Source organism: Carcharodon carcharias, chromosome 25 (genome assembly GCF_017639515.1).
Source record: "Carcharodon carcharias isolate sCarCar2 chromosome 25, sCarCar2.pri, whole genome shotgun sequence".
Lineage (NCBI taxonomy): Eukaryota > Metazoa > Chordata > Chondrichthyes > Lamniformes > Lamnidae > Carcharodon > Carcharodon carcharias.
In genome coordinates this window covers 36,266,989-36,555,346 of record NC_054491.1, presented here as the reverse complement: position 1 = coordinate 36,555,346, position 288,358 = coordinate 36,266,989, and the positions used below count along the sequence as shown (strand labels likewise).

The 288,358-nt window shown below is 44.3% G+C and overlaps 1 protein-coding gene across 4 annotated transcripts; it reads left to right on the top strand.

Moving 5' to 3' along the window:
* Positions 1-49,400: 49,400 nt before the first annotated feature.
* On the top strand, positions 49,401-237,820 carry cdon (cell adhesion associated, oncogene regulated). Of its 4 annotated transcripts, XM_041174246.1 has the most exons (21): positions 49,401-49,493; positions 75,013-75,168; positions 167,332-167,469; positions 168,934-169,209; positions 175,447-175,593; positions 180,863-181,006; positions 183,286-183,573; positions 186,421-186,690; positions 188,892-189,245; positions 197,552-197,859; positions 199,876-200,050; positions 203,062-203,196; positions 207,746-207,952; positions 208,662-208,843; positions 214,969-215,074; positions 218,108-218,230; positions 222,103-222,336; positions 224,582-224,868; positions 227,977-228,056; positions 230,558-230,817; positions 233,754-237,820. In XM_041174246.1, the coding sequence occupies exons 3-21, from the start codon at positions 167,394-167,396 to the stop codon at positions 233,921-233,923; spliced, it is 3,822 nt and encodes a 1,273-aa protein (XP_041030180.1). In that variant the 5' UTR covers positions 49,401-49,493; positions 75,013-75,168; positions 167,332-167,393; the 3' UTR covers positions 233,924-237,820. The 4 variants fall into 4 exon arrangements, with proteins under 4 accessions (XP_041030180.1, XP_041030178.1, XP_041030177.1 ...); XM_041174244.1 differs by lacking the exons at positions 49,401-49,493; positions 75,013-75,168 and adding an exon at positions 132,612-132,881 and having other exon boundaries at positions 230,561-230,817; XM_041174243.1 differs by lacking the exons at positions 49,401-49,493; positions 75,013-75,168 and adding an exon at positions 132,612-132,881.
* Positions 237,821-288,358: the final 50,538 nt, after the last annotated feature.

Here is a 288,358-nt window from a genome sequence, read left to right as displayed (position 1 = left end):
ATTCTAAAATTTACAACCCTTTGAGCGAAGTAATTTCTCCTCACCTCAGTCCTAAATAACTGGCTCCTTATCCTGAGACAGTGCCCCCGTGTTTTAGACTCCCCGAACAGCAGGAACAATCTCTCAGCATCCACCCTATCAAGCTCCTCTCATTCTTCTAGACTCCAGAGAATAGCGGCCAAATTTACTCAGCCTCTCAGCACTGGACAACCCCCTCACCTCAGAGACCAATCTAGTGAACCTACTCTATACCGCCTCCAGTACAAGTGTATCCTTCCTTAAACATGAGGACCAAAACTGCACACATTATTCCAGATGTGGTCTCATCAAAACCCTGTATAATTGTAGTAAGACTCCTTTATTCATGTACTCCAGTCCCCATGCAATAAAGGGTAACATGCAATCTGCCTTCCTAACTGCTTGCTGCACCTGCATGTTAACTTTCTGCCTTCCTGTTCGAGCACACCCAAGGGGAGGATTTTCCCCTCGAGAGGCGAGCATGGTTGTGGGCCCAGAAACAGCCATGCAACCGACCACTGCCCACGATCGGGCTCCCACCATGACTTTGCACTGGCCGGCCAATTAACAACCAGCCAGTGTGAAAAACGCACTAAGAGCCCCAGCGCTGCCGGGCTGGGGGCGGGAGAAGCACGAGCGCTGGAGTGTGCGCGTGCGAGGGGGGAAGCGGGCACTGACAACTCCCTGAAGGCACACAGCTGCCTCAGGTAGTTAAAGGATTTCAAAATGACAAATAAACTTTTTACATGTGATATAAACATGAGCCACATGTGACTCAGTCACATGAAGAGGCACATGTAAGAAAGGATGTTAAAAATTTGTTTTTTTTAGTGACCGTTGAAAACCTCATCCTGCCCATGGATGAGGTTTCATTAAAAATGCCAAGGCCTATTCGCCCACCTGCCAACCAAACAGTTGAGCGGGCAGTGAAAAATGCAACTTAATTAATTGGTAAAGGGTCTTAATATCCTCTTAATTGTCAGCAGGCGCACTGCCACCTCTCGCACGCACCCACCAGCCAAAAAATCGCGAGTGCACGATGGCGCCGGGACAATCACCCGACATCATTGTACACTATTTCACTCCCGTTTGGGTCAGACCCGCGCCCACCCATGAGATGAATAATTCTGCCCCAAGTCTTTTTGAACATCAACACTTACAAATTTCGCACTGCTTAAAAAGTGTCTGCTTTTTACTCTTACAACAAAGTGAATAACTTCACACTTCCCAACTCCATCTGCCATCTTGTTGCCCACTCACTTAACAAGTCTACATCCCTTTGGAACCTTTGTGTCCTCCCCACAGCTTACCTTCCCACCTAGCTCGATACCGTTAACAAACCTAGATATATTATTCTCTGCCTTTTCATCTAAGTCACTAATATAGGCTGTAAATAGCTGAGGCCCCAGCCCTGACCCTTGTGTTACTCCATTATTCACTACCAGCCAACTTGAAAAAACCTCATTTATGCCCACTCTCTGCTTTCTGTTAATTAATCGTCTATCCATGCTAATATATTACCCCAACTCTATGAGACCTCTTTTTGCGATTAACCTTTTGTGTGGCACCTTATCGAATGCCTTTTGGAAATCCAGGTATACTACATCTACAGGTCCCCCTTTATCTACCCCACTAGTTACATCCTTATTAAACCCTAATCAATTTGTCCAACAAGATTTCCCTTGTATAAAACCATTTGACTTGGTCTAATTACACTGTGCTTTTCTAAGGGTGTAAGACACGATTCCCTCTGTGCTAGAATGTCAGCCTTGATTTTTGTGCTCAGATCCTGGAGTGGGATTTGAACGCATTACCCACTGAGTCATAGGTAGGTCATTTCCAGTATTGGCTGTAGAATTTCTACAGGGTTTCCGGATTGCTCGGCAGACGTTTGGTGGCAAACGGGGAGAATGACTAGAGAAGTGGCGTAACTGGTCACCTGCATCATGTCTCCAGGACTTTTGCCAATTTTGTACCAAGACACCAGCAGGTTGGAAAGAATCTGCTCGATTGAGTTCGTAGGTGAAGATGAGACAATCACTTCAAGTTTACAAGTGTTCAATCTATGCTGGATCACTGGGTAAGGGACCTGCTCTGGATATAATAACAAGACAATCAAACTGGGGTCCACAGCTAAAAGAAAGAAAAGGTGGACAGAGATTTCATTTATATAGAGCCTTTCATGACCGCAGTTCTTTAATGAAGTGCTTTTTGAGTGCACTCGCTCTTGTAATGTAGGAAGCGTGGCAGCGACTTTGTGCATAGCAAGATTCCAAGCAACAATGAGATAATTGGCCAGATAATCTGTTTTACTGAGGGATAACAATAAACCAGAACACCAAGGAGAACTCTCCCGCTCAAAACTATATCGAGCGAGTTTTTGAGTCAGTGCTAGGTTTTCCTCAATGAAAGAGGGTAAGTTGGATTCTGGGGAGCAGTTGGGGTGGGGTGAATATAACCTGGATTCACAACTTGAGTGTAATATGTTTATAGAATCTGATGCTGTTCCAGGTAGTTACATTCCTCAGTCCATAGGATCAGGCACAAAGGGTTTTCATTGTATTTTGCTGTAATTAAGATTTTGCCTTGGTTTCTAGAACTACATTAATCACCGAAAGGAAATGATGAGGGGCTGGCAATATGTGAAACAATAGCCAATACAAAACCTCAGACACATTCCTCACGAAGCATCATCATTATCTAATTCTTGAATTACAGCGGGCACAGGGAGAGAGGATGTGGATATGAAATATAATCTGGACATTCAGCCAGATAACCAGAGAAATCATTAGCAATCTTAAGTTGTGATGTGTGTGGTTCCTGGGAGATGATAAAACCTCTGGGATAAGACCTCATGCTTATTTTACCAAAGGTATTTACAGGAGCTTGTGAACATCAGCAGGCTATTTGGCCTCCAGGGAGTTGCAGGTAATACTTTAGTGCTGTACTGAGGAAGTGCCGCACTGTCCGAGGTGCATCTTCAAGTTGAGATGTTAAACCAAGTCCCATCTTCCTTCTCAAACCTAATATATATACCCAACATATAACAACACATGCCTCTCCAATAATACAGGTCTTACTGTGCATTCAAAGAGTTAAAGGGGTTAGAAATTCCTGCATAATAACCTTACAAAATCTTCAGAAATGTAATAAATGTGATACAAGTCCTATGAAGAAAGTTTCCATAGTAGCTAGCTGGCTGAAAAACACATCAGGCCTGCTTTCTCTGCCAAGGGCATTTCTCTAGCACAGGAGTCCTTGTAAAGGTGGGAACTCATGACCCATATGTAAAAGGCTCTCAAGAGGGAAGAGAAATCATTTTGGGCAGGAAAGAGTTTTCCGAAGTGATCCATGCTGGCTTCAGCCCTCTACGGATGCCGGAAGGTGAAGGAAGAGCTTCCTAACATTAGGGAGCAGAAAGGTTGCCACTAGTAGCCACAGAGCCACAAACCATCTGCTTGTCTCTTAGGAAGAGTGAACCATCCTCACCTGTCACAGGTGGATGCTTTCCTTTCTACGTTAAAGTCACTTATCAGTTCGACCCCACCATTCCCCCACCCGCAACCCCAGCCCCACTTTTGGGTAATTTGTGACTCCCAGGCCAGAATCCTGCGAAGGTTAGTCTCTGCAGTTAAATATTTAGCTTAGTGAGGCAATTTTTTTGCTTTTTGGTAGATTCAAGACCAACCTAAGGACCTTGGATTATAAACCAATGCTGACACACCTGTGTAATGCTGAAGTAGCGCCGCAATGTCAGAGTTGCTATCTTTCAGATGCCATTTTAAAGCAAGGCCCCACTTGTCTGTATAGGACAACGTTAAAACAAAAGAAACTAGGGGGACTAAAGGGTTTGTCCAGTGTCCAAAATTCATCCCTCAATCCCAACAGATCATTGACACAGTCTCAGAATAAGGGACAGGCCATTTAGGTCTGAGATGAGGAGGAATTTCTTCACTCAGAGGGTGGCGAATCTTTGGAATTCTCTACCACATAGGACTGTGGAGGCTCAGTCATTGATTATGTTCAAAGCAGACATCGATAGATTTCTAGATACCAAGGAATGTGGGGATAGTGCAGGAAGATGATGGCATTGAGGTAGAAGATCTGCCATGATCTAATTAAATGGTGAAGGAGCCTGAGGGGCAGAATGGCCTACTCCTGCTCCTATGTTCCTATCTTATTTCTGTTAGTGGGAGCTTCCTCTGTGTAAATTGGCTGCCAAGCTTCCTATATTATAAACAGTGACTCCACTTCATTGGCTGTGAAACACTCTGTGGCATTCTAAGAATGTGAAAAGGGCGATATCAAACTAAGTTGTTTCTGAAAATGATAGGATGAGGTGTCAGACTCTTGATGCTGAGCGCTCTTTTCCTTTGTTCCCATGGATGATTTTTTTCATTTCCTATCTTATCAGCTTAACATCTGCTGTAACATTGATGTGAAATCCAAGGTCAGGTTGGCAGTGAACGCGGTGGAATTTGCACTTTCAGAACGGGAATGAGGAACTTGGAAACCAAGGCTGGCTTTGAGATTGGTTTTCATTGTAAAACATTAGCCATGTAGGACAAGGAAGATCTCAGCTTCAGTGTCCAGTCTGTGGCCAATTAATGGGTCCCAGTTGGGCTGGTGGTGGAGGATTACAATAACACCAAGGTACCTGAAGTAACTAGGAAGGAAACTAGCTAGAATTTCACTCCCACCACCGTACACTCAGTGTGAGTCTTGGTGTGAGGACAGGAATGGTATTGGCTGGGTGTACACTTCCCTCTAATGCAGTTGAATTAACTCAGAATTGTTACAGTACAGAAGGAGGCCATTTGGCCCATCATATTTGTGCCAGCACTCCATAGGAGTAATTTATCTAGTGCACTCCCACACTGACACTTTCTATCTGGCTGTCAAGGGTCACTTGATGAGCTACTGGAATGGTGGCAGCGACCATATCAGCAGCAAGGATTCAATCACTCACTCTAGGCTATTTCTCACTCTCACTCCTTCATTCCATCTTGAGTTTCTGAATCTTTCTCTCTTTGTCACTCTTTCACTCTCTCTCTGTCTTTCTCACCTCACTTGCTCGATATCACCCCCTCAGTGTCTTTGTTATTTCCTTTCTCTCATTCCTTCTTTGTGTTTTTTTCTCTCTCTGATGAGAGGGAAGGAAAGAAGATTAGGAAAAAAGACTATTTGAAAATGGTTTTGGCTGTGTTTACTTCAATATTTTCACTCAGTGAAGGGATCACAATCTGAGAAAACTGCAAAATCCTTTGAACATTAGGATGTAGCATTTAACTGACACTAGTCATGCGGACTCGAAATGTTAACTGTATTCCTCCCCGCAGATGCTGTCAGACCTGCTGAGTTTTTCCATGTATTTTTGTTTCTGAGTTGGAGTAGATAATACAATCTTGTTTTACTTTTAAAAGTAGTTTAAAAATGTATTTCATTTGATGCTGAGACCAGAGCCAATGTTAATGGGGAGGGTTTTGTCCCTGGTCATTAACAGGCCTCACTGAGGGAGGGTTGGGATCCAGTCACACACAGGCCTCACTGAGGGAGAGTTTTAGTTCTGGTCACCAGTAGGCCTCAGGCAGGGTTTGGGGCCTTGTCACTGCCAATCACAGGTCCCTACTACTCATGAGCTCAGCAAACAGCAGACCCTTTCTATCCAATTTTGTTTTTCACTGAAAATATTATCCAGCACACACCAGGGTCTGAAGTGACTGGGCACAGCTGTGCTGCCCTCACACAGAATACTGTAATAGAAACTATAATATAGGGGGCATTAAACAGAGGGCCAGGCTTGATTGAAGATTCTGTTGAAGAAATTCAAATCTTTATCAGCTTCAAAATCAGGAGTACTGTGACCGTCTTAAGCCTAGTTAATAATGTCTGTGATTACTTGCGCCGAGCATTCATCAGAACAAAGTGTGAGATTCTGGCTCAGGTCTATCAGGCTTCCTGAGACAGGGTGCAGGGCCTCCATCTGTTGCAGGCCTCCATTCCTTTATACAGGCAGTTTGGTCTGTAAGTGGTTAGGAGAACTCTATTAAAGTGAGATCACAGTCTGCAGAGAGAATTAGCATGCTGAGTGCTGTGACAACCTCTCTACATTCCAGTCTCCAGGGGCAGGGTTTGGCAGAGGAAGTCCCAGCACCAAACATACTTGGCAGCCGGTTACAGTCAGTGATGGAAACTTAACAGTAATTGGTTTAATGAGGACCATCTGAGCATTCCTACACCTCAGCCCTCTCTCTCCCATTTATTTGTATCTTTGACTTTTTTCTCCCTGTGTCTCCATGATCCAGAATGGGTTCTATGAATGGGAGTACATTTTCACTACCAGATGAGTAGGAGTGAGAGCCATATTAGATTGTTAGAAGTGTATTGTTTTCATCCCCACATGGCTCCAGAGGTCTGCCCATGGTGGAGACTGGGTGAGTGGCTATGGAGGTGGTGTTGAGGGACGAGGTGCCATGAGGGTGGGGAGGGGGCATGAATTAGCATTGAGTTGGCATGGAGCCTATGAAGGGCCGTGTGGGGGGGAGTGAGAGGGGTGAGATTAGAGGACCTAACAGCTTGTAAAGCAACTGGGTCCCAGAGAACTGAGATAGGCCTTCTAACCAGCCAGCCTTGGCTCTGCTTCCAGGGACAGCAGGCCCAACAGCTTCCCACACCTGTGCCCCCAGTGTGAAAATAAAATCATACATTTCAGATACTTTTTACCAAGACAGATCCGGTGAGTTGGGGAATTTCCCAACTTGAGCTACCCACCTCAATAGCCAAAATCAGCCTTCTATCTCCCTCTTCCTCTCTTTGTCTCTTCTCTCACACTTCCTCTCTCTTTTCTACTTTCAATGCATGCCCCGATCTTTTAGTTTTCTGTTTCCTTTTCAATCTGTCCCTGTCTCCCACAGAAACCTGCTCTCTGTCTCTCTCTCTCTGCCTCTCTCTCTCTCTCTCTCACACACTCAATCTGTGTCTCTATCACTGCTTCTTGAACAATTTATTTCTCTCTCTTTCTTTCTCATCCTCTATCTCTCACACTGTCTCTTTTTGGCATTGTCAGCCTTTCCTATCTGTCTTTTTTTTTCTCTTGTCTGTCAATCTGTCCCCTTCTCTCCTAGCATTCTACTCTCTCTTCCCTTTTACTCTGATGCTATTTTTTCATTGTTTCTATTCCTCTCTCCATTTCTCTGTACCGCTCTCGCCCTCTCTCTCTCTCTCTCCCTGTCTCCCTCTCTCCCCCTCTGTCCCTCTCCTTCCCTCCCTCTTTTTCTCTCTCTCTCTCTCCCCCTTCCCCTCTCTCTCCCTCCTACCATCTCTCTCTCTTTCCCCGTCTCTCTCCTTCCCCCTCCCTCTCTCTCTCCATCCCTCTCTCTCCATCCGTCTCTCTCCCTCCCTCCTCTCCCTTCCACTCTCCCTCTCTCCCTTCCCCTCTCCCTCTCCCTCCCCCTCTCTCCCCCTCCCTCTCTGTCCCCCCCTCTCTCCCTCCCTCTCTCTCTCTCCTTCCCCCTCTCCCTCCTCCCTCTCTCCCTAGCTCTCTCTCCCCCCTCTCTCACTCCCCCTCTCTCTCTCCCCCCTTTTCTCCCTCCCTCCCCCTCTCCCTACCTCCCTCACTCTCTCTCTCCCCCTCACACTCTCTCCCTCTGTCGCTATCCCTCCCTTCCTCCCTCTCCTTCTCTCTCTCCCTCCCCCTCTCTCTCCCTCCCCCTCCCTTCCTGCCCTCCCTCTCCCCTCTCTCCCTCTCTCCCACCCTCTCTCCACCTCCCTCTCTCTCCTTCTCTTTCTTCCCCTCCCTCGCCCTCTCCCTCCCTCACACTCTCTCTCTCTCCCATGCTCTCTCTCTCCTGCTCCCCCTCTCTCTCTCCCTCGCTCTCTCTCTCCCACTCCCCCTCTCTCTCTCCCTCCCTCTCTCTCTCTCGCTCTCTCCCTCCATCTCTCTCCCCTCTCTCTCTCACACTCTCCCTCTCTATCTCTCCCCCTATCTCTCTCTCTCGTTCCCTCACCCTTTCCCTCTCTCTCTCTATCCCTTCTTTCCTCCGCCTCCCTCTCTCCCTCTCCCTCTTCTTCTCTCTCCCTCCTTCTCTCTCCCACCCTGTATCTCTCCCCCTCCCCCTCCCTCCATCTCACTCTCCCCCTCCCTCCGTCTCCCTCCCTATTACACTCTCCCTCCTTCCCTCTCTCTTTCCCACCCTCTCACTCTCTCCCTCCATCTCTGCATCTCTCTCTCTCCTTCTGTGTCTCTCATCCCTGTCTCTCCCTCCCCTCTCTCTGCCTCCCCCTCTCTCTCTCTCCCTCTCCATCTCTCTCCCTCCCCCTTTCTCTCCCTCCCCTCTCCCTCCCATCTCTCTCCCTCCCCCTCTCTCTCTCCCTCTCCATCTCTCTCTCCCTCTCCATCTCTCTCCCTCCCCCTTTCTCTCCCTCCCCTCTCCCTCCCCTCTCCCTCCCCCTCTCTCTCTCCCCCCTCTCTCTCTCTCCCCCCTCCCTCCCCTCTCTCTCTCCCTCTCCATCTCTCTCCCTCCCCCTCTCTCTCTCCTTCTCCCTCTCTCTCTCCCTCCCCCTCTCTCTTCCTTCCCCTCTCTCTCCCTCTCTCTCTCCCCCTCTCTCTCTCCCTCTCCATCTCTCTCTCCCTCCCCTCTCTCCCTCCCCATCTCTCTCTCCTTCAATCTTTCTCCCTCTCTCTCCCTATCCACCCCTCTCTCTCTCTCCCTCTCTTCCTTTCTCTCCCTCTCTCCCTCCCTCCCTCTGTCCCTCCATCCTTCCTCTTACTCACACACATTCCTCACACTTACTTTCTCGACACATTCCCTCTCTCGTTCTCTCATGCCTGGTCTCTGTCTCATGCTTTCTCCCTTTCTCCCATTCTTCTCTCCCACTCTCTCTCTTTCTCTCATGGTCCCTCTGTCCCACTCACTCTCTCTCACCCTCTCTTCTCTTCCTTTCCCTCACAATCTTTCACTCTGCCTCACTCTCACTCACTTTCTCCCTCTATCTCTCTCTTACTTTCCCACCCTCTCTCACACACTCTAGCCTCAATAATCCACAGGTAGCAGTAACAGTGGTTGCTGATATTATTGTGCCCATTGCTGAGCCAGCACTGCTCCTGAGTTCATGGGTCATGTGGAAAACTGGTACGACGATGCCGCCTGCCTCACAAGAGTAGAAATGCCCAAAGAGGGGCAAGTTCAACTCCTAAACCTGACCCTCTCTCTCCAACCCCTATCCAAAAATAGTGAAATTTTTAATCTTTCCCTCTTTGAGACTCTAGACCCAGGCACCGGGGGGACCAGACCAACCTTGGCAAGGCCAGTACCAAGAGTTCCCATCTATGGCCAAAGCCACCAATGTCCCTGGGCCCAAAACCCTCACACGCCCTGCTTCCCCTCACCCCTCAACCCTTGCCACTCACCACACCACTCACCCCTGAACCTTCATACCCCCACCCTTCACCCAATCCCCCAATGCTCCTAACCCAATTCTCAAATCCCAACCATTCCCTTCACCCTAATCCCCTGCCCCACCCATCATCTCCACTCCTCGTCTCTCGATCTTACTTTTTTCTCTTTGCCTGTCTCTCTATCTCTCTTTCTCTGTCTCTCTCAGCTGACTTTCGCTGCTTTATTCTGGGTCTCTTTCTATTAATATACCTGACTCTCTCCTCTGGACATTTTTTCTATCTCTCTCCTGCACACCTTTCTCCTTTCCTCTGCCCCTCTTTCTCTCTCCCTCCCACTGTTTTGATTTCTCTCTCTACCTCTGTCTCTCTCTGTCTCCTCTCCTCTGTTTTTATCTCTCTCTACCTCCATCTCAACCTATTTGTCTTTCAGTCTGTTTCTCTCTCGATCTCTCTCTCTGTCTCCCTCTCTCTGTTTTTATCTCTTTCTACCTCTGTCTCTCTATCTATCTGATCGTGTGTGTGTGTGTGTGTGTGTGTCTCTCTCTCTCTAACTCTTTCTCCATAACCCCCACCCACCCACCCAGCCACCCTCTGTTTTTGGTACAGCTTGGTTTTTGTAAGAGATTCTGCTTCATGTTTCTGAGGAACTGAACACAGAACGAAAACAAAAGCTGCAGGAGATGTATGATTGGAGGTAATTAGTGTCTGTGCCACAGAGCCTGTCTTCAACATACTGCAGTGTTTACACAGTCAAACCTTGCCAGTGCTTTGATGTTGAGTGAGTTCCGTGCCCAATGAGCTGGTACGGTAATTGGCTTGTTTTGGTTTGACAAATACCAAATGCTCCCAGATCATAACACGACACTCACACAACACCCAGCATCGTTCCAGCGATTATCCCGGGGCTGTGTGGCGGCTACCTTGGGGAGTTTAGAAGGGTGAAGGGAGGTTTGCTGAGAAAGAGAAACAGAAGACACTTCTCTTGTGAGTTGATGTCAGTGCATTTTAAAGGCAGGTTATCCAAGAGAGGGGGTTTTGATAAACCGTGGGCCTTCATCTCATCTCCATTTTCATCTTCAAGATTCCTCGCTCGAGTGGCTATCCTTCATGAGCGGCCCTCGGCTGTTAGTGTCAGCAAATGATCCTGACCGCAACCAAACACTCCACATTTCTGCTGACCACCACACTTTCCAATGGGCCAGGAGCTGGACCCCTGCCTCAGTTTGTTTCCCCTTCCTTGGTATATGCTGTTGGTCAGTTGGTAAGTCTCTTACTTCTTCATTCAACTTCAGGAACTTGAGCACAAGAGCAAGGCAGGCATTCCAGTGGAGTACTGAGGGAGTCCTGTACTGTTAGAGGTGCTGCCTTTCCAATGAGATGTTAAACTGAGGCCCTGCTTGTCCTCTCAGCTGGTGTAAAAGATCCATGACACTATTTCGAAGAAGATCAGGTAAGTTCTTCCTGATGTCTTCGCCAATATTTATCCCTCAACCAAAATAGCTAAATGTTTTGTTTCTCACATTACAACATCCTGAGGATTAAAGGCACTGTATAAATGCAATCTGCCTTTCGTTCTGAGGCTAGTTGTGCTGTTCCTGGTGGACAGCTGGCTGAGATCAACACAGGCTGGGTATCAAATCTGGAACCTGGGAGCTAAAGCCCATGAGATATGGCATCAGTGCCAGTGTGAGATGGTAACAGTGCCAGTGTGGATGAATATAGTGCCAGTTGGACATGGTGTCAGTGCCAGTGTGAGATGGTGACAGTGCCAACATGGATGGTTATAGTGCCAGTGGGAGATGTTGTCAATGCCAGTGGGAAATGGTATCAGTGCCATTGTGGATGGATATAGTGCCAGTGGGACATGGTGTCAGTGCCACTGGAGATGGCATCAGTGCCAGTGTGAGATGGTAACAGTGCCACTGTGGATGGATATAGTGTCAGTGGGACGTGGTGTCAGTGCCAGTGTGAGATGGTAACAGTGCCAGTGTGGATGGATATAGTGCCAGTGGGACATGGTTTTAGTGCCAGTGGGAAATGGTATCCGTGCCAGTGTGAGATGGTGACAGTGCCAGCGTGGATGGTTATAGTACCAGTGGGAGATGTGTCAATGCCAGTGGGAGATGGTATCAGTGTCAGTGTGAGATGGTAACAGTGCCAGTGTGGATGGTTATAGTGCCAGTGGGACATGGTGTCAGTGCCAGTGGGAGATGGTAACAGTGCCAGTGTGGATGGATATAGTGCCAGTGGGACATGGTGTCAGTGCCAGTGGGAGATGGTATCAGTGCCAGTATGAGATGGTGACATTACCAGTGTGGATGGTTATTGTGCCAGTGGGAGATGGTGTCAGTGCCAGTGGGAGATGGTGTCAGTGCCAGTGGGAGATGTTAGTGCCTTGGGATGTATTGACCTCCACATCAGGATTCAGGTAAATGGCTCTTCCAAAGATTCTTAGAACCAGCATTTTAAGCCACAGAACACAGCAGCAAGAGTAATGTGACTGAATCCTTTATAAAAAAAACCTTCTCAAACAGGAAGGAAATTGTAGGGATTTGATCTTTAATTCCTGTTTCCCTGATGTACGGCTGGTCCTCGGAGCTGCTAACTTCCTGGTGATTAGTTTTAGTGAACAGAAAACTGGAAACATGGTGTTGGGTGAGTCGCCTGCTGGAGCCTGTGATCCACAATAAACTTATCACTATATGACATGGTAAGTATAGCAGAAATCTAACCCTAGTGTTGTGGATTGTTAGCACTGAATCAGAAACACAATAAATCAAAATAAAATGCTGCAGCTGCTGGAAATCTGCCAACAAATCAAATGCTGGAAACACACAGCAGGTCAGGCAGTGTCTGTGGAGAGAGGAAGATAGGGTTAATATTTCAGAGCTCTGAAGAAGGGTCATACGGACTCGAAACATTAACTCTGTTTCTCTCTCCATAGATGCTGTCAGACCTGTTGAGTTTTTCCAGCATTTTCTGCTTTTCTCCCAAGTCATCAGAAGCTATTTATGTGGACAATGGAAAACAGATTGACTGAAATGAGGTTTTGAGAAGGAATGCTTATTAAGGCACTTTTAGAGAGCAGACAGAGAGAGACAGAGAGTGGGGGGGGCGCGGAGGATCAGATCCAGAGCAGCAAAGGAAGGGCCCTCCATGAGATCAAGCAGTAGGCAGAGAATTGGGCTAGTCTTTACGGACCAGTTTGAAGAACACAATCAGATTTTTGCTATAGGAATTCAACTACATCTCAACTGGAGTGAAACCAGAAACCTGCTGCTGCCAGCAGTGAGCCACTATGAGCCCGTTGTCAAAAACTTCCAACTCCATTTCTTCAGTGAAGCAAAAGGAAATCACAGGCCTTCAATGTTTCAAGACCACGTCTCGAGAGAATCAAGAATGACAGTGAAATTTTGGACTCTGAAGACCTAAGTACATGCTGTCTCATCACTTTTTCTTTTGTGTTTGCGTGTGAGTGTGTGCTGTTGTGAATACATTTGGGTGTTGAGTAATAATAAACACTTATCTTCCTTTTTTAAAACTTGCAAGAGAAATTGTCTTTCCTCTGCTCTTGAGAATTACAGCGTTAAATTGGTTAAAATACTCTTTCTCTTTGAGATGCAGCTGTGTCCGGTCAGTCATGAGGCAGAAAAAAGGGGGGAACATTCTACTATCTCTCCCTGGTCCATAATAGTGTGTAGGTGTGTGTCTCTGTGTTTTTGCGTGTGTACCTGTCTGTGTGTGTGTGTGCATGTGTGTGTGTGTGTGCGCATGCGTGTGCGCATGTGTGTGCATGCAAGTGTACGTGTCGATGCGTGTGTGTGTGTGAGTATGTGTGTGTGTGTGTGTGTGTGTGAGAGAGAGAGTGTATGTTTGTGTATGACAGAGTTTGTGCATGTGTGTTTGTGTGTAAGAGAGGGTGAGTGTTTGTGTGTGTGTGAGAGAGAGGGTGTGTGCTTGTGTGCGTAACAGAAAGGGTGTGTGTTTGCATGTATAAGTGTGTGTGTAAGAGAGAGGGTGTGTGTTTGTGTGTGTGTGAGAGAGTGTGAATGTGTGTATGTGTGTGGGTGGGTGGGTGTATGGGTGGGTGGGTGTGCATGTGGGCTGAGTGTGCGTGAGAGAGTGTGTGTGTAGTCGAGTGTGAGAATGTGTGTATGAGAGTCTGTGAGTGTGTGTGAGAGAGAGTATGTGAGAGTGTTTGTGTGTGACAGAGAGTGTTTGTGAGAGTGAGTGTGTGTGTGCGTGTGCACGCTCGCGTATGTGTTAGTGTGCGCGTGTGTATGTAGGTTTGTGGTGTGTATGTGGGTGGGTGGGTTTGGGTGTGTGTGTGGATGTGGGTGGGTGGGGGTGTGTGTGTGTGTGTGTATGTATGTAGGGGTATGTGTATGCAAGGGGTGGGTGTGCGTATATGTGAGTGGGTGTGTGGGTGTGCACACGGGTGTTTGAGTGTTGAGTGTATGTTTGTGTGTGTGTGAGTTTATCAATGTAATTGTCAGTAAGGACAAGATTATTGTGATGCCCCTGTGGTTGACTATGATTTGAATGAGGTATGAGGGGATCGGTGAGCACAATATGATAGGGCATGTGCTAAACACCCTGTTAAGAGTTAACAAGCACTAACCTGACAGACAGATCCAATTGCAATGTGAAGCACAGACCCTCAGACAAGCCGTCTGGCAAGTGTGAGCTAAGGGGCCGGCTCTCCCCAGCGTGAGCTAACCCTTGTTTTGTCAGCATGTCTCGCTGAGCTGATCCTGTCTCTGAGCCGAGTGCCGCCTGTCACAGGCTGTCGGCAGTCTCTCCCGGGAGGAGACAACACAGATAAAACAGAAAGCATCTCCAGTAGTCCCCACAGCCAACTTGGGAAATCAGGCTCCAGGTATTCCCTCAGCACACAATGTCTAAAACAGCAGGAAGTGATGGCACATGGCAGCATTCATGCCAGTATGCACCGACTGGACTTTACACCCAATGCCAGTGATCTGAGCATGAAGAGCAACAGAGAAACCTGTCTCAGTGAGACAATCCACCAAACAGCCACTTTCTACAGGCTGTCACTACACTAACAGAGACAACATCCTGCAGTTAGATAATGTAGGAAAAGGCCCCAAGCTCTTTCACCAAAGTTCTGGGGAACAGTATAAATGCTGAGTCAAAGGAGGAGAGTTCTGGAGGGTGGTGAAGAACTTTGTCAAAGAACTTGGTTTTAATAAGTATTAAAGGAGGCGAGAGAGGTGGGGGGGTTTAGGCAGAGAGTCCAGGCAGGGAGACCTATGCAGTTGAAGGCACGGCCACCAATGGAAGGACAAACGGAGGGGGAGATGCTGGACATAGAGGAATGAAGAGGTTGCAGTGTTAAATAAGATTACAGAGGGACGAGGCTGTAATGGAACTTAGATTCGTGGATCAGGAGATTATATTTGAGCCGGAGGTATACTGGCAGCGAGAATGGGGATGATGAATGAACAGGACGCGGTGTGAGTTCAAAGTTTGAATGAGCTGAGGTTTGTGGAGGGTGCCAGATAGAAGAACAGGCCAGGGATCTCCAGTGGAGTCTGGAGGTGACAAAGACATGAATGAGGACTTTTGCAGCAGATGTGCTGAGACAGGGTGGAAACAGGGGCAATATTACAGAGGTGGCACTAGGCAAGTGTTTGTGATGTAGCACAATGTATAAATTCAGCCAATTGGAAACGTGCCAGAGATAACTGGGTTCATGTATCCATGGGACTAGGTGGCAGGTACACTGCTGAGGCTGTCATGGTGAAATGGTCCTGTGGCAGCTTGATGCCCATCAATATGGCCCTGACAATTAGGAGGGTCCATGTGACCTGTCGTAACCCAGTCAGGGGATGGAAGGGTTGTAGGGAATGTTTAGGCCCTGTTTACACCCGCAGGGATAGGGGGAATCAACGGAGACAGTCTCCCCGTCTCCCCATGCAGTTTGCTTACAGCCTCTTACTGATATCACATCGGAGACCAGGTATTCCTGTGCGGACGATCCCAGGTATGAAACCCTGTGCCCAGCCAATGGCTGCCAACACCAAAGGACATGCCCTATGCTCTTCCAGGGCTATCTTGCACAGGCTGTTGGGCACACACAGAAAGGAAGGGAAACATATGAGTAACATTGGAGGTTGCAGATCAACCCTCAGCATTCCAATGCCTCCCAGTGAGCAGCTAAGGAATGGTATGGACAGTGGATTTTGACTGCAATGAATGAGCCCCTTAGTGCAAGAGGATAAAAAGGGGAGTAAAGGAATAAAATGAGGTCATTCATAAATATCCCATCCCAAACAACGGCAATAACAGGAAGGTGGTCCTTTAAAACCCACACAGTGCTCAGCAAATCTATCCTCTTTGAATCTTCATGTTATAACATCCATGTTCATTACACAACACTGGAATTTAGAATTTATAGTGTAAGTGCATCTGGAAGTAATGATGGTCCTGACAACATTGGGAGAAAAGGAAACCATGTTAACGTGGTGCAGAAATAGAAACTGGAGAAAATGGAAGGAACATTGCAGCGGGCGTAACAGGAAGAGAGCGAGAAAGAGACATAAAGACCTTGCATCTCTTCAATTTCACCCTTGACTCTATCCAATTGTGGGTGAGGGACCTTCCTCAGTGTAAAGATGCAAATCAGTTTCACATCAGCTCGTAGGGTGATGTGGTTCTTGGCCTTTAACTTCCCTCACTCTGTAAACTATTTTGAAAATTCATTTTGAAATGTACTACTGTAGTCCTCATCAGTAACTTCATCCACTTTACAGATTAATTTCATTTTAGGCATGCCTTTCTGCTTAGTAGAGAGTAATCTTGATTTTGAATGACAGAGAGAGGATTTCTCAATCTTTATACTTCAGCATTGCCATGAGTTGGCCTTGACAGACAAGGGTTGCAATGTAACCTGTTTGAGCCATTTGATTTCATCTGATAAAACAGAAACCCCTGTTCCTGTGTCTAATTTTTAAACTCTGTGGGATGTCCACCCATTTGAGGTTTAATATTCCAATACCTATTTCAGTATCATTTACCTCCCCAGCAAGGTTATTTCCTGTGCTTGTGGTTCTTCCACATCTTGTATGTGGCTTTGTTTTATAATGTTCCCCCTCTTTTTTACAGGTTGTCAGTATTTTCAAGTGACAAGCACTTCTGAAATGGCTTATTTTTTCCACAGTGGCACTCTGCTGGACAATCATCTCACTTGTGTAGCTTATTCGCGCCACAGTGAAGACATTTCAAAATGGCAGTTGGCTTGCTTTTCCCTGTTTTGGTGGGCTTAGGCTTTGGCACCCTTTCTCTCTCATGGCCTACAGACTGAACGGTCTCACTCGATCATCTCCCTGGGAGGTCTCCTTCCCTGCCTGATTCTGTTTCCTAAGTTCCATTTGCCTCACAATCTGCACTGTTTTTATTAGTGTTAAATCATCTCTTTCTGTAGGAGATCTGATCATGCTTCATCTAGGACTCTGACAACCATTCTGTTGCAATTACCTCATCTTTTAATATTCCATAATTGTAGTTCCCTGTCAGCCTGTAGCGATCATAGAAAATAGGAGCAGGAGTAGGTCATTCAGTCCTTTGTTGAACAAATCCATGCTTTCACCTGGTCTTTGCTTCTTTTTATTAAATTTATCCTTCTCTAAAATTAAATTCTGACAGATGCTGAAATAAGAGTCAAAAGCTTGCAGGACTTCATCGTAAGACATTGAAGTTTTATTAACCCTCTGCTTTGCTATCATGTTGTCAGTGATAGATCCCACTGCATAAATTAGTGTACTAACCTTTGTTTTAATCTTTTTTGTGTAATCATGGGGCAGTTCTGTACTTTGTGAACATTTTTTTTTCTCCAGTTGTCCTAGCTCTGGGCCTAGACTTCTGCACTCTGAAATGGTTCTGGAAGTTGGTAGTCTGGTTTCCATGCTCTTGCTGAGCCCTGAAGTTGTTCCTCCTTCACTGCTGCTGCTTTCAGCTTTGGTCCTGTGCTCACTGCTGACCAATCTCTAGGTTTATGTCTCAACTTGGATCTGCTGCTCAGTGAAGTTCCGATGTCTTGCTGAGTCTTATTTTTTTTTCTTTTGTCCTTCCTTGAGGATCTCTTTTCTTGCCAGCCCTGTATCTTCTTTTTAAGGCTTGTTGTGTCTTTTTCTCGCTGCCACCATGTTTCATTGTGTGGTTGAGGTGTAGACGGGGGATTTTGGGGATTGTCTATTCCGCCAAAGTATGCTGCTCGAATCTGTAGTTTCTTAAAATTCTTTACTTACAGCGAGTATTCCCTGTGTGAGGTTGGAGCTTCTCCTCCTTCTAGATCTCTCTTACTCCTCAGTCATGTGATCTGAAATTATTACTTCAGCATCGTGCATTCTTCTGATGTTAACCCTTTACTCTACACTGCTCAGCAGTAGGATTGCAATCTCTGGCTGGGTTTATTAAAGGAGGTTTCATCACTTGATCTCCTACCCCCACACTCTCACCATTAATCGTCCAGTACACACACATCTCATGCCCTGCCCTCCCACAACCTAATGGAAGGTGAACAAACTCTTCATTATCAATTGGATGATTCTTGACCGTCAGTTCCCCGGTTCAATACTTTTAAAACTCATGAATAAAATAATGAAAAGAAAACACACCATTTTAATGCCTCAATGATTCTTTACCTGAGCTCCTCCAGTAATCAGCTGCGACTCAGTTGGTAGCATGCTCACCTCTGAGTCACAATTCTCCAGGTTCAAGTCCCACTCCAGGGCTTAAACACAAGATCAAAGCCGAGGGAGTGCTGAGGTGCCCAAAAGTGAGGCCTAGTAGCCTTCTTGGTGGATGTAACAGATGCCCTGGCAGTATTGTGAAGAAGAGCTGGGGGGTTATCCATGGTGACCTGGCCAATATTTATTCCTCAATCAACATCACAAAAATAGATTATCTGGTCATTATCACATTTCTGTTTGTGGGAGTTTGCTGTGTATTTATCAGTTGCTACATTTCCTATGTTAGAACAGACACTACACTCAAAAATGACTGTATTGACTGTAAAGTATTTTGAAATGCCCGATGCTCATGAAAAGCATTATATAAACACAAGTCTTTCTTTTTTCTTTTAGCAGTGTCCTGCGAGAGGCTTCAGGACAATCCTACCCTGTAGTAAGCGAGTGAAAACTCAAAGGATTGGCCTCAAATCCTTTGTAGCACCCACCTCTGCAGCCATGCTGTAAGTGACCTCTAGGAGTTTTCAAGCCTCCCTCTTGCCTGTGGAAGTTGCAGGGAGACTTAGAAGGTAAGAGTGGAATAAAAGTTTTTTTTTTAAAGTTGACCATTTTCTTGACCATGCGAAGATGGTTGTGGTTGTTGGAGGTCAATCATCTCAGTTCCTGGACATCACTGCAGGAGTTCCTCACAGCAGATTCCTAGACCCAACTATTTCAGCTGTTTCATTAATGACCTTCCCCCTCCAACATAACGTCAGAAGTAGGGATGTTTACTGATGATTGCACAATGTTCAGCACCATTCTCGACTCCTCAGAAGCAGTCCATGTCCAAATGCAGCAAGACCTGGAAAAGATTCAGATTGGGCTGATAAGTGGCAAGTAACATTCACAACAATGACCATCTCCAACAAAAGGGAATCTAACTATCTCCCCTTGACATTCACTGGCATTACCATTGCAGAATACCCTGCTATCAACACCCTGGGATTTACCATTGACCAAAAACAGAGCTGGACCAGCCATATAAATATTGTGGCTGCAAGAGCAGGTCAGAGGCTGGGAATTCTCCTCACTCCCCAAATCCTGTCCACTAGTTTAGACTTTACTCATATTCTGGCTTGATGAAGTTTCTCTTACTCTGAGTGACTTGGAGAGAGTCAGTATTTAGTTTTTGTTAAAAACTGTTTATTTACACTATTTACATCCAAGGCCTCATGGTAAGTATATTATTCTCTGGTCACAGATTGTTCTGCGTCTTGCTCCCATAAATCGTCTTGGTCATCAGACCCTGATGTCATTCTTACATCATCATTGACATCATTGTTTAATTAGCAAAACCATTAATCCTTTACATGCACCATCCACCAGGTCAGAGGCTGGGAATTCTGCAGCGAGTAACTCACCTCCTGACTGTCCATCATCTACAAGGCACAAGTTCAAGAGTGTGGTGGAATATTCTCCACTTGCCTGGATGAATGAAGCTCCAACACTCAAGAAACTCAACACTATTCTGGACAAAGCAGCCCGCTTGATTGACAACTTATCCACCACAATAAACATTCACTTCTTCCACCATCGACGCACAGTGCCAGCAGTGTGTACCATTTTCAAGATACACTGCAGCAACTCACCAAGGCTCCTTCTACAGCACTTTCCAAACCCATGAGCTCTCCCACCTAGAAGGACAAAGGCAGCATATGCATCGGAACACTACCACCTGCAAGATCCCCTCCAAGCCACACATCATCCTGACTTGGAAATATATTGTCATTCCTTCACTGTCGCTGAGTCAAAATCCTGGAACTCCCTTCCTAACAGCACTGTGGGTGTACCTACACAACATGGACTGCAGCAATTCAAGAAGGCAGCTCACCACCACCTTCTCAAGGGCAATTACAGATGGGCAGTAAATGCTGGCCCAGCCAGCAAAGCCCACATCCCATGAACACAAAAAACATAAAGCCAACATTTTCTGCTGATTCGCCTGTTGACCTGGAGTTCAAAGGATGTTTATCATTCAGGTAGACTGGTTGACATGCCACAGGCTGTGTCTCGGTACAAGGGCCTTCTGTCTGTCTAACTTCGATCCTTTTGTAATCAGCTTCTTAGCGTATAGCGAAGACAGATGCGTTTGAAAGTTGACTCTTCTTCCCATTCTAAACACACTTGATAATCTCTTTTAATGTGGCTTGTCCTGTCTCAATGACCATCAGACAGAGGTTATCAGAGCTTGTGTGAGGAAGCTATTCCCTGTCTGCTGACAGGGTTATCAGTCCCAATAACCCTCTATCAGTTTATAAATGAACGCTCTCAAGAACAAAGCCATCTGTTCCTTATAATTGCACTTGTTTAAATGGATCTTTAAACACCCCTCAGCTAACACATCAAACTAATGAGAGATTGAAGTATGATTAGCATTCTAACTGAACCAAGGCAACAATTGAAAGTCTGCACTGAAAGAAATGTCTAAATGATTAGAATGCATTACTAATAAAAGAAAGAAGGGAACTGCATTTCTGTAGAACCATTCACTACCTCAAGATGTCACAAAGTGTTTTACAGCCAATGAAGGGCCTGTGAAGTTTTTGAAATACAAGCCAGTTTGAACACAGCAAGCTCCCACCTAAACATCCTGTTTTAACTCATCCTTGAAATGACTGCAATAGGAATTTAATACCTTTATCCAGCAGTGGGAGTATAGCATAAAGAGTTAACATTAGAAGTATACATGATGCTATAGTAATAATGATGTCAGATCACCTGACTGGGAAGTAAGCGAGATCTGGAAGGAGATGCTCCAACCTCGTTTAGAGGCCCAAATGTGTAAATACTTGTAAATAAAGAGTAATGGTTTTGAGAAACTACAGACTCGAGCAGCATAATTTAGTCACTGTTTTATGTAGGAAACAACTGTTATAATTGTCAACTCCAAGCCTTAGATACTGGCAAATGGAAAACTCTATGGGCACGCCTTCTCTCCACAAAGATAGACTGACCAGCACAATTTCTGTAACACTTCATCCACATGCACTCTCCTCTCTGTACTTTTCCTGCAGCTGTTAATTGTTTAAAATGTCCAATTGGACAGAGACAGCAGTGGTTGGTGAACCTTGTTGCAATATGATATTCATGTACCTTTAAGGACATGTGACTTAAACTGCTGGCAATCACTACCATGAAGACAGGGTGTGATGTGGTAGGCCCATTGCTTGAACTCAGCAGCAACTTGTAGAAGCTGGGAAGGTGATGGTGTAATGGTATTATCACTGGAATACTAATCCTGAGACCCAGGGTAATGCTCTAGGGATGTGAATCCCACTATAACCAATATGAAATTTGAATTAAATTAAAATCTGGAATTAAAATGATAAAACCATTGCATGATTGTCTTAAAAACCCGTCAGGTTAATTAATGCCCTTTAGGGAAGGAAATATGCTATCCTTACATGTGACATCAGACTCACAGTAATATGGTTCACTCTTATTTGTAACAAAATGCTAAAAATAGTCAATAAGGAATGAAACTGCTCAGACCACCTGGCATCAACCTAGACACTGGAAATGACAATGGCAAACTCAGCCCTCTTGACCCTGCAAAGTCCTCCTTCTGAACATCTAGGGGTGTGTGCAAAAGCTGTCTCACAAACTAGTCAAGCAACAACCTAACATAGTCACACTCACTGAATCATGCCTTACAGATCATGTCCCAGACATCACCATCACCATCCCTGGGTATGTCCTGTCCCACCGGCAAGACAGACCCAGCAGAGGTATACAGTCAGGAGCGAGTTGCCCTGGGAGTCCTCAACATCGACTCCGGACCCCATGAAGTCTCATGGCATCAGGTCAAAGGAAACCTCCTGTTGATTACCCACATACTGCCCCACCCTCCCTCAGCTAAAGAATCAGTGCTCCTCCATGTTGAACACCATTTGGCAGAAGCAATAAGGGTGGAAAGGGCAGAAGGTACTCTGGGTGGGGAACTTCAATGTCTATCACTAAGAGTGGCTCGATAGCACCACCACTGACCGAGTCCTAAAGCACATAGCTGCTAAACTGGGTGTGAGGCAGGTGGTGAGGGAACCAACAAGAGGGAAAAACATACTTAACTTCATCCCCACCAACCTGCTTGCTGCAGGTGCATCTGTCCATTACAGTATCGGTAAGAATGATCACCTTATAGAGATTAAGTCCATTCTTCACATTGGGGATATCCTCCATCGTGTTGTGTGGCACTACCACCATGCTAAATGGGATAGATTTCGAACAGATCTGACAACTCAAGACTGGGAAACCATGAGGTGCTGTGGGGCAGCAGCAGAATTGTACGTGAACACAATCTGTAACCTCATGGCCTGGCATATCCCCAACTCTACCATTACCATCAAGCCAGGGGATCAACTCTGGTTCAATGAAGAGTGCAGGTGGGCATGACAGGAGCAGCACCAGGCATACCTAAAAATGAGGTGTCAACCTGGTGAAGCTACAACACTGGACGATTGCTGCCAAACAACATAAGCAGCAAGTGATCTAAAAGTGACAAATCTAAATGATCCCACAACCAACAGATCCCATCTAATCTCTCACCAAATACCATGAACCAAGAATACGTGGTCATTCCCACATGAATGTTTCCAACATTACAGCTGTGGCTACATGTAAAACAATACTTCTATGGCTATAAGACGCTTTGGGACATCCTGAGATTGTGAAAGGTGCTATGTAAATGCAAGGCCTGAATTTTGCGATCATCGGACGGGTGGGATCTGCAGGCCCGGGAGTGGTCTGGAAACGGGACCCCTGACCACGATTTCACACTGATTGGCCAATTAACGTCCAGCGATTTCACACTGATTGGCCAATTAATGTCCAGTGATTTCACACTGATTGGCCAATTAACGTCCAGTGATTTCACACTGATTGGCCAATTAATGTCCAGTGATTTCACACTGATTGGCCAATTAACATCCAGTGATTTCACACTGATTGGCCAATTAATATCCAGTGATTTCACACTGATTGGCCAATTAACGTCCTGCCAGCGTGAAACACGTGCTGAAAAGCTCAGCGCTGCCGGGGTGGGAGCGGGAAGAGGGTGGGCAATGACATCACCGCAGGCGCAGGTAAGCACTTCCACTGAGATCCCTGAAAGCAGGCAGCTGCCTCAGGGAGCTGCAGACCTCCAAATAATAAAAGAAAGCAGAAAAATGTTTCGAAAAATGTCCAGACAGCTCAATCAAGCACCTGAAAGCACACCTCATAAAAATGCAGTCTCCAGGTATTTGTTTTTATTTTATATCCTGACAGAGATTTCCTCCCACCCTTGGATGATGTTTCACCAAAAATGTAAAGGCCAATTGGCCCGTTTGCCAACCATACAGCTGGACGGGCCACGGAAAATCGATTATAATTGCATCGTTAGTGGGTTTAATTGCCGGCTTAATTGTTGGCGGGCACGCACAACAGTCAGAAGAGTGCCTGCCGACAAGTAAGCGGGCAATTAAGCCCATTAATGGCGCAATTGTAAGCGCAATATCGCGCGAGTGTGAGATGATGTCGGGACGCTTGGCCGATGTCATCTCGCGCGATTTTAAGCCCATTTGTGTCGGCTGCGCACCCGCCCGCCCATGGGATGTAAAATTACTGCCCCAAGTCTTTTATTTATGCTCCCGGCTCGGGTGTGGGTTGCAGGGTAAAATGGAAAGGCAGTGGGAGCCTGTTAGTTGGTTCTTCTCACAGGTCACACCAGGAAACGAGCCTTCCTCTTGGCAGATGGAGGCTCTGAGAGGGAACCCTGTGTTGTTTCCAGAACATTTGCATAAATTCCAAACTTTCATGTCTCAGTCACAAAGTTGAAACTCCCTGCCCTGTATAATACCAGTGACAAAGTGTGTTAATATGATTGTGCGCCATCATGTCTGGGTCTATTATAAACTTATTGATAGAGTTTAATCACAATGATTACACAACACATATAGCACTTTTAAAGCAGTAAAATGAGCCTGGGCTCTTCATGGGAGTGTTAGGAAACAAAATTTGACTCCAAGCCATATAAAGAGACTTTAGGATCAGTTAAGTAAAAGCTTGGTCAAAGGAGTAGGCTTTAAGAAACCTAAGTCTTTTATTTATGCTCCCGGCTCGGGTGTGGGTTGCAGGGTAAAATGGAAAGGCAGTGGGAGCCTGTTAGTTGGTTCTTCTCACAGGTCACACCAGGAAACGAGCCTTCCTCTTGGCAGATGGAGGCTCTGAGAGGGAACCCTGTGTTGTTTCCAGAACATTTGCATAAATTCCAAACTTTCATGTCTCAGTCACAAAGTTGAAACTCCCTGCCCTGTATAATACCAGTGACAAAGTGTGTTAATATGATTGTGCGCCATCATGTCTGGGTCTATTATAAACTTATTGATAGAGTTTAATCACAATGATTACACAACACATATAGCACTTTTAAAGCAGTAAAATGAGCCTGGGCTCTTCATGGGAGTGTTAGGAAACAAAATTTGACTCCAAGCCATATAAAGAGACTTTAGGATCAGTTAAGTAAAAGCTTGGTCAAAGGAGTAGGCTTTAAGAAACCTAAAGAAACTTAAAGAGAGAGGTTTACAGAGAGAATTGCAAAGCTTAAGGTCTAGGCGGCTGAAGGCACATCCTCCAATGGTAGAGCAGTTAAATTCAGGGTTCTCACTTGACTTCCCCATTATCATTATTACTAAGCTCCAGTATCATGGAATCATGTGACAACCAGCATGGTAGAAGATGGACTACATGGATGTAGATCTTCTATTGTCTAACAATTTCTGGTATTCGTCTACCCACTATTTGAACACACTCATTAACCTTTGAGATAATACCTCTATTAAACCATGGGAAAGATCCATTAACTCCTTTCTTACTGATGTCTGTCTGTGCTTTCAGCCCTGGTTTGGCGCACCCCTCAATCTCAGAAATTCCCATCAACTGCATCACCCAGGCCTCCTTCTATTTCCCATCCTGCCTGGCCTTGTGGTATCCCTGAGTGATGAGGGCCATTAATGGCAATTCTGCTGAGACTAGGCTGAGTCTCATCAATCATATTTCATTTAGGATTCTGCATCTTTGACTGGGTTGGTGATCAAGGTGCCCAAAATCATTGCCAGCACCCGGATTAAGCACCTTCAGGTCAGGTACAGGATTGGGCTAGAAGCTGATTAAAGACTCATGCACAGTGCCTATTACCTAACAAGTCAAGCATTGCATGTACTAGATGCAGAGTAAATCTCCTTCGACTCTGTCTTAACCATTATGTGAGCAAAGCACTGAGTTCCTTTTGCCAATCAGATACTCCCTGTTCTTAACTTGGACCCACTGTAATCCATCTCTCCTCTCCCCACTCTGGTATAAAGTTACTGCTAGCATGCTTCCATAATAAAATATGTGCCCGAAGCGTGTACTTTTAAAATTTCCAGGGGAGGGGAAGCAAATGGCTCTTAAAGGGGCAGGGATACAGATACAAGATGAAACATAATAGAGTTAGGAGAGAGAGCTGGAGATGCAATTTTACACTGAGGGCTGTGAGGCAGAGGAATGCACTCCCAGAGAAAGTGATTGAAGCAAAACTCATGCTAATATTACAAAATAGAGTAAATAGGTGGTTGAAGGAAAGTGGATAAAGGGTTACAGGATCAGGATGGGAACATGGTATCAGCGCCACTGCTTCTGTGAAGGAGAAACACGAGTATGAACTGGAGGGGCCGAATGGCCTCTTTCCGTGTTGTAATTTTGATGAAATTTTATGACATTGAGAAATTGACAAACCATTTCTCATTGGTTTACCAACAAATTAAACCATTAGGCAAACCATTGTGAAACACATCACCATGTCACTCACAACAAACCAATCAAATCAAATAAATTACTAGCAAACGTTTTTTTTTCCAGGTTTTAAGCTGTGAAATCTCACTCTTCATAAATTTCTTTTATTTATTCATGGGATGTGGGTGTCACTGGCTGGGCCAGCATTTATTGCCCATCCCTAGCTGCCCTGGAGAAGGTGGTGGTGAGCTGCCTTCTTGAACCGCTGCAGTCCATATGGTGTAGGTACACCTACAGTGCTGTTAGGGAGGGAGTTCCAGGATTTTTATCCAAAGACAGTAAATAAACGGCGATATATTTCCAAGTCAGGATGGTGTGTGGCTTGGAGGGGAGCTCGCAGATAGTAACGTTCTTGTGTATCTGTTACCCTTGTCCTTCTAGGTGGCAAACGTCATGGTTTTGGAAGGTGCTATCGAAGGACCCTTGGTGAAGATGAACCCAAAAGAAAAAACAGTAAAAACTGGGAAATAAGAGTACTGGTCTGAACTGTTTTTTTCCTTCTGGGAAGATGAATTCCTGCAGTGCATCTTGTAACTGGCACACACTGCTGCCACTCAGCGTCGACAGTGGAGGGAGCGAATGTTTGTGGATGGGGTGCCAAGCAGGCTGCCTTTGTCCTGGGCGGTGTCAAGCTTCTTGAGTGTTGTGGGAGCTGTACTCATCCAGACAAGTAAGGAATATTCCATCACACTCCTGACTTGTGCCTTGTAGATGGTGGTCAGGTTTGGGGAGTCAGGAGGTGAGTTACTCGCTGCAGGATTCCTGGTGTCTGACCTCTTTCAATATTCAATGTGGGAGAGGTGTTCTTGGACCTTGCTGCTGGCTCAAAGCACCACTCAGTGAGTCACTAAACTACATGCAGCCAGGAGTCATGACTGGCCTGTGCTGATCTCATTCATTTCAATAGGGCACCAACTGGGTCACGACAGTTGGCCTGAGCGTCCCTTACTTAGGCAGGGAGAAACAAGCAAGCAACTGTCCTGCTCCTTCAGTGAAAAAAATGAATGTGATGCCCCAACAGTCAAATAGCCTGCCATCTTTCATTGCCAAAGTCTGATGTGTGAAAAGATTAGAGGTCACCATGTAAGTCAACACTGTAGTGTTAGTATGGAGTAGCACAGAGAATCTCCTAGAGATGAATCTGGACATTGAGCAGTGAGAAGAGTTGGCCAAATGCCCAAGTCAGGGGTACATCTTAAGGAGGCACGGACTGAGGCGGCTCAAGAAGGCAGCTCACCACACCTTCTCAAGGGCAACTAGGGATGGGCAATAAATGCTGGCCCAGCCAGCGAAGCTCACATCCCATGAATGGATTTTAAAAATAGCTTTCAAAAGTGGATAGAGGTAGCAGGAAAAGGGATTAGGGAGAGATAATCCCCAATTTTAACTCTTCCCCTCTGACAGAAACTAGGCTAGAATACAGTTACAATCAGGACAACAATTGGCATCGTGTGATCACACTGTATTTCTGTGGAGTAGAATTCTAAACTGGAGTTTTCAGCAGTTCCACACGACACCCTGCAGAGAGGCAACAGGATCCTGATTTCAATCTGTAGCTAGGGTTCTGATGATGTTATTAAGGTCCAACGGCCATTTTGACCTATGGCCTGGAAAGTAATCCTGCCTCTCGTACCAGGCCAACCTGGGATCAAAAAGGTGCGGGACCAGAGGAAAGGTTTTATTAGGTTTATTGGGAAGAGGACAGGTAGGGCTGGAGGAGGTGTGGGAGCCAGTCACACCTCAATTTGTACGTTCTTAACATGACAACTTCCCAATGCTGCTCATTGCCCAGTTTCACCTCAGCAATGACGAAGGTATTTTGTTGACACCATGATTACAGACTCCAGAAGTAAAGCCAGGTACGCAGTGGAGGGCTTTTTGGATAATAGGGTTCTCCAAAAGACCCCAACCCCCAAACATGGCTGCCCCCTTTTTCCTAGTCCCTTTCACAACCTTAGGATGTCCCAAAAAATGTTTTACAGCGAACAAAATATTTTTGAAGCGCAGTCGCCGTTGTAATGCTGGAAACACAGCAGGCGATTTGTGCACAGCAAGCTCCCATAAGCAGCATTGTGATAATGACCAGATTAGCTGCTTTATTGAGGTTGGTTGAGGGATAAACATTAACCAAGACAATGAGGATAGCTGCCCTGCTCGTCTTCAAAATAGTGCTGTAGGATCTTTTACATTCACCTGAGAGGGCACTTGGGATCATGATTAAATTTTTCCATCTGAAAGGCAGCAGCACAGATGTGGCACTCCCTCAGCAGTGAAATGAGAATTTTGCAGTTTCTGTGAGCAGACTTGAACTCACAACCGCCTGGCTTAGGGGATGAGAGTGCTGCCAACAAAGCCATGCCTGACCTGGTACCAGCGTCCCCTTCTTCCCTTGCTGGGGAGCCAATGGTAGAGCTCCAGCCAGCTGTGTTTTCTGTGTGCCCGGTCTGCTTTCCCTTGACTGATGCCAATGGCAAGGGTGGCATCAATGATATGTCAGCTTTAACCTCTCATTAGCGGATATCAATATACCCTCACCATCCCCCACCCATCACTGTTGGGACCCCTGAAGGTTTCAGTGTTTTTAAAGGTGTCAACCCTTTGAGAAGTTAGTCCCCTCTCATCAGCCCGGCCTGGTAAACCATACACTCTCCAACCCATGCCCCCCCACCGGCCCCGACCCTCTCCCCTCACAGCAGCTGGGCTGAATGTGAGTTTGAGCTAAGAAAGTATTAGTTCGCAGAGAGTGAAAACTTGCCCTCAGGCATCACTGTGAGGAGCCCAGGTGGTGTCTCCTTCAAACAGAAAGAAGAGCTCAGGTGAAAGGTCGAGCTTGTGTGATGGAACACTGAGCAGGTTAATGGAGACTCAGGTAATCAAGGAGAATTTGAAACTGCCCTATTGTCAGGCCCCAGCAGGCTCCCACTCTCCCAGTTAAAACAACAAATAAACCCATTCTTCAGAGGAGAAAGCTGCGAGTGCGGGAGATCTTTGTCAAAACCCTCCCCGCAGGGTAACTATGAGAAAGATGAGAGGCCGGCAGGAACTACAGGGCAAGTTTCCCTGAGACATGCTGCTCTCGACAGTGGTTCCCATGCTGTAACTTACAGAGATTCTGCTGTCCCACTTCAAGGAGAGACCCTGCCTGTGGGAGAAAGTGATAGGGTCCGCCTGATATTTCCTTTCCTTGAACATTAACCCTTTCACCAGCCAGGTCTGAGGGAGTGCTGCACTATCCAAAGAGTTGTCCTTTGGGTGAGTTGTTAAACTGACACTCCTATTTGGCCTCTTGGGTGGAGGTAGAAGATTCCACAGCACTATTTTGAAGAGAATCAGGGGAGTTATGTTCGGTGTCCTGCCCAATATTTATTCCTCAACCAGTATCACTGAAACAGATTATCTGATCGTTATCTCATTGCCGCTTGTGGGATCTTGCTGTGCACAATTTGGCTGTTGCGTTCCCTGCATTACAACAGTGACCCACAATTGAAAAGCATTTCATTGGCTATAATGTGCTCTGGAACATTAAAAGCACTATATAAATGTAAGGTTGTATTTCTTACCAATGCCTGCCTATGCCTGTCTCTGAATGGTTTAGCTATCAGTTAATTAATCTATCCATTTTACTCAGAGTCATTCCAAGGTCTTTCTTAGGAGCAGCTAAGTGACGCCTCAGGTCCAGATCTGCTTCAGATTCCTGCTCCCATTTAAATGGGCTGGTCGAAGCCAGGAAACAGTTGTGGCTGATATTGTCCTCCAGAAAGACAAAGGAACTACCAACTGAGGCTCTTGTTCCTGATCACTGACCCTTGAGCCCCCGCCAGTAAGCACCTTCTAGTGAGGACAGCATTGGTGGACATAAATCAAAATCCAATTTTAATGGTGCCTTGAGCTAGATTACTTCAGGTGAAAGTCACTCAGTGTTGTAAAACCTTTGCATCATTCCGAATCTGTAGGAGAAATGCTCTCTGACAACAACAAGAAGCTCAAAAATATTTTAAAGGTATAAGTTTCTTTAACATTCACCTTATCTAGGACAGTGTTGGAGAGCCAGAGGACATGGCCTGAGTTTATTGGTTAGGGTATAAATATTGGTCAGAACAGCAAGGATAACTCCCCAGCTTTCCTTTAAATAATGCCATGGGATCTCTTACACCCACTTGAAAAGTCTTCAGTTTTAACATCTTATCCAAAAGACAGCATCTCCAACAGTGCAGCACTCCCTCAGTAGCAGCACTGTAAAGTGTCAACTTAAATTTTGTGGTTAGGTCTTTGGGGCTTGAATCTCTAGCATTTAAACCCAGAAGAAAAACAGAAACAGAAATACCTGGAAAAACTCAGCAGGTCTGGCAGCATCGGTGGAGAAGAGCATAGTTGACGTTTCGAGTCCTCATGACCCTTCAGCAGAAGAACTAGTTCTGTTGAAGGGTCATGAGGACTCGAAACGTCAACTGTTCTCTTCTCCACCGATGCTGCCAGACCTGCTGAGTTTTTCCAGGTACTTCTGTTTCTGTTTTTGTTTTGGATTTCCAGCATCCACAGTTTTTTGTTTTTTAAACCCAGAAGAGATGAGAGTGCTACCCACCGAGCCTCAGATGACACTAATAGTTATTTCTTACAATCTATATTTGACTTACAATACAGATGGAACTATATGATTCTGGAAGACTACAATAGAGTTTCTGAATCCAGTTTATTTTTGTGTATGACAACGAATGCCCCAAGCAAAGCTAGTCCTAATCTGTAGCCTGTTGACCAAGGCAGCTAACTTGATTCTTATTTGAAGAGACAGGTCTGTTTGGTTGACAGAATGGAGCATAACAAGATGAATGAAAGAGCACATTGTTAGCAGAGGCTCATGCCTTGCAAAGCCAGAATTCACACTTATAAACATGACTGCCTGTTTCCACTGGAGAATACGAATTGACGCTTAACTCAAGGCGTCAGAAAAAGTGGAAAATTGAAAAAACATTTTCATTCAGTTATATTCTTGGGTGAACTATGCCCTCAATTAAAGGAGCACTGCCTTCATGGAAATGTTAATTGTCCAATCATTAAACATGTGACAAGTGTCAAGATTAAGCTCTTCTACCTTCATAAATCGGAGCTTACCAAAAGGATTGTCCTGAAGACATAGCCCCTTTCATGAAGATGTTAGTGATCATGGGCTGGATTTTTCCTACAAGGGCGGAAACGAGTATTGGAACTGGTTCTGGGCCCTCAATGCCTTTTCCATCCCATCCCTAACCATGGGATGGGGGAGACGAAACAAGCACTCTGAGATTTTCAAGGACCCACAACACCAACCCACACTCCCCTCACCATACACCCCCACCCCTCCTAAATTTGCATAGAGGCAGGTTCCTTTTCTTGTCATTTCTGGGATGCAAGAATTGCTGGCAAAAGCTGCATTTGTTGCCCAACACTAATTGCCTCTGAGAAGGAAAACTCCAGTCAGGATTAACTGTGGCCAACAAGACTTTCAATGTGACAAATTGACTACCCACCTTGTGGGACAAGCAGCCCTGCCAAACTCAATTCGGCAAAAAAAACGTTGGCACCAGGAACGGGGTCTGGAAACCAGCGCACCAACCCTTGCTGGTATTTTTTGGCCCTGGTCTCCTCCATTCTTGCCCTCGAGGGTGGAAAATTCAACCCCACATGCCAAAACTCTGGCGGATCCTTTAGCCTAAATCACAAAGTGCTAATTATCATATTTGCATTCATGATTTCACTAGAAAGAGTGATCAAAGGGATTTCTCCACTGTCGAGTAAATTCAGCTCTCCCAGTTATATTAGAAAGAGAAAACATCTAGATGTCCCAAAGCCTTTCTCACCCAATGAATTATTTTGAAGTGTAGTCACTGTTGTCATCTCGGTAAAGGCAGCAGCCAGTTTTCTCATTCCAAGTTCACATAAGCAGCAATGAGGTAAATGGTCAAGTAACCAGACTGAGTCATGTTGGTTGATGTCAGCCATGATGCTGGGAGAGCTCTTCTTCAAAAAGTACTTCAGGGCCTTTTACAATCATCTGCATGACACTTCATGTTAATATCTCATCTGCAAGGCAGCATTGTTGACAGTCCAGCACTCCCTCAGCACTGCATTCCTAGATTATGTTCAATTCTTGAATAGGATTTTAGCTGACAACCTAAGCTGTAGGTGAACGCAATACTACTGAACCAAGCCACAGAGTTGTAGCTATAGTTCCAACATGGGTGTTGTGGGGATGGTGGTGCAGTGGTAATGTCACTGGACTAGCAATCTAGAGCACTAGGATAATGCTCTCAGGGCATAAGTTCCAATCCCACCGCAGCAGCTGGAATTTAATCAATTAATAAATCTCATCTCAGTAATGAAACTATCCTTATTTGTCATAAAAACCCATCTGGCTCACTAATGTACTTTACCTTGTCTGGCCTACATGTTGACTCCAGGCCCACAGCAATGTGGTTGACTCTGAAATGGCCTAGTAATGGCCTCGCAAGCCAATCAGTTCAAGGGCAATTAGGGATGGGCAACAGATGCTGGCCTTGCCAGTGATGGCACATCTCATGAAAGAATAAAAAAAAAACCTGCATTCCCATTGGAATCACTAAATAAACCTCAGGCTAGCACCTCCTACTGCACCGGTGCAGAATGTTCACATCTCACACCTACCATTATTATTGTCAATGTAGCGACAAACAAACATACAAATTAGGAGCAGGAGTAAGCCTCTCGACCCCTCAAGCCTGCTCCGCCATTCAATAAGATCCTGGCTGATCGGATTGTAACCTTACTCCCACTTTCCTGCCTACCCCAACAACCTTTCACCCCCTTGTTAATCAAGAATCTATCTAGCTCTGCCTTAAAAATGTTAAAAGACTCTGCTTCCACTGCCTTTTGAGGAAGAGAGTTCCAAAGACTCTCAACCCTCAGAGAAAAAATTTCTCCTCATCTCTGTGTTAAATGAGCGACTGCTTATTTTTAAACAGTGACCCCTAGTTCTAGATTCTCCTGCAAGAGGAAACATCCTCTCCACATCCACATCCTCAGAATCTTAAAGGTTTCAATTAAGTCACCTCTTACCCTTCTAAATTTCAGTGGATACAAGCCTAGCCTGTTGAGCCTTTCCTCAGAAGACAACCCACCCATTTCTGGTATTAGTCTAGTAAACCTTCTCTGAACTGCTTCTAACGCATTTACATCTTTCTTTAAATAAGGTGACCAGTACTGTACACAGTACTCCGGACATGGTCTCACCAGTACAATTAAAGCATAACCTCCCTACTTTTGTAATCAATTCCCCTCACAATAAATGATAACATTCTATTAGCTTTCCTAATTACTTGCTGTACCTGCATACTAGCCTTTTATGATTCATGTACTAGGACACCAAGATCCCTCTGAATCTCGAGCTCTGCAATCCCTCACCATTTAGATAATAAGTTTCTTGTTTATTCTTCCTGCCAAAATGAACAATTTCACATATGCTCACATTATATTCCATTTGCCAAATCTTTGCTCACTCACTTAACCTCACTTTGTAGCCTCCTTACATCCTCTTCACAATCTACTTTCTTACCTATCTTTGTGTCAAATTTGTCAACCATTCCTTTGGTCCCTTCATCCAAGCCATTTATATAAATTGTAAAAAGTTGAGACCCCAGCACTGATCCATGTGGCACACCACTCATCACATCCTGCCAACCAGAAAAAGACACATTGATGCCAACTCTCTGCTTCCTGTTAGCTAGCCAATCTTCTATCCATGCCAATATATTACCCCTACACCATGAGCTTGTATTTTCTGCAACAATAACCATTGATGTGGCACTAAATCTAAATTCAGTACATCCACTGGTTCCCCTTTATCCACAGCACATGTGACTCCTTCAAATAACTCTAAAAAATTAGTTAAAAATGATTTTTCCCTTTTACAAATGTTAGGCTAACTGACCTGTGCTTTCTGTCTCCCTCCCATTTTGAATAAAGGAGTTACATTTGTTATTTTCCAATCTAATGGAACCTTTCCCAAATCTAGAGAATTTGGGAAATTAAAACCAGTGCATCAACTATCTCACTAGCCACTCCATCCAGACCTGGGGATTTGTCAGCCCGCAGTCCCAACAATTTGTTTAATACCACTTCCCTGGTGATTGTAATTTTCCCGAGTTCCTCCCTCCCTTTCATTTCCTGAGTTACAGCTATTTCTGAGATGTTACTTGCGTCCTCTGTAGTGAAGACCAAAGCAAAATACCTGTTTAATTCATCCGTCATCTCCCTCCTTTCCATTACCAGTTCCCCAGATGCACTCTCTATGGGACCAATGCTCACTGTGTTAACTCTTTTTTAATTTACATATCTATAGAAACTCTTACTATCCATCTTTATATTAATTGCTAGCTTTCCCTTGTACTCTAATTTTCCCTTCTTATTAATCTTTTTATCATCCTTTACTGTTCTTCATATTCTTTCCAATCTTATGACCTGCCACCTGTCTTTGCATAATTATTTGCTTTTTCTTTAAGTTTGACAGTGTCTTTAATTTTTTTAGTTAATCATGGATGGTGGGTCCTCCCCTTGGAATTTTTCTTCTCATTGGAATGTATCTGTTCTGTGAATTCAGAAATATCCCTTTAAATGTCTCGCACTGAACCTCTATTGACCTATCCCTTAACCTCATTTGCCAGTTCACCTTAGCTAGCTCCACTTTCATGCCCTCATAATTGCCCTCATTTAAGTTTAAAGTACTAGTTTTGGACGTATTTATTTCACCCTCAAAATGAATGCAAAACTCAATCATATTATGATGGCTGCTACCTAGGGGTGCCTTCACAATGAGGTTATCAATTAACCCTATCTTGTTGCTCAATACCAGGTCTAGTATATACTGCACCCTGGTTGGCTCCAGAACATGCTGTTCTATGAAACTATCCTGAAAACATTCTATGAATTCCTCATCTACACTACCTTTGCCCATCTGATTTTTCCAGTCTATGTGTAAATTTAAATCCTCCATGATTGTTGCAGTACCTTTCTGGCAAGGTCCCATTACCTCTTCTTTTATATTCTTTCCTACTGTGTAGTTACAATTAGGGGGCCTGTACCATCACACGTACAAATGATTTCTTGTCTTTAACATTCACCATCTCAACCCAAACCGCTTCTACATCCTGGTTTCCTGAACTTAGATCATCCCTCGCTAATGTGCTAAAACCATCATTAATTAACAGAGCCACCCCTCCAACTTTTCCTAACTTCCAGTCCTTCCTAAATGTCACATACCTTTTTATATTCAGGTCCCAATCTATGACATCCTTGTGCCATGTCTGTGTAATGGCTATCATTTTGTACTTATTTATTTCTATTTGCGCTATCAGTTCATTTGTTTTGTTTCCAATGCTACATGGTTTAGATACAGAGCCTTTAGTTTTGTCCTTCTCTTATTTTTGTAGAGTCTAGTCTTATCTGCTGATTTATTCTTAGAATTTTACTCTCTTTCCCCTCCTGTCACAGTCTGTTTATCATTTCCCATATTAATATCTGTCTCTCTTGCCTTGTCTCCACTTTTTGGTTTAACACATCTTCCCAAATTTGATCCCTTGCTGCCACTATTCAGTTTAAAACCCTCCCTACTTCCCTAGTTATGCAACTTGCGAAGGCACCAGCCCCAGCATGGTTCAGGTGTAGACCGTCCCAATGGTACATATCCCACTTTCCCCAATACTGGTGCCAGTGCCCCATGAACTAGAACCCACTTCTCCCACACCAGTCTTTGAGTCACACATTCATTTCTCTAACCTTATTTGTCCTATGCTAATTTGCACATGGCTCAGGTAATAATCCAAAAATTATTACCTTTGAAGTTCTGCTTCTTAATTTGGTGCCTAGTTCGTCATACTGACTATGCAGAGCCTCCTTCCTCATCCTGCCTATGTCGTTTGTACCTACATGGACCACGACCACCGGATACTCTATACCGCCCACTGAAAGTTCCTCTTCAGCCCTGAGCAGATGTCCCAAACCCTGGCACTGGGCAGGCAACAAAGCCGTCTGGACTCTCACTCTTTGCTACAGAGAACAGTGTCAATCCCTCTCACTATACTGTCCCCTACTAGCACTACATTCCTTTTTGGTCCCCCCACTTGGATGGCATGCGGTACCAAGGTTCCATGGCCCATTTGCTCATCCACCCTGCAGCCCCCATTCTCATCCAAACAAGCTGAGAGAACCTCAAACTTGTTGGACAGTTGCAGAGGCTCACACTCCTGCGCTCCTGCCCTCTGGGTCCCCTTACCTGCCTCACTCGTAGTCACACCCTCCTATCCCTGGCCACTGACCAAATCAGAAGACCCTATCCTAAGTGGTGTGACTGCCTCCTGGTATAAAGCATCCAGGTAACTTTCCCCGTCCCTGATGTGTCGCAGAGTCTGCAGCTCAGCCTCCAGCACAATGACTCTGAGCCGAAGTTTCTGGAGCAACAGACTCTTACTACAGACGTGTATAAACCTGGATCACAATGTTATCCAGGAGCTCCCACATGCTGCAGCCTTCACACATCACATGTTCTGCCATCCTTAATGTGTTTTAAATAATTACTTAATCGTATTAATCACTTATTTATTTTGCTTTCTTATATATTTTATTAACTTTACCACCAATATGTGTATTATTACAAACTTTAGGGATAGAGTAGAACTTAACCACTTACCAGATACTCACCAAACAGCTAGCTCCTTTCTCTGTAGTAGAGCAAGGACCAATTTCTATGGGGTGAGAAAAATGGAAAAAGGAAACGAATAATTCCTTCCTCCCACCTTCACCGAACTCCCCTCTCGTCAAACTATAAGTCTTCACTCAATTAGTCGCTGCATTCCATTTGCCAAGGCTGCACTAATAAACTCTGAACTTATAGTAAACTGAGCTGGGGCTACAGTAACTAGATTCAACCAGTTAGCTAATTAACTAGGCAGCTCCTACAGCTGAGAGTGAGTTTACCCTGTCTAAACTGCAAGATAGAACTTACCTTGCTTACACGGTCCTTTCCAGTTACTGCTAATTACAGACTAGATTAGGTTGTAAGAGCAAAATTTAAGAACAAAATTAACACTTAAAACTCCCCTGTCACCAAACTTCAGGTCTTCACTCAGTTAGTTCAGCTGCACTCAGTCATAAACTGTGCTACATTCTGGGTGGTTTCTTTTGTTGTGCAGTGGGATCAGATTTCCCTAAAAATGTTACAAATGAACCCCTCATTGTCAGCTGTGGCCCATCGATAGAACAGTTGCCTCTAGAGTCAGGAAGATGAGGTATATAATCTATACTGACACTTCTTGCTAGTGCTGAGGGAATGCTGCACTGTAGGACATGCCACCTTGAGATGTTAAACTCTCAACTGAATGGAAACTATCCTGTGGCATGACTCAAAGAAGAGCAAAGGAGTTTTTTTTGGTGTTCTGCCCAATTTTTAATCACAAAAACAGGTTAACTGGTTGTTTAAGTTGTAGCTCTGTATGGGAGCTTGCTGTGCACAACTGGATTGCCATATTTACACTGCAATAATGACTACATTTCAAAAATACTTAATTGACTGTAAAGCACTTTGGAATGTTCTGAGGTTCATGAAAGGTGCTATATAAATGCAAGTTCTTTCCTTCTTTGCCTTGGTAACACAATACAAGAAAAGCTTCAATCATCTTGAATTCTCTTTCATCATTTTCCAGACAGTTAGATTTTCCACAATCACTGATACAGATGGGATTGAACTGGCTCCCAAACATACGGAATGAAGCCAGGGTATGAGAGTCATCCGTCCCTCATTTACTTAAATTACTCTTCACATTTTTGTTTTTGCAAAGCTGCCAATGGAAAGAACAAGACGATTTGATCATTCGTTGATCTGAATGCAAAACAAATCAGAGCAGTCCATACTGTTAGTGAGTTTAGATATCTGAGGGTGTGTTACAGACTGTAATCTAACTGAGGGGTTTATGTGGCTTGTATGCAGAGCATGGATGCCTCAGAAGTGAGTTACAGGCTGCAAGCTAATTGAGAGGGTAGAGTGGTGTATGTATAGAATAATAGATATCTGGAAGTGAGTTACGGGCTGGAAAAAAATCGAGGGGTTCGTTTGGTTTATGTATAACGGAAACCCAGGAATGAGTTACAGACTGTTGCTTGGTAGAACTTGAATCTTGCTGAAATGAGAAACATGTTGCTGAAACTTTTCATCCTGTACCAATCAGGACAAATACAAGAGTGCCAAATTTCAAACATTCACAACGATTTATACTACAGGAGAAAATAGTTCTCATTGGTTGGCAAGTTGACTCTGATTGGCTGAGGTATTGCCAAGAAGGTTGATTATGGAGTTACAGCTTGATTACAGATTGGCCTGATTAAGGTGCCTAAACGATGTTGCTAATGACAGGTGCAAGTATGGACTGCTTTATGTACATCACAATGGTTGGCTGAATAACCTTTCCAAGTGCAGGTTGACAGCAGAGGTCTACCCATGATTGGCTGATGTACACCCACTTCAGGTGAGCCTCCCAATCAGCATCAACTCAGGAAGTTACCCTTACATCTTTTTTTAGATGTTCTCACCTTATCCTCAGATTCCTACTTGGATTGGGTACCTCAACACAAGACTGTTTTAATGGTGGACGAGTGTCAGCATTTAATTGAACATTGGAGTCATGACTGTATCCAAGCCAATGCATCATTTAAATTGCATTGTATGAATCATGTTTAATCATGTAACCATGCTTTTATTTCCTTTATATTAAAGAATGTAAGCTGGTTGTGTTGCACACCTTTGGGCAGAGTTTGTCTCATGACGTGAAGAAGATGGAGCTACGGAGAAGGATTTTGACCAAAGACATTGCTGAGGCTCATACTGAACTTTGTAAAGAATAAAGACAGTGTCAACTAAACACAAACACACATGCACATATGCATGCACGCGCGCATGCGCACACACACACACACACACAGACATGTTAGGACATGTCCCTGAGGAGATGGTTTGTCACAGACACATCATCCACCGAACTGAACTAGACAATGGTCACTTAGGAATGTGTGAATGGCCAGCTCCCTGCCCCAAGATACAGTAATCACACCCATTGTTGGCATGCACCTGCAGACCCCCTCCCTCCCCTGCTGAGGGCAGGATATGACCACATTGAGGGGTCCTGGATGACCAGGGTGGGATTAATAAACTAACTGGGTGATCCATTTCAAAGTATTGCCTTGTATGCCAAAAGCCAGGTTCAGGAGGTGTATAAAGATGCAGCCCTCAAGGACATTGTTACTGCAGTCGGTAGAATGGCCTGGTAAGCTATTCTGTCGCCTGACTGACCACCTGAAATGAACACTAGCTCACGATTTCCTAAGCAACCAATGTCATTGTGAGTATGTACTATTGATAAGAGATTTAGTAAAGGTATTTCACATTTATCCCAAGTTGTTGTGTGCTATTGATATCAAGAGTAGAGACAAGAACTCTTAGGCCAGAGGTGGGGTTGGTGGGGGGGAGGGGCATGGTCTTACACACCCACACTTACACACACTTCCCCCAGAGGTCAGTGGATCATGACAGAAGCAGAAACCACAGCCAAAATCCCAGCAGCATGCCCATATCCACTTGCTAAAATCAGTTACCACAGCAGAAATGGGGAATCAAACATTAACATAGAGCTTTACAGACCAGGAGGCCATTTAGCCCATTGTGTCTGTCCGATTGCCAATTCAAATTTAATCCCACTCTCTCACTTTAACACTGTATCTTTCCCTGCTTCAATACATATCACATTTTCCTTTTAAAAGATTTAACATTCTCTTCTATGGTAAAGGGTTCAACCCAGCCCTCAAGTGGAGCCTTCTGCTAAGTATGACTCTATCACTGACTGTCTCAAAGGCTGACCCTCCTGGGAGTTGCTGTGCCCTGGATTCAGTGGTTGTGATCCTCACAAAGTGTCGATATCACACAGTCCACAGTCACGTCACGGATTTACAGTGAGATATACCGAAATATAGAAAACTGCAGAAGCAGACTAAAGCACCCAGAAGACAAACACCAGGAATTTCCTTCGGGATTTTCCCAATCAGCCTGTCGTAACTTTGGCAGAAGGTTCAGTGGAAAGCCTTGAGCTGCAGGTAAACCAGGGTCTTAGCTGATGTTCCACCAATGTTACAGATTCAGGAAGTTTCTGTAGTGCAAAGGGTTAATCTAAATAGAAAGTCTACTTCATCAGTGATGTAAGATCACATGAAAACAGACTATGTGAGAGATAGTTCTATGTGAAGCCCCGTGCTAAGCCTTATACTGTACATAGTTAGGAGAATGGTTAATAAAAGTTAAAGTATATTAACAGCCTTGCCTTCAGCAGTCTCTGTCAATCTTAACCAAGGACAACTGAAGCTAAGACCCACAACAATGATAACAGATAGTGACAACTGTAAAGATAGCAGAAAAAGCAGAGTACATGGCCTTGCAACTGAAAAAGCATCAAACAAGTAACTGTCAGGAAAGGACAGTGCAGGAACAAATGCCAAAAGAACTCAAAGAAAGGTTAGATTAAAGAAAAGCCATGGGGAAAATCTTACCTTTACCAGGGTGCTTTGAACATGTGGAAGGCCCAGATCAAGGCAAGAAGTGGCAGAACTAGTGTTGTAGGTTTCAGGTCCAGAACCGCTTCAGAACTAGCAGAGAAGCCTAGCAAGCAACAGGTCAGTACCCTTCTCTACACCATAGGTAGTAGTGCAGCTGACATAATGGTCAGACAGGGCATAAATGAAGAAACGGCGACATACGAAGATATTATAAAAGCTTTCTATACATATTTCAGCCTTAGAAGGAACACAATCATAGAAAGGGCAGAGTTCAATGGATGTACCCAAAGACCAGGAGAGCACATAGATTCTTTCATTGACGACATATATCAACTAACTGAGAATTGTGAATATGGAGCCCTGAAAGGTGAATTAATTCAGGATCCCATTGTTGTAGAAGCTTTAGAGGAGACTTTATCAGATTTTCTACAGTCGACGGAAGATTTATCGCTATCAAAAACTGTGCATTTAACAAGGCAGGCAGAAGTGGGAATGCAAAATCATGTATTTATTCAAGGCGACTGGTAGATTTCATGCAGAAGAATGACTGACAGTACAGTTTGTAGGACACAAGTAGCAGCGCAACTTCTCAAAAACAGGGCAAGAGCGAAGCTGGCGCAGTAGCTGCCTTTGCTCAGCGTTCTCTCTGAGTAGGAAAAGGCTGCATTGCCGCAAGGGAGGTCATACACTACCAAGTTTGAGAGAGAACATGGAGAACTTGAATTCTATACATCCTTCGAGAGATCTGAGAACAATGTCAGAGAGATTGGTGAAATTCCACAATGCTTACCTCTGTGAACCAGGAATGAAGGCAGAGAGTTTGGGGGAAGATGCAGAATAAGGTAAGTAATGTATTTACTAGATTCAGAGACTGGGAGGAGATGTAGTGTAAAAGGGTTAATGTAAATAAATAGTCTACATTATCAGTGATGTAAGATCACATGACTGCAGAGCATGTTCATGCTAAGCCTTATCCTGTACATAGTTAGAAAAATTGTATAATAAGGTTTAAGGTTTACAACAGCCAGTAGTCTCTATCAATCCTAACAAGAACAACCTCAGCTAAGACCCACAATGATGATATGATGATAACAGAGCAAGAGAGAGGTTTTGATTGGGAAACTTTGGCATGACCACCGATCATAGCCCCAAATTACTTATGGACATATTGAACTTATAAGTAAGACATGTTTCTTTTATGAAGGGCAGACAAGCAAAAGTTGGCTGAGCCTGTAAAGTAGCCACTTTCTGGAAAATTCCTATGTAGGTAACACTTGACCTACTAGTCCAGGGAATGGAATGTCACAGCTAAAAAGGTGTCAAGGCCTACTTCAGACAGAGACACTTCAAAGGAAAAGATGCAATGCAAAAGCTGAACTGTGATCTCCTGTGGTTGCAGAGATGATGAAGGCTAATTACTATCTCAGCAGAAACCATCTCCTGTGAGTTATATCCCAGACTGTGGACATGATGTGAGTTGGAAAGAAAGATATGTTTGTTTTTTTATCCCTTCCAGGAATACACAAAAAAAGGATTAAAAGCCAGCTGCAAACCTGGTCTCTGTGCGCTAGTGTTGGTGTTCCAGGCCTGTTGTGCCAGTGTGTGCTATGAACATTACAGCTAAAGAACATCAACTAAGCATCCCTGTGTTTGCAGGTAAATAAAACTCTTTCTCTCTGATTGCTGGAAGCAATTCACAAGCCAGCAAGTCCACAGTTGAAAAGGAAACAGGACAATTCATTTCAGGTAACCTGCAGAACCAAGAATCTCCAAACTAGCTGCTCAACTGCCAAAGTCAGCGCTACAGGAATCACCCCAACTTAATGGCCGCAACATTTCGTCATCTACTCTCACGGACCAACCAAAGACTGATTCATATATCTTTTCAACTTTTATTTGTGGACTCATTTCTCATTCCTAATCTGTGTGAACGTGTGTTGCATTTTTATTATATTTTTCTCGCGTTTTAGTAACTAACAAACTCACTCTTTCTTTAACTCAAGAAAGCCTGGTTAAATAGGCTCCTTTTACAACATAAATACATTTGGACTGGGGAAAGGTATCTATGAAGGAAGGCATCCTTTTTAAATTAACTTTGTTGTGACCAACAGAGGGGGTTTAATAAAGTAGGGGAGCCAGCTCATCCCTCCTCACCAGGGAGCATAATAATTTGGGGAAACCTTGCCTGGGGACCGGTTGTAACAAATTGGGGGCTTGTCCAGGATCTGAACAAAATGGGGGAACCTTGCCCAGCATCTGGTCATAACAACTTCCATCAGAACTCAGACACCAGCCAAGACCATTAAACTCCCTGGTTGTGAAGCAGGATTTCATTCACTGCTGCTGGTCACTGCACATTTACATATATCCATTTCCATTCAACCTCTCAAGACTGCTCCATTACTCAATTAGATCATGGCTGACCCCAAGCTAACTTCATTTTCCTGCCATATCCCTTGATACTCTCACCCAACAAAATTTTATCAATCTCAGTCTTGAAAGCTTCAATTGTCCCCCATCATCCACAGTCTTTTGAGGCAGTTAAGTTCCATATTTCCACAGCCCTTTGTCTGAAAAAGTGTTTTGTGATTTCCCTCCTGAATGGCTTAGCTCTAATATTAATTTCATGTCTCCTCATTATTGATTCCTCATGAGAGGAAATAATTTCTCATATCTACCCGATCAAATCCTTCCAAAAGTTGAAACATCTTGATCAGATCACCCCTCAATGGGATACAAGCCAGGTTTACGTAAACTCTCCTTATAATTTAACCCTCTGAACTCTGTGTTGAGATGCTTGCACCCTTTCCTGGCTGAGATGCTGCTCTTGCATTTACTCCTAGTGTAGTTACATGTGTCTTTCCTTGGGATTGGCCAATCTCTCATGGTCTGAGCTCATGCGGATGAGCCCCCAAGACCATGTAGAGCTTATGATGGTGATGGACTCCTCCATTCACAGTCCAAGAGCTCACAGTGCCTCAGGAAACTCCATCAGATGTCCACACATCTGCTGCTGATTATCTAAATACTGTGCTCCAGAAGGTGAGTCCCAAGACTCCATGTTATGCCCATTGGAGCATCACCATGACTTTCCTTTCTCCTCTGAGGGGGACTGTCCACAGGTGTCTCTGACTCGGACACCTCCTGCTGTACTCAGGTGCAGTGACTTTCACCCTGTGCCACCAACTCTACATCCATGCCACTTCCCTCCGTTATGTTGGTATCTGAGTTGGAGGAGTATGGGCATCCTCAGACATCTCTTGCTGATGCCAGAGGGATGTAGTGGCCCAAGAGAGCAGAGCAGAGACTTGTGTGAGAAACAGAAGGAGTTATTTAGGTATAGCTCTTCACATAGTGAAAGCAGGCTGTGATGCACACCATTGCGTTCACCCATGCTTGCATTGCCTGTATGATGCAACCCCATCCTTGCACTCCCTCTCATGCTAACATTCCATTGTGCTCAGTGAAGTCACAGCATAACATCCACCATTACCATCACACGCCAAGGGGGTTTTAACACGACCTTTATCACCTGCTAACAGTGATTCACCATTACCAACAGACAGCTGTTGAAGCACCCTGGCAATCCCTATGGCCATCTGTTCCAGCCAGACTGACCCACTCCTGACTCCAGGACATCTTCGTGGCGTTCTTCACCATTTTGGTCTACAATGACAACATGAATAATGTTAACCTGATATAAAGTGCATGGAGGGATAATGCTCTTCACTGTGTCTGTGCATCACAGAGCTCATTGACATGGGTTCTGTGCACATGTTCATGAGCTGCGTACACATGCAAGCCTCAATGTTGAAGCAGAGCTATGTGCCATGTCTTGTACCTTAGCCTCAGCTAAGATATGACCCTTCCCTTGGAGGTCTCTGTGGATGAGCCAAGCTACTCACTTTGCCGGAATGCAGCAGGTCATTGAACCTTTTGCGGCATTGAATCCATTAACACTGACAGTCTCCTGCTGCACCCACCGCAGCCGTTGTTTGAACCCAGGCCTTGGTGGTTGCTGCAGGGGCATTACGGCGGCCAGCAGGGTAGTGGCCGGGTCTCCTCTTCTGAACCCCTTCCACCAAAATGTCAAGGTCCTGGTCAGGAAAGTGTGGGGCAGCTGGACCCATCCCTTCCTTTGCATCTCCTCTGTGTGATACTCTATCAAAAGAAATGTAAGGCGATAAGGCTTGTGAGCTGTTTCGATTACAATCTCATTCACTTTTACGTGTTTGCATGCACTAACCATTTTGACCACATCATTAATGATTACTGGTAAAGTGTGGTGGGGAAAATGGCTCTGCACAATTGTTTGGTGCCATGCAGTGACTCCAAAGTAGCATGCTGTGCTCTCCGACAGCCCTATTGGTTTATTCCCGTCACACTGTTATGCTGCGACAGTGTCCAGCTGTGAGGGACCTGGTCAAGGGTCAACATTGTGGACACATTCTGATAGATGGGTGGCAAGAGGGCGATTGGATGGTATAATGAGCATAGCACTGCTCATCATTCATCCACCCACTGGATCTTGGCAGCTAACTACATGACTGCAGAATATCTGTACCAGGTAGTGATGGCAAGATGATGACCTCCCCACGGCTGTGTCTTGAGAATCTACTCCACGCTCTCAGTGGTTCCGTAGGGTACACTTTGATCAGGCAGCAGCAAGGACAATTCTCCCCTAGGGGTAGCCTATGATGGGCCATCAGTTCCAGGGTCAGGAGCTGCTGGACATTTACAGCTTTGACACTCACCTGGCAAGACAATGACGTCTCCTCTGCAGCTCAGGGACTTCACCATTGACAACCAGCCTCTCAAATGGGCCTTTCTGAAGGCCCACTTCTTAACTGCGCCCGAGTTGCCCAAGCCCCCGCTAGGCCCACCTTCAGCCCCTTACTACTGCCCACCTAGACTCCAAATCTAGTCCACCCCCAGGCTGAAAATCAGAAATTTGGGAAGCCATTTTTAAAGGTTGGGTTTGCGGAGCCGGGAATTCTCCCAACTCTGCGCAGCCGACTCGCAAATATAAAACTAGGTAACAGTGTGCCCAGGTGGCAACATACCAGGTTGGCATATAAAAAAGAAAAGCTTTCATTAATATAGTTCTTTTCATAATTATCAGATGTCGCAAAGCACTTTATAGCCAATGGAGTACATTTTTGATTTTCAGTCACTGCTATAATGTAGAAAACGCTGCAGCCAATTGTGCACAGCAAGCTCCCACAAACAATCTGATAATGACCAGATAATCTGCTTTGTGATATTAAGAAATAAATATTTGTCAGGACACTGGAGATAACTCCGCTGCTCTTCCTCAAAATAGCGTTATTTGTTCTTTTACATCTCCCAAAGCAGGCAGGTGGGGCCTTGGTTTAATATTTCATGCCAAAGACGGCACCTCTGACAGTGTGGCACTCCCTCAGTGCCATACTGCAGTGTCAGTGATAGTTTTTGTGCTTAAAGTCCTTGAGTAGGATTTAAACTCAGAACCTTGTGACTCAGAGGCAAGAGTGTGACCGACCAAGCCACAGCTGGCAAATATATGTCAGGAGCTGGACTGAGACCAGCTGCCCTGGCACAGGGAGATCAAACCTGTGGCCTCCTGTGTACATCAATGCCATCGCCCACAACTTGTTTACCATCTAGGATATTGAGAAACTTTCCAGATGTAGTCAGTAACGTAGGATGCTGTGGGAAGGAGTTACGAGTGACGTTGTGAGGGAGCTGGATTAACATCAGCAGAGACACAGTCAGTAACACAGTAACCCCTCCCGGCCAGCATCATGTGTTACCAACTGTATCTCTACTGATGTTCCTTCAGTTTGCTTGGCCCTTGACCTCTGCTGGAAAGTGTTTTGCGTTGATTGAGGGGGCACGCACCTGACCTGAAATCGTGTGAAATCGCAAGAGGTTAGCGTCTTCCCACTTGCGTGCAACATTACGGTCAGAGGGTGCGCAGGAGTCAGAAGTGCGCCTGCCAACAATTAAATGGGAAATTAAGCCTTAACAACCCAATTGATCCATATTTTACATTACCTGCGCGATTTAGCGCTTACCACACGGGCAACACGAGCAGGCAGCCAATCCGTTTTTTCTCATTTCTCATCCAAAGGCAGGATAAAAGGGGACCAGGGCTTTGGCTGCGTGAGTTGTTAGGAGTTCAGGTGAGAGTTTGCTGCTGATTTCCTGTGGTTTCTGCTGAAGTATTTGCTTTGTTTTGAGGGCTTTTTTGTTTTGTCAACTCTCTTGAAGGATTTCTGCTCCTCAGTGCACGGGGTAAGGGCCATCTGCACTTCAGCAGATGGGGATTGTGTTCTTCACTGGTGGGACCTCCTCTGAAGAGGAAGAGAGGGGCAGGAGGGAGAGGAGGAGGCCAAGTGTCCGGAGGCAGTGTCCCAGGGAATGACCTGTGGAAAGAGAGACGCAGGCACAGGGGGTGCAGGGTCAGCAGGGAGACCAAGGCAGAAGCCACCACCATCTACTGCCAGAGTGTAAAGGCAGCGATCCAGCTACCTCAATATGTCTGAGGTCCAGTGCCGCAGGAGGCTCCACCTCTCTAGGGACACTGTCACATCCATATCCCAGATGGTTGGTCCGGGGATTGCCTCCAACTGTGTGGGTGGGCACCCAACGCCAGTAGCTCTAAAGATCACAGTAGCCCTGGGGTCAGTGGGGGATCTGCGTGGAATGTCCCAGTCAGCTGTCCACAGTTGCATCAAGCTGGTCACTGATGATCTTCACAGACGGGTCATGCCATTCATTCGTTATCAGACGGACGAAGCCAGCCAGGCTGAGTGAGCCAGAGGCTTCGCAGCTATTGTTGGGTTTACCCACATCCAGGATGACGTAGACTGCACCCATGTGGCCATTAAAGTACCAGCTGGTCACCTGGGTGCCTTTGTGAACAGAAAGGGCTTCCACTCCATGAACACGCAGATAGTGTGTGACCACAAGACACAGATTCTGCAAGCCTGTGCGAGGTACTCTGGCAGCTCCCATGATGCATACATCCTGCGACATTCCCAGGTGCCAAGGCTGCTCGTGGCTCCGGCTAGGCTGGATGGTTGGCTGCTGGATGACAAAGGATATCCCTTGAAATGGTGGCTCATGATGCCACTCCAACACCAAAGGACAGGGGCGGATGAGAGGTACAAAAGGAGTCATGCCTCCTCAAGAGAGGTGGTTGAGAGGACCATTAGTCTGCTGAAGATGAGGTTTCACTGTCTGGATCAATCGGAGGTGCCCTGCAATATCCTCCAGAGCATGTGTCGCTTATAATCAGTTTACCATGCCAACTCGGCACTCACAAGTGCAAAAGACCATTAAACAGTTTGTGGCACTGGATCCAGTGCATCATGCCTGCTGACCTGGGCTGCCACCTCTGACCAGGCCTTTCTTGTCTGGTGTGGTGGTCTCCTTTTGCCATCCCGTGACACCAACATGTCCTGCCTGGCACTCACTGCTTCTACTAGAGTGCACAGGCAGTGGTCTAAGAAACAGGGTGGGGGGGCACAGTGTCCCCTGGCATCGCCCCCCCCCTTCCTTGCGTGCCCAGCGGGTACTGAGGCTATACCTCCTGCAAATTTCAGAAGTCTCTTCAAGACAGCTCCCTGAGGCTCCTCTAAACCTCCAGGCAGCTTTCAGGGAGCTGCCTCTACTGTTTTTAGATGCCCCGCCTGGTCCCCATTGGACCCGGTGCCCGCCATGTTCCCGCCCCTGCCACCAGTGCATCGTCAATGCCCAGGTGCGTTTCACACTGGCCGACCCTTAATTGGCCAGCCAGCGTAAAGTTGTTTGGGGTTCAATCACGGGTGGAAGCAGAAAGCACAAAATTCAGGCCTATATGCGCAGCTGTGTGTGTTAACTGAGGACAGAATCAGACTGGGCAGTAAGTTCCCCATAGTCAAATAGCTTGGCAACACCCAATGTTTGTGTTCACACCTGAAGGATGGATATTTAATGTAGGTGACAGAGAGCCAGCAGCACCCATGGGACTGAAGCCCAATCTGAATCAGCCTCTCCAGAAAAGCAATAATAAAACCTTAGAAAGAAACATGGGCAGATTAACAAAGGGGATTGTTGCTGGGGACTGGAGAGAGTTGGGTTGGAGTAAAATACAATGATTTCTCTTTAAATGCGCTGGGGTCCCACTGATTTCACTGGTAAAGAACTAATCTCCTTCTTTTAGAGTTTTTGAAGGATTATTTACTGTCCGGAATTATCAGAAGTTTGAATGCAGAGAGAAGCTTAAATCCTCGTGAAGGTGAACTTCATCCACTGGCATCTGGCCAGTGTCCCAGGTTAACTTTTAATTAAATCTCCACTCACTCAGTCTTTCAGGAGAAAGGACATTCATCTGTCCAGGCCTAGAGTCAGGCTCAGCAACCCCTGACCTCTGCTATGATGTAAAGAAGGTGCCTATCTGAAAATTGAACTTCTAAGAAAGGAAAGATAAACGATCCACTGCCAAATTTTATCCAAAACATATGTTTTTCCCACTATTCTAGTTATCTGGGATATTTCCTGCATGTTTGTTGCCATGGCAACTGGCCCAGCATGAAAGAACTATTTACTAGTGCAGAGAAGATCAGGCATGTGTTGTCAATTTTGAAGCCTGGTAAATAGATTTTCTTTCTGTCTGCAATAGGGCTGGCGAAAAGACAAGCTGATGCTAGCAAAGGCTGACAGAGAAATGGCCAATCTCCTTAAATATTCCCACAGTTCCCGCACCATTCTCTTATTTACTTGACTGAGAAAGGTTTTCTCTCTCTCTCTCTCTCTTGGCTGTGATAGTGAGGAGTCTGGGCAGTGAGCCCATTGTAGAGGAGCTTATAACTTTAAAGGAAATCTTCAAAACTGTCCAGCTTTTGGGAAAGGCTGTCAGACCGAGAGATCACAGGGAGACGGCCGGGCCTGAGGTAAGTGGCACAGGAAAGCTTGAGCACTGTGAATGCTAACCAAAACCGCCTTTTAAAGCACTGCATGAGCAGATGCTGTTCCTGCACTGGTTTTGTAGGGGCTTGTAACAGACACCTGGGTTTCAACAAGCAAAGGTCGCTATTCTCTTCACCTCCCTGTATAGGCTGGTGCGGAGAACAGAGCTGGCTGCAAGTTTTCATAATGGTATCACACATCCAGAGTTGTGTCAGAGCCACAAATGTGATTCAGCCTGAAACCCGTTGAGGCGACTGTTACACAGTCATAAATCTCAAATTGTTCTTATGATTAACAAAGGTTTTTTTTATATTACTGTTTATTCAAGTTGCTGCTTATTCAAGGGTACGGAGATGTGGGAGAGAGCTGAGGTTTTTAACTGTATGTGAGAAATAGGAAAATTGTCGATCCTTGGAGCCGAGACTAATTTGATCTGTTCTGTCACTGGCACAGCATACCATACCCTGGGGTGCTTTGGGTTCCCAGTACACTGATGCCCATCCCGGGGGACAATTGTGTCAACTGCACACCCCACGCGTTCCAATTCGTAGAAGTTTGGTGTCGGTTCGTTCGCTAGTTAGCGTTAAGCCAAGATGTGTCGTGGTGCGTTAACTGCAATGGTCAGCAAATGCGGAGTGAGTGATCGAATGAGTCGGAACAGTTTGCTGTCAGGATTAAGGGGGTGAGCTACCTGACCAGCATCAGAATGACTGGGTTTCCAAGTCGCAGCAGGACTGTTGACTGTGAGAAATTGATTGAATCACTGATTAATTGAAAAACAAATGATCATGTGTGTTTGGAGGGCAGTGAATGCCAGTCATTAACTGAAACAGGGCAATGTTAGATCCAAACATATATAAAAACAAAAAAACTGCGGATGCTGGAAATCCAAAACAAAAACAAAAACAGAATTACCTGGAAAAACTCAGCAGGTCTGGCAGCATCGGCGGAGAAGAAAAGAGTTGACGTTTCGAGTCAGCAAGTTCTGTCGAAGGGTCCTGAGGACTCGAAACGTCAACTCTTTTCTTCTCCGCCGATGCTGCCAGACCTGCTGAGTTTTTCCAAGAAATTCTGTTTTTATTTTTGTTTTCAATGTTAGATCCCTTGGCTTATGCAAAAACCAGGGATTCCAACATTTCAGAAGAAAGGATAGCTAAACAATTGTCGACGCAAAATCCAATCAACAAATTATCGGCTACGCATAGGAGGTAAAGCACCTCCCTGTTTATGATCTGATAATCTGTTTATCCCTTGGGAGGTTAATCAAGCTCTTCCTAATATAAACCTTGTATAGTGTCCAGGTGGAAATGATCAAAATAGCCCCGGACTGTAGACTGGTGTTCTAAGCCAAATCAGCGAGTGAAGGGACTTTCCAATGTGGTACAGAGTCACACAGACCAGGAAGACCCCAGGCTCCCGCCTTTGTCTGTACTGAGTTTGTTCTACAAGGGAATGGTGGGCAGAGGGTGGCAGGCGCGTGTTGGTTAGATTAGCTGGCTCGGGTGCGGTGCAGAATAATGCCAACAGCAAGGGCCAATCACCAAACTGGCTGTGGTAATCCTTGGAGCCTGCCTCCTCACTTTGCCCCATAGTGATATCATGCCCTGAGCCATGAATAGCAATCCTGGGACAATGAGGACACTACTGAAGAGAAATAGAGCCCTGCAAGGGTTGCTGGAGTTCACCTCAGTACAGTGGCTCTCGCAAGGAGAAAAGTCCATCCAGGTTGTTTCCTGATGTTGCCCATCACCTCCTGTAGGATACTGCCTGTGCGGGGAGGACAATATCAAATGCACCTGGCTCCCAGAGTCAATTGGCTGTTAGCAAATGGTGCCCATGGAATAGTGCCCCATCATGTATCAGGGTGTGAGATACACAGCAAATGGGGAGAAGGGAAACAATAATAAGGCTTGAACGAGCTGAGCAGTTCCTATACACATTCGTGGGCAGTCTGAAATACAGTGCCACCCTCCCTGCTATGAAGTCATTTGCAGTGTCAGACCATCCCATTCACCCATCACCCCTGTGCTTGCTGCCCTACACTGATTCCCAGTCTAGCAGCACTTTGATTTCAGGATTTTAATCCTTGTTTTCAAATCCCTGGCTTCACCTCTCTTGATCTCTGTCTCCTCCAGCCTCACACTCTCCGAGATATCTAATTCTGGCCTCTTGCACATCCCTAATTTCATGACTCCACATTGGTGCCTAAGCCCCTCCACCTCTCTTTCCTCCTTTAAGACACTCTTTGACCAAATATCTCTTTATGTGGCCCTGGACTATTTCAACAGTCTCCTCAACCAACTCTCAAAAAAATCGACCAATCCAAGCACTCTGCAAATTGCTGCTCATTGTTTCACAAAGGAAAAAGTGAATGGAGCCCTTGGTCTGTACCAATGCCAGCCTGTGGCTACAGCTCAGTTCAGTTGCACAATTGGCATCAGTGTCCCTGAGCCTGAAGGTGGGGGTGCGGGCCGGGGGGGGGGGGGGGGGGGGGGGGGTGGTTGCTGGAGGGAGATCAGCCAGACGTGACCTGATCAGTGTGAATGAAGCTATGTCTATATCGGTGCTGTTTTAATCCAGATTCCAGGAGAGGGGTAGCATGTAAGAAAGGGCACTATTACATTAATAAAATTCAATTTGGAGGCAGGTATCACAGGCAAAGCCAGCATGTACTGCCCCTCCCTGAGAGGGTGGGCTTACTTCATGGCTAATTTGATAGAGCTGACTGAAATCAGAGGGCAGTTAAGAGACAGCCTCATTGGTGTGGTGCTGGAGTCATGTATATCGAAACAGAGTGTGCAAGGACAGTTGGCTTCTTTCCCTGAAGGACATTAGTGAGCCAGTTGGACTTTATACAACAATCTGACAACAACACAGTCATTTTTACTTTTACCAGCTTTTTTATTTTCAGATTGTTTTTGAATTCAAATTGTCAAACCCCTGTAGGAGGATAATGAACTGTCGTTTTCCAAATTATTAGTCCAGGAACAGAACCACTATTCCCATTCCTTCATGTCATCAGCAGAGTTGCTGTGTTTTGTCACTACATGTGTTACAGCTTAACCAACTCACAGATGCCACTTGCCCAACAACCTGAAAAATAAAATGATTTAAAAAGCACCCTTCCCAACTAAATCCATTTCCTACAGTCACTATCTTCCCTCCCTCCCTCCATGGTCATGGAAGCCACATGAGAACTGTCGGTACAGAAACAAAATGCAGATTTGTTCAAAGAGCAGCTTTTTGGGCAATGTTGAAACTCATGTTTATGTCAAGCCTTTAACATATGGGACCTCTGAACATAGCAACAGGCCATTGGAAACAAACCCAGAAACAGAAACAGAGATTAAGGGGTGTAAGCAAAAGCGTAGCTGGGAGATAGGTTTAGGGGAGAGACAAACGGTTTTGAGTTGGGAATTCCAGACATTAGGAAGCAGGAGCCAGGTCTCTGGTGGGGGAGAGGGAGAAAGGGAAGGTTGGAGGCTCCAGGGTTTGACAAGAAGTGGGAGAGACGAGGCCACAGAAGGATTTTAAAACCAAGGTATAACCTTGGAAATTTGAGGGGTTCAAATTCCTGCAGAGGTTCCCCAACTCCCACCATAACTGTAGCAGAAGATTGGCAGAGGTCCCAGAGAATCGGAGGAAAGAGCTGGTTAACCAATTTCTCTGTGGATTCTTACCAAAGTTACATCAAGAAATGGGGAGAGGGAATGCCTGCTGAAAGGAGCTGCTGGGGGAACAGGAGAGCTCTACAAGAGGTATGCAGGACTTAGCACAGGACAGGATGCAAGCAACAGAATCTTGGATAGGTTGGAGTTAATGGAGCTCAGAGGATTGGTAGTTAGCCAGTTTCTCCGGTTTTTAACCTTGAATCGAAGGAGAAGATAAAGGGATCAGTATTGAAATTTGTATTGAAGCAACGTAGAATTGCTCGCGGCAAATCCCATAACACATCACCCCTGTGCGCACTGACCTATATTGGCTCTGAGCCAAGCAACGTTTTGATTTTAAAATTCTCACCCCTCTTTTCAAACCCTTCCATGATCTCATCCCTCCCTATCTCAGTAATCTCCTCCAGTGCCACAACCCTCCAAGATATCTGGACTCCTCCAATCCTGGCTTCTTGAGCATCCTCCAATTTTAATTGCTCCGACATTGGTGGCCGTGCCTTCAGTTGCCTAAGCTCCAAGCTCTGGAATTCCCTCCCTACACCACTCTGCCTCTCTACCTCACTTTCTTTAAGACGCCTCTTAAAACATTCCTCTTTGACCAGGCATTTGGTCATCTGAAATAATACAGTAAAATCCCAGCATTCACAGGGGCTATGTCACCGTGAAACCTCACAAACGGCAAAATCACAACCAGCGAACATACTTTACAACAGGAATCAATTAGATAGGTTCCAGCTATTCTAAAATTTGACATGTATTAGGATCAAAGGTGATAAAAACAACATTTTTCCTACATTTAAAGAGAAATTTACTGGAGAAATTGTTTAATAAAACAATAAAACAAGAACAATTTAAAATGTCTCACACAGTACTTACAGGAGGTAGACATGATCAGGAATTAAATCATGGCACCAAAGAACCCACATACAAACAACGGCAGGTGAGGCATGCGCACTCTCTGCTGCAGGGAATACATCATGGGCATCTTCTGTTTTTTCTAACCTCATTTGGGTGTTTACGGCATTTTCTAAACTTGGCTTTTTTTATGTTTAAAACCATGGATAAGAGAACATTTGAGCCCACAATGGGCAAGCTGGCGCAGAAGCCTTTTGCACAGACAAACAAATTTGCAAAAGCGGGAATCACAAATTGTGGGGCTTTACTGTATTTCTTCAAGTGGCTCATGTCATACTTTGTTTATATTGCTCCTGTGAAGGGCCTTGGCACCTTTCATCACCTTAAAGGTGCTTTTTAATTATTGTTGTCGTTTTAGCTGTGGTTGAGTGTGTATTGTTCTTGCCTCTGAGTCAGAAAGTTGGGAATTTGAGTCCTGGTCCTGAGACTTGCACACAAAATCCAGGCCAGCCTGCCAATGCAGTACTAAGGGAGTGCGACACTGACAGAAGTGCTGTCTTTTGAATGAGACATTGAACCAAGACCCTATCTGTAGGTTGGAAATATCTGCAAACACCCTGAAGGAGTTAAAAATCTCCCAGAGCTGCAGAGTGTGCAGTAAAAGTATAAATGAGATTTATGAGCTGCAGTTTTTCCAAAGCATTTTTGGCTTGAGGTCGTGCCAGCATTGCCAGGCTCACCTTGACAAGCAAGTTGTTTGTGTTTTACAGTGTGAGTGTGAGGCTCCATATTAGGCAGGGAGGGCTGCAAGTTCTGGGAGCGGGGTCAAAATCATCCATTGCTTGCTCACTTCTCTACGTGCTGGAATGTTGCCTCATTTCTAACTCCCTGGGGTAATGAATTCATCTGTCTACAGGTGTGCCTGCTTCAGTGTGAAGTAACCAAAGGTCGAAGTGCCCACATCAGACCTTAGGACCTCGGGGCTCCTCAATGTGATTGGCACCTGAGCTAACCGACCCATGACCTGAGGTGAAAGGGGAGCAGAAGACCCTTGAACTGTTCAGCTCCACCAGCCTGATCGGTTTGATTTCACAATAACAGGGCAAAACATGTGGGCCATGAACATAGCTTTAATAGCCACATGTCCAGCTGTCTGATCAAACGGGGGAAACAATTCATCCCTCCTCACACCAAATGATAAACTTGCCCCTTATAACAGGCATGAGACTATTCCACACTGAGTATAGAAGACATCATGCTGTCCTTTCACAACTGGGATCTGGGTTTTGAATCCAGCCCAAAGGTAATGAGATGGGGTGGTTGTAGATGACTGTGGGGTGGTCACAATCCAGATTCCAGCAGCCTTGTGCCCACAGCACAGAGCCGGTGCTGTTTAGTATTTAAAAACCACAGATGCTGTAAGCTCACCAACTCAGCAGCATTTAAAAGCTGCAATAAATGAGGTTAGGATTACAGAAGTGTAGCTTCTTCTCTTCTGCTGTAGGGACGCTAACTGGATCATTGACTTATCGTTTCTCATAGATGTTGACAGACATGCTGTGGAATTCCAACACCCTCTGCTTTTATTTCGGAGGCCACCACTTTCACATTTCACTATCGATCCCTTTTAATTGGCAGTAAACTGGCACTCGCACTGAGAGAGGCAGTAAACTGGCACTCGCACTGAGAGAGGCAGTAAACTGGCACTCGCACTGAGAGAGGCAGTAAACTGGCACTCGCACTGAGAGAGGCAGTAAACTGGCACTCGCACTGAGAGAGGCAGTAAACTGGCACTCGCACTGAGAGAGGCAGTAAACTGGCACTCGCACTGAGAGAGGCAGTAAACTGGCACTCGCACTGAGAGAGGCAGTAAACTGGCACTCGCACTGAGAGAGGCAGTAAACTGGCACTCGCACTGAGAGAGGCAGTAAACTGGCACTCGCACTGAGAGAGGCAGTAAACTGGCACTCGCACTGAGAGAGGCAGTAAACTGGCACTCGCACTGAGAGAGGCAGTAAACTGGCACTCGCACTGAGAGAGGCAGTAAACTGGCACTCGCACTGAGAGAGGCAGTAAACTGGCACTCGCACTGAGAGAGGCAGTAAACTGGCACTCGCACTGAGAGAGGCAGTAAACTGGCACTCGCACTGAGAGAGGCAGTAAACTGGCACTCGCACTGAGAGAGGCAGTAAACTGGCACTCGCACTGAGAGAGGCAGTAAACTGGCACTCGCACTGAGAGAGGCAGTAAACTGGCACTCGCACTGAGAGAGGCAGTAAACTGGCACTCGCACTGAGAGAGGCAGTAAACTGGCACTCGCACTGAGAGAGGCAGTAAACTGGCACTCGCACTGAGAGAGGCAGTAAACTGGCACTCGCACTGAGAGAGGCAGTAAACTGGCACTCGCACTGAGAGAGGCAGTAAACTGGCACTCGCACTGAGAGAGGCAGTAAACTGGCACTCGCACTGAGAGAGGCAGTAAACTGGCACTCGCACTGAGAGAGGCAGTAAACTGGCACTCGCACTGAGAGAGGCAGTAAACTGGCACTCGCACTGAGAGAGGCAGTAAACTGGCACTCGCACTGAGAGAGGCAGTAAACTGGCACTCGCACTGAGAGAGGCAGTAAACTGGCACTCGCACTGAGAGAGGCAGTAAACTGGCACTCGCACTGAGAGAGGCAGTAAACTGGCACTCGCACTGAGAGAGGCAGTAAACTGGCACTCGCACTGAGAGAGGCTGTAAACTGGCACTCGCACTGAGAGAGGCTGTAAACTGGCACTCGCACTGAGAGAGGCTGTAAACTGGCACTCGCACTGAGAGAGGCTGTAAACTGGCACTCGCACTGAGAGAGGCTGTAAACTGGCACTCGCACTGAGAGAGGCTGTAAACTGGCACTCGCACTGAGAGAGGCTGTAAACTGGCACTCGCACTGAGAGAGGCTGTAAACTGGCACTCGCACTGAGAGAGGCTGTAAACTGGCACTCGCACTGAGAGAGGCTGTAAACTGGCACTCGCACTGAGAGAGGCTGTAAACTGGCACTCGCACTGAGAGAGGCTGTAAACTGGCACTCGCACTGAGAGAGGCTGTAAACTGGCACTCGCACTGAGAGAGGCTGTAAACTGGCACTCGCACTGAGAGAGGCTGTAAACTGGCACTCGCACTGAGAGAGGCTGTAAACTGGCACTCGCACTGAGAGAGGCTGTAAACTGGCACTCGCACTGAGAGAGGCTGTAAACTGGCACTCGCACTGAGAGAGGCTGTAAACTGGCACTCGCACTGAGAGAGGCTGTAAACTGGCACTCGCACTGAGAGAGGCTGTAAACTGGCACTCGCACTGAGAGAGGCTGTAAACTGGCACTCGCACTGAGAGAGGCTGTAAACTGGCACTCGCACTGAGAGAGGCTGTAAACTGGCACTCGCACTGAGAGAGGCTGTAAACTGGCACTCGCACTGAGAGAGGCTGTAAACTGGCACTCGCACTGAGAGAGGCTGTAAACTGGCACTCGCACTGAGAGAGGCTGTAAACTGGCACTCGCACTGAGAGAGGCTGTAAACTGGCACTCGCACTGAGAGAGGCTGTAAACTGGCACTCGCACTGAGAGAGGCTGTAAACTGGCACTCGCACTGAGAGAGGCTGTAAACTGGCACTCGCACTGAGAGAGGCTGTAAACTGGCACTCGCACTGAGAGAGGCTGTAAACTGGCACTCGCACTGAGAGAGGCTGTAAACTGGCACTCGCACTGAGAGAGGCTGTAAACTGGCACTCGCACTGAGAGAGGCTGTAAACTGGCACTCGCACTGAGAGAGGCTGTAAACTGGCACTCGCACTGAGAGAGGCTGTAAACTGGCACTCGCACTGAGAGAGGCTGTAAACTGGCACTCGCACTGAGAGAGGCTGTAAAGGTCCCTGAGGTTATAGCAATCTGCACAACATTGTTGCGATAATGTAGAGGGAACTTTACTCTGTATCTAACCCTGTGGCTGTACCTGCCCTGGGAATATTTGATGGGGACAGTGTAGAGGGAGCTTTACTCTGTATCTAACCTCATGTTGTACCTGCCCTGGGAATATTTGATGGGGACAGTGTAGAGGGAGCTTTACTCTGTATTTAACCCCATGTTGTACCTGCCCTGGGAATATTTGATGGGAACACTATAATGTCAATCAGCCAATTATATCAGGGATCGAACCTGAGATTTTGATGGCCCACAATCAGTGCTAGACTGGGGAGTTCATCTCCAAAATGAGCCTTCAGGAAAACTTTCATCTTTTTAACTCAATGAAAATATTTTCAGACCAAAAGTAATCGATCATGCAGTGACATCACAAGACAAGTCAATTCCCTCTCTCTCTGACTGGCTGTTGTGATCCACCATGAACAGGACTGGTGGGAGGGAAGAACAAAACACAGAAAATAATATTTTCATGAATGGATTGACCTACTGTGACTAAATATGGAAAACATTTTCACAGTTATGACAGCCCAAATGTGTGATAACAGTTTATATTTCACTAAAATAACTTATGACTCATAGTGTAAGCACTTAGACTGAGAGCGAGCTACAGTGGGCACTAAATACAGGCCCCACAAAAGGGCTGGAAGCAGTTTAATTGGGCCAAGTTCTGTCAACTAAGCAGATGGTCTTCATTCTTCATATATGTAGTTAGCTCATGGGATTGACATTGACCTGTGAAAATTAACATAGGTAACAATTCAGATTTTTAAATTGCAGGGCTACTTTATCTAAGGATGGGAATCTCCACATCCACCTTCCCAATTCTGTTAAATTCTACTTCCTTCCTAGTGCCTGCATCCTCACCATCTTATCCCTGAGTTCAAATGACTCCATGGCCTCACCCTGTCCCTATCGCTGCAAACTCCTCTAGCCCTACAACATCCTCTAGCCCTAACATGATCTAGCCCTACAACTCTCTGAGAAGCTCTGAGTTCCTCCAATTCTGGCCTCTTGTTCATCCTCCAATCTTCGCTCCACCATTATCAGAGATGTTTTCAGCTCTCTAAGACCTAAGCTCTGGGATTTCTTCCCAATAGCTCTCCACTCCTCCTCCTTTAAGTCCCTCCTTAAAACCTACATCTTTGACCAAGTTTTTGACCAACCTGTCCTAATGACATCTTCTCTGACTCGGTATCAGTGTTTGTTTGATTACGCTCATGTGAAAAGCTTTGGGACAATTTACAAAGTTAAAGGTGCTATTTAAATGCAAGTTGTTGTTGCTGATATCTCCTGCTGTAACTCATTCTTCCCCAGGGCCTATTAGTATTCCTCACCTCCCTCAATTTTCCTCTTCTGCTACAATCTACAGTTGTTTTTAAACCCAAGCCTGGTGCTATCTGCTCTATGAACCTTCTCTTCCCCTTTGCCCTCCTCAGCTTTGTGATGAGCTTTGGCCTTTCACCTGATCCTCTCCAAAGTTATGTTAAAAAAATCTAGATATCTCTTCAAGAGGGACTTCTCCATTCCTCAATTCTTATAACAACTTCTACCATTGATGCTCAGAATGCTATTACATCATCCTGTCATTACCAGATATAGCCTGTCCTCCTGAGATCTAGTCTATCAGCTCCCGAGAACACCAATCTTTAGCCATTAGGGAAGATTAGAGAAGGTGAAGGATTCAAACATCAGAAGAGACAGTTAAAAGAGGCAATTAATGATAGAAAAAGTCAGGAGATAGGGTAATGGAGTTGTGGAATGGGTTACCAGGGAAGGATATTGAAGTGAACACCATCAATGGGTTCAAGAGAAAACAAGATGTCTGTCTTAAGGTAGAAGAGATATAGAAGAGAGCTCTAGGTAGATTGGCTGGTACGGTAATCCAGATGTGTGGATTAAGAATCCAGAGAGTGTGTGTTCAAATCCCACCATTACACTTCCAGAATTCAACCTCCATTCAAAAAAGCTAAAAATAAAATAATGGTATTAATGAAGCTAATCTTGAATTGTCAAGTTGTTGTAAAAGCTCAACTGGTTCAGTAATGTCCTTTAGGGAAGCGAACCTGCCATCTATGCCTAGTCTAGCCTATGTGTGAGTCCTGTCCTGCACTGACATGGTTGACTCTCAACTGTCCTGTGAAGTGGCCTGATAGTGAGACACTCTTACTTGCTTCAAACTGTTGCACTCCAGTGATTCAAGAACAAGATCCACCACCCCCTTCTCAAGGCGGCTAAATGTCAGTATTACCTGCATAAAGAGACAGACTTTCATGACCTAGTAATTCCCATATTCGAACATGTTTTTTAAAGTCTGGAGGCCATGTTTCCCTCTTTTGTTGAAAACTGGGTCAAATGGACATTTTTTTCACAGTAATTTATGAGCTGGTAACAAAATCGTAGGAACACAGATCTGCAACCTCTCCTCAGAATGTGAGTTTGTTAGCAGTAATGAGAAACTGGCAGCCAATCGACCTACATATATAATGACACCTAACACCTTTCGAGCAGCTAATGAGGCTCTTAATGGGTATAAATGTTGAAGGGCCAGTTAACCCAGCTGGAGTGTGTACAATGGAATCGGTGAATGCAGCGAGAGACTGCTTTAAATGAAGAGGCCCTGCACGTGCTGATCAACTGTTTACTAGAGAAACAGAACTGGTGGAGGTGGGGGTGGGGGACTGAGGGAAACTGGTGGAGGTGGGGGTGGGGGACTGAGGGAAACTGGTGGAGGTGGGGGTGGGGGACTGAGGGAAACTGGTGGAGGTGGGGGTGGGGGACTGAGGGAAACTGGTGGAGGTGGGGGTGGGGGACTGAGGGAAACTGGTGGAGGTGGGGGTGGGGGACTGAGGGAAACTGGTGGAGGTGGGGGTGGGGGACTGAGGGAAACTGGTGGAGGTGGGGGTGGGGGACTGAGGGAAACTGGTGGAGGTGGGGGTATGAGGAAGACTGGCAGAGGTGGCGGTGGGGGTTAGGGGAGACTGGTGGAGGTGGGAGTGTGGAACTGAGGGAGACTGGTGGGAGTGGGAGTGGAGGATTGAGGGAGACTGGTGGGGGTGGGAGTGGAGGACTGAGGGAGACTGGTGGGGGTGGGGGGACTGGTGGAGGTGGAGGTGGAGGTGTGAAACTGAGGGAGACTGGCAGGAGTGTGGGTGGGGGTAGGGGAGACTGGTGGAAGTGGGGCTGGGGTGTTGGGGGAGACTGGTGGAGGTGGGGGTGGGGAATTGGGGATGTCCAGTGGAGGTGGGGGGGTCGAGGTTTTGGGGAGTACAGCCTGGAAATGGCTACAGAGATGACAAGCACAGGTATCAGGGCAGATGTTGTCCCTATTGTGGCTGAAAAATTGGGACAATAAGGACTGACATTGGTCACGTTCAATTTGCACTTGTAGAGACATTTACAGCACAGAAGAAGTCCATTTGGCTGTTTTAGCCACTATCATATTGATAAAGGCAGCTTAGCAAGCCTACTTGTTTTCACTTGAAAATTGTCCCCTTCTTTAAATTCACTATTACCAAATTATAATCTGGAGTAAAAATACTTTTCAATAATCCTTCGCTGCCACTCTAGCAAGTTGCTTTAATGAGATAAAAGCAAAATACTGCAGATGCTGGAAATCTAGAACAAAAACAAAAATACTTGGAAAAACTCAGCAGGTCTGACAGCATCTGCGGAGAAAAATACAGTTAATGTTTCGAGTCCAAATTACTCTTCATCAGAACTAAGGAAAAACAGAAAAGAGGTGAAATATAAGCTGGTTTAATGGGAGGTGGGACAAGTAGAGCTGGATAGAGGGCCAGTGATAGGTGGAGATTGCCAAAAGATGTCATAGACGAAAGGACAAAGAGGTGTTGACAGTGGTGATATTAGGTAAGAAATGTGCTAATGGTGACATTAAGTGTAGAAAGCAGGATGAGCAAGGGACAGATAGCCCTAGTGGGGGTGGGGTGGGGGGGAAATCGAAATAGGCTAAAAGGTAGAGATAAAACAATGGATGGAAATACATTTAAAAATAATGGAATAGGTGGGAAAAGAAAAATATATTTAAATTATTGGAAAAAGGGGGATCGGAAGGGGGTGGGGATGGAGGAGAGAGTTCATGATCTAAAGTTGTTGAACTCAATATTAAGTCCAGAAGGCTGTAAAGTGCCTAGTCGGAAGTTGAAGTGCTGTTCCTCCAGTTTGCGTTGAGATTCGCTGGAACATTGCAGCAGGCCAAGGACGGACATGTGCGCATGAGAGCAGGGTGGAGTGTTGAAATGACAAGCGACAGGGAGGTCTGGATCATGCTTGCGGACAGACCGAAGGTGTTCTGCAAAGCGGTCACCCAGTCTGCGTTTGGTCTCTCCAATGTAGAGGAAACTGCATTGGGAGCAATGAATGCAGTCGACTAAATTGAGGGAAGTGCAAGTGAAATGCTGCTTCACTTGAAAGGAGTGTTTGGGCCCTTGGACGGTGAGGAGAGGGGAAGTAAAGGGGCAGGTGTTGCACCTTCTGTGGTTGCAGGGGAAGGTGCCGTGGGAGGGGGTTGAGGTGTAGGAGGTGATGGAGGAGTGGACCAGGGTGTCCCGGAGGGAACGATCCCTGCGAAATACTGCCAGGGGTGGTGAAGGAAAGATGTGTTTGTTGGTGGCATCATGCTGGAATTGGCAGAAATAGTAGAGGATGATCCTTCGAATGCGGAGGCTGGTGGGGTGATAAGTGAGGACAAGGGGGACCCTATCATGTTTCTAGGAAGGAGGAGAAGGCGTGAGGGTGGATGCGTGGGAGATGGGCCGGACACGGTTGAGGGCCCTGTCAACCATTGTAAGTGGAGAACCTCGATTAAGGAAGAAGGAGGACACGTCAGAGGAATTGTTTTTGAAAGTGGCATCATCAGAACAGATGCGACAGAGGCGAAGGAACTGGGAGAATGGGATGGAGTCCTTACAGGAAGCTGGGTGTGAGGAGCTGTCGTCGAGGTAGCTGTGGGAGTCAGTAGGCTTATAATGAATATTGGTGGACAGTCTATCACCAGAAATTGAGACAGAGAGGTCAAGGAAGGGAAGTGTCAGAGATGGACCACGTGAAAATGATGGAGGGGTGGAGATTGGAAGCAAAATTAATAAATTTTTCCAGGTCCAGACGAGAGCATGAAGCAGCACCGAAGTAATCATCGATGTACCGGAGAAAGTGTTGTGGGAGGGGGCCGGAGAAGGACTGGAACAAGAATGATCCGCATACCCCATAAAGAGACAGGCACAACTGGGCCCATACAGGTACCCATAGCCACACCTTTTATTGGAGGAAGTGAGAGGAGTTAAAGGAGAAATTGTTCAGTGAGAGAACAAGTTCAGCCAGATGGAGGAGAGTAGTGGATGGGGATTTTTCGGGCCTCTGCTTGAGGAAGAAGCGGAGAGGCTTCAGACCATCCCAGTGGGGGATGGAGGTGTAAAGGGATTGGACGTCCATGGTGAAGAGGAGGCGGTTGGGGCCAGGGAGCTGGAAATTGTTGATAAGATGTAGGGTGTGAGAGGAATCGCGGATGGAGGTGGGAAGAGACTGGACAAGGGGAGAGAGAATGGAGTCAAGATAGCAAGAAATGAGTTCTGTGGGACAGGAACAGGCTGACACGATCAGTCTGCCGGGACAGTCCTGTTTGTGGATTTTGGGTAGGAGGTAGAAGCGGGCCATCCGAGGTTGGGAGACTATCAGGTTGGAAGCTGTGGAGGGAAGATCTCCAGAGGAGTTGAGGTCAGTGACAGTCCTGGAAACAATGGCTTGATGTTCAGTGGTGGGGTCATGGTGAGGCCCTTTTAATGAGGCCTTGATAAGTAAAACTCAGCTTCTCTCACTGACCAGCCGTGCTTGTGAAGCTGTGCTAGAGTGAAAGGGATCCTGAGACTGGAGCCAATCACAGGTTAACGGCATATCCCCACTCAAATTGACATTACACAGATCTCAGTTATTGTCTTGGTATTAATGACGGGAGGGAAATCTAAAGGCTGAAGGATGGTGTCTGGTTCCCGTGGGCTGTTGAGTGATTGATGAGCCGGACAAAATGAGAAAGATAGAAACCTTTCTCCCATGCATTTCCCTCTGCTGGGTTCCAATCCCATTTCTGTTGATGGGATACTTGCCCCCCGCCCCAATCTAGAAGCAGTTTAGGGTGTGTCAAAAGAATTATTCCCAAGTTGCACGGGGAATGGTTCCCAGTTCAGCCAGAGAACAAACTTGGGTTCTGTTCTGGGTCAGAGGAGCTGCACTGTATGACAGTAACCCACCTGGAGAAACTGCATTCAGTTCTGCACACCATACCACAGGGAGGATATGTTGGCCTCAGAGTGAGGACACTGCAGATTCATCACCGTGAATCAGGGCTAAAACATTCAGTGGACAGGTAGACAGCTTGTATTCCCTTGAGTTTTGAAGATTAAAGGATGATCTAATTGAGGTGTTTAAGATGATTAAAGGATATGATAGGGTAGGTGGATAGAAACCATTTCTTCTGGTAGGGGAATCCAAGGGGACATAATCTTAAAATTAGAACGAGGCCATTTAGGAATGTCAGGAAGCATTGCGTCACACAAAGGAGAGTGGAAATCTGGAAATCTCTCCCCAAAAAGCTGTAGAGGCTGGAAATAATTCTGGGGTGATGGTGACGTAGTGGTAATATCACTAGACTAATAATTTAAAGACCTGGATTAATGCTTGCAGGTTCAAATGCCACCATGCAACTCGTGGAGTTTGAATTCAATTAATAAAAATCTGGAATGTAAAGCTAGTCTCAGTAATAGTGACTGGGAAGCTTATCCTTGATTGTGGTATGACTCCAACCAGTGGAGAGGGATTGCCATTGACTCCAGTTTTGCTAGGGCTCCTTGATGCCACACTTGGTCAAATGCAGCCTTGATGTCAACGGCAGTCACTCTCACCTCACCTCAGGAGTTCAGCTCTTTTGTCCACGTTTGAACCAAGGCTGTAATGAGGTCAGGAGCTGTGGAGTCCTAGCAGAATCAAAACTGTGCATCAGTGAGCAGGATATTGCTAAGTAAGTGCCGCTTGATAGCACTGTTGTTGACTCCTTCCATTACTTTACTGATGATGGAGATTAGACTGATGAGGTTGTAATTGGCCGGGTTGGATTTGTCCTACTTTTTGTGTACAGGACAAACCTGGGCAATTTTCCACATAGCGAGATAGATACCAGTGTTGTAGCTGTACTTGAACAGCTTGGCTAGGGGTGCGGCAAGTTCTGGAACACAAGTCTTCAGTGCTATTGCCAGAATATTGTCAGGGCCCATAGCCTTTACAGTATCCAGTGCCTTCAGCCATTTCCTGCTATCACATGGAGTGAATCGAATGGGCTGAAGACTGACATCTGTGATCACAGAATCACAGATCACAGAATCAAAGAATCACACAGTGCAGAAGAGGCCCTTCGGCCCATCGAGTCTGCAACAACACGTGAGAAACACCTGACCTACCTACCTACCTAATCCCATTTACCAGCACTTGGCCCATAGCCTTGAATGTTATGACATGCCAAGTGCTCATCCAGGTACTTTCTAAAGGATGTGAGGCAACCCGCCTCCAACACCCTCCCAGGCAGTGCATTCCAGACCGTCACCACCCTCTGGGTAAAAAGTTTTTCCTCACATTTCCCCTAAACCTCCTGCCCCTCACCTTGAACTTATGTCCCCTCGTGACTGACCCTTCGACTAAAGGGCAATTGAAGACAGAAAATAAATGCTGGCCCAGCCAGCAAAACCCACATCCCACAGATGAATAAAAATAACCCATCTGGTTCACTAATGCCCTATAGGGAAGGAGATCTGCCATCCTTACCTGTTTTGGCCTACATGTGACTCCAGACCCATAGCAATGAGGTTGACTGTTAACTGCCCTCTGAAATGGTCTTGGCAAACCACTCAGTTCAAGGGCAATTGTGGATGGGCAACAAATGCTGGCCTTGCTAGTGATGCCCCCAAATCATGAAAGAACTTTCAAAAATCAAATTAAAATTTTGAAATTTTTGTTAAATTTTGTTAAGCAAGGGTTTTAAGGTTTATGGAACCAACGTGGGTAAATTGAGTTAAGGCATAGATCAGCCTTGATCTAATTGAATCGTGGAGCAGCTCGAGGGGCTGAATGGCCTCTTCCTGTTCCTATGATGTTAAAGGAAGGAAGGTAGCCAATCCCAGAGGGACCATAGAGGGACAGAAAGAATAGTTCCTCTTGTGGGCAAGAGCATAATTAGAGGCCATTAATTATAAGATAGTCACCAAGAAATCCAACAGGGAATTCAGAAGGAACATTTTCACCCAAAGAGTGATAAGAATTGGAACTCGCTACCACAGGGAGTGGTTCAACCAAATAGTATATGTTGTATATTTTATATCTCCGAGCTATGCAAAGATGACACAGTTTCTATGTGCGTAACAGGAATTTATTCAAAGTGCTTTAAAATGTCTGTTCCATGCTTATTGGTCTGCCTCCAGAAACTTCTAGATTGTTTACTTTTCTCTGATTCCACACCCAGGCTTAAACAATTGAGCACAGTGAGCATCAATTGTAAACAGACTCTCATAATCAAACACTTAACAAATGAACAATGTATGTACGCATTTAAGGGGAAGCTAGACAAGCATCGAGGGAGAAGGAAATAGAGTGTTACAATGATAGGTTTAGATGAGGAAAGAAGGGCGTAGGCTCAAGTGGAGCATTAACACCAGCATGGGCTGGTTGGACCAAATGACCTGTTCTTGCGATGTATATCCTATGTAGTCTGTAATCAAATACCCGCTTACAACTGGTGCCTTACAGGAAAATTATTATTTTAAATCTCTTATAAAGTCCTTAGAATCAGACGCACTCGGAGTTGCTCAAAGATTCAAGAACTGAGACCAACATCTTGGCTGCACTTAAACAGGTGCAGGAAGTCAATCACCCCAACGAAGCCACCCCTGAGATTTGGGCAGGGGACACGACGTTTGTGACCCTTCCCATCCTCACCGCACCCCAGGGTTGATGGAATTTTTAGCTACCAGACAGTAACCAGCACCAATGGAATTTTAGCCCAATAAAATTCATAGGGGGAGACGTTGGTGAGGTGGAGGGAGGTTTAAAATCGAAGTCAGTGAGCTCATGCCAAGCGTTTCTGAGATTCTGTCTGTCAAACATTTCGTGGGCCATTGCCGGGGCTGGATCTGGTCTTGTGGACGTGGATCTCTAGCTGATTGAGGCACTTCAAAAGTGGCCTGAAAAAATGCACAAACTGCATGCAACAGGAATGTGGCCTAGAGCACGTTGACAGCACAAAATCCACCTGTCTTCCAGATATTTTCTGCTTTGATGAAGGCAAAGTTTAGTGTACTGTACCGAGTTAGGGATTTGGCAGCTCCCAAGACCTAATTCTGAGCATGCTAATTGCTACATGACGACATACGATGATTGTTTAATGACGATAATGAGGTTCGATTTACACTGATTTCATATGTTGTGGCTTGTTAGGGCTGGTCACAAAATCAGGAAAGTGAGTAAGGTGGCTTGCTGACTTGCATTTATACAGCACCTTGCATAACCTCCGGACATCCCAAAGTGCTTTACAGTCATTGAAATGTATTTGAAGTGTAGTTAATGTTGAGATGCAGAAAATGCATCAGCCAATTTATGCACAGCAAGAACCCACAAACAGCAATGAGATATATAACCAGGTCATCTGTTTTAGTGATGTTTGTTCAGGATGAAATATTGCTCAGTGAGAAGTCCCATTCTCCTCTTCAAACAACATGAAAACTCTTAAATCCACCTGACAGGAAAGACAGAGCCTCCCTTTAATGCCTTACCCAACAGTGCAGAACAATTTCAATGCAGCACTGGAGTGTCAACCTAAATTTTGAGCTCAGTGGCTGGATTGCAACTTGAACGCATAAACTTTTGATTCAGAATTGGGAGTGCTTCCACTGTGCCATTGCTAACCTGGTTGCACAATATTCTTGCTAACTGCAACGTACAGATTATTCTTTCTCGTACAATGAACTCCCGGTCATCCAACTCAGGCCAGGCAGAGAAACGCTGTTGGTATTTTTGTTCTGTTCCTCTCCTTTCCCAGAGGTCTGGACTTTTGCTAGGGTCCAGGTCCATGGTCAGCGGTAGCTGTCTGTTATCCCACTGACCATCTACGAGCCTAGGCCTTGCTGGTCTCAGTGAGTCAGGGAGGGGTTTGAAGTTTACTGTTCAAGAATTAGGCAAGATAATTACAGCTGAAGACACCAATTAGGCAATTCTGGACTCATCCACCCAGCATGGCTTCCCTTACTGTAATATCCAAGTGGTTCTTAAATCATTCCAGTGATCTTGTTTTCATTATTCCATCCAGGATTGAATTCCATGTCTTGATCACTCTCTTTGCGAAGATGATATTCCAATATTCTAAATGATCAGGTCTCACCATGGTAGTTAATAAAATATCTTGAATATAAAGATAGTCTTAATAATTGGGACCATGTAATTATCGTCAATTGTCATAAAAACCCATCTGACTCACAAATGTCCTTTAGGGAAGGAAGTCTGCCATCCTTACCTGGTCTGGCCTACATGTGACTTCAGACCCACTGCAATGTGTTTGACTCTTAACTGTCCGCTGAAATGGCCTAGCAAGTCATTCAGCTCAGGGGTAATTAGGGATGGGCAACAAATGCTGGCCTTGCCAGCAATGCCCACACCCCATGAAAAGAATAAAAAACATGAGATAATCTGTTTTAACGATGTTGGTTGAGGGATAAATATTGGCCAGGAAGAACCGGCCTGCGCTTCTCCCATACATCACCAAGAAATCTTTAACATCCACCTGAGAGATAGACAGGGCCTTGGTTTAACATCTCAACCAAAAGCCAGCACCTACAACAGCACAGCATTCACTCAGTATTGTACTGGAGTGTCAGCCTAGATTTTATGATCAAGGCTTACGTGGAACTTGAATCTTCAGCTTTCTCACTCAGAGGCAGGAAAGCTAAACTGAGCCAAAGCATGGGTGGGGGGAGGTGTGGGTCAGTGCCTAGACTGGTTTTTATTTCCTTCATAGAGGAGTGAGGAGCGAGGCTAATTAAAGCACCTCTGCCCAAACTGAAAGGAGCTAACTACAGGTGTAGGATTGAAGCTGGCACTTTTCCTGGCTCTGTGGGTAGCCAGCCAGTGACTCCAGTGAATCAGAAGGGCCTTTTCTAGAAGTAAACATCTGAGGGAAGTCAAGACTATGTATAAATGACCATTAAATACATTTGACCAGATGAACATTCTGTTCAATGGATCACAGCCCGATAGAATGGATGGTTGCTGTTTTCAGAGTCTCACATCTTTTAATCCAATATATTCTCACTGTTTCCCCCTCTGTGCATGGTAATCCTCCCAAATCCTCTGGCTATGCTTAAAAATACGCTCGAAGGACTTCCATTTGAGCTCCATGTTTGTTTTTGTCTTCAGTTCCTTAGGTTTTGCTTTACCATGCAAAGTCCCAGGCCCAAATTATGCTGCTGTTGTTTAAACTCCTATTATCAGAGATTACCTGTCTGTGTCCTTGTACTAAACATCCTCTGACTACTGTGCATTCATCCAGCTCTCACGCTGAGCTGATTGATTTGTTAGTGCAAGTGTCATCATTGGGATTTCAGAAAAGTCAGAAGGCAAGAGAATGAAATTTACCCCATTGTGTCCACTTGAACTGTGCAAAGCACCCAACAGTACTCAGATTTCCTCTTCCCAAAATTACCTGGGACATTTTGAGTTGTATAACACTGGCATACTCGTGGACACAGTTCTGTCACAGAGTCTGGGCTATATATCTTTTACTGCAAAACACTGAGGTGGGTACAGGCATATTAATACATAATACTAGGCATAACATTGGTGTGAATAAGACCGACAACATATAACACTGGAGTACAGTACAGTATAACACTGGGATACAATACTGGTAGGTACAGCTCAATTACTGTATAACATTGGAATACAGTACTGGTGGTTACATGTCCTCAGCTATGGGTCAACAGCATCAACACAAAACCAGATTTTCTGAGAAGGCCAATTCCTTCTGGAATTTGATTGGTCCCGCAGCTAAACATGTGGTGGATAGCAGCACATAGCCAGCATGGATCAACCACAAACGAACTAAGAAATCTACAATCACTCACCAGTAGTTCACTCCAGTGTTGCACAATGACAAACCTGTAACCATCAGTACTGTACCCCAGTCTTACACAATTGCCAGAGGCAATTTCTTTTTAAAACCTAATCTGTCTTTTCCAGAAGTCGATGATATTTTGCACTTGAGGTTCCTTTTGACAAAAATTCACTATCTCTGTGTCGGCTTTTTAAACTGTAACAATTATAAGTTATTAACTCGGAAGAAAATGGAAGGAGAGTATTACTGCCCCTTTGGCAGGTTCTTCCCAGACTACTGTTTACATGCTGTATTAAAAGAGATTTCAAAAATGGTTATTCTAGTCACATAACCTCTCTCTCCATAATGATTTCAGAAGGTTTTGCTTAGCTGATGCCTGAACCAACTATATCTAATGTCTAATGACCTGTAACGTCCCAGCCATTAGCTTTAGAATAATTTATTATCCAACTTGCCAAGCTAAGATAGAAAAAATACCTTTCCATATTGCTATTGTCCTGGCAGACTTTCTATCTTTGCTTGAGATGTAGCCTTATAGAAATGCAAATGTGAGGTCCAGTACAGTTTCAGTAAATCTTTTGAAGTAGTTCTTGACAGCAGTATGTGTGAAATTCCATGATGGTGTCTGAGCATTAATTAATTAAAGTCCATATTGGAATCTTGCAGAAAACTGGTCAACTGGCAATACCAGACATCAAGTGACTTGTGGCAGCCATCTTAAGTCAGTGCCTTTGGTTGCTTTTTAGAAGTCCTTTTTAATCACATCAATATATGTTTGATCAGCTGATGAAATTAAAGATTAATATCACTCATGCATAAGTCACATCATCGTGACACCCACCACTTGTGATATCAGGGTGTCAGTGTGTGAATTAGGCTGTGGGAAATTTGTGGTACATCCATGAGCAGCACAGTTCTACAAAACCCTCTCATCCCCCAGAAAACAGGAGGATTAAATTAATGAGACAACTGCCCCTGTTCCATTTCATTCCAGTTATGTGCCAAAATTCTCCTGCATAGTGGATCTATAATATATAACAAATCTTACACAGCACACACCCTGTCTACATTTCCTTTATAAATTTCTGCATTCACATTCACAGTGAGAGTTGGTGATGCAAATGGTACTTTGTAGTAATTGTGACATTGTGGTATTGTCACTGGACTGATAATCCAGAGACACAGGGTAATTCTCTGGGGACCAGGATTCAAATCCCACCATATTGAATTTGAATTCAATATAAATATCTGGAATTAAGAGTCTAATGATGGCCATGAAACCATTTTTTTTGGTCATAAAAAACCCATCTGGTTCACTGATGTCCTTTAGGGAAGGAAATCTGCTAACCTTACCTGGTCTGGCCTACATGTGACTCCAGATCCACAGCAACGTGGTTGACTCTTAGATGCCCTCTGAACAAGGGCAATTAGGGATGGGTAATAAATGTTGGCCTAGCCAGCAACACCTACATCCCATGAGCAAATATTTAAAAAAATCAGTGGAGGTGTTGTAGGAATCTGCAATGGGAGTATAAAATGAAGGAATGGATGCACGTTATGGTTCTTGCCTTTTGTGCGAGTGTGCAGAATGGGAGATAGTGAATTGGCACTGACCCGTCTCTCCAATTTTATTTTGAGCAACTATAATAGTGATGTAAACAGGCTGCCTATTCACTAACATCTATTTTACTCTATTGCACACAGTCAAAATCTACCCCAATGCCTTTAAGTTGTGGGCTGAAGTCCTCATTAAATTAAACTCTATCCCACCCTCTCCAGCCCTGCTCTGTACAGCACACATTGAGACCAATCTTCCAAGCTTACAATCCTGCCAGGAGCCTTTCCCGCAGGGAGCAGGCAGCAGAAATTCAGGTATGTAACATGGGTTTCTCGCAAGTTAAATCACACAGAGCACACACACTTGCATTATACCAATAGCGTGAAATCGATACATTCTGACTATATTTTATGTAAGTTTTATATATAATAAACAAATTGTGTAGAAATGTCATCTGTATCGTATATTATGGATGGAACTAATGAGGAGCTCTAATGTTTCCCATTACCCACTCCTAGCAAGCCAGTACACTTATGTAAAATTGGGCCTATTGTATATATTGCATCCATATTGAGTACATTATAGTGTGCATGTATCATATACAGAATATAATGTATAGTTTATGTATATGTTTCTACTGCTCCTCTAGTTATATAATGGGTGTAGAAGTGGATTTATATAACTGTGGGGTTTGAGTGACACGTTTATTTATCTATGTAACTACAACACCATTATAAGGGTAGATTTGCTTATGCTGGTGTTACCTCCCCCCGCCCCTCACCACACCCCCCACCCCCCCTTCAATTATAATGGACCCCCACCACCTGGTTTCAGTCGGTCGGGATGGAAGGGGGGAGGCAAAATTCCCCCTAGAGCTCTCCCAGGTGATTTGAGGAACTTCATTGAAGAAGTTGAGTGGTTTGCTGCATATGGGGAGAGTCTTGTGGAATGTGCTCAGGTACTCAGTCTCTGAAGAAACTCTGATAATCCACCTTTAAATCTCCTCAGGGGACAGATTAACCTGACTGAAAAAAATACAACTAAGATTTACTTTGACAGCAAAGTAGTGATGTTGAGGCTGAAAGACACCTGGCTGTGTCCTGAAGCCAGAGGCCTGTCATTTACTATCTGCAGCCGATGGCTTAATGATCAAGGTGGACACCTCAGGGCAGACCCCTGGCACAGGCAGTACCACATAATCGGGGTGCAGGATGGCTAGGACATGTAAAAGGGGTTTTAAGTAACACAGAGCACTAACTAATGTCTCCTGCTCTCTTTCTCTCTTTTCACCTTCCCTTCCTCTTTTTTTCTTTCCCTTTCTTTCGCTGTCTGCTTTGCACTCAATCTGCCTCTTTTCTCCCATATATCATTTTGTTCTAGCTGCTATCCTGCTGTTACTCTCAATCTCTTTCTTTCTACTCGGGTTCTATTTTTCTCTCCCCCCACTTCTCCATTTTGCCTTTTTCTCTCCTCCTTATCCCTTTCTGTTTTTCTTCTCTCTGTTTCCCCCTCTCTTTCTACTTCTGCTTTCTCTAACTTGCCTCACTTTGTCTTTCTCTTTTTCTGTCTTGTTTTGTTTCACTCCATTTTTCTCCGTGTATGTCTCCCCTTAATTGTTGCTCTCTATCACCCTCCTGTTTCTATCATTCTTTCCCCCTCTCCCTTTTCTCCTTTTCTGTTTCCCTCTCTCTTTCTCTCTGTCACAAGCACATTCCCACTTTCTTTCTCTCTGTCTACGTTTCCCATTTCTCTGTTTTTCCCTCCCTTCTCTCTCATACATACACACACAACACACACACACATTCCTTTTCTCATCTCCACATGTCTCTTCCTCACTCTACCACTCCTTCCAGCACACCACACACACACACACACACACTCACTCACAGACACACGCCTGGTGCATCATCAATGCAGAGTAATCACAGACAAGTCGCAACAGAACAGTTTGATAACCGAGAGCTTGTGGGCTGGACTGAAGCTTCAGCCCGTTCCCTGATACAAATGAAGTTTAGGTACACCACCATCTGCTCACTGCGATATGTAGTTAAAAGCATCTCCTAAATTTTAAACCTCCTCAGCATGATGTGGCAAGCAGACTGGCCCCCTACAGGTTACTAAATTATAACTCCAATTTCTTTAACCTGCTGCCTTTTGCCAGGGACATGTTTCTCTTCATTTATTTCTCGTTGATAGATTGGTCTAATCATTTGTGGGCCGCACCATCAAAGAAAAATGTGGGACAGAAATGTGAGCTACCCAGGCAGCAGTGGACTGGTTATGTATAATCGGGTAGGGTATCATCCTGAGTGAGGGGCATTGGAAGGGGGACCTGCAGGATGGAGGGTAATAATCTGCGCAGGAGGAAAGAGGAAGCCAGGAAAGAAAGGATGGAAAGAGGGCGATCATGATATGAGAAAGGAGAAAGTCTAACATGGCGCAAATGAGAGAACGAATGGAAATAGCAAGGAGGGAAAACGAGAAGATAGAAAAATGGATGAAAGGAAGAAGAATGGGGAGAGAAAGGAGAGATGTATGAGTGAGGAAAGGAGGAATAAGAGGGAGAAACAGAATGAGAAGGAGAGAAGGAATGAGAGGGGGAGATAATGAGAGGGAGTCAGGATTTGTGATGTTAGAAAAAGAAATTAGGAGAAAGAGAAGGAAAGAAAAGACTAAATCAGTGAGTGAATGAAAAATAGTTTGACCAGAGAGACAGATGGAGAGAAAGAAGAATGAAGGGAGAAGAGAGAGGAAATAGCGAAAGTGAGTGAGAGAGAGGGATAGAGAGAGCGAGAGAGAGGGGGATAGAGTGACAGAGAGGAATAGAGTGAGAAAGAGGGGGGATAGAGTGAGAGAGAGAGAGAGAGAGAGGGATAGAGAGCGAGAGAGAGAGAGAGGGATAGAGTGAGAGTGAGAGCTGTGGAATGTGTTTGCACTAGCTGGGCCGCATGTCCATATGATATCAGACTCGACCTTGCTTGTCAGCTTTGAATAATGTTGCTGGTTCCTCAGGTAGATTTTCAGATACTGAAACCGTAGATTCTGACCACGGATGAACTTTAGCCGGGTTCAGCGGCATTTAAAGTGGCTAATGATGAATTTAGTGCAAGACTGTAGCCTTTGTTCAGTTTCCACATCTGTTTTCTCTTAAAGCAGCGTAGACTGAAATAATGTTTTTCACCCCTTAGTCTGTGATGGCTATAAATTATTGCGGAGCCACCGTTTGCAAACAGGCAAGTGAAAAGTCAGTTAACTTCCTCACTGTGATGTTCTTCATTAAAGCGGTAAATGCTGTATTTAACAGTGTCCCTCCTGACGGCAGCTGCATTGGGGGAAAGGCTTGCGAATCGTGGGCTATCTGAGTGTCACGTCAAACTCATAAAGAGGCGGGATCTACAACTTCAAGTTTTGGACAAGTGGCATTTGAAGACATTTGGAGGCTGCTTCCCTGACCACCTTGGTAAGTCCACCCCATTTATTTCACGTTCTATTACCGGATTAACTCAGTGCTTTCCTTCAAGGCTCTAAACATTCGCGTTTTGAATATGCAGATATGTTTTTAAGCCTCAGGTTAATACCAGTGCAGCCCTGTTAATAAGTATTTGTTTGAAAAGTATTGTTCAGGAGGCTGTTAAGCCCCTTTGCGTTTGTCAGTACTGAAGGGCAATGAATGGATAAAGGGGACGGTCGGTTAAAGGGGGACAGTTGGCCGTGTCCGAGGAGGAGGGACCGCCGTTTGTGATCAGCCGCTCCTCACTGTTGCTAAGTGAGGGTTTTAGTCGGGTGACATTGTCAGCTATTATATGGGATCCAAAAACAACACAGGTTGCTTCAGTTACAGAAAAAGTCATTTAGCAGCAATTTCCTCTGAAGAACAATTTGCCCTTAATGGACCAATTTCTGGACTATGCAGCAGTGGAAAAGGACAAATCCTCACAGCAGCGGGAGGGGTTCAGAGAGGATTTGATGGGGAGTCACAGCTGACAAGCAGCACGGTTAAACTGGTGAAGGAGACGTCAGGGTATGCATAGTCTGTGCTCCCCAAGTCCCTTCACTTCATCCCCTATCATCAGGAAGTTGTAATTTGTGCTTTCTTCTGCTGGAACTAAATTGTTAACGATAGAAACGATTCTGCAGAATTACACAATGCTGCTCAGCCTTGTACTCAGTCCGGTGGAGCAGTGAGGTAGCTAAATGGGATTGAGTCAAATTAGAAGGACTATGATTCTGGTTAGAGAGAAGTTAGAGTGAGGAGTGTGAGGGGGATGTGAGGGAAATGAGAACGAATGTGAGGGAGGTGAGCAGGAACGTGAAGGAAGTGAGGGAGGTGAGGGGGAGGTGAGGAGGTGTGAGGGAGGTGAGGGAGCTACATGGGATTGAGTCAAGTTAGAAGGACTGTGGTTCCGGATAGAGGGAATGTGAGGAGTTTGAGTGGGAATGTGAAGGAGGCGAGGGATGTGTGAGGGAAGTGAGGGGGAATATGAGGGAGGTGAGGGGGAATGTGAGGGAGATGAGGGGGTGTGTGAGGGGTTGTGTGAGGGAGATGAGGGGGTGTGTGAGGGGTTGTGTGAGGGAGATGAGGGGGTGTGTGAGGGGTTGTGTGAGGGAGGTGAGGGGGAGTGTGAGGGAGGTGAGGGGGAGTGTGAGGGGGAGTGTGAGGGAGGTGAGGGGGAGTGTGAGGGAGGTGAGGGGGAGTGTGAGGGAGGTGAGGGGGAGTGTGAGGGAGGTGAGGGGGAGCGTGAGGGAGGTGAGGGGGAGCGTGAGGGAGGTGAGGGGGAGCGTGAGGGAGGTGAGGCGGAGCGTGAGGGAGGTGAGGGGGAGCGTGAGGGAGGTGAGGGGGAGCGTGAGGGAGGTGAGGGGGAGCGTGAGGGAGGTGAGGGGGAGCGTGAGGGAGGTGAGGGGAGCGTGAGGGAGGTGAGGGGGAGCGTGAGGGAGGTGAGGGGGAGCGTGAGGGAGGTGAGGGGGAGCGTGAGGGAGGTGAGGGGGAGCGTGAGGGAGGTGAGGGGGCAGCGTGAGGGAGGTGAGGGGCAGCGTGAGGGAGGTGAGGGGCAGCGTGAGGGAGGTGAGGGGCAGCGTGAGGGAGGTGAGGGGCAGCGTGAGGGAGGTGAGGGGCAGCGTGAGGGAGGTGAGGGGCAGCGTGAGGGAGGTGAGGGGCAGCGTGAGGGAGGTGAGGGGCAGCGTGAGGGAGGTGAGGGGCAGCGTGAGGGAGGTGAGGGGCAGCGTGAGGGAGGTGAGGGGCAGCGTGAGGGAGGTGAGGGGCAGCGTGAGGGAGGTGAGGGGCAGCGTGAGGGAGGTGAGGGGCAGCGTGAGGGAGGTGAGGGGGAGCGTGAGGGAGGTGAGGGGGAGCGTGAGGGAGGTGAGGGGGAGCGTGAGGGAGGTGAGGGGGAGCGTGAGGGAGGTGAGGGGGAGTGTGAGGGAGGTGAGGGGGAGTGTGAGGGAGGTGAGGGGGAGTGTGAGGGGCAGTGTGAGGGAGGTGAGAGGCAGTGTGAGGGAGGTGAGGGGCAGTGTGAGGGAGGTGAGGGGCAGTGTGAGGGAGGTGAGGGGGAGTGTGAGGGAGGTGAGGGGGAGTGTAAGGGAGGTGAGGGGGAGTGTGAGGGAGGTGAGGGGGAGTGTGAGGGGGAGTGGAGTGTGAGGGGGAGTGTGAGGGAGGTGAGGGGGAGTGTGAGGGAGGTGAGGGAGGTGAGGGGGAGTGTGAGGGAGGTGAGGGGGAGTGTGAGGGAGGTGAGGGGAGTGTGAGGGAGGTGAGGGGAGTGTGAGGGAGGTGAGGGGAGTGTGAGGGGCAGTGTGAGGGAGGTGAGGGGCAGTGTGAGGGAGGGGAGGGGCAGTGTGAGGGAGGGGAGGGGCAGTGTGAGGGAGGGGAGGGGCAGTGTGAGGGAGGGGAGGGGCAGTGTGAGGGAGGGGAGGGGGAGTGTGAGGGAGGGGAGGGGGAGTGTGAGGGAGGTGAGGGGAGTGTGAAGGAGGCGAGGGGAGTGTGAGGGATGTGACAGAGGTGAGGGGGAGTGTGACAGAGGTGAGGGGGAGTGTGACAGAGGTGAGGGGGAGTGTGACAGAGGTGAGGGGGAGTGTGAGGGAGGTGAGGGGGAGTGTGAGGGAGGTGAGGGGGAGTGTGAGGGAGGTGAGGGGGAGTGTGAGGGAGGTGAGGGGGAGTGTGAGGGAGGTGAGGGGGAGTGTGAGGGAGTGTGTGAGGGGTGTGACGCAGGTGAGGGGGTGTGAGAGAGGTGAGGGGGCGTGTGAGGAAGGTGAGGTGGAGTGTGAGAGAGGTTAGAAGGTGTGTGGGAGGAAAGAGAGGTGTAAGGGAGGTTAGACAGAGTGTGAAGGGGAATGGGGTGGGATTGCAATTTATAGACTGGAGAAGTTTGTAAAAATGCCTGTTTACTCTGTTATGTGACAGCCTATTTGAAGTGAACAAAATGGAAATGTTAACGAGAATATTAATAGAATTTCATTGTTACATTTCATACATCGCAGTAACCAGCTGGAACAAATCTGTGGGCTGTAAGAGAATGAGTTAGCACAGGGCACTAATTGGAACATATCCAAAATCGCTACACTGACGGTCAACAGCTAACCTCCAGACTAGGCGGAATAGCATGGTCTAACCCACAGAAAGTGGGTAGGGTTCAACTGGATTCTGGACAGAAGTTTGTGGTTGTGTGGATGATGAGTGTTCTCACTAAAAATTCCATCTCCCTCCCCAGCTCTCAGGCTGAGCTGGACAGTTCTCAGTCTCAGCATCCAATCTGACCCTGCACTGAATTTCTGCTACCTTCACCTCTCCATTGCAATGGCCACATTTTTAATCACCTCCTTAACATCATCTGTCACTGCACATGGCTTGACCCATTCATTTGCAGAAACCCTCATCCATGTCCGTGTCACCTCCAGACTTGACTATTCCAATGTTCTCGTACCCAACCTCACATCTTCTCCCAGAGCATCGTTAACCTTTGGAACTCTCACCCACAGAGAACAGCAGAAGCTGGATCATTGAATATATTCAAGGCTGAGTCACAGATTTTTGATCAACAAGGGAGTTAAGGGTTATGGAGGACAGGCAGGAAAGTGGAGTTAAACCCACAATCAGATCAGCCATAATCTTATTGAATGGCAGAGCAGATGCGATGAGCTAAATAGCTACTCCTCCTTTTCTTATGATCCTCAGCCCTCCATAAACTTCACCTCCATTACCTGTATCCTATCCCACACCAGGTCCCGCTCATTCTGTGCTGGTTGTCCGAGGATACTCCAAAATCTCATGCTCATGCTTAAGTCTCTTCATGGCATCCCCCATCCCAACCTCTGGAATTTCCTCCAGCCCTACAGCCACCTCCCCACCAGCCCCCAACCCCCTCAAAAACTCTCCATTCCCCCAACTCTGAACCCTCAAGCAGCTAACTGCCCCCCCCAACCCCACCATCCCTGTGCTCATTGGTGGCTATGCCTGGGCACCATGTTCTAGAACTCCCTCCCTAAATCCCTCTGCCTCTCATCCTTCTCAATTGAAACCCACTTCTTTGACCCCTTCTAATCTGTGAAGTGCCTTTTTTTCTACATTGAGGTTGCTAAAGAAATACCTGTTGTTATATTTGTTTATAATTGTGGCAGTGAATATGGTGGTGATTATTGTAATCGGGGGGAGTGAGGCTGCACCCATCCACAGGGTAAATTGAAGATTTGGGTACACTCTGCCCAGAGTATTGGGGCAGACAGATCTGAATGCCCCCATCTCTGTCGCTGATGGCCAAAGCTCCAAGGAACACCCGTGCGACATACCTGAGGCTGTCGGGTATTTGTGGAACTGTATCCCAGTGAAGGAGGCGGGGTGTGGGGGGCGGGAGGGGGGGACAAAATGGCAAGAAAAGGAAAAAATATTGTCTGCGCTGTTGTTCAGACAGATGTTGCTGGGTCTGTGTGTAAAGTGTTCGCCTGGAGCTCACGGATGATCTTCACTCATTTCACCACTTAATAATCTCTGTTTGCCTTAACGGATTTTTGGAAGGACATTTTCCCTCTCCTGTCTTCCACTCCTCCCCACCCACACCTTCTCCCCCAGCCCCCTCCCCTTCCCCTCCACTCCCCTTTCCCTCTCCCCTCACCCACAACCCCACTCCCCCTTCCCCCCCACCCTGCCATTCCCTCTCCTCTACTTTGTCACTTTCCTTTCCCATGGTACCTCTTCTCTCCGTGTCTCTCTCTTGCCCAGTGTCTCTCCTCTCCCTCATTTCTTTCCTCCCTCCCCTTCACCTCTTCTCTCACCCATTCCCCCTCCTGTACCTCCTCTCCCTGGTCTGCCCCCCTGGATTGCAGTTGAATTTTCCCCCCACCCTACGCACACACTTGTAGAGAGTGGAAAGCTGGCCAAACCTCGAATTATCCAACAGCTCATAGCCCACTTGCCCACCTGAGATACCAAAAGTGCCTTTTGTCATGCCTGCATTGCCCCCTGCCTGAAAGCAGTTTAATGTTAGATTTCTTTCCTCTCAGCTTAACCTTCCAGAAAGTGTTAACTCATGCTAGGGGAAGCCTCCAGAGAACCGGCTGGCGTTCAGCCTAAACCGTGGTTTTTGCCATGTTGATGGACTTTAGGGAGTATCACACTCCACCTGACATCCGGGAGAGGTCTCTGTTTGGTAATCCAGGGTAGGATCTTCACTTTTCTCTCACCTTCTGTCCTGGCAATGTTATTTATTGCTGAATCTGCTGATGAAGGTAATAGTGCTACAATGGTCCTCATTGGGCCTCAACTGAGAATGGAAAAAAATAAATCAGGATTCCCAGTCTCAATCAACATCCAGTGGTCACTAATGGAAAGTATGAAAGTTTGAGTGTCTCCTGAAGACAGATCAGGTTCAGATGTGATGCCCCATCCAGTCAAATTGCCTACAGACATTCACTGTCTAGTTCTGCACTCACACTTGAACTCTCAGGTGAGGTAATGAGGGATTTGGGGCCAATAGAATTGTTGACAGGAGAGGAAGGGAGAAAATTGTCAACTTAAGAAAAAGTTAAAACAAAGGAAACTCTAAAGCAAAAGCTCAGGAATCAAATTGGGAATGTCTTACAACAGATTCATGAAAAATGTTTCAATTTTCGCTAAAGCAGAGTTTCACCGGGGTTTAAGAAAGACTGCAAACGACTTTGAAATTAAGCTGAATAATGATTGTTTCAGTATGTGACTTTTTATTTATTCTTTCATGGGATGTGAGTGTAACATTTTGCCTCTCCCTAATTGCCCTTGAACTAAGTGGCTTGCTAGGCCCTTTCAGAGGCAGTTAAGAGTCAACCACATTGCTGTGGATCTGAAATCACTTGTAGGCCAGACTGGGTAAGGAGGGCAGATTTTCTTCCCTCAAGGACACTAGTGAACCAGATGGGTTTTTGCAACAATTGACAATGGTTTCATGGTCATCATTACTGAGACTGGCTTTTTTTTTTAATTCCAGATTTATTTATTGAATTTAAATTCCATCAGCTGCCGTGGTGGGATTTGAACCCATGTCCCCAGAGCATTAGCCTGGGTTCCTGGATTACTAGTCCGGTGACATTAGGACTACACCCCCATCTCCCCCTGTGTTAGTCCAGTATCTGATTCTGAAATCACAGATAGGCCACTTATCTGATAAAGAGTCAGTCTTGACTCAGTGGATAGTGCTCTTGTCTTCTGGGATTGAAAGTTGTGGATTCAAGTCCAATTTCAGAAACTTAAGCATAAACTCTAGGTTGACTCTCTAGTGGAGCACTGCGGGAGTGCTGCGTTGCCGGAGGTAATGGATTTCAAATGTGATGTTAAATGCTCTCAGGTCATTGTAAGAGATCCCATAGAACAGTTTGAAGAGAATTACCTCCCAATATCGTGATCAATGTTTATCACTCAGTCAACATCACTAAAACGGATGATATGGTCATATATTCATTGCTGTTTGTCAGAGCTTGCTGTACACAAACTGGCTGCTCTGTTTCCAACATCGCAACAGTTCAAAAAGTACTTAATTGGCTGTAAAGCATTTTTAAACATCCCAAGGTTGTAGAAATGGAACCCAAACAATGTGGCACCAAAACAGCAATGCTTCCTTTCTCATTGGAGCTCACTGAGCTCATGGTTCACTTTCTCATTCTCATTAAACAACTCAATGGGGAAGGGAGCAACAGCCAAAAACAGGTCACTTTAAATTAACATTTCCGTTAACAGGTTTGTCTGCCTTGCATCCAGGAGGTAATTTATTGAACAGTAAACGTGGGTCTGCGCTGGTAAACTGCATTCCACCTGAAAAGGTGGATTAGAGACAAAGGGCAGCATGAAAGTAAGGGAGCGAGTGTGGAGTTACTGTGTTTGATTACTGACTGGGAGATTTGAAACAATGGGAAAACACAAAGAAAATGAGAGGAAGAGAGAAAGGAAAGAACATAGAGAGAAATGGAGGGAAAGAGAAAGGAACAGACAGCGGAACAGGGAGAGGGAGAGAGGGAAAAATAAAGTGACGGGGTAAACAAGGGAAGGAAGTTTACAAGAATGGGAGAAAGAAAGACTCAAAGGAAGGTCAGTGGTGAAAGAATAGCTGGAGCAAAAGGAGGGCACTGGAAAAGTAGATAAACCAATCGAGAAAAGTAAAGGGTTAATTGATCCAGCACTTTCAGAGGAGAGCATGGGCTGGAAAACGAGCACTACACATTGCAGTCTGGTCTCAGAACTGTGTCCCCCTCAAGTGCAGCTCACTCTAGGATCCGGAATCAGGGAATTTAACCTCAAGAGAAAGAACTGATAGCAAAGGAACAAGTGAGAAAAGCCAGAGCCAGAGACAGACAGAAACGAGAAGCAATATATCTGTAGAAAAGCAGAGAATCAAACAGAGGCAGAGAACAAGATATATGGTGTAGACAAGTGATGGGGGGGTGGGGGGGTTGAGGTGGGGGAGGGGGCGCAAAATGTAAGGTGAGAGAGAATCAGACACAGAGAAAAAGGCTAAGAAACTCGCACTGCAAAACCGAGAGTGAGCAGCGGGGAAAGTAGGGGCTGGGGGAAGGGGTAACAGTTCCCACAGCTAAACAGAGTGAGGGAGACAGAGAGAGACCGACTGTGGTGAAAGTGAGACATACATTCCAGTACCCAGCAGGAGGTAGTGTCTCTGCAAGTACTGCACGGATTGTTCAGACCAGCCTGCATTAAAGCAACTGTGACCAGGCAGTAGAGATTGACTTGACAAAGCGTATAAGGCGGGCTGGGCTGGTGGAGGTGGTAGGGGTTTTGTGGGGGGGTGGGGGGGAGAGGCGGGGGGTGGGGGGGGTGGATGGGGTGGCCATGGCGGGGAAGTTTTAGGGCTGTCACCTCAGTGAAGACCCCGAGTGCAGCACAGACACCTAGGCTGGAAAGAGTTAGAGTGAAGTGAAGGCATTGTCAGGAACAATCAAGCTTGGGTTTTAGAAGTTTAGGAATAATTAAATTTTAATGATCCACGGGAACAAACTTTTCCCTGCAAATTAAAATGTTTTGATGCTTAAATCCCAAACAGTGTACCAGCCAATACGAGGACCATGGAAAGTTGGCACTGCCAGTCTTCCACTAGGGCTCATTTGGATCATGCATTTATTTACATTGGAAGGAATATAGGAACAGCTGTAGACCATTCAGCCCCTCAAACTTGATCTATCATTTAGTTAGATGATGGCTAATCTGTATCTCAGCTCCAGCTCCTTCCCTTAGTTCCATATCCCTCAATATCCTCACATAACAAAAATCTATCAGTCTCATTTTTTAAAATTTTCATTTCACCCAGCTTTTTGGGTGGAAGAGTATTCTTGAAGCAATTTTATCACCTGCAGCTCCACACTGGGAAAGTAATGATGTAAAATTTGCCAACTGTCTAAACTATACAGGAAACAGTGCATTGTCCTCAAGGCAAAATTTACACTAAAGTTACTCAGCTCATGGAAATGAGTGCAAGTTGGAAGGGTCATGCATTTCTTTGGAAATGCAGCACAGCGCACCATGTAGTGATGAGGAAATAATTGCATCTGTATAATGCCTCAGGACATCCCAAAGCGCTTTACAGCCAAAGAATTGTTTTTTTAGTGGCTGTTATAATATAGGAAACACAGCAGCCAATTTGCGCACTGCAAGATTCCACAGACAGCAATGAGATCATGGGTGGAATTTTACGGCCCTGTTGTGGTGGGGGTAGGGGCTGGTGAGACGTTCAAAAGTCTACTAACTTCGGCAGGACCGTAAAATCCTGCCAGTATAAAATTCTGCCCCGTCCATTTTAGGGTTGACTGAGGAATAGATATTGGCCAGGACTCTGGGGAGAAGGTCCCTGCTCTTCTTTGGAATAGTGTCATGGGATCTTTTACATCCCCTTGAGAGGGCAGACCAAGCCTCGGTTTAACATCTCATCCGAAAGATGGCATTTCTGCCAGTGTAGCACTCCCTGAGCCAATATGGACTCTGGTGTGGAATTAGAACCCACAACTTGCTGACTCAGAAGCGGATGTTATCACTGATCCATAGCTAGAGGAGTATAAGGTTGGTCCACAAGCACCAGACATCTTGACGAGTGGTTCTCCACTGGTTGGAGGCACAGGTGTCCTCTCCAGGATGTTTCTGGACAGCCCCTCAGAACAGGAATGAGTGGGAAATTGGTATACAATAATCCCAGCCTGTCTGCTTGATCCAGCTGTGGGAAGCTATTGAGAGAGAGAGAGGGATAAGGAGAAAGGGATTAACTCAGTGGCTGGAGACAGAAATCAACGTTTGAGATTTCAGCTTCTTTTATTGCTCAACAGAAATATTGGCTTATAAAGTAATTACCGGGATGGACTTAACTGTACCAAGTTAGGAGATTTAGTGAAAGGCTGATTGTCTGTCTCTCAAAGGGCTGTGAGAAGCAAGGTATAATGCAGAGAATCTCTGTAGGGTGCAGAGGATGAGGTGCAGCTGACCTCTCTGCGCTTGGCTAATCAGCTTTTCGCTAACGGGATTTGAGGATTGTGGCAACTGACTTAGCCGCGAGTTTCATTCTTCAGTAATTGGTCGGTCTGTCCCATGACAGAAACTGACAAGGTGGCGTTCATTTGTCTCATTCACGGACAGTTTCAGGTCAGACAGCTAGAGCCTGCAATCAGGAGATTGGCAGTGGATCTGACAGGGGCCGGTAATAAATGAGACGGTTACTGTACCAGAACATAATTGGGACTCTCTGCTGTTTGATCCTCGGTTAAAAGATTCACAAAGAAAACATACATGCCTTTTTGACCGAGTTAATAATCCCTGCCCCAGCAGGGAAAGTTTCACACTGTTAGCATTCCCCGACTTACTCAACAGAAAGTATTAAACACCCAGAATTTATTCCACCAGAGACCAACTTTGCAAGGAAAACAAGTTCAGAGATGCAGTCAGTTCCATGCTCACATTGAAAGAAAGACTTGCATTTCTCTAGTGCCTTTCACAATCTCAGAACATTCCAAAGTGCTTTCTCGTCAACGACATAATTCTGCAGTCTATTCACTGTTGCAATGTAGGGAACATGCAGGCTTATTTTGTAGAGCCAGTTCCCACAAACAGCAGAATGATAATGAGGAGAAGGTCTGTTTTAGTTCCATGAACACTGGCTCCTGTTGCGGTACAGTCCAGGATTGCTGATTCCTCTTGGGTTACACTTCCATTAGCAGTATCCGGCAGATATCACAGGACAGTGATTGGGAACATGGAACCCCTTCTGCTTCCCCACTCTCTAACTCAAGGCCAATAAGATCAATTGTAGCCTCCCACCCAACTGAAATCAGCTAACCCAGCAGAGACTGGTGTCTGAAGTAAGCTAGTGGCAATCCGTCCAGCCAAAGCTGTTGCACCTTCTGTGTTCTATAACCTTTACTGGGCTGGGCTAACAAGTTGGTTACTAGGATACGTGCTACGACTATGACTAGATTGAAATGCAATCGAGCTTGACCCTATGACTTCTCTCAGTGTTTACTCTGTACTTCATTGGTGTTTCATGTGAGGTAAGTCTTGGATTGGCTAAGGAATTCTCCAGGTTCTTTTGACTGCCCATGCTTGGTTGGACTTGGATTTCCTGGGACTTAGAAAATAGCACAGGCCTCAGCTCTAGCATACTTTCTGCCTAGTTCCAGGAGTTAATCAATCCCTGGGATGCAGATCAAGTGATGGACAGCAACTTCAAGATGACAAGAAACATCAACACCTTGGGATCACTCCTTGATGTTCCTCAAGGAAATATTAATGGTAGCTCAGGCCATCAGCTCTATCTGAGACTCTGACTGCAGCATTCAGACTATCTGATGTCACCGCAACACTGCCCCTTCGTTTACCATGTCTGTGTGGATGTATGTGGGAATTTGTGAACTCTCTTCAGATATTTGATGAGTGTGGAGTATATCAGAATGTTTCAGTGAGGAGTGTGGGATATATCAGAATGTTTCAGTGAGGAGTGTGGGGTATATCAGAGAGTTTCAGTGAGGGGTGTGGGGTATATCAGAGAGTTTCAGTGAGGGACGTGGGATATATCAGAGTGTTACAGTGAGGGGTGTGGAATGTTACAATGAGGGGTGTGGGATATATCAGAGAATGTCACAATGAGGGGTGTGGGGTATGTCAGAGTGTTACAGTTGGGGGTCAGGGGAAAATTAGAGAGTGTTACAGTGTGGAGTGTGGAATATATCAGAGAATGTTACATTAAGATGTGTGGGATATATCAGAGTGTTACATTGAGGGGTGTGGGATGCAACAGAGTGTTATACACGTGTGTGACATATATCAGAGTGTTATAGTGATGGGTGTGGGGTGTATCAGAGTATTATACACATGTGTGTGACATATATCAGAGTGTTATAGCAATGGGTGCAGAATATAATAGAGTGTTATAGCAATGGGTGTGGAATATATCAGTGTTACATCAATGAGTGTGGGGTATATCAGAGAGTGTTACAGTGAGAGGTGAGAGCATACCAAAGAGTGTTATAGCAATGGGTGTGGGGTATATCACAGCGTTAAAGCGATGGGTGTGGGGTATATCAGAGTGCTATAGCAATGGGTATGGGGTATATCAGAGAGTGTTATAGTAATGGGTGTGGTGTATATCAGAGTGTTATAACAATGGGTGTGGGATATAGCAGAGTGTTATCGCAATGGACGTGGCGTATATCAGAGTGTTAGAGCAATAGGTGTGAGGTATATCAGTGTTATAGCAGTGTGTATGGGGTATATAAGAGTTTTATAGCAATGGGCATGGGGTATATCAGAGTGTTATAGTAATGGGTGTGGGGTATATCAGAGTGTTATAGTAATGGGTGTGGGGTATATCAGAGTGTTATAGCAGTGGGTGTGGGGTATATCAGAGTGTTATAGCAATGGGTGTGGGGTATATCAGAATGTTATAGCAATGGGTGTGGGGTATATCAGAGTGTTATAGCAATGAGTGTGGGGTATATCAGAGTGTTATAGCAATGGGTGTGGGGTATATCGGAGACTTATAGCAATGGGTATGGGGTATATCAGGGACTGTTATAGTAATGGGTGTAGAGTATATTGGAGATGGCTATAACAACGTACAAGGACCATACCACAGAATTCTAAGGGTAAATTTGACAAATGTCACTGCACATCAGGAAGTCACAATGTGCCCTCAACAATTTTGATGAAAGTTACCAGTTCGGGACAGCCTGCAAATTTTTCAAGCAGCAATGGACCTTGATTTTTTTTCCCTTGTTACCAAGTGCAATTGTTTTTTGTTAAATGGAAAGTTTATTACAAACCAATCGTATTCAGAATCAGGGGCCTGAGATATTTTATAACAAACATCCAGAACTCAGTGAATCTCAGTCACCTTTATCAGTGCCAGCACCGGCAGGAATCCTGGCAGATCACCCATGTGCACCAGGGTATTTATTTAGTGCCCATTAGCTCACATTAGGAATGGCAAAATGCAACTTGTTTCTTTATCCTGCCTCTGACAGGTGATTGGAACAACAATCATGAAAAAATACATAGTTCCTTTTATCATCTCTGAATGATTTCTTTTGTGAAGTATTTTTGGACTACTGCCTATTGTAGAGCCAAGAGCTCAGATGGTGCAGGTACCAGCAGGATTGAGAGGAACTGTGGGCATCCAGCCACACCACTGCACCAGGGGCAGAGGTGGGAGCTGCTGATAGTGCAGTTTGGGAATGCTCTTAGTTAGAGAAAGGTGGAGAAGTTACTGAGGGAAAGGGTGGAACTCAATCATCACATTAACCCTATCCTGTAACTCTTTTTGAATGAGGCTCTCGGTGGAGAATCCCAGAAACAGAGACTACATAGCCCATAGCCCCTCGTGCTGACTCTCTGAAAGAACTGCCACATAATCCCATTGTCTTCTCTTTACACACATCCTTCTCAATTTTTTCTTTAATAAATATTTCTCCTTTGAAGGCTATTATGGATTCTGCTTGTTTCTGGTGTAACATACCAGATAGGATTTTTTTCAGGTAATGTATCCCAGTTAGAAAGACTGAGGTAGGATTTCCCACCCAAGATATCCTGGGCAGTGTTTTCCAGGTAGGATATCCCAGGTAAGATTTTCCAGGTAAGATTTTTGGTATAGGATATCCTGGGGAGGATTTTTTAAATAGGAATTTCCAGGAAGGATATCCTGGGTAGGATTGTCCTGTTCTTGTATCTACAAGTAATGGGGTGATTTAGGGTGGGCTCCCCTGTGTCCAGGTGATCCAATACACCCAAGGGCAGGAGCAGGAAAACCTGTCTCTCTGAACTCAAACAATCCCACGTAAAATTGACTCTCCACTTACCTTGTGATTTGGAGCTGACCTTAACTTTATGCTCTTCATTTGGCCTAGGGTTGCCAACCCTCCAGGGTTGGCCTGGAGCCCCCGGGCATTGAAGATCAATCTCCAGGACACTGCTGTGTGCAACCCTGGAGAAAAATCATCAGGACATTAAAAAGATTGGGGTTTTTTTGTAAATTTCTCTCTACCAGATATAAAAATGTTGAAAATGGGGTAAAAAAAAAAAGGTTGGCTGACAGTCAAGCATCATCAATTGGCTACTGAGTCTTTTTATTTTCCAATTGGTGTAGGAAGGCAGTACATCACAAGGATAGATGTGTTGGCTATCGAATGGCTGGAACATGGGGGCAAGTCATATGATTGAAACCTCCAGGAACACATTTAATCATAATTGGCAACCCTAATTGGGTATCTTGATTGGGCCTTTGCAAGATGGATCTTGCAGGCCTGTCCCATGGACTCTGTGTGAATAATTGGCAAAGACTTCAATTGAATATTTCCTTCTTTAGTGATTTTTGGAAGTACATCTTTGAAAGTAAAGCAATTGTCCCATGCAACTTCCTTTTCTTTCCCCCACTCTCTACCATCACCTTCTCTCCCAATCTTTCTAAAACCACCAAGTCTTGTGCCAGGAACCTGAAAAATCCTTCTCACAAGTGTCTGTCTGCCATTGCTAGATTGTAAATACTGACTGGCTATTCAGCTGTGGAGAGAATCTCAGCTGAGCCCAGTCCTGCCTTAAACATCCACGTACTTGCATGTGAGACAGCTCATTGAATGATAATTTGAGAGAACAAGCTTCAATTATATAACTCATGACCTGAGGCCATCTAAAAGCACTTTATAGACAGTGATGTTATTTTTATTTATTCTTTCAGGAGATGTGGGTTTGGGAGGTTCTTTTGATGAAGCCTTGGTGAATTGCTGTAGTATATATTGTAGATAGTACACACTGCTGCCGCTGTGTGTCAGTGATGGAGGGAAAGAATGTTGAAGGTGGTGGATGGGGTGCCAATCAAGCGGGCTGCTTTGTCCTGGATGATGTTGAGTTTTTGAGTGTTGTGGGAGCTGCACTCATCCAGGCAAGTGCAGAATATTCCATCACACTCCTGAATTGTGCTTTGTAGATGGTGGACAGGCTTTGGGGAGTCAGGAGGTGGGTCACTCGACACAGAAGTGTGGAAGTGTAGGACCAGCAGAAAGCAGGTCCAGAGTGTGTTAATAGTTGGAGTGGATATCTTCCACATACTAGACTGTAACTCTCTCCAAATCCAATCTAAGAAAGCTGATATAGATCACTTGGTTGCCTTTGAAGCCTCTCAATTTTACCAAACTATTCTGGGGGGAGGACGGTGGGGGCGGGGGGTTGTTACAGGAGCGCAGGACTCGGTGAAAGGGAGGAGATTAGACCTCAGTATGTTTTTAAGAGTTTTTAATTACTGACACGGCAGAAAGCCAAGCTGTGCTGGCCTGTGATTACTGCACCTCCTCCCAGAGAGGTATTAATCACAGAATAGCTTTCACAGGGCCTGCACGACAGCATGCTGGCAAACACTGCTTTATGCTTCAGGGCTGAGATCATCAAACTTTAACCCTGTAATGGCCGCTTCGAATTCTGCACTGTTCCATTCCATTCCAGGAATCTTCTTGTCAAATTTCTCAAAACTTCCTTCTTTTGTTCCTCAAAGGCACAGCTACCTGATCCTGTAGAACCCTCCTCTACCCCTTCTCATCCCCTTGTTGAGTTTAAGAAACATCTCGGTATCTTCTTACCTTCCCCAGAAGCTGAAAGTTATTGGAACTTTGTGTGAAAAGGAAGATTTGTATTTATCAAGTTGAGGGATACTGCGAACCAGAACATTCAGGAAGCTATGAGCTATCACTGCTAGTACAGACCCCTCAAACTCTGTCCTAAAACATGCCTCGGCCTCTAAAGTTCAGAGGAAGCATCCCCTACTCCACCAGCGCAACCTGTTTTTCCCGTTGCTCAACCATCCTAGGGCCTCTCCACGTGGGATTGCCAATCAGGCAATTGCCCTAAATTTTGAGGAGGTTTGTGGCACAGGCCCTGTCCATGTAGACCTGCTTTGCGACTGTCCAAATTCTTCGGACCATTAAAGCCAATAGTTATGGGAGATTGACATACCATCATTGATTCCAGGTCACAAAAAGCGCCAAAATGCTTCCTCGATCTTCCTTCTTTCCTACAGATCCAAGCTTGGCATCACGTAACCAGCCTTGCTGCTTTCTAGCACAATTCATGTGCACTCCATGCTGTCATGGACTCTACCCGCCTCCTCTCACAGCCCATGTACACTCTTCTCCTTCTTCTTCTTCTTCTCCTCCAGGTAGCATCTTTGTTTATTGGAGAGCCGTGATTTTACTATGGGGCAGGGCAAAGAGGCAGGGCCCAAGGCTACCTCAGCTGGAAGGGAGATCAATCCCTCCAATGCATTTGGTGTCATTCTGAACCACATTCTAACTGGCACCCTGCTACATACACTCTACCCATCCATTAAATCTCCTCTCACTGTCTATGTATGCTCTACCCTGCCACTGAATCTAATATTCTGGGAGAACAGGGAGTGTTAAAATCTTAACACTAGCTACCACTCAGATCCCTTGCCTAGATGTTTTACTGTTAGGAAGAACTTGGTGCCTTTAGTGTTACAGTTTTTTGCTTCTCGTACCAGAGAATTAAGCTCCTCTCAATATCTCCTTTATAAAAAAAATGAGATTGGCACAGACTGGAGAATTTTGATCATCCCCAGCTGGCGTATACACCAGCCTCTCAGTGCTGAGTCCCACACATCAGGAAGGCCGTGGTTTCATTTTCAAGTATGTGCTGAACTCAGTCGGGTTGGCATTCAAACTGTTGCATTCGGCCTCAGTACCGTGTGCTGTGCAGGAGGAAACAAAATGCTAGCTGGGCATAGCTGATTGTGGCTCACAGGCCCCTTACCTCCTTTTGGAAAGTGCCCCTGCATGTTCACATTTGGTGCAAGCAGAACTGAGCTGTGGGGCCCTGTGTGGTCAATTTATTACTGATGTTCACGCACTGAACTCACATGAGGAATGACCACTAAAGAAAATGAAAGGAGGGACTTGGATTTATCTAGCACTTTTCACAACACCAGGACATCCCAAAGCACTTCATGGCCAATGAAATACATTTGAAGTATAGTCACTGTTACAACATAGGGAATTTACTCACAAATTCCCACAAACAGCCATGTGATAATGAGCAGACAATCTGTTTTAGTGATGTTGGTTGAGAGATAAACGCAGGTCGGACACAAGGGAAATCTCCTCCGCCCTTCTTTGAAATAGTGCCATGAGATCTTTTATATCCACCTGAGATGGCAGATGGAGCCTTAGTTTAATACCTTATTCAAAAGACTGTAGCACTCTGATGCCAGTCTCTGGAGTGAGACTTGAACCCACAACTTTCAGTGACAAGGGTGCAGCAGCTGAGCCACAGTTGAGAAGGTGGGGCAGAGTGGCAGGGTGACAGAAACTGGTGGAACCATGTGCCAACATGAGGTTAGCACAATCGAGCGCGGGGCAGAGACAATGAGAAGTAGGTGCAACACAATGAGCCCCCGGTCCCCCCCATACCCCACCACCCATCCGTTCTGGATGGTCAACTGGTGCAGAGTCTAAATCAGCATTCCTCTGAGATCAGTTCAGTCACATTCTGCAGCTTTTAACGTGAGGAACATGCCTGAGCCCTGTAAGTACTTTATTTGTAAGGAGAGATGAGCTGAATGTTGTTGATGATTGATGGTATCAGCTGCCACTCCTAGGTTGCACTCCCCGGCCCCTTACTACAATGATGGCACAGAACAGACAGGGTGATGTTCATGTAGCTCCTCGAATGGCTCATCATCCACGTATTGAGTTGCATTCTTGCAGTTGTGGAGGTGGCTGATGAGAAACAGATTCGTGTTTTATGAAGCGCAATGGAATCTCATATCTCTCTGGGTTGAAATCAAGGTCAGAAACTGTAATTCAAACTGCTGGTAATGTACCGACAAATCCTGTCATTTTTCTCAAGTTCGGGGAACTTGGTTCAAAATGGGCTCTTCAACTTCACCTGTCTCCCATTGCTGGGGACGAGCTGCCTTACAGTTCCTTGAGTAAATGCTTGGCCTGGTGTGTCACACAGACCGGAGGCTCTCAGTTTCAGTCACAGCTTGGTGCTTGGTTTGTGTCAGTGTTGAGGTTTACAGCCTTGACACATCCAGACTGGTTGGAGAATTATTCGTATTCCCTGTTCTCGATCACTGTGAGGTGACCACTTGTGGATTTTGGGTGGTAATAGAGTCAGGTGGGATTGTGATGTTTCCCGCAGTTGACTGACCTGCTGATAATTAATGCCCAAACTCAATTGAGGAATGGCCTATGTCGAACCACGGGCTGAATTGGTCATGCAAGTGGCCCTGTTCACTGGCCGGAGAGTTGGTGGTATCACTGCTGTGGCCCTTTCCAAGAGCCCTGGTGGGATTTAATCCCAATCAGGCACTTAGCTGCCTACTATCGGCAACACAAGGATCCCTCCTCCCAAAGCTGCCGGTCAATCAGAGAGCTTGTCATACTCAGCAGCACCACCAGAAGCGATGGTCATTGCTAGGATTGCAGCAGTCCCTGATAGAAGGAACAACCATGGGGACCCTGGAACCCAGGATGGCCTAGTTGAGGCCAGTCAAGCAGGCCCTGCTGAGGGGGCGGAGAGGATTTGATGGGGAGGGCAGGGGGGTGCTGGTAGCCTCACCATATGGCAAAGGCCCCTCTGCCGCTGGTAGAATACTAGTGGCAGCAGGATGAGGCCCTTATTGGACACATAAGGGCTCAATTGGCCTAGGGACAAGAAGCCCGACTTCAACCTTCCTCACCCCTGAATTAATTAGGGGAGGGAGTCAGGAACGTGATGGGCTTCTCACCCTGTGCCATCCCATCCCTGGAAGCATATCCCAGGCCAGGATATAAATTCCTTTGGCCCATAAATGGAAAGGAAGCCAGAGAAAATGGAAACCTATGAATGATTTGGATGGTGGGAGTGGATATTATTGCACCGAGCTGTGTTGTATCAGCAACAACTCCTATCATCTCCCTGTCTCTCTGAGATACTCCTCAAAGCTCTGTCTGTGTCTGTGGAAACACTTAGCAGCATGTCACTTAAACCTTTGCTGGCTCCATTTTCAACTTTGGGCCTTTTGTCTTTGTCATTGGTTTAACTGGAATGCTAACCAATCTGCCCATTGTACAGAGAACTGATTCCAATCCACATCTCTGATGCCTCAGCTCAGGTGCTAATGCACCATGACAACCCCTTTAGAACCCTTGGCAGCAGTTTGAATGGTGTTTAAAAAGAAACATCCTACAAATAGTAATGTGCCCCAGCACCCCCACACCACCTGTCCTACCATTGAACAGTGAGAGAGGGAGACAGTAAGAGAGGGAATATGTGAGTGAGTGGGCAAGTACACTTGGCTGTGTGTGTATACAGTGTGTGTCAGTATGTGTATGGTTGTGTATGGTGTATGTAAATATGTGTTGAGTGTGTCTACGGTGTGTGTAAGTGTGTGCTAGTGTGTGTATGTCCTTTAGGGAAAGAAATCTTCCACCCTTACCTGGTCTGGCCTACATTTGACACCAGACCCACAGCAGTGTGGTTGACTCTTAACTGCCCTCCAAAATTGCCTAGCAAGCCAATGAGTTCAAGGGCAATTAGGGATGGGCAACAAGTGCTGGCCTTGTCAGTGGTGCCTACTTCCCATAAAAGAATACATTTTTAAAAAGTGTGTGGAGTGTGTGTAAGTATGTGTCAAGCGTGTCTACAATGTGTAAGTGTATATATGGTCTATGTAAGTGTGTGTGTGTGAAGTATGTGTATGCTTAGTGTGAGTTATATTCTACTGGTGAGAATATTGATGTTATTGGCACCTGGAAAAGGTAGGTGGGAGCTGGACCTCATTGGCTATGGAAAGAACATGGAAAACAACGAGCAGTGATGGGCTAGCAAATTATTCATTAGTGACTGTGGCAGGCCAGCAACACATTGAGAGACAAGGAGCATAAGGCAGAATATTGTAATGTGCTAGTCATGGAGGTTTCCATTGCTCAGAAATTGAGTGGACACATCAGAGACAAAGTAAAAGGAAGAAGATGGAAACAAATAATGAAGATGGTCAAGGATATTTTCATTGGCAACTTTTACCAGAGCAGTAACTGTGCTGGTTTTATGTTCAGGAATCTGTTATGGACCAAACCTCTGCTCAATCATTATACTACAACGCCTCAAACAACCAACCTCTTCCCCTTCACCATCATTATATAGCAGCTCCATGGACCAAACCACATTTCAGTCACTCCCATTGTCTGGAGTCCTAATGAACCAAACTCCTTCTCTTTCCCTCCCGGTACACGATTCCCTTTGATCCCATTTTCTCGGCAGATATAAAACGTGCCAAACGTTCAGCCTTTGCATTGAGTATATACAATTACCCGAGCTAAGGGTTTTGTAGAGGTTGCAGCACAATATGGAAACTGGATCATGTTCATCCCTGGATGTTGTTCAATATTTCCCCACACTCTTGAGTTGAGTTGTTGAGTGACAGTCCAGCTGAGCTGTGACAGGATGATAGCATTTCCAAGCAGTTTTACAGGCTGAGTGTGCTCGTTTCCTCTTCCCCATTAGCACAGAAAGAGGCCATTTGGTCCATCTTGCACGTGTTAACTTTTTAGAAGAGTTTTCCAATTAATCACACTCTGTTGCTCTTTCCTCAGAGTCCTGTAAATTTTCCCCCAAGTATTTATACAATTCCCATTTGAAAATTGCTATTGTATCTACTGCCATCATCCTTTCAGGCTGTATGTTTCAGATCAGAATAACTCGCTGCTCAAAAAAAGGAATCCTCATGACACCTCTGTTTCTTTTGTCAATCATCTACGGTGTTGCTGTACGAGCTCTGCATATGATCATTCCAAGTTTTCTTCCCTGGACCCCTTACCTTTCCGAGGTGCTGCTGGCCCTCGAATAGCTCACCTTATGGCTATTCGTCAGTTGGCTGTTCAGCCTCATTTAGACCCCCCTGATGTTTCGGTTGATAAATGCATCGGATTAAGTTACTGAAACCTAGAGGGACATGGCTTCAATTTTCAGTTGGTATGATCTCAGCGTGGCTAATAATGGGCCACTAGAATTGACCTCAGCACTATCTGGGCTGGAAGGAAGAGAAACCAAGCAGATTCCCTCTTCTTGGCTCCAGGAGACATTGGGCTTGTTACCTTACTCTATTTTCAACAAATTTCATTCATGGCTCAATTGTAACGTTCTTATCTCTGAGCATAAAATCTAGGCTGACACTCCAGTGTAGCACTGGAGTACTGTGGAGATGGTGGTATAGTGGAAACGTCACTGGACCAGAAACCCAAGTTCATGCTCTGGGGATCCTCCATGGCAGTTGCTGGAATTTAAATTCAATTAATAACTTGGAATGTAAAGCCTCAGTAATGGTGACCATCGATTGTTGTAAAAGCCTATCTGCTTCACTAATGCCCTTGGAAATTTTCCATCCTTACCTGGTCTGGCCTATATGTGAATCCAGACCTCACGGCATGTAGTTGACTCTAAACTGCCAACTGAAATGGCCTTACTCAGTTCAAGGGCAGTTAAGCGATTGGTAAGAAATGCATGACCAGATTGCTATTTATTTTGTCAGGTCATGAAAGGTGCTGTATGAATGCAAGACCTTATGTTCAAAGAAAGCAGATTAACTGATTGTGCATCTCATTGGTGTTTGTGGGGAATGCTGACACAGGACAATAATGAGCACACTTCAAAAGTACGTCATTAAAAACATGGCATAAACACTATATCGGGCCAGTCGCTTTATCAGGCTGTTACTACTCACTGTGTAGGATTTCAGTTAAAGGCTAGTTGCTGGGTCAAGTATAGGAATGCAGTCTGCGAATGTCGAATCGTAACTCTAACGTGAATCGCTGCCTTTGGGCAAGCCAGGGAGAAACGAATAAAATAATCTGCCAGCCGCTCAGTTAGCCTGCTGCTGGAATCACTTCCACAGGGCAGGTTGCTGCACTTGTCCCGAGGGTTGCCAACCCTCCAGCTCTGCCCTGGAGTTTCCAGCAATTAAAGATTCATCTCCAGGACAATGCTGTGAGCAAACCCAGGAGAAAAATCTCAGGGAGATGAAAGCATTGTGTGGTTTTTTTTCATTTTCATTTATTAGTTACAAAAATATCGGTGATGGAGTTAACAAATGGGTCATTTGACTGGGTGGGGTAGTTGAAGGTGGGAGGTCATAAGATGAAACCTCCAGGAATACATCTGATCATAGTTGGCAACCCAACTTGTCCCTAATGTCTGTCATCAGGAATTTCCAGCTTCCAAGCTGCAAGTTCCTGGCAGCTGTGCCGGTGTGTTACTTTAGAGTGTAATTAACTTTCTGCACTATGATAAGCCTGAGATTTCTTTTGGCGAGCAGCTGGAGCAGAGCCTCAGAGAAAAGGGCCAAGTAAAATTCCATTAACTTGAGGAATTCCAATTGGATGCATGAAGCAAACTGGACTGTAGTGTACACTTCTCAATCTCTGAATCAGGTGTATTGTGTGGGGAAGGGGGGGGCTGATTATTAGTTCTAAATAGAGTCTTGTGCTGATTTGTGCCCTGAATATACAGCAAATAGTGTTAGACATCTCAAAGGCAGAAAATAAGCACAAATTGCTCCACCCCAAGCCCCCAGCTCCTTGGAAAAAATATAGTTTGGACAGCTTTCAAAACTGGCCAATGCCTCTCTATTACTGAGGTCCTCCATCAGATAATGACTGAGAATGAGTTCTATAACTTAATGTAAGATGCAGCCAACAGTGTGGCTGTTTTATGAGTTAGATAAGCAACACCAAACTGTGTTTATTGGTTGCAACAATGTCCCTTTTTAACCACTGGATTCAGATTATTGCCTCTGGGTCTTTAACTGCCTGTCACCTGTCAACACAGCCTCTTTTTTATTCATTCATGGGATGTGGACGTCACTAGCTAGGCTAACACTTATTGCCCAACCCTAATAGCCCTTGAGAAGGTAGTGGTAAGCTGCCTTTCTGAACCACTGCAGTCCATATGGTGTAGACACACCCACAGTGCTGTTAGGGTGGGAGTTCCAGGAGTTTGACCCAGCAACACTGAAGGAACAGCAATATATTTCCAAGTCACAAAGGTGTGTGGCTTGGAGGGGAACTTGCAGCAGGTAATGTTGCTATGTGTCTGCTGCCCTTCTAGGTGGTAGAGGTCGCAGGTTTGGAAGGTACTGTCGAAGGGGCCTTGGTGAGTTCCTGCAGTGCATCTTGTAGATGGTACACTACTGCTGCTACTGTGCGTTGGTGGTGGAGGGATTGGATGTTGAAGGTGGTGGATGGGGTGCCAATCAAGTGGGCTGCTTTATCCTGGGTGGTGTCGAGCTTCTTCAGGCCTGGCATCTTTCTCCCTCCAGAGTCACCCTGGACTTGCTTCTCTTCCAAATGTATCCTTGTCTCCCTGAATATCTCTAAAAGCATGCCTGGAACTTTTGCCTGGATTGTACCAAATCTACCCATGTCAGAAAATGGCACATACAGGCTGAAAATCTGAAATAATAATGAAAATATATCGGAAATCCACAGCCATCCTGTCGGAATCTAAAAGAGAAATGAATGCTGGAGATTTGGACTGTAGACCTATGTCAGAATTTTATACGGTGGCTGTACTATTCTTACTATTCACTGGCAAAATCAACAAAGTGCCTTTCATGACTTCAGGATGTTCCAGAGCACTTATAGCCAATGAAGTGCTATAGAAGTGTAGTCACGACTGTAATTTGCCAATATGTGCAGAGCAAGCTTCCACAAACAGCTATGTGATAATAAACAAATAATCTGTTTTAGTGATGTTCATGAGAGCTAAATATTGACCAGGACACGGGAGAAGACATTAACAAATGGATGTGTAAATGGCAAATGAGTTTCAATATAGTGCAAGGTGATGCATTTTTGGAGGAAGCATAAGGAAGTTACCTACTTCTTGCAAAATAACAGTTTAAATTGTGATAGAGGAGCAAAGGGATCGAGGGATACAGATTATAAATTCAAAATACTGGTAACACAGGTAAACAGAGCCATAAGAAGGTAAGCAAAGTTCTGGCCTTCATGTTAATCTTGTATAAGATCTTGTTTAAACCAGACTAGGGCACTGGGAACAGTTCTGGTCTCCATATTACAAAAAGGACATAAACGCTCTGGAGAAGGCGCAAAAAAGATTTATGATGCCAAAACAGAGATTGTAACTATCAGGAAAGACTGAACAGGCTGGGGCTCTTGTCTCAAGGAAAGGGAAGACACAGGGGTGACCTGATAGAGGTCTTTAAAATTATGAAGGTGTTTGATAGGGTAGATATAGAGATGTGGGAGGTAAACTAGGATCCATAAATATAATGTAGCTAGATCTTATATCCAAGAGAAACTACAAAATATTGAAAATGCAGAACGGTCCCACCACATGGAATGGTTGAGATGAACAGCATATGTGCATTTAAGGGGAAGCTAGGTAAGTAACTGAGGGAGGGAGGATATGCTGATGGGGTGAGATCAAGATGGAGGAGGCTTGTGTGGAGCCTAAATTCTGGCACAGACCTGGTGGGTGGAATGGTCTGTTGCTGAACTGTAAATACTATGTAACTCTTGTGCACTTTATTCAATAGTGCCATGGGATCTTTCATGCCCACTTGAGAGCAAACTGGGTCTCGGTTTAACGTCTCATCTGAGAAATAGCACCTCTGGCAATGTAGCGTTCCCTCAGCACTGCATTGGAAAGTCAGCCTAGATTATTTGGTTTAGCCTTTGTATTGAAGTTTGAACTCACAACCTTCTGAATGAGAAGATAAAGTTCTGAGTCATAGTGGATACACAAAAGTTCTTGAATAACAGGAGTAAGGCTTACAAAGAGACATACAAAAAGTGGGCACAATAAGAGGTGGAGTGTTGAAGATGGTTTAATCTAAGAGAAGTTAACTATACAGAAATGCTTTGGGTTCATTACATCATGTGTGCCATGTTAGCATGGAGACTGAAAAATATTCTCCTTCCATCCAGCAATCTTAGAGGGACTCACTGTCAGTGACAACCTGAATTTTATGCCAATTTAATGTTAGCATGGCTCAGTTGGCAAATGGCCTCTAAAGCAGAAGGTCTTCAAGCGTCCAGGTGAATGTGCAAGGGAGGGGTCTGTGGAGTCAATGACTCCCTCCTGGGGAGCAAACTGAGGGTTGGTGTGGTAGGAGGGATTGGTGAATATGAGAAGGGGCAGAGTGAGCTGGAAGGGTGATAGTGCATTGGTAGCAGTAGAAGGGACAGCGAGGGTGATTGGTGGGGATTTGATGGCAGACTCGGACCCTGGGGTGGGAAGGAAGAGGTAGGGGAGGTCAATGTAGATAGGGGTGGGATTCTCAGGAAGGTAAGGCACATGCATATTCACCTGGACCTTTGAGGCAGAAGATCATGTCTTCAAGCCCCACTTCAGGACACAAACACATAGGCTGGAATTTTCCATCCCTGTTAGCGCCGGGTGTTATGGCAGGCGAGGGGGGACAATATGGCGAGAAGGCCAAAAATCAGTTTTGCGCCGGCGTGAAAGCACAGCGGGACCATCCGATGGAGTCTGCCATGACAGAACGTCAATCCCACTGGAGGCCGAATTGCTTCCCACTAATAGGATGTAAAGTAAGGCCTGACCACATGCAGATTTACCATTACACCAGCAGGAACATACGCTGGCCCAGAACACGCCTGGACGAGTGTGGCGTGCAGAAATTGGGACTTACCGTTAGGGCCTTGCTCAGATCACGGACATCCGTAGAGCAGAAGATGCTGGAGCCCTACAGCTACCGGACCCTGGAAGGACATGTGCATCGCGTGCTGGGTGGACATGGCTCCGCCGCAAAGCAGCTCTCGGAAGGTGGTAGGTCTCCACTGATGTCTCCGGTCTGCTTCGGAACATCGTGGTCTGAGCCATGGTCTGCTATGGGTGATCAGCGATGTGCAGGGAGTAGAAGATCCAGCTGTGAGTGGGAAAGGAAGGTGTACCGGGTGGGGGAGGGGAGGGGGTGGTGGTGGTGAGGTTGGGAGGGAGGGGACAAAGATGTCGAGATGGGTGAGGTTGGGAGACGGTGGGAACGACGGTGTTGAGGGGGTGAGGTTGAGGGGGGAAACTAAGGCGTCAGAGAGGGTGAGATTGGGAGGTGGGAGGAAGGAGTACGGAGAGAGAGAACAGTGTAATGGGGGAGAATACAGCAAATGGGGAGGTAGGTGTAAGGGGGAAGAAAGTGTAAGGGGTGGGAGTTCGGAGTGGGGAAGGAGTCGGGGGGGGAAAGGAGTTCAGAGAGCGGAAGAAGTTCAGAGGTGGGAGTAAGTCTGGAGGAGGGAGTAAGGTGGGGGGTGCAGGGATGTCCAGATGAACATGCAAGGGAGGAGTCTTGAAGTCAATGACTGCCTCGGGGAGCAAACTGAGGGTTGGTGTAGTAGGAGGGAATGGTGAGTATGAGAGGGGCAGAGGGAGCTGGAAGGGTGGGAGGGCGAGGGTGCGTCCGTAGCAGTAGAAGGGATGGTGAGGATGATTGGTGGGGACTCGGAGGCAGACACGGACCCTGGAAGTGGGAAGGAGGAAGTCAATGTGGACAGGGGTGGGATTCTCAGGATGGTAAGGAACATGCATATTCACCTAGACATCTGGAAACACAAGGGTTTGGGTTAGTAGGTTATAGTGGGGGGAGCTGATCAAAAACTTGACTACGACCCTCGTTGTCAAATTCAAAAGTGAGGGAACTTCATGTTGGACGGGCACAGGTGCTGCATGGGAGTGAAATCAGTGGGTGGGTGGGGTTGTCTCTTCCCCAGCAGTCCTCCGAGTGCCTGGGAGCTCGGCTGAACCTGCCTCCTCCCGTTCCTACCGTGTCCGTGAGGTGACCACCAGATTGTGAACCTGAGTCTACTCTAGATCTAGGTCCCACCAAGGTATATGTCTCTGCACTGGTGGAGGGTGTGGGTAAGCGCTGTAACAGGTCTTCCAGGCTGCTTAGTAACAGCTCTTCAATGGGGGAGGTGTCCTTTTGGCTGGAGGTGAGGCTGTGGATGAAGCTGAGGGACTGGCTGGCTGAGGGCGTCGGCATAGCAGAGCTCCCTGTGAACCAAAGTAGAGATAATTAATTAGTGAATAGCAGCAGAGTCAAAAGCAGGAGAGAGAGCACTCACAGTTGCGTTGAAGGATGGTTCAGGATCTTCACTGGGTGTTCGCCGCCAACCTTGCCGTCGCCACAGGCAGGGTCCACCCCCTCACCGGTCAGTGCGGTGGCACACTCCTCAAAGTGAGTGAGGGGCCTAATGTGGGCCACTCCACCCCCTCCTGGTCTGGGATCTCTCCCTGCTGTTGTGAGCCAGCTTCTCCTGCATGAAAATAGATGGAGAGAGTGAGAGCAGGAGGCATGGCACTGCGTGGAATGTTTGTGTGGTGAGCGGAGCCATGGATAGGATGAGGACATGAGCTCCAGAGGATATGAGGCTGATGGGGATGTGAGGGTGTGTGTGTGAGTTAGTGGTGTTGTCCCTTGAGATGTGAGATCCCTGTGGATGTGTGATGGGTTTGTGAGTGTGAGAGTTGAGAGTGATGAGGTGGCTGACTTACCCAGGCAGAACGGTTGAGAGCATTCACCCTCTTCCCGCACCAGATGGCCGACCTCCTCTGTGGTCTGGTGGCGTTGACCGCTGCTGCCACTGACTCCCAGACTGGAGTGGTGACTCCGGTGGGCCCCCCAAGGCCACAGCGGGGGCAGTGGACATCACGGCGGCCTTCCACTGTGTCCAGCAGGTAACTCAGAGAGGTGTCACTAAATTTGGGGGCTGCCATCTTCTTTACCTTCAGGGCCATCTGTCGCCTGGAGCAGTCCTGGTCTGTAGACAAGCATTCTGGTGTGCTTTTAATATTGAATATGGTGCCCAGAGTGAGGAGGTGCTGATGTCACAGTGGGAAGGGCAAATCTGAGGCCACTCATCAGCAATCAGGAGTGTTTCCTGTGAATGTGTTATTAATGAGGCAGGATGCGCTGGGAATGGCACAACACAGCACAAAAACCCGCCATTACAGCCCGCAGTTAAAACAACTTTGCAAATCTGGGATGATTGTGCCCATAATCTAGGCTGGCATTTCTGTGCACATTTGGAGGAGTATGCTAATGTGAAATCGTGTGGGCCTGCTCCAGGGAAAGATTTGAAAAAGAGCAGAGAATTTCCAGGCATCCTGGCTGACATCCTTCCCTCAGCCAAAAACAGATATAGTGATCACTCCTGACTGTGTGCAAAATGTCTTCTGCATTTCACTATACAACAGTCCCTACATAATGTACTTACACAGGATTCACAGTCCATTCGGCCCAACCATTCCCTGCAGTGTCCATACTTCACAAGAACATCCTCCGACTCTGACTATCCCCTCCTATCCTGCCTCCCTGCCCTTCTACTCCATTTTCCCTCATGAACATGGTGTGTGAGGCACTTTGTTCTGAGAGATGATTTTTAAATGTTAGTTCTTTCTTGCTTCCCACAACCTCTGCCGCACCCCCTCAATCAGAGCTGCCTTGCTGATGGGTCTCCTCTGGGACTCAGGATTGGGATGCCTGTAAAAGACAACAGTTTAAGGATCAGATGTGAAAATACTGCTCCTGCCAAAAATACTTTTCCCCTTCTCAAATACCCAGGGTGTTTAATTTGTTTAAGTTTGACACAGCCATAATAATTCCAAATTACCTCAGGACCCCATTTAACTCTGCCAAGTCACTGAACCATTTATCATACAAATGGCATGACTCCCACTTCATGCCTTCCAGGGGTGTCGTGCTCGTGGGTGGTCAGTACCTGCGGGCTCCTAAGCGAGATGGCAAATTTGGCACATCATAAATCTTTGTCAGCCAGTGGGGATATCAGGACTCCTCAGGTGTTGGGGTCAGGTGTGGGTGAGCATTCCTGGTTGGTCTCAAGTCACAGATCAAAAGGCGGGGGGGGGGGGGGGGGGGGGGTGGGTGGTGATACTGTGCAAGTGGTTGATAATCTTGGCCATAGCTGTCAGTCACAATTAAAGACAGTTAGGAGCTGAGTGGCAGTGCTCAGAGATGGAAGCGTTTGATGCCGTTCTTGATTCTGTGCACTAAAACCTGTGTTCCGAAAGGGACATTCTCTCTACATGTCACAATCATTGAAAAGAAGAAAAACCTTGCATTTATATAGCACCTGTACATTTGTACAGAACTAATTTGCACTCAGCTAGTTCCCACAACAGCAACAACATAAATGAGTTAATTGGTGTTTGAAAGTGTTGATTTAGAATAGATATTAACCAGCAAAACATCCCTGGTCTCCTTCAAATACGATTTTAAACTATTTTTTAAATGCATCTGAATACGAAGACAGGGCTTTCATTTGACAACTTATCTAGGAGACAGCACCTCTGACAGTACAGCTCTCCCTCAGTGCTGCCCTGAGATGTCAGCTTGGATTATGTGCTCAGCTCCCCGGAGGATTCAGGGATGAGTGCTACCACTGAGTCAGGGTGGCTACTTTAAACCACTTTAACGTTCTAAACTAGCAACATCAACAAACAAGAGCTGTTCTTCCACCATCAGCTGCATTCAAAAGTGGAAAAGCACTAGCTGAACCTCCTCTAGTGCTAGTGCACACCCCATGGATCTCAGGATCCAGCAATAGGATTGCCAGTTCTGCTTCTAGCTGGTACCAGGTGATGACATAAACAGGAGAGAGTTGGCATTGGGACCCCATCATATTCTCAAAATCAGCACAGCAACATAAAATTCTTCCGCAGTGTAGTCGGAGCAGAGCCATTCCCAGCTGGACTCCCATTTAAGCAATGATAAAGAAAGACTTGCATTTATTTGGCATCTTTCACCACCTTGGGACCAAAGCTGTTTACAAGCAATGAAGTACATTCGAAGTGTGTTCACTGTTGTACTATAGGAAACGTGGCAGCCAATTTTCAGACAGAAAACTCCCTCAATCAGCAACATAATAATGACTAGATCACCCATTTTACTGGGGTTGATTGAGGGAGAGATATTGTACTGGACACTAGGGAGAACTCCTCCCTTCTTCTAAATAGTGCCATTGGAATCTTCTACATCCACTTGAGGGAGAAGACAAGGCCTTGGTTTAGCATTTCTTCGGGAAGGCATCACCACCTCAAGACTGTTAGTGTAGATTTGGTGCTCAAGTTTCTGGATCGGGACTTGTGCTCAGAAGCCTCTAAATTTTAATACAAGACGTACTATCCACTGAGCAACAGCTGACACTAGACATGCTGTTACAGTCAGGGGAGAAGTGGTGGAATGGCTCTCCTCTCTTTCCACCCGTCCTTTCACCGCAACAGGGTTTAAAAAAAATACACTTGCCAATTCAATGAGTGTTTAACTCTAAGTGCTTTGACTGTAAAATTCGCACACAGACAGGTTTTGTTATAATACTTTGAAAAGGAGAAAAGTATTTACTTCACTTCACACCCAATCTAAATAAAGATAATAAAAATGTTCTGACTCTCACACACATTCAAGTGTTCACATATGCACACACAAGTAAGTTACAAGATGGGAGGAGGTTAAATAGTTTAAAATTCAAAACAAATCAATAGATTTGGTAGATTGAATGGTTTCAGGTTGAGCTTGATGGTCTTCCCAAATTCTGCGACCGATCTGCATGATTTAAACATGTTTTTAGATGATTTCTGTTTGATCGTCTGGAGTCAGCAATTGCTGGGTTGGTTTTTGGAAACTGCCTGGGGCGTATAGCCGGCCAAGCAACGGGCAGGAATCAAGCAGGATGGATGGAGAGAAAGAGAATGCCCACTCAGGGTGGTTCTTCTGCATCTCTTCTACTTCTGTTCTGACTGGCCTGGAGTAAAGCAGTTTCTTAAAATATTAAAAGGGTTAGTGGGCTCTTCACATGATCCCCACTCACCAACTGACCAGTTACCGAAACATGGTCATAGCAAGCTGATTCCAGGTCCATGGATTCGACATGCTTAGATTATGGCTGGGCAAGTTCCCTTCTTTGCCAGGGTCCATTGTCCAGGGTGATTTTGTCTGATGGCTTGGTCCACACCCAGTAAAATACAGAGATTAAAAACAAAAAAACTGCGGATGCTGGAAATAGGTTGCCTGGGTGAACGGGTCAGGAGATGGTTCATTCACACTTCTCTAAGGTGATTGTCTCTGATGGACTATCTCTAGACAGGCTGACTCCATTTCAATCGCTTTAGAATTTGTAGGATACAGTTATTCAAATTTTCAGCCATCTTAGAAGCTGCTGTTTAAGTCTTTTTTTTAAAAGTTGCTGTTCAGTCTTTTAAAACTCAAGCAGTGATTTCAGCCTAATAAATAAATAGTCATTTTTGATATAAAGCATGGCCTTATAACAATGCACACATGTGTATATGTTGTTTGCTGAGTTTTTTATATTCCACATGCAAATTCACTTCACACACAGAACTGTTACATCAACAACTTCGACATATGCAGAGGGCATTGCAGTTATTAAGCAGAAACTGAGCTATGAAACTTCAAATGTCATTTATTCCCCTCCTCCTAATTCCTCTTTATCCCAATGACAGTAACTCCATGCTAGGGAACCTTTCCATGGGCACAGTGCTCTGCCTGGCCTCAACACAGCCAGGCCTGGGGTGGAAAGGGAGGAAAAGATCAAGGACAACCTGCCCCTGATATTATCCAGTGAAAAATTCTGCATCTGTGGATATTTCACAGAAAAATGGCTGGTCTTATGTGTCAATCATGGTAAGTTGGTAGGACTCTGGCCTCTGCATCAGAAGGTTGTGGGTTCAAGTCCCACTCTGGGACTTCAGAACAAAAATTGAGGCTGACATTCCAGTGCAGTACTGAGGGACTGCTGCACTGGCAAAGGCGATGTTAATCCAAGGTACCATTTGTCTTCTCAGGTGAACGTGAAAGGTCCCATGGCACCATGTTGAAGAAGAGCCAGAGAATTCTCCCGTGTCCTGCTCAATATTTATCCTTCAATCAGCATCGCTAAAGCACATTACCTAATCAGTATCACATTGCTGTTTGTGGGAGCTTGCCATGTGCATATTGGCTGCTGCATTTCCTTTATTACAACAGTGATGGCACTTAAAAAGTATTTCTCTGGCTGTAAAGCGCTTTGAGATATCCTGTTGTCCTGAAAGGTGCTAGATAAATGAAGTATTTTTTTTTGACTGATGTCCTCTGTAGTGAAATAACTCACCCCTGCTCACTCTTTAAACTCACAATGGTAAGGTACCAAAGGGGCTGCTGACACCTCTATCACAGGAGAGACAATACTTTCAGAAGGGATGACTCAACAACAACTTGCCTTTATATGGCACCTTTAAAAATGTTCTAAGGTGCTTCACAAGAAGGCAATTGGACAAAATGTGACACAAAGCTGCATGAGCTATTAGGACAGGTAGCCAAGAGCTTGGTCAAAGAAGTAGGTTCATAAAGGGGGAGAGAGAGGTAAAGATGTTTGGCAGGGAATTCTGTAGCTTAGGGCTTAGGCAGCTGGTGCCACCAATGGTGGGGGTGGGGAGGTCAGGTGGGGGGGGCTGCAGGGGCTGAGAATCAGGGATGCACAAGAAGCCAGAATTGGAGGTGCACTAACTTTCCCTCCGACCCCTGAAGGAGTCACAGAATAATGCAGTGTGAAGTCTCAGACACTGCCTGCTTGCTCAATGTAAAATGTTAATTAGTTACGCTTCCAAAGTCTCCAATTTCACACCAGCTCTTAAATTTCCCCCCCAAAAAATGTGAAACCTTCAAAAACAGGCTGTGCTTCCACCGTAGCAGCACAATGTGATCCAGTCTGAGCCAGCAGGAGTGGAGTTCTGAGAGATGGGAATGATCGTCAGCAGCTGAGGCCAGACTGAGTTTAATCTCCTCCAGCTGTTGGCATTTTTAATGCACCCCTCTACCTTGAGATATCACAGGTGTCCGTGACAGAGTCAAACCAGATTTTACCATTCTGGAACATTCCATCTGCTAGGATGCTGGTCCTTAAAGTGATTTAAATTTCTTCCAAGCCTCTCCTATGCTAAAAGTGCTGACTGCAGCCATTGTGGGGCCTGCCATTGCCTTGTCAAAGAGAGAGGGCAGTTCCCTAGAGGGCTAGCAGCCTCACTGCGCACAAAAGTGGCCAAATGGGCAGATGTAAGGTAAAGTGCACAACCCGGTGCAACACAGCTTCTGAGCTTTTTCACCTTCTAAAAACAAACTTTCACGTCTTCTTGCATTGGACCCAGCAGCCTTACACTAACATGCAGCAGGGTGTTCAGGCTTGCCGATTTCCAAATAGAAAATTGCATTCTCATCGGCCCATGAACAAATTCCACAATGAGCTTAATAGGTTGTTAATTGGAAGTCAGCAGGTTCCCGACCCCCCCCCCCCCCCAGCCCCCCACCAACCATCACCACCCTGCCCTCACTTTGAAAATCGTGGCGCATCCAAAGGTGTCAAAATCCAGTGCCCCCCGGGAATGCAATTTTTAAGTCACACCCGCACCCATTCCTCCTGTTGAAAATCCAGCCCAAACCTTCTGTGTCACAGGCACAAGTGTTACCAGTGAGCCATAGCTAACACTTAAAAGTCAATGTTAATTTTCGGGTTGGAAGGACAATATCCACCCCGAAAAGCGGAGTCCATTTAAATCACTAAAAATTGCAGTTCCGACTCACCCAGTCATTCTCAGTCTCACAACTCACTGAACAGATGTTCATTTGATAACAACTACAGGCTTCTGTCACTGTCAAAGCACTGAGTTGGCAACGCACCTTGAGCCCTGGGTGCCAACTGGGAGGGTCACCTGGGCTGGGTAACGTCAGTACACATGGAGTTTAGCATCAGTAAAATTTCCAGGATCTGGCATCTGCTTGGTAAGCAGAACAGCAAAGGGCACTGATAGGCAAAGAACGCAGGGAAGCCGGTCTTCAAAGCAATTTTAGCTGAGGGCTGAGCAGACGGTCTGGAAACTGTGGAGCTTTGAAACATTAAATTTAATTCTTTATCTCATCCACAGGATGGAGGTGATAAATCTCCATTTCCACCGTAATATTTGAAGATTTCACACACACGCACACATACACAGATACAAACTCGTGCACACACAGGCAGACACAGATATGCACAGAAAATTGCAGATGCACCACATATACATCTGACTCACAGATACATTAATACAGAGGTACACATGCAGGCACATACACAGACACACATAACATGCAGGCTAGCACACAGATACACACACTTGCAGACACACACATAGACACTGACACAAAAGCACACACAAACTCATAAACACACATACATACATACACACAGATACACACACTTGCAGATGCCATACACACAGACACTGACACACTAGCGCGTGTGCACGCACACACACACACAGAATCATACCAAATAGAGACCTACAATGATTTCTTTAGTGGGAGACAACAATATTTTCTTTCCAGGCTTTGGGGTCGGTACTAGGGTATGGGGTATGAGTGGAGATGGGCCGTTAATGGTCTCCACACTCTATCCCACAGCCTGTGCCAGCTGGATTGAATTATCTAGAGAGAGAACAAAGCTCCACGTATATCGTAACATTTCTTCAGATGATATTGCCAGGCAATCAGCAGGAATCCAGGCATGCTGCAGTGATGTCATTGGCTCCCTGTTGGGTGGACCCTGATTACCAGCAGCTCACGGCCGTCTGGCCTGATTTACAGTGAGAGCGAACCCTTCAGAGAGCTGGTAACGCACGACAGCTTGAATTTATCAGTTGAAAGTGTAGTGGGGACAGGAGGAAACCAGCCTGCACCAACATCTGGGATTTCCATCGTAAAAACTCAGAGCATTTTGGAAAATGAATACCTTGTTGGAGGTGTTTAGTTCTAAACACTCAGTGCCCAGGGAACTGAGCTGTCCTGGGATCAGTGTCAGGTGTCTGATTGGAAAGCAGGCTGCCACATTAAATTTAAAAAGTAAACTCTGAGAAGCCTCAAAGGGCCAGTGTCACACTGACAATCAGATACCGTACAGGAGTGCCTGACTCCAACACTCTCTCACATACTGTATCTTCTTATCTTAAGCAGCTTATGGCTCCCTCACCAGCAGAGAACTCATATAAAACATGCATTTGTAACCCACCACTCACTGACACAACACACATGGCTCCCTTCCAAGTAGCCAACCCTGTATAAAACACCGTCTCTATCACACTTTAACACATTCCTGGCCAGCTGTCATTCTCAAGGTGATACATAAGACTACAATAGATAATGGGAAAGGGTCTGGTTTACACACAGTGTAAAGAGGTAACACTATATTTCAGGCAAACAATAAGGTTCATGCATGTCACTGTCACAATCTGTTACACTGTTGAAAGGTATCTCTATTGGTTAAGCAGTTCATCGTGCTCTTAATTGTCTAGTGGTCATGAAGGAATGGCAGAGCAGGAATCGCTGTTCTCACCCAGTCTGAGCGAGAGATGCAAAAAGCCAAGTAGCATTCCCCTGCAAGGAAGGGAAGGAAACGTAATGTGGGGAACTCAGGCTAAGCAGCAACTAACACCTCCTCTATGTTAGCTATCACTCACTGGTAGCGCTCTTGGTTCCGCCTCAGAAGGTTGTAGGTGTTGTAACATGCCTTTAAGGGATTGCAGCATGACATCAATAGAAACAGCACAGCACAGACAGCTCTGCTGATAATGTCTTCAAGTTTTCTGTCCATATATATTTGTTCTCATGTACCCAATCTTAATAAATGAATCCATAACATGTTTACCCAATGCCTTAAGAGTAATTGGTGCCTTTTTATCCTTATAAAAACATGATAGTACGTTCAAGTCCCACTCAAGGGACTTGAGCACAAAATCCAGGCTGACACTCCAATGCTAGTACTGAGAGAGTAAAGGTGCAGCAAGTCTTTCAGATGAGACATTAAACCAAGACCCTGTCTGCCTTCTCATGTGGACAATAAATAATCTAATGGTGCGATTCAATAGCAGAGAATGAGGTTTCTCCTGGTGCTCAGGCCAATATATATACCCTTCAATTTAAACAATTTATCTAGTAAGTTATATAATTTCTGTTTGTGGGATCTTGCTGTGCTCAAATTTGCTGTTGTGTTCATACATAACTTTCTTGACTGTAAAGATCTTTGGTATGCCATGTAAGGAGCTATTGAAATACAGCTTCTATTTTTGCTTTTGCTTGTAGCCAGGCAAAAGGGCCTAGGATTTAGAGAAATCCTCCCTTCCACTTTCAGGACAACAACACCATAGAATCATAGAATGGTTACAGCATAGAAGGAGACCATATGGCTCATTATGGGGGAAGATGGTGGTGCAGTAGCAATGTCACTGGACTCTAGAGGCCCAGTTTAATGATTTGGGGATATGGGTTCAAATCCCACCATGGCAGCTAATGGAATTCAAATTCAATTAACAAAACCTGGAATATAACATTCGTCTCAGTAGTGGTGGCCGTGAAAACTATCATGAATTGTTGAAAAATACTCATCTGGTTCACTAATGTCTTTAAGGGAAGGAACTCTACCATCTTACCTGGTCTGGCCTACTTCAGACCCACAGCAATGTGGTTGACTGTTATCTTCCCTCTGAAATAGCCTAGCAAGCCACTCAGCTCAACGGTAAATAGGGAAGGGCAACAAATGCTGGCCTTGCCAGTGACACCCACATCCCACGAAAGAATAAAGAAAAAAATGGCCGCATTGGCGCCTGCAAGAGTAAATCAGCTAGGTCCACTCAATAAACTTGAGCACAAAATCGAGGTTAACACCAAGGGAACTGAAGAACAAAGCGTTCCTAATGTAGAAATATAATTCCCTATAGCCTTTTAAAAGTAAAACAAGACCCAAATGTGTTGTACAACACCTGATGCATCACAATCATTTCAATTCCACTTACCAATTTACAATACATTAAAATAAATGACTATAGAAGCTCAGATCCTATCAGGCATTTCCACCGCAGTTACACAAATCTTCATGCCTCTCCAATAGCACTCTCTCAATCAAAGCCCATTCAGGGTCCTCATTGGCCCTTCGAGTGCTGTGTATCAGCCAGTTGATACCGTTGTCCATCATCTCCCATCCATTAAAACAAAGATCAGGAAATAGGGAACAGCACACTCCTGGTATTCCTGCATCAATCCCAGCTCCAGAGAGTAAATTATCAAAGGAGTGAAAACCTTCCAGGTTTACAATAGGTGGAGCCTACACTGCTTAGTGACTGCCCAGAGGGCAAGGAGCATCAAAGGCAAGTGTGCACCCACGGTTTACAGCTCCCACACTGATTTTGTAGATGGTGAGCTTAAAGTGGAAAATACAGGAAATATGCAGCAGGCCAGTCAAGACGGATTAAAGTGTCGGGTACTGCCTGTTCGTCGGAATGGGGGAGTTATTAAATTTCCTTTGAGAAATTGTGGGGTTGATTTCACATTTTGTATTCACACTAACTTTTCTAGTGGAAGGTTAACGACAGTCCCTAGTTAAAGGGACCAGAAGAATTCATTGATGCATCTGCATGCATGGATCTGAGTAGGAATGACAGCCTCTGATTACAAGGTGAGGAAAGGAAGGATCTACTCCGAGCGTTCAACAGACTATGTGTTTGGAGAATGAAGGAGAGAGATGGAAGATGATAAGAGAATGGAATGCATGCAGGGTCTCCTGGGAGCTCACATCCCCAGAGCTTGGCTGTGTAGCAGTGTGGCACTTTTATCAGAAAGAGACAGGTGGTCAGCAAACCCACAGGACGGAGAGAAATAAAGGAACCCCCAGCAAGAATTTCACCCCTGGGAATCAGTTATTCCATATTTAACCATCTTTATTTGTTCACACTCGCAGCTATTCCATAGTGGACATTTCAGTTCGGTTCCAGCCTTCCATTCATTGTGTCCTCTCTATTTCCTGGGCTGGTTTGACAGGCAGTCACCATTTGTGGCCGTGCATTCAGTTGCCTAGGCTCCCAAGGGCCGGAATACATCTACACGTCTCTACATCTCTCTAACTTGCTTTCCTCCTTTAAAACATTCCTTAATATCTACATAGTCATCTGACCTAATGTCTGTTTGAGGCTCAGCGTCATATTTTGTTTTATAATACTCCTGTGCAATGTCTTGGGATGTTTTTTACATTATAGATTCTATATAAATCTTAGTTGTTGTTGTTGAACCTAACCAAGGGATTTGGATGATTCACAAATAGAATAGTGGATACTTGAAAATCATTTACATTCTGGGATCTAGTCAATGAATAGAATGGTTTAATCGTAGAATAACAGAGACCCAAGAGTGTTTAAACAAGCTTGTGTCCAATTGAAGCCTTTGAATGTTTACATATAGAACAGTAGCTACGTGGATTTAAGGTGTATTGCAAATAAAAATTGGACAATCGATCAGAATAACATATGCTCCATTTTTGAAATGTTCCCTTGCCTTCTGTCTATTTACAAAGAGGGTTGAAGACAGACAGCAGGGAACCCCCATTGGCCGAGGGTAGTGGACAACTGTGGGCAAATGAGGAAGTCAGAAAATGACTCCATTTGTTGTATACCACTCTCCATTGTAATAACATCTGTGAAGATGTTGAAGTAGAATGCACAATTCTTTTTTTTTACAAATGCTGATTTCTATAACTGCTGAAAAGGAGAAATATTTAAGGGGATGGGGAGCAAGCAAAAGAGAGCAGGAGTAGACTATGTGGAAAAATCACCAGTCAGATTAGACAGAACGGCCTCAGTTGTAACGCTCTGAGTCTCCAGTAGACCTCAATGAGAAGGTAAATAGTTGACTGACACTGAAGACCTACTGCTGCAGCATGCTATCTTTGTTTGTTTTAATGTAGAAATGCCCCAGGCATTGATGCCCACTGAGACGATACCACCATGAGTGGAGTGTAAACCAAAGGTTAAAATAAGCTTGTTCCCACAACAAAAACCCAGACATCAGCAGCTTTACTCAGACAGCACCTTTAACATAGAAAGTAATTTGTTGTGCGTTACACCAAAATATATGTAAATGAAATAAAGAAATGGACACCGAGCAATGGGTAAGAGAGTGTGGAGGGGAGATCTGAAGACTGGTCAAAGAGGTGGGCTTGGAGAACGTTTTGAAAGGTGAAGAGTGAAGTGGGAATGGGGTAGCCTTTAAGAGAGAAAGTTCTGGATGGTAGAGATGAGAAACTCTAAGCTCTCTTAGAGGGTGATAACAAAAGCTAAGAATCAAAGGGTGTATGGGGGGATGGAAGTGTGAAAGAGGTTTCAGAGGGTAAGGCTATGGAGAGACTTGAAGACAAGGGTTTGTAATTGAATGCAGCGGAAGACAAAGAGGCAATGTCAATCAGCGAGGACAAGAATGATGGTCCAGTGGGATACAAGCAGCAGAATTTTCAGCAAGTTGAGATTTATTCAGTTGAATAATGGAGACCAGCCAGGAGAAGGTGGGAGAAATTGAGTCAGAGATGGCAAACATCATTCATTCAGGAAGCAGCAATTCCAAGCTCCCACTCTAGGCACTGCACCTGTCCCTGGTGATACAATACCAATCACTTGTCATTTTTGAGGTGCTGTCCAGATGCCAGATCCTCATCTCACTGCCTAAACCTTCAGACCTTATAATTTTAATTGAAATATATACCGCACAGTCAGACTATTTTGTCCTACAGCTGTCCCACATTTCAAAGAAACCTACAGTGTCAAACAGGAACTTGTAATGTTCCTTAGCTTCCAACTCACAGAGTCCTCATGGTTTTACATTGCAGGGTGTGAGGGTTGAGATGATCAATTTGCAAATCTTTTGGAGGCAGGTTGTTCTATAACTAGCCCCTGGCATGTACTTGTAAATAGGTTAAGGCCACCAGCATGGTAGAAAACTGGGATCCTGGCTCTGGATTGGCATAGCTAAGCAGAAGGGATAGCCTGGGAATATGCCCATGAGCCTCCTCCCCACATGAATCAGTGTAGCAATGTTGTTGCACAACAATGGGATGGTGCAGAACCTCCTTCATCCAAACTGACCAGTCAATATTTCCTCATTGGGCAGTATGGGGATCCTTCAATAACACTGAAAGGCTTGGTGGCCAGTCATAATGAACCTGCTAATTAATCAGTGGCTATGATTTATTGACTCCTGAATGCCCACAGTAAGTAATAATTTAATTAAATTTTATTTCAATTGGGTTGGCTTGCACACATGTCTATGGCTGTTAATCCTGGAGGGTTTTTTCTCTGCCACTGGTTGTGTTCCTCAGGGCTATTAAAGGATTGCTTGATTGTCAAGCCCTGTATTGACTTCTCAGAGTGGACAAGGTAGGGCTGATCACATGGTTACTAGAACGCCAGGAAGCATCCACTTCCTAACAAATCCAATCAGCAGATGGGCATTTGATACAAATTTTTCTTTTCCCATCTTCCCCTCCTTATGTTGCTGAATTTACCTGGTGCCTCTCCGTAAGCCCCTTAATTCCATGTGCAAGTGGTTTGATTCATGAAAATAGACAGTGAGTGTTTATAGGCTGGTCAATACTGGGGGAAGGCAGAGTAGAAATCATAACTGAGTCAGTTCCCATATTCGGCAGAGCCCATTCTCACCTAATTGCTTCCTCGCCAGCTTTCCCTATATATGTACTTGGAGTTATTGTGCTGTCATAGCCATTGCCATTTTTGTGATTTTTTTTATGAGCCTTCTCTCCTAGTTTTTGAAAATATTTACCGTCAAATGTTGAGCCTTTAAAACAAAATGCAGGGGTCGGGGATTCGGGGTTAGGGCAGGGGATTGAGGTGAAAATTGCAATTGCTTTTCCCAATCATGAGCAAATTTTCAATCTTTATCAGAAATTGACAAACATCTCACACCCGTTGTGTTGAGAAGTTTCTGATCTCTTTCCAGATGTGAACAGAGGGGGATCAAAAACTGAGACTCAGACATAGCGGATCAGTCATATTGAAACAAAGCTGCAAGTTTGTCAGGCACAGCAAAGGTAGTTAGACATGGAGCCAAATCATCTGTCTCCAGATCGTCGGAGACCAGGCGTATGACCAAAGACCCTGTGAAAGTCCTGGCACAAGGAACCACGTGGGATTTACCTAAGAGGTTTCAACTTCCAAGGGGCAATTCCCCTGCTCCCCAGGACCCTCCGCAAATGTCTCCAATTCTAGGTTACAGTTAGAGATTTGGGACAGTTCCAGTTTAATTACATGAAGAGTTACCCAGGAAACATTAGTCAAATTAAAACCCAGTCTAACATCTGGGTAAGTGCACAACTGGCCCCCCAATCAACCCTAGAGCCTCTGACTACACCACTGACCACCCAGCTACCTCCCAATCTATCCATACCCACCTAACCCCTGTCCACTTAGCCACCTCACCCATTTACCACCTCTCTCCCTACCTACCAACCACCTCACCTGCCTCACCCACTTACCTCCTACCCACTTACTCACCTCACCTACTTACCCATCTCACCCTACCACTTAACCCAGTTACCCACTTGCCCATTCACTTATCCATTCAATAACATTCAAACTGGACATTTAAACCTACCATACAACAACTGGTACCATAAAAAGGAGGCAAGTCCTGTCTTCCCCCAACTCTATTCCGCTCCCGCGGAGTTCTCCTGAACACTGCGCTTACGCATTTCTGTGAAATCCGGGCTCAGAAGATCGCGGGAGAAATGCGCAGCGCAGTGTCCAGTCGGGGGGATTTTCGTGCGTAACGGCGATCATTGCCGCTGCTTGGAAGATCCAGCCCATTATTTCACTTAAATCAAACAAGATGACCCATTGCAGTGGGAAGCATGGGGGTTCATTTATTTTGTTTCATTACTTAAAGCCAAGTTGTGTTGAATTTAATCATTGGTGCTCTGTATATTCACATTATGGGACATAAAACAATTAACAGTTTGTGTCCTGCCTTTCCTCATCTAGTGTTTCCTCAGCCCACTTTTGGAGATTCTGGAGGATACATTGATAGACACAGACATCCAGTTCAGACCAAAGGACGATGCTCTTGTGACACTCTGGGCTGCACTATCACATAGTTAGGCATTGGGCAGTGTAGGCACGTTCCTCACACTAAAACACTCAGGTCACTTACATGGATGAATAGCACCAATCTACCGGGGGTTTATCCAAGGCAATTTCCTGAACTTATAACTACCATGGAATTATATAAATCTGTTTTACTGAAGGAAGCCATTCAGCCTCTAATGTCACTTTGTTATAGCAACGCAAAGCTAATCCCACTGCGCTGCTCTTCCCCACAGCACTGCACCTTTCTCTCGCCTTCCTCTAAAAGATGTGAAGCTCTCTAGATCAGCTACTCATAACCCTATCTATTATCGCCCCTCTGCAGCCAGAAGTCAAACAGTAGCGTTTGGCAAAGACCATAGCAAACTCAGCACAGACCAGAAATTGAATTTACAAACTATGTGATTTATATAATTCAGTCCATTAGGGGGAGCCCACTACAACGCTTAAGTGTAATATCAAAAACCCCACTGAACTTAGGAGTCCAAAAACAAGGGGCCAATCACCTCAAGATTAGAGCCAAGCTGTTCAGGGATGAAGACAGAAAGCTATTGTTCATACAAAGGATAGAGGAAATCTGGAAATCTCTCCCCTAAAAAAAAGTTGTTGAGTCTGGGACGCAATTGAAAATGTTAAAACTGAGATTGATAGATTTTTGTTAGCCGTGGGTAATAAGACTATGAAACTCAAGCTGATAGATGAGTTAAGTTCCAGATCAGCCATGATCTAATTGAATGTTGATACAGGCTTGAGCAGCTGAATAGTCCACTCCCTATGTGAACAATAGCGGGCTACGGAATAAGGTTAATGACCCAGTTGCTAGCTTTTTGCATTGTAAGATTTGTGGCTGTGAATTGTCACAGCTCTGGCCACTGTGTCCTGGACTCAATGTCTATCCTGCACTCCCTGTATCCAGCCTGAATTCACTTTGTTTCTCCTGATACTCCCGGTGGGGGGTGGAATAAGTTGGAGCGTGTGTGGTGGGTGTCACTTTCTTGCAATCTCTAGAGTCTTTCAACATCCCAGATCTATCGAAACCCAAGTCCCTGAGCTGCTCTAAATGTGCATTTTTTTCAGATGAAACTAATAGTCAAGTATTAAGAATCTGGTTTTGAGTTCAGTGAAGAAACTGAGGTAATAATCCTTCACTCTGGGCTGGCCTCAGCTTGTCTCAGTTTGATGGAACTCTGGGCCCCAGGACTCCAGGCTTCAATCCCCTGAAGCAAATGCAGAAACTGTCAGTCTGTAAGAATGCTTCTGTGTCTTCAAAGAGAAGGCTTGGCTTCACACTGCTGGCTCTTAACTGCTTCTCAGAGAACAGTGTTCAGACAGGAGAAAACCCATTTAAGTTAAAGCAGGTCATTTGAAGATTGACAGAGTGAACATCAACCTCCACAGGTGGCTCAAACCCATCAGGTATGAGCTCATAACGTGTCTAAATAATGCTGGCTGCTATCCAGAGGCTAACAGCATCATCTCAGAGCATAACACTGCCACCCTGCAAGTTAATAGTGGCACCAAGAGGCTAAAAGATGCCAATCCAGAGGAAAACAATGCCACCCAGCAGGTTAGCAGTGACAACCCAGACACTAGCAAAGAAAAACCATTAAAACTTTGGGAAATGACTGGTACTGGTCCGAACTGGTCTTGTGTAGCTTAAAATGGAACTGCAGTTTGGACTAGTACCAATTTTTCCTTCTGAGGGAGCTCTACCCATTCAAAGATCAGGATCCAGTGCAATCAAGACAGGCTATTGCTGCAATTAAACCTTTGAAATAGATCATTCTTAATCAGGTATATTAACTCTGCCCCTTCACTCTTGATAACATGACCCAGTGTGTGCAATACATAACACAGTGTATATACATATTACCCCTTTAATCCTGATAACACTGTATGTCTGTACAGAATAACAAGTATCACTCCATCAGCTGCCGCTGATTAGTGAGGCGTGCTTCAGTGATGATTCTGGTTTATTCCACTTTGTTCTTATAAAATACATTAATGCAAAATCCTTTTTCAAAAAACAAGCTGTTTCCCTAATCATTCACAGAGTAAACACCCCCTTGTCCGGACAGCGATGCATAAAGCCCTTTCTATGACAACAGAGTGCCATGTTGTGCAGATTCTTGGCACTTCCTGTTACCATGGAAACAGTTTTTAAGCTGTTTACTTTCTGTGAAGGGGGAGGGGGGGTGCATTTAGGTACAAGACCGTCTGAGATCTTAGAAGTTGCTGCTCAGTTTAAGCAGAGCTCGGAAATATGATACAAATCTCTTGCACAAACGCGCCTGTCATTGTTCTCTTGTGCGCTTGTTCCACGATAGCTCTGTGGCCATTTTATCTCGTGTCATCTCTAATACAGTGTCAGTCAGCCCCCTCTATTGTCAGGAGGGCAATGCCCGCAGACACGTCTAGTGCTGCAGCAGTCAATATTCTGATGTTCATTATGCAGTGAATGCAGTGTGTGTCCAATTGGCATGGTGACCTATGGGAGATATGTCGCCCAGGAGTGTGTGAACAGGGAGCTAGCTCTCTCCGCACTACTGAACACTGGGAACAGCCTGGGTCCAGGAATTCATTCCTCTGAAGCTAAATTATTTACCAAGGTCGCCAGTGCCTGATAAAGAACCCCCTTGTTTGTCTTGTTCTCTTTCAGCCAGGTATCAGAGCCAGTTTGAAAGTGGAAAGTAACCCTTAGTTTTATAGCTAGGCCTCAGTCAGGCCTTGTTTGCTTAAATTCAGTCTGAAGACATTGCTGGAGTGCTCCCTATTTATTATTCGCAAGGGTTTCACCAACACACTGAATATTCAGAGGTACTGCAAGAGGTTTGTTAAAGAGCTGGGGAAATTCTACATTACATGGCCAGGATTGGGTCTGGTTTCATGAGAGGTGACATAATGTGTTCGGGTGTTAACACCCGAAGGCTGGGCTGCTGTAACGAACATGATTCCTGCCCCTAGTGCCAATATGGAGGGAGGTCATAGAGTAAAGGTTGGAGGGTGGCCACCAAGTTTTGCCTCTGGCCCAGATTGGTTTGGTTTCAACATGGCTGCTCTGTCATTTCCATAACCAAAAAGCGAATGGCAAAGGTTCTGCCTGCTTGCGATTAAAGAAAGAACAACTTGCATTTATATAGCACCTTTCATGACTACTGCACATCTCAAAGCACTTTACAGCCAATGAAGTACTTTTGAAGTGTAGCCACTGTTATAATGTACGTTGAACCACTTCGCCTCCTGTTTCATGCCAGCACGGAACAGTTTTTCCTATACCCACCACTATCCATTTTTAGATTGGGCATATGGTGCAACTTTGAAATGGTCAGACCATACCATTGAAGAGAGAGGCTAACATTTCTTGGGCGCCTCCTGTGGCTGAATGATGGGCCGAATTCACCAGCACGCTGCCCTCAGGATTATGGACACTCATTGGACACATTCCAGGAGGTTTCAATCCAGGATTTCCCCCTACAACCCCGCCCCAGCCTTACATTCCCACCATTGGTCAGCTGACATGTCTACCCTTGTGACACGCCATCTTCCCAGATCAGTTGGAAAGGGGAATGGACTCTATCCAATCTGAGGTTTCTGACTGTCAGTCAGCTACGATTTTTCCCATTTTCAATATTCAATTAATAAACAAATGTGTACAAAGAAAGTGAAAAAGTCTTTTTTTTTAAATGCCCCAATTACTTTTCTCCAGGGTTGCTGGAAGCAGGATTTAGGAGCTTTATCTGTAATTCCTGGAAGACTCCAGGACAATCTAGAGGGTTGACAACCCTACCTGCAGCACCGATGGGACCTTGTACACAGAAAGCACCTCATCAGAAAATTTCAACCGTACAGGACCAACAGTTTCCACCCACTTTCTCTAACAGGCCTGTGGCACAGGCACTCAGGAATTTCATCCTGTGTCTCTAAGTGCCAACTTGCGATGGTGCCTTGGACATTTGCTAAGGGAGGGTTGTGCCTGGCTAACTTGGTTGAATTTTTGGGGAGGTAACAAGGAGGGTCAATGAGGGTTATGTGGTTGATGCAGTCTAGGTGGACTTTAGCATGGCTTTTCACAAGGCCCCACATGGTAAGCTGGTCTGAAAATTTAAAGTTCATTGGATCCAAGGGAAGGTAGCACTTTGGGTCCAAAATTGGTTCAGTGACAAGGAAGTAACAAGCAACATTCAAGTCACACGATTGCCAGGCCACCACCATCTCCAACAAGAGAGAATCCAACCAACTCCCCTTGACATTCAATGGCATTACCATTGCTGAGACCCCCACCATCAACATCCTCGAGGTAACCATTGACCATAAACTGAACTGGACTAGACATATAAATACTGTGCCTACAAGAGCAAGTCAAAGGCTGCGAATCCTGTGATAAGTAACTCGCCTCCTGATTCCCCAAAGCCTGTCCACCATCTACAGGGCACAAGTCAGGAGTGTGATGGAATATTCTCCAGTTGGCTGGATGAGTGCAGCTCCAACAACGCTCAAGAAGCTTGACACCATCCAGGACAAAGCAGCCCGCTTGATTGGCACCCCTTCCATCACTTTCAATATTCACTCCCTCCACCACCAATGTAAAGTGGCAGCAGTGCGTAGCATCTAAAAGATGCACTGCAACAACTCACCAAGGCTCCTGTGACAGTACCTTCCAAACTCACCACCTCTAGCACCAAGAAGGACAAGGGTAGCAGATGCATGGGAACACCATCAGCTGCAGGTTCCCCTCCAAGCCACTCACCATCCTGACTTGGAAATATATCGCCGTTCATTCATTGTCGCTCAGTCAAAATCCTGAAACTCCCTTCCTAACAGCACAATGGGTGTACCTACACCACATGGACTGCAGCGGTTCAAGAAGGTACCTCTCCACCACCTTCTCAAGGGGAATTAGGGAAGGGCAATAAATGCTGGCCTGCCCAGCGATACCCACATCCCATGAAAGAAATTTTTTAAAAAAGCAAAACATCAACGGGTGTTTTTATGACTGGAAGGCTGTTTCCAGCTGGTTTCCACATGGCTCAGTATTAGGTCCCTTGCATTTTGTGCTCTTTATCAATGATTTCAATTTAAATCATTGATTTAATTAAGACTAATTAATTAATGATTAAGATATGAAAAATGACCATGTATTGAATAATGATGAAGAAAGCTATAGACAGCAGGGAGATATCAATGGGCTCCTGTCAATGCTGTATTGTAGGAAAACAGCAATATGATAATGTTCAGATAACCTGTTTTTGTAAATTGGCCAGGAGCCAGGGAGAACTCTCCAGTTATTCCTCGAAATAGTGCCATGGAATCTTTTATGTTCACCTGGGAAGATAGATAGCGCTTCAGTTTAACGTCTTACATACCTCCGGCATTGCAGTATTCCATAAGTACTGCACTAAAGTTTTTGCCTAGGTTTAATGCTCAAGTGTCTGCATTAAGACTTGACACAGCCTGACTGTGAGGTGAGACTACTATCCACTGAGCCACACCTGAAACCACAGCTGCCATGTTGCAATTCCTTTCTGATCATAAAATGTTTTATTTGCTGCAATTCAAATCTTTCACAGTTATTCCCCTTCTCTCTCCTATCTCACTACCTCTCGCCATTCAAACCATCAGTCACGTCATTCTTACTTCAAGGCTTGATGTCTCCAACACCTTCCTCACCATCAACATAAATTCATCCAAAAGTCCCATTGCACACATCCTGTCCTTCACTGAGTCTCCCTTGTCCATAATACCAACCCACTTCCACGTCTCCCCAACACACAGAACTCAACATCCTCGCCCAGGTTTACAATCCCCCAGTGGCCTGGTGCTGGCAACCATCAGTCCTACACCCCAGTCCCTGCAATCCTGTGTCTCAGACCCTCTGTACAGCCCCCTCCCCCAGTAGGGCAGAATGCAACCATCTCTGCTCTACTTTCTGGGGCTCAAATCACGTCACCCTAGTACTTGACTCTCCATTGTTAAGAGACTCCTAAATAGCCTACTTCTCTGACTGTACAGCCCTCCCATCTCTTTCATCACTGCTAGTTGTCTTCTCACTCCTCTACGAGTTGCTCTGGTACGTTGTTGTTGTTGCCTGATGATGCCATCTTTGCCCTTGGATGCCAGCAATTCTGCTAAGCGTTAGCTGTACCACCATGAAGAACATTGCAGATGAGCCCAATTCTCTCCTCACTAGACATCACTAATCCTTCACAGCTCAGCAAGGTCTGTATACTGTGACCAGGAGTGGAAGTCCTGGCTGACCTGCCCTCCTTCTGAACCCAGGGCAGCGAAGGCAGTCACCTCACTGCCAACTGCTATCCAGAGAAACCAGCTAACTCAGCAGGGAGCACCAATCAATCTTGGTCTATTTGGCTCAGCCATGGGTACAAATCCCATTTCAAAGGCATGAGGGCATATCCAGAGTGATACTCTAGTGCAGTACTGAGGGAGTGCTGCATTATCAGAGGTGCCACCTTTCAAATAAGGGATTAAGCCCTGGCCTTGTATGCCTTCTCAGATGGATGAGAAGACCCCACGACACTATTCAAAGCAGAGCAGGGGAAGTTCTACCAGTTTCTTGACCAAGGTATATCATTAAACCACTGTCATTAAAAATCAGGCAGTCAGGGCAGGAACATGGAATATGGTAAGGCTAACAGTCCCAGACATACAGCCAGACCTTGTAGAGTTTTTCGAGGAGGTTACCAAGAAAGTAGATGAAGGAAAGGCTGTGGATGTTGTCTACATGGACTTTAGTAAGGCCTTTGACAAGGTCACACATGGGAGGTTAGTTCAGAAGGTTCAGACACTTGGTATCCATGGAGAGGTTGTAAACTGGATTCGAAATTGGCTGTGTGGGAGAAGACATAGAGTGTAGTGGATGATTGTTTCTCAGACTGGAGGTCAGTGACTAGTGGTGTGCCTCAGGGATCGGTGCTGGCACCATTGTTGTTTGTTGTCTATATCAGTGATTTGGATGATAATGTGGTGAATTGGATCAGCAAGTTTGCTGATGACACTAAGATTGGAGGCATTGAGGACAGCGAGGAAGGCTTTCAAAGCTTGCAGAGAGATCTGGACCAACTGAAAAAATGGGCCAGAAAATGGCAGATGGAATTTAATGCGGAAAAGTGCGAGGTGTTATATTTTGGAAGGTCAAACCAAGGTAGGACATACACAGTAAATGGTAGGGCACTGAGGAGTGCGGAGGAGCAAAGGGATCTGGGAGTTCGGATACATAGTTCCCTGAAAGTGGCGTCACAGGTAGACAAGGTTGTAAAAAAAGCTTTTGGCATACTGGCCTTCATAAATCAAAGTATTGAGTAGAGGAGTTGGGATGTTATGGTGAGGTTGTATAAGATATTGGTGAGGCCAACTTTGGAGTATTGTGTGCAGTTCTGGTCGCCTAACTACAGGAAGGATATCAGTAAGATTGAGAGATTGCAGAGAAGATTTACTAGGATGTTGCCGGGTCTTAAGCAGTTGAGTTACAGGGAAAGATTAAACAGGTTAGGACTTTATTCTTTGGAGCGTAGAAGAATGAGGGGAGATATGATAGAAGTTTACAAAATTATGAGGGGTATAGACTGAGTAAATGCGAGTAGGCTCTTTCCACTTAGATTAGGAGAAATAAACATGAGAGGACATGGATTTAGGGTGAAAGGGGAAAGGTTTAGGGGGAACATTGGGGGGAACTTCGTCACTCAGAGAGTGGTGAGAGTGTGGAACGAGCTACCATCTGACATGGTAAATGCTGGCTCACTCCTAAATTTTAAGAATAAATTGGATAGATACATGGATGGGAGAGATCTGGAGGGTTATGGACTAGGTGCAGGTCAATGGGACCAGCAGAAAAATATTTCGGCACAGACTAGAAGGGCCGAATGGCCTGTTTGCTGTGCTGTAGTGTTCTATGGTTCTATGGTTCAGTGTGGGAGCACTAAGATCACTTACATCTCCTCAGTGTACTATAAGCCTATTTTAAAAAGCCAATTACAGAACAGAGAGTGGAAATACACTGATAAAATATCCAGTATCTTACGCAGCATTATTTGAGAATAAAAAATAATTTAAAAGGCAAAATACTGTAGATGTCGAAAATCCAAAATATAAACTGAAAATGCTGGAAATAGTTGGCAGGTTAGGCAGTATCTGTGGAGAGAGCAACAGAGTTAGAGTTTCAAAATTGTTTCTCAGAACTGGAAAAAGTTAAGAGATGTAACAGCTTTTAAGAAAGTAAGGAGACTGGGAAAGAGGGAAGAGGAGGAGAGAACAGAAGGGAAGGTCTGTGCTATGGTGGAAGGCCAAAGTGATTAAATAGTAAAAAGGTGATGATGCAAGGCAAAAGGAAATGGTAATGGGACAGATAAAGAAACAAGCTGAGTCTAGAGGAAGTGGAAATGGCAACAGCAGAAGCATTACCAACAGCTGCTGTCTGAAAAAGTGGGGGTGGTCGTTGTGACCAGCAACTGTTGAACACGATGTTGAGTCTGGAAGATGAGCTGTTGTTCCTCAAACTTACATTGGCTGTCGTTGGAACAGTGCAGAAGGTAGAGGATAGAGCAATCATACAAAAGCAAAAAGGTGCTGAATATCTAAAATAAGAAAAGAAAATGCTGGAAATACTCAGCAAGTGAGGCAGAATCTGTGGAGAGAAACTGGTGGGATTGATGGAAGAGTGAACCATGATCCAGGAATCAATGGCAATTCATTGATGCTGCAGCTGTTGCCACTCACTGGCTGTTTCTACTCACTGCCTTATATCCACTCTCTGTCACTCAATACCCTTTGTCCACTTCCTCTCTGTCACTCACTGCCTTGTCCCCACTCCCTGTCTGTCACTCACTGCCCTGTGTCCACTCTTTGTCACTCACTGCCCGTGTCTACTCCCTCTCCATCACTCACTGCCCGTGTCCACTCCCTCTCTGTCACTCACTGCCCGTGTCCACTCCCTCTCTGTCACTCACTGCCCAGTGTCCTCTCCGTCACTCATTGCCCAGTGTCCACTCCCTCTCTGTCACTCACTGCCTAGTGTCCACTTACTGCCTTACCACTTTGCACCAATTACCCAACCATCCTCCCACTTCAGCATTGTCCACTCATTGTCCTGCACCTCTTTCCTCCCCAGCCACCATTCAGTGTTTTGCTTGTGGAACACCGTGGGGTAAATCTTGACTTTGTGCAATTGTGTAAAACGGGCATTATTAATTTGCTAAAATAAAAGCAAAAAACTGCGGATGCTGGAAATCCAAAACAAAAACAAAAATACCTGGAAAAACTCACAGGTCTGACAGCAACTGCAGAGAGGAACACAGTTAACGTTTCAATTTGCAGCCCTGTTGATAGCTCTCCCAGCTGGTTTTACTAAATAATAATGTTGAATGATAATATACGGGCTGCCGATTCGCTTTACACTGTGTATATTTTCAGGCAATTCTTGAATAAACAAAACAGGAGAAAGCAAAGAGACAGACATGGGTCATCTGCTTATAAAGTGCATTCAGCAAACTTTCCATTTCCCTAACATTATCCTCTGAAACCTAACCAATGAGTGAAGGAGGTGAGTTAGGTGTGTGTCAATAAGGCCTGTGCAAAATACACATTTGAAAATAGAACAATTATTTTCCTGCAGCTCCATATAGTGGAATTAAACAGGTTGTACAAGCAAATCCGAACAAACTTTTACAACAACATCCTTTGTTGGTTTGATAAAACATTTTTTCAATAAATTAAAGTTTTAAGAATGCAGGAAAGCCTTGCCTGAAGCCATGTCAGTTTTGGATTAAATGTTTTTTTTGCTTAGTTTGATGAAAATGGAAGGTGGTTTCATTGGGTGTGAGACTGTTTTAATTGGCTGTCTGCTGAGCTTTTAGTTAAGCCCATTCAGACAGCAAAAGCTTAAAGGAAAAGCATCCCCAGGAATGTGCAGCGGTCGCTTTAAGACCCAGTAATCATTGGTCATTGGTTTAGCAGCAGGGCCTGTAGGTAGTCATTACTGAGGCCTAGTATCTAATCCAAAAGCATAGTAAATGGCATTGTGGAGTGTTTCCAAGGCCCCAGCTGGGTCTTTAGTTGGCTCTGTCAGCAGGATTGCCCTCCCTCTTCGGCAGACAGAAAGCACCATGCTGGGTACTACAGTCCCTGCTCACTAGGGAGAGGAACAGAATCCTCCCCCAGGCTCCGTGACTCTTCACTCCTCCTCCTAGTCTGACTGCTTCAAGGAGAAATGCAATCAGTTTGGTGAAGGGGAGGGGGGGGACAGTGGTGGGCACTTGGAAGAGAATTCTGCAGTCTAAGGAAATGAGCTAACAGATTTTAATCACTTGCAATGTGTGAAACATTTTTGGATATTGCATGCGGTTTATAGAGACGGATCACAGAAATAAAGAGCCACAAAAGTTTCAGGAAAAACATGGAGATTAAAAGCAAGTCAGTTGGGATGAGTGGAGCTGGATTTTAATTAAATATTTTCAGGTTGTTTTTCTTCTTATTCCTCCAAATCTTGGCACTAGCTGGATATTCTGAGCACGAGAGGAAGATTGATTACAAACCTACGGATATATGGACAGCTCTGTTTTCTCTCAGATAGTGAGACTCAGGGAGACAGGTTACATTCTTTCACCAAAGATGGTGGCAAAACTCTCAGACAGTAAGATTCAGCAGTTGTCTCTAAAGGATTGGGTGCTCTTTCCAACAGTTAACGGTGTATGTCATCTTTTGTTCTTTATCCTAAGATTAGATATTTGTTGTCAGAAGATTACAGGCACTGGAGATGGTGGGTAAACTCCTGCAGGAGTTTGTAACTGTAGACCAAAACCTTCAGTATAGGCTGTAACATATGTCAAATCATAGAACGGTTCCAGCACAGGAAGAGGCCATTTGACCTGCTGTGTCCATGCTAGCTTTCTGCAAGAGCAGTACACCTAGTCGCACTGCCCACCCTCCTATATAACCTGTAACCCTCCAGTGTCGGCTCTAAGTGACACAAGTCTTATGGCAAGGCAGCCACTATGAGGGAATAAAAATGATAGAATTCACCAGCCATACCTGCCTCCCTCAGTTAACCCAGTTTAGCATTTCTCTCATTCAGACTGCAGGACAGCGACTTCCGTGTAGGTTTTTACTTGTGTGGGGCAGCAACTCTACATGGGGATGATGGTGTAGATTTCAACACGAGGAGTTGGGGCACTGACACTGCTGCCTCAATCCACACTATAGAAATGTGTAAGGACATCACTAGCTGAAGCCTGCAAGCAAGCCTTATGTCTGCATCTCTTCCTCAGAGTCAACAGCAGAGTCAGCAGCAGTCAGAACTAGCTTTTCACTTTCTCCCTTTTTTTTGCTGAGTTTCCAGGGGTGGGGGGTGAATGATCGAGTGCAGACCTCAGGCTTTGATCCCAGTAAGACAGAGCCTGACTAATTCTTTTCAATGTAAATCAGGCAAGTCACCTTTAGCTGGAAAGCTAACAGCCCAAATTAAACTGGCACATACATCAGATGTCCAACTTCAGTTTAGCAAATTTCAGCCTGTAGATCACTTCATTACTTTACAAATGGGGCAGTTTCCTTATTGTATTGTGTCTCTTTGGATTGCTGTCCAGAAAACATATGTTGGGCTTTTGTGGTTTGTCCCTCTCCCCTCCCCCACTCCAATTAACAGTGACTGACCATAGGCAGGTTGACCAATGGACCATTTAGTATCTTGTTGTCCCAGAGCGAAAATGGTTCAAAATGATATTTCATTGTGCAAAAACAGCTTCCTTCAATTCTCTTACAACAATTTGCATTTACATAACACCTTTGATCTTAGTAAAATGTCCCCATATGCTTCACAGAGGTATTGCCAAATAAACATTGACACTGAGCCAAATCAGGAGGTATTAAGGTGGATGAGAGGTAGTTTTTAAGGAGCCTCTTAAAGGAGGAGGGTGAGAGATAGAGTAGTGGAGAGTTTAAGAAGGGAATTCCATAGCTTAGCCCCCAGGCAGCTGAAGATGCAGCCACCAGTGGCAGAGTGGTTACAATCAAAGACTTGTGGGAGGCCAGTATTGGAGGAGCACAGATATGCCGGGTGATGACGGGCTGGAGGAGGTTAGAGATAGGGAGGGGTGAGGTCATGGACCCCTCACCATTTTGGCAGTTCCAGCAATTTAAAGATTAATGAGTACTGCTGGTCATGCCATAACACCACAGATGATGATATTACCTCTGTGAAACATTCTGTCTGTTGATTGGAGGGGTGGAGTTGTTATGAGTTAAAATGGTTCACAATGCCTTCAGAACTAGCTCACAATCCACACTTAGGCACGATTTGGGTTTAATACTGGAGTCTAAATTGAATTACTTCATTTGTGGTATAAACAAATACAGGATGAGGAGCTTATGGATGCATATATATATATTCCTCCTTCAGGTACCATGCCCTAAGAGGACATTGGTGACCATGGACTTCCATTAGATTGGTCCATGATTATGCTTGGCAAAGTACTGCAGTGGTTTGCCATTACCTTCAGCTGTACGGTTGACCAGGAAACCCTCCTGCTCTTACCATCTGCCATCAGGCATATTGGAAGGATTTACAGGCTGATAATCAACCTGTTTGGCCATGTTATGAACACACCTTCCGTGGCAATAATGTCCTGAACTGGGACTTGAATCCAGAGCTTCTGCCCAGATGTAGGGACACTATACTGTCTATACATCTACACATAAATTTATATATAAATACACTACTCACAATAAGTCAGTTTCTTGTCTGTTTGGTCTTGTGTCCATGTATAATGCTGAGGTTGAGTTATCCACTCATCAACAAACTATTCATATAGCACCTTTCATGCAGAAAAATGTCCCAAGGCACTTCCCAAAATCAGATAAAAATCAACACAGAGCAAAAGAACGTGATATGAGCAGTAACTTGGAGCTTGGTCCCTTCAATCAGATTTCCACCCCGACCCGGCATTGAAAGTGCTCTTAATGAAACCACAAATGACATCCTGTGTGACTGTGAAAAAAGTAAACTATCCCTCCTTGTCCTTACTGACCTGTCTGCAGCTTTTGTCACAGTTGACCATGCATTCCCCTTCAATGCCCCTCCACTGTTGTCCCCATGGGTGGGACTGCTCTCACGTCGTTCCATTCTTATCAATCTGATCGTAGCCAGAGAATCACTTGCAATAGCTTCCCTTTCTGCTTCCACACTGCTACAGCTGGTGTCCCCCAGGGGTCACTACATGCCGTCCCTTGGCGACATCATTCGAAGGCACGGCGTTAGTTTTCACATGTATACTGACAACAACCAGCTGTATCTTACCACCACCCCTCTCGACTTCTCCACTGTTGCTAAATTATCAGGCTGTTCATCTGACATCCAGCACTGGATGAGCAGAAATCTCCCGCAACTAAATATTGGGAAGATTGAAGCCATTGTTTTCAGTCCCCACTCCAAACTCTGTTGCTTGGCTACTGACTCCATCCCTCTCCCTGGCAACAGTCTGAGATTAAGCCAGTCTGTTCACAACCTTGGTGTCACATTTGACCCTTGAGATTGGCTTCTGAGCTCATATTCATATTATCACTAAGACTGTTCCCATATCCACCTTAGTAGCATTGCTGAACTTTTAAAAAATCCTTTTGTGGGATGTGGGCGTCGCTGGCTAGGCCAGCATTCATTGCCCATCACTAATTGCCCTTGTTCAGGGAGTAATTAAGAGTAAACCACATTGCTGTGGATCTAGAGTCACATGTAGGCCAGACCAGTTAAGGATTGCAGATTTCCTTCGCGGAAGGACATAAGTAAACCAGATGGGTTTTTCACCCTATCCCAGCTCACCGGCTGCTGAAAAGTTTTTGACTATGTCCCACATGGGAGACTGATAACGAAGTTAAGAGCCCATGGAATCCAAGGCAACTTGGCAAATTGGATCTAGAATTAGCTGAGTGGCAGTAAGCAGAGGGTGATGGTCGAGGGGTGTTTTTGTGACCGGATGCCTGTGTCCAGTGGGGTTCCACAGGAATCAGTGTTGGGCCCCTTGCTATTTGTATATATAAACGATTTAGAGTTGAATGTAGGAGGGTTGATCAGTAAGTTCGTGGATGACACGAAAGTTGGAGGGGTGTTAAATAGTGAGGAGGATAGCCTTAGATTACAGGAGGATATAGACGGGCTGATCAGATGGGCTGATTAGTGGCAAATGGAATTTAATCCAGATAAGTGTGAAGTGATGCACTTCGGTAGGACAGACAAGGCACGGGAATACATGATGAATGGTAGGACCCTGGGGAGGTACCCAGGATCAGAGAGACCTTGGTGTGCAAGTCCACCGTTCCCTTAAGGTAGCGGGACAGGTAGATAAGGTGGTTAAGAAGGCATATGGGATACTTGCCTTTATTAGCCAAGGCATAGAATATAAAAGCAGGGAGGTTATGTTGGAACTGTATAAAACGCTGGTTAGGCCACAGCTAGAGTATGGCATGCAGTTCTGGAATCTGCATCATAGGAAGGATGTGATTGCACTAGACAGAGTGCAGAGGAGATTCACTAGGATGTTGCCTGGGCTGGAGAGTTTTAGATATGAGGAGAGATTGGATAGACTGCAGTTATTTTCCCTGGAGCAGAGGAGATTGAGGGGGGAACATGATTGAGGTGTATAAAATTATGAGGGGCATAGATAGGGTAGACAGGAAGGAACTTTTCCCCTTCATGGAGGGATCAATAATCAGGGCGCATAGGTTTAAGGTAAGGAGCAGGAGGTTTAGAGGGGATGTGAGGAAGAATTTTTTTACCCAGAGGGTGGTGGGAATCTGGAACTCACTGCCTGAAAGGGTGGTAGAGGCAGAAACCCTCATAACATTTAAGAAGTATTTGGATGTGCACTTGCGATGCCACGGCATACAAGGCTATGGGCCTCGTGCTGGAAAATGGTATTAGAATAGTTAGGCACTTGTTTGACCAGCGCAGACTCGATGGGCCGAAGGGCCTTTTTTTGTACTGTAGACCTCTATGACCCTATAACTCTATGACGATGACTCTATGAAACCCTCATCTTTGCCTTAGTTACCTGTAGACTTGCCTATTCCAATGCAGTCCTGGCCATTCACACTCATCCTAACCTCCGTAAACTTGAGGTCACAAAATCTCTGCGATCTTAACTCATAGCAAATGCTGTTCCCCTATCACTGGTGTTCTGGCTCCCAGTCAAGCAACATCTTGATTTAAAATCCTCATTCTTGTTTCCAAATCCCTCCACGGCCTCACCTCCAGCCCTACAACTTTCTAAGGCATTTGCACTCCTCTAATTCTGGTCTATGAACATCCTCAATCTTAATTGCTCCACTATAGGTGCCTTTCGTTGCCTAGGACCCAAGCTCTGGAATACCCTCCTTGCTCCTCTCTACATCTCTACCTCACTTTGGGCAGGCAGTCAAACCTGGGCCCTTTTGTTCAGTCGGTCAGTTCTGGGCACCATGGTCAGTCTCAGGCCACTCAGTCAGTCAGTCCTGGACACCTTGGTCAATCGGTCAGTCTCGGGCCCCTTTAGACAGTCAGTCAGTCCCAGGTCCCTCGGTCAGCCAGCCAGTCCCAGGTCCTTTGCCAATCCTGTTAGGGCCATTGGGTCAGCCTCAGGGTCAGGGCCTGGGGGATGGGAGGGCGGGTAAGGAATAGTGGGTGGGGCCAAGGACTGTGCGCGGTGCCGGAGCGGTGGGCCGGCCAGGACGAGATGGACGGGTCAGGGTTATGGGCGATGCCAAGGGGTGGGGGCCGGCCAGGAGTCGGTGGGCGGCACCTATGGTCGCAGTGGCCGGAGTTGGGCGAGGACAGCGGGGTTGTGGGCGGACGTTTGGTTTAACTGGGCGGTGGGCGGAGTCAGGCTAGAAGGGTTGGTCTCGCCGGGCGGGGCCAGTCCCGCGGTGGGCGGTGTGCGCAACCAGAGGCGCTTGGACTGGGAGCGCGAGTGGTTTCTGCCGGCGCAGCAGCAGCAGCAGCCGCCGCCGCCGCTCAGTCAGTGAGTGAGTGAGTGAGAGAGAGTCAGCTCGATGGGAGCGGCCCCGGCTACATGCCGCTCTCCTTGTTAAAGAGCTGAGAGAGAAGAGAGGGCTGATCGGTGCCGCCGAGCCACTCTGGTGATTTCCATGGAGCGGGCGGCCCGCAGTCGGTGTCTCCGGGATGTGGAGTTCGGCGGCGGACGGCGTGGGCAGCGGCTGTGGTGAGAGGTAAAGGGGGACGGCTCGGGCGGCGAGGGGTGGGCGCGGGGAAGGCGGCCTCCTCCTCCTCCTCCTCCTCCTCCTCCTCTCTCCCGATCCTCGCCTGGCTTCACATCCAGCTCCTAGGCCACAACTCTGGGAGGAGCTCAACCCTCAATCGAGACCTATATGTTCCCCCAGCTCCCCTGTCCGGGAGATTTGTGGTGGACGCTCTCCTCCCTCCCTTGGGGGTCTCTGCTCCTGATTGCACGGAGTCCGGGGCTTTTCCTTTGAGGAGCTCGGGAGGCTCAGCCTGACTAACAACAAAGCCAGCTCCCAACTCCAGAGGGAGAGGAGAAGAGGACTGGCAAGAGTACAAAACTGCAGAGCTCAAACCACAGAGAGGGCTGCCTGACTCAGACTGGAGCGTTTTACAGAGAGTGAGAGAGAGAAAGGGATAGAGGTGGAGGAGAGGGAGGCAGAGTAAGAAAGGAGCAGAAGCGGAGAAAACCCGGGGGAGACAAAGGGATTGAGAAATAGGGACAGGAGAGAGAGAAAGAGAGATGGGAGAAAGAGGAGGAGAGAATTGGGCTAGTGGGGGGGGGGGGGGGGGGGCATGAGAGACAAAAGTGGGGGGGGAGACAGACAACCCAGGCAGAGGGGGGAGACAGACATGGAAGCAGGCAAATGGGATGTTGGGGGAAGGAAGGAGGGAGGAAAGAGTCGCAGGAGGGGTAGAAATATGGAATGCAAAGTCGGGGGGGTGGGTGGTGGCATAGAACAAGGCAGAGATGGAGATCGAGACCAACTGGCAGGCAGGGAAAATGGGTACTGAGACTGGCAGAGAAAGAAAAAACAGAATGACAGACGTGGTTGTGTGTGGGGTGGGTGGGTGGGGGGGGGGGGCGGGGAGGCGGTGGGGGGTGGTTGCTGTGGTGGTAGTGGCAGTGTGAGAATGTAAAAAGAGATAGACAAAGGCAGAGAACCGAGAGATCGATTAGGAGACCCGGTCAGGATGTAAGGGTACTGTTGACAGAAATTAGCTGCATGGCATGCCAAGCCTTGTCGGCAGCCTGTGAGAGCAGGAGGCGCAACCCAAACTCTGAGCATTTGTGGGATGGTTAGAAGGAGCCATCATGGGATTGGGTTACAGTCTGATAAAAGCACTCCATCTTCAGCCTCTCTATTAAAAAGCTTTCAGGAATAGTGTTCCTGTTGCTGCAGCCTGAACTGACCAGAAGCTGTGGGTGACTTTCCTTTTGCTCTGTTTGTATTGAGGGAGGACTAAACAATTGTTTTTCTTTACAAGTCTAGTGTTCTTGCAGCACCTCTTTACTGGAGCAGAGAGAATGTTAGGATTATTTTTGGAAAGCGGTTTAGTCGGTGTTTTCATTAATCCTGGGAAATGTTTTTCTGTATGCAGGATTCCAGTGTTTAATGCAGGGACTTATGTGGAAGGTCTGTTTAATTGAATGCCACACTATAATCAAACCAATCCGGTGCACTGGACACCCTGAGATGAACTACAGGGTGGTTATATTTGCAAATGGTCTTGAAGCATCTACAATTATTCCATTTTAAAATGTCACTAAAACATGAGCATCCACTCTCGCCAGTCTGTTACCTGTGACCCTAAGTCCTGTCAACCAACCCCTAAAATACATGTAACTTAATTTTACTTACATTTATATTTGTCATTTTCTGGTTTATTGTGGACCTAGAGGTTTGGAAAGAGCTTACCTTTGACACTTGGCACATTTGGTGGATATATCCTGATTTCCAACCATGAGGATCTGTATCAGCAAATTAAGAGAAAGGTGGATTTATGCACCTATGTAGTTTACAAGGACGCAAGCTTGAATAACTCTGCTGTAAAGTTTGTTTTTAATCTGCTAGCTAATGTTGATTATATTTCTGGCATGCTATGTTGTACAGGACTTATTAGGGTTTACAGCTTAAGCTGATCCGCTGCAATATTATTGGCTCCACGGTCTTTTAAATTTGGGTTGTGTGGTGGAGTCAGTGGATCCCCTGCACCGAATGTTTTTATACTTGTGTTTACAGAGAAGTCTTGAATGTGCTGCAGCTCTGCAGTAACTTTTGATTTCACCTTAATATAATAATCACTCAGATTTTCTGCATAAAATCACAACTGCTTTACTCAGACAGGAAAGGTTATCCAAGAAGAGACTGTTATTTATCTAAAATCTGCAGATGCAAGTTTTCTCATTTTTGAAACTGATTGTTTTCTTTGGAGGAATATAAGCGCCCTCTTTTTTGTGCATTTGTATTTATTTGAACCCCAGTATTTAGGATAGAGTACATCTCCTCCTACAAAATGCCCCACCCAGGTAATGCCACACACAGCAGCTTGCCTGCAGCCCCTAAGGTGGATATATGAGCATTTTGCACAGATCTTGACCGTGATGCTTAAACTTGGTTTCAAGTGAATTTCTTCCCCTGAGCAAAACGGCTCCTGGTATTTTTGGGTCAGATGTGGGACTCTGCAACAATTACTCTAAAATTGATCATTTTGACAGATTATAGTTTGGAAGAATTGTTTCATTTTTTGTATTTCCCCAAATACCTGTGTTTTTTTTTGTTAAAATTGTTGCTATTCTGGCTTTGAAACATTGGTGGAAGAAACCAGATGACTTTGTTATTTCTGTTTAAGATGGCAATTTTTTCTCTTAAAGTCTTATCAAAATCTTCCCAGATTGATTCTTTGAGACTCTGGCAGATAACAGTCCCTCCCAGGATTAATACTGCGCAGTGTTCCTTTGCCTCCTTTCAAGGGCACACGATTTTTTGTCTTTTCCTATCTGTACATGAGATGTTGAATAACAAAATGGGAATTTGGGAAGTTCACAGAGCCTCATGGTGAATTGAAGGCTGTTTCTTAGGAGCAGTTTTTGGCAAGTTCAATTTCTGGACTGGTTATACTGGCAGATCAGATGGTCAAATATTTGTTATTGTTTTAAGTATTTATTAAAACAACAGTAGTGTTGTCACTTGAATTTGAGCAAAGTGCAACAATCCGTTATCTGATGTGTTCATACATGATTCTGAAATCCAGTATCCCCAATGGAAAATCATATTACAGAACTGCAGAATCACCCCTGGTGTACCAACAGAAACTGTGGAAGAAACACTCACTTGTGCACTTACAACTTTTGTCCTCCCAAATGTAGGCTGTGACTGGAAGGAGCATTTTGAACTGTATGACACCAGGTTGAAGTACTAGTTGGAGCAATTTAAGATCACAGAACATTAAAATGTAATAGATTTAGATATGTTATTTCCTGTTAAGTGCATTGGTGCCAGTGTATTAGCTATGCAAAGGAGGCAAAATCAGTTAAATGGGTGGCTTGTCTCATTAACTTGCTGAGAAAATAATACTGCGAGGAGATGGGATTTGCCCTTTAGAGGAACTGCTCTGCTTAAGAGTGCCATGTGATTCTCCAGTCGTTAGGCCCTACTCAGTTACAATATCTATACTGTTTGGTCTTTATTACAAGGGGATTGCAGTACAAGAATATAGAAGTCTTGCTAAAGTTGTACAAGGTTTTCGTGAGACCACATCTGGAGTACTGTGTGCAATTTTGGACTCCACATTTAAGAAAGGATGTACTTGCATTGGAGGCGGTACAGTGAAGGCTCATTAGATTGGTCCCTGGGATGAGGGGGTTGTCCTGTGATGAGACTGAGTAAATTGGGCCTATATCTGGAATTTAGAAGAATGAGAGGTGATCTCATTGAAACATTCAAGATTTTGAAGGGGCTTGATAGGTTAAACGGTGAGAGTTCGTTTTCACTGATCGGGGAGTCTAAAACACGGGGCACAGCCTCAGGATAAGGGGCCATTATTTAGGACTAAGAAATTACTTCACTCTAAGGGTTGTGAATCTTTGGAATTCTCTCCCCTGGAGGGTTGTGGATGCTCCATCGTTAAATACATTTAAGGCTGCGATAGATTTTTGGTGTCTCGGAATCAAAGGATATGAGAAGTGGTAGGAAAGTGGCGTTGAACCCCAGATCAGCCATGATCGTATTGAATGGTGCAACAGGCCCGATTAACCATATGGACTACTCCTCCTATTTCTTGTGTTCTTTTATCCCAGATGAATACATAGGTAACACAGATAGGGTTTGATGTACTTCTTGAGCCTAACGGGACAAAATATGTTCTTTTGGGTGCTGCAGGACCTGTGGATGTATGAGGCCTTTGGTTACCTATAGCAGGGCCATCCCACAGCCTCTACTCTGGTGTGCCAATCTATTCAAGTTAGTTTCTCACGTATGATGTGATAATTAGGGTAATGTGTTTAGACCAATGGTGGGTAACCTGCAGCCCATCAGGGTTCTGGGTGCAGCCTGTGAGACCTTTTGCTGACCCTTGCCTGTGCGGAGGCCTGCCAGATTCTGCTGGTTTCTGCCCACATTGATTTTTTTCCTACCGGTATTACTAAAGTGATACGCACGTGAAATGAGGTGCTTGTTGATTGCACATAACATTGACTGTGAGAGCCGTGCACTCCCTCTGTGTCCAATCAAAACACTGTTACAGTTCATTCGGCATGTCCCGCAAATTCTTATTCATGGGGTCATGGTCGGTGCACATGCCCGACTTCAATCTTGCGGCCCACTGAGATAAAGGAGGGCCATTCGAGGCCCACTCACTAGTCTAGGTTGCCCATCACTGGTTTAGACAGAAGAGGGCAGATATTCACAGCTACTCCCGAAGCTAGTATAGCTCTGAGACAGCACAACTAGCTAGTGAAGGAAAGTTGCGAAAAGGCAGTGTTTACTAGAATTTTTGAAACAAATGCATTTAAAACTTAATGGTTGGGAAATGAATCAATTTTATCAAAAGTATACACTTTTTGTTTTGAGCATTGCTGCACATCCTCAGCTGCCTCCCACCGGCCAGGCTAGCTGTCTATAATCTGTGCCTATTCACACATTAGTGGATGTGCATTACGTCAAACTGCTACATCTCAACAGCTTTGAGATCCTGTTGATCAGCATTCGATGAAAATTGCATTGGCAAGGGAATCTCAAGTCATTTGAACTAAGAGGAGATTGGAAGCAAAAGGAAGATGGAGAAATATTAAATAAAAACAAAAGATGGAAATACTCAGGTCAGGCAGCATCTTTGGAGAAAAAGTGAGTTAACATTTCAGGCTGTTCTCCTTGGAGAAGAGAGGTAGGGAGAAACTGGGAGAAAAGAGGTGGGGAGAAACTGTTGCCATTGGTTTCAGGTAACCTGAAATGTTAACTCTGTTTTTCTCCACAGATGCTGTCTGAACTGAGTATTTCCGGCATTTTTTGTTTATATTTCTGATTTCTAGCATTTGCAGTATTTTGCTTTTGTATTGGAAGAGATGAGGTTGGGAGGTTGGTTGGTGGCTAACAGTAGCTGGGACAGGAAATGTTCCTCAATGGGGCTAAATTCCGCAGCTCCTGATGTGTCTTTTGCACAAACCAGCAAAATGAAAGTAAGGTTTCTGGGTTTACTATGACTGGTGGAAGGGAAAACCCTGTTTTGTACTAGATTTTTGGAGTCTAGTAGTGTGGTGATTATGTTACCGGACAAGTAATCAGAGAATGAGAGTTCAAATTCCATGGTAGCTTGAGAATTTGAATTTAGCTTAAAAGAGCATCTGGAAATAAGAATCTGTGATCAGTAAAAGTGGCCACAAAGTTGGGTTGTCATTAAAAGTGCAACTGGTTCACTAATATTTCACAGGGGGAAAAAAAAGTCAGGCCTTTATATACGATTCCAGTCCCTTTTCTGGTTGGTTCTCAACAGCCTTCCAAATTGACCTTGCGAACTAAATATTCAGTTGTATTAAACTTTTACTGAACAATCACCACTGATGAATGCTAACGGTCTGCCTTACCAGCGATACCCTCATCCTGAAAATTAATAAAATTTTTCTGGTAGCTGGCCTTGGAGAATCCAGCTTTAAACTTGCCATTGGTTATATGAGAACATTGTGAGCTGATAACACTCATGTAGCACTTAGCTCATTGTAAAAACAGTTAGGGTTTTGAAGTTTTAAAATTACACATTTTTCTGGAAGGTAGATTTGATTTTAGGTCTGAACTCCTGTGCAAGTTTAAGGAGTCACGTGGAACATTCTGGAATTCGCAGCTTTCTCAGAGGAAGTCAAAAATTATAATCCTTATGTAACTTTTCCTTTCATGAAGGAATTAGTTGAAGGTAATTTTTTAAGCCCCACAAATAATTAAAATGGAGAAAATTGTTTTATTGAGGATACCTCTCAGTCACCGTGCAGTGGAAACTTAATAACAGGAGCACCATGGTGGGAGCAACTTTTTAAAAATTTCTTTTTAATTATCAATTTGGTGAGTCTGTTTTTGGCTACACCAGTTCATAGAATCACAGATGGTTACAATGCAGAGGGATGCCATTCAGCCCTTTTGCTCTGTAAGGGCATCCACCTAGTCCTACTCTGTCTTTTCACTATATGCCTGTAATTTTTTTCTCTTCAAATAATTAGCCAATTCTCTTGAAAACCTCAATTGAATCTGCCTCCACCACATTCTCAGATAGCACATTCCAGATCCTAACCACTCTGCATAAAAACAAGTTTTTACTCATGTCATCATTGCTTCTTTTGCCAATCACCTTAAGTCTGTGCCGCCTTGTTCTCAATCCTTCCACCAATGGCAACAGTTTCTCCCTACCTATTATCCCTGTGCAGGCCCCTCATGATTTTGAACACTTCTACCAATTCTCCTCTCAACATTCTCTTCTCCAAGGAGAACAGCCCCAGTTTCTCCAATTTATCCATGTAATGAAGTTCTTCATCCCTAGAACCATTCTTGTGAATCCTTTCTGCACCCTCTCTAATGTCTCTGCATCCTTCCTAAAGTGTGGGTGCCCAGACCTGGATGCAATACTTCAGCTGAAGCCAAACCAGCATTTTATTGAGGTTCTTCATAACTTCCTTGCATTTGTACTCTATGCCCCTCCCATATACTTTATTTACAGCTTTCTCAACCTGCCGTCACCTTAAATAATTTGTATACATGTACCACAAGATCGCTGAGCTCTTGCATCTCCTTTAGAATTGTATTCTTCATTTTATATTGTGTCTCCTTGTTCTTTCTACCAAATGTATCACTTCACACTTCTCTATGTTAAATTTCATCTGCCACTTAAGAGATAATAGTGCAGGAAAATGATAAACTTGCCTTCTTGGGCGCCAATATCGCTATCAAGTATTCCCAGGCCAGAGCAAAACTTTTTTCACTCCCTGCAAACTCTAGGCTCAGGCACCCTTTACTGCATCAGTGTAACAATGCTATATAGCAATTCTTGTGTCCTAACTATTGTCATATTAGAGAAATTCAAACTAGGTGTACAGACTGGCCTAAATCACTTCATGTAGGACTCTTGCAGCTAACACAGATTAGCCTTTCACGCATCAGTCTGAGTCTGATTCATATCCATCTTTCTACTGAAAGTCTTTCATGCTAACCCACTGTTGCACCTAGTTTCCAGCCCAATTTAGGGGAATCCTTTATTTATAACATATTTTATTTTAACATGGAGGCTGAAAATTCTCCTCTTGAGGGCTGCTGGCACAGGAGATGCCAGACTTTCAACATTTCCTAGGTCACCTATGTCTATAGTTTAAACCTCACTGTCCACAGCAAACTTATCATTCAGGAAGTTCAGTTTTCATCTCTTTCACCACACTCTTCCCCCTGTAAGTAGTTCAATTGGAGCTGCATGATTAAAGTGGAGATCTACCCATGTCTGATTCCTCCAATGGTTGGTTCTGATTTTGACCAATGTGCCAGATGATGCTTCCAATACCTTTTGCTTACAAGGGGTCGTTAGGAGTCCTGAGTGAAGGTTAGCTGCTACTTGGATATGAAATTATGTCTGGCATGGGAGGGGCAGAATGAAGCATAACTAGAATATCTGCCATATCAAGGTTCTCTACTGATTGTGCACAAGAAGCTTGGCACATTTTTCACAGGTTGAGACACTCTAACCTCTATACCTCCTTCCTGAAGCCTGCTAATGCTCTCTGCAAATAATCTCTGGAACACTGTCACATAGTATTATTTTGTTAAAAATCTTGTAACTGAGATTATTTCTGCTGTTTGTTTGCACTAAGGGTAGTGTAATGAAACCTTTAATCTCAAACGTAGGAATACAGAATGCATGTAAAACAATCAATGATGTTGTCCCACAATCATACAGAAATATGCTGCAGATCCATTTGTAGTTAGGGGAGCAGCTGTTTTGAGTAGAAGACAAATAAATCACAATGAGTAGATCCGTCAGGCAGCCGTCAACAGTTGCTGTGGTGTGGGGATTGCCTACTGTTCCTAGGGCTCCCTATTATGGTGATCCATCCCATCTGCTTCAGGGACTGTATGCCTTCAATTTCACTGGGATTTGTGAATTCTGCTAAGCCCAGTTTTCTATTGGGTTTACCAGGCTCCTCCAGTTGGAACATTAAAGTGTTGGGTATGTTAACAAGGAATGCATAAAAGTCTGGGAAGAAGGAGCATACAGGATATCACAGGTGAATTGACAACTGTGACCCAACAATAGAGAGAAAAGAGTGAAACACGCACAGTCTGTAATCAACAAGCTTTGCACTTATGTTCTGGAAAAAATGGAGTAGATCTTGTTTCTCTGCATATTGAATTACAGGATTGCAGTAAATGCGTGCAGATCTGATGTAAAAGCCTGTTTGATTTTTCTTCATCCATTTCAGTTAATAGGTGGAGAATTGGAGGGGTTCCATTGCCTAGTTGATTGAGACTACCCAAAGTAATTTTGTATTGGCCAAACAACAGGCAGAAGAGATCTTCATTTCTATTATACTGAGTTGGATTTGAACCTGGGGCAAAATTCTAATTCAGTGGAACAATTCACTGCTCCAATATCTGTATTTGATACTGGCCAATCCTAACACAGCACTGTTTAATAAGTCGGGAATGTAAGGTGTTACTGTTTGGAATAGGTGACTATGTATAACTGGGAGACTTGTTTGATTAAGTTCATTTGTCGCAGTGGGGTTGGTTGTTTACAGTTTGATTTGCTTCACTTCCTAATTGGAGTACAGTAGCAATTGTCAGAGCATCATCTTTCTCAAGGCCTGTGTCTACCTCAGTCATGTTCAGAAAGTCCAGAACAATCACTTCTCCCGTGATCAGAGGTGGACAAAATGATTTAACAAGGTGCTGGTTGTGACAGCCACCATTTGCATTGGGAGCTTGGTTTGTTTAACAGAATGACTGGATAGAGAGGCGTTCCCTCACTTTAGGGTCTTCCTGTTAGTAGACTGTTGCGCTAAACTAGAACAAAATTGGCACTGGCTGGTTAAGTTCAGTCATGCGAGTCCATAGAAAACAAGCACCTCAGGTTTGACGCTAATTGGTACTAATTTGATTGCCTTTCACAGAATCCTGTGGAACAACAGTAGGCAATGGAAACATAACTTGCCTTATGGGATACCCTTCATTAGATATGGTAGTGTTGTTATGTACCCATGTAATGAGTTCATGTATCTAATTCGATGGCTTCTCTGTGGCAAAGGTTTCCAACCCTCTAAGTAGAAGCCTCTAAGATTGCCTTGGCATTTCCAGGAACTAGAAATAAATCTCCTGGACACTGCTCTTGGAACCCCTTGAGATAACTCCTAGAAGCATTAAAAAGTTGAGATTTTTTTTTTCACATTTTTTAAAAATATTTTTTGGTTTATTAGTTATAAAGGTATTAAAGATGTGGGAGGAAAAAGGCTGTTTGGGTGATGTGGGAAGTCATGTGATGAAACCTAGGAATATGTCCAACCAGATTTACCAACTCTATAGTAATTCATATGCTAGGTGCTGCTATTACAGGCTAGGACAAGCTAAGTAAGTAACAATGAAACCAGTGGCTATGAAATCAATGCAAAGAGTGCGTGTCCTCCATCTTTATGGTTGGTATACATTGTTAGTATGCATTTCCTGTGCTGGTAGTGTACCACTTGCTGTGATAGGGGTAGCAGTGTCAAGAGGCTAGTGATTTTGAGAGATCACGGATGTCCTGTTGGGTGCTTTCACAGTCCAAGTGAACATAATTGATGTAATTTTTTGAGCTGGGACTGCAAGTGGGAAACCTAAGCCACTGGTCATGCTCATTGCAGGTACATTAAACATGATTCTCTGATATGAGCCTACCAGGTAAGGTTCAGCACAGGGAGCTTGGACTGGGAAAATCCACCAGAATATAAAAAATTCACGTGCCAAGTGGCAAATTCTGTGAACAGTTTACAGCTAACAAACACAGGTTGTAGAGCAATCCATGATGATTTTGGGTGAAGGGAGATTTAGAAATCCAAAAAGAAAGGTCAGAGCATTGGAGCAGTATAGCAATGTGGTTAAAGAAAAGTAGGAAGGGATAGAGAATTTAAAGGCATTGCAGGGAATAAAAATAAAATAAATGAAACTCAAAGTTCTTCATCTGAATGCACAAAGCATCTGCAATAAGATAGCTCAACTAGTGGCACAAATAGAGGTACCTGTAAATGATTTAACTGTAATCGCCATTACAGAGGCGTGTTACACGGTGATCGAGATTGGGAAGTAAATTTTCCAGGGTACACAATATTTCAGAAAGACAGATAAAATGGCAAAGGAGGAGTGGTGATTAGTGAGAAAGGAGCTAGCCTCAAAAGGCCATGAAGTAGAATCAACATGGGTAGAAATTAGAAATAGCAAGAGTCAGAAAACACTGGTGGGAGTAATTTATAGACCCCCTAACAGTAGTTATACTGTTAGACAAAGCATTAAACAAGAAATCATTGGAACTTGTAACAAAGGCAGTCTAATTATTGTGGGGGGTATTAATCTGCATATAGCCTGGGGCAATCATAATTGGCAAGAGTGGTCTAGAAGATGAGTTTGTGGAATGTTTTTGTGAGTTTCTTGGAGCAATACATTATGGAACCAACTAGGGATGAAGCTATCTTTGTTCTAGCATTGCAAAATGAAGCCGGGTTAATTAATAACGTTGTAGTAAAAATACAGGGATATAGTGATCAAAATACTATTGAAATCCATGTTAAATTTGAAATGGAATTCTCCAATCACATACAAGAATCTTAAACTTAAACATAGCCAATTACATAAGTATGGCTAAAGTAAATTGGGTGAACAGAATAAAAGATATGGCTGTAACTGAACAGTGGGAAACATTTAAAGAAACAATTCAAAATGTTTCAACAAAAATACATTCCATTGAAAAACAAAAACTCAGCAAGAAAGACCTATCCATGGTTCACTCAGGAATTTAGGAATAGTAATAGATAAAAGAAGAGGCTTACAATGTTGCAAAAGCAGTAACGACTCTGAAGATTGACAGTGTTTTAGAAACCAGCAAAGGCCAACCAAAAAGTTGATCAGGGAAAAAAATAGAATGAGAGTAAACTAACCAGTAATATAAAAGCAGATGGTAAGAGCTTTTATAAGTATACAAAAAAGAAGAGAATAGCTAAAGTAAACGTTGGCCTGTTAGAGTCAGAAACAGGAGAAATTTTTGTGGGAAATAAGGAAATTGCAGAGGCTTTGAACAAATATTTTGCCTGTCTTCACAGTAGAAGTCACAGGTTTCATTCCAGAAATAGACAGCAACCTAGGGGCTGAAAAGAGTGAGGAAATTGGAGAAATTAATATCAATAGAAAAAAAATATTGGAGAAACTTAAGGGACTAAAATGCGACAAATCCCTGAGGCCTACACCCTAGGGTTCTAAAGGAGATAACTGCAGAGATAGTGAATGCGCTGGCTGTGATTTTCCAGAACTCCTTGTATTCAGGAATGAAAGTTAGCAAACGTTACTCTGCTTTGCAGGAAAGGAGGGAGAGAGAAAACTGGAAACACAGGCCAATTAGCCCAACATCAGTTGTCGGTCAAGTGCTGGCATCTATTATTAAGGTTAACAATGCACTTAGAAAAGCATAGAGTGATTAGAACAAGTCAACATGGTTTTACTAAAGGGAAATCCTGTTCAACAAAATTGAAGGTTTTTGAGGATGTAACTAATAAGGTAGGTAAAGGGGAGCCAGTAGATGTAATATACCTGGATTTCCAAAAGTCATTTGATAAGCTGCCACACAAAAGGTTAATGGGCAAGACAATGGTGCATGGAGTTGGGGGTAATATATTAGCAAGGATTGGTTACCAGATAGGAAACAGAGAGTTGGCATAAATGGGATGTTTTCAAGTTGGCAGGTAGTGAATAGGGGATTATCACAATGGTCAGTGCTGGGGCCTCAGCTGTTTACAACCCATATTAATGACTTAGATGAAGAGCCGAGAGTCCTATGTCAAAAATTGGGGAAAATCCAAAATCTGGCATGGTCTCAAGGGTGCCGGATTTTGGACAAGGGACTTGTAATATGAACAGGATTTAACTTGGACTTGGATAACAACAAAATGACAGGAAACAGGATGGGAAAGAAGCAGATGATAGGAGGCATGCTTATACCCTCAGAGAGGTAGTGGTTAAAGCAGCTAGTCACTTAACCAAAGGCTGTGGGTAGACAGTTGAGCTGGGGAGGTGAGAAACTGTTTATTTTGAATTGGAAAGGGTAATGGCAGGAAGTGCTGCTTTGTCAGTTGGCTGTGTGGGAACCTTAATCTCTTTGAGTAGTTTTACTGGTTTGAATCTGGATTCCATGACCTATGTTCTGTGTGTACCCCTTGAACCTCCATATCAATGACTCAGCAATACAGAAGGATCGCTCAGCTGCTTGTAATCCCTATCCCTGAAGATGTACTTCTGACACACTAGTGCATCACAGATTTGTTGGGGAGGATGAATATAGTGCATTTGTGCAGCATCTCATCACTTCCTTAAAACAAGTCAAAGTTTTTCACAATGAATTACTCTTTGAACTGCAGTGATTGTTATGAAGCCATTCTGTATGCGCATTCTCGTTTTAATTTCAGCAACCCCTCCTTGGCTCTGCTTCCTGGTTTCCTCTTTCATCCAGCCTGCTCCCCTTCCATATGGTTGCACCAACTTTGTACAGACAGAAAATTGTTGGAGGCAGTACAAAAGAGGAGAGAAAGATGAGGGTGGGGAGGAAATACATGAATTAGCATGGTAATGAAAGTAGAGGAAAGGAGGCAGAGATACTTGGTGAAAGACAGAATTATAAGAGACCGAGGAAGATATGAATGAGGACAAGGGAATTGTGGGAAGAGAAAGTTGCATGGAAATGAGAAACAAGTGGACAAGCAGAAATCGAAAGTGAAATGTGAGGAAAAAGAAAAATAAAACCAAAGCAAAGGAAGATAATGTAAAATGGGAATTGGAGAAGAGAAGAGTCATGTTTTATAAGATCATAAGAATAAAATCGTAAGAAATAGGAGCAGGAGTAGGCCATTTGCCCCCTCGAGCTTGCTCCTTTACTCAGTATGATCATGGCTGATCTGATTGTGGTCTTAACTCCACTTTGCTGCTGGCCACCCATAATCCTTGACTCCCTTGTAGGTCAATAATCTGTCTAACTTGGCCTTCAATATATTCAATGACCCAGCTTCCACTGCTGTCCTGAGGAAGAGAATTCCAAATACTGACAACCCTCTAAGAGAAGAAATCCTTTCTCATCTTAGTCTTAAATGGGAGACCCCTTATTTTTAAACCGTGCCCCCTGTTCTAGATTCCCCTGCCAGGGGAAACATCCTCTTAGCATCTGCCCTATCAAACCCCTTCAGAATCTCATTATGTTTCAATAAGATCACCTCTCATTCTTCTAAACTCCAATGAGTACAGGCCCAACCCGCTGAACCTTTCTTCATAAGACAATCCTTTTATCCCAGGAAGCAGTCTAGTGAACCTTCTCTGAACTGTTTCCAATGTAGGTGAGGAGACCAAAACTGTATGCAGTACTCCAGGTATAGACTCACCAGTGCCCTGTACAGTTATAGCAGAGCTTCCCTACTTTTACATTCCATTCCCCTTGCAATAAAGACCAACATTCCACTTGTCTTCCTAATCACTTGCTGTGCCTGCATGCTAACTTTTTCTGATTTATGTACAAGGACACCCAGATCCCTCTACTGCAGAATTCTGCAATCTCCCTATTTAAATAATATTCTGCTTTGCTAACCTCCCACCAAAATGGACAACCTCACGTTTTGGCCATAATACTTAATTTGCCAAATTTTCACACAATCACTTTTGCAGACTTACCACTTTGGATTTTGGTGCAGCCTAACCTCAAGAGCTTGAGAATCAATTAGTTTTATTCAAATACGTTGTCCAGAATGATGGATTTGAGTAAAGCTATCCAGCTGAGTCATATGTTTGGCCAGGTCTGCAGTGGCCCTACCACCATGTTACTGTGGCTTCATCTGTACTGAACCAAAGGAGCTGCCTGGACTTCAAATAGCTGGTGTAGGGAACCTTCTGGCAAAACCCAAATTTAGCTACTTGCAGAACCTTCTGTTCTTAAGACCTAAGTGTGGCACCCTCTTTGGAGCCTGTTCTTTAGGGAGGAGGATTTCTTAGTTGTTTTTCCTACAGTAAGGGTTCTCTTGTCCCTTGAGAGCAGGAGGGTTTCATAGACTAATTTCCTAATTAGACGGTGAGGGAGTCTCTTGGAGACCAGATCGAAGAATGGCATATGTTGTGTTTGTATTGACCCCAGTAATTTCTGGACTTGGTTATTTCTCTGTACATTACATTTAAAGCTTAATTGTTTTGAAGTGTGGAGCAAAGGAGAGTATATTAAGCAGCTTAACCTGTGAAGTTTGCTGAATAATACAGGAACTTCAGTTGGTTAAGGTTTTCCTGAAGAAGGGGCCTCTTTTGGTTCAACATAAGCTGTTCTTCTTGTCAAGACAGTAATTCTGGAGCTAGGCCAAGTTGCATGAAGGAGTTGGCTTTCCCTCCGTTTCTACGGTTCCAGATTATTTGGCTAGTATCTTGGGGCTTGGTGTCAGTGAATTTCTGAGTTGTTTTCCAAACAGGGAAGTCTGAACCGAAGAAAATGAGAAAACTTCATGACCGTTTGATGGTATTTAATTTTGTAAGTGTTCGGTTTCTAATTTATCCCTCTTCCAAACAATGAAGGCTAACGATTTAAACTTGTTGAATGAAAAGCAATGTAAATTTTGTCAGAATCATTGTCTTATGACCATTAATTCCAGTAGCAGTGCAGTGGAGTCATGCCATATTGGTTTCTTGCACATGGGCCTGATGGCCATTTCTCAACCTTGATTTATGAAGTTCATACCTCCAGTGCTGTTGGAGCACATTGGAATGTTATCAGACTTCTGAGAACAAAAATTAGTGTGTGAATCTTATACGTCGGGTCCACTGTCACAAACCTCTGCGCAGCTGGTGACAGACCACTGTTAGCCTGGGAACAGTCCACATGCTTTCCCTAAAGTATTGTGCTGAACAAGGAGAAGAAAATGGATTTTAATCGATTTTTTAAACAGAGGCAAAACAAAGAAAGCAGTAATTTACCCTGAGGGCTCCTTGACATATTGTAATCTACATCTTGAGCTGGTCAGTGATAATTGCCATGAATGAGAGGATCTCGCAGCAGTGAGTTTGGACTGGGGATTGTAGCTTCCACTTTCAGGAAATGGGACTTCATGCAACATTACATAAGTTATACGCAGACTGGAAACTGAAGTGGGATCAGCAGAAACTAAAAACAGCTGATCCCAATTGGGCCAGCCTGTCGAGATCTCATGTCGATATCCTTTCACTTTGTCCCCATGATGTGGCTTTCCTCTGCTTTTGTAGTTACGACATTAATATTCAGACTCTTTGAATTGCGAGGATTGTTTATGTTTTACTTATTCACTGATAACTGAGAGGGGGCAAGCTCACTTTGTCTCCTCATCGCTGTTGAGGACATGCAGTTGATTTTCCCAGGTGTCTAAGTAACTGGCTATTTAGAGTTGTGTTGCATGAACGTGGTTCATAAGAATAACATTATCAATCCTGCACTCCCAGAATGCAATTTAGCCAGGAGGGAACACAGGGCAGAGTTAAAGCTACAAAGCTGTAGTGTAAAATTGCCAATGCAATCTCTCAAACTAAGGTTCAGAGCAAAGGATCAATCACTGAGTAAATTCCATCTAGTTAACTAAAATGTTGGCATGTAGAACCCAGTCACCCCTTTGGTACCTTACCCAAGTAACTATTCTTCATGTGTGTCCTGGACAGCAAATGCCAACAAGTGTTTTTGACCAAAACAAAAACAAAAAAACTGCGGATGCTAGAAATCAAAACAAAAACAGAATTACCTGGAAAAACTCAGCAGGTCTGGCAGCATCGGCGGAGAAGAAGAGTTGAAGGGTCATGAGGACTCGAAACGTCAACTCTTTTCTTCTCCGCCGATGCTGCCAGACCTGCTGAGTTTTTTCAGGTAATTCTGTTAGTGTTTTTGACCATACTGGACATAAAGAGCCATGTCTAATTCTGTAAATAAGTGCACATTTATCCAACAGAGATGGAGGCTAAAGGCATAGGTTAGGGCAGTCCAACCTACATGTGCCGTCCCTGAGCTGAGGCAGGTTACTTCTATTTGAATTCCTCGAGGTAACTTTCTAGTTTTGTTCATCATACACCAGGACTGCATATTGGAATATTGCATATGGAGAATAATGTGCCCATTTCACAGCCCACCCAATTTTCCATTTGTAATGGATAGGAAGTCAAGTGCATAACTAGTAAGTTATCTGCTCTTTATCTTCAAGTATGTAGTGTTAGCATGGATTCCTCTATGCTAGATTTGCAAAGGAAAAAAATACTGTTCTACAGTTTTTATTTGTTGGTTTGTCCTATTTGAATGCTGTGGGCTGGAGGTTTGGAAAGGGTTGTTGCCTCATTATGGATAAATCTAAAATTAGAACCCTAATTAGAACCATGATCGTAAGCAATTTAAGATGTATGCAAATTAGTGGGAATATGGATTTAAAATATTTGGTCCCATTGCTCCTTGCTTTGCACATATGCAGCCATCAAAGGCTAATGCTACAACATCCCCTGGGCTGAGTGATTTATTCTGAATCCTTCCTGGTCTAGGCTTTCTTTTTAAAGCTGTTACTCAACACAGAATTAACTGCTTTTGCTGTAATCCTATTCCACAGCCCCAGCACTCGATGAAAATGTTATATTTACTAATCTACAGCCTTGTTTGCGGCTCATTAACTTTATACATATGATAACTGGCTACTCCAGGATAAATAATTCCCATCCGTGTTATTCTTCAAGCCTGAACCATGTCTCTATTAACCTCCTGTACCAGAGCGATATAATGGAGAACCTTGAGTATGGTATACATGAACACAAGAAAACTTGGAGCAACATAAGACCATTCAGCCCATCAGCTAATCATCTTCCACACTCCGTGTATGACTACCTCAGTCTTGGGCCCTCGTCTTCAGCCACAATCACTATATCCTCATCCTAACTACCATATGGATCTATTAACTTAAGAATTTTCAACATATTTTAGCTAGTGTTCATAATTAACAAGTGAAATCATCTTTCATCAAGTTAGAGTTAATGTATTTAGATATGTCAGATTCCAATTCATGTCCACAGCCTGCAGAAATTTCTCTTTCTCATTTTTGTTGCAGCAGCAACATTCGGGAAGTATAAGGATAGAGGCCTATTGCCATGGTCTACAGGGATAAGCCCTGAAATTGCCTGCTAGGAGGGACAGGAAATCCACATGTAGCCCACAAATGAAAATTTTCTCATCACAGCTAGTCACCCATTGCTGACCAGAAAGGTTCAAGTCCCCTGTTCCTGACCCCTGACTGTGACTAGATGGCCAGAGAAACTTAAGAATACTACAGATTTACTGTAGGGCCGCCAACCTTTCAGACTTGTCCCAGAGTCTCCAGGATTAAAAATTGAATGAAAGAATCTGTTTCAAGCAACTCATGAGAAATTTCACAGGAGTGTGAAAAGAACTTTTTCTCATATTGCTCACACATTTTAATTTCCAGTATATTTATAACTGAGAAATAAGAAAATGACTGAAGAACAGTGACAAATCATCCAGTTGGGTGATGGGTCTCTTTGCATTCAAATTGGCGTGGAAAGGTAATGTGCCCCAAGGTTGGCTTTGTCCAGTAACCAATGGTAGGAGTGTTGAGGCAAAGTAGTTGAAGATAGATCAGATGGTAAAGCACCCTGGGATACTTCCAATCAGAGTTGACAGTCCTAGTTTACACAACATGCATAAAAATGCACTGTCTTGCTTTCCACTGGCCATCTCTCATGTTTCTTATTGCCACTGGTCCTGCTATGTGCCATTATCTATTAGGAACTACACTCAAATTCTCACATCTCTTTCCTCTGGACATCAGTGAGTGAAGACTTTCATACCCCATATCTGGACTGTTTTTGAACCTCGATCCTAGAGGTGAAAGGGCAGTGTCAAACCAACTGTTTCCAGCCCTATTAAATATTCTTGGTTACAATTAAGTTTTTTTTTTAACTTTGACTCAAGCCTGGCCTCAGTTAATCCTTACTGACATTGATCGTATTAAAGAAGGCAGCTGGGTAGGGAATGCCAGTGTGTGTTAGGCTGCTGGAGCCAGGCAGTCTGTTTGAAATGGGGAGGAAATGAAAAAAAAGGGAAAAGAGAGAGAGGGACTCATTTGAGTCTCCTGACATTCCATCAGTCAGACCATGTGGAACCAAGATTATTAAACTCACTGAGAGGAAATAATGGGGGGAAAGAGCCACATGAAAAGCCTCTCCGAGGGGGACAGAAACTGTCAGAGTCAGACTGAGCTCCAAGTGGGCTTCTGAGAGCAAAGCGTGCCACACGCAGCATCTTGCTATAAGTGCAGTTAAACAGCAAATGGGCATCATATTTTTTTTAAATTCTCGAGTGTGTGGGTTCCTTTTTTATATAATTGATGTGAATAATTTAAGTGTAAATCTGTCTGAATAGGGTCAAATGGGATTATTTTACGCAAACTTCACACTTGGCTGTCCTGGTTCTTGTAATTTGTTTTGTTAACTTCGAGGGAAAAGTTCTTAAATGAGGCTAACACCAGCTTTTTAAAAAAAAACAGTGGCCTGAGGGAAAGGGAAATTGATCTAGTGTGTTTGCCTCTTCAAATATTTTGGCATCCAAGGCTCTTAGAAATCATAAACATGCATTTTGTTTGTATGGATTTTATTTTTAAAGTATGTTTCTTCTGATCCTGTGGTTCGCAATGCAAAGGCAGCAGGATTTATTGGGTATGCAGAAATGAATGCAGTATTAAATTTGGCAAGCATTCCTTCTCCATCACTGGTGCTGTAAAAGTCTAATAATACTGCTATTTAATACAACTACAATGTAATATGGCACCCTACTTTTTCCCTTCTCCCTACTAGTGTTAGTACAAGGGTCATCACTGTACCTCATACTCTAATTCGTGCCCTCCAAGGACCTGAAATGTGTGGAGCTTCTTGCCTCTCTCAATCTTCCTTTCCTCCCAGATTCTTCAGACCTGTAAAAATAAAGCTAAAGATCGCCTATTGCTACCTTGCCTCCACCCTGACCACTTGATTCAACGCTAGTGGTACCCTGCAGGTTGAGACTTGGTGTCATTGAATGATTTGCAGCATGGAAGTAGGCCATTCAACCCATTGTATTTATTCCAGCTGAAAAAAGTGTATCCAGACTAATCCCACTCCCAGCTCTTGATCTGTAGCCCTGTAGGGTACAGCACCTCAAGAGCATAACCAAGTGATTATTTTTTAAATACAGTGAGGATTTCTGCCTCTACCATCTTTTCAGGCAGTGAGTTCCAGATTCCCACCACCCTCTGGCTGAAATAAAACCTCTCAACTCTCCTCTAATCCTTGCACCTATTACTTTAAGTATATGCCCACTGGTTATTGATCTCTCTGCAAACTGAAATAAGCCCTTCCGATCTTCATTATTTAGGCCAGCCTCTCATAATTTTACACACCTTAATTAAATCTCCCCTCAGCATCCTCTGTTCCAAGAAAAGCAACCCCAGCCTGTCCAATTTTCCCTCATTGCTAAAATTTTCCATTCCTGGCAACATCGTTGTAAATCTCTTCGCTACCCTCCAGTGCAATGAAATCCTTTCTGTAACGTGGTAACCAGAACTGTACACAGTACTATAACTGTGGCCTAATAGTGTATTATTCAGTCCAGCATAAATTCCTACTTTTATACTCTAGGTCTAGACTAATAAAGGAAAGTGTCCTGCATGTCGTCTTGGCCACCTTATCTACCTGCCCTGCTACCTCAGGGATTTGTACCTCTACTCTCCTCAGAAACCTACCATTTATTGTATATTCCCCTGCTAGTCCTTCCCAAATGCATTAATTACCTCACTTCTCTGGATTAAATTCCATTGCCACTCTTCTGCTCACCTGACCAACCCATTGATGCCATCTCGCAGTCTATAGCCTTCTCCCTCACTATCAACCACAGGGCCAATTTTCATATCATCTGCAAACTTCTTAATCATGCCCCTTACATTTAAGTTTAAATACCACGAACAGCAAGGGACCCAGCACTGAGCCCTGTGGAACCCCACTGGAAACAGCCCTTCAATCATCAAAACACCCATTGAGCTGATTTTGGATCCAACTTGCCACTTTCCCTCTGATCCCATTAGTTTTAAATTTTTAGACAGGTTTGTCCTGCTGGACCTTGTCAGAAGCTTCACTAAAATCCATGTACATTACATCAAACAGGGTACCCTCATTGATCTTCCTCCTTACTTAAAAAAAATTCATTCAAATTGGGCAAAACCTTCTCTTAACAAACCCGTGCTGACTATCCTTAATTAACCTGTGCATTTCTAAGTGACCATCTTTGCTATCGCTCAGAATTATTTCCATTAATTTACCTATCACTGACTGGGCTGTAATTACTCAGTCTATCGCTTCCTCCTTTTTTAAACAATCATTTTAGCAGCCCTCCAGCACCACGCCTGTAGCCAAAGAGCATTAGAAAATGATGGTCAGAGCTGCTGCTATTTCTTCCTTTTTGAGTTGTAAAGTTTCTAATGGAAATGTCCTTGTAGCTCTGTTAATTTCATTCTCCTTTTTAATATACTGTGATTTCCACATCGAATAAAGCTATGGCTGCCACAAAATGGGACAGCCTGCCCATGCTTCAGTTATGCTGCACATAGTGCATATCAATACATTGTTTACTGTGACCTGACATCCCTGGGTGAATGTGTACTTGCTGAGGCCAGATGTCTTGCTGAATGTTTAAGTGCATTTGGGGCCGAATAAACACAGCTACTGCAGAACGGATCCTGTTGGGATTTCTATGCAGTGGAGTGGCAGGGAATTATAAATTGGAATTTTACACCCGTTTATATTGTGGAGTTTTTTTCCAGTGGATGTTATTCCACACTGCTATTGGTTTCCCTATGTTTCAGAATTTACCTGATTTGCCCTGCAGGACAGATTTTCAGATCAGGAGCCAATACCAACTTGTGTCTCAGTATCTGTGGTTAGATTTCAGCAGTGAACATTTCCAATGGGCTGGGGATGTGGGGTGAAAGTTAAACAGGCTTCATATATGAAAATCATATTGTTATTCTGTCTGTTCAGCCTGAAAACTCAGTTCAACAGCATGCTGGAATAAGTAATCCCCGTCAATATCCCTTTGTCCTTTTGTCTATGACATCTTTGGCAATCTCTTCTTTGTCTCCACCTATCACTGGCCCTCTATCCAGCTCTACCTGTCTCACCCCCCTCAACCAGCTTATATTTCACCTCATTTCTATTTTTCCTTAGTTCTGATGAAGAGTTATACGGCTTCGAAACGTTAACTGTGTTCCTCTCCGCAGATGCTGACAGACCTGCTGAGTTTTTCCAGCAATTTTTGTCTTTGTTTCAGATTTCCAGCATCCGCAGTATTTTGCTTTTATGCTAGAATAAGTAACTGCCTCATGGCAGGTAGTGTTTGCATTGGGGAAGGTGATGGTTTTTGCCTTGTGTTTGTAGGAAGATATCACTAGAAGTTTTATATTAAAGGGGCTAGAAGAGCAGGTATCAAGCAGAGGGAGACGAGAAAAATGGAGAAGGTTTGAGGATGAGCTAAAGGCCAGGATTAAAAGTTTTAAGGTTTTTAAAAGCAGCCATTGAGCTTACTGAACATTGAATTCCAGTATGCAAGAACATGGTGATGGGAAAAAGTTGCTACTGATAGTGGAGGAAAAGCAGTAGAGTTTAGAATTGTGTCAGGCATGGCACATGCACCTGGGGACATAAGGCAGTAGGACATCAAATGTATGGTGGGTGATACCATGAAGAGATTTGAAATTTAGTATAAGAACTTTGAAGTTAAATCCTTGAATGTGGTGGAGCATCTTGATAAAACTGGTGTTATACTTGGACTAACCTGCTCCGCAAGAGCAGTTTCATGCTTGCATTTTAGCTGATGGATGAAATAGAATTCCCTGAATGTGTAGTTATATCTATTATTGCAGACTAACTGCCTCTGTTTTTAGTAACAATTTCTGATATTAGAAATAAGATCTTTTCTATTTGAAATTTGAATTATAAAGTCTTGAGTTGTGTGCTATTGATGCTGGATTATAGAATGCTTCTTTTACTGTTAAGCTCAGCAATATAGCACAGTCAGCTTGATTTTATTTGGTAGCACTGTTGCCTGAAGGTTGTGGATTCAATCCCTCTGCAAGAAATGTGCATATAATTTAAGCCATCATACCAGTGCTGTGCTGAATGCATGATAGGTTAATAGAGATGTAATTTTTCAGAAGAGACGATAAGTCCTATTTCCCCGTTCTGGTGGATGCTGATGATCCCGTGACACTACTCGAAGAAGAGCTGTCACCCTTCCAGTGTACTGACAACATTTCTTCCTCACCCAGTATCATAAAAACTAAATGAACTAATTACTCATCTTTTTGTTAGTGGGATTTAACTATACTAGCCTATATAACTAACTGCTCATCCTTGTAGGTAATTCCTTGTTTATCAAACACTTTGAGAAATGTGACAGATCCCTCACTATAGTATTAAAGCATACTTTTCTCCAACTTTGGTAGGCCTGATCTATAAAGATTAAAATATATATTACAATATCTTAAATGCTTTACCCCTGCTATAACATCTATTAACTTACAACTCCGTTGTGATGTTTAATTGTAATGCTCTGAAACATTACTGACACTCCAGTATATCCTGAATAGTGATATAAATATTGTTACCAGAGGTGAAGTTTAATGCCAGTGGGCTGAGAGACTCAGTCCAACTATGCAGGTGTTTCTTCACCAAATTGACCATACCTTGCCCATAACCTGGTCGAAATAGATAACTGTGAATTTCTGTTGTCTCATATTGGGGAATCTGCCACAATATATAAACGGAACAGGTTCATGAGCATTGGGAAACTTGGGCTATAGTCCAAAACAATTGAAGATGAGCATTTAAGCATATTGTTCATGTAATTCTTCTGTTAGAAATACCCTGTTTTTAATAGGGGTGTTAGCAAAAAAATGGAAGAGAAATCACTTTCAGGGATGTTTGATCTTACAAGGACTATTTTTTTTCTCTTCTCTCTCTCTTCCCCTCCCCCTGCTACCTCCCCCTCCCCGCTACCCCCACCGCCCAGATTGCTGTGACATTGCTTACGAGCAAGTCGTCGGCTTCGTGCCCAAGTAATGTTATCAAATCACTATTTCTCTGGGTTGGGAGAGACTTTGGGATCTGGGTGCACTGGAAAGAGAATCTCTAGTCTGGCAATACAAGGACAGGACCTTTGATTTAGTGATACTTTGAGAGGACCCTGGTGTTTAATTGTGATGGAAGAGAGTCCCAGAGTCTAGTGACTAAGCAAAGTGATCTCAAAAGTAGATCACATCCTTGAATCTGTTGTCACTGGCAGAGAAATCCTGGGATCTTGGAGCATTGGGGAGGTGGAAATCAGGGTCTGAGCAACAGGAGTGGTCCGAGGATTAGGGAGATGTGGAAGGATAGGGGGATTGGGTCTAAAGGGCCTAGGAGTGAGTTAGGGATTTGTGAGCACCGAAGGGGCCTCCAATCTGACACTGAAGTAGTAGATGAGATCTAGGGAGGGCGACTGGAAGCAATGAAGGTTGCTGGGACACGATAGCCTCCCCATTGACTCTCCACATTTCACATCACTCCTTGCTCCGCAGCTCCTTCCAGTCATTATCAAGGTTTCCCTGCCTTTGTGTTCTGGACTTGAAGCACCGTCAGTAAATTTGCTGACATACAGCCCTGAAGCACACATGTCCATGAACACATTTCCTTATAAAATGCACAAAATTTCACCATTTAATAATTAAGATTCATCTTCAGCCCTGTTTTAAATCTTTTGTTTTATGTGAATTGAAATTGGCTTCAACCTTTCCTCTGAAAAAAAAGTCCATTCTTGAGCTAAAATTTATTTTGCTTTCTGTCAACAAAGAAGCAACTGATGTTCACCACAATTGTTGTCTAAAGATTAAAATAAATTGAGTGTTTGCTAATATATTTATTGTGATTAAACAAAATAAAAAATAATTCATTCCAGTTTGTTTAAAAGTCATTTTCAAAAGGTACGGTATCATTGATTGGAAGATGTAAATACTCAGCGGGGCGGGAGGAGGTCAGTCAGATATTAGAAGTATTAGATTGGTGGAAACCTTGAAATAAAATATTTGGGGAAATCAGTGAAAGAGCCAACAGACAATTTAATGAGTAAATTTAATTAGATAATTGTGAAATTTAATTTTATTTGTATTTTATGCATTAAAAGTTTAAGTTACTGAGCGTGGAAATTGTAGACTTTCTCCACTACCCACCAACCCCCCCATCCCAAAAAAAGTATTTGAATGATTTGATTCACATTTTTCACTGGTAAGTTCTCCTTGCTGGTCTTTCAGGATTGGTTATTTTCACAAGCCCTTAACAGCGCTCATTGGCAGCTTTCTAGCCACTTGCTTCATTTTGATTTATACATTCTTTACCTTCTTCATTTGTCGTTTGCTATGTTTTTTGACTCAATCTGCAAAATGTGACAGTTACGATTTGACAGCGAAGAAGTGAGGCTAATAAAATCAAGACAACAGAAAGTAAGATGAATGAAGTGCATGCTATAAATAAAACTTAATATAGGGGTGTGTCTGTCTGTTAGTAGTGGAAATGCCAGAAAAATGCAGCCAGTCTCCACTTTTCATGTCTTAGCCAGGAATGCTAGTGCTGGTTTTTAGATTTGAAGTCATGAATAACATCCTCAGAGACTGTGACCGTGGTATATGGTACATGGTACATCCTTGTAATTCATTGGCTGGGAAAGCACTTTGGGATGTCCTGAGGTCGTGAAAGGCATTTTGGAAAAAAACAAGTTCTTAGTTCTTAATTGACCTCTTCACAGCCTGTCATAAGGTTGGCAGTACCATCCTCCTCCATTGCCTCTTCTCTGTTGTCTAGTTCTGTGGGACTGCCCTCATGTGATTCCACTCCAACCTGTTCAAATGCAGCAGTACATCTCCAGCAATGGTTTCTCTTCTCCAAGCTGTGTGGCCATCTTTCCAGTCCTTCAAGAATCAAGACCCCTTCCTTGTCCTCATCTGCATGTTACCCCTGAAACAATCCACAGACACATCAGCGATGATATGTATGTAAGTTTTATCTCTTCACCACTTTTCTGCTTAGACTGTCTGTCTGATGTCAGGTCTTGGATGAGTCAACATTCCCTGCATCAAAAAGGCTGAAGTTTTTATTTTCAGGTCTACTATAAACTGACTCCATGTCCCCCTCTGCTATTTTGATCAAGTCAGATGGTGTTAAGCCATGATTTAGCCTCAATTCCCGTATGATAATCAAGACCAAGACTGCAACACCCCCTACCTTCATCCATCACTGAAACACTTATCCACACTTTTTTTCACCTCTAGGCTTAATTCCTCCAATGTTGTCTTTGCTAACCTCATATTCATAAACTGCAACCTGTCAAAAACAAAGTCACCTAATCGCCTATCACCTTATCTGCACTGACCAGTACTGGCTTCTTGCCCATCCAATGCCAGCTGTCTGTACTCCGATGTGTGGCCAAATGTGAAGTGGTACTTTCTGGTAATTGCAAATGCTGCCTCCTGTACCCTGATGGGTGAGGAGGAAGGCAACCTTCTATTTACTACCCACCAAAATAGAGCATTAAAGCAGCAATACAGTTTTAAAAGGGAGCTTTCAGTCTGGCTGCTTTCCTGGACCATGCTGCTCTCAAAATGCCATTGCAGAAGTGCCATATTGATTGCCATGACAACTCTGAACTATAGCAAGCATTGTGTGCACTGATTCGTGAACTTTCATACAGATTCAATTTTTTTGAAAAAACACCAAATTACAATGTATGATTGGTAACTCCTCTTCATGGATTACGGTATTAAGCACTCTATTCTTTATGACTCTTTATTATTTTGGAAGGTATTTTACTGTAGCAGTTTCAGGGTATGCAATGTTGGAAAGAGGTTTGCTTGGGAGAGAGGGGGAGGGGGATCCAAAACAACAAAAAAATGAGTGCACTTTTCTGAACTTGAGTTAATTATCTTGACTGATGGCTTGGCTTGTAAATACGCTGCCAACTTTGGAACTGAGGCGTGCAAGCTAGTTAAGTTAGCTTATCTCTGTTGGGGGCGCAGTTGCAGAGCTGCAGATCCTCTCTGTCCTTGTCTGGGAAGGAGAAAAAGTCAATCACGGTTTCTAATCCTGAATTCAAATGAAAGTTACGCTTCTAGGAACTTTTAAAGCTGGATAGGGCTTGGATGTGATGCCCCCATTGTCAAATAGCACACCACCCCTAAAACAATAATCAGTATTTCGCCAAGGGCTGTCTTGACTGAGGACCTGGAGGGTCACTGATGATTGTGGAACAATTGCCCATGACTTTAGAAAAGGTGAGCAGAAAACGGAGTTGGGGGCAGGGAATGCATTTTAAAAAGCATTTGAGCCCATTGCTATGGCTTTGTAAGATCTCTGCTAATTTAAAAATTACTGAAGTGTTAAGATTCAGAGAGTGGAACGCACTGTTCGATGGGATCTTTTAGTTATTGTGCTTTAGAGCAAGGTGCCACGCTTATTTACTGCTTGGAGCCGAGGCTCATCCTTGAATCTAATTAGGAACACATTGAGTGTCATTGTAACTGGCAGCCACTCAATATTGCCTTATCTGTGACTAACCTCTGACCCAGGCAGTGACCTATCCCAGGTTACCCGGAGGTCGAGGGGCTTCCATTGTGCAGACAGAAGTGGATCATGTGGAGTTGATTATTTTCTGTTTTCTCTGTCTTTGCTACAATTTATCCAAGTCACTTCTATTTTCTTCCCACTTAGCTGGCTGGCATGAAAGGAAATGTCTTTGTTGGCATTTGGACGATAAGCATGCTTGATTGGTTCCACTGCAGCTTTTGGGAGGGAGGCGGGGGGGTTGTTGGGGGTGGGGGGTGTGGTGGGGTGGGGAGAAGGAGGGGGGGGGGTGGGGAAAGTTTGTGAAATGCAAGAAGCCTGTGGACAGGGAGCATCATGCTCTAGAAGGACGCAGCTGCTCTCCTCATTGTCCCAGACCCCAGGAATAAGCAAAGTGGAGAGAGAGAGAAATCTCTACAGCTTGGAGCAATGCCATTGATCAAAGGCTTGCAGACAGCCGAAGACACACGGAAAGAAGGGAGTAATAATTCCAGTTTTTCTCTCTCCCTGTGGCTTCGAAAACTCGGTGGCAAAAAAGCGTGTGACTGACTAAAGGAGGCAAAATCCTTGTTTGAGACCAGTGAGAGGCATGAGCCAGCAGCTGCTTGATGGCTTAACAGTAACAACTTGCCACCCTCTAGCTAAGAGGAAAAAAACACAGACAGGACTAGAAGCTGCAATTTAAAATTAGAGTTATTGTACCATGGTACTTCTTTTTGAATGTCAATTACCTAAATGGCCAGAAAGAGATTGCGGTGAAAACTCTAGTGCCGGAAGCTCCTGCAGCTGTTTGCAGTGTGTCAATGCCACTGAAAATTTCTCCCCCATGTTTAAAGTATTTTGAGGGGTTTTTTCTGCCCCTGTATCCTCAGTGTCATCTGTTACTGGGGCATGATTCAGGTGCATGTTAAAAAGATCCCATAGTGCTGTACAAAAATGAGCTGGGAGTTCTGGTATTCAACATACTTCCCTCAAGTAGAAAAAGAAAACACAGGTTATAACTGGCCATTCATCTCATTGCAGTTTGTGGCACCTTGCTGTTTGAAAAATGGCTGCCACTTATCCACATAACGGTCACTGCACAAAGTAATTCATTGTATGTCAAGTGCTGGAGATGTTTCTGGGCATTGTAATAAGGTAACATATAAATAATTCTTTCTTCACATGAATTTTGAAGTAGCAGATGATACAGAGCGTATGTTTCAATAATGTGCGCGCGGGTGCAGACAATGAGCAGCAAAGTAACTGACTAGCATTTTGTTTTCTTCCCCTGGACTATTGTTTAGAATTTTAGTGTCTGCTTTGTAATTGCCTTTCTTCCTACTCAATGAGTAAAAGCTGTTAAACTGCCTTAAGTATGCATTACAGGTACCATCAACTAGACCAGGCTAAAAAGTAACAATCGACTCTCCTGCTGTAAAACATGCTTAGAGGAGAATAAATATTAAGTGGGGTATATGTATAACTGGTGCTGCGATGTTTCCTTGCTAAGTTGTGCCTTTTTGGTATTAGTGATCCTTTGATACCTTTTTCATTAATAATCTTTGAAGGCTGGTCATTGTCAGAAATCAGTTCTGAACCCACGCAAATATTATGTCTGACACTCAACAGTTACTTCACATTAAAACATTCCTCACTTTTGATGCTGCAAAATATTTTGAAATCAGTTTTAATGAAAATTCAAGTTGCAATATAATAAACTAACTTAAAGCTGCACTTGCCTCAAGTGACCAGTGTGTGGCACCTACAGACAGGATAGAATTGAAAATTGATTTCAGATAGTTCAACTCTTGCCAATGTCTGGACATTTTTTCTGATGTCTGCTTCAATTTACCATGCTGTTTCAACATTAGATCTATGGCACAATTTAACAACACAGCGTCTGCATTTGTGATTTTTATTTTTAAAAAGGCCAAAAACAGTGTGTTGAAGTTCTTGCTGTGTTTTATGAAGCATTGCTTGGGTTCCGTGATCAGGCAGTAGCCTCCCTTGTTCTGAACATATACACTGAGACATGTGGATAGGTGCACGTGCTTATATGTGTCTGTTTATAAATCTTTCCACAAGTCCCAGTTTACCTGAGCAACCACACATGTCCTGCCACTTATACTATGGATCACCATTTGGCCCCTTCTCTTCATTCCACTCAACATTGGCGAGTAACATTTGGAGTCATTATCCCTATGCTTTCTGAAACACTTTGCATCAATAATTTTACCTCTTGACCTCTCATCCCTTCCTCCAACGCCATCCTAAAACCCATTCTCTTTTAACCAACTGTATAGTTTCCCCTTTACTATCCCCCATTTCCTATGCTGTATCCTCTCTCCCTTGTAAAGGCTGTGTACCTGAGGACTGCTTTATAAATGCAAGTTGCCATTGTTGCTGATTGCATAATTATTTTCTTTATTGTTATGTTTACAATCAAATCATTAACCAATAAATTTACCAATTTACAATATTTACCAATACTCTGGTATATTTCTGACTGTTCTGAGAAAACTGGACTCTTTTAAAGTGACTGTCAGCTGCTGTATGCCAATGACACCAGATTAGCAGATCCCCCTAGGGCACAAATGCCTTCCAACTGGATAGTCAACCTGACAGCCGTAAGCCAATTAATTTTTCTGCAGTGAAATTCAGTAAAACTGAGCTGGAATGGAGCAGATGAAAAGATGCCCACAGTGGATCCAAGAACAAAAATGTTGGGTAGGTTTAAATGTGTATTATGAGAGGTTTGGTGAGTCCTTGGGTGCGGCTTCTTGTATCTCGTCAGTCAAGGATCCAGGTAAAACAGTAGCACAAGCCAGCCTCCTGAATTTATAGCCGGAACACTTTGTATAGTACAGGTTTTGATCATGGAGTATAAGGATGCCTTTCACACACTGCTCCTACCTGTTGTGGTTAGCAGAAATTCTGTCTTTTCTGACAAAAGTTTAAGCACAATTGTTCTTTTTTCAAGTGTGTAATTTTATTTTATAGTTGAGTTGTACAAGAGCAAAGAGCATGATGGAATGAAGAATGACAAAGTAAATGCAGGTTATATGGTGCTTGTAGATCTAATGTAGATGCACCTTTACAATCAGACATTGAGGTAGGATTACTAGATGATTGGGCCAAGGTCACTCCTTGTCAGGGGCATTAAACACAGAGTTGTATATTACTGGGCTGTGGGCCCATTTATTATCTGCAGGAAGTCAGTTGCCTGTTGTTTTCCCCCAGTACTGTTTCTTTACATCTATTAGTACTCTTAGTTGAAATTCCCAAGATGTCTGCCCTTTTTGCAGTTGTCCCTGACTGCACTCATAACACTTGCACACACAATGTTCTGCATTTATGCTGATGAATGCATTAGCACAGCCCAGCTAACAGAATGGCAGTCAAGCCTTCCCCACCCCCATACTGAAACGGTAGCTGGGTTAGGTTTGGCTTTGAGGCAGCTGCTCACTTTGTAACCTAGTGGAACTGCACGCTGCCTTGGGCAAGCAGTGCTTTTGTGTTAACGGGCTGAAATGTTTGCTTTTCTTTCAATGTGGGTTCACGCTGCCGATGGATGGCTCTTCCTTTTGCATAGGCCTGAGTGCTTAAGCAAACGCAGCACTTTACTCACAGCAGGGTCTTCCTGATGGGTGGAGGGGGAGGTGAACAAAATCATTCCTTGTGCTGAGAAGCTGATGGGGAAGGGACAGCATTAGCTCAGGATCTGAGTCATTGACAGCCTGGATGAGGGGGCAGAGGTTGTGGAGAAAAGCAAAAAATATTCCAAGTCAAGCAATCAATCTTGGGAGGAAATTAAATATTGCATAATCTAGGCAATTTTTAAAAAAATAAACTTTTTTTCCTCATTTTGATTTGTATTTAACTCCTGTGTATGCTATTTTGTATAATCCGTTAAAAGTTACCTTTTTTGCCATAGTCTGATCACTGAATAATTTACTACCTAAATAGAGAATTGGTAATGCAGCTACCATTAATTGCACCACTGCTTTTTAAAAAAATGTGTTAGCTAAAGCGCTAGAAGGTTAGCGTGATTTGGTGCAAACTCTATCATTGCCCATGCCACCGTATGTTTTGCAAATATTGCTGTTATCTTACCAAGCAACTTATTTTTGCAGATCTGTTGCAGAGTTTTCATCAGGAGTGTTTCAGGGATATTGATAAATTTATTGGGATGTGACTGCATCCATCAAATGCTTCCAGTGCATTTCAGTCATGCAATGCATCAAAAGACAATTGTAATGTCAAGGATTTCTCTTTTTGTTACAGACTTCTTTTAAGTGTATGAATTTCAAGAACTCTCATGTATATTTTATTGAACTCTATGCATTTCGATTGACAGTTATTGCAGGAAGGTAACAATACATTGAGATTGAGCCCGGTAGCTGGGCTATTCTCAACAGCATTAGTTCACAAGTCTTCAGATTGGAAAACTTACTTTAACAAGGCGACCACGTAAAGTTGCTATCTCCCTATCTCCTTTCTGGTGGCATCACAACCATTCACACTGCGTCAGCTAAAGCTGTTGAATGGATTGTTAATTGCAACATCGAACTCTCATTGTTTCCTTAGCCATAAGAATTTTTAAAAGTGAATGGCTTTGTGCATTTATGTTAATGGGAATGATGAGTTTTTTTAAAAATTCTTCCAGTTTTCCCCTCAACCTTGTTCCCAGTTCAAGTATTAGTTCAGTGTATTAATGCTACCTTCCTGCAACAACTGTGGTATCCACTTATTTCAGTGGTACCACTTCTAGTTCCTCCGCCAAACTGCCATTGTTGATGTGTAACCATTTACAGTGCCCTACAAGAGTATCATATCACACATGTATATTCAGCTGCAGTAACTGGGCAGTGATCAAGAGCAGGAACCCAGGTTCATTTTCTTCTATTTGCCCAGAGCACTGGCCTTCCTAATGATGTCATGAGTGGGCAGTAGCTAATTGGCACAGCACCAAGGCTCTCGGGATCTTCTCAACTCCGCAAGCTTAGCCGCAGAGTGCAAGTTTTGAATCATTTTGTTTATTTTTTTTTCTGATATAACTGAAGCCCAGCATCCAAGAGGACCATATCAATTGAGGGTTCCGCTAATTGGGGCCCTGAATGTGAGATCAGTTTCTTTTAAATATAGCCTGTAAAGTGACCAAAACTCAAAGTCGTAGCCTTGTGACTCCTTGTGGAGTCAGTAAGTACTATTTAAAGAAATGGGACAGGGAGTGGATTTCAAAGGTGGAGTAGCAGAGTTTTCTTCATAGTTAAATATTTAGTGATGGGCCTTGTTATATTTCTGCCATTTCCCTCTGCCATCATTCCACTGCCTTCATACAAGGAAAAATTGCTTATGATTCTAACTCAATTGCATTGTTGCAGTTCACTCATCACTGGAATCATAATCAGTTGGAAATGTCATTGTAAAATATCTCCCAATACCATTGCATAGTTTCTGTTTTTGTCAATACCTGCACAGTGGCTCTTCCCTGTATTATAAAGGTGTTCGACATAGCAAGGGTTAATGTGGGACTGGAGAACAGTACTGCCTGCCCACAGTGTGATGTAAAAGGTCATGTGACAAGGGACCTGGGGCAACCTTAAGAGTACGCGGAGACCTGTAAAGTAGTAAGCATGGAGTTAGCTCATAGTCTGGGCTATACTTTGTATATATGTATATAGTTATGTGTTATCAATAAACACTGCTGTTCACCCTTACAAGCCTCTGAACCTCTTTGTGAGACCGACTGAACAAACCCTTACAACATTCCCATCACTCAAAAGAAAAATTGAAACACAATCTCTACATGTTTAGTTATTTGGTACCCCTTTCCTCTAGGTGATGATAAATGTAAGGATTTGGTAATTCTTTTGAGGTTTGGAAGGTTCTCCAGTACTGGAGAAATTCTTGTCTGTGTCCACAGGGAATATTCTATTCAGACGTGATGTGCCCTCAGGTGGTGATGATGGAATAATAATGGTTAATTCCTGAGGAAGTTGACAGGTACTACCTGATATTGAGCACTTGGCTTCAATCTTTCATCTCGAGCCGTTGCAACCTGAAACCTAAATTAATTGAACTAGGTTCCAGAGTTATCTTTCTGGGGCTGTTTTCCTTTCTGCATTAATGTTATTTGCCATGTTTCACAAATAAAACAACCCTAAAACTGATCAATTTGTGTTTTTTGAGAGGTCAGAGCAGAAGGGAACGCAGGCTGCAGAGTCTAGACCAGATTGAATAAAAAACTGTCTACATCTCCCCCTCCCCACTGACCACTCACGCAGCTCATGGCAGTTGGTGATGATTCTATCATTTTTTTAAATAAAAGGGCATGAATGTAACTAATGAGCTGAGTGATTAGAATTGCCTTTGCACAGTGAACTCTTTGGGTACAGCTTTTAAGTTGCTATTTATGTCAGTTTTGGTGCCTGAGATCTCAGCTATTTAATGGCAACATGCATTTCTCAGATGCAGTGTTCTCTTTTTTTTTAGATGTTTTTAATTTAAAATATTGCCAATGATGAAAATGGCTACCACAGGCATGTTAACACCTGTCAGAGTTGGGCTGCGTTGTTTCACATTCGAGTGGATGCTTCTGTTTCTTTTACTCAATCTCTGCTGCTGTTTGTATATTGTTCCTATGTTATTCTTTAGGGGTCCCCAGTAATCCAGAATTGACTGACAAAGGAAGAAAGATAGATTCAATATGGTTACAGGCACCACCGTATTAAACGGTTCAACCTCCATCTAATAACTTCAGCCTTGTACGTTTGCTCATTCATCCGGCTTCCTGTTGCTCAGCTGAAATGTTGATGTTTAGTGACATGTTTTTAAATGCTGAAGTTGATATAGGATTGTATGAACGCTGTATTTTTCCTGTTTCTTGGGTCTCCCTTATTTCTGCAGTATTAAGCTAAAGATGTTCAGTTCAATTTTTCTTCAGTGGTGCTCAGGACACTTGTTCCTCCAGGATATCAAAACCAGACAAGACCTGTTCTGTTTTCCAGTGGTTTCATGGTTTATGGTACAGCAGTATGAACCCTAGCAGGAGTTAGCTCCTCTAGGGAAGGAGAGGGACAATAGTAAATTTGTCACATTTCTGTTGTTACATACTGGCTTTTGATGTGTGCTGTAGTATTTTGACATGTAATTGAAGCATCAGAAATGGGTTGTGCCTGTAGTGGGCATTATCTGGATCTAACTGCCTCCAATAAGTGGACTTCCTTTATGCAATGAGCATTTCTATTTCTCTTGCAGATTGTGCAGGCCACCCTGTCTTGCTGCAGAACCCTTCAGCCTTGCTTCTCTGTCACAGTGCAATGGATCCAGAGACAGGGTTAATACAATCGGTGTTGTATGTGTGGCTGACAGTTCTTTTCTCCTGTACCAGGGCAGGTAAGCCATGCTACCCAATGTGTGATTTGCTTACTTTAAAGATTTTTTGACGTGTCAAGCAAATTGCCAACCACATTCCCACAGGGTAAAAGCAAAATACTGCGGATGCTGGAAATCTGAAACAAAAACAGAAAATGCTGGAAAAACTCAGCAGGTCTAGCAGCATCTGTGGAGAGAGAGAAACAAAGTTAGCATTTTGAAATGCTAACTAATTCTGTTTCTCTCTCTCCACAGATGCTGCTAGACCTGCTGAGTTTTTTCAGTACTTTGTTTTACATTCCCACAGGGCACTGCTCCACAAATGGCAGAAAAAAGAAAATACCTGAGAGGGAAAACAGGCCAATAAAGTTCACCCTTCTCATATTCACTTCTCTCATTATAACATCCAAGTGTAATTTAAGCATTCCAATATTGTGGCTCTGCTTCCCCATCCAGCAATGTATTCCTGGTTAAGAAAATTATTAACCACCAGCTAATTTTAAGTTTATCAAGCTTGGCATTTAAGGGCTTACAGTTTGCAGTATTAACATTAAAATGTTTAATGGGTTTATCTGACATTTTTATTTAAATGGACATTAACCTTTTTGTTTTAAAAATTAGTGCAACATTTGTATATGAATACATTGAACATTCATCATTCATGTACTAAAAGAAAAGTTATTTCTAGCATATTATGCCTGAATTATGGTAAAATCGTAAACACTTCAACTGAGTTCCCTGATGCTTCACCTTGTGCGTCCAACCATGTAGCCCCTGAACTGTTGACAATCGCACCCAGGCAAACAGTTCTTTTTGCACTTGTATTTTTTATTGACACAAAATGCTGGAATTACAGGTCAATCAATATTTAAAAAGGAAAGAGAGGCTATGGCGCTTTGCATATCTTTTTGCCGTGAGTTCTGATGAACAGTTACATACCCATAATATTACTTGTATTTTTCTTTACAATTACTGACTGACTTGTGTATTTCTTGCATTTTTAATTTCTAGGAGATGCAGTTTTTTCTTTTTTTATGTCCCTTATTCACTGCTTCATCCTGTTTTAAGTTTTGTATGTCTGGAGTTTGGAAAGGGCTGTTGGTAGACAAAGCCTAACTCAGAATCCCAAGATCTCCCCGATATATATCAAATAATTTGAACAGGAAATTAACTTTTATATGTGACCTCCTATCAATATGGCTCACAAAGACATTTAGCTTCTATTATCATGCAGACCAGGAAGGCCCCAGGGTTAGTCCCATGTCTGTATTAGCAGATCTTCGTCCTAACTGGAATGGGCAGTAGAATTGGCATCCATGCCCCTGGTCTAGAGGGATGTTAATCGTGTTATATTTATTGTGGATTCTAGTCCCTGTCTTGTGCAAATGATGATGAATCCCATTAAAAAGGGCCCACTGTTTCAGCAGGGTGATCATTTCAGAAGATAGAACAGTTTCTAACCGCTCTCTCATTCTTCCTACACAGACCTGGCCCCTCAATTTTCTGCAGAACCCCGCTCCATGATACAGAAACTAGGGGGGCGAGTTCAGCTTCGCTGTGCTGTAGAACCTGCTTGGGCACGGATTACATGGCACTTCAATGGACAGAAATTAACAGACAGTGGGCAGAATGGAATAGAGATCCGGTCTGGGTCATTGACTATCTCAAATCTACAGACATCCCATGTTGGGAGGTACCTATGTGTGGCAAGCAGTTCTGTCGGTGCAATAGTGAGCAGACCTTCTTCCATTACCGTTGCAAGTGAGTATCATTTGGGAAATGGGAGGCACTTCGCTGCAGCTTGTTTCACAGTGATATGCACTATAGTTTATGGGGAACCTTGGATCTGTTGATACTCTGTGAAAACTTGACCTTTAACTAGTTCAGTGTCCCAACATTCAGTACACAGGTAGTAATAGAGCAGTCATTCAAGCCCACCCTTCTCTGCATACCAAGCTTCTTGTCTTGGTTGGACTGTTCAGTGCGAACACACTCTCAGTACTTTATTGTGGCTGGGGAATGACAGAGATATAGGAGCAAAGTGTCGTTTTTTTTTGAAGCTGGAGAAGGCAGCATTTTTATGGATTGCTCTATTGCAAAGAAATTATGTCCCATTTTCTGAAGCTTTCCTTATAAAAGTAGTAGATGTGGAAGTTACATATATACGAACAAGGAGCAGGAGTAGGCCATTCAACCCTTCAAGCCTGCTCCATCATTCGACAAGATCATGGCTGATCTGATAGTAACCTCAAATCTGCATTTTGCCTACCCCGATAACCTTTCACCCCCTTGCTTACCAAGAATCTATCTAGCCCTGCCTTAAAAATATTTAAAGACTCTGCTTCTACTGCCTTTTTAGGAAGAGAGTTCCAAAGACTCGAGACCCTCTGAGAGAGAAAATTTCGCCTCATCTCTGTTTTAAATGGGCGACCCCTTATTTTTAAACAATGGCCCTGAGTTCTGGATTCTCTCACAAGAGAAAACATCCTCTCCACATCCACCCTGTCAAGACCCCTCAGGATCTTATATGTTTCAATCAAGTCTCCTCTTACTCTTCTAAACTCCAGCGGGCACAAGCCTAGCCTGTCCAACCTTTCCTCATAAGAAAACCCGCCCGTTCCAGGTATTAGTTTGGTAAACCTTCTCTGAACTGCTTCCAACGCATTTACATCCTTCCTCAAATAAGGAATACAGTACACAGTACTTTGGATGTGGTCTCACCAGTGCTCTGTTGGTCTTGTGACCTCTGGGCAAGCAAGGAGAAATTAGTCAGTCCTTGGCTAGAGAGTGGGTTTGTGGAAGCCTGATAAGGACATCTCTCCCTGTTTGTGATAGCTTCTTGTGTTGGAGTAGATTGCTGATGCACGCTTTCCAGGCTCATTAATGATGGATTACATAGGATATACAGCAGAGAAACAGCCTTAACCATTCCATACCAGTGTTTTTGTTCCACTCAAGCTTTCTCCCATTTTTTTCTTATCTAAATCTATCATTGTAGCCCTCTATTTCCTTCTCCCTCAGATGCCTATCTAGCTTCCCCTTAGATGCATCTAGACTATTTATTTCAACCACTCCCTGTGGTAGTGAGTTCCACATTCTCACCAGACTTTGGGTGAAGAAATTCCTTCTGAATTTCCTATTGGATTTCTTGGTGACTATCATATATTGATAGTTTCTTGTTTTGCTTAACTCCACAAGAGGAAGCATTCTCTCAGTATCCACTCTATCAAAATCTTGCATAATTTAAAGACCTCTATTAGTTGCCCTCAACCTTCATTCAGGGGTGAAGAGATCTAGCCTGTATCTCCTTTTCCTGATATGTATGGCATCATCCTTGTAAGTCTTCTCTGTACCCTCTCCAGTGCCTCTACCTCCTTTTTATAATATGGTGACCAGAACTGCAAGCAGCACTCTTAAGTGTGGTTAAACCAAGGTTCTATATAGGTTTAGCATAATTTTTCCTACTTTTCAATTTTATCCCTCTTGAAATAAAGCCTAATGCTTGGTATGTGTGTTTTTTTTGTGTGGCCTTGCAAGCCTGTGGCGTGACTTTTAGTGATTGGTGTATTTGCACTCTGAGATTCCTTTCTATATCTAACCCACCTAGACTTGCACCTTCCAGGTAATAAGTGACCCCCCTATTCTTCGTACCAAAATGTATTACCTTACATATATTTTCCATTAACTATTAAGCTTGTGTTGTTTGCACAACCACAACTAAAGACCCTGTTGCTCCACTTACGCCTCTCAATAACCAAAAATCTTTTTTTTTCTTTTTGGTTTTTTTTTTTGCCTATCCCTATGCAGCAACATATCTTTTCACGTTAGATTCTTTCCACGTCCTTGCTAATGTTTATCCATGACCACTCAGTTTAGGTGTTTGAGAGCAAGCCTGGAGTTGACTTGCTTTTTTTAAATCCCCTCCCCTTCTCTGTGGCCTTTTCACACCTCCTTCCCCATAGAGTGGCATGGCTCAGATTGCATCGTAATGCAGCGTATTCTGAATAGGCAGTAACTGTGTGTGTTCCCTCAGCAAGTAGTTGGGAAAGGCGGGGAAGAAAAAGGAATGATGCTGAATTTTGGCAACTTGTTAGCTGTCTCTTCCAAGGGCTTTTTGAGACATTTTACCCTGTGAGCAGATCTGGTCTGAACTTGGAGAGAGAAATCAATGGGAACAGCTATAATTATAAAAATAGAGCTGACTATTCAAAGGAAGGTGATGTTGAAGGAAGTGACCCTAGGAATGACCTGCTGAGTGGAGCACTGAAGGAAATGTTCCCTATCCGATAAAGAGAGGGAGAGTGTGACTCTCTGTGTACATTTGCAATCCATATTCCTGTCCAAAATGATTTGCGAGAAACCTGCGATTTTTTTTAAATTAAATTTTATTCCTTCGAGGAACCGGCCTTCCGGAAAGAGCTTCACAGCCATATAAAAACTGTAATGGAGTCTTAATTCCCCTGACTGTTTCTTAAACAGACCACACAGGCAGGCTGCATAACTTTGGCCTACAGTAAATGTAAGCATCTCCACTCCTCTATTAGTTTGACCCGAGTGCCCTGGAAGTATTAATAATGGATGCAGGAGACTGTTGACAAAAATGAGGAGAACAGAGCGAAGCACGTTTAAAGGCATAGCTTATTGTGTAAAATTCCTAATTGTTTTTCTGTATAATCTTGGGCTGGTGTGTTGGAAATGAAATGTTAACTCAATATCAAAAGACTTCTCCCATGCCCACCCCAACCCCAAAGAAAACACAAACTATTTCTCAATAGAACCTCACATTTGGCTAGAAGGCTGCATTTTCAGAGTCTGTGACCATGTCACACCCTGGAACCAGTGGATGTTCCAAACTTACTTTCTGTCTTTTGCCTCTGCTTCCCCCCCAAAGCAATGGGAAAATAAAACCACACAACTCATTTAATAAGAGCATTAAATATTTCTCAATTCTATGGTTTATTTTCCAGTTTTGACTCCTTTATTACCTGGCCCCCGACGTCATACTCTCAAGGCATTGATTTGTTAAGGATCTGTGGTAGAGATCTCGGAACTCATCCGTGCAGCCAATTTTCTCCAGGCTAAACAGCGTGGGCCATGACTTCCAAGCTCCCCAGAATCATATTAGGGTGTGGGGGTTGTGGGTGTTGGTGGTGGGGTACCCCAGAGATGGTCTGGGGAATCCCCTTCAGAAGATCCCAGGTAAGGTTTGCACGGCAATTGCCCAGAAGTGCAAACTTCCCCATGGCAATTGCCCTGCACTGGGAACCATCTGAAAATGCAACTTAAATTGCAAACTTCAGATGGTTCCCACTTGGTTACACCAATAGTTACCTAGAAAAAGTTAGAAGAAGTAAAACCACTTCTAGCCTCTGGGTAGCTATCGCACAATCCGGCACCAACCACTGCCCCAACCCTCGACAGGACTTCCTCTCATGTGACTTCCTAACTCCCTCCTATGGAACTCTTTCTCCCCCCACCCCACCAACCACCCCCCCCCGCCCCAACCCCCCCCCAACCCCAAATATTCAGACTCTCATCTGCCCGCTCCCACACATCCACACCCCCAAGACCCAACCTGACTCCTTCCCACTCCCCCAAACCCTACACTTAACTTATACAGTTATCTTCTCCCTGACCTTCCATGGACCTTTAAACTTACTGCTTTACGGCAGCTAGTGCTGTAAAAATGGTGTGGCTTCCCTCCATTCGACTGCACTCGACACTGGGGATGCACTGCACTACCTGGACCTTCCCCAGTCTGAGTCAGAATATCGGGCAAGGCAGGATTTCAGGTAAGTAACTGGAATCAGAGTGGCAATCTAATGTTGGATGCCACTCAAAAGAAATTCATGCCCAGTGTGTTTGTGCATTGGCTCAACACTCAAACAATGGAGTTTCAAACCTAACCTGTTTCACTTGGCATTCACACATATGTGTACTTTGTGTTTCGACCGGTTCCCAGATGAGGTCTCCCAAATTGTTATGCTGCCAGGTCAGGAGGGATAAACTGGCTCCCTTTCTTTATTCAACCCCCTCGGTTGGTCGCAATGAGGTTAATTTTAAAAGGATTCCTTCCCTTGTGGATACCTTTTCCCAATCCAATTGTATTTAAAAGAAGCCAATTTAACCTGGCTGTCTTGAGTCAAAGAGAGAGAGAGTTTATTTGTTACTAATCGTGGGAAAAAGTAATCAAAACGCAAAACAAACACACACGCACACACATACACATACACATTAGAAATAAGAAATTGAGTCCAAAAATATAAGTTTAAAAAGGTACACGAATCAGTCCATTAGCTTGTCCGTGAGGAGTAGATGGTGAAACATTGCGGCAGTTAAGTTGGGGTGATTCCTGTAGCACTGACTTGGGCAGTTGGCTTTCGAGATTCTTGGTTCTGCAGGCTACCTGAAAGGAGTTATCCTGTTTCTTTTTCGACTATGGCTTTGCTGACTTGTAACTTGCTTCTAGCAATCAGAGAGACAACTTTTTTTTAACCTGCAAGCACAGGGCTGCCCATTTGGTGTTCTTCAGCTGTGACCTTCACAGCATACACACACATACCAGAACAGAACACCAGACTAGCACACAGAACTAGTGTTGCAGATGGCTTTTTAAAACCCCTTTCCTTGTGTATTCCTGGAAGGGAAAAACAAACATGTCTTTCACCCAGGCTTGTTTTCTTTTCAACTCAGTTCATGTTCACAGTCTTGGACATAACTCAACAGGTGGTTGTTTCAGCTGAGGTGGTAATCATTTCCCATTATCTCCACAACCACAGGAGATTACAGTTCAATTTGGATTGTATCTTTTCCTTTGAAGTGCCTCTGTGTGAATTAAGCCACGTCACACCTTTTAGGTGCAACATTCTGTTCTCTCTGAACTAGTTGGTCAAGGAATTTTCCAGCAAGTGGTCACCCTACAGTCTCTGCTTTCTTGTATGTCCTTTTTTTAAAAAACACATGTCTTACTTAAAAATTCAATATGTCCATAAGTAATTTGGGGATAGGATCCGTGGTCATGACATTTGTAATGGTGGATCGGGAGTTGGGGGAAGAGGGTTCACTTTACAATCAAGAGCATAAGCTTTGGCCGATTATTACTTTCCAGGCCATTGGTGCTGCAGTCCATTAGCACCCCCTTGGCTGAGATCAGTAAATTTTGTACAGCCTGGGAGTGGTTTGATGCCACACGCACCAGTTCATTTACCCTAACTTGTGTGATTAAATATAGGGAGTAACTCTGTGATCTGACATTCCCAGTGCAGAGTGACACTTACATGGAGCACATAGCAGGAAATCAGTCACACATTAAAGCCAGTTATCCCTCTGGCCAAAACAAAATAAGCAAAACCTAGTGCTCGATGTAGTGGTGTTAGCATGGCAAAATTGCGTTCTTTTGTGTTGTGCACCTTGCAACACAGATCAACGAATGTTGATGCACTTTTATAATGTCGTTCTGTATAAAACAGGTGTGTAGTTATAAACAAAGCAAATCTTTTGATTTGTACTCCTAGGTGTGGCTAGATTGATTTTCCACCAAACCAAATCACATTTTGTGACTCTAAAGGCGCATCAGAGAAACTTAAGTGGGACTTTTAACCGCTATATTACTCTCCTACTGTCCAGGTCACCAGAATTGCCAAAGCTGGCAAATTTATTTTGATACTGCTACTAGTTTCTCAATAACTGGTTACTCAATATATGAATACAACAGCATTATTGTGGTGCACGTCCCTCCATTTACTGTTTATAGAAAACATTTGACTCAATGTAAGTAGGCATGGTAACACACTACCCAGCACCCTGATTGAGTTTGCAGTTCTGTATCCCTGGGACAGTATACCAAGTTACTACTGAATCTGAGCATGAGTTCAAGAGGAGGGAAGCTGCTGTCTTTTTCAGTGCTGTTTTTCTGTGTCTGCTTTCAGTTGGCCAATGAAGTCTGTCACAGTAAAATGATTCCAAAGATGATTATACTTCTTTGCTCTGTCCTTGTAGGTGTAAACGATTTCCAGGCACCGAGCCAGCGAGTAGTTACAGTGGATGAAGGAAGCACGGGCATCATAGAATGTCATCTACCTGACAGTAAACCCCCAGCACTAATCCGCTACCGAGTGAGGGGCAAATGGCTTGAGCAATCTACAGGTAAGTGTATCTTGGCCTTAGAGCAGATGTGTGAATATACTACCTCCCTGCCTAGCCCAGTAACTTACTAAAACTTTGTATTTGAGGTATTGTGAGCGGTTGCTATTACCATCACCTGTCTCATCAAACACCCCCAGGGCAGATACAGCAACATAGAGTAAACCTACCTCTCCAATTTCCATTTTTTTACAATCCCCCTGGAGACTAATAGCTTTTAAAAAGAAATTCAAACTTCCAGTTAATAGCTGAAAGAATAAATAGTCAAGATTTCATGTTTTAAGAAGTTTACTGTAGCAACAGACTAAAAGCACTGTTGACTAAACACTATCTTTGCAGGCCACTTCTACTTTAAAGCAAAGAATGGAATCAGCTCTCCCCCACCCTCCACTTTCTTATTTTTAGCCCAACTGAAAAAGCACATTTCACAGGTGTGTTTCACACTGTCCTTTATGTAGACATTCAATTTTCCCAGAATCAGTCCAAAGTGATTCCTAGCGCCAGAGGGTTTATTCTTGTTTTTTTTTTCTCAGCCTGGTAACTTAGAATCTTAGAACTGTCTTTCACAGTGATGTTTTCTTTTCGCAGAGACTCTCCCTCCAGCCCAAGCTAGGTTGACTCTTTCAGCCTCATTTTAACTCCCCAAAAATTTGGTCTTTTCAATCCTAGCGCAAGCTTCCACCATCTGTATTCCTGGGTGAAGAATCGTAGAGACGTTTTTGGCCTCTAGCTGCTCCCTCTATACTAGATCCAGATAGACTCAAAATACTGTCTGTAAATATTCTCAGAAAGCCTGTATCCTAATCTTTACAGTGGCTTCCTCTGCATCCTCCCCCATGGCAGTGTGAATCTCATGGGCCTTGTATCTATGTAGAAATTCTAATTAACTATCCTTGAGAGCCCAACTGTCTTTCATCTTGGAACTAAATAGAAAATTTAAAGCATAACTGTTTACAACCTGGCATTATCAACACTTCTCTGGTACTTTGGACACTCGGCCTCCACGGTTAACACACAGGCTGCTGTCATTGTTAAGCATAAATACTTTGCACTTTCTCCCGTAAAACAGCCTAAGCCTTCCTTTGATCTTCAACATCAAGCCACCTGGATTTACTGTCAGGCAGACTTCAGAACTGGTCACATGACCCCCTTTATTTAACCTTAAATTTAAATACACAGTCCCAAAACATAACAATCTTATAAACCTCATAACTGCAAAACATTAAACTCCCAGAAAAGGTACAACACAATTCAGAAATGGGTATGGCTTTGTTTACACCGGCCCATCCATTATACATTCCCAGGGCACATACAACATGGATTAGGCACAGAATCCACTGCCCAAACAACAGTCAGTTCAGAAGTGCATCATCTATTCCACCAGTGTGATATTCCTCTTCCTCATCCGTCAATCATTGTGACCAATCTGAGTGAGACTGAGAATGTATGTGTCGGTCATTGGCAGTTTTGTAGCCTGGATATATTGCCACCTTGAGTTGAATTGAAAATGCCCTAATTCACTTCATGAAGGAATTTCACAATGACCATACAGGGAGAACTTTCATCCCAGTAGTCTGAGCCAAATTCAAAACCATACTGGAGAAGCAAAAAATTGGTGCTGTAAGCTTTGACAGACCATGCAGGCTCGTCTTAAAAGGACTGTACAATATTTTTAAAGATGTAAGTTTTCCTCATTCTGTGGTCACTATGCATCCTGCTCTTCACCCACACCACTGTACTTAATAATTGCCTGCAAGACAAAGCATAAGTGCTTCTGGGTGAGAGGGGCATGATCTGTCTATTATTCTGACTGCTTCCTACCCATCCATGACTCCGTGGATTCATACAATTTTGTATGGGTTTAATGTCTACTGGTGGTATACTGCTCAACATTTTAAAGGGTTTACCACTGCCTTAGAATAAGACAATTACCAGACCATGAGTGAATGTTTTTGGGATATGATTGGGACAGTATAGCTGCTGCGTTTCCCTACATAAGTCATTTGGCAAATGTAATTCACTATGAAGCACTTTGAGATGGCTTGATGTGTCAAAGCACTATATAAATTCAGGTTTTAGCAATTTGTAATTCAATTTTAATTTAAAAACTTGCATACACTTGTTATTGTACGTCATGCAAGCTTTTTCCATTACAAATTATTGTGTCCACATGTGACTATAAATATTAATATTAAATAAAAATATAATAAAATTAAGGACCGAATCCATGACTTTAAAATGATTTATGTTGACATACCTTGGTCTATTGCCCTTTCATCCCACTTCATCTGAAGTTTGCATTTACTCTTGGCTTCCTGCATTCAAAGCCACCAGAAATTGGCAAGTCTAAATTTAATTTTATTTATTTGGCAAGTATTAAATTTGTGGAACATGTGTTTCTTTGAAAACTAAAAGAAAATCGCATTACATGTTACTTGTGGGGGAAGGTGGGAGCTGTGATAAACCCTTTTAATTTTAAGAATGTCTCACACTATGCAACAATTGCTATTTTATAATTAGATTATATCACCAAGTTTTTAAGCTTTTAAGCCAGTACATAGAAGGCCTACAAGAGTGGGGGCAGTCCTGAACTTAATTTTAGAGAATGAAGTTGGGCAAGTGGCAGAGGTATTAGTGGGGGAGCCTTTTGCAGATAGTCATTACAACTCCATTAGATTCAAGGTTGTTATGGAAAAGGACAAGGATGGGCCAGAAGTCAGAGTTCGAAATTGGGGGAAGGCCGATTTTAATAAGATCAGATATGATTTGGCCAGAGTGGGCTGCGAGCAGCTACTTTTAGGTAAACCTGCGTCAGAGCAGTGGGACTCATTCAAGAAGGAAATAGGGAGAGTATAGGGCCAATATATCCAGTAACGACAAAGGATGGGACCAACAAATCCAGGGAACCCTGGATGTCGAGGGATATACAGGATTGGATAAAGAGAAAAAGGGGAGGCTTATGGCAGATACCGAGGACTCAAAACAGCTGAAGCCCTAGAAGCCCTAATGAATGTGTAGGGGGGAGCTTAAAAAGGAAATTAAGAGAGCAAAAAGGGGACATGAGAAAATATTGGCAGGTAAAATAAAGGAAAATCCAAATTTAAATTACAAGCACATTAACAGTAGGAGGATAACTAGGGAACGAGTAGGGCCCGTTAAGGATCATAGTGGTAACTTGTGAGTAGAGCCAGAAGACGTAGGTAGGGTTCTAAATGAATACTTTGTGTCAGTGTCCTCAAGTGAGAGGGACGACGTGAGTATGGAAATCAGGCAGAAAGAGACTGTGATAAAATTAAAGAAATTAGCATAGAAAAGGAGGAGGTTCTAAGTGGTCTAGCAGGCTTAAAAGATAAATCTCCAGGCCTGAATAATATGTATCCCAGGCTGTTGAGTGAGGCAAGGGACGAGATAGCAGGGGCACTGGCAATAATTTTCAATACCTCGGACCACAAGAGAGGTGCCAGAGGACTGGAGGAGAGCCAATGTAGTACTATTATTCCAGAAGGGAGGAAGGAATAAACCAAGGAACTACAGGCCATCACTCAGTGGTGGGGAAACTTTTGGAAGCAATTCTGAGGGACAGAATTAATCTATACTTGGAGGTAGGGATTAATCAAGGACAGTCAGCATGGTTTTGTTAAGGGGAAGCCATGTCTGACCAATTTGATTGAATTTTTCGAAGAAGTGACCAGGTGTGTAGATGAGGACAATGCATTTGACGAACTCTACTTGGACTTCAGCAAGGCTTTTGATAAGGCCCCACATGGGAGACTGATAACAAAGGTAAGAGCCCATAGGATCCAAGGCAATTTGGCAAATTGGATCCAGAATTAGCTGAGTGGCAGGAAGCAGAGGGTGATGATCGAGAGGTCTTTTTGTGACTGGATGCCTGTATCCAGTGGGGTTCCACAGGAATTGGTGTTGGGCCCCTTGCTGTTTGTCGTATGCATAAACGATTTAGACTTGAATGTAGGAGGATTGATCAGTAAGTTTGCGGATGACACGAAAATTGGTGGGATGGTAAATAGTGAGGAGGATAGCCTTAGATTACAAGAGGATATAGATAGTCTGGTCAGATGGGCTGATCAGGCAAATGGAATTTAATCCAGATAAGTATGAGGCAATGCACTTGGGCAGGACAAACAAGACACGGGAATACACGATGAATGGTAGGACCCTGGGAAGTATCGAGGGTCAGAGGGACCTTGGTGTGCATGTCACCTTAAATTAGCAGGACGGGTAGATAAGGTGGTTAAGAAGGCATAAGGGATACTTGACTTTATTAGCCGAGGCATAGAAATAAGATCAGGGAGGTTATGCTGGAACTGTATAAAATGCTGGTTAGGCCACAGCTAGAGTATTGCGTGCAGTTCTGGAATCCGCGTTATAGGAAGGATGTGATTGCACTAGAGAGAGTGCAGAGGAGATTTACCAGGATGTTGCCTGGACTGGAGAGTTTTAATTATGAGGAGAGATTGGGTAGACTGCGGTTATTTTCCCTGGAGCAGAGGAGACTGAGGGGGGACATGATTGAGGTGTATAAAATTACGAGGAGCATAGATAGGTTAGACAGAAAGGAACTTTTCTCCTTGGTGGAGGGATCAATAACCAGGGGGCATAGATTTAAGGTAAGGGGCAAGAGGTTTAATGGGGATGTGAGGAAGAATTTTTTCACCCAGAGGGTGGAGGGAATCTGGAACTCACTGCCTGAAAGGGTGGTAGAGTCAGAAACCCTCATAACATTTAAGAAGTATTTGGATGTGCACTTGCGATGCCATGGCATACAAGGCTTTGGGCCTGGTGCTGGAAAATGGTATTGGAATAGTTAGGTACTTGTTTGACCAGCGCAGACTCTGGGCCGAAGAGCCTTTTTCTGTGCTGTAGACCTCTATGACTCAAGTTTGAGTCCTTACAGATGTTCAAAACACTTGCTGAATTTCTTTATCTACCACTTCTTCCCTCTGATTGAAATTTCTAATATCTAAAGTAAGGATTTAAAGAAAATAATTTTTTTTTTCAAAATACTTATTTTACAATAATGTGATTAAATATATTCACTGAATTTTCTTTTTATTACCTTCATTGAAGTTTTTATGAGAATTCCTCAGCTTTTCTTAAAAGCCTGGACTTGGACTTAATGTTTTGGCCCAGAGGAAATTTATGGGAATACCATGGGTCTGAGGCTGGTATCCCTGTTTTCTGACCCCTTGCAGTTTCAGGAGTTTCCTTATGTTGCAGCAGTCCTTTTCCTTACCATGCTGTTATTTTCCAGATAACTACCTAATTCTTCCCTCTGGAAACTTGCAAGTACTCAACGTCACACAGCAGGACAAAGGAACCTACAAATGTGCGGCATACAATCCAGTCACACATGAGATGAAAATGGAACCTACGGGACATAAGCTGCTGGTTAGGCGTAAGTGAGCAGCCAGATGTAACTCTTTCGAGTACAAACACGTTTCCATCTGTTCCTATTCAGATGAAGTTACATTGTTTCATAGTTTGCCATGGTGAGATTTGAACTCTTGATCTTGGGGTTACAAGCCCAGTACCATAACCACTTGGCTATTTAGGCCAAGCTCAGCAACCCAGATGTATTTTCACAATGTACCTGGCCTTGGTAATTGCTATTGGAGCCAACACAGACAGCTAAAGGCATTGCTGTGTCTTTGACCTTTGTAGCACCTTGTTAAGGATGAGAATATTGAACTACTTGGTATGGTTGGTGGTGCAGTAGGCGTTTCTCCTCTGGATTATGGGTTTGAATACAGGCAAGACTGATGGGAGGAGTATGTTTCTACCTGCTTGTGACAAACTCTTACAAGTAATGACTTAGATGCAGTATTAATACTTAGTACAAAAGTATCTATAGTTGAGCAGTAAACAGATATCTCATCTGAATACCATAAAGGTTGGAGTGAGAAATGAATGGGTCACACTGGTGAAAACCGATGCTGTGATGTAGTTAGGAGAAAGTTACATTATTGAACAGTAGGAGATTTGCTCTCTCTCTCTCTCTAATCTGAAGTAAAGCTGATTTGGGAATGATTGATATTGGCTACAAAACATGGTGAAATATTCAACCCACAGCACTGATACCCTTACCTTGATGAGAAGAAATGAATCGAAGGGCTGCAGTCACTTGTCCCTTTCTCAGTTTTCCTAGCTATCATTCTGGAGATATTGACTCGTGCTGTGGTACTGTTTTGGGAACTCTGGCCAGTACATATCTCAAGTATTCATTCTTCAGACAGGGTCAGAGAGCATCAAGTTGTTCAGCTGTTAGGGGACTTGCATCCATTCTGGTCCAACCCTGACACCTACACATGAACTTTTCAACTTTGAATTAAGATCGAGACTGAAAATTTCCACTAGAGTTGGGGCACTAAGGCGAATTGTAGCACCCCTGCTGTTCCCCTGGCTGAACTCAGCACAGACTGGCAAATGAACTTGGTTTTTCTGACCTGTGTGGCATTTTTTTTTTAAAGTTAATCCTTTTTTAATCCATCACACGAGGCGACCCCTCGAATAGGTCCTGCGTATTAACTGAGACTTGTTGAATATGCATGTACTGGACCATGACTCCGGTATTGCTCAGGCAGACACTTGAATGCCTTTGTTTGTCTGGGCTAGAACACTGAAAGCCCTCTTTTCCCACAAGTGGATTCAGGTGTAGAAGGGGATTTATGTGACTCACCTGTAAATTTGTCTGTTTATAAACTGACCACTTCATATTTTATAAATAAAATTAGATAAACTATAGAATTTGCTTCCTCAGTCACTTTTTAAAATAATGTTGAAATAGATAAATTTAATGTTTAGGCTGAGAGGCACTCACTGGTCCCCACAACTTTAGTCAGGCACCCACATCCCCGAAGTGCATGTGGAACACGAATACTATCTCTACCCTGTGTGCCGGACGCCATGCTGTCTACTGTTCAATGAAAAATATGGATCAATTATAATGCGAATAGAGAGCAAAACGGATGGAAGAGTGATTATCCTCAAGAATTAATCTCTAACCGGCTGTGTCTGAAAAACGACTTAGTACTTGCCTGATAAAAGCAACCTAAGGAAATGAGGGCCTAAATCTTGTTTTTCTAACTCATCACTGTTTGTTTTTTTTTATTTAGCATGGTTGCATCACCATTATTCAACTGATAAATAAACAGCTATTTTATCTGATGGTTCCATGCTCAGTCTGATTTATGAAAGGAGGCTTCAGTATTCAGTATTATCTTCTTACTCATGTCTACCCTTAGCTTATATCAGAACCTTTCCATTAGTTTCTATCTTTCACATTCCTTCATTATTCTATTTCCCGCTTGCTCATGTTCCTTTGCTTGTTCTTTCATTTTCCACCCCATTTTCTCTTTAGTTTTCTTTTTCCCTTCAGTCTTTCCCTGTTAGTCACCCATTCTTTCACTTCACCTCACACAGCCCAACACTTTACTTTGCCTTGCACATACTCTTGTTTTTCCTGTAGCCTTCTTTCGCTTGCACTCCAGTCATTTTATTGCCACCTTAGCTGCCTTTTTGCACTGCATTCTCCCCTTTTCTCTTAGGTGCTCATTCACTTTCTTTCTTTAGCTGCCCACTGGACGATGAGTATTAGGGCGTGTTCACACTATTTGACCTAGCTGTTTTGAGATGGCTGAGCGCTGCTGATTGAAATTTCTTCTATCTTCCCCACAGGCCCTACAAGCAATCCTGCACACATCATTTACCCCACAACCCCACAGAACATAACAGTGATTCGGCACAATCCTCTGTTCCTGGAATGTGTACCAAGTGGAGTCCCAACCCCGCGTGTCCGATGGCTAAAAGATGGTAAGGACCTGTCTGGGAATGAGAGATGGAAACTCTATCACAGTAACCTGGTTGTTGATCAAGCTGGAGCCTTGGATGTTGGTAGCTACTTATGTATTGCTGAAAATGGAGTCGGGGAGCCAGTGTCTGCAAACTACACAGTTACTGTTCATGGTGAGTGACTTTCTTTTTTATATATCTGTCCTTCCTCTTTTCCAGTTTCTTATCTCTTCTGCTGAGGGTGCTGGCTTATAATGGCCTAAGGGTTCAATGGTGCCAGCTAAACCCTCCCCTACCTTGCCTCAAGTGGACATTCACAATCAAAGCTCACCCGTGAAAAATATCGGAAAAATAACTGGCGTGAATGTCAAAGATATTTGGTGTAACAGTTGTGCCCAATCTTGTCCAGACCCAATATTGGTCCCCTCGATCTCTCCAGTGCCAGCTGAGGCCATGAAAGGACAACTGGGAGCAAAAATCCATGTGGTTTATATTCCCTTAGGGCCAGAGACGTTTTGCTGGCTGGCTTTGCACAGATTGCAGATTAAAACGTTCTGCATGACTCAGGACTAAACAAACTCTGTGGGATTTGACCTACTAAGCAACTGAATTTTTGATTTTGTGTTCCTGTCCCCCACAGTTCTCTGGTGGGTGCGCAAAATCAGAAAACCGGTCCTTGTTTTTACTTTTAAGGGTAGCTGCATATGGTGAAGCCAAATACAGCAGTGACCAAAAAAAAAACCCTCTATGGCTATAGTGTATAAGGAAGGGAAACAAGCAGTAGTTTCATGGAACATATAGAGATTAAAGAGGAGGAGGTGCTTGCTGCCTTACAGCGAATAAAGGTAGATAAATCCCCCGGGCCTGACACGATATTCCTTCGGACCTTGAGGGAGACTAGTGTAGAAATTGCAGGGGCCCTGGCAGAAATATTTAAAATGTCCTTAGCCACAGGTGAGGTGCCGGAGGATTGGAGGGTAGCTCATGTTGTTCCGTTGTTTAAAAAAGGCTCCAAAAATAAACCAGGTAATTACAGGCCAGTGAGCCTGCGTCAGTAGTAGGTAAATTATTGGAAGGTATTCTGAGAGATCGGATATATAATTATTTGGACAGCCAAGGGCTGATTAAGGATAGTCAGCATGGCTTTTGTGCGTGGTAGGTCGTGTTTAATGAACCTTGTAGAGTTTTTCGAGGAAGTTACCAAGGAAGTAGATGAAGGAAAGGCTGTGGATGTTGTCTACATGGACTTTAGTAAGGCCTTTGACAAGATCCCACATGGGAGGTTAGTTCAGAAGGTTCAGACACTTGGTATCCATGGAGAGGTTGTAAACTGGATTCGAAATTGGCTGTGTGAGAGAAGGCAGAGAGTGGTAGTGGATGACTGCTTCTCAGACTGGAGGTCAGTGACTAGTGGTGTGCCTCAGGGATCGGTGTTGGGACCATTTTGTTGTCTATATCAATGATTTGGATGATAATGTGGTGAGTTGGATCAGCATGTTTGCTGATGACGCTAAGATTGGAGGCGCTGTGCACAGCGAGGAAGGCTTTCAAAGCTTGCAGAGGGATCTGGACCAACTGGAAAAATGGGCCAGAAAATGGCAGATGGAATTTAATGCAGAAAAGTGTGAGGTGTTACATTTTGGAAGGTCAAACCAAGGTAGGACATACACAGTAAATGGTAGGGCACTGAGGAGTGCGGAGGAACAAAGGAATCTGGGAGTTCAGATACAAAGTTCCCTGAAAGTGGCGTCACAGGTAGACAGGGTTGTAAAGAAAGCTTTTGGCATACTGGCCTTCATAAATCAAAATATTAAGTATAGGAGTTGGGATGTTATGGTGAGGTTGTATAAGTCATTGGTGAGGCCAACTTTGGAGTATTGTGTGCAGTTCTGGTCGCCTAACTACAGGAAGGATGTCAGTAAGATTGAAAGAGTGCAGAGAAGATTTACTAGGATGTTGCTGGGTCTTAAGTTGAGTTACAGGGAAAGATTAAACAGGTTAGGACTTTATTCCTTGGAGCGTAGAAGAATGAGGGGAGATATGATAGAAGTTTACAAAATTATGAGGGGTATAGACAGAGTAAATGCGAATAGGCTCTTTCCACTTAGATTAGGAGAGATAAACATGGTAGGACATGGCTTTAGGGTGAAAGGGGAAAGGTTTAGGGGGAACATTAGGGGGAACTTCATCACTCAGAGAGTGGTGAGAGTGTGGAACGAGCTACCATCTGACGTGGTAAATGCGGGCTCACTCTTAAGTTTTAAGAATAAATTAGATAGATACATGGATGGGAGAGGTCTGGAGGGTTATGGACTGGGTGCAGGTCAATGGGACTAGCGGAATAATATTTCGGCACAGAGTAGAAGGGCCGAATGGCCTGTTTTCTGTGCTGTAGTGTTCTATGGCTGTCACCTTCGATCCCCCACACAGTAGTGAACAGATGATTTCCCTTTTAAATGTGATTTTAGAAACGTTTTAATTCCTTGGCTTGGTGGACATTGATGTGTATGCCATGGGATCCTGACATGTTCTGTTGCTATGAGTCATTGCAGGGATTAGTTGTGACCTACAGAGTACTAACAATACAGATCACTTGGTAGCTATTAGCTGTCTAAGTTTCTGCTTAAAATGATCCATTAGTTGTTGCAATCACCTGAGTTAAATTTACCAAATGAGATACAAAGTTAGCAATTACTGTCACCATTTAAAATAACATATAACATGTGAATGATTAAAAATACATACAAGAACAGCTCCAATTGAAATTCTACCCCACAGGGTGAAAAAGTGGGTGTCCTGTCAGCCTGGCAAGTGTACAGCATCAAGGGCAGAGCAACCAAACTGAACAGGAACAGGCCAATATGGAGAGCTGGTTGGTGCAGCAGAGAGAGAGGGGCTGGTGAGGGCTCATTGACACTGAGACCCAGATTTGACACGTTGCAAATGCCCTGCCATTTTCAACACTTCTACTAGACAAACCTACTCGTATGTAAAATTATTTTATTCTTTTTCTTTTTGTAGAGCCTGCTACAATTATCAAAGGGCTGCGAGAGCTGACTCTATCAATGGGATCCACAGCACGTTTAACTTGTGATTATCGTGGAAACCCATCGCCCAATATCACCTGGTACCACAACGCAGTTACTGTTCAAGCAGGCCTTCGACATTTGGTCTCTGGAAACAGACTGAAGATTGTGGGACTTATTGCTGAGGATGCTGGGATGTATCAATGCTTGGTGGAAAATAGGATTGGTTCTATGCAATCATCAGCTAGGCTCATGGTCCAATCAGGTACAAAGCAGTTTAACAGAATGTTCCATCCACCCTCTCCCACCCCAGATGTTAAGCTCATTATCAGTCTGAATTGCATAATAAGTTTAGTTTAAAATACATGTGACTGTCCTGCGTATTAGTGCAGCAACACATAAAGTGGATGCACTGTACACACTTTGTATCTGGCTAAGATTTGAATTGATGTTGTCCTGCAACCTTACCTCTGTTGCCCCAAGCTAGTTTGCATCATCAACTTGTCAGTTTTAACACAGATGGTAGCAGTTTTGGCCAAAATGTTGTGAACGAAATCTGACTCTGAACTTGAGAAAGGTATATGAGGCCTTTGATGTCTCTTTCAAAATATATAGTAACTTCAACAATGCAGCATTCCCTCATTTTTTATACTTGAGGTATCCACCTAGAAGAGGAGAAGGAAGTTCTCCCGATGTCCTGGTCAACGTTCTTCCCTCAACCATCGAAGAAAACAAATTGGTTATTCATTCATTTGATGATTGTGGGTTGTTGCTGTGTACAAATTGACTGATATGTTTGTTTACAATACAACAATGAATACAAGCTTGCTCTTTCCTCTAGCACTGTTCCTATCTCTTATTAGATTATCATTATGAGCCCCTTTTCAAAAAATTAATCTTCAAAGCTTTCTTCTTTCCAAGTGCCACATAATTTCTAAACGTCATTCATCCAAAAGCTCTGGGAAGGTATTATTGCCCCACAATCACACTCCCATCTCTCACTAAACTTTGATTCCCATGTTTCCCTCTTGCTTAACATTTTTTTGTTCCTGATTTGTAAAATCTTGATGCATCCTTGTACACCTTGTTAGTGAGAAAATAGAGTTCATCCAATGGCTCTGCAATTGCATATGCTGCCTTGTGTGATACTGAGTGGGTTCTTGGGTCAATTCCCAGTCTCTGCTGAGTCAGTTGATCGCAACTAAACTGGCAATAGGGATTGCCACAGTTGGGCTTAGTGTCCATGAGTTGGGTAGGGGGAGTATTCACAGGGCTCCTGCTACTGGTTGTTACCCAGTGATCACAACTGGAAAGCGAGCCTCTGTGACTTTTAGACAGTGTTAGAACCAGACTTGGTACTGGCTTCCCTTCGTCTCCCACCACAGTCAGATTGCCCCTGTTACTACCCAGGCACACCTGCAAATAATAATCACTTTAGTGAGATACCATATCCATCAGTACCTCACCAAGAGGGAAAAAGTTGTGAAAAGAAACTTTGCAAAGAGAAACCAATAAGTCAAATTACTTGTGACCAAATTCTAACTCAGCATTATTGAAGAGCAATACAGTTTATACATCATCAGTGACACTGAAAGACATGCCAGTGCTTTTTTCGAGATGTGGTAGATGCTTAAAATGAGCGAGGACTTTTTACAATTTATTTGACCTTGGGATGTGAGCATTGCTGGAAAGGTCAGCATTTACTTCCCTTGAGAAGGTGTTGGTGAGCCGCCGCCTTGATCCACTGAAGTTTGTGTGGTATAGGTACACCCACGGTGCTGTTAGGGAAGGAGTTCAAGGATTTTGACCCAGTGCCCATAATCTTTATGTAACGAGGAAAGGGAGGAGTTGACAGTTTGTGGCCTGTAGGTAGCACAAGAACCAAAGGTAAGTGTGGCCAGTGACCCCTGGCAAAATGACACTATTCTGAGTGCCACTGGAGAGAGGGGAATTTAGGGAGCACCAGGTATAAAGAAGCAGTAACTTGTTTCCGTAGGTGGGGGGTTGGGGGGGGGCGGGGGTGCGCCTTAGTGTCTCCTGTGTCTTACAGCATCAGTAACCATGCATTAATTGTGCTGTTAATAATATCAAGTTAAAATTGACCATAGATAACTAAGTCATTGCTTTCTCTTTGTAGATTTCCCCCTCAGAACTTTCTTTCTCTTTTTGAGTTACTGATGAATGTGGGATCTCGCCAAAATGATTATTCTTTATGAGTGTACCTGAATTTGACTATGGTGGGAGGGGAAGGGAGACTAATGTCTGAAGGCCATAGAGGCTCAATTTCCATTAGTGGTCACTGGGTAACAATCAGTTGCCCAGAACCCTGTAAATCTTCGGACATCAAGGCAGATCTCTGGAGCTGAGCAGTCATTTCCCAAAGGCATCGTACTAATGTATGAAATTTTTGTTAATTTATAAGTAACTTATTTCAGTGAGTGACTACAGATTTATTCCTTTCTACAGACAGAGGCACAAAACCTGTGATTACCTCCCCACCCAACAATTTGAGAGTGACTGAAGGAGAATTTGTTACACTGACCTGCAATGCCACTGGTCAGCCAACACCTATCATCCGCTGGTTTGACCGTCATGGACTAATCAGCAGTCACCCTTCCCACATTCTCCGGTCGAAATCTCGGAACTCTCAATTATCTGGCGTGGGCAGTACAAGCTCCAATGCACCTCACCTTACAATGTCCAGGGCTGGATCGAGTTCTCTTTATATACGCACTGCATCGCTGGAAAGTTCTGGGCAATACATTTGTGAAGCTTCCAACAAAATTGGTTCAGTACAAGCAGAGGCCTTTCTGTCAGTTGGTAAGCTTTGTTTTCTCTTCCTGTGCCCATAGACGTGTGATGAGATTCTGATCATTTGGTGATATCAACATCTATCTTGCCAAAGTCTCTCATTTTTATTTTACCCATGTGTTACCAGAAAAGTAGCTAACAAGTTGTATAAGGAAGTGGCTGTAACAATCTTTAGAAAGAAAAACCAAAAATACTGGCAAAACGCAGCAGGTCTGACAGCATCTGTGGAGAGAGAAAAACAGTTAACATTTCGAGTCCATGTGACTCTCCTTCAGAGCCTTCAGACCTGCTGAGTTTTTCCAACATTTTCTATTTTTATTTCAGATTTCCAGCATCCGCAGTATTTTTGCTATAACCCTCAGAAAGATGTGGGGCTGAATTTTGCCGTTGGCGAGCAGGGAGCAGGGCCCGCTCGCCAACGGCAAAATGACATGGGATGATGTCGGGGGGAACCCCGACATCATCCCACCCCATTTAAACCTTCAGGAAGGCAGTGGCACAGTGAGATCAGCTGCCCGCCCACCGACCTGTCAATGACCAAATGAGGCCATTGACAGGATAATTAAAACAATTAAAGCCCCTGCCCATCCAACCTTAAGGTTGGTGGGCAGGCCAGGAGCCCTGGTGGGCTTCTGAAAAAACATGAAACCTCATCCACCAGCGGGATGAGGTTTCATGTAGGGTTTAAAAAAATTTATTAAAGTTTCAGTGAAATTTATTAACATGTCCCCCTCATGTGAAAATGTTATTTTTCTATTTTTAAAGTTTATATAGCTGTCAGCGATCTCCCTGAGGCAGCACTGAGCCTCAGGGAGATATGTGCTCTTTCGTGCGCAGGCGCGAAAGAGTGCAGTCTCGCGTTTAGGGAATCATCACCCCCCCCCCCACCAAGCCCGCACAGGAAGCGCGCTTCCCAGTGGATGTCATACTGGGTGAGCCTTCATTGCCCCACCCACTTAAAATGGCGGGGCCTGCTTCTCCGGCAGGGATTGGCTCCCCGCCCGCTGGAGATTGGGTTGGGCCTGCCCGCCCGACGGACAAAAAATTCTGCCCATGGATTCTGATTGAGGAAGAGATCAGTGGTAGACTGGGAAGAATGCTTTTGGTCATTGGAGATATAGGTGAGTTGTTGAATGTAAAGAACTGTCACTGAACTGAATTTTCTGTGTAGCTTGCGTTATTTTGCTTTGGCAATTTTGATTTCCATCGTGACAATTTTAGGCCTAACTGGGCTGGACTATTACCATTGAAACTCCCGCTTCAAATTGGAATTTTGGAATGCTGCCCTTGTCCTACTGACATTACACCTCCTCCTGAATGTTAATAACCTTCCTGCCTCAGCCTGTTATTTCCAGTTTCAGAGATATAACCCGCAGTTGGCTCTGTTTTTCATTATTTCACACGATGTGGGTGTCGCTGGCAAGGTCAGCATTTATTGCCCATCCCTAATTGCTCTTAAGAAGGTGATGGTGAGGTGCCTGGATTTTGAGCCAGGAACAATGAGCATGGTGGTTCCCATGCATGGTGTTCCCATGCATCTACTGCCCTTATCCTTCTAGATGGTAGAGGTGGGTTTGGAAGGTGCTGTCAAAGGAGCCTTGGTGAGTTGCCGCAATGCATCCTGTAGATGGTGCACGCTGCTGCCACGGAGTCAGTGGTGGAGGGAGTGAATGTTTATGGTGGTAGATGGGGTGCCAATCAAGCGGGCTGCTTTGTCCTACTTGTGTTGTTGGAGCTGTACTCATCCAGGCAAGTGGAGAGTATTGCATTACAATCCTGACTTCTGCCTTGTAGATGGTGAACAGGATTTGGAGAATCTGGAGGTGAGTTACTCACCCTATAATTCCCAACTTCTGATTTGTTCCTGTGACCACAGTATTTATATGTATGGTCCAGTTCACTTGGTCAATGGTAACCCCTACAATGTTGTTAGTGGGAGATTCAGCAATAGTAATGCCATTGAATGACAAGGGGACATGGTTAGATTCTCTCTTGTTGGAGATGGTCATTGCTGGCATTTACATGGCACTTATCTACCCAAGCCTGAATGTTATCTAGGCTCTGCTGCTTATGAACGCAAATGATGCTGTACATTGTACAATCATCAGTGAACATCCCCACTTCTGACCTTATGATGGAGAGAAGATCATTGATGAAGCAGCTGAAGATAATTCAACCTAGGACACTACCCTGAGTGATGTCTTGGAACTGAGATGATTGACCTCCAACAACCAAGACTATCTTCCTCTGAGCTAGGTATGAATCCAACCTTTCTCCCAATTCCTATTGACTTCAGTTTTGCTAGGGTTTCTTGATGCCGCATTCAGTCAAATGCTGCCTTGAAGTCAAGGGCAGTTACTTTTTATCGCACCTCCTGAGTTCATGTTTGAACCAAGGCTGGTCAAGAGCTGAGTGGCTCTGGCAGAACCCAAAGTATCATTGAGCAGGTTATTGCTCAGTAACTGCTGCTTGATAACACTGTTGACAACTCGATCCATCTCTTTGCTGATGATCGAGAGTAGACTGATGCGGCGGTAATTGGCGGGTTGGATTTATCCTGCTTTTTGTGGACAGGACATACCTGGGCAGTTTTCTATGTTGCTGGGTAAATGCCAGTGTTGTATCTGTACTAGATCAGCTTGGCCAGGGGCGCAGCTAGTTTTGGAGCACAAGTTTTCAAAACTATTTCTGGAATGTTGTCAGGGCTCATAGCTTTTGCAATGTCTGGTGCTGTTTCTTGATATCACGTGGAGTGATTCAAATTTCTGGAAGACTGGCATCTGTGATACTGGGCACCTCCGGAGGAAGCTGAGATGGATCATCAACTCGGCACTTCTGGCTGAAGATAGTTGCAAATGCTTCAGCTTTATATTTTAACCTGATGTGCTGGGCTCCCCCATCATTGAGGACGGGGGACATTTGTGGAGTCGCCTCTTCCAGTTAGTTATTTGAATGCCCACCATCATTCGCAGGTGGACGTGGCAGGATCGCAGCGTTTAGTGCTGACCTGTTGGTTGTGGGATTACTTAACTCTGCTTCTGCTGTTTGACATACATATAGTCGTGTGTTGTAGTTTAACTGGGTTGATGCCTCATTTTTAGGTATACCTGGTTCTGCTCCTGACATGCCCTCCTGCACTGTTCATTGAACCAGGGTTCATCCTCTAGCTTGATTGTAATAGAGTGGGGGTATGCTGGACCATGGGGTTACAGATTGTGGTTGAATACAATTCTGCTGCTGATGGCCCACAATGCCTCATGAAAGCCAAGTTTTAAGTTGCTAGGTCTGTTCGAAATTATCCCATTTAGTACATGGTAGTGCTAACACAATGGAGGCTATCCTCGATGTGAACATGGGACTTCCTCTCCCTAGGACTGTGTGGCGGTAACTCTTACCAATACAGTTGTGGACAGATGCACCTGTGACGGGTAGATTTGTGAGGACAAGGTCAAGTAGGTTTTCACCTCTTGTTGGTTCCCTCGCCACCTGCCTTAGACACACTCTTGGACTCTGCCAGCTCGGTCAGTGGCTTTTGAGCCACTCTTGGAGATGGGCATTGTAGTCTCCCACCCAGAGTACACTCTGTGCCCTTGCCACCTTCAGCGCTTCTTTCAAATGGTATTCAAAATGGAGGGGTACCGATTCATCAGCTGGGAGGGAACTCCCTCTCAACTGTATATCATTGTAGAGCTCCTTCTAGTGGATCTGTCCTGCCATTGGGACAGGACGCAATCGGTGATGGTGGTGTATGGGACATTGTCTGTAAGGCATGATTCGGTGAGTATGACTGTCAGTCTGTTTCTTGACTAGTCTATGGACAGTTCTCCCAAAGCCCCTGATGTTAGTACGGAGGGCTTTGCAGAGTCGATAGGTATGCTGTTGTCGTTTCTGGTGCCGAGGGCAATGTTGGGTGGTCAGCCTGGTTTCATTCCTTTTAAACTTTTTGGTTAGTTGATACAACTGAGTAGCTTGCTATGCTATTTTAGAAAGCCTTTAAGAGTCACATGTAGGCCAGACCAGGTAAGAACAGCAGATTTCCTTCCCCAAAGGGTATTAGTGAAACAGTTGGATTTTAATGATTGACAATGGTTCCATGCTCGTCATAATTGTGACTAGCTTTTAATTCCAGATTTATTAATTGATTTTAAATTCTACCGACTGAACCCATGTCGCCAGAGTATTAACCTGGATTACTAGTGACATTATCACTACCCCACCGCCTCCCTCTACTCCTTAATGAAATTGGGAATGACTGCTGAAATGTTTAGGGCTCTAAACCAGTAACCACCAGTGCCCTTGAGGCTTCTGGAATCCTTATATTTGAACACTCTGCCTTCCCCATTTCCTTTTCCAACTTACTGCAGTTATTGATAGGAGGGATCTTGATCTCTTCCCTTGACTGGATTGGAACCCAGCCCTGGAGTTGAACATATAATGATTCAGTCATATACCCATGTGGCATTGGCAGTGCACCACCCAGTTCCCCATGGCATTGGTGAGCTCACTGCTATAGCCTTGACTTGGCCTAAAAGGATGGGGAGACTATTTACTGAGAAACCTTGCTGTTATTTGTGACCTGGTGGAAAATTGAGAGAGACCTGGCTTGCTGTTCATGTTGATCTATGCAAAATAACATTGAAAAATACTGCATTTATTCCTATTACATTCCTCTTTCACTGAAACAACATCATGATTCCATGGATGCCAATGGTCTGGAGTGTTCCACATTCACATCAAGCCCTCCCAAAGCAAATATGTAAAAAGTGGTTTATTTGCCCTATATTGTCATCTCATAACTGTAGTCGATAGTTTTAAAAATAACTTTATTCCATAAATGAGAGGTGGCATTATGGAATTCTGCCCCAGCAGCGGATGTGCCACAAACTACTCAATACCTTTGTCTTGTCTGTGATGAACATCTGTTGTCATCAGTTGTGTGTATGTGTGACCATGTCAGTTTGAGCTCGTACACCTGTGCATTAGCTTGGCTCAATTGGTAGCTTAGACTTTCTTCTGGATATATCATACCAAGTACCAACACTTGAGCTCATAATCTAGTCAGATCAGCATTCCAGTTCATTACTGAAGGAATGCCATATTGTATCAGCTGCTGTCTTTAGGATGAGACAATAAACCAAGACCATGTCTGTCTGTTCAAAGATCTCATGGTACTATTCAAAGAAGAGCAGCGAGCTCTCCAGGCGTCCTTGCTAATGTTTTCTCCACCAAAAATATCAGATTGTGATTGTTCATAGTGCAGAAGAGCTAGATAACAATGATCACTTCACTCCTACGGTATTTAATTCCAAAATACTGTTTTAACAGCACACAGTGATATTTCAGGTGAGCTTTTTCCTTCAGAATATTTAACATTCCCAATGCAGTCACTACATCAACTAGATGATCAATTGATCATCATTACCTAAGACTGCCTATTTCCGCCTCCATAACATTGTCCAACTTCACCCCGTCTCAGCTCATCTTTGACTGAAACTCTCATTCATGCCTTTGTTGCCTCTAGACTCAACTATTCCAACCTGGCTGCAATCCTGGCTGGTCTCCTACATTCTACCCTCTGTAAACTTGAATTCATCTAAAACTCTGCTGACAGTATCATAACTCACAACAAGTCCTGTTCACCTATCACTCCTGTGCTCACTCGCCTACATTGGCTCCCAGTTAAAGTCTTGATTTTAAAATTCTCATCCTTGTTTGAAATTCCTCCATGTTCTCCAGTCCCACAACCCTCCGAGATATCTACGCTCCTCCAATTCTGGCCTCTTCTGCATCCCCAGTTATAATTGCCCCATCATTGGTGGTCATGCCTTCATTTGCCTAGGTGTCAGGCTCTGGAATGCCCTCTCTACACCTCTCTGTGCCTGTGCCTCACTTTCCTCCCTTAAGATGCTCTTTAAAACCTACCTCTTTGTGCAAGCTTTTGATCATCTGACTTAACATCTGGCTCAGTGTCATACTTTGCTCCTGTGAAGTGCTTTGTGATGTTTCATTCATTATGCTAAAGGTGTAAAAAAAATGTTTTTGTTGATCCATCCTGCAAATACAAAGAAGGGTGGATAAGTGTCAAGTGATTTCCCCCCTCTATCTTTTTTCCCCAACCAAACCCACCCTCCACCCCCATGCCCTCCCCAGCTCACCATCTGTCTTCAATCTGCTCATTGTCCACTCACAGCTGGCTCAAACCATGAGATTAGATTGTATTTGGTCTTTTCAGTTGCGTCTGATTGGTTTTGTTCCATCTCTGAGGAGACACAAGTCTTTAAATCTGTGCTGTGTGGTTGTGGGATTCAGAGATTAAGCACCATGATAAGATGCTTAGGTGGGAACATGCTGCATTTCTTGGGGGAATAATATTGTGTTCCTCTGAACATGGTTTTCCCTGTCCTGCAAACCGACTCATTCTTTATAATTTTGCAAAATAACATGTTATTTGAAAATAATGGATGTTGATGTTTGAATGACTGCCCCTTGTGTCCAAAAGAAAGTTCTTGGCATTAAGTCTACAGATTTCAAATAGGTTCCCAGAACAAAGCAGCATGATCTAAGGGGAGCATGCGTGTAAATATATGTTTGCATCTGACTGCAAATGTGTGCACATGAATGTATGCATGTGGTTGCAGTATGTATGTGAAAGTAGTAGCTGCTTATGTTCTTGGAATAGGAATGGAAATTTTTTTTGCAAGGAAAGTATTTTCTCTTTTACAGAAAACTGCATTTTCTCAAGTTTCTTGCACGTTTAGTTCTATCTCTGACATGGTTACAAAGGACTTACCTATATGTGGTAGGGAATTCGACAGTCCAGAAATAGAATGTAACTAGCCATTCAACAAACTTGAACAGCTGTTGCAGTTAATGAACAATTATCCATTTATGATCATCTTGACTATATTCTTGAGTGACTGTAAATAATAAGTGCTTATAGCTAACAGGTTATATTAGCTGGACAAAGTCTTACCTTTGTCCTCTGCCGGGTATTACCATTATGTTCTCTTGATTGTTTAATGGGGCAATATAGAGGGAGCTTTATCTACATCTAATCCATGCCTTACCATAATTCTGACACTAAATGAAAAATGCTGGGATGTATTCCGTTGCCCTGTATAGACATGTCCCATCTCACCAATCATAGAAGTTCAAAGCTTGCCCTAGTAGTTATTTGTGATAATGGAGGTGCAAAGAATGGTGTCTGGTCTGAAATAAGAATCAGTAAAGGATGTGGCATAAGTTTGTGTGCCACCTGCTGCAGCATGAATTCTCCCTACTGCCAACATGGCAACTTCAAAACTGGGGCTCACCGAACAGGAGCTGCAGACCCCAAACTTCTCCACTACTGCCTTTTGAAATGAAACTTCCGATGGAGGATTATTAATTGGCAAGTGCCACATAAAGAGCAGATTCTTTCAAGCTGGGACTGATGCCAGCTGTGCACAGATTTAGCACAGCTTGCATCAACTGTTACCACGTTTACACTGCAGTACCGCATTCATGGCAACGCCAAAATAACTGCATGCTTCCAAGATGGCCATGTACAGTCTCTCGAGTCACAATTGCAATGTCATGCCAGAGAATTATTGCAAAGGTTGGCAGTTTGAAAATCAACATTGAAAGCTTATGTGATTTTGAAACAAAATGGTACTACTGGAGACCAATATTGCTTTGCCTTTGGAAGTTCTTTAGACAGGGGGTCCTGATATCTGTGGGGGCATTAGCAGTATCTCACTGTATGACAGCTTTGTCTCACGGCTATAACATAGTACAAGAACAACCTTCATTTATATAGTGTGTTTAGCATGGTAAGAATGGTCCAAGTGTAACACAAAGCCAGCACCTCCAGGGTTAAGCATGATTGCAACTGGATGCTCAAGTATAAACACTATGAGATCAGCTGAGAGGTGCTGGCAGTCTCTCAGAATTGATAGTTTCTTTGTTATTGAGAGACGTGCCAGTTTCAACAAGTGCGGCCCATCCTCCCCTATCCTGCTGCTGCCTGTGGTATCCTAAATAAATAAACGAGAGCAAACATAGTCTGGCTTCAATTAAATGAGAAACGCTGATAGTTTTTTTTGGTTTTCTTGCAAGAGGCAGTGAGTTGAACATCTGGGGACCATGGAACATGTTTCCTCTGGCTCTGAATAACAATCTTACTAGTTTGAACTAATGGCATTTTAATGTGGGGGGAGGGGAGAGAAAGAATGTTAAGCAGCCAGCATTCTGCATGCTTGTGGTATCTTGTAATTGGCAACAGTGGCTATACTTTTGAGAATAATTACAAGATATTTTTGTCCTGTTTCCACCAGTTCCCTTTGAAACAAAGACCAGAGTTGATGAACAAGAGCCTGCACCACCAGCAAGAGGTTCCGATATTGTTCAGGGCGACGAAGGTGATGAAAGTATTGGCCATGATTATGCCTATGACACCATGCTGCCGGAGCACCAGCCAACGAAAGAATCCATCAGCCCTGTGCCAACACAAAAGACTCCACCTGATGCTCCCATCATTCTCAGTGCTCCATATACAACTAACCCAGACAGCTATGATTTAACTTGGAGAGCAGGAAAAAATGGTGGCTCACCCATCAATGCCTACTTCGTCAAGTATCGCAAGGTATGATATTGCTGGTGCATCCATACCTGGATAAACCTAGATAGGCACTTTTAAGTACCTCATCTTCAATCATCTGTCCAACTCCCTTATAAAATTATTCAAGGAATCAATTTACGCAGCCTTTTCAGTTAGAGTGCTGTGGAGCCTGACAGCACTCGGCGAAACATTCTCATTCACCTCTGATCCCTTTTGTCCAATGGCCTTAAAAGTGCTAATGTGAAGTAAGGTGTCAATCCAGTTCATAGTGGGTACACAGCTAAAGCATAAAGCACATTTGCACTCATAAGCAATGTCACTCAGGCAGGCCTAAGAAAGATGAATGTGGTAAATGAAAAAATCCTGTTTGCGCAGTGGAGTCTCCTGACTGAAGAGCATTATTGGGTAACACTGGAAGAAGCCTTACTCTGCATTTTATTACACTTTACCTGATGAATCACAAATGGCATCCTCTATGACCGTGACTATGACCATGACGTAGCTTGTGTTGTTTCTCAGTCTCTCCCCAACAGTTGATCCAGAACACCCTCCATCACTTCTCTGTTATCATGCCCTGTGGGTGTGCCATACTTAGTTCCGCTTCGCATATCTACTGAAACGCATTCAGCACATGTTCAGCTGCAGCTTCGTTTTCCACCCCCTAACTGTCACCTCACAGATCAACCCTTCCCCTCATCTGCATGCTGCCTGTCAGTGGCAACACTAGTAAACATTACCAGCTTTACCTGCCCACTGCATCCTCGATCCCACGTTGACCAGACAGTCCAACACCAAGTCTTGAATGAGTCATAACTTCCTCCAGCTGAATATTAAGACGACCAAAGACGTGGACTGGGATTTTCAGGCCCTCTTATGGCAGGATCTACCATGGGAGATTCAGTGGCCCAGCCAAAGGTCCATTGGCTTTCGACGAGACCAGATGATACCGGTGATGGTGGGGCCAGAAAATTACGCCCATAGTTTCTGCTTCCTCTACTCCTTTGCGTCCCATTCAACTGAGAAGGGAGTTTCAAATCCTACATCCTATCTATTAACAAGACTACTTATATTCATCTCTACAACATGATCTCCCATCTTCACTGTATCAACCCTCTCCAGTGAAGCTATTACATTCTCCAACTCTCGTGCAAATCCTTGCAGCTCTTTTTGAAAAATTTTGGCTAAATTAGAAGATGTGTTGTTTCTAACCCTAGGAGCATTATAACTTGTAATATGCAATCTATTCTGTTGCTCAGATGCAGAGATAGTTTACCTCCCCATCCAGTTATGATCGCAGAATACAGCTGGCTTACCTCAAATGGATTAGAGATTAATTGCTATTATTGGTTAGGGGAGTTTACAGATCAGCAAGTGTTTATAAATTCCCTGCACCGGGAGCAGAAGAAACAAGCACAAATTACTGCTTTCTTTCTCTTAAATATTACAAACTCCAAATATATGTATAAAGATATAAATTTAAGAGAGAAAGTATATTCTTTTTGAGACCCAAAAAGTGGGATAAAGTTGTATTTGGGAACCTGCTGAAATTGATTTGTTTTGCAAGAAATTATAGACCTTACCTATAATTATTACTCCCAACTCTAATTAGTGTTATGGGCTCATTGTTATCCATACAGAATAAATAACATTGGTTTAGCATTCCTTCCCCTGCCCCCTGCAGTAGTTGTTAGCTGCAAACCACAGATGTAGAGATGACTATGTCCCAAACTGAGCCAACAAATCCCTCTATGAACTAGGAGCTCCCTTATTTAGTTGCATCTCTCACAATAGTTTAACTTGCTCGGAATTTTGAGTATACTGCATCATTGATTGTTTCTTGTCCAAAGCTATCTGTCAGGTGTTCAAGAAGTAGTGTTGGAAAGTCAGCCTACTTGGGCCTAGATCAGCCATATTATTTGGAGGATAAACATGAGTACGACAGCTGTTGAGAATATGGGAGTAGGGCAAAAAAGAACAGAGCTGAGAATTGCAAAGCACGATGCGGGAAATTCTGACACTAGCTTTTCGCTTTCCTTTTAGCTTGACAACCGTGGGAATATGTTGGGAAGCTGGCACACGATCAGGGTTCCTGGCAGTGAGAATGAACTGCAACTTGCTGAGCTCGAACCCTCTAGCCTGTACGAAGTATTGATGGTTGCACGAAGTGCTTCTGGCGAAGGACAGCCAGCCATGCTAACGTTCCGAACTGGCAAAGGTACAAAATGACAAGAAAATGCAACATTTTACACTGGCAAGTCGTATTTTACATGGGCTGCATTTATAACTCCAGATTTCTGACATGGGTATCCCTGCTGGCTCATTGGGTAAATACCACATGTAATAATAATCCACACAGACCAGGAAAGTCCCGGGATCAATCTCTTGATTTGTGCTGTTAACTGATCTATTAATGGCAATAAACAGACTGCTGTCATTAGCTTACATTTCTGAATTGGGAATCCATGATTATTATCTGATTACATTTTCCAATAAGAGTCACTGGATAGTATGTTTAAGTGCTAACTGAGGATAGAATTAGGTGTCTTTTGGATGTTAATAGTCAAATTCCCTGCCAGCACTCACTGCCTAATCACAGGCATGAAGAGGACCACTTGGGTAAGTTACCAGGAGGTAATCCAGAAGAGGAAAACATTAGAAGTGCATTTTTTTAAGAAATAGAATCAGGATGCAACCAGCTGCTGCCACAATCCCAAGCTGAGATACAGTCAAATAGACAGAGGTTCATGGAACCACAGATGCAGGGACAGACAGACCTGGCCCAGTAGGAACAAATGAATATGGATGGAAGGAGACGCAGTGGCATCCATTTCAGGCTAAATGTTCCCCACACAAGTTTGGTGCAAGCACATTATTCAGTGCCCCAAAAATCCCAACCCAAACTTTACAACCCCAAAGTTAGATAATTTACTGTAGTAACTTAGTTTGGCTTTATCAGCAAGATGGAATTAGTCATAGAGGTCTACAGCACAGAAAAAGGCCCTTCAGCCCATTGAGTCTGAGCCGGTCAAACAATTACCTAATTATTCTAATACCATTTTCCAGCACTGGGCCCAGAGCCTTGTATGCCACGGTATTGCAAGTGTACATCCAAATACTTCTTAAATGTTATGAGGGTTTCTGCCTCTACCACCCTTTTAGGCAGTGAGTTCTAGATTCCCACCATCCTCTGGGTGAAAAAAGTCTTCCTTACATCCCCTCTAAACCTCCTGCCCCTTACCTTAAATCTATGCCCCCTGGTTATTGATCCCTCCACCAAGGGGAAAAGTTCCTTCCTGTCTACCCTATCTATGCCCCTCATAATTTTATACTCCTCAATCATGTCCCCTCTCAATTTCCTCTGCTGCAGGGAAAATTGATGCAAATAAGCAGTTAACTTGAAAATTCATGTAGCACATCAACACCCATAATAGCAACACCCATACATGAGATCATTGGGTAGTCTGTAAAATGGGATGCCCAATCACGTGAAGCAACGCAATCCTATTTGTGCTCATATTTTTTATTTATTGCTTTGTCCTGTTGGAATTCCCCAGCCTGGAGGTTTGAAAGGGCCTCATTGACAAATAAAGAACTTGCATTTATATGCAACATTTCATATCTCAGGACATGTCAAAGCACTTTATAGCTAATGGAGTATTTATAAAGTATGGTCACTGTGTAACTTAGGACACCAAGATATAATGGTATTGACAGTTTGTATATTTATTGGACCATGGATTTAAATTTTATATTAGGCCCTTAGGTCCCATGGTATGTACTTCCACAGCTCACATTGACGGTTTTTTTTAAACACCCTTGTTGTAGAACGTGTAATGAACTGAACAGTCTGAAGATTTGTTGGGTGTAGGGTGTAATTGTAGAATGTTGTTTTGCAATTTTGACGTTGATTTTCCAATTGACAGTACACTATTGCTCGCAAGATCTGTTACTGGTGATGAAAAAGAAATATTGACCTGAAATCCAGACTTTTGATTCTATGATATTAACTCTATATTCCTTGCTGCACCGGTGCTGGATCCTTTCATACTGATGGGTTATCTTTTTCACTAAATAAATGTTAGTTTTTCTCTTGGCAGGTGTTCTCTTTATTTCTCTTGAAATAAAGAAATGATTCAAAATGTTCAACAAAAATGTATTGCGTTGAAAAACAAAAACTCAGTGAGAAAGATCCATCCATGGCTTACTAATGAGGTTAAAGATAGTACTAGCTTAAAAGAAGATGCTTATAGTGTTGCAAAGAGTAGCAGTAAGTCTGAGGATTGGGAATGTTTTAGAAATCAGTAATGGGTCACCAAAAAATTGATAAAAAGGGAAAAAATAGAACATGAGAGTAAACTAGCCAGGAAAATGAAAATAGATTGTAAGAGCTTTTACAAGTATATAAACAGGGACGAGTAACTAAAGCAAGCATTATTCTCTGAGAAGCAGGCACAAGGGAAATTACCATGGGGAATAAGGAAATGGCAATGACATTGAACAGATATTTTGTGTGTCTTCACAGTAGAAGACACAAGTCACCAGAAATAGGGGGTAACCTAGAGGTTAACAAAAGTGAGGAAGTTAAGGTAATTAACATCAGCAGAAATCCGACAAATCCCTAGGACCTGATTGCCTTGGGTTCTAAAAAAAAATAACTGCAGAGATAGTGGATGACACTGCTTATGATTTTTCTAAATTCCCTAGATTCTGCAAAGGTCCCAGCAAATTGAGAGTTAGCATCCTCAATCATTAGTTTTACTGACAATTTGCTTTTTTTTTTAAGAGACTATAACACTGCTATTCAAGAACAAGAGGGCATAGTTTCAGGATAATGGCACAATCATTTAGCACTGAGATGAGATACATCTTCGCTCAAAGGGCTGTGAATCTTTGGAATTCTCCACCCCAGAGAGTTGTGGATGCGCCATCACTGAATATATTTAAGGCTGAGAGACAAATTTTTGGCCTCTCAGGGCATTGAGGGATATGGAATTAGGCAGGAAAGTGGAGTTTGAAGCCCAAGATCAGCTATGTTAATATTTGAATGGTGGAACACGGTCAATAGGCTGTATGGCATTCTCTTGCTCTTATTTCTTAGGCTCTTGTGTTCATTGAGGCAAGACAAGCTTCATGTAATAACTGAGCAGTGCTGTGAATGTTTTGCTGTAAAAAAAAAAAAAGCTTTGTCCTGACATGATACTGATTTTATTCCCCTCCCCACATCAGGGCGATCCTCCACCCCGAATAAAAGCTCTCGGCCATCATCACAACCAGCTGGAGTTCCCAAACAAACAGCAGTTGAGGATAAGAGTGGCACTAATTTTGGCGTTGTAATCTATGATCCAGCACGACACAGCGGAGGTAAGATTCTTCTACAGCTCCTAACCCTGACCTTAACTCAAAACCCCCTCCTTTATGAGCTATTTATCCTTATCTTTAACCTAACCCTAATCTAATCTTGACACTCTCTATTCCCCCTTTTATAAAACCTTATCTAACTATAACCTGAACAAACTCTGATTGCAAGTTTAATCCACCCAAACTCTAAGAAACCATAACCGTCCCCATCACAATTACTACCAATCTAACCTAAACCCTAGTTTTCATGACCCCGATATAAACTCTAATCCAGTGTAAACATGAATCCAACCCTACCCTCCCCCTACCAATCGGGGGAGGTGGTGGTATTGTGGTATTGTCACTGGACTAGTATTCCAGAGACCCAGGGTAATGCCGGGTTCAAATCCCACCATGGCAGATGGTGAAATCTGGAATTAAAAAGTCTGATGATGACCACAAAATCATTGCTGATTATAGTAAAAATCTATCTGGTTCACTCATGTCCTGTAGGGAAGGAAATCTTTTGTCTTTACCAGGTCTGGCCTACATGTGACTTCAGTGGTTGACTCTTAAATGCCCTCTGAACAAGGGCAACTAATGATGGGTAATAAATGCTTTCCGAGCCGGTGATGTCCCCATCCCATGAGCAAATAAAGAAAAAACCCTAATCCAACCAGTAACCCATATGACCTTTCTTTATAAATTACCTAATCTTAACCTTAATCTAATTGTCCCAATTTAATAAATTACCAGCCTTCTAACCCTTCCTTGAACCTCTCCATTATAGACCACCCAATCCAAGCCACAGGTTCTGATATAACCACAACATTTTTTAGTTATATAGTCTCTTTAATGTGATAAAACTTTCCAAGTCACTTAGCAGGAGAGGCACAAAGCAAAATTTGACATTAAGCTACATAAGTAGATACTTGGGCAGATGATCAAAAAGTTTTAGAACTTTTGAAAAGTTGCGCCGCAGAAAGAGGCCATTCAGCCCATCATGCCTGAGCATCTTAAAGTAGAAAGAAGAGACAGAGAGAGGTTTAGGGTGGACATTCCAGAGCTTTGGGCTTTGGCAGCTGAAGGTGTGGCCACCAAAGATTTAAATTAAAATTAGGGGTGCTGAAGAGGCCAGAATGAGCAGAGCACAGATATCTTTGAAGGTTGTGGGGTTGGAGGGGATTACAGTGATAACGAGGGGCAAGTCCATGGAGCAAGGATGATATAAAATTAATGATTTCAGAAAAGCTTGTTTTACAAACTTACTGAACTTTATCAATCTGAAATAATGAGCAGGTACATAACATGAGGTGAGGAATATGTGCATGGGATGCAATGGGGATGGTGGGAATGAGTTTTGATAGAAACAATACTGGGTATTGTGATCATGGGCTGGGGATAGAGGGACTCTGAAGCTCGTAGTTGTAGGTAAGCAGACTGAGTGCACAGTTCCTTTTGAGTTGTATAGACTATAGATATTAAATCTATAGGCTGAGTAATATATTAGATTAGACACTGTCCTTGTATTTGTGTTTTAAAATTTCAGATTTAGTTATTTGACATCTTTATATCTGATTTCAGCTGACAATTTTTGAAATGACCACAGGTGTTGAAGGTAACAATGAAGGGTGGGGCTATATGCCGTGACACCATATTCAGACCATTTGTGTTCTCATACATTTGTAGTCTTTGATATAGCATCAGAGTAGAAGTACTGAATGGAGGCCAGCCATTTCCTGCAGTTCAGGATTGGTGCCTACACTGCCACCTGATAGAAGTTAGCTGGGCAAGGTTACAAATGTGCAGTCAAGGGCTGTGTGGAAATCCAGACTGAAGCAGCTCTTGGGCTCCTGCTGCCTATTGCAGCACTGAGTGGTCTTTCACAACAATGTTCTCTAATATTTTTTTTAAAATCCATAACACAAACCCAGCAAAAGTTTCTGTTGCCTGTAGGATGGAGAACAGACCATTGAATTCAAGAGTAAAAATATGGCTACTTTTCTATGCATGGACAGGAAATGCTCTGAAACTCTGTTGGGGCAAGTGGTATTAGAGTTCAGGACACTGCAGTTAAATCTGAGATCCCAGCGCCAGGAATCACTTCCATGCCAAATTTTCAAGAATCTAATGTTAGATTCAAGGGGTCACTTTGGCCTAGTTATGTTTTTCTGCTTTGAGTGGCTTTAGTAACCTCTGTAAATACAATGTAATGTATAATATTATGTAACTGTGCTAACAGTGCTATTGATATCTACTGGTAGATCTTGGTACTGCACCAATATTTATTGTTATGTTGGCAAGCTGTCCAGATTGGAGTCCTTAAAATATTCAACTGGAATGTCAATGGACACTAGCCAACTAACTGGGTCTAACACTGCTAAGAACGATACTTCTTTGAAAATATGCTTTTACTAACATTGTTCTTCTGTCTTCTTTGCTCTCTAAAGTTGCTCTGAGTTCAGTAAGTATTATTTTGATAAAAACCTAAACTTGAACTTGTATGATTGTACTGCTTTTGAGTACAATGGCAGTACTTTTTTGTATGAAAACATAAAAATGTGACATCTTTTTGCTGGTCAGCATCTGTTTTATTACCTCTGGAACTTGGGTTCAAGTTCAGGCAAGATTTATGGTTGATTAAAGGTACCCTCTGTCCACTGCCTGTAAAAAATATAAAATGAAATTAATTGAAACAGTCACTTCCTTGTACATGTGAATAGCACAAAATTGGGATTCTTGTTAAGAGGCTACAGAGATGGAAGTAGGATTGCTTCTGAGATTGGGTCTGGGGTTCAATGTTGGGGCACTATAAAGAGTTTTTATGTTGTTCCTAACTGAAGTATACTGGATCTCAGTATCTTGCATCTCAACATTCTTGAACTATTCCAGAATTATTAATGGATGATTATTTTGCCAATTGTTTTTAGCCCTTATCAGTGGACACATTTATTCCTTTGGGCATGTTACTTGTCTTAAGGGAAGACATTCCTGCTCTACAGGGAAAACACATCAAAAATTTACCCCGTCATGTCTGTGACATATCAATCATGTGGTCTTTGTCATTTCATTGGTTGGAAGAAACAGTCTTTTGAAATTGGTTGTTAGAAAATCATTTGAGGGCTTTTTTCCCCCTAAGTTGTTCCCATATCCAAACTGGGTGGTGGAAACAAGGAGATGGAAGAGAGACAGTAAAAGATTTTAAATTTGGACTAAGACTAAAGATTAAAGGAGATGGAATACTGTAATTACAAGTTAATATAAAAAAGATTGAACACCGAAGTGTAAGCGTATTTAAGGCTATGTATTTGCTTAAGCTTCATATTCCAATAATAAATATTTCTGATGTTTGAGTAACTTCACAGCAATAATATTTATTGTATATTTCAGTTTGAGTATGAGTTTAAAAACTTACAGAATTGGTCAGCCCAGGGAGATGAGTGTTTCCCTGGAACTAACTGGAAATTTAACGGTTAATATGGCATAACTTCAATTAGAGACATTAGATAATGAAAGCCCTCTGTGTTAACTGAATGCCAAGACTAAAGCACAATCGCTGTTTATAACCAAATTAATTTAATTTTATAAAGGAAGTTTTTTTTATGAATATGACTTTTTAAAAGAGACACTAATATTTTCCGCTGTCTGGCATGTGGTTCTCCCGGTGTCCTGTACTGTTCTTTCCTGTCAAGACTGGTCGGATCCCACCATTATAGTCATTGTTAATGCGTCTCAAACAGTTTGGTAGGCACTTGGCTGAGTAGATAACATTCATTCTGATCCCTGGTTTCCTTGTGAAAGCATTTGTCAGTACAGTGAGATTAAGGAGTCGCCAACAAGAGGCTGAGTCCTACCATTTTGTGGTACATTGCAGTGGTGCACCAGAGCATTCTCCTCCTCAAATAAAGCCTCAAAATCTTATCAAGAGTTTGTTTTGTGATTGGCCTGTTTGAATCAGGAAATAATGCTGTCCTACTAGTCATTTGATCAATACTAGCTTTTGCTTATGCAATTAATGATTAGTAAATGTCGTCATCAACCTGAGTTTTAAGGAACCATTAAAAGTTGCAATTAAATGTCTTTTTATTTCCATGTGGTGTTAATTCGGTGTGCAACCGCACAGTTTGCGAAACAATATCTGTCAGATGCTAAACTTGTAATAAATTTTATTGGATTGTTTATGAAATGCTGAGGATTTTCATGTAATGACTCTCAGACACTCATTTTTCTGCAGCAAAGCTCTTTGTGAGATATTGCCCTTCATTTTTTAGTAATGTGAGAATCCTCTGAAGGCACTCTGAATAATGGCAAATACCTTTGGCAGTCTATATAATGGATTAAGAAAATTGAAAAAACCTGAATGAGAGTCACCCTGGGCATGGGACGCTCTCTGAGAGAGCATAATTCCTGGAGAGAACTGTAAATTGCAGACATCATCTGATGGCTGAAACAGACCCAGGATTTGCTGTCTTAAAACTGAGATGGACACTTGTCACTCTATTAGCATGGGGCTTGCAGTTATCTAATTCAAGCTCTTCAACCCTATTCTGATGACTCTTTTTCTCCTGTCTAGTCCCTGAGGCACCAGACCGTCCTACAATCTCAACTGCCTCAGAAACCTCTGTGTATGTGACTTGGATCCCAAGAGCGAATGGGGGCTCCCCCATCACCTCCTTTAAAGTGGAGTACAAACGGATGGGAAGGAACAGTGACTGGCTGGTGGCAGCAGACAGCATCTCTCCATCTAAACTCTCAGTGGAAGTGCGCAGCCTTGAACCAGGTAACAGCCCAAATAAGTGAAATAAGAACTCAGAATAATCAGATTAAATTCTGAGAGGCTTGTGAAGATGGAAAGCATCTAAATGGCAGATTTCTTTTGAACCACTAAAGTCCATACTTGTAGCTGTTTGTTAAAACTGAGCTGCTAGGTCACATCAGAGGGTAACTAATGCCTCACACAAGCCAACCTGGGTAAAGAAGGCATGGTTCCTTTCCTAAACGATTTAGTTAGGTTTTTATGAAAATCTGACAGCCTCATGGTCACTTCTACTGATTCCAATTTTTATTTACAGATTTTATTTCAACCTAATTCAAATTCTGAAATTATCTTGGTAGAACTTGTACTCTCATTCTCTGGAATAGTAGTCCAGGCCTCTAGATTATTAGTCCAGTAACGTGACCACTGTACTAAGACGATATGCCAAAATTTAGCTGCCTTATGTCTCACATTACATCATGCCCAACAGAGAATGGCCAAGCAAACTGTCTGTGGGCCATTGCAAGGCAGTCTCCATCTGAGTAGCCTTGGTTTTCCTGCTGATCTGCTGATCTCTGGCTTTCTATGGGGAATCACCACAGCCACTTAGAGACTCAGCCTGTTAGCAATCATCTCTACTCATCAATATGGCATTAGAATGCTCTTTGCTGTAAATTATTCTGTGCTTTGTAAATTACTAGCTCCCATTTTACTGGGTGTTTTTGTGCCACAGGTGCTGCATACAAGTTTCGTGTGATTGCCATCAATGCCTATGGGGAAAGCCCAAGAAGCGCAGCCTCACGACCATATCAAGTGGCAGGATTCAGCAACCCATTTTCGGCACGTCCAATCGCAGGTCCTCACATTGCTTATACAGAGGCTATCACTGACACTCAGATCATGCTGAAATGGACGGTAAGCATTGTGCTCTCATTGTAGGTCTTCAATCTCCTAGCCATATTGTTAACTTGAATTTTGCCTCCCCCACTTCATAATAAATCGACATATGTCACAAACGAAGGATCTCGGTTGAGGCCTCTGTTCCGTCTCATTTCAATAAGAGGAGAGAGCTTTCTAGTGTGAGAAGTTATTAATCTGTAGCTCCCTTATACAGAAAGCTCATTTGTAAGAAAACTAAAACAATACAGGGAACAGACAGGGAAATGGGCTTAGACTAGATATTGCCAATTAGAGTAAATGGTGTCACACAAATGAAGCATTTTTGCCTGTTTGTTCTATGTTGGCTGTAGCATTACTTACTTGCTTCTGAAGGTGAGGAAGATTCTGTGGAGGAACACGTAAGAATCAATAGCTAAAATCCTTTAATAAAAAATAATCTCCATGTATTAGAACATTTTTTGCCTAGATATCAGAGCAAGTGAAAACACTTTCTCCCAGCCACAGAACAGTGATTTGCTGATAAGACCATTCTGGAACATAGAAACTAAACTCACTTAGCATAATGTTTTTTCAGAAAAGGATTTTCAAAGAGTAACTACTGGCTTGAGTTAGGGTAGACAGCTTGTTAAAGTAAATGCCACAGTTGAATTGCATACTTTGCTCCATGTTTTTAGCTAAATTGTAAATACATTCAAAAATAGCATACCGACAGGTTTTGTTAGGAATACTGAATGTGGAGAACATATTTACAGTGTAACTATACTAGTAACGGAGCACTTCCTACCCAATGTCTTCCAAGCTCTTGGAGGTCAGTGAGAGGTTGAGACGACAGCTAATTCAGTAAATGCACCTAACTGAAAATTTCCTGCTCAGCTGGCAATACAGGGATTTGAGACTTTTTACTGAATGTAATAGAGCAGGAAAAGTGTATACAAGTGCAAAGATTTGATATGTCATTTATCTTACGGAGGTGTTTGCCATATATGGGATCTTAAAGCAAAGGAATCACTAGTATGTTTATCCTTAGAATTTTCTAGCAACAAAGCCTGCCTTTTCCTCTTGAATTTCTCCTTATGAAGATGGGACCTCATGTCGACCCATTTTTTAAAGTCACTGTCAACCATATTTTTTTAAACAAAGGGAAAAAGAGTTTTTGTGCTAAGTACATGATGGGATTGTCTGGTTCCTTAAAGTCTCAATTTTGAAATGGTTATATGAGAGAAAATCAGATCAAAAAAATCTAAAACTTCAGTCAGTAAAAGTTGTACAGACGCAATCAGAACATCAACTTTTCAACGTTTTAGCAGTTTTAATTGTGGCAGAGTTTGCTGATTGAGCACCACTAAAAGCGGATGAGGGTGAAGGATGGAGGTTCTTATCAGTCATAGAAACTTGGTTGCACTTCATTCATCCAGCTAAATCATTAAATCCAAGAATGTGTTCAATTACAATCAGTCCTTGCCTGGCAGCAAACAGGAGCTAGAACCAGGGAAGTCTGAGCCCTCTGTCTGATAGAACCTTCATTTGCTGATTTTTTTTTTAAAGCCTGTCTTATTCTGAGCAGATTGATAAGATCACTCAAGACTGGTGGGAGGCACGCAAGGCTCTAGAAAAATATTTTCCCTCTTGTGTCATGTTTCCCTCCTGGATTAAGTTGATGAAGCGACAGCAAGGCTCTGAGATCAGTTATTACTTTAATTATGCGCTGATTATCACAAAGGTTCTACAGTACATTAACCCTGGGAGGACTGGAAATAGTTTATATGTTAAGACCAAGTTAGATCTGTGATACTCTCATAATAGACACACAGTAAGTAACCCTTAACTTACTGATAAGTATCCTCCCTGTCCAGCTGCACACTCTAAAGGGCCTTTCAGTAAGGTAAGTGTTGCTTACTAACTGTAGATGCTGTTAATTTAGCAACGTTTGGCTACTCATTTTTTGTGAATGGTAAGGACTGATAAGTAGAGATGCTTGTGGAAGGCACTAGTAATCCTCAGCCCATGGCCTCGATTTTCCACTATGGGGAATCTGTCATACCGAGTTCCTGTGTTGAGTGGGGTAAAAATTGCTGCTACTTATTCAGCATGGTAAGGGTTACTCACTGTAACTACATAGTTCCTGTTTATTCAGCACAGTAAGGGTCACCTTTTTAGAGTTTCATTGTTTAATATTAATTCCAGGTTTACATGTTCTGGATATTTCTGTGATTGCTGTGGACAGATTAACCGACTTTGGCAAGAACAGGCCATCAGTATAAATCTTGCCTCTATTTAAAGCACAGATTTAAAAATATTTCTTCTGACAACACAATGCTGTAACATGTCAGAACACTGGTGAGTGATGCCACAGCAGTAGTCTGATCCCATGCTCTGCTGAGCTGCCTGTCTCAGATGCATCATGGTGCAAGGGCGCTAGGTAATGACTAATCTTCCAAAAGGAGCTCGTGGTCAACAAAGAGCATCAGTCCCAGTTCACTCTTGTGCTCTTCCTAGAGTCAACAGCATACACTTTGATAGTTTAATGAGAGTAGATTGGCTTGAAGTTTAAGAATAAATCCTAACGAGAAAGTTTGCTCTTGTTTTCATTTGTTTTCTCTTCTTTCTATTCCTTCTATGTCATGTATCATTCCTTAATCAAGAAGGCAGAGAACTGGGCCAATGCATAAAATACAAGAGCAGGGAAATTATGTTGGAGCTGTATAAAACACTAGTTTGGCCACAGCTAGAGTGCTGCATACAGTTCTGGCCACTGCATTACAGGAAGATGTAATTGAAATACAAAGGTTACAGGGATATTGCTGGGACTAGAGAATTTTAGTTATAAGCAAAGATTGGAAAGCCTGCAGTTCTTTTCTCTGGAACAAATGAGACTGAGAGGAAATTTAATTGAGGCGTGGAAAAAAATTACAAGGTGCTCAGATAGGCCTGTTACCCTTAGAGAGGTCAGTAGCCAGATTAAAGTAATTGTTATAGGGGATTAAAGGGGTGTTTAGAAATCTTTTCATCCAGAGGGTAGTAGGGGTCTGGAACTCACTGCCTGACAAGGTGGCAGAGGCAAAACTCTCATTACATTTGAAATGTATTTGGGTGTGTCATAATCTATAAGGCTATGGACCAAGAACTGGATTCTGACCTTACTTTGGATAGCCCTTTTTTGGTCGGTACTGATACGATGAGCCATGTAGGCTCCATTTGTGCCGTAAATTTCTATGTTTCTACGATTTCATCAGTGCTATGTTTTTACTGTTACAGTTTTCAGTAAAGGTTGATGTTTATTAAGGTGAGGATGTGAAACACTTCTTCTTGAGTTCGCTGTCTGAAGGCAGAGCCCCACGACCTCCACTGGTATTGCATTGAGGCAGGGTCCCAAACCCACTCCAGCCAGAATGGGGAAGAAACCCTGTGCTGTTGGCACCAATCTGATCTACACTGGTCATCCAGCCAACTGCCCACCCCACCCCATTAAGGAGTCCGAGTTGCTGTGGCAACATGCTCTTTTACATGTTGTAGCCTGAAGCGATGGATAGTGATGGTAGAGGCTCTGATTTTCTTTCCATCAAATGGCTGACCAGGAGTCTCTCTTGCTTTTACTGCTTGCCATTGGAATACTTTGGAAGGATTTACAAGTTGCTACTTGGCCTGTTTGGCCGTGTTATGAACACAGCTTCCTTGACCATTAAGTCCTGGAGTGGGACTTGAACCCAGAGCTTCTGGCTCAGAGGCAAGGACGCTACCCACTGTGCCATAAAACCTCATGTTAAACACTGAAGCATCTACTTCGGGCATTGAGCGTCACAGTCAAACACTTCCAGGTCAGTTGCAAACGTTGAAAGCAATGTAAAACCCGCCTAACTTAGAACAATATGCCTTGGCCTCAGAAGCACCATACTGCTGTGATTCTCTAATGACTCCAGTGGTTCTGTCTGCTGTAACTGCTCTAATTACTCCCAAATGTGCAATTGTCACATGCCAGCTCTTGCTTTTGATACTTTTTTTTTTAGTTCAGTAGTTACATTTATGTTGCTTATGTGCTGGTTTTCTGCTAATCATTTTGCCATTGCATGATCTTTTTATGAATGTGGGAATTGCTTTTTGGAGATTCCAAAGAATGGGGAGTTGGTGATAAAAAGGACTGTAATGCAGAGACTGTAGAAGCAGAGGGTGCAGATTGAATGTCCAGCTGGGGATTACTCAGACCAGGTGGACATGGGTAAACTGAAAAATGGGCCCCTTGTGTGCCATCTTGCAAGACAATTTATATGAGTGACCATTCACCTTTGCAGATATGTCCCCCTCCCTCTACTCAGTGCAACAATACTCATTAAACACGCAAACCTCAATATGAACAAATCATTAGTCTTCCTCCTTCAACCCACACCCAAAGTTTGATGGAATTCTTCAATGGCTGTTGTAGGCAGACAACAATCTTGATTACAGAGCCATTTAACTTCCAGACATGCAACACAATCCTTATCATCATGACTTAGAAATGCTGGAGGACATAGTTCGTTCAAAAAGAAATTATGTAGAAGGAAATTGGTTTTCCCTTTTCAAAAAAAATCAACAAATGACAAAGTAAAAGTGTTGTGTTGATGCACCATTAGGCATGCTCCACAGCAGGTCCTATTTGACTACAGTTCCTTTACCATTGATTTTGTGCTGAGCTAGTACCGCCAGCTCGTCACAGGTGGATTTTGTGTGTCTTACTGGCTGTTACCCATGGCAAATTCAGCATATTTATTTTGGGGTTGATATCAGCTCTGCTAGCCAGTGCCATTAGCAGTTTGACCTACGTAACAGCAGTGATTGCTCTTCAAGATAAGCTGTTAACTGTGAAGCATCATGAGGACAAGATAGATTTTATAAGTACAAGTTTGTTCATATTTTGATTGCCTGGTGTCTGAGTTGGTCCCAGGCGTACTCTGGACGAATCTGCTTGCTGTTAAAATCAGGATCTTAAATGCTAAGAGCTGATTTTATGAAATTGAGCTCCAGATGTGGAGATTTGCCCACCAGGAGCATCAGTAATAAGGCATAGACTCGTGGGTGGAAAATCATTTGAAACCTGCACCTGAATTCCCATTATGCAATTCCAAAGGGTAAAACTCCATGCTAGACATCTGGTTTTGTTAAATTGGCCCTTGGGAGTTCCTTCAAGCTTCCAATTCAAACTTTTCAGTCATGCACTGTTAAGTGTAAGGAGCCTCAATAAAAAAAAATAATGCAATACTGGTGGTGTGCGCCTAAATGTCTCTGACTTGAATTTAGATAAAATTTTGCTAAATAATTTTATCAAGACAGAATGTGTTAGAACATCAGTAAATGTGCCATCATTTATTTTATTCCATTGACAGGCTGACCAATTTGGAATGCATTACTTCCCTAGTACTTTATTGAACTGTCCATGGTTCCTGATCTAAAGCTAGGGCTCAGGCTGCCTAGTTAAGTGTTGTGGAACTAACCTAGAGTGTTTGACTCTTGGTATGGTCCGAATCCCAGGTTCTGAGTTTCATTTGGTGGAATAGTTTATCCATCTGCTACATAGAAGGAATACCAGGCAAGAAATGATCTTCATTCGGATGACCTTCCTGAGAAAAGGTTGCTTGGGGATTGACATTATTAACTAATTCAGGCATGTTAGGAGTTTTACCGATTTACCCTTTGTAACATAAGGGCATCATTGATGCAACTAGCTTGGTTGGAAAAGAGAGAGGAACCTTTGTGAAAATAAAGAAATCATCTTTGAAGTAAAATTAACAATTATTGGAACATGATGGTTTTGTTGGTTTGAATGCCCTTATTTCTGGAATCTGTGTTTGAAATCAGTGTGAACTAATCTGCTGAAAATCTTCTCTCTGAAAGTCTCTGTACTAGTTCATGAATGAATGTGAGGCAACCTTGACCGAGTACTACATAGGCATGAATCTACAGCAAAAGTTTACCTAACTTGGAACTATGCTTGTCACACTGGATGCCCTGGGCTGGTTGGAAATGAAGCCCATTGTGGAGGCAGATTTAATGCATGCTGTTTGCAACCTTGGAAGGTTGATAAGGCTGTGTGTGAAAAGCTTCTGTTTATGATGAATTGCAACTGGGCCAATTTCCTAGTATTTCCACTAACTTGATTGTCTTTGCAGTATATTCCATCCAGTAACAACAACACTCCCATCCAAGGATTTTATATCTATTACCGACCAACTGACAGTGATAATGACAGCGACTACAAGCGAGATGTAGTAGAAGGTATGTAAAGAAATAACACTGATGTCTGGTAATTAACCATGGTTTAAAATAGATATGGACTCCTATCCCAGCTGGAGAGGTAAACGACCTGTTTACTTGAGTAGAGACAGGTGGGTAATGCAGTCCCCAGAATCCTGTTATAGGGAAATCACTTATAATTAGAAATAGATGTCACAATTTTTTTTAAATAAGGCAGCTAAGAGTGAGGAAGAAAGCCAAATGATTCATTCTGCCACAAAAGGACATATTCTAATCTAGGTGTAACTACAATAGATGGTGGTCGGTGGCTGAAGGGGAAAGTCATATGAGAACAGGGTAGCCTCCAGGTGATTGTCACTCAAAGCAACTTTAGTGATCTTATATTGAGTGACGTTAGATATACAATACAATTGCCCAAATATTGGTATATGGTAACCAGATGCAAACAATAGAACAAGGCTATGTGATGTATTTCCTATCGTTTATGGCATGACCATGTTGGTCATTTGAAACACTGGCGCTTGTCAGGTGTTATTAAGGTGATGTGGACTTTAAAGCATTTACATTATTTTCTTCTTCTGACGGGCCTGTTGGTTGCACTATACTGTGATAAGTTTCCCTTTCCTCACTACCCTGCTGGATAGTTTCAAAGTGAATGTCACAGGAAGGTGGATTGTGACTCGACTACGATCCCCTCTCATAGTCGAGTCGCCTTCCGCTGCCATTCTTTGTCAAGCTAACCCATGGAAAATGGCCACTTGAGAAAACTGCAAAAGCTGGGCTGCCTGCAGGTGTCGATGCCTTCAGGAGAGGCAGGAAAAATATCAAGAGGCAAAAGAAAAGTGTATCTAGGGCTATTGGGCAACTTTTAATCACCCGTGTTTAGAAGTAACAGTTGTAGGGCGAAGTAAAGATTTAATTCCTGATTTCTTTGTTCCATAGAACTGATTTCTGTGATCATAAAATGAGGCAACTGTATTAATGAACAAGGTTGCAAAAATAAAAATAAATTCGATTATGCAGAGCAAAGTTAATAGCGTAAGCACAGGCAAGACTGTCAGAGCAGTGGGAGGTAGATCTTCAAACCCTGTTGCCATAGCAGCAACTCAGGTGGAATTTCCTGTCAATGACATTATTAAGCACTTAATTAAATTCTTACCAGCACGCCCTCCACCACCACCATTGCACAATTTTTTAAAATTAAAATGCACCACAAATCAAAACTATGTCTAAAGAAAAAGATTGCTAAGTGATTTCCAGAAGGAGGGGAAGTGTTTTTGGAGGATTTTAACAGCCTGGGTACAGGCCAGGAAAAACAAAATAATTTGATCAGACTGCAGTGCCTGGACTGTGCACTGACCCGGGGCTGAGTGTGACTGTGGCCAGGAGACAGCAGGAACTCAGTCAGTTATTTTCACTTTTCCTTTGGGAATCTGTCTCTGAGGAAGGCAATAATAAGAGGCAAGAAGCTTTGTTTATTAAGTTATTGTGCTGAATTATTTTTTCTCATTTCAAGGGAAGGGAAGGATTGACTCAGTTCAGGCTGAAATGGTGCTGCTTGTTATATCTCTGTCCAGACACGAGGCAGTGAACAGATTTCTGAGCCTGCTTTTAGATAACGATCTTGACAGAATTATGATTTACAATGTCCCAGGAGATTTTTTCCCTCTTGCCGTTGGGGGATGGGGATGTAGTAAAGGGGCCACGATCTGGAAAAGTGAAGCCAGAACATTGCAGCAAGAACCTAAGCTTTTAAAAAGTAAGATACTATGAGGTTATTTTTTTGAGAGATTTCAACCTCAGAACCACATGTAACTGTCTCTCGAACCCATTTTACATTTTCTACTTAACATCCTCACTGGTTGCTGATATCAAGAGTTATTTACCCTTTGTTTAAATGAAAATACCTCCATGCCTTCTCATTTTGACTTATCCTGTTGTTCACCACAGTGAATCCTTTTCTTGGATCAGTTTCAGAAATCAACTTAATACAACACTAAAAATTTCACTGAGGTCATTTCAAAGCCACCTCTTTTCCAAAGAAAATAGCAAACTCAATAAAATAGCAAACTCAATAAAATAGCAAACTCAATTTTGTCAGCTTTTCCTCCTAACTTGCATTGATCTGACCATTCATGTCAACGCATGAGGTGGAATATTTTGAAGCTCTTGTTATACATTTATCTGACTCAGCAGTACATAGCATAAGCCATTCAGACTAAATATTGACTTGAAATTGTCTTCATATCTCAAAGTAGTGCAATCATCTGAATGTGCAGTTCTATCATTACTTGCCATTAATTCAGAAAAACTAAGTCCAACTTCAGTTCTTGGCTGCAAACAATTAAACATAATTTGTTACTTTTGTGTTGCTTTCTCCTGAAGACACTCCAAATTAATCATAAATTCTGGGTTCGCCAATAATCCAATCTCCATGATAATCCAGTCCATATTTGACTGAATACCCACAGTATTTGACATAATGTAGGATCTGGATTAGTCAAGTGAAGGTTAATTGTAAAAACAAGGAATACTTTGAAAGTAAGTGTCGCTCAAATAAGATTACATGCCCCCCCCTGTAGTTGGTAGAGATTTAAGTGAGAATGCTGAATATTATCACAAGTCCTGGGCATGTACAGCAGCCTCTATTTAGATAGTAATACTCATACTTAGGATGCCTCAGTTCCATCTTGTTCCTATGCTTTAAACAGTCAGCTATTATAATAGTTTGGAGGTACATCAAGCTGTCGTACGGACACAAGGTATCATGGGGTTCAGTTTTCTGTTTGCAGTTCCAGTTACCAATCTGAAGTGCACCACGATGAAGAACGGGTAGATAAAAGCTTAAGCAAGTGTTGGTTGGAGCCACCCTAGATTGGATAGTTTGTGTAGATGTTGGTTTGAACACAATTTTTTTTTCTACTTGACCCAACAAACATCTTTATTTTTTTTCAAATGAGCCACATCTATCCTATCTACATTGTAGTAAAAAGATTTGTCTCTAGTTACCTTCTTGCATGCAGACATCTGCTAATGTGCTTATTTATGATGCAGGAAACAAGCAATGGCATCTCATCAGTCATCTGCAGCCTGAGACCTCGTATGATATCAAAATGCAGTGCTTCAATGAAGGTGGAGAGAGCGAATTTAGCAATGTCATGATCTGCGAGACCAAAGGTAGGAACTGCTGCTACCTCTACAGGCCCTTCAGTCAGCATGTTAACTGCAAAGCTTCGGTCTGAGGTATTAATGTGAAGGTGGTGGGCAGGACTATGATCAGTATCCAAAGACATTTACTTGGAAGTGCAGATAACAGGTGAGAAGAGGATCAGGTTCAATTTTGATGGTGCCCAATGTTGAGTGGCTTGCTTGTACTCACTGTCTGAAGAATGGCAGCTTGGTGAGTTATTGCAAAGTGGCCATTGTCCAGAGCTTTATCCAAGCAAAAATATGTGCCTTCAGAAGAGGAGGAGAGTCATAATCTTGATTTATGGACATGCATTTTTAAAAATTCATTCAGAGGATGTGGAGGTCACTGGCAAGGTTAATATTTTTTGCTCATCCCTAATTGCCTTTGAGAAGGTTCTGGTGAGTCGTCTCCTTGAAATACTGTAGTCTGCATGGTGATGGTACTCCCATGGCATTGTTAAGTAGTGAGTTGCAGAATTTTGGCCCAGCGACAATGAAGGAACATGCAATATATTTTCAAGTCAGGATGATTGGTGACTAGGAGGGGAACTTGCAGGTGATGGTGCTCCCGTGCACTTACTGCTCTTTTGTCTTTCTGGGTGGTAGGGGCCTCAGGTTTGGAACGTGTTGCCAAAGGAGATTTGGTGAGCTGCTACAGTGCATCTTGTAGAAGTTGCAGACTGCTGCCACTGTGTGCTGATGGTGAAGAGAGTGAATGCTTCAGGTGGTGGATGAGTGCCAATCAGGATGTATTGTGTTGAACTTCAAGTGTTGAAGCTGCACTCATCAGGCAAATGGAGATTATTCCATTGCACTCCTGACTTATGTCTTGTAGTTGGTAGAGAGGTTTTTATGGAGGTGGTGGTGGGGGGGTAGTTAATTGCTATCTTTTATTACGAGAGGAACTGAACAAAAGATTCAAGTCCATATGACTGTTCTTCAGAGCTCTGAAGAAGAATCATACGAACTCGAAACAATAACTGTTTTTCTCTCCACAGATGCTGTTAGACCTGCTAAGTTTTTCCAGCATTTTCTGCTTTTGTTTCAGATTTCAAGCATCCGCAGTATTTTGCTTTTATAAAAGTAAAGATGTTATGCTTCAGTTATACAGGGTATTGGTGATCTGCATCTCAAATAGTGTGTGCAGTTTTGGTCTCCTTATTTCAAGAAGGATGTAAGTGCATTGGAGGCAGTTCAGAGAGAGGTTTACTAGATTGATAGCTGGAAAGAGGGTGTTGTCTTATGAGGAGAGGTTGGACAGACTGGGCTTGTTTTCACTGGAGTTTAGCAGAGTGAGGGGTGATTTGATTGAAGCATACAAGATCCTGAACGGTCTTGACAAGGTGGATGAGGAAAGGATGTTTCCTCTTGTGGGTGAGTCCAGAACTAGGGGACACTGTTTTAAAATTAGGGGATAAAATTAGGACAGAGATGAGAAATATTTTTCTCTCGGAGGGTTGTGCGACTTTGGAACTCTGCCTGAGAAGGCGGTGGAAGCAGTTTCATTGAATATTTTTAAGGCAGAGGTAGATAGATTCTTGTTAGGCAAGGGAATCAAAGGTTATTGGGGGTAGATGGGAACGTGGACTTCGAAACACAAGCAGATCGGCCATGATCTTATTGAATGGTGGAGCAGGCTTGAGGGGCCAAATGGTCTACTACTGTTCCTATTTCTTATGTTTTTTATGTTTCTTTCTGATCTGCTCTTGTAGATAGAGTAATTTTGGTTGGTCTAGTTAGGTTTCTGGTCAATGGCGACATCCCAGGATGTTGGTGGTGGGCGATTCTGCAATGGTAATCCTATTGAATGTCAAGGATGGATAGTTAATTCTTTCTGTTGTTGATGGTCATTTCCTGGCACTTATGTGGTGTGAATTATATTTGCTAGTTATCAGCCCAATCCTGAATTCTGTCCAGGTCTTGCTACAAGTTGATATAGATCGCTTCATTATCTGAAGAGTTGTGAATGGAACTAAACAGTGATCATCAGCAAATATCCCCAATTCTGATCTTGTTGGAGGAAAGGTCATTGATGAAGCAACTAAAGATAATGTGGCCCAGGATACTATTTTGAGGAACTCCTGCAACAGTGTCCTGGGGTTGAGATAATTGGCTTCCAATAACCAAAACCATCTTCCTTTGTGCCAGGTATGATTCCAACCACTGGAGACTCCCCCACCCCCAATTCCAATTTCCAAAATTGACTTTAATTTTGTCAGGACTTCTTGATGCCGCACTCAGTCAGTACTACTTTGAAGTTGAGGGCAGTGATTTTTACCTTATCTTTGGTATTCAGCTGTTTTGCCCATGTTTGGACATAGGCTGAAATGAGGTCTGATAACAAGTACTCTTGGCAGAATCCAAACTGACATCGGTGAGCAGGTTATTGGGTGGGCACCTGCCAGCACTGTTAATGATACCTTCCATCATTTTGCTGATGATTGAGAGTAGACTGAAGCATTAATTGGTTGGATTGGATATGTCCTGCTTTATGTGGACAGGATCTATTTGGGCAATTTTCCACCTTGTTGGGCAGGTGCCAATTTTGCAGTTGTAATTGGCTAGAGTATGCCTAGTTCTTGAGCACAAGTTTTTCTGCAGCCAGGATGTTGTCCGGATCCGTAACCCTTGCTGCAGCCAAAGTATTCAGCAGTTTCTTGATATCTCACCGAGTGAATCAGATTGGCTGAAGAATGACTTCTGGAGGGTGGAGACATCAGGGCAAGACTAAGATTGATCAATCACTCAGCACTTCTGGCTGAAGGTTATTGCAAACACTTGAGCCTTGTCTTTCACACTCAACCATTTGGCCTTTGGCATCATTGAGAATGGGAATGTTCACAGAGCCTCCTCTTCCCATTGGTTAATTATCCACTACAATTCACTGGATGTGGCAAGACTGCAGAGTTATATGACTAGTATTCACTAGAAAAATAGTGAAGGCCAATTGGGATATTGAGAAATTGTAATCAGGCCACAAGTAGAATTTTTTAAAATACTTTGCAATATATTTCTTCAAAAACGCATTTTGGTATGTAATACAAAAAATAATTATAAAAGATAAACATACTAATAACTGTACACAGTATGCCAAGTGAACAGCTACTGAATTGTTCAATAACTTATTAACTCTTCCTACTTACTTGCCACTCCCTGCCTCTCCCACTCCTCCCTTCCTGCTCACTGCTTCCCTACTACTCTCTTGCTCACCACTCCCCTCTCCCAAGTCCTCGCTGTGAGAGGGGCTGTGAGTAGGAGATTCAGGGAGGAAGGTAGCGAGCAAGGCCTTGGGCTGCGTAGTGAAAAGCGCTGACCTAATCTGTCATTTGTAGGATTTCTTAGTTTTGTTTCTAGAATGCACTTCTACTGTTTAGCATACATGTGGCCCTGTATGTACCAGGTTAGCACCTTATTTTTAGGTAAGCCTGATGCTGTTTCTATACTCCTCATTGAACCAGGGTTGGCCCCTTGACTTGATGATAGTAATAAAGTGAGGCATGTGCTGAGCCATGAGTTTGCAGATTGTGTTTGAATACAATTCTGCTGCTGGTTGCCCACAGTATCTCATAAATCCCCAGTTTTGAGCTGCTAGATGTGTTCTGAATCAATCCCAAATAGCACAATTGTGGTGCCAAACAACAAGATGAAGGATGTCTTCGGTGTAAAGACAGATCTTTGCCTCCCCAAAGAGTGTGCAGTGGTCACTCCTATAATAGCGTCAGGGACAGATGCATCTGCGGCAGATATATTGGTGAGGACAAGTTTGACTCTTATTGTAAAATGATGTGAATGTATTGACAATGTTCTCATTTTTTGATTGTTGCATCTTTACCATCAATTGCTCTTCATACTTCGTTTAGCACGGAGACCACCTGGATCCTCCGAATACTCTGTGGTGATGGGCGATGACCTGAGTACACAACCTAATCTCGCTGACCACCTGGGTGGTGGCCATGGGGCATCTCCCTCTGGTACACGGAGCAGTGACATGCTATATCTGATTGTGGGCTCAGTGCTAGGAATCATGGTTTTAATCCTCATTATCTTCATCGCCATGTGCCTGTGGAAGAACCGCCAACAGACAGCACTACAGAGTAAGTAGTCATGTGGATCACCCCTCTTTTTCTTTGAGGACTGTGATTCTTTATGAGACTTGTTGTTGGAGTACTTTTTGTATGTTTTGCTCAAGCACTGACCGCTTAGTATTAGCCAGTTGCAGAGACCTTGCCCTATTGGGAACATTGATGCCAGCCCACAGTAACCTATCTGAAGCCCAGATTTCTTCAAAAATGCTGATGCTGCCAATTATGAAGTACAGTAGTCAGTTTCTTCAGCCTTAATGGTCTCAGGACCGAATTATAAGAATTTGAGTGGGGATCCATTATATTTGGAACAGTGATCCTGAAATTAGGAAGAGAAATTAGCCAGGGTTCTGTAGTCTGAAAAGAATAAGTGCTTTCAAAGAGGTGATGAAGGGGCAGAAAGTGGATGAGAGAAAAGTACAATACAATCATCGTTTCTTCAAAGAATGAATTGGATGTCTTGCTCAAGTCGTTCATATGGAACAGATGTATTCAGGTAAATCCTTGTGGTTTTAAAACATTGCTGTCCATGCTACAGCCCATGGATCATGTGCAGGCCCTGAGCCCTGTCAGTCTGACCCAGAAAGGCCAGGCAATTCAATGCTATTTATATTTCTTACTCATTAGTTTATTATTTTAAAAGTTTGCAGACTTAAATGTTTTGGTAGGGCTTTATGCAGCACTTCTCCCTAATTGTTGGTGAAATCTTGTCAGAACTGCATTCAGAACCCTCCTGCATGTGTCGTTACTTGCACCATACATCTATTGCCCCAATGCTTGCTGACCTACATTGACTCCCAATCAGATGTCTTGATTTTAAAATTCTCTGTCTTTATCCCTCTAAGACTCCTTGAAACATACCTCTTTAACTAAGCTTTTGGTGGCTATTTGCCCTAATATTACCTTATGTATCTTGGTGTCTAGTTTTGCTTTATGACATTCCTGTGAGCACCTCGAGATGAGTTTTTAATTTAAAAGCACTATGTAAGTATCAGTTGTTAGTGTAGCAGCTTGAGATAAATGCAAGTGGGAACATGATTTACATTGTTTAAATAGCCCACAGCATCTATTGCATTCACTTAAACAGCCAGGAAGACTAAAAGCTTGGAAACCCCTGTCCCAGAGCAAGGAAAGGAATCTAGCTGAGGTGCTGTAAGTGCAAGTAGAACAGACATTGAGCCAATTTGACAAAATAAGGGTAAATTTACGAACTCTCACTCCCAGCATGGAGCCTGAACCGCCACGAAGATCCCACCATTCTGTTAGTAATGATTGGTATATCATGGGAGGAAGGTCTAGCTTGTGAATTTTTGATTCAAGTTCCTAAGGCTGCATGCTGAGAGTAAGATTATACAATATTACTTTAAATATATCCACCCCATCTTCACATTCTCAATATCAGAGTGTGGACAGAGCTAGTACATTTGAGAAATGTGTATCTATCAGTGTTGCACAGCTGGGCAGCCACTCACAAGCCAGTTAGCCCAGCATTGAACTACAATCTTATTGTTTTTGTTAGGTCAACTTTTGAATGTGTAACTGCTGATTCTTGAGCTTTTCCCTGCAAGGTTTTGCAGGTACGGTTTTCAGCTCCCCCCCCCCCCCCCCCCCATTTACATTTTGCTCTTATTCCCACTGGACACCTGCATTAAACGACATATTATAATCAGTGGGGTTAATGTACGAATCCTGTTTTCCCAGTTATGTAACAGTGTAATTTGGTATTAAATAAGAATTTTTCTTCAGCAAAGTTTACCCAGAAGAGTCCATACCCTTTTGTACTGAGAAAGAGAGTAGAATTGGAGCTGAAGTAATTCCTTGGTTGTATTTAGGTCAAAATGCTACTTGCCCACCTTTCTGTATTGCTAGCTTTTAATTCCTCATCTGTTTATGCTGACAAAGAGATATAGTCTGTCTGAAATTCTAGCATTTGGAGGCATATTCGGTGTCATAGTGATAGCAAGGAGACAGGCAACAGCTGAGGTATGTCTATGAGAAAGAGGCCCCCTTCACAATTCCACTTTGTAAACCCAATGGGACAGGCACTTTTTCAGCAACACTACTGCTAGAAGGCTTCATAGGTGGTCAAAGAGACTAGGCCTCAGCTATGACATTAACTCCTTAAATGTAAATTTCCTGAAGGAGGTTGTTATATCATGGTTTCCACAATCTCTGTAATATTCATTGACAGGGGTAAGGGGTTGGGAACATAATTCAGATTGCATACTTAACTAACTTTAGTATTTTTTTCACCCAGAGTACGATCCCCCTAACTACCTCTACCAAGGCCAGGAGGTAAACGGTCAGCTGATGGAGTATACCACCCTGCCAGGCACCAGTCGAATTAATGGAAGCATTCATGGCAGCTTCATTGGTAATGGGAGCCTCAGCAATGGCTGTCCACATCTGCACCACAAGATTTCAAATGGGGTGAATGGACTGATGAATGGTGGAATAAATGGAGGGACAGCATTATACCCTAACCACACAAACTCACTGCAGAGGGCCCATGTGGACTACGATCAGGCACACCATATTATGAATGTAAGAGCTTGTTGTTTTTATGATGAAAAAGTCAAGCCTAGAGCTATGTTTAAAGTCATTGTTATCATTTTGAACCAGTTGCTTAACAGTTCAAGTGTTGAATCTCTCATGAAATTTTCAAAATTCATGTGTATTCTCCATCAACAGCCTGTACAAAGGTAGATTTCCTTTGTCCAACCATCGGTGTTGGGTCCGCACCTCCAACATTGCTCCCCCACACCCTTTCCTCCCATCAGGCAGGCTTCAAAACATTTCAACTCCACTGTTCTTTTGGCCTTTATTGCTTACCTTGCCTTTCCCAGTTTACTTTTTCATTGAAACTCGTATCCAACAGCCATAATGGTCTTCATAGTTACATGAGTATTTGACAGGTTAGTAATATGGGCCAAGTATTTGTCACCCAGGGGTTTAGCCTGATGTTTTTAACAGTCTGAAGTGAATGATGCCTGTTGGCAATGAAACTTCAATTTCCATTCAGCCTTACCTGTTGCACATTCTCAGAAGTACACGAGACCTAAATGTGTTTTTCTGTTTGTATTGGAGGAGGGGGTGAGTAATCTGATGTTTTTAGCTTGCTCGGCAGACTCCACATTTGGAGATCAGTATTTAAGAAAAAATTAATCTCTTCTCTGGATGTGGGTGATGTTGGCAAGGCCGCGTTGATTGCACATTCCCAGCTGCCAACTTGAATTGCAGCCGTCCGTGCAGTAATGGTGTAACAGTAGAAACATGGACAGGATGGAGGAAGTGATAAAGAAAGTCAGGAAGGAATGGGGAACGTCAGGAAGGCAGGAATGGAGCAAGAAAGATATAGATGAAAGGGAGGTTAGGATAACAATGCGATAGTGAGGTGAAGAGAAAGAAACATGAAAGGATTTAATTTCTGAATGGATCAGTTACATGATTGTGACATTTTGCCTGATTTAATAAATAATCCTAAGTAGTTTTTCCTGAAGTAAATCGGTTTACTTTCAGGGAGACAAAATAAATCTGCTTATGATTCTGGCTGTGGTCTTCTAATGACGTTTGAATAGAGTTGTTGTGTAAACAAATGAACAGGAGTTTATTGAGTCAAAATTAAACAAATTTGAAATGTTTGAGAGGAGAAACCATGGAGAGACTGAGGCAAAGTGAGGGTGGGGTTGGCAACTGATGGAGGTTGACAGAGAGTGAACATGGGGGAAGAGTTACAGTGACGCTTCTGTCAATGCCTGGAGTTGTCCTGGATTCTATCTTCTCTCTACTAATTTTTAGTTGGCTCAATGCCATCCTTTTTAAGTGCATTTTTGTTTGTGTGCATTCTACGTTAAAAGAGATGTGGGGCTCTTTGTAAGCAGAATTAAGCAGATTTTTCATGTGTTTTCAGCTTACTTTATCTTTGAAGGAGAGGGGGAGGTTTCAGGCATTATAGAATAGTCCTGTCCCAGCCAATCCCAGGTCATTTAACCCGAGTCCAAGTCAGCCAAACTGGCTGATGCAAGAGCAAATGTACAGTGTCTGTCACTATCCCACATGTTGCCTGGGGATCAGGGCCGATTTGATTCCTCAACTCACTTTGATGCAACTATGCTTGTTTTTTTTTTCCCCTTTATTGAACAGTAAAATATAATATTAGCAAATTCTATTGGCAAAGCCAAAGTAAGTTGTCTTCATGAAAATATACATAGCAAGGTTTTTTTAAAGAATAGTTTACTCAGAATGCCATCAAGTATAGGTGGTCAAACTACCCTATTTGGGAGAGATCTGCATCACTGTTTAATAACTTAACCCCAAATGGATTTGCCAAACATGCTTATGCATGGAACAACTTGTATTCCTCAGGGTTCCCTTACCATAATTATATTTCCCAAGGTCCTTTGCAAAGGAAAGAACTGAGCAGTTGTAGGAGAAGGATTAGAAGAGATGATCAAAAGTGGGGTTAAAGAGAATAGAACTGGTCATTCTAGGCTAATAAATGTTAAAGGAAAATCCTATTTGTTTAACATGAGTTTTTTGATCAAGTAATGGAAAGAGTTGATGAAGATAGTGGGGTTGATATTGTGCATGTGAACTTTCAAAAGTCACCACAAAATAGATTTATTAGCAAAATTAAAGGGAATACAAAATTAGCCAAGGGACAGAAAACAGATTGTTTTTTAGACTGGAGGGAGTGGTGCTCCCAGGCATCAATATTGTGACTGCTGCTCTTTTGATATAAATGACCATGACTGGGGTATAAGTTTGCAGATGATAAGAAACACAGAACAACGAGGATATTGTCAGGGTTAAGTAGGACAAAGACAGACTGGTGAAATAGTTCAATGCATGGCAGATGAAACTTTAACACAGAGAAGTGTGAAGTGATACATTTTGGAAAGGAGATTGAGATGGGACAATAAGAACAATTTAAAAGGGGAGCAGGAGTAGAGACGCTTGGTGGTATATGCACACAAATCTTTGAAAGTGGCATGACAAGTTGAGAAGACTGTTTAAAAACAAAACATTCTAGACCTTTAGGCTTTACGAATTGTGGAAAAGAATACAAAAGCAAGAAGGTTGTGGAAAACTTTTGTAAAACACTGGTTAGACCTCAAGCTGGAGTGTTGTGTTCGATTCTGGGCACCACCCTTTAGGGAAAGTGGCAATCAAGGCCTTGGATTGGGTGCAGAATTTATCTACTAGAATGGGACCAGGGATGAGAGACTTCAGTTATGCGGAGATACTGGAAAAGCTGGAATTGTTCCCCATGGAGCAGAGAAGATTGAGGAGATTTAGTAGGTGTTCAAAATCAAGAATGGTTTTGATGGAGTAAATAGGAAAAAACTTTGTTTCCAGTAACAGAGCAGTTGGTAACCACAGGACACAGGTCGAAGGTGATTGATGAGGAAAAATGTTTTACAATGAGTTGTGTGATCTAGAATGCACAAACTGAAAAGGGATTGGAAGAAGATTCAGTAGGAACACTAAAACCAGAATATTAATACTTGAAGGAAAAACATTACAGTACTATGAGGGAAAAGCAGGGGTGTGGGATTAATTGGCCAACTCCAAAAACTAGCATAGGCATAGCCTCCCGTGCTTTATGATTTTGTGCTGCTGAGGCCTGAGGTTTAAATTTTGTGTTGACAGGGAGGTGGGATATACACTGCACTCCCACAGACAGAACCATCAGAGTGCATCAACTGTCGCAACTGCAGGAATAACAACAGGTCAGTGTGAGCAATGGTTCTTTGCAGTCTTTAATGTTCACTCAGGGTTACTATGTGGAGTGACTCCATTTTGTTTGACAGGTGTTAAAACCTCAATGTTTCTTGCAATCATGCTCTTTCTTTACCTGGGATCTCTGCCTGTTTTATTTTCCACTGCCTAGTCCCTGGGCCTTGAGGACATTTTGTGCCCCTGCCACAGCCCTGGCTCTGATCATCTATCCAAAGCCAGCATTAAGCTTGAGTAATTCACTCCTTCAGTTTTTGATCCTTTGCAGCTCTGATTTATTCTGTTCCAAGTACATGGATTTTTACCAGCGTTTTGAGAATTCTGTTCATTTTTCTGTAAAAACCACAAACCAGTGGCCTTCAGCATCACACTTTGTTCAGTGAGCGATTGTGGAAACTGGAAGGGTTGGAAATATTTAGTGCAGTGATGTCCTACAAATAGTGAATACATGTTTACAAACACTGACCAGTGACAAATCCTGCTGATGTCCATTGTTGTAACATGTGTTGTCATGCTGAATGTCTCAGTAATCTCTTTCTCCCTAAACATACATTATTTAGAATTTTACAGCACAGGAAAAGACCATTCAGCCCAACCATCCTATGCCAGTGTTTACAGTGCACGGTAACAACCTCTCATTCTAATTCACCTACTCCCTAAGGTTCTTTCTTGTTCATGCACTTTCCCAGCTTCACTTTAAATATTTCATTCTACTTGCCATGTGGAAGTGAGCTCCACATTCTCGCCATTCTTGAGTAATATAGTTCCTTATTGGATTTATTAGCAACTATCTTGGTTTATAGCCCCTAGTTTTTGACTCTCCCACAAGTGGAAAATGACCTTCCCTATTCCACCCTATCAAGACCTTTCATAATTTTAAAGACCCTCTGTTAGGTCACCTCTCAGCCGCCTTTCTAGAGAAAAGAGCCTTGCCTTCTCATTCTTTATTTGTTGAGCACTTTGTTCCCTTTTGGGTTGAGTGAATATTTTAAAATAACAAGTCCTGTGTTTCTTTTACTTGCAAAAAATAAGCCTCAGGATTTCACTGCGGTGGTAGCGAGGGGAAGCGAGGCTGGTGGTCAGTGCTACCTATCACCAAGGAGCGGTTAAACGTCTTCTACAGCGCACAGAGACCAAGTTGTACTGAGCCACACTTATAAATGTATTCGTTCTCCCGTTCTTCACCTCAGTTATTCATGCTAATTACAGATCATTGCCTGAAACACACACACATACAACCCTCTTTTCCACAGTACCTTGTGTATAGACTGGAGAAAGTGCTTATCTTCAAGATGCTAACGTTGCAATAGCTGCCTGCTTCCCCTCTCCCCCTCCAGTCCCCTTTTCCTCTCTGCCCCCTAACCCCTCCCCCACCCTCAAGCTGCGGCCTCTCAGCTGGCCATGCTTCGAGACTAATTGCCTGCTGAAGATCCTGGCAATTCCACTGCTTACTGTTGCTGCTGTGCACAGTAGCACCATTGAAGGATTACTTTGTATATTTGTCTACGATACTAGTGGAAATGAGCTGTAAGCATTTGTGGCTTTGCCTTGCCACTGAGCTTGACTGTTCATTCGAGTTCTGGTGCCTTGTGCCCTGGATACACTGAGAAGCCATCTTTTCATTGCTTTTTGTTCTATACTTTGAGATAAAGCACTGTCCCTTTCTGCAGCTGTGTCAAGCTGTAATCATGAGGTTACAGTCAGTACTCAGATTGGTGTTAAAGTGGCCATAAATTTGTTTTGACAATGTTGACCCAACTGCAAATGTCACCATGAGGCTGAAAGTGACATCAGGATATATAACAGTACAGCCAGCTGGTCAACATCCTTTTTAGGAAATAATGTGGAAAAATCCAAATTTCTTTGCTGAGCTATAGTTTTTCTTTAACATAACATACCTTCTTGTCTACGTCCTCACTCCAGGGTTCATCTTTCCCTCTCTTTCTTGTTCTCTGTGTCTCTCGTTTTCTTTTCCCTTGCTATTTTCTCCTTTGCCTGGTCTATTTTTTTATATTTCTTCTTCCTTTGTTTCTGGGATTTTCTTTTCTACAGGAATTTCAAATAGCGCTTCACAGGAGTGAGCCATCATGTAGTCAGCCATACACACTTATAGTGTCAAAGGGTTCTTGAAACACCAAGAGGTGTTGCTTCAAGCACCAAGTTCGTTCTTATTGGGTGTCCTTCAAGAGCAGTGATTTTTCTTATTGTCATGTCTCTATCTCTTGCTTTTGCTGGTTCCCCTTCTCTTCATTTTTTCTACCTTCTCCTCTTCCCCTTTCTCCATTCCCTTTTTATATAGCCTTGCTGCTTGTTTCTTTGTCTTCCCGTCTCATGAAACCCTCTTCTTCCACCTCTTTGTTGATCGGTGTATAATAAGCCTGGTCATTGTGATTGGTGCTGCGATTGTTCTGTAATTGGTACTGTGCACATACTTGCACAGGTGTTTAGCAGAGCATGTTACGTTCTGGGTTAAATTCTCCCTTTCCCTTTTCAGCAGATGTTTCACAAAAACCAACGGCACTTTCCCGAGCAACAATTTACCCATCATTCAGCGAACTCCAACCTGCCACCAAGATGGCATGGAGATGGTGCCTCTCAATCACATCATTGCTCCATTGTGCCCTGGATCCATTGCCACTGAAAATAACCAAGAGGCAGAGTGTGAGAGTACAAAGGAAAGTGCTCAACAGTTCCCTTCTCAAGATTCCTGCTGCAATGATCATCTGGACCAGTCATACAAGGACAATATGGAAGGTACGATTTGTGTCTGATTTTCCTCTGCTTTGCTTCCTGGGAAGACTTGGTTCCCAGTTCTTCTAGTATCTGTTCCTTTTCACAATCATTCCCCTATACAGAATGGGAAAGTCCGCTCCCATTCTTAGAAGAGCTGGCAACTTTTAACTGATCTGCTACAGGAATACGAGTGACATCGAAGCACCTCCCATTTCAGCTCCTGGGTTTCCACCAGGTGGAAACCAGCTCACCCAATTCAAGTAAGCTGTCAAGATTGTGCCCAGTCTCAGTGGATTGAATGTTGTAAGGTGCTCTCAGTAACCACCTCCTGTCTTCAAACAGCTTTTTTTTAAAAAACCCACACCTTCCCCAGGGCCAGCAAGGAAGGCTGTCGGGACTGAAGGGCATGGGGAATGTGAGGAGAGGAGAAAAATGGTTAGGGAAGTGCCTTTATCCACAGATGCACTATGAGCCAATTCAGTTGGGGAAGTGTCTTCATCCATTGATGCACTATGAACCAGTTCTTTCCAAACTGTGCTAAGCTGAGATGATACTTTCATTAAAGGCTGTTGTTATGAAGATAGGATTCTTGCTCTGTAGTTCTAGTTCTACTGGTAGTTCGCTTTGCTCCCCTCATTTCAGGCCCAAGCCTTCACTAGAGGAAATGAGACATTGTAATGAGCTGAATCTGGAAAAACAGGGAAAGGCATTTCCAAAAGATATTCAGTAAAGGTATCATACAATAGCTAAATAGGCAAGAAAAGGGCTCATGGAGTTGGGGGTAATATATTAGCATGGATAGAAGATTGGTTAACGGACAGGAAGCAAAGAGTAGATATAAATGAGGCATTTTCAAGTTGACAGGCTGTGACCAGTGGTGTGGGGCAAAGATCAGTGCTGGGGCCTTAGCCGTCCATAATCTCTATTAATGACTTAACTGAAGAGACAGAGAGTAATGTGTCAAAGTTTGCTGATGATAACCAAGCTAGGTGGGAAAGTAACCTGTGGGGAAGGCACAGAGGCTGCAAAGAAATATAGAAAATTAAGAGAGTGGGTAACAAAATGGCAGATGGAGTATAATATAGGGAAGTGTGAAGTTCACTTTGGTTGTAAGAATAGAAAAGCAGAATATGTTTTAAAAGGTGTGAAACTTGTAAGTGTTGATGTTCAAAGAGACTTGGGTGTGCTCATACAGTGAACGCAGGAGGTTAGCATGCAGGTACAGCAAGCAATTAGGAAGGCAAATTGCAATTTGGCCTTTATTACAGGAGGACTGGAGTACATGAATAAAGAAGCCTTGCTACAATTGTACAGGGTTTTTGTTAGACCACATGTGGAATAGTGTATGCAGTTTGGTATCCAACTTAAGGAGGGATATACTTGCATTGGAGGTGGTACAGTGAAGGCTCACTAGATTGGTCCCTGGGATGAGGGGGTTGTCCTATGATGAGAGGCCAAGTAAATTGGGCCGATATTCTCTGGTGTTTAGAAGAATGAGAGGCGATCTCATTGAAACATACAAAAATTTGAAAGGGTTTGATAGGGTAGACGCTGAAAGATTGTTTCTGCTAGCCGGGGAATCTAAAACACGGGCACAGCCTTGAGATAAAAGGGCCAATAATTTAAGACTCAGGTGAGAAATTACTACACTCAAAGGTTGTGAATCTTTGGAATCCTCTACCCCAGAGGGTTTTGGATGCTCCGTCGTTGAATATATTCAAGGCTGGGATAGACAGATTTTTGGTGTCTCAGAATCGAAGGATTTGGGGAGCAGGTGGGAAAATGGAGTTGAAGTCTAAGATCAGCCATGATCATATTGAATGGAAGAGGAAATCTACTCCTGCTCCTACTTCTTGTGCCCTTGAGATTAGATAGGTGTGTTTAAGGATAGACAATTCCACAGCACAGAACCTGGACTACCCTCTGGTAGACTGGAGTGTAGAATTAGTCTCATTTAGTTACAGCCCTCAACTTTCTTGATATGTTTTTGTGAACCAAAGTATTACGTTAGATATACAGCACAGAAAAAGGCTATTCGGCCTTACCAGTCCATGCTGATATTTATGCTCCACTCGAGCCTCCCCACATCTTTTTTCACCGTAACCCTCTATTTCCTTCTCCCTCAAATGCATGTCTAGCTTCCCCTTAAATGCATCTATACTATTTGTTTCAACCACCCCCTGTGGTAGTGAGTTTTACATTCTTGCTACTCTATAGGTAAAGAACTTGCTTCTGAATTCCCCATTAGATTTCTTGGTGACTAATTGTATTTTATAAGTATATTTAAAAAAAGGAAATTGTAAATAATTAATCGCAAGCATGTTATGCGCGTTTCCTACATTTTCACCATATGTGAAGGAAGATACAGATATTAAAAAATTGAAGGAAATGCTTGAAGGGCTGATTCACATTGCTGCAAATCTTGCGGCAGGATTTCACTTTTCTTCTGATACTGCACAAATATGTTATCATGCATTGCAAAGTGCGGAATGCAGAGCACTAGTTGCACTCCCATTAGTTGTGAGATGGTAGTGTGCTACTCAAGTTTCAATTGTAAGTTTGGTGAGCTGGGGTATTTGGGAAAGACTTGCAAGAGGAAACAGTCCACAACCCCAACACCATGTGAAGAAACTGGTATATTTTAGCAAACTGGTTTTGGTTTCCACCATATAGCACAGAATTGTCTGCACAGCACATAATACTATCCTATCACAATGGGACCTGGGTTAAGACCTAGAATTGGACGCCAACATTAACTGTATTGAGTGTACAGAGCAGCTGTGTTTATGGAACCATGCCCCAGCGTTCAGTGAAAGGGGGGGAGAAACTGGGCAGGAAATTAGCAACGGAAATCAATTAAATTGTTAATAAAATAAATGCTGCACAGGTATTGTGATGGCATAGCAGCTCCATGTAGACTCTAACCGTCAGCTAATCCTTTGTATTTCCCCTTCTAGATGACGAATATCCTGAATTTGAAACTGAGAACCAAACGCTGAGTGACGTTCCTCCTTCTCTTGACTCTGCTTCAATGGACTGTAATTATCCGACAGCCTGGAGTAAAACAGGACCTGCTGAAGACAGCTCTTGCAAGGACCCAACAGAAGAACAACTACAGGAAACCTAAGAAGCCCATTCTCTGTTTGTCTGAAGCCAGTAACTGCACCAAGTCACTGAAAGGACCAAGGAGGGATCAGAAAATAGTGCTATTTATTTTTTGTAGTAGTAAAATATTACTCCATATGAATGTATCTGGTTTAAAGATGTCTTCACCCTTTTTTAATTATTTATGCTTTCTGCAGAGAAGTTCCTTCTCTGCAGAATGTGGAGTTTTAGCCTTGTTTTGTATAAAGTTTTGTAATAATATAAAAAAAGAAGCTATAGAAATTGTTAATTAATGTCAGATCAAACCTATCTGGTGGATTGAGAAGCACTTGTAAGGAGGACATTTTAAGATTCAATACCCAGATTAAGATAGAGGGAGCTGATCCCTGAAAGAACCTGTACAACGGGTAATGCAAATGGAGAATTTTGTTGTAACAGGAACCTGATGTGCGATGCATGTGACACAGAATTACTGAGATGTTGGTAATAGGTGATAGAACTTCTTGATCAGACATGATCTTTAAACTGACTCCATTTACATGGACCGGGTTGAAAGCTCCTTGTTTGCATTGTGACCATGGACCCAACATTTAATACTGCTATTGACAAAAGATGGAGCTCAGCCACAGCCTCACTGTAATGGGTTGGCCTGTTTGGTGCTGGTTTTCATCTATCACTTACCACCGTCCCATCTCAAGTTGGGGTAAGATGTGAATTCAGTATGCCCTACTTCTTTTCCACCCTTGGTGCCTGATTGAAGCCACCCAAGTTGGGGGCGGTTTTTATTTTGCCAGTGTGAAAGGCAACATTTACAGATATAGTATTTTCTTAGGGCTTCAGTCAGCAACTGTAGAATCCCACAATGAGACAAGCAATAGGCCCAACCTCGCAACAATCTAGGTCTTGCTTTCCTTGGGCAAATGTACATTTTGCTGCTCGAGTTTCAGTGCTGAATATCCAGAATTTGTTTCCTAATAGAACAGACAACACTATACAAAGCAAAACATTTGATGTCCATGTAAATGGAGGTACAGAGCTTCACCAGTCTTCATTCATGCAAAGAAAACAGATGGCCAGCAGGCCCAACTGCACCGACTAACCAAGTCAACTGCTATCATGGTATTGCTTTGGTTATTGGGGAATGTAACAGAGGTTTAAGTATTCATTTGTATGGTGAATGCACTTTTTGGATGCATTTATCCACCTGTTACAATATTAACTTCTCAAACCCTTTTAATCGAGGGAAAATGAAGTTTCATTGAAACTATTTGTACTTGGTTGAATTGCAGCCATTTTAATGTATTATAGGTTGACTCTGCCAGTACTGTGGTGTGTTAACTGTTTTATGGTTTCCTTGAAGATTGTTACCATGCATTGTACTTAGTGTGGTGTGAAGTTGTTCATTAATAATGTGTCCAGTTTTCAGGCACCTTCTGTCATGTTTTGTTTGTAGCAGCTTTGAGCCTTGGTGTTGCTGAACAAGGGAGAACCATAGGACACTCATTTCTGTAATATATGTTTGTTGGTAATAGGGGAGACAGCAAAGCAAGAGAACTTGTGGCTCTGTCAACTTTTGCTCAGTGTCCCAATGTTGCAGTTCAACTATCATCAACATTTCTCCCTCGTCAACCTAGGATTATTTTGGTGCTGTCAGTGGGTGCAAAGTGAACTAAATTTCCTGTCCCCTCTATCATGCCTATTTCCCTTACTCACACTACACAAAGTGGTGAACACACTGGCCTTGTTTCCTTACCAGTGAATATGGACACCATGTTCACTGTTGTCTTTACACTGATGTGACTGGGGCATTTTCTCAGTTGTGATGAACAAGCTGCAAAAACACAAACTCGTGACTGATGGTGTGAAACATGGTTATTTGTTCTCGGAGAAACAGAATCCCTGGGTCGGAATGCTGGGTAATGATGTGAGGGAGCGGTCAGGAGAACTGGAGTTGAGGGGTTTGTTTATAGTACATGTGGTCTGATGGTTATGGGTAATGAAAACACATTGATCATTGATGCATGATTCTTACACTATAAAGACAAAATATACACATGGATAAGAAAAAAATTACTTGGTGTAAATAAGATGTTCCAAGCTGCTAGCAATTCACAATTCATCAGCAGCTGAAACTGATTTTCAAAGGCCGCCTTTGAGTAAAAACTTGGGGTTGAATTATTGCTGGTTTAAGGAGATCCAGCTCAGGAGCTAGCCAGTGTCAGATTAAAACCAGAATATACTCACCATCTCTGTCAGCACCTGGAAGAAAAAACCGGTGGATAATGCTTTGTGGAATTCTCTATTAGAAAGGAGCCAGCTCGCTAAGCTGCATTTTCTCTCGGATGCTGCCATACCTGCTGTGTATTCCTGGATTTTAATCTTTCATTTTTTTTTTATCTGTGACCACAATGCTTGTGTATATACAAGAGTGATGCAGGACCGTGGGGCACTCCAAAATGAGAGGTAACACATCAGAGGGGCTTGGACTATCTCGAAACGCTTCTTCAGACCTCAGCACCTGCATTTAGTTTAGTTTTTTTTTAATCACTTCTCTAATTTCGACCGCCCCCCCAACCCAAAACTGCCAACTGTTGCATTTTAAGTGGCATTGCCATCTGACTGTCCTGTGAACAAGAGGTGTCCCGATTACCCAGTGACTAAATTGCAGACCACAAAGTGTCCTTGAAAATGTCATGTCAAGATAAAAATTACTCTTTCCAAAACTGAATCCTTTTAATCAAGCTTCCCGAGTTAAATGTCTGTTGAAGGAACTTGCACTAATATTCCTCCCCCAAGCAATGAAGTAACAGGTTATATAGAGGCAACATCACTTTCAATAGGTCAACTCACCTCACACGGATGTAAGTGAACACATTTGCTCACGTGACACCTTTGGGCATGGATGCATTATCAATTATATGGCTTGCAGAAAGATTTGATTATAAAGTTAATTCACTTTTTGCTTGAATCACAAAAGAGCATCTGACTCTGAGAAGGGCTTTTAAAGCTACCTTAATCCTGCGGGCTAGGAGGGTCAGAGATCACATGATTATTATAACATTCCCTCTGCAAAAAATATTCTAGCTCGCTGGTTAATACATTTGTGTTAAATTCTTGTTTGTTATTCCTGTCTAGAATATTTTAAATAGGATAACAATTTTTACTGTACCAGACAGGTGTATAAGGCAGACTTACAAAGCAGTGCACTGAGGACAGAGCAAATAAAAGGATAATGTTTTTCCTATTGTTTAGTCCTAGTGCAGAGCCTCTCCTGCTAGGGCGTAAGTTAGGAAATCTCAGTCCACAATTGTCTGTCCACAGCAGCACTAGAGAAGCCACAGTTAGCCTCTCTGCTAGGGATGAAAAAGTTTGTACTCCTGATCACTATCCAGTGAGCTCTGCTGGAGAGTCTGGGTTTATGGGTATTGGTTGATGGTCAAACTGAGTTCATCTGCAATAATTTTCTCACTTTCCCGTTGAGAGAAAACCGTGGGCTCTGCACAGTTTCCAGAATTGCGCACAGTGGGTGTGAGGTTCCATGCCGAGAGCATTTAATTGTAAAATATTACCCTCTGATTCCTTCAGCGCATCACTTATTGTCCCAAAATCTGTTTCCAGAACTGATTGTTTCATAAGGAATCAAACTGGCTGAAAGTTTTTATATTTTGTACTCTTTACCTGTCACCCTCTATCGAAAAGAAATAGTGCTGTCTTTTTTAAATGCATGTTTTTGTATTATATAGAAAATATGCTATATTTTCATAAATGGTTGTAATATTCTTGTTGAAATTGTACATATTTTTTAAATATGATAGCTCAGCGAGATGTGTTTGTAAGATACTGTTAATATTAAAGATGATGCTGTTGCCTCCACTTGCTAAGGGTCCTAGTGCTGCAGCAGCACCAAATAGCGCCCAGAGCTCCTGTGTGTGTATGTGTCTGATTGTACCTCTTCATTTCTTGTTTTGTTAAGGAAGATGAAGGGGGTCAGCATTCCAATGTGAAGTAGACACTCTGTCTTCATACACGCCCCCCACAGGTGTATTTGAAGGTGCTGGGCTCATGAAATAATGTTGGTGTCTTTCCCACTCACTTCCTGCCTACTCCTGACCTGTCTCCCATATTACGGTTGGAGGGGAAGGCATCAGGAAACCAATCTTCCCTTAGGCCTACTGTGGTCCTTAAGTGGCCAATTAATGGCTATTTAAGAGTCTCATTCCACTTCTGGTGCTATTTTACGTGCAGCAGGGAATAGCAGTTTTCACTGTGCATGCTGCTGTTGGGCTGGAAGGGAAGGGTACCTACTTTGGGGTCCCCTGTGCCCATTGAAGGCACCCTCCTCCTCCCCCTGGCCCCCAAAGATCATAGCCCTCCTTTAACTCTGCCTCCCAGATTGTACTCCTTTAATACCCACCCCCAGCCTCTCAAACCTGGCCTTCCTCACTGGAGTCTGTCAGCCAGGCCCATCCAAAAGCCCAGACTCCAGCCTCTACCAGTCGTCTTTCTCGGGGACTGCCTGTTGTCCCAGCAGTGTCCAATCAGATTGGCTGGCAACTCTTGGAAAGGACTTCTTTCCAGATAGGTACAGAGCCCCACTCTGGAACAGTTAAGGCTGCTCCCAGCATAATATCGCTGTGGGGCAACTGGGACAATCTGGACAATCAAATTTTTGGTCGATTGGGTGGAAAATATAGCGCCCTGAAAAATCCAGTCCCATAAGTGTGTGTCAGAAAGGGCTGGAAATTTGTTCCAATCAGCATGGTGCCTGCAGCAAATTAACTTCCAACAATCAATTTTCCTTCTCCGTTTTCTCACTTACATTCTAGAAAATGCCAGATTACTACTACACATCATCCGTGTTATTTGTCAGCAACTTCAGATAATTTTTGTTTCGAGGCTATCCAACCATGGGGATTACCACAGCTGAATTTGATTCTGTCTTGAACTAAGAGTGCACTTTGCAGCAGCTGTCACTGTACGGTCTGAATTATGGTTGGATATTTCCCCCTCACACCTAATGAGTTCCATTCTTGTGTCCCTGCTGCTGGTCTTCCTGAAATCAGTAACACAAACCTCTGGAACAAGCCTGGTCTTTTTTTTTAAGACCCATTATCTTGGACACTGTATTTACATGCAACTAAATGAGAGAATGAACACTTACATCTAACCAAAAAAAAGGTGTGTTACCATTCCAATTTGTCAAACCAAATTTGACAACAGTTTGAACTTACAATGATTAATTACAGTGTTTATTTTTGAGGAACATCAGAAATGATTGGAAGAAATATCTTGTCCAACAGTGAAAGGGAGCACCAGTAGTATTGATTATTGTAGTTGATCCATAGCATTATAGCCATGTTAGTTCAATGTGCTGCATTAGTCCCTCCAATGTAGGGACTAATATACATGCTGCAGTTCAATAACTGGTATAATGAGAAGCTGATTTTGGTCCCAAGCTGATTTGGATTACTGATTTCCCTCTTTCCAGTTAGTGAGAGTTATTTTGGTGAAAGAGTGAAAACAGATGCTACATGGGTGCTGTACTAATAAGATCTGCCAATTTGAAAATCTGGTTTTAGCACAGAATTTGGCCCTAGTTGCTGACTAATTTGAACTTGCCTGGAGGTGCAAAACACGAGGTTCAAAACCCAACACTGATTAGACAATTTTCTTGGAGCAGTGCAAATGGACTTGTACCTCCTTCCACAAAAGGTGTGGAGTGCTACATGTGGCTGACATGTAGTGGCAGGATGGCTCGGATCAAGTGAGACAGGTTCTCAGACATGGACTGGAGGTCTAGAGGAGAAGGAATGTCCTGTACCTTGTAGGGTGAGGGCAAGACTGGCCACCTCATCCTCATGTAACTCTCTCCTGCAGGCTGTGGTGCTGCTTTGCCTGGCCTCATGTCCTCCTCCCATTCCACCTGCAGACCCAGGGGAACCCAGAGCATAGTGGCCATGACCACGCAATCTGTTCTGGTGATTCCTACAAGGTGGCCAATAAGGTACAGCAGTGTAGCACATTTCAGTTAAAGTTCTTAAGAGAATTTACTGAATAAATAGTGTTGGTGATGGCTTGACTTTCCCAATATGTTTCAAAGATCCTCTTCAATTCCCCAGTGAAAGGTGATATACCTTTTTAAGTAGCATTTGAAATCCTCGACAATAACCGATATGCTCCCAATCGGCGTGTAGCCGTTAGATGAAGTGCTAGCCACCAAAACTCCATGCAGCTTTTTTATGTGCGCTAGCAGGCAATTTAAGTGGCAATCAGCCCCTTAACAACCCTCTAGGCATCCATTCCTAGTGCAAGCTTCAACTTCCTAACCAAGATGACAGCTTGTGCAAAAACTCTTTCATTCAGTGTCGCAGCTCAAGACCCCATCTTGGCTACCTCAGGGGCCCATTAGTGCCCTGAAGGAGCCATTGAAAATCCGTCCCATGATCTCTTAGTGGACAAGCTTTGCTTGAGAAATTGAGGCAACATGTCAGCCAGCTTTTGAACTATAAGATAATCAGAGCCAAGCCTGAGCCATACAAGAAAGGATAGGTTTGGGATCAGATCTCTGATCACTGCTGAATTGTTAATTGCCAGGTAAATTGGCAAGCCTCCAAAATGGCCTGAGTATTACCGAATGAGAAAGAGAAAGAAATCGGTTCCTGCTCAGTAAGCTGACTCCTGCTCTAACAGATGTTTGCGTGAAGGGCGAGGACAGGATGCCTCCCAAAATTGAATACTTTTCCAGTATCCCGTGGGTAAAATACCACAGAAATGTCAGCTCCTACGGAGCTATACCCACCAAATTCTACAAACTCACTGCTGTGAAACTTGTGCAACTCAAGACATTTATAAAATCCAGTCTGTGAAGCTGCTGCCAGGATCCAATAGACCAGCAGGTTCACACACCCCTTCACTGAATCCCCTTCGTTGGCTCTGGTTACCTCAAAGTATTTTGCAACACAGTAGCACAAAGCACAGCAAAATAGATCATTCTGTTGTCACCGGGGCTTAAATTATGAAGAAAGGTTGCATAAAGGTGGATTGTAATGCCTCTTGAGTATAGGAAATTGAAGGGTGATCTGACCCGAGGTATTTTAAAATGTTAAAAGGATTCTGTAAAGTCGATAGAAATTATTTCTTCATTTGGGAAAGTCAAGAATAAGGGCGGGGGGCATAATCTTAAAGTAAATTTGAGCTAGGCCATTTAGTGAAAATAACCCCTTCACACAAAGGATAATAGAAATCTGGAACACCCCCAAATTACGCAAATATTGGGACATTTCAACCTTTCAAGACTGAGAACACAGATTTTTGCTAGGAAAGGATATTATGAGATTTAAAAAATGTTTGTTGCCAATACTGTGCATGCGCAGTTCTAGTGTTTTCAAACAAAAAAGCTTCCTGGCAGACAGGCTGGGTGCAGCAGAGCGATATCATTGAATCACTGCGCATGCACAGGCCCCAGTGCACAGACATGCGCAGACCCCAGTGAACGGACATGCGCTGACCCTAGTGCACATACATGCGCAGATCCCAGTGCACAGACATACGCAGACCCCAGTGCACAGACAGGCACAGACCCCAGTGCACGGACATGCGCAGGCCCCAGTGCGCGGACATGCGCAGACCCCAGTGCACGGACAGGCACAGACCCCAGTGCACGGACATGCGCAGACCCCAGTGCACGGACATGTGCAGACCCCAGTGCATAGACATGTGCAGACCCCAGTGCACAGACATACGCAGACCCCAGTGCACAGACAGGCACAGACCCCAGTTCACAGACATGTGCAGACTCCAGTGCACAGACATGCACAGACCCCAGTGCACAGACAGGCACAGACCCCAGTTCACAGACATGTGCAGACTCCAGTGCACGGACATGCGCAGACCCCAGTGCACGGACATGCGCAGAGCCCAGTGCACGGACATGCGCAGAGCCCAGTGCACGGACATGCGCAGAGCCCAGTGCACGGACATGCGCAGAGCCCAGTGCACAGACATGCGCAGATGGATATGGGTAGCCATCTTGCGTTGGCATGAGTCACTGTAAAAGAAAGAACTTATTTTAAAAACATGCCTTTCATGATCTCAAAGGCAATTAAGTGTTTTTGAAGTGTACTTATTGTTGCAGCAAGTCCTACAGACTGAAATGATATGAAGCACAGATAAAATGGAGTTGAGCAGATTAGTCATGATTGAACTGAATTGCAGAGCAGGCCCAAGGGGCTGAATGGCCTCTTTGCATTCTAATGTTCTGTTAACAACAATAAACTATTTGTATCAATGTTGCGGAAAGTAATCCATAAAATTTACATAAAACCAGCAGCCGCTGTCGAAGGGTCATGAGGACTCGAAACGTCAACTCTTTTCTTCTCCGCCGATGCTGCCAGACCTGCTGAGTTTTTCCAGGTAATTCTGTTTTTGTGCCTCAACTAGGGCTGAGTTAGAGACTGCAATTGAATCCATTAGTTCAGGTGGTTTATATTTAGAAAAGCAGACGCTTGAAGCCCAAAATAAAAAATGCTGGAAATACTCAGTAAGTCAGACAGCATCTGCAAAGGGGAAAACAGAGTTAATGTTTGAGGTCGACAACCTTCCACCAGAATGTGTACCTTAACCAGGAAGCAGCAGATACTATTGATCTTCACATCTTCATTCATCATCACACACACCAAGGTTCCCTAAAGGCCATTTTGACATCACTGATTTTCATGAGACAAGTCAAATAAACTTTTAATTTTCTCCTGAGGATTTCAAATGACACAAAATAATATTTATAGTCCCTGTGCAATCTGCTACACATAATGCAGCTTTAATATAATTACATATTAAACTTATTTATAAGTAACTTATCTGAATGTGGAGCTATGTTCCACCCAAACCGAGATGGGCTTAAAAAGGGAAGTGAAGTGCTTTTGAACAATTATATGTTGTTCTATAACTGCTACTGGTCACTGAGGTTTCAGCCAAAATCTCCATATTCCTCAGTGACTGGAGACTCAGTGAAGACCCTCTCTCTGTCACAACACCACCCCCGCCCCTCCTACACACACAGTCATCAGCCCCTCTCCCTCCCCCCACACACACAGTCATCAGCCCCTCTCCCCACCCACACACACACAGTCATCAGCCCCTCTCCCTCCCCCCACACACACAGTCATCAGCCCCTCTCCCCACCCACACACACTGTCATCAGCCCCTCTCCCCACCCACACACACTGTCATCAGCCCCTCTCCCTCCCCCCACACACACAGTCATCAGCCCCTCTCCCCACACACACTGTCATCAGCCCCTCTCCCCCCACACACACTGTCATCAGCCCCTCTCCCCCCACACACACTGTCATCAGCCCCTCCCCCCACACACACTGTCATCAGCCCCTCCCCCCACACACACTGTCATCAGCCCCTCCCCCCACACACACTGTCATCAGCCCCTCCCCCCACACACACTGTCATCAGCCCCTCCCCCCACACACACTGTCATCAGCCCCTCCCCACACACACTGTCATCAGCCCCTCTCCCCCCCCCCACACACACTGTCATCAGCCCCTCCCCCACACACACTGTCATCAGCCCCTCCCCACACACACTGTCATCAGCCCCTCCCCACACACACACTGTCATCAGCCCCTCTCCCCACACACACTGTCATCAGCCCTTCCCCCCACACACACTGTCATCAGCCCCTCCCCCCACACACACTGTCATCAGCCCCTCCCCCCACACACACTGTCATTAGCCCCTCCCCCACACACACTGTCATCAGCCCCTCCCCCCACACACACTGTCATCAGCCCCTCCCCACACACACTGTCATCAGCCCCTCCCCCCACACACACTGTCATCAGCCCCTCTCCACACACACACTGTCATCAGCCCCTCCCCACACACACTGTCATCAGCCCCTCCCCCCACACACACTGTCATCAGCCCCTCTCCCCTCACACACACACTGTCATCAGCCCCTCCCCCCACACACACACTGTCATCAGCCCCTCTCCCCCCCCACACACACTGTCATCAGCCCCTCTCCCCTCACACACACACTGTCATCAGCCCCTCTCCCCCCCCACACACACTGTCATCAGCCCCTCCCCCACACACACTGTCATCAGCCCCTCCCCCACACACACTGTCATCAGCCCCTCCCCCACACACACTGTCATCAGCCCCTCTCCCACACACACTGTCATCAGCCCCTCCCCCCACACACACTGTCATCAGCCCCTCCCCCCACACACACTGTCATCAGCCCCTCCCCCCACACACACTGTCATCAGCCCCTCCCCACACACACTGTCATCAGCCCCTCCCCACACACACTGTCATCAGCCCCTCTCCCTCACACACACTGTCATCAGCCCCTCCCCCCACACACACTGTCATCAGCCCCTCCCCACACACACTGTCATCAGCCCCTCCCCACACACACTGTCATCAGCCCCTCTCCCTCACACACACTGTCATCAGCCCCTCCCCCCACACACTGTCATCAGCCCCTCTCCCTCACACACACTGTCATCAGCCCCTCTCCCCCCACACACACACACTGTCATCAGCCCCTCTCCCCCCACACACACTGTCATCAGCCCCTCCCCCCACACACACACTGTCATCAGCCCCTCTCCCCCCTCACACACACTGTCATCAGCCCCTCTCCCTCACACACACACTGTCATCAGCCCCTCCCCACACACACTGTCATCAGCCCCTCCCCCCACACACACACTGTCATCAGCCCCTCCCCACACACACTGTCATCAGCCCCTCCCCCCACACACACACTGTCATCAGCCCCTCTCCCCTCACACACACACTGTCATCAGCCCCTCTCCCCCCCCCACACACACTGTCATCAGCCCCTCTCCCCCCCCACACACACTGTCATCAGCCCCTCCCCACACACACTGTCGTCAGCCCATCTCCCCCCTCACACACACACTGTCATCAGCCCCTCCCCACACACACTGTCATCAGCCCCTCTCCCTCACACACACACTGTCATCAGCCCCTCTCCCCACACACACACTCTCATCAGCCCCTCCCCCCACACACACACACTGTCATCAGCCCCTCCCCCCACACACACTGTCATCAGCCCCTCCCCACACACACACTGTCATCAGCCCCTCCCCCCACACACACTGTCATCAGCCCCTCCCCACACACACACTGTCATCAGCCCCTCCCCCACACACACTGTCATCAGCCCCTCCCCCCACACACACTGTCATCAGCCCCACCCCCCACACACACTGTCATCAGCCCCTCTCCCCCCTCACACACACTGTCATCAGCCCCTCCCCACACACACACTGTCATCAGCCCCTCCCCACACACACACACACACACTGTCATCAGCCCCTCCCCCACACACACTGTCATCAGCCCCTCCCCCCACACACACTGTCATCAGCCCCTCTCCCCCTCACACACACTGTCATCAGCCCCTCCCCCCACACACACTGTCATCAGCCCCTCCCCCACACACACTGTCATCAGCCCCTCTCCCCACACACACACTGTCATCAGCCCCTCCCCCACACACACTGTCATCAGCCCCTCCCCACACACACAGTCATCAGCCCCTCCCCCCACACACACACTGTCATCAGCCCCTCCCCCCACACACACTGTCATCAGCCCCTCTCCCTCCCCCCACACACACTGTCATCAGCCCCTCTCTCCCCCCACACACACTGTCATCAGCCCCTTTCTCCCCCCACACACACTGTCATCAGCCCCTCTCCCCACCCCCCACACACACTGTCATCAGCCCCTCCCCCCACACACACTGTCATCAGCCCCTCCCCCCACACACACACACACTGTCATCAGCCCCTCCCCCCACACACACTGTCATCAGCCCCTCTCCCTCCCCCCACACACACTGTCATCAGCCCCTCTCCCCCACACACACTGTCATCAGCCCCTCTCCCTCCCCCCACACACACTGTCATCAGCCCCTCTCCCCACACACACTGTCATCAGCCCCTCTCCCTCCCCCCACACACACTGTCATCAGCCCCTCTCCCTCCCCACACACACTGTCATCAGCCCCTCTCTCCCCCCACACACACTGTCATCAGCCCCTCTCCCCCACACACACTGTCATCAGCCCCTCTCCCTCGCCCCACACACACTGTCATCAGCCCCTCTCCCCCACACACACTGTCATCAGCCCCTCCCCACACACACTGTCATCAGCCCCTCCCCCACACACACACTGTCATCAGCCCCTCTCCCCCCACACACACTGTCATCAGCCCCTCTCCCTCTCCCCACACACACTGTCATCAGCCCCTCTCCCTCGCCCCACACACACTGTCATCAGCCCCTCCCCCCACACACACTGTCATCAACCCCTCTCCCCCCCCACACACACTGTCATCAGCCCCTCTCCCCCCACACACACTGTCATCAGCCCCTCTCCCTCCCCCCACACACACTGTCATCAGCCCCTCTCCCTCCCCCCACACACACTGTCATCAGCCCCTCTCCCCCCACACACACTGTCATCAGCCCCTCTCCCTCCCCCCACACACACTGTCATCAGCCCCTCTCCCTCTCCCCACACACACTGTCATCAGCCCCTCTCCCTCTCCCCACACACACTGTCATCAGCCCCTCTCCCTCTCCCCACACACACTGTCATCAGCCCCTCTCCCCACACACACTGTCATCAGCCCCTCTCCCCACCCACACACACAGTCATCAGCCCCTCTCCCTCCCCCCACACACACTGTCATCAGCCCCTCTCCACCCCCCACACACACTGTCATCAGCCCCTCTCCCCCCCCCACACACACACTGTCATCAGCCCCTCTCCCCCACACACACTGTCATCAGCCCCTCCCCCCACACACACTGTCATCAGCCCCTCTCCCTCACACACACTGTCATCAGCCCCTCTCCCCACCCCCCACACACACTGTCATCAGCCCCTCCCCCCACACACACTGTCATCAGCCCCTCCCCCCACACACACTGTCATCAGCCCCTCCCCCCACACACACTGTCATCAGCCCCTCTCCCCCCCCACACACACACTGTCATCAGCCCCTCTCCCTCGCCCCACACACACTGTCATCAGCCCCTCTCCCCACCCCCCACACACACTGTCATCAGCCCCTCTCCCTCTCCCCACACACACTGTCATCAGCCCCTCTCCCCACCCCCCACACACACTGTCATCAGCCCCTCTCCACCCCCCACACACACTGTCATCAGCCCCTCTCCACCCCCCACACACACTGTCATCAGCCCCTCTCCCTCACACACACACTCTCATCAGCCCCTCTGACCCCCCCAACACACACACTGTCATCAGCCCCTATCCCCCACCCCAAACAGGGCTCCACACTGACCCAGCCCCACAGCCTAAAGCACTGCGGAGCTGATTAACGGGGGCTGAGTGGGATTTCTATCCCTCACAGGTCGGGAGTCCCACCCTATGGAGCTGCCGGCTATTTGGATTGGCCAGCAGCTCCATCAGCCCGGCAGCACCAGAAAGGCATTAGTGGCTACTGCCGGGACCACCATCAAAGGACCCCAAACCTTGAAGCACCAGGGAGGGCAGGGAGAGGGACAGTGGAGGGGGTGGGCTTAACGATGGGAGCGAGTGGGAAGGAAAGGGGGGGTGGGGTCAACCTAAGGGGGTCACTTTGTGATCAGCAAAGGGCAGCACCTGAAAAACAACCCTCCTTCCTTCCTTCTCCCATTTAAGTTTAAACACACACACACACACACACACACACACACACACACACACAGTAATCAGCAAATCCCCAGGATTGGCCTGGAGTCTCCAGGAATTGCAGATCACTCTCCAGGACGCTGCTGTGTGCAATCCTGGAGAAAAATCATCAGGACGTTAAAAAGATTAGGGGATTTTTTTTGTCATTTTCTTTGAACATTTCTCTTAACCAGATATAAAAATATTGAAAAAGCTGTTTAGCTGACAGTCAAGCATCATCCAATTGAGTAATGAGTCTTTTTGCTTTCCAATTGGTGTAGGAAGGCCGATGTGTCAGCCGACTAATGGCTGGAGCCTGGGGAAAGTCATGTGATCAAACCTCCAGGAACATATTTAGTCACAGTTGGCAACCCTACCCCCCACACACGCATAGTAATCAGCGTCTGTTCTCCCACACACACACACACACACACACACACACACACTCACTCATCAGCCCTTCTCCCTCTCCCATGTTTGCCTAGCTGCCAGTGCCTGCAAAGCAGAGTCACTATCCCCGGGGTAAGGAGCCTCTACAACAGACAGACTGGGGCCTAAACACTGCAAGGTTTGAAGCTGCCACCCTCACCTTCCTGTCAGCCACATGACCTCCCGGCTTTTCCCGCAGTCTGGACACATCAGTCAGTCAGTCACTGCATTACATGTGTCAGCCTCTGCCTGCGCCAAGTTGATGCACAAATATCCCTGTGCTGCTCAGCACTTGCTGCTAAATAGTGTTTCTTAAAGTTAACAAGTGCTTTGGGAATGCCGTCCACCCCTTTTTGTTTGGTAACATCATTCTAGTCAGTCCAGGGCTGTTACTCCAAAATCTCTGAATTCTATCGTCTCCTCTCCATAGCCCTAATTGCTGCTTCGGAGGAGGGGGAGCTCACAACCCCATCCGCTGTTTCTGTGACCCCATCTGGGGTCATGACCCACCGTTTGGAAACTGCTGCCATAAACCTTTTATGGTATCTTGCATGATTTAGAGATCAGTCCTTCAGCTCACATTGAACATCAACCCCAATGATCACTGCTTGGAATCCAGTATACCAATTGCTTCCCATTCACTTCCACATTTCAGTTGTACAGAATTCTGAAGGAGCAAAACCTTCCCCATTCATTTTCAATATTGATAATCCCAATGGACTAATCTCTTCCCTACTCCTTATTGTTGATCCAAGATTAGTAAATATTCTCATTCTGCCAAAAGAGATACAGCAACATTAGCTGCAGCCAACTCCCTGCAAGCTATCTATATTTTAGGCTGTGTTTGGGTTCAGTTACGAATGAAAGTTCAGAAAACCACAATGCAATGACTTGACCATTACCATTAGTGCCTTTTGTCTCCAGTTTATGCTTCAGACCCTATGCAGAACATTTCTTGGCAAAGCTGTTTTGTATTTGCATCAATTCACCTAGTACTTGACACTCATTCATGGAACAGTGTTGAGAGGATCTCTCTTGAATGTTTATATTCAGTTTCTGCAAGATTAACTTGAGTTAGAAAGTTGAAATAGGCCAGAGAGTTCTTTGTCTGAGACACACATAAAGCCAGGTCAATGAATAATTCATGTCAACAAGGTTTCTCCTAAGTTTTAACAAACAAAAAACTGTTAGGGGACTGTGGGTGGCTTAGTTTGAATCAGGCTGTTGCCCTTTCACCTCTAGGACCTGACAGGGTTGCAATCTCTTCTCTCTCTCTCTCATAGGCTTAGTGTTCAAAACAGGAAATAAATTGAGGGCAAATCTCAACTCAGTCCTAGAGGTAAATTTGTCCAAGTTTTGCATGATGAGATAGCATATCAGAAGTTTTAAGGAAAATAGTGCGGGCCTTAATTCAGGCTGCTGATCTCCTGTTACACCACTGGCAGCATTGCTGCACTTACTCCTATGCCTAATCCATTCTATGTGTATTCTAGGAGTGGTCATTGCTGATAGTGAGTTTGATAAATATCACCCACCCCATTTAATGAGCACAAAACACATCAAGAACAGCAAAATGGCAGCTCTGTAAACTGAACTTTGTTCTTACAACACCCAAAACTGACAGACCCAATATCAGCCCCCCAGGCTCACAGTTCTCAGCGATAAAAAAAATTACAATTGTATAATGCCTTTCACAAGCCAGAGTGCTTCACAGAAAATGAAGTACTTTTGAAGTCCAATCATAGGGGGAAAGAGAGCAGTCACTTGGCACAGAGCAAAGCCCCCACAACAGCATTGAGACAAACCTGATCATCTTTGTGGCATTATTGAGGGATAAGTATTGGCCAAGGCACCAGAGAGAACACCCCTGCTTTTCTTCAAAATAGTGACCGTTGTTTAGAGTAAAGGGTTAACATCAGAAGCACCTGATGCTGATGTAACTGTGATGCAATGTCACAGCCCCTGGAGGGAAGCCGAAGTACAACCTCGTGTTGGGTTACTGAGATGTACATTGACCTGTAAATAAATAATGATTTTTATGAACTGCAGTCTTAAGTAGCTTTCTTAGGGAAACAGTCAAACCCTAAACCCCATCTAGACCCCAAACACAAGACAAAACATGGAGGCAGTGGAGAGTGAGTAAAAGACCCAGAAAACTCCAAGGATGGACGACAGACCCAACAGGCCTACAAATCCTTGGAAGAAAGATAAAAAAGAAAATTGGTTGAAGATTCACCTGAGAACTCAGAGCATCGCAGATGCAACAGATGCAAGCTGAGACACAGACCTGGAGTCTGGACAGCGGTGAGCACAGACCAGAAGCTACAAGCCAGGCTACTGAAGCAACAGCAGATCCAGAGCCTAGGACAAGCATGAAGCCTACATTGCCACTCCCGGAACCTTTCTGAAGTGCTTGAAGACTCGCAACAGGCTCAACTCTGGGACAATTGGAAAAAGAGATTTTCCAGATATCAAACAGCTTTAGATTTGCACAAAAAGGATCAGGTCAGTACTTTACTCTATGCAGTTGGAGCTATCAACACGATTGTAATAGCCAGTCAGGGAGTCGATGAGGCTTCAAATTCATACGATGAGATCCTCCAGGCAGTGGATTCATATTTCAGCATTTGATAAAATGTAATCGTCAAATGAGCAAAATTTAATAAGCAGAAACAAAAACCAGGTGAATGCATGGATTGATTCAATAATGACCGTTAAAGGCTGGAAAAGAATTGCAACCACAGGATCTTGAAAGATTAATTAATAAATGAGCCACATAGTAGTTGGAGTCCTGATGAAACCCTTTCAAATCTCTTGCAAATGAGAGAAGATCTAACTCTCACTAAGGCAGTACAAATCATGCAACAGACCAGCTCAGAAAGCAAAATAATGTGGTTGTTCATGGGGAAAGTGATGTCCCTTGGAAACAAATGAGTGAAGCCATTCAATATGTCGGACAGAAAAGAGAAAGCACATTGAAGTAGAAGCCTGGGAAGTGGGGGAAAAGTGCACCAACCGCCATCTTGAAATACTCTTGGCATGGCGGGAAAACCCTACACAAGCGGGAGTAATGCCCACCAGGGGGAGCAGAGTGCCACAAAAGTTAGAACATTCTAAAACTGCCTGCCAATCTACAACACAAGTATTCCAAAAAAAGAGAGAATAACAAAGCCAAACCAAATATAAGAAGTGGAAGAGCCACAGGAAAAACAAATAACCTTCCTCGGGAAAGTTAATGAAACAGAAAATAATTACTGGAGCATTAAACCAGAGGTGGTCGGACACCCCACAGAGTTTAAATTAGACACAGGCACAGATGTTTCAGTATTATCTGATGAAGTAAAGTGGCTTAAATATATCACACTACAGCCATCATCCATCCAGTTACAAAGTGCAGGAGGGACTACACTGAAAGTAATAGGTCAACAATTGGCAAGGTTAAGATACAAGGATAAAGAAGTCATTGAACCTCTGTATGTCATACAGAACCAAGAGTCATCATTATTAATCAGGAAAGCATGCTTACAATTGAGGCTGATCTACAAGGATGATGAAATTGCTGATGAACAGTCCAATAACATATTCAGGAATGAATTCCCAACATTATTTTCAGGCTTAGGAAAGCTAAAGACAGAATATTGTGTAACCCTAAGGGCTGATGCTAAGACAATTTTGCTCTTTACGCCAAGGAACATCCCTCACCCACTCTTAGTCAAGAGCGAGATTGAGTACATGCTAGAGCAGGGGGCTATCTCTCCCGTAACCATACCAACAAAGTAATCTTCTGGAATGATCACTGTACCAAAGCCTAAGAATCTATGTGGACTTGACTCAACTTAAACAAATCAGGAGAATATGAGATTGACCCGATGGCCTCAGTGGATGAAAGTCTTGCCAAATTAGCAAAAAGTTACCCTGTTTACCAAATTATATGCAAACAGTGACTTTTGACAGTTTCCTCTGGACAAATAATCTAGTCACTGACCATTTTTATAATGCCATTCAACACTGGTTGTTTTAACAGGTTACCACTCAGAATTGCTTCTGCAGCAGAGATATTCCGAAGAACAATGTCCCAGGCCCTGGAAGACATTGGAAGGAGTAATATACTATATAGATGACGTACTCATACACGGTTCATCGAAGGAAGAACATGACCATTGAGGGGTAGCAATCTTCAGAGTTCTACAGGAAGCAGGTTTGACATTGAACAAGACATGTGAATTTGCAAAGCCAATGATAAAATTCTTAGTGCACATTGTGCTATCTTCAGTAATAACAGCCGACCCACAGCAATCCAAGGGGTATTAGAGAGTTCCCACAGCCTAGGAGTATCCCAGAGTTGCAAAATTGCCTTGGGATGGTCAACCAAGTAGGTACGTTCCTACCAAACTTGACAGAAAACAATGAGCCATTGAGGCAGCTGTTGAGACAAGGTGGAGCTGGAACATGGGCCAGCAAAATGCTTTTGACAAGATCAAAAATCTTCTAATTTCACCTAAAATTCTAGTACATAACAATCATAGCAGCAGAAGCATCACCTACAGGTTTGGATGCAATTTTCTTTCAAGTTCAGGAAGATGGAAAAAGCAGATTGGTTTATTATGTCTCAAGATCACTTACGAAGACTGAGAAAATGTATGCAACTACAGAGAATGAACCATTGGCAGCAACATGGGCGTGCAAGATTATGTGATTATGTGATGTAATTAAGGTTTAAAATTGAAACCACCCACAAGCCTTTGGTTACTCTTCTTAACCTAAAGGAGATTGCAAAAATGCCACCTAGAACTCAACGCTTCAGACTCAGAATATTGAGGAACGATACTGTGACTGAGTATGTTCAAGGGAAGTAGCAGATAACAGCAGGTGCAATGAAATACTGTGGATGCTGGTGATCTGAAATAAAAACAGAATGTGCTAGAAAAACTCAGCTGGTCTGGCAGCATTTGTAGAGACAGCGGAAGCATTGTCAAGAATATGAGTGACACGAGTCAAACTGGAATATTAGAATTCCATTGAGAAAGTGGAAGTGTATACTTCACTCATTACCAAACATTCACCAGCCATTGAGAAGACATTACAAGAAGTTAAGCAAGCACAACAGTAGGATGATGAATGCGTCCAAATAAAGGAATATCGCCAGAGTGGATGGTCAGATAACAACCCAATATTACGCCAGTACTTTGAACAGAGAAAGCATCTCACAATCATTGGTGATTTCTTAGTTCTCAATGACAAACTAGTCAGCCCGAAAACACTGCGACTTGACATTCTCCAAAAATTACATAAAGGTCACTTGGGGATGGCAAAATGCCAAGTTACAGCCCAGCAGTCAGTCTGGTGGCCAGGTATTAATCGTTCAATAGAAGAACTAATCTTGAATTGCCTTACGTGTGCAGTAAATAGCCAACAGCAGATTGAACTACTGCCACCCTCCACTTTTTCATTGAGGCTACGGGGCCTGGGAATGGATTGATTTGTTTTTAAAGGCAAAGCATTTATCATCGTCATTGATTACTACTCTAGATGGATTGAAGTGAACAGATTGCACAGCATCACAGCAGAGGCAGTCATTCAATCACTGAAGAGAATCTTCTGGACACATGGCATCCCGGATGTCGTAGTGTCAGAAAATAGTCCTCACAAATTATTCCATAACTTTGCACAGGAATACGGTTTCATGCATGTGACTAGTTCGCCTAGTCTTCAGTCAAATGGAGTTCAGAAAAAAGAGTTCAAACAGCGAGGAATTATGAAAAAGAACAAAGATATTAACTTAGTCCTTCATTGTTATAGAACCTCGCTGCTAAAAAATGGGTTCTCATCATCTGATGGGAAGACAGCTGAAAACACAACTTCCAGCTCTACAACAAAGACCACAACCTAACATCACCTCAGATGATCATGAGAAAGTTAAAAAGTGTGAGGAGCAGCAAAGAAGCAATCACACTCATAACTTTGACTTCAGGCACAGGGCCCTAGACTTGGAAGTGCTACAACCCAGAGAGAGATAGTGGATACGAGACCAACGGAGAGAAGGCATTATAATAGAAAGAGCTCCGCAACCAAGATCTTATGAATTGAGATGGACCAGGGAAATATAAGGAGGAACTGAAAAACCTCAATATCCTTGGAAAGGAAGCCAATTGAAACTTGAGCTTACTATTCAGATCCTGACAGAGATAAGGAATCAGAAACAAGGGAAAGATCTACAGCCGCCCAGGAGAAGGGCATTCATATCAAACAATGAGAGATTGCAGATAGTCCTCAGCCTCAGCATCAGATCAGAAAAAGACCAGGGAGATTAGTCAAGGCACCTCAGAGACTAACCCTGTGAAATCTGAGGATTTGCTGGGGACATGTAGACTGTTCATAATTGGGGTAAAGACTTGGGGGGAGATGTAGAGTAAATGGTAACATCAGAAGCACATGACCAAGTAACAATGTCACATGATCAAGTAACAATGTTACATGACCAAGTAACAATGTCACATGACCAAGTAACAATGTCACATGATCAAGTAACAATGTCACATGATCAAGTAACAATGTCACATGACCAAGTAACAATGTCACATGACCAAGTAACAGAGACTTGGAGGGAAGCAGAAGTCCAATCTTGAGTAGAGTAACTGTATCATACATAGAGCTCTAAATAAATAACTAATAAACTACTATCTTAAGTAGCTTTCTTAGGAACGTAGTCAAACTCTGAAGAACCCCATCTAGACCCCGAGCACAAGACGAAATACAAGGGATATCTTAATTCACCTGACAGGTCGTCAGAGCCTAGGTTTAATATCTCATGCAAAAGACAGCAACTCTGACAGTGCAGCTGTCTCACAGTACTGCAGTAGAGTGCCAGAACTCACAACCTTCTGACTCTGAGGTGAGAGTACTACGCCTGAGCCATGCCCGAATAGTAAAACTCAATTTCAGGGCAACGTTCTGAAATCCCTCGCAGGTCTCTGTGAAGGTGCTGACTGGTGTTTAGGAAATGCATCCACAGGCATCATGTCCACTGGCACCTTGTCCCAATGGACACATTACAGGCAGAAGGGCAGGCAGTGAATGGTAGCAGGCGATTTGACCGTAATGGGCATCACAGCTAAGCTCAGTGTCCACCCTCGTGCACTTTGTCAGTGATGGTCAAACTCAGTGATGCCTCTTGGCTTGCCTGGCACAGTGAATGAGAAGGTCACTCACTGATGGAGTAGGAGTGCTTGTGGGACAATCAGAGGAAGGTACGCCAAATGTTTCCATTTCCATTTCCTTGCTGACGACGCTGAAGTTAATGACGAGCCCTATTTCGATCAGTTAACAGTAAAGGTCAGTGATCACTTCAGAGCCAGTACAACACTCGGTGAGATTAGTATCTTAAAATTTGACACTGCTTGAGGTTGATCCCCAGGTATTTACTATCTGCTTCCCCCATTTTTATTTTCTACCTTTTGTAGATCCTCCCACACCATGCAGTATTTGCAGGCCCATATGAGACAAGAAATGAACCTATCAGTGTCATTGAGGCCTGAGGGAGTGAATGCAATCTCCTACCATATCTCCTCCTTTAAAAGGATGAAGCACCCCCATCTCCACCTTCTGCTATTCCATTGGCTTTAACCAAAGAATCAAGGGCACAAGCCATAAGTACCCCTCACTGGCACTGCCCGTATGCCCCTACCAGCACATCTGTCTTGGCTGACATGCTGATTGAAATATGAGGTGATAATAGGAGGTGATATCTCTCAGATAAAATGTTAAACTGAGGCCTCGTCTGCCCTCTCAGGTGGATGTAACTATTTCAAAGAGGAGCAGGGGAGTGATCCCTGGTGTTCTGGCCAATCTCTCAATCAGCGTCATAAAAACAGACTACCTGTTAATATCATTTTGCTCTTTGTGGGAGATTGCTGTGTGCAAATTAGCTATCACATTTCCTGCATTATAACATTGACTACACTTTAAAAATACTTAATTGGCTGCATGGCACTTTGGGATGCCCTGAGGTAGTGAAAGGTGATATATGAATACAAATCTTTCTTTCTTACTATCCCCAGTCTCACTGTGCTGGGGAACAGCAAGCCATGCTCCCTCTGCTGATGGCTTACCTTAGATGAGAAATCTTAGACCCTTTACTGAGAGAATCAAGCTAAGTTTAATTATTGAACTTCACTATAATTGTCAGGCCAATTCAACTCTTCTTAATTGGTACTTATTAAGAACAAGAATTGGGAACAACATTTTAACATGAGAGGCGCGCATATAGCAAGAGAGTGAGGGTGATGAAGGATGAGGAAGGGAGTAACACAAAATGGGACATCAGTTTAGCAGAAAGCCCAGACATCCTTCACTTTGACTGTCCGCCTGTGTCCCTCTCTGTGCCTGTGTCTGTCCCTCTGAGTGCCTTTGCTCTCCTGTGTCAATCTGTGTCTGTCTGCTTCTCTGTGTATCTGCTTCTCTGTGTATCTCTCTTCATCTCTGTCCCACTCTGTCCCTGTTTCCTTCCATCCTTCTATGTCTCTGTCCCTCTATGTCCCTCTGTTTCTCTGTGTCTCTGTCCCTTTGTTTCTCTGTGTATGTATCCCTCTCCCTCTGTTTCTCTGTCTCTGTCCCTTTGTTTCTGTGTGTGTATCCCTCTCCCTCTGTTTCTCTGTCTCTGTCCCTTTGTTTCTGTGTGTGTGTGTATCCCTCTCCCTCTGTTTCTCTGTCTCTGTCCCTTTGTTTCTGTGTGTGTATCTCTCTCTCTCTCTGTTTCTGTGTCTCTGTCACTGTCTTTTTCTTCGTCCTTTTTGTCTCCCTGCCCCTCTTTTCCTTACTCAATCTCTATTTTCCTTTGTCTCTCTCTCTGTCACTTTCACTACCTTTATCCTTTTCTCCTTTCATGTCTCTTCCTTTCTCTGTGCCACTCTTTCTCATTCTTACTTATCATATCTCTCTCCTTGCCTAATTCTAGCTCTTCCTCATTCCCTTTTTCTGTATCCCTCTTTTTCTCTATCTTCCATCATCCACCATCTCTCTCTCCCTTTTTCGCCCATCCTCTGTCTCTCTTTTCGTCAATCCCGCTCTGTCTCTCTGTCTCTCTCTCACCCCCCCTCTCCTTCTCCTCTCTGAATGTGGAGTAATCGATCTCAGACGGAGAGTAAATGCATAACTGCTCCTTAAAGAAGTGAAAACTGTAACATAAACATCAAATGGAACAGGTTGAGGCTGAGGAGCAATGGCCCAAGAAAGTGTCACATGAGTGTTTATTTGAAAAGCTCAACATTTGAAAAAGAATAAAACACTGTTAGTTAATGAGTTGGGGAAAAGGGAAAAGATTTATGCTCAACAGTTCATTTAACAGACTGTGCAGTTGACAGTTCAGCAAATGAGGAACGAAGCCCACTGGTAATAGCGAACGTGTCAGTGTTTTGTTAAGTCAATTCCACTTGGGATAATTCAACATTATTAAACTGACGTTTTTTCACAAAAGCTTTTCTTGGAGTGACTGCCCTTCCCCTCCCTGTGCTGTACCCCACACAAACTGATATTTATGCAGACTCCTTGGTCTGTGTTCACACATCACCACGTGGGATCGCTTTAAAATTAATTAATTCCCGCATCACTTTGTCCTGGACTGACCGTGTCAAACTCCACTGACTGACTGAGGTCTTACTTTTAAAGAGCCCATTGTCTTGCAATGGGACTGGAGGGGGGGTTATGGGGGAGTTATTATTTAAAAAGTTACATTTAAAACATTTGAAAATTTAGTGCCCATCGATGTGAGGGAGATCAAAGCTACATAGGGACAGGAGGAGGCCATTTAGCACCTCCAGACTGTTCTGCCATTCATGAGATCATGGCTGATCTATGACTGACCTCCATATACCCAACCTTTCCTCATATCCCTTAATACCTTCAGGTAACAAAAATCTATCAATCTCACATTTAAAATTAACAATTGATTACATCAATTGTTATTTGTGGAAAAAATTCCAAATTTGTGCAGAAGTTCTCCTAATTTCACCCCTGATGGTCTGGCTTTGCTTTTTAGACTATGTCCCACAGACCTAAATTCTCCAGCCAAACAGAAATAGTTTCTCTCTAACTACCCGATCAGTTCCACCTAATATCTTGAGAATGTCAATCAAATCACACTTAAACTTCTAAATTCCAGGGAGTACAACACTAGTTTGTGTAATCTCTCCTCGTTCTTAACTGTTGGAGTCCCAGTGTCATTCCGGTAAGTCGACAGGCTGGTAGATTTTTGTTATATGAAAGTATTAAGGGGTATGTGGAAAAGGCGAGTTTATGGAGCTCAGTCACAGGTCAGCCATGATCTCATAAATAGCAGAACAGGCTCGAGGGGCTAAATGGCCTCCTCCTGTCCCCATGCAGCTGTATTCCGTCCCAGGCATATAGCCTTCCCAAGGTGTGGAGCCCAGACCTGCTCTCAGTAACCTCAGATGTGGTCTAATCAAGGCTTCATGTAGCTGAAGCATGACTTGTAACATAGTCCTCTAGATATAAAGACCAGCATTCCATTAGCCTTTTGGTTTATTTGAGTATCTGTTCATGACATTTTAATAATCCCAGTACCTGGGCCCTGCAAGTCTCCAAGCTGGGAATAGCAGTCACACAGGGTGAATTTTCATTCCAGGGCTCAGCCCAATACCCGAATCATTTCCATCCAGGTCATGACCCTGCACCGTGTCAGCGGCAGTGACAAGATGTAATTTTCAAAGCAGCCGCCATTAATTGGCCCAGAGACCAGTTCAACCTATTAGATGCACCGGAAAGGTTAATTTAAAAGACAAATGGCAGCCATGACTGGGCTTTCCACTGCTTTTGGAAATGGATGGACAGGGAGAGCAGAGAGCCAGCCTTGGTTTCGACAGCCATTCCTGGGCGGCCCAGTGTTTTTCCTTCAAGGTGCTGATTGAGGCTGTGGTGGACAGGAGAGCTGTACTCTTCCCTCCATTTGAAAGGCGAACTCCAACAAGCCAGGCGACCAATCAGGCATGGCTAGAGGTGGAAACAGATACCATTCCTCTCAAGGGTCCAAACACTCTCTCCTTACAAAATTAAGCTTCTCAGCTCTTGCGATGGCCATTCCGCACCACTGCATGAGCAACTGAGATTAAATCTCCTCCTTTATGCTACCTATTTACACTGCAGTCATGAGCACTAATGGCTCCCCACTGTGTTCCAGACAGCTAGGCACAAACACGTCCCAGGCCCGCCATATTTCTTCTGCTGGCCATTTGAAAATTTTAATTGTTGCTCCCCATACTCCTACCGAGCTCTACAATGAGCTCCACAGGCAATTAATTGGAGGGGGTGGGTCACTGGCTCCTTCAGGAAGCAGGAACCCTTTCCAAGAGTGCGATTTTCTGGGTCCACTTGCACCCAAACTCGTCCCCATAGGGCAACTGAAAATTCAGTGTCAGCATCAAGCAATTCCGAGCCACAGAGTGGTCATGCTCCTCCACTGTGTCGGCTTAGTTGAGTAAGATCGGTGAATCTGGTCCACATGCCCGATGTGCCAGGTGGCACATTTCACCATTCCCAGGATGCTCAGCACGAGTCTCAATACAGCCTCGGAAATTTAGCTTATTAAGTCCATTGATCTAACAAATTTAAGAAATAGGGAAATCACATTTTCATAGCAGCTTTCATGACTACAGGATGTCCCAAAGTGCTTTGCAGCCAATCAAGTGCTTTTAAAGTGAGTCAATGTTGGAAGAACAGCAGCAACCAGTTCGTGCACAGCAAGTTCCCACAAACAGCCATGTGCTAATAATAGCCACTATTGTTTGTGATGTCGATTGAGGGATAAATATTGGCCAGAACACTGGGAAGAACTCCTTTGCTCTTCTTCGAATAGTGCTGCGGGGTCTTTTACATCGACCTGAGAGGACAAGTATGACCTCTGCTTAACATCTCTTCCAATAGACAGCTTAGCCATTAACTCAAAAGGCTGGTATGCTTGTTAGGTATGCTTGGTAAGCAAGTTAGGCTTGATCTGAAGAAATGAATAGTAAATTGGTCTTTTTTTTAAAAGAAGCATTAATTTTTCATTGTGTTTTTGTACCTGGATTTTTCTCTGTTGCTGCGGAGCGACCATTTTTACATCCAACATTTTGCATTAGACTTTTTTATGCAGTGTTTGGAAAAGAGGCATCAATTGGACAGGGCACTGAACCTTAAATAGGTGTCAGGGCTTCTAAGAATACAGGGCCTAATAGCTGGCAAAGATGCGGCTATTCCTTGTGTGAGTTTATGCCAGTGTAGCATGCCTAACAATTGTTGGCTCAAGGTATAACTTATCACATCACAAGCTATTTGTATGGCCCAGCACAAAGTATCTTCAGCTTCTTTTTGTGAAAGGCTGGGCAGGAAAGGGAACAGATTGTTCCAATTCTTTGCAAGCTCCCTCACTGCAGCTCACCATTTTGGTTTGCTGGTAAAATTATGAACAGGAACTTCCGCAGAGACACCTCTGCTTTTAGCTTACCCAGTTGAATGGAGTTTCCAGTGGACCCCTGATGATGTTATTGCGACAGAGCAGGGAAAACGCAAGGAAAGCTCACTAATTAATAGGGCACCCTGTTTAAGGTGTTGGTTACAGTCCAGTAGATCTGAAGAAGTCTTCATTGTTACACATAGGTTAACCATAAACCTTTATTGACTCTTAGAACTATTTACAATTAAACAGTAAAGGGTACAAGCTAAGAGCTGTCTCCGTGATTTGGCTCTGTCCAACATTATACTGACCTTGGGTGCAGGTTATGTGCTCTCTTACATCACTGTGTGAGTACTGTGCTCAGTCCCACATTCACCCTATAGGTGCCAGACACTTTTACTACACCTCCCCACAAGTCTTTATCCAATGTATTTTAAGTGATTATGGCTTACCTTATATCTTACATTGTTATTACTATCACACATTTACATTGTCACTACTACATTATCACTACCACATCTCCCTGCTTCAAGTCCTTGAATTTAAAGGTTCAGGTTGTCTGGAGGCCTTTATAACCCTTCCATATCTGGTTCAACTACTGTCGGAGGTATGGTAGGCTCCGTCACTGCTGGTTCTTCCTGTAGGTTTGGAAGTAATTTTGGCATCTGGGTATATTTTCATCCTTTTCTTCCATTCTTTCGTGTTTAACCACACTAGGTCGGTTTGGCTGTTGTACTGATCAGTGGTTGCTACCCTAACTCATTTCTTGCTGGGTGGATGAACATTTTGCTCATCTCCTTGTCATTTCCTTTGCTTCTTCATGTGTCTCATTGTGACATACGTGGAAGTTTACGTTACAAAAATGAAACCTTCTTTCCCAGTTGTTTCACAATTTTATGCAAGTTTTGAGTAAATGTCCTCTCTTCCAGTTGTTTTTCAAGTTTATGAATCTTTTCATTCAGCTCAGCGACAACTCTGGTAAATTCAGTTGTCTTTGTTTCAGGATTATCTGCGGAACTCTTATAAAAGTTTGACAACTTCTCTTGGGCATTCAGTCCTGTTCAGAATCTTTCTCCCGTGGTCACTGACTGCTCCTTAGACTCTTTCAATCCACTCGTTAGACCATCAGTCTGTTTTGTAGAATTTTTCTGATCTGCTTTCAAAGTCTGGATTTGCTCTTCCATATTGTGTATCTCAACCTTCATGTTGTCCAGATTGGACTGAAGTTCAAGCACTTCATCAGTTTTGGTTGTTAATTCTGCCTTCAAGCAATTGTTCTGATGCATCAGCAACTCTTTCTCCTGTTCCACAATGCTTACTAGCAACTTCTGATGCTTGAAGTTCATTAAGGTTTAATTAAAGATGTATCTCTGTTGAATTTGTTTCTACAACTTAGTCATTTAAGTGTTTCACATCCTCTTTCAAGTGTTCTACTTCCAATGAGCAAAATTCCAGTGTTCTCATCAGTTCTCGTTTTTCTTTTACAAACTCATCTTTCATATGTGAAAGTTGGTTCACTTTTTCTTTAGCAGAGCATAATTCCTCTGCGCTATCCTTTGCGCTCACATTCTGTAATTGCACTTCTGCCAATTGTTTCTGAGACTCTTCATTCTCTTTTGTGAGAAGTCCTACTTGCTCCTGTCATTCTGGGTTCTTAACTTTCATCTCTTCATATATATCTTTGGAAATGTAATGATTTTACGAGTTTTCTTCCAAATGTCCACCCATTTTCTTCAGCTATGTAATCTCTTTCTTCTGCCTCTTGGCTTCATCCTGGAATGTAAAACATTTCTGAGTCTTCCCTGCCAACTGGTTTTATAGTTTTTTGAAGGCTGCAACTTTTTTGAGTGCATTTTCTGCCTGTTGTTGTATCTGGCTCTATTTCTGCTTGAGTTTTCCCAACTCCTGCTTCAATTTGCCAACAATGGAATTCAGAGTTACTATTTTTGTCTGGTACTTTTGTGACCCCTCATAAATTTGCTTGTTCAGATCTCGAACAAACTGGTTCATTGAAGACTTTAGTTTATCTTACATTTTCAAAGGTATATACTCAGCTTGAATTTTGTGTTTCAAATCTTCTAACTCAGCTTTGTTGTGAACATTTTCCAACCTTATTTCATTTTCCTTTTGCAGAATTTGGATTTCATCAAATAGCTTTCCTTCCTTCACAGTCAGCTGCTTGCTCCACACTACCACTTGCTAATGCAGTTCAGGTAATCTGTTCGGGTTTCCAAAAAGATATATTTTTGGGATTTAGGGCAAGTTCTTTGTGTTGCTGGCACTCTTGTGTGGTTTGGTCAGATAACGTCTTTTGTCCTTTTGTAGCTTTACTAAGGGTTTTCTATCACTCTTTTTAAGCTCTCTGTGCTCCATAACTTGAAGAATAAAATATTCATCAAAGGCTTTTAAAATTTCATCAAAGCTGGTTGAGGGTTCATCAATGCACTGCATTAGGATTACTTCATCTGCAAGTTCACCAAAAAGGTATTAATCTGGACTTTTTCTGACTTTCCATTTCGATCTGAAGTATTTCAGAAATATTTTTCTCCAGGATGCCCAATTTTTCATTAGGTTTGGCCCTTTGATAAGTCCAAATCGTCCTGGATTAATAGAATTCTGATCCATGGTTAAAAATGTAAAGATATTAAGTTCTGCGTTGAGCTTTCTGAATTCCAAGATGACATTGCAGTTCAATTGGTGACAAACGGATTTCCCACATCAGTTTTAGTGGGCCCCACTAAAATGGTGATTGCACGTAGCTTGAAAAACATATTTTCAACAATGGCTGCCTGGATAGACTGCCTGCAGAGTTCCCTTACTCATTAAAGTCGCAAATTTGTCAAATTCTGGCTTTTGCTTTCTCTCAGCTTAGTTTAGAATCACGATTCTCCCAGATTATTTGATTAATTATTTTATCGGTTTCCAAGCAAACTCGGTGCCACACGTTCAGGTGCCAACTTGGGAATCAGGTTTTAGCAACGGGCTTTTTTCAAAGTGCATTTCTGACTCTGAACTGTTGAAATGTTTCTCAGGACTTGCTGTAGCCTGGAGTTTTAAAAGAGTTAGCTCATATCTACAAGGTCTGCTGGTTCTGCATGCTGGGATTAGGACCTGGACTTCCAAAGGAAATTCAATGGAGTCTTCTGATGTGGTAAGGAATTTTAAATTTCGGCCCTCAGATTCCAAGTCTTTGTTTGGAGCTTTTTCCTGGTGATTTTCCTCTATGCCTCTGCTTTTCAAGCTGCTTTTCAGGTCAGATTGCTTTAAGATAGCAGATACTCAGGAAGGCTGTGGAGTAGTGGTATTGTCTCTGGTCTAGTAATAACCCAGCGACCCAGGGTAATGCTCTGGGGACCTGGGTTCAAATTCAATAAAAATCTGGAATTGAAACTCTAATGATGACTATGAAACCATCTTCAATTGTTGTAAAAACCCATCTGGTTCATTAATGCCCCTTTGGTAAGGAAATCTGCTGTCCTTACCCGGTCTGGCCTACATATGACTCCAGACCCACAACAATGTGATTGATACTTAACTGCCTTCTGAAAGGGCCTGGCAAGCTACTCAGTTGTATCAATCTGCTAGGAAGTCTAAAAGCAATGGAACTGGTCAGACCACCCGGCATCAACCTAGGCACCAGAAACAACAACGGCAAACTCAGCCCTGTCGACCCTGCAAAGTCCTCCTTACTAACATTTGGGGCTAGTGCCAAAGTTGGGAGAGCTATCTCGCAGACTAGTCAAGCAACAGACTGACATACAGACAACAGACTAACCTTACAGAATCATACCTTACAGACAATGTCCCAGGCACCAACATCACTATCCCTGTGTGTGTCCTATCCCACCAGCAGCAGAGGTGGTGGCACAGCGGTATACAGTTCGGAGGGAGTTGCCCTTGGAGCTCTCAACATTGACTCCGGACACCATGGAGCCTCATGTTTTCAGGTCAAACATGGGCAAGGAAACGTCCTGCTGATTACTATGTAACGTGCCCACCAACCCCCCACCCACCTCAGCTGGTGAATCAATACACCATCACGTTAAACACCACCTGGAGGAGGCACTGAGGTTGGAAAAGTCACAGAACGTACTCTGGGCGGGGAACTTTGGCTCAGTAGCATCACTACAAACTGAGCTGGCTGAATCCTAAAGGACATAGCTTCTAGACTGGGTCTGTGCAGGTGGTGAGGGAACCAACAAGAGGGAAAAACATACTTGACCTCATCCTCACTGCCCTGCCTGCCACAGATGCATCTGTCCATGACAGTACGGGTAAGAGTGACCACCACACAGTCCTTGTGAGGACGAAGTCCTGTCCTCATATGGAGGATACCCTCCATCGTGTTGTGTGGCACTACATGGAACCCCATGCTAAATGGAATAGATTTCTAGCAACAGACTGGGCATCCATGAGGCACTGTGGACCATCAACAGCAGCAGAATTGTACTCAACCACAATCTGTAACCTCATTGCCTGGCATATCCCCCACTCTATCATTACCACTAAGCCAGAAGATCAACCCTGGTTCAATGAAGAGTGCTGGAGGGCATGCCAGGAGCAGCACCAGGCATACCTAAAAATGAGGTGTCAACCTGGTGAAGCTACAACACAGGACTACTTGCATACCAAACACCAGAAGCAGCAAGTGATAGAGCTAAGCAATTCCACACCAATGGATCAGATCTAAGCTCTGCAGTCCTGCCACATCCGGGCGTGAATGGTGCTGGACAATTAAAAACTTAATGGAGGAGGAGGCTCCACAAATATCCCCAACCTCAAATGGAGAAGTCCAACACATCAGTGCAAAAGATAAGACTGAAGCATTTGCTACAATCCTCAGCCAGAAGTGTCGAGTGGATTATCCATCTTGGCCTCCTCCGGAGGTCCCCAGCATCACAGATACCAGAAATCAGCCAATTTGATTCATCCCACATGATATCAAGAAGCAGCTGAAGGCACTGGATACTGCAAAGCAATGGGCCCTGACAATATTCTGCCAATAGTACTGGACTTGTGCTCTAGAACTAGCCATGCCCATAGCCAAGCTGTTCCAGTACAGCTACAACACTGGCATCTACCAGGCTATGTGGAAAATTGCCTAGGTATGTCCTGTACACAAAAAGCAGGACAAATCCAACCCGATCAATTACCACCCCATCAGTCTACTCTCAATCATCAACAAAGTGATGGAAAAGGTCATTAACAGTGCTATCAAGCGGCATTTGCTTAGCAATAACCTGCTCACTGACGCTCAGTTTGGGTTCCACCAGGGTCACTCAGCTTCTGACCTCATTACAGCCTTGGTTCAAACATGGACAAAAGGGCTGAACTCCCAAGGTGAGGTGAGAGTGATTGCCCTTGACATCAAGGAGCATTTGACCGTGTGTATCATCAAAGTTCCCTAGCAAAATTGGAGTCAATGTGAATCAGGGGGAAAACTCTCCACTGGTTGATTCATACCTAGCACAAAGGAATATGGTTGTGGTTGTTGGAGGTCAGTCATCTTAGTTCCAGGACATCACTGCAGGAGTTCCTCAGGGTAGTGTCCTCGGCCCAACCATCTTCAACTGCTTCATCAATGACCTTCCTTCCATCATAAGATCAGAAGTGAGGATGTTCGTTGATGATTGAACAATGGTCAGCACCATTCATGACTCCTCAGCTACTGAAGCAGTCCATGTCCAAATGCAGCAAGACCTGGACAATATTCAGGCTTGGGCTGGCAAGTGGCAAGTAACATTCCTGCCACACAAGTGCCAGGCAATGAACATCTCCCATAAGAGAGAATCTAACCATTGCCCCTTGATATTCAATGGCATTACCATCACTGAATCCCCCACTAGCAACATCCTGGGGGTTATCATTGACCAGAAATTGAACTAGACTAGCCACATAAATACAGTGGCTACAAAAGCAGGTCAGAAGCTAGGAATCCTGTGATGAGTAACCCATCTCCTGACTCCCCAAAGCCTGTCCACCATCTACAAGGCACAAGTCAGGAGTGTAACGAAATACTCTCCACTTACCTGGATGAGTGCAGGTCCAACAACACTCAAGAAGCTTGACCCATCCAGAACAAATGAAGCCTGCTCGGTTGGCACCCCATCCACAAATATTCACTCTCTCCACCACCAACGCTCAGCAACAGCAGTAGTGTGTACCATCTACAAGGTGTACTGCAGGAATTCACCCAAGATTCCTGTGATAGCACCTTCCAAACCCACAACCACTACTATCTAGGACAAGAACAGTAAACACATGGGAACACCACCGCCTGGTCCAAGCCACTCACCATCCTGACTTGGAAATATATCACTGTTCCTTTACTGTTGCTGGGCCAAATCCTGGAACTCCCTCCCTAACAGCACTGTGTGTGTATCTACACCACATGGACTACAGCGGTTCAAGAAGGCAGCTCACCACCACCTTCTCAAGGGCAATTAGGGATGGGCAATAAATGCTGGCCAAGCCAGCGAAGTCCACATCCCATGAATAGATTTTTAAAAAGCAGAAAATGTCCTCATTCACCCACAGATGCTGAGAAGGAACTTGGATTTGTTTACAAACTTTCACAACATCCCCAAAGTGTTGCATAACGATTGAAGTAATTCTGAAGTGTGGTTATTGTTATTAGGAGGACAATAGTCAATTTGCGCAAACACCCCTGAGATAAGTGATCAGATAATCTAAAAAGAGAAAAGATTTGCATTTGTATAGCACCTTTCATGACTTCAGGATGTCCAAAAACACATGACAGCCAATGAAATAGGTGAATGAAATAGCCAATACAATGTGACAGCCAATTTGCACACATCAAGCTCCCACAACCTGATTATCCGTTTTTAGTGATGTTAATTGAAGAACAAAGATTGACCATGTGATAACTCTCGTGATCTTCTTCGAAATAGTGCCATTGCATCTTTAGGAGAGCAGGTTTTAGTTTAATCTGTTTTAATGGCATTAATTGAGAGATATTGCCCAGGAGGCCAGGGAGAACTCCCTTGCTCTTCTTCAAATCAAAGTTTACGTTCACCTGAACAGGTAAATAGGGCCTTGGTTTAATGGCTTATGTCACAGACAGAATGTGCATCTCTCTTACTGCTCATGATCAATATGTTTTGTACCGAAAGTGATGTGTTCACTTACCCTTGGAGGGCATCTCCCAATTAAATATTTCAGCAGCAAGCTTTTGTGTACTTAAAGATAAAGAAGGTTATTTATTCTCACAAACTTACCCAAAATTAAACCTAATATCAGACACACTCATTCTGACACACATACGCACACAAAGATTAGATACATGTAAAGGTCATGTACTTTTACAGATCACAGTTATCTCAATCTCTGTTTTATGATCACTGCTTGGCAGGCCTGGATGGTTTTTATGCTTTAAAATTGAAGGGAGTGTCTTGTAAAGTGAAGAGTCCACAGAAGGTTGTAAGGTTTCTTGTAGTTGAATAGTTAGGTTGGTTCTCAGACAAACTTTAAAGTGGAACAGGTTTATGGGGGAGTCCTTTTCTCTGTTGGGATCTCCCACTTTCAATGTATTGCTGTTTATTACCTAGGCTTTTGATGACTTGCAGTTATTTCATGATCTGGCCTTCTGACCAACTGATAACTAGCTGCAAACAGCTCTTAGTTGATTTTTTAAAGCAGACAAAACATGGCTGTCCCCATGTGGCTTTTGAGCAGTTCAAGTCCTTTTCCAAACAAGGGGTGGTGTTTATGTTGATTTCACATTGTGTGTTGTGGGTTAGTGGCGGCTTAAATGTTGTGGGATGAAGATCCTAAAATTACTCCGAGTGCCTTGAGAGGTACTGATCCAGCCCAGAATCCATTCCCAGATCTCTGACGTGTGGGGCAGTCACAACAACATGATCTGGAAGAGTGGTGAAGACTCAACAGCAACTTAACCTTTAGCCAGGGGCTCTGGGGACTGGGGTTGGGGGAAAGGAGGTGCTAGAACCAAAGTAACTGAACTTTAAGAAACCAAGTAATGTGAATAGTTCAAAAACCAATGTAATGTGAATAGTTGGGCATTGTTAACACTTACTAAAAGTAGATAGCATACTTTGGAGGAGGTGTGGTGTAAAGGGTTAATGGAATAGATATGCTAATGTATGATGTAGAGTATGGTGCACCTGTGACATCATCAGTCATGTGCTAGAGGTTCTGCAGGAGAGGAGATGTGCCTACTCGGTAACCCACCTTGTATATATTGGACATAGTATAAATAATGTTGTACATAGTATAGTTTAGCAAATACCAATATCCGGCTACAGTTCCTCTTCACAGGATATGAGGTCTGGCATATTCTCTGAACAGTAATTGCCAAAAAACAGAGAGGAGGTGAGGAGAAAGTTTTTTTACGCAATGTGAATTTATGATCTGGGATGCGCTGTCTGAAAGGGCGGTGGAAGCCGATTCAATAATAATTTTCAAAAAAGAATTGGATATTTAAAAATGAAAAAAAAATGCTGGGCTTTGGGGGAAGAGCAGAGAAGTGGAACTAATTGGGTAATAAGAGCTGACACCGGCACAATGAGCCGAATGGCCTCCTTCTGTACTGGATGGATCTATGTAGAAGGTTGAGGCCTGCTTTCTACACGTGAATACAACATGGTGACATCTTCGGAGCCTCCATGTTAATCGGACAGTCTTGATGTGACTGCCATTGGACATGGAAACTGGTCATAATGGCAAAAGCCACGATCTACAGGTAAAGTGGTTTGCTGCTGCCTGGGTATGCGGAGACCTGATTCAGTCACCATCAGGTCCTTTTCCTGCTGAAAGCAACCAGAAATGTATAATAAGATTAGTCACCAGTGTTGGTTGACATCTGTGTGTCCTCTCCACTCACACATAGCTCAGGAAACACAAACTACAAGTTGCTGTTTTGCAAGCTCGTTCTCCCTTCCCACTCCCCAACCAACCTGCACCCAACCTAGCCCCTTCTCCACACACAGACTCATACTCTTACACACACACACACATGCACACTCATGCCCTTACACACATACACCCTTACACACTAACACACACAGACTCATACCCTTACACACACACACACACGCACGCACCTTCATACCCGTACACACACACACCCTTACACACCAACACACACAGACTCATACCCTTTCACACAGACACATGCACACTCATAACCTTACACACACACACACACACACGCACACTCATACCCTTACACACACACACCCTTATGCACCAACACACATACACTCATACCCTTATACACACAAACACACTCATACCCTTACACACACACACCCTTACACACACACACACTCTTACACACACATACTCATATCCTTACATACACACACCCTTACACACACACACTCATACCCTTACACACCAACACACTCACACTCATACTCTTACATACACACACCCTTACACACACTCATACCCTTATACACACACACTCATACCCTTACACACACACACACAAACACACATACCCTTACACAGCAACACACTCACACTCATACTCTTACATACACACACCCTTACACACACTCATACCCTTACACTCACACACACACACACAAACCATACATACGCATGTACACCCATACATACACACACCTATCCATACATCCATATACACCCACAGCCATACACACACACACACACACACACAGGCATATACACACACATACAGACACACATATACACACACACACAAACACACACCTATATATGTACACGCACACCAATATACGCATGCGCAAACACACACCCTATACACACACACCCCCATTCACACAGGCATATACACACACATATAGACACACATACACACACAAACAAACCCACATGAATATACTCACACATGCACACACACACACACACACACACTGAGCTGAACACTGAATAAAAAAGCTGCAGGAATTTTGAAAACTCCAGTACGGACTCAATGGGCATTATATTCTGTCAGGCCCATCAGTGTGCACTCATCTGTTAAATAGAGCGGCATTCAACAGCCGGGCCCAACTCCCTGAGAAGGCTTTGAATTCCCATTGGCTGCAGACAATAAGCAGCATTGTGGGATGCAGTGGCCTGGGGACTTTGCTTGTCCTGTCTCTCTAAGGAATTCCAATAGGCTGTCAACTGCTGTTAACATCTCGTCCTTATGACATAAAACGCAGTTATTAGTTAATAAGCAGATCATTGTGGACAAACAAGGTCTCTCGGACGATCCTGGGCTGCTATTATTCCCCACATTTTGCTTTGATTTCAGATTCTCCCTGTGATTATTCTGCTTTTAACTGATATTGTTTCCCAGATGCAAAATCGTTTTAAGTTTCTTCACATTTTATAAACTCCCCTGTAACCCACAGAACAAACTGGGGCACTTTGTAGTGAATCAAAGTGATACAGGAATCTCTCAGTTCACCGGTATCCTGCAATGGCAATGGTGCTTGTTTTGATAACGATGTTATTTCCTTCAGTCCCTGAAGACAGTGATATATATGAGGGTTAATGTTGTACAGACACTATTGATTATTTACATGGGGTAATGCTGTTTTTTATTCTTTCGCAGGACATGGCCATCGCTGGCTGGGCCCAGCATTTTTATTGCCCATCCCTAATTGCCCCTTGAGAAGGTGGTGGTGAGCTGCCTTCTTGAACCGCTGCTGTCCATGTGGTGTAGGTACACCCACAGTGCTGTTAGGGAGGGAGTTCCAGGATTTTGACCCAGCAAGAGTGAAGGAACGGCGATATATTTCCAAGTCTGGATGGTGCATTGCTTTCAGGGAACTTCCAGGTTGTGGGTTTGGAAGGTGTTGTTGAAGGAGCCTTGGTGAGTTGTGGCCATGCATCTTGTGGATGGTACACACTGCTGCTACTGTGCGTCGGTGGTGGAGGGAGTGAATGTTGAAGGTGGTGGATGGGGTGCCAATCAAGCGGGCTGCTTGTCCTGGATGGTGTCCAGCTTCATGGGTGTTGTTGGGGTTGCACTCATCCAGGCAAGGGTGGGGAGGTATTCCATCACACTCCTGCCTTGTGTCTTCTAGATGGTGGACAGGCTTTGGGGAATCAGGAGGTGAGTTACTTGTTGCAGGATTCCTAGCCTCTGACCTGCTTTTGTAGCCACAGTATTTATCTGGCTAGTCTAGTTCAATTTCTGGTCAATGTTAACCCCCAGGATGTTGATAGTGGGGGATTCAGTGATGGTAATGCCATTGAATGCCAAGGGAAAAAGGTTAAATTCTCTCTTGTTGGAGGTGGTCATTGCCTGGCACTTGTGTAGTACACATGTTACTTTCTACTCATCAGTCCAAGCCTGAATATTGTCCAGGTTTTGCTGCAAGTGTGCATGGATTGCTTCAGTATTTGAGGAGTTACGAATGGTGCTGAATATCGTGCAATCATCAGCGAACATCCCCACAACCATCTTCCTTTGTGCTAGGTATGATTCCAACCAGCAGAGAGATTTCCCCCTTATTCCCATTGACTCCAGTTTTGCTAGGGCTCCTTGATGTCACACTCGGTCAAGTACTGCCTTGATGTCAAGGGCAATCACTTTCACCTCACCTGGGGAGTTCAGCTCTTTTGTCCATGTTAGAACCAAGACTGTAATGAGTCAGAAGCTGAGTGATCCTGGCGGAACCCGAACTGAGCGTCAGTGAGCAGGTTATTGCTAAGCCTTTAGCCATTTCTTGATACCATGTGGAGTGAATCAGATTGGCTGAAGACTGGTGTCTGTGATGCTGGGGACCTCCAGAGGAGGCTGAGATGAATTATCCACTGGCAATTCTGGCTGATGATTGTTGCAAATGCTTATGTTTTGTACTGATGTGCTGGGCTTCCCCATCATTGAGGATGGGGATATTTGTGGAGCCTCCTCCTCCTCCAGTGAGTTGTTTAATTGTCCACCACTATTCATGACTGGATGTGGCAGGATTACCGAACGTAGATCTGATCCATTGGTTGTGGAATTACTTAACTCCATCTATCACTTGCTGCTTATACTGTTTGCACACAAGTAGTCCTGTGTTGTAGCTTCACCAGGTTGACACCTTGTTTTTAGATACGCCTGGTGCTGCTCTTGGCATGCCCTCCTGCACTCTTCATTGAATATTTAAACATGAATCATTACTGGTTCCTGTCATGCATGGTGCTGTCACCTCCATGCAGGCTGGTTCCAGAATGTTCTCTCTAGATTGTTCTCTCAGTCTATTACCATGTGACTCCATACATCATATGATGGATGGGGCTATTCACCAATCCCATGTTAACCCTTGCTCTGTTGAGCATCTTTACATTACAATGGCATGCAGGCACATACAGCATCATACAACATCCCCTTTCTTCAATAAAGAAAACTTTCCTTTCCAACAGAGCATAACTATTTGTAATACAATCTTTACTTGCTGTCCCTGCTCCCCATCTCATGTCTATGACATTATAAATTTATAATAAAGACGGTCTTGAGGCTTGATAGTTCTTCCATATCTCAGTATGTCACGTTTGGAGGAATGGTAGTAGTACTCTGTGTTTCTGGCACATGCTTATCACCTTCTGATTCACTTTCTGTGCTCCTTTGAGTTGCGTTTCACTTTATTAACAACCCATCTGCTTTCTTCAGACACTGTGTGTTTGCTCAGTTCCTTCAGTAAGGGGAGTGTGCACTCCGTTCACTCCCAGAGTGAACTTAATTTTTTTCTCCCCCATGGTGTCTGCCATGTTCTTGCTGGACGTATACATTTTGCAAATGGAACCTTCATTTCCATGTGTTTCATACTTTCAGCCAAACATTTCTTTACTGTTTTATTTTCAATTCCTTTTGCAAGCTTCTGAATCTTTTCATTCAGCTCAATGGTTCTCAGCACATCTGAGACATCTTGTGCTTTTTCTTCTTCTGGATCCTTGAGTTTCAGTGTCAGAGTTACATTTTCCAATCTGTCTTTCCAATCTCTGCTCTGTCTTTTCTTTCTCTGTCTGCAACAGAACTTTGTCCTGTCCTTCATTCTGGTTTCACTGTTGGCCAGGTCTGGCTCTGGTGAAGTCTTAACTTGTTTCAGTTCTGTAATTGTGCAACTCATGGCTTCATTATCCACTCACAGTTTGGAAGTTTCTACGGCTTTTCCTTCCAATGCCTCCTCTTTTCCATTCAGCTGCTTCTTCAGTTCCTCAGTCTCTTTCTTGTAGCTTTCGGCTTCCTCCAGGAATATTGAACATTGCTGAGTCTTCTCTGCCAACTGGTTCTTCAGTTTGTTCAGAGTGATGTTACCTTCATTTTGCTTCTCTTTGTAATTTTCAGGAAGAATGAACTTTGTCGCGAGGGATTCGTATAACAATGTGAAGGTCTTTCAACAGGCTTGAGAAACTCGCTTGCTTCATCTTGACTTTTCCTGTGATTCAGTCTCCTCGAGTTTCTTCTGCTGCGCTTCCATTCTGCTGTTTAAGACAGTCTTCATTTCTTTGTGTTGCTGAATGGCTACGCATTCCATTTGTATTTGATCTTGAAGGACAATTAGTTGTTCCTTCAACTGTTTATTTTCCTGTTGACCTCTTGACAACTCACTCCGGGCTTCAGTGCAGCATTTCGTTGCTACCGATGATTCCAACAGTTTTTCCTGAAGTAATAATCGATGTCCTTTTTAGCTCATGTTTTTCCATGGTTACATTTTGATTCTTCAAGGATTTGTTCAGAGTTGCAACTTCTTTGCCTGCCTTTTCCACCTGCTGTTTTGCCTGGCTGTATGGCTGAGTTTTCCCAGCTCCTGCTTTGATTTGCCAACTGCAGAACTGAGGGTCATTATTTCCTCCTTTGTGTCATCTCAGAAATACCCTTGTTCAGACATCAAACAGCTTGGTTCATTAAAGACATCAGCTTATCTTGTGTTCTCAAAGGTATATACTCAGCTTGAATCTTGCACTTCAAATCTTCCAGTTCAATCCTGATGCGAACATTTTCTTGTCAAACAGCTACAGTTAATTTTTGCACATTTTGCTTCTTTCGAGTTACCTCAGATAGCTTTCCTTCATTCATTGCCACCTGCTCACTCTGCGCTGCCATCTGTCCCCCTCACTCTAGGGTCTTTTGGCTCCGTCTCTCTCTGGTGTTTTCTGTCACTCTCACTCTGGAGTCTTTTGTTGCCTTCACTCAGGAGTCTTCTGCTGCCCTCTTGCTGGAGTCTTTTGTTGCCCTCCTTCTGGGGTCTTTTATTGCCCTCGGCACTTTATTGGGAGTTTCCCTCTCTCTGGGGTGTCTTGTTGCCTATGGCACTTTATTGGGACCTTATTCTAGGGTTTGTATTTTCCACAACTTGAAGTTTAAAATATCTGTCAAAGCCATTTAATATCTCATAAAATGTTGTTGAGTTTTAATTTATACATTGGCTGTGGAATACTTCATCAGAAAATGAATCATACATGAATATACACTTATCAACTTGTGCTTCTTCTGATTCCTAATTTAATCTTGTACTTCTCCAGTACACTAAAAATGCTCTCCTCCAAGTCTCGCACTCTTGGGTCTGGTTTAGCCCTATCCATAGTACAAATGCATCTGGCTCTTCTGATTTTCTGTCTGTGGCTGGTCTTTCCTTTTGTAGTTACAGTTTTCAATGTCATTACCACTTTAAGATTTGTCAGTGCAGTAACCGTTTTTTTCCTTTCAGGTTGTAATTGCTTGGATACAGTTAGTTTCCCTCTGTCTTTTTTGAGACTTGTTGCCAGGATGATTTCTTTTTCAATTTTTTTTAAGCTTTGTAGGTGTTGTATTTTGTAACAAATGTGTCAAAACAGGTATAGAATTTTCCAGCTTTTGCACTGCACTGAAACTTGGCTAATCCTTTGCTTTAGTTTGGGACAAAACCTGCTCTCCTAATATTGGAGTGAGAGTGAATCTATTTCCTTTCAGTTTAGAGCGCTTTCAAAACTAGGACTTCAGCATTCTGCAGGAACTTCTCTCTCTTGTTTTGCTGCAGACCCTCTTCTTTGGAGTTTTTACAGGCTCATGGTCCAATCGGGGCCCTTTTTTAAAATTTAAAGCAGCATCACTTTTCTTCTCTGCACTGCCTGCCCTTTGTTTCTTTCTTTCAGGTAACTTTCTTTCTGTTCCAGCAGCTTCTTCTTTATTCTGCAAGTCTTTCTTCTTAAACTTTTGACTCCGCCAGCTGATTTTTATTTAACTTCTCTTGTTTTTAACTTCATGGTCACCACTGCTGCAATCTGCAGAACCCTGGCACTGCCACCTATTCTATAATGTAAGTACAGCTTCATTTTTTAAAATCATTTTTGCTCACCATTTCGTGATCAGGTTCCCTGGATCTGCATCACTTAGGATCCTTGCAATTTTTGCATTTTTGTTCACCCGTCTCTGTGATCTGACCAGGTTTTTCTTAATCCTTTTTACTCTGCGTCACTCGGGGATCTTACAATAAACTCCCACTCACTCTGGTGGATTCCTCAACTCAAAATGCTGTCGCGAAGCTTCCGCAATTGTTTTCCAGTTTTCTTGTTAGGCGCAGATCTCTCTAGTTAGGCTTCAGCTGCTTTTAGTGTTTTGTACCTTGGGGTGCTGTTCTGGGTTCATGCATTTGGCTGCCACCTTTCATATCACTGTGGATCATTATGGCAGATTATGGTATTATCACTGATGTGATATCTTTTAGGAGCTCCCACTGCTGCCAACCATGTTGTATTATAGTGTGTGGTGATGTCTCAATAATGAGATCTTGAGATTTGTACATTTAAACATTGTTAGTCTTTAACTATTTACAGATCCCAGGTTACTGTCATGCATGGTGCTCCATGCAGGCTGGTTCAGGGTGTTCTTTCTACACTGTTCTCTCAGTCTATTACCATATAACTCTATACATCATACTGTGGGTGCTGCTATTCTCCAGTCCCACATTAACTTTTGCTTTGCCAAGCACCTTTACATTACAATAGCATGTAGGCACACACAAAATTATAGAACGGAGACACTAGTGATTATTTGCACAAGGTAATGTTCTACAGACACTATTGACTATTTATATGAGGTATGTTGTATGGCCAGAGCAGGTCAGAGGCTAGGAATCCTGCAATGAGTAACCCACCTCCTGACTCCCCAAAGTCTGTCCACAATCTACAAGGCACAATGCAGGAGTGTGATGGAATACTCCCCACTTGCCTGGATGAGTGCAGCTCCCACAATACTGAAGAAGCTGGACACCATCCAGGACAAAGCAGCCGCTTGACTGGCATCACATCCACAAACATTTACTTCCTCCACCACTGACGCACAGTAGCAGCAGTGTGTACCACCTACAAGATGCACTGCAGAAACTCACCAAGGCTCCTTCGACAGCACCTTCCAAATCCATGACCACTATCATCTAGGAGGACAAAGGCAATGGATAGATGGAAACACCACCACCTAGAGGTTCCCCTCTAAGTCACTCACCATCTTGACTTGGAAATATATCAACGTTCCTTCACTGTCACTGGGTCAAAATCCTGGAACTTCCTCCCTAACAGTACCGTGGGTGTATCTATACCACATGGACTGCAGTAGTTCAAGAAGGCAGCTCACCACCACATTCTCAACGGCAACTAGGGATCCCTTCTGCCAAAATGCATCACCTCACATGCACCCATATTAAATTCGATCTGCCATTCCTCTGCCTCTTCTGCTAGCTTCTTTATGTCCCACTACTATCATCCTCGATATTTGCCACTCTTCCAATTTTGGTATCTTTGGGTGGGATTTTCTGGCCCTGCCCACCATCAGGAACAACCGGTACCAACAGAAGTCAATGGACTTTGGCTGGGACATCAAATCTCCTGTTGTGGGTTCGGCCACAATGTGGCCAGAAAATCCCAGCCTTAGACAAATTTGGAAATTTTACTCTGTATTCCAATATCGAAGTCATTTACATTGTCACGACAGTGGATTACAACCCCCAAATTACTTACGTCATATTGAACTTTCTAATGAAGATGTGTGTTTTTCCAAAAAAAAAGACATACAAGCAAGGACACTGAGCAAAAGATGGCTGAGAATGTAAAGTAACCACTTTCTGGAGAGTTCCTATGTGGATAATACTTGACCGACTAGTCCCAAGAGAACATGGAATGTCACACCTAAAAAGGTATCCAGGCCTACTTCAGACAGAGACACTTGAAAGGAAGAGATGAAAAGCAAAAGACTGAACTTTAATCTCCTGTGGTTGTGGAGACAATGGAGACTGATTACCACATCTCAGCAGAAACCATCTCCTGTTGAGTTATATCTCAAAATGTGGAAATGATCTGAGTTGAAAGCAAACAGACAATGGGCAAAATACAGCAATCATTTACTATGACTCACCGTTATCATCCAAACTGATGCTGACCTTCCAATTCCATGAGCTTCAATTTTGTCAACCAGCCTTTTATGTGGCACTTTGTCAAATTCTTTCTTTAAATCCATAGACAACATCCACTGCATTTCCTTCACCAATCATCTCCGTGACTTCATCAAAAAATTCAATTAGATTAGCCAAGCATGACCTGCCTTTTACAACTTGGTGCTGGCTTTCCTTAATTAACTCTAACCTCGCCTGTTGATTTTTTTTCCATGATTATTGTTTTTAAGACCTTACCAACCACTGATGTTAAACTGAGCACCAGGGTTAATTGAAATGTCCTTACACCCTTTCTTCAATAAGAATGACACATTTGCCAATATCAGGGCAGGCAGAAGGGTATTTGCTTCCTTAGGTAAACCTTTGGCACTCCCCCATCACCCCCAGCAAAACACACACACACACACACACACAAATATACACATATGCACACACACAACTAACTTTCAAAAATGAATTAATCACTCATCCGCAGCCTATCCTAACTGTGGTCTCAGCCTCTCAATGTCCTGCAGCACCATGTTCACTAGATTCCTGCATTCGATCCCCGCCACCTCTCACAAGGCTTCAAAACCCACTTCATCACAAGATCAACCAGGACCTTTCTGATTGGTTGAAAATGTGGAACCGGCATCACCCAATCCCCACGTGTTCTCTATAGACACACAACATTTGAACAATAAAAAAATGTAATTGACTTTTTTGTATTTATATCAGGTGATGACTTAAATACTAGAAATTTGGACTTTGGGAGGGATGCTGATGTGCTAAGCAATGGTGAGGTTTACAATCTTTACAATTCATGCAGGACATTCAAATATACAATTGACGAACACCATTAGTGAGCAGGTCAAATTACAGCTGGTGTAATAAGACAATGGCTGGTGATTTTAAGCCAATGTTTTGAGACAACTCGAATTGCTCAGGTGATGATTTCTCACGTATCATCTTCCTTTCCTTTACAACTCCAATGAAATTGTGTTGATAAACTCATCGATCCCCCAAGGCGTCCCAATCATTGCTGTTAAACATGCAATTGGCTATTACCTCTATAATATCTGAAACTACCCCAAACGTTCACCGGTGACTTATCTTTTCCAGAGCCTCACCATGTAGAACATTATCTGGCTGTTTCAAAATATTTACAACCCTAAAAATCGATTTCTTTGACTGTGATGAATTCTGAATTGTAATTTGAAGCTATTGATGTGCTATCAAATGTGAACAATTCTTTCTCCCTTACTCCTAGTAAAGAATCCTTGCTCTTTCTCCTTTTCTTATTTTTATCTTAATCTCACTAATACAACATTGTTCTGGGATTCCCAAATTTCTTTATGATTTTTTTTTATTCTTTCATGGGATGTGGGTGTCACTGGCAAGGCCAGCATTTGTTGCCCACCCTTAATTACCCTAGTCTTGTTAGGCCATTTCAGAGGGCATTTAAGAGTCGTCCACATTGCTGTGGATCTGCAGTCACATGTAGGCCAGACTAGGTAAGGATGGCAAATTTCCTTCCCTAAAGGGCATTAGTGAACCAGATGGGTTTTTACAACAATCGATGATAGTTTCATGGTCACCATTACTGAGACTAGCTTTATATTCCAGATTTATTCATTGAATTTAAATTCCAACAGCTTCCACCATGGGAAATGAATCCATGTGCTCAGATAATTAGCCTGGTCCTCTGCAGTATTAGTCCATACGGAACAAAAGATCCAAATGGGAAATCAATAATTATTCTAGTGCAAGTAATAAGTTTAAAAAAAAGACCTTGAAATACTTGTAAATTCCAAAGTACTTCTGCCTGACTAAATTGTTGGTGCAGCAATTGCAATACCAGAATCTTGAAGCTAGAATATCCTTAAAGAAAAATGTTACACCACATCATCATCCAGAAAATGAACATTTACTGGCAACTATGTGCACAACACAAATTTTAATTTAGTGGTTAAGCTAGATGATGGCACTGAAGGTTTACTGCCATTCAATAAGAGATCTCAGAATGTTGTATCAGACTTGGCAAGTTCTGTCAGCACTACGATAATAACCACTCAAAATTGAAAAGCTATATTTAAGGGTAGAATTTTTTAAATATTGCCGTTCAATTGCTAGATTTTGATTTCCTGTCAAAAACTTAATTTAAAACATTTGTATTTCATTTCCAGGAACAGAAATAAAACATTAACGCTCGATTGAGTTTAACAACAGAAACATTTAAAAAGCCAATTGAGGAGAGTTTGAATCTTTATTTATCAGAGTATTGTATGCAACCTGCATTGCATCAACTGCTTTCCAATAGCACATTATTTAACTGTAACTAAAAAATACAACGAGGTCACTTCTCAGCCACAGAATTGGCAGTGTACGACCTGCTCCTGCATCTGATGTGCTCACAAACCATCCTCTATCTTTACGCAGGAGAAGACAGCGCACAACAAGCATGAGAGGGAGAAGAAGCCCGACATCCAGCCCCTCACACAGTTTGAGTAGTGGGCTGCTGAGCTGGCAAGGGGGGGACCTTGGCCGTGCCTATGCCGATGCTGAGGTCAGCCTCCATCAGCATCCAGTGAGAGAGCATCTTAATCCCTGCAGAGTGGAACCTGAGGGTGATGCTGTGTGCAATGTAGGAGGTAGCCTCGGCTGTCACTCATTCTCTCCTCTTTTCATTCCAGTCGCCAGCAAGAAGAAGGGGAGGCCAGACCCATGTCAGAAATCAGCCCCAGCCCATGTGAAATCTCAGAAGAGGATAAGGACGATTTTTTACCTGTAGAGCCGTCACACATTCACCTGCATCCTCCAGCAATCTAGAGACACATACCTCGGTGGGTCATAGATCTAGTTTAGGTTCGGGCTCACACTCTGGTAGCCACTGCACAGACAGTGTCCACAACAGGAGGAGGCAGTGACAGCCCAGGTCGCCGGCACTCGGAGGACTGCTGGAGAAGAGGCCCCTGCTAAGTCTGACTCAGATGATGAGCCTCTGGAAGCGGTCATGGAGAAAATGCTGGATTATCAGCGAGACACAGGGGAACACCAGGCAGAGGTGTCAGATGCCCTCAACAGAGTGGCCCGCGAGGCAGAGGCATCCGTCCGACTGCTCTCTGATATCGTGGCTCTAATATGTGAGCACATCAAGATCTCCATGTTTAGGTTGGTGGATGCCATGGAGAACCTGGTCCAGCAGAACACCCAGTTTCTGCCACATATGCGCTCAGACCTGCACTCCATCACTGCAGGCCATGTGTGAGGTTTTGCAGTAACTACGTGAGAGGGGGACGGGCACCTCAATCTCCCTCCAGGTGCCTCTCAAAGTGTCAGGGCGGGGCCCTTGGGCATCCAAAGGGAGGAGGAGCATCAGGCAGATACCCCTGGGATTTACACCCAGGACTCTCCCAAGTGTGTTCCGACACCCTGATCTGCCCCATCAGCTCAAGCTTCTGAGACCCAGAGCAGGAGAGCCAAAGCAGGCTGGGGCCCTCCAGGGTCAGTCCTCCAGAGGACGCCTGCCAAAGTCATCACTGACAAGGGGGCATAGCAGGCCGCCTCCACCTCTGCTGCAGATGTCAGGGAAGCACCTGGAAATAGTGGTAGGGTTAGAAAGATTAAGAAGTATTAAGTGAACACTAGTGACATGGGTGTAGAACCATTGTATATAGTTTTAGCACCTTTGTAAATATATGAACCATTTCACTTTGTGGAGGTCTCCTGGGTTTTTCTTGTTGCTGCTTGTGTGATTGGCTGTGCACACTCCCCATCACCCCAACCCCACCCCACTTCTGGTGGGGGCGGGAATCAAGGCTGAGACTATGTCCCCCTGAATGATGCCTGCACATCCTGGCATCGCTCTTTGCCAAGGCTCAAGTGAGCCATGTATGAGAATCCTCCCACTCACATTATTCCCCTTCCCTCCACTACCCTCTAGACTCGATAGAGAAACCATCACCTCATCAGAATAGATTGTCCTTCAGTTGTCCAGGTGAGCTGACCTTCAGCTCCACCCACCCAATGACCCTCCTCCCAGCTGGAAGTTGTTCAGCTGGACACTGAGGAAGTGGACACCCTGATCTGCCTGTGCCTCAGGATGGTGCACGTCACATTCCAAGTTGTCTCCAACACCTTTTACCCTCCTCCTGTAACCGCTCCCCCCCACATCACTATCGACCCCTCTGGTGTTAACTTCACCCGCTCATTTGTCACCCTTGAAGTTCCCCCCATCGCCCTAAAGCCCAATCAACATCATCCTTCAAATGCCTTCCCTCCCCAATGAGCCCACACCTATCACTGCCCCCCTAGCCCTCCCTGCCCATGCCCACTCCCAAAATCAACGTTAAACTTCTTGTCCCCTCCTACGACTCAGGTGAACCCTCACCCTCCCACCCTACCTCATCCCACCACCCCCTCTGACAGTTACAGTGCCCTCCCACCACCAGTGCCCTCAGTTTGCCCCCCAAGATTCCAGCACAACAGCACAGACCCCTCCCTTTGAACATTTCCCACCTCCCCCGCCCCCCCTCAATTCTCCCTGGTTTCCCATACCCTTCCCTTTGTCTACCAGCACCTCCACTGTTATCGTGCACCTTACCTCCATGTGGTCCCCTGGTGATCCAGGCCGCGGTTTTTCGGGTAAGTGCTGTCTCACCATGTGATCGCCACGTTGATCTGGTCATGAATCGGACGGGTGTGAATTCCCCCTGGCGGGATGGGGGACAGGCTGGGCAGGGAGGGGGCAGGCAACAGTGTGGCCGGCCACTAATTTGAATAACATTATGATATGCTAATCCGGTTCCTGACCACCTTGGACGGGAATGGTGACCCGTCACTATCCCGCCGTTACAGCCGGGGCTGCAAGTTCCCGCCATCCTTTTCCCGCTGTCAGGAAACCGTCTCTTTTCCTCCCCTCATATTCTCCGCCCTCGCCCATCATGAACCCCATCGCTAGCGGGAGGGGGAAATTCCAGTCAGGCAGTGGGAATTGAACCTTGTCACTAAGAATAGGCTGCTACCATCAAGCCACATCTGACATCCTCACACTGCATCATTCTGGGTTGAATACCTGTCAGCATTCAATAAATAACATCTTTTGGTTTAATGTCACTACGATTATGTTACCTCCTTTAACACGCCACCTATTTTGGCTTCTTGGTACATTCTAGCCAGACTTGTTCCAGACCAGATACTCCATGTACAACTGGTCTTGTCCAATCATATGAGAGCAGCTCACTGGGATGTCCCAGACTGCTACATGCTGTAAAGGCAGCACTGTGGGCTGGCTTGGGGGCTAGAGCCCATAGCACCTAGGGTACAGCTGCTGGCTGCTTTTCAAAGACTGGCTGAGGTGGGCACAGAGCCATTGGCCAAAGGCTGGACATGAAAGACGGCCCCTGTGGACCCATGAGGACATTCCCAAAAATTTTAACTGGACTCTGGCAAAATGCTTTCTCCGAACAGGTGCTCCAGCCTCATTATAGGGAGGATCATAATAACTGGGAACTTGAGGTGATTTGCAGGTAGTTTGTGTCTGATCTCCAAACATTCATACCATGAACACTATGTGATGGCTTCACCTCCGCCGCTGCTTCAGCTCATCTGGTACTGAAACCCTTGCCCATCACCCCAGACCAGAATATTCCACTGGACTCCTGGCCTGTCTCCCACATTATACCCTCTGTAAGCTTGAACTAATCCTGGACATTGCTGCCCATATCCCATCTCACACTCCGTTCACCCATCATCACTGACTGACATTTTCTCACAGTCCAGCAACCTCACGACTTCTAACTCTCAATTACATATCCTTTGTTCCCCCTGTCTCTCTGGAACCTCCTTCAGCTCCACAACCCTCCAAGACCCTGCACTGCTCCAATCCTGGTCTCTTGCACATCCCCAATTTTAATCACTCCACCAATGGCAGCCATGATTTCAGCTGCCTGGGCCCTGAGCTCTGGAATTCCTTCCCTAAGTCTCTCCTCCTCACTTCCTTTCTCTCCTCTTTTAAAACATATTTCTTAGCCAAACTTTTGGTCATCTTTCCTCACTGTCAGGTTTAAGCTGATTATGTTCTTGTGAAGCGCCTTCAGATGTTTTTACTTGGGTGATTGTTGTTCCTGTCGCCTCAGTTCCAGTAACTGTGCTCTGAAAGCTGCATCGTATTTAGAGTGCTTCATATCAGATTACCAGGCCCTATGTGTTACTGAAGCAGAACACTCCACTGTATCTACATGACTAAGTCTGGTGCATTCCAACTCACATATTAAGAGTGTTTTTGGTCAAGAGTAAAGGCACTCACGTTTTTCTCATTAGTTCAAATAATCAACTTAACCATCTCACTTTCTGAAAAATGGATCATCAAATCCCACAAAGCCAAAGATGCTTCTCCCACACGGCCTGTTCCTCACTGTGAAGCCTGAGGCTTGAGTTTTGCTGGATGTCCCAGGGACCTTGGTAAAAGAGGCTTAACACCAATGTCCCTCTGTGGATTGTATCTCTCAGGGTGTCACAGCATCAATGTATGTCACTCTGAGGGAAGGCAACTCCAAAATCTTTTCAACTCTCTTCGCTCCTTGCTAGGTATAACCAACAATTTTCCAGCTAAAGCAAGGTTTAACCAATAAATTTCTGAAAAGCAAATAAAACAGTCCTCTCAGATTGACAGGAAAAATGAATTCTCACTTTATCTCACTTGTCCCTCCATCTATACATCCCTCCATGTATCTGGAGCCAGGTTTGAGGATGGAATGGGATGGTGACTGTGTACAGTTTTGGTCTTCTTACTCGCATTGGAAGCCATTCAGCAAAGGTTCACTGGGCTAATACCGGAGTTGGGGAGTTTGTCTTATGAGGAAAGGTTGAGCAGGTTGGGCCTATACTCATTGGAGTTTAGAAGAATCAGAGGTGATCTTATTGAAACATATGAGATTTTGAGGGGACTTGGCAGGGTAGATGCTGAGGGGACACTTCCTTTTGTGGGGGAATCTAGAATGAGGGGACAGAGGTGAGGAGAACTTTCTACTCTCAGAGGGTTGTTCGTGTTTAGAATTCTCTTCCTCAGAGAGCAGAGGAGACAGGGTCATTATATAAACTCAAGGCTGAGTTAGACAGATTTTTTGATCTATAAGGGAGACCAGGGCTATGGGAGGCTGGCAGGAAAGTGAAACTGAGGCCACAATCAGATCAGCCATGATGTTATCAAATGGAGAAGCAGGCTCAAGGGGCTGAATGGCCTATTCCTGCTCCTCTTATGTTCTTGAGATGGGATGTGAACGGGAAGGGGGAGGGGGATGGGGCAGGAGTTACCTTCAGCACACACATTGGAACCAATCAGGAACAGGTGTTGAGTCATGGAGGATCTTTCAGCTAGGGGTGGGGGTGGGGTGGGGGAGGGGTGGGGAGGACTTAAAAACAAGGCATCCTTTACCCCCCTCCATACCCCCCCGATCACCATTGTCTTCACAGATTGCTCTTGAGAAGGTGGTGGTGAGCTGCCTACTTTAACCGCTGCAGTCCATGTTGTGTAGGTACACCCGCAGTGCTGTTAGGAAGGGAGTTCCAGGATTTTGACCCAGCGACAGTGAAGGAACGGCGAGATATTTCCAAGTCAGGATGGTGAGTGACTTGGAGGGGAACTTCCAGGTGGTGGTGTTCCCATCTGTCTGCTGCCCTTGTCCTTCTAGGTGCTAGTGGTCACTGGTTTGGAAGGTGCTGTTGAAGGAGCCTTGATAAATTGCTGCAGTGCATCTTGTAGATGGTACACACTGCTGCTACTGTGCGTCGGTGGTGGAAAGAGTAAATATTGAAATGCTGATGTGGTGCCAATCAAGCAGCCTGCTTTGTCCTGGACGATGTCCAACTTCTTGAGTGTTGCTGGAGCTGCACTCATCCAGGCAAGTGGAGAATATTCCATCACACTCCTGACTTGTGCTTTGTAGGTGGTGGACAGGCTTTGGGGAGTCAGGAGATGAGTTAATGCTGCCTTGATGTCAAGGGCAGTCACACTCACCTCCACTCAGGAGTTCAGCTCTTTTGCCCAGGTTTGAACCAAGTTCCTTGAACCTGTAATAAGGTCAGGAGCTGAATGACCCTGGAGGAATCCAAACTGAGCGTCAGCGAGCAGGTTATTACTGAAAAAGTGCCACTTGATAGCTCTGGCGACGATAATAGGCAGCGGTGGGACGACAGGGTTTGTCCTGCTTTTTACCTGGGCAGTTTTCCACATTGCTGGGTATGCCAGTGTTGTGGCCGTACTAAACCAGCCTGGCTCATTCTAACCCGTGATCTACCTGCCCTGGGAGTGACGACAGCTCAGGTATTGTTGCAGTTTACATAGAGGTGGAAAGCCACCTGCATCCCATCCCCCACATCATAATCACTGACTCCCACCCCCACACACACCCCCCACCACCCCCGCCTCCCACCCCCAGCCACACCACACCTCCCGCCCCATCCCCACCTCCCACCCCCCACCCCCCACCCCCAACATCCCACCCCATACCCCCATCCCGCACCCCCACCTCCCGCCCCGCCCCCACCTCCCACCACCCACCCCCAACAACCCAACCCCACCCCCACCACCCACCCCACAACTCCTGCCCCACCACCACCTCCCACCCCCCACTCCCAACATCCCACCCCCTATCCCCATCCCCCACCCCCACCTCCCACCCCGCCCCCACCTCCCACCCCCCACCCCCAACATCCCACCCACTACCCCCATCCCCCACCCCCACCTCCCGCCCCGCCCCCACCTCCCACCCCCCACCCCCAACATCCCACACCCCACCCCCACCCTCCCACCTCCCACCCCCAGACACACCACACCTCCTGCCCCATCCACACCTCCCACACCCCACCCCCAACATCCCACCCCCTACCCCCATCCCCCACCCCCACCTCCCGCCCCGCCCCCACCTCCCACCACCCACCCACAACAATCCAACCCCATCCCCACCCCCACCCCCCACCCCAACATCCCACCCCTACTCCCATCCCCCACCCCCACCTCCCGCCCCGCCCCCACCTCCCACCCCCCACCCCCAACATCCCACACCCCACCTCCCACCCCACACCCATCTCTGACACACACCCCACCACACCCCAACCACACCCAAACGCCACCCCCGTCTCCCACCCCTACCCCCTGTCTCCCACCCCCTCCTCCACCTCCCACCCCACCCCCACCCACAACTCCCGCACCACCCCACACCTCCTGCCCCACCCCCGTCTCCCACCCCTACCCCCTGTCTCCCACCCCCTCCTCCACCTCCCACCCCACCCCCACCCACAACTCCCGCACCACCCCACACCTCCTGCCCCACCCCCACCTCCCACCCCGCAACCCCCCATCTCCCACCCGGTCCTCCACCTCCCAGCCCACCCCCACCCACAACTCGCACCACACCCCCACCTACCACCACCCACCCTCCCTCCCCACACCCAACCTCGCACCACCATCCCCACCCTCAATCTCCCAAATCCCACCCACACCCCCTACTCCCACCCCACATCCATCTCTGACCAACACCCACCACACCCCAACCCCACGCCCACCACATCCCCGTCTCCCAACCCCTCCTCCACCTCCCACCCTACCTCCACCAGTCACCCCATCTCCCACCCCCAGACACGGTCTCCCACGCCCTCCTCCACCTACCACCCAACACCCACTCCCGACACCCGCCTCCCACACCCAAACCCGCCTCCCACCCCACCCCCACCCCCGCCAAATTTCTGGGAACCGCAGAGAACACTCTGGCTGCCCCTGGTGCCTGATCAGGCTCCTGTTGGTCAGGCTCCTGTTGGTCAGGCTCAGGTCGGTCAGGCTCCTGTTGGTCAGGCTCCTGTCGGTCAGGCTCCTGTTGGTCAGGCTCCTGTTGGCCAGGCTCGGGTCAATCAGGCTCCTGTTGGTCAGGCTCCTGTCGGTCAGGCTCGGGTTGGTCAGGCTCGGTTTGGTCAGGCTCGGGTTGGTCAGTCTCCTGTTGGTCAGTCTCCTGTTGGTCAGGCTCCTTTTGGTCAGGCGCGGGTTGGTCAGGCTCGGGTCGGTCAGTCTCGGGTTGGTCAGTCTCGGGTTGGTCAGGCTACTGTTGGTGAGGCTGCTGTTGGTCAGGCTTGAATCGGTCAGGCTCGGCACGGTCAGTCTCGGGTCGGTCAGTCTCGGGTCGGTCAGGCTGGTCAAGCTTGTGTTGGTCAGGCTCGGGTCGGTCAGGCTCGGGTTGGTCAGGTTCCTGTCGATCAGGCTCGGGTCAGTCAGGATCCTGTCAGTCAGGCTTGGGTTGGTCAGGCGCCTGTTGGTCAGGGTTGGGTTGGTCAGGCTCCTGTTGGTCAGGCTCGGGTCGGTCAGGCTCCTGTTGGTCAAGCTTGAGTTGGTCAGGCTCCTGTTGGTCAGGGTCGGGTTGGTCAGGCTCCTGTTGGTCAGGCTCGGGTCGGTCAGGCTCCTGTTGGTCAGGCTCGGGTCGGTCAGGCTCGGGTTCGTCAGG

Coding starts and splice junctions, on each gene's coding strand:
- cdon (XM_041174243.1), top strand. CDS start 132,842: ATGTGGAGTTCGGCGGCGGACGGCGTGGGCAGCGGCTGTG. Junction 189,246..197,551: donor AGAGGCCTTTCTGTCAGTTG/GTAAGCTTTGTT, acceptor TGTTTCCACCAG/TTCCCTTTGAAACAAAGACC. Junction 222,337..224,581: donor CCAACAGACAGCACTACAGA/GTAAGTAGTCAT, acceptor TTTTTCACCCAG/AGTACGATCCCCCTAACTAC.